This window comes from Panicum hallii, chromosome 3, assembly GCF_002211085.1.
Source record: "Panicum hallii strain FIL2 chromosome 3, PHallii_v3.1, whole genome shotgun sequence".
Taxonomy (NCBI): domain Eukaryota; kingdom Viridiplantae; phylum Streptophyta; class Magnoliopsida; order Poales; family Poaceae; genus Panicum; species Panicum hallii.
In genome coordinates, this window is record NC_038044.1 from 10029061 (window position 1) to 10302443 (window position 273383).

Sequence of the window (273383 nt, forward strand, 5' to 3'; positions counted from 1 at the left end):
ATGAAAGCAAAGAGGCTCCTGCTCTGCTATGACCCAGTCTTCTTATCGATGCTCTGAAACGTTTCCATCGGCTGCAATTTTGGCTAATCGAGAACGCCGTGATCCATCTCAGGATTGCCATCCTATGATCAAAGTTTGTTCGCTGGTATTACAGTATTGCATCAGTATACGGGCTCCAGCAACCCAATACATTCAGGTGGAAGGCTGGTGCGTGCAAGGAAGAGGAAAAGATGGATAGACAATGCAGGGATCGCGAGTGTTGCTTTGCTTTGCTTTCTTTCCGTGACATCGCAAATTCACAAATACCTTAGTCTAGGAGAAACCAGAAGTACTCAGTCGTTTTCTTTCAAGAGAGGGAGTGGAAGAAATACTCCTCAACTAGTACAACAATCCTGCCTGCCTGCTGATGATGATACAACCAGTACCACTACAGATGGAACCTGGAATGCCCCATCATGGAATGCGAGCAACATGCTGTAAAGTGTTTTGACCCCTGGCCAGTCTAATAAGATGTTCAGTGGAGCCTTGTGCTCCCCTGTTGATTCCTCAAGAAAAAGAAGAAAAAAAAAGAGTGCTTGTTTCTGAACGTATTTGCTAGTAAATGTAGCATGCAGTTGTACAATATCTCAGATAGTGCACAAATCAACTCGCTTCAGTGGCTTGATGATACTCCATCACTCACTGCAGAGGTGCTTGAGAAACCTGTCCTTAGTTCTCCTTATTTCACTGTAAAAACGGATAAGATCCAGTTGAAATCAGAGCTGGGGTAACGCTGAAGAGGGGAGGCCATCAACTGCCGACCGTGGCAATGGCAAGACAACAGTGCTGCTGATGCGGCGTCCCTTGTCTGTGCTTCGGCTCTCCCACCCACCGGACCGGGAAGGAGAGGGACGGGGCACAAAATCAACGCTGATGGCATCGTTTCAGTGTCCCTCCATTCGATCTCTTTTAGTTTTATCTGAATCATTACGTAGGGCATCTTGGTCGCCTTTGCTACTTTGCCCCCCTTTCAAATATTCAACCACCTCCAAAGAGGCCAAGCTCCCACAGTCCCCACTCTTTTTTTTTTTGAAAAAGGTCGGTCCCAGTCATTCGCCTGAACCTTGCGTTTGCCTATGATTTTCACGTGGGTTCGTCACCTTCGCCATCGATGGCATGCGTCGTTGGCTCCGGTGGCGATGGAGAGGGGGCTTGACGTGCCTTTGGTCGAACCCACCAAACCAGCTGGAGCGGGAGTTGATGAGCCGGCGGCGATCAAAGTTGAAAGCCGGCGATCGCGGGCCGTCCCCACCCGGCCACCCGCTAGCGAATCCAACGCCCCGGCAGGCCGCGGCCGCGTCAAACTCGAACCCCCCTCGCGATCCGAGCCCCCCCACCGACCCAGCAGCCCGTCCACCCACCACCACCACAGCGCGCGGGACGGGACGGGCCGGGACCCACATGCCCGCCACGCTTTCCGTCGGGCCCACCGACCAGTGGCGCGCGCGGTCCACGGTTATTCTTCCAAAGCCGCCTGCCGTGCCGGCTGGCCTCCCCTCTCCGCTTCAACAGTGAACAGTCTAGTCCACTCTCTCCGTGCCTCTTTTCCCGCACACCCCCTCCAACTTTCTCTTATTTTTATCTATTTGTTTATTTCTCGCTTTTCCCTTTCTTCTCCTCCTCTCTCGTCTTCCGCCACCTCCATTCCGTCCCTGAATCCCTGATCCCTCCCGGAGCGAGCTCAGCTCGATCTTCCCCGTTCCCTTCTCGAGGCGAGGCGGCTGCTTCCCTCAGTCTCCGGCTCGGCTGCCAGCCGCATTCGTCGGATCCTCTCCGCCGTCCGCGCAAGCAACCCCTCCAGGCATCATTCCACACTGATACAAGCCAGCCAAGCCACCCTGGATCGGAGGAAGGAGCTCTTCCTCCCCTTGCCTGCCGTGGGCTGCAGATCCGCACGGACCTCTGCCTGGGCTCATTCCTTCGTCGCCTTCTCGGTAAGGAAACCACCCCTTGCTTGCTTCCACCAGGAGCTTGTTCCAGTTTTGACTTCTCTTATGCAGAATAGGGTCGTTTCGTTTCGTTTGCTTGCAATGCGCCATCAAATCCAAACCTCCCGTTGTTTGCGTAGGACAGTCCGTCCAGTTCGCTGGGGACTTTTGGGCTGTATATGCAAGATTACTAGTAGCCAGCCATTAAGTTATTTTTCGCAAAAATTCCCCATGTCATAAGTCCACTCCTGCAGCCTCATTGTAGATCTGTGCAAAATGCCGCCTCCTCTTCTCCCCGCAAATTTCGAGGAAACAATAGGATCTGAATTGTTGCATGGCCATGTAATTTGGACTTAGATTAGGTCCCAAATTACTGGTACTACTATAGCTACTATTTTTTATAGGATATACCTCCTAATTTGAATGATGGTTCTGGACTTTCAGTCTTGCAGTATCACGAGACAATCAAGATACTAGTGCTATGATTAGTGACTGTGTCATTTATTCATCATGTTGTGTTTGGTGACAGCGTAAATGGTTCAAATAATCAGTGAGCTCTAGGTCCGAGCATATTTTGGTGGGTAAAACCATTATCAACTGCGTATGGCAACCAATAATCATGCTTCTTACAAAACAGTATGTTGGTTGGCACTTTATCTTAGAATTTTGTCAACAAATGTCCTGGCCCTTTATTGTGTACCTGTGCTGAAGCTAGATCGCTAACATGCCAATGAAGATTTTACCCGCTACAAGTCCATTGCTATGCTGATCCCGTGATCATTGACTGGTTACTCTAATGTATGTTTTCTTGATACTGCAGCATGCTTCTTGAGAACCTTTTTGTGCGACGTCAAAGTAGCAATTGAAGATAATCTACAGAGTATTCAGTTCATACCATTTTGGCCCTTTGGTGTTCTGCATCAGATTTGCAGCAACCTGCACACATTCAGTTCATGGTGGCTGGATGAGCAGCTGAAATGCTACTGGCTGTGGAGGGAGGAGGGTTTTTCTCATCATCAGCATCAGGATATAGCCATGGCCTTGCTCTCTTGCTGCTTGGACGGAAAAGTGAAGAGAAGCACGACAAGGGATCTCCATGCAGTCATTACCGACTAGTAGGTCAAGAAGCTGAGCATGAATGCCCAGTGCCTTCAGGGAAAAATGATGTCCCTGGTAAATGTGCTTCCTTTATCTGCTTTGGCTGCACGCCTGCTAAGCTTGTGGGGGCATCTCCTCCAAAATTGGGTTCAAGTAACATCCCTGGGAGTTCATCAGAACAACCATCCAGCTCATCAACTGGGACTGCAACAACTAATGGTTCCATCAATGGAAGTGGGAGAAAAGGTTGTCTGAAGAACAACCCGAGAAGGGATTCTTCAGAGCGTTCAACATTAAGTTGTAGTGAGGAGCCGCGTGAGTCACTGGAGGAGGTGCAAACCTTGAGATCTGGTATGGAGCGGAGAAAAGTTCAGTGGACTGACGCATGTGGGAAGGAACTTTTCGAGATAAGAGAATTCGAAGTCAGGTAATGTTTTGTCATTGCTTCTAGAATCTGAACTGTTCCTTGCCTCTGTCACCTTAGTTGCTTGCGTCATTAATTTCATGTTGATCGTATGTACTAGTACCTTTCCTTGATGTGTGGCAGTCACCAAAATATACCTGCTTTAGATCATCAAAGCAAGCTTGGATACAATATCGAGTACCTCAGCTTTCATCTATAGTTTTTTCTTGGCTGAACCATCTGTTTCCTACCAGCATGTGTAATTGAATGGCACTCTGAAATATTATTCTTTTTCCTATTTGACTAAAAATATTTGGTTGCTGGTATTGACACAAATGATCTTTTTCTGCCACCCTTGTTCAAAATCTCTCATTCTTTTAGATACTGAATTTGCTGTACGAGAAAACAATGGTGCTGTTCTTTTCCTTAAATTTCCAAGTAGGAGCTCTCTGGACAAGTCCTGTTTATTCTGCTTTCCTATTGGTATTATTTTTTATTTGTTACTCTCTGATCATTGATGATTGATTTATGTTTAAACAGTGATGATGGCCTGTCTGAAGATGATCTAGAAAACGAGGGTTTCAGGAAATGCGAGTGTGTGATTCAGTAATCTGGGCGTCTGCAAAGTGCCTTGGCCAAGACAGTGCAGTGCCCCACGGGATGTTGAAGCTCTGGTTGGTCTGATCACGACAAGATGCAGAGCTGAGCTGCTGGCTTCGTGGCAATCAAGCCAAACTGATACTCAAGGAGGAATTTGGGGTTGTATTACTTTGGTTCTCATGTTGAGTTAGTGCACATAATGTCTAGGGCTACAATTTTGCCATCGTTGATTACTTTTCATCTTCGAGTTCTCCTGTCCAATATATCGCCCCTGTTCTTCTTTTCTTGTGTGGCCTGCTGCGCTATCCTGTTGCGTGCAATATGTAACTGCTCGTTCATTAAGTAGTAGCTGAGAGGTGTTGTATTGGTATCTTGCTACCGTTCTGTTTTTCTGTTGGTACATGATATGCCTGGGCATGAGATGAACAGGTGGTATAGCTGATCTGCGAGGTCACGTGCGTGCTACGACTGTCCTTGGACTCCACGACGACTCAGAAGAAAAAGATCCATCAGCTTCGGCGAATAGAATTATCTGCGATCACTCACGCTTGCACTCAGCATTCCTACCACTCACAGGCACAGGGGTCGGCAGAGTGAGACAGGACTGTACATTAGCAGTTATACCGCAGATTAGCACCTAGGACCAAATTAAGGTGCGTGCCATGGCATTAGAGTTCATAGATACTACTGTACGAGCCTGCAATGCATAACTCAGCCGTGAGACCCCAGAGAAACAGGTGTAGCTAGTATGAACAACAAGTAGCACGCACTAGTTCACCAACCTGCACAGAGTGGGGGCTCATCAAAACTGCTAAGCCTTGTGAATTGGCAAGCCGTATATGTACACTCAAATCTCTTGTACAGAAGATTACTCTCCCCCCACCTGTCACTTGTGAAAGCAGTGATTGAACAATGCGCATGTATACACACGCACGCAGATCGTTTCACGCCCAGTAGACAAATCTAGCTGCTTCACATACCTGCTGGCCTCTGCGCCGACCCCTGTGCAGGTACCATTCTGTGGTTCGAGAAGATTGCCTCTCTATCTAGAACGTTGTCACGTCGCGCAGAACACTGGAGACCCTGCATCGATGGGTATCGTTAGAGCACGGGGGATATATACAAATGCTAAATTTTAGCACTAGTATCTCCTAATAGAAGTGCTGATTGGGTGGACTAAATTTTAGCTAAAATTTAAAAATTTAAGTAAATGTACGAGTGCTAATAGATGTTAAAATTTAGCACGTCAGAGCAGACTCGTACGTAATCTGGATATAACTAATTTACCACCGATTATTGTGGTCTCGTGTTGTTAACCTGTCTCCATGCTCTCCAAGCCACATGTACTACTTGCTGCTGCTGCTGCCAAACCTGCCGATAATGGAAACTGGCCGCAGCCGGCAACAGAGACACACCGCTCGTGCCGGTTCCCGGAGAGGTTGGAACGCGATCGAGGAAAAGGAGAGGGAAACCACGTGCACGCCGCCGCCGCGGCAGCGCCGCCAAATAACTGCGCGCGCCCGTGCACACCTGCCGCGTTGCTGCGCTCCAGTAGTCCAGTTCGTGCCGGACACCTCCTACCAGCGTAGCCTACCGCGACCGCCACCGGCCGGTCGCTGCCCAGGCGTCAACGCCATGGATCCCTTTCTCTTCCCGGACCAGTTGGATCCAGGCACCCAGCGAATGGAGCGCCGGCACGTGCCCCCGCACGCGCGTACGGACGCCTATCGAGATTGCTGCAACAGTTGCTCGACAGCAACGCGCACCCATTCTCCTGCGGATCCTGTGCCTGCTAGATTTGCATGAGGTTGACACGACGCGGCTCCCTCCTCCCTATCAAGATTTCAAGACGAGAGATGGATGGAGCGAATTCGCTTGCTTGATTGCTTTACCCTCAAGTTGCTGGGACAATGGGATGGGCATTCATCCATGCTGACCGATGGACAAGAACTTTGATGGGTACCCATATTTGAAAATGCATACGTTATATATGTTAATGCAAATAGTTGTGTATTGTGCGATGTAAATATTTTTTCAGGATGAATATTAAAATATATATACAGTAATAAACCGATGGCCTTGTTTGCTTCATCTTTAGACCATGGACGACCGTGGCTTTTAAAAGCTATAGCTGAAACAAATATTAATACTTTTTACCAGGAGTGTAAATTAGTGATTCTTAGGTGCACCTCCAATCCTATTTTGAAAAATATAAATATTTGAACTAAAAGAGATTGGAGGTACATCTAAGAGTCGTCACTTTGCACCTCTACTTTTTATTCTCAGAACCTGCAATCTCGCTTTTCAGATTTGGCAATCCAACAATCCAATCCCCACTATCTTTTACAGTTTTTGATCTAGATTGTCTTAAAAGCAGCCCATAAACAACAATCCTATACTTACCCACGATCCGGGTTGTCTTTAACCCACAAACAACAATCCCATACTGTACTTGACCACGATCCGGGTTGTCTTTAACCCACAAACAACAATTCTACTCTCCCAGAGTCCAGGTAGGGAGCGTCTGTTTTGACTTTTAGACCCTCAGCTTACACAATCACAAATTCCACAATCAACAATCTACAACCTGTTTCATAAAAAAAAATCTACAAGCTGCTTTTCGCAACATCTTGTGAACTGTTGTTTATCGGCGCGTACCTTCATCATTTTGCGGTTGCGACCTTGCTAAATAGATTATGGCTCCATGATGTCTTGTTGGGGCACATATATTGATTGGTAATTCTGAGACCACATGACGTGTGCATCTGCTCCATGATGCATGGATTTCCTAGCCTCTTCTCAAATAAAGTTGGTACCTCTACTCTCTCCAGTAACAAGTACTACGCGTGTGATATTTATTTGGACACTGACATGGTCTCCAAAACACAATTTTGAATAATTAATGCTGCCGTCCAGCGACTTTTATAAAATATAGCAAACATATACTTTTATGAAAATACATTTCGACACAAATCAACTTAACGCACACAAAGTAATAATATGCAACGGAAATTTAGAGTGATTGAATTATTAAGACATCCTGGAATCGTCACGCTGTCGCGAGCTGCCGTGACTCATGCGACGGCGACATAAAGGCCGGCCGGCACCAATTGTTCATGCAACGAAAAGTTTAGTTTTGGAGGCATCTGATGGATGTATGGTATGGTAGACAGCAATTTGGCCACTTGTGACACACGCATGAGGCAGACGGCCGGATTTGTTGAAATGCATACATCTTATTGTGGCCAGCCGTTAGCTTGCTAGTTGCTACTCGAGTTTTTGTGGCTCGCCTTCGCATCAACCTTGTAGTTGCAGCCTAGCTACGTTGTGCAAATGACTGAGCTTTCAAGCTCGGCTTCTTGCTTATCTTCTTATCCACCGGTGTTCTATTTTCTTCTCTTTTTTTTTGAGAAAACAAGACTCGTACCTCTGACCTTTTCCCTTTTCATGTCTAAATGAAAAAAAAGCACTTATACGAACACAGGAATAACAAATAGAAGACAGCAGCCATGGACCTCTGATGTGCCTATTTCTCTGCAGAAATAGCCAAATAGATATTCAGATTAGGCAAATCATGCATTCAGTCAAGATGCCGTCAGCTGTTGCTGACAAACTACTCCAAATCAACCATGAGCCAGGCAGCCAGCGGTTGGGCAATTTGTTTCTTGATACAGAAAACAAAAGCAAAATGTTAAGAAGCCGGTGATGGATGATCGATGATGAGCCACTAGCTCGCTAGTCTTCTTTCTGTGATTTCTCTGACTTGGCGCCTACCCGTGCCTGGCCGTTGCGCCGCGATGCTACGCGACAATGCAGCATTTTCTGGGGACTGCGACGGAATCTCTCGGCAGCGCCCACTGCCGTTTGGATGGATGCTTCCTTTCCTTTTCTTGCTCGAACTTGAGAGCGACGGCCAGTGATTACCAGGGCCGGTTAAACAAGCAGGGGCAGCAGGCTTTGCTTATTAACCGGTGCCGGCCCGCTCCGGCCGGTTGGGTTTTTTTTTTTCACACGCTGACACGCCGGGCGGCCTCCTCCGCCGCTATAAATACAAGCCGCACGTCTAGCTAGCGGGCACAGACCGAGCGACCGAGAGACTTGGCTGCTGTGAGCCCAAACCAAGCAAAGCAAGCTGTAGCTGCGGCTAGCAATAATGCGGTGGTACGCCAACGTGCGGGAGGTCGGCGGCGGCGACGCCACGGTGGTGCTCGCCCACGGCTACGGGTCCAACCAGGCGCTCTGGGACAAGCTCGTTCCCGCGCTCTCCCGGCGCAACAGGGTCATCCTCTTCGACTGGGGCTTCACCGGCGGCGGCGCTGAGCATCAGGAGGAGGCGGAGGAGGGTCGGTACACGTTCGGCAAGTTTGCCGACGACCTGATCGCCCTCCTGGACGACAAGGGGGTTCGGGGCGCCGTGCTGGTGGGCCACTCCATGTCCGCCATGGCCGCCTGCATCGCGTCCGTCCGGAGGCCCGACCTCGTCACCCACCTCGTCCTCCTCTGCGCGTCCCCCAGGTCAGCTAAACTAGCCACATACATATCACGCCTGGATCATGTGCGTATGCGTGTGCATGCATCGTGTGCATCCACCACATCACTCCATCACGCGCTACCTCTTGCTGTAGCTACTAACTTGTTGCGTCGCCGGCCCACGGCTACCGCTCAATCTTTTTATTTTTGAAGGGACGGTAAAAGTTTTACCCAAGAAGGTTTTTTTTTTAAAAAAAAGTTCTGGCCCAGTTTGTTAAGGGACATAACCGAACTCAATTCTTGGGTGCTTGCAACCAAAGCATGCATGGACATGAACGTTTTATTAGACAGGAGGATGCATAACTTCCGGCCTCTGTATGCACTAACCAAGGATGCATACAAACTACCATCTAAATAGATGAATAATAACGATGATTTGAACCCTGCAGTTAGATGATGGATTCACCCGCCACGCAAATGGAGAAGATATGTAGCTAAATTTCTGATGGATATGAAAGTAAACTTGTCAAAATTAAAGCAGTTCCTTTCTGACATAATATAAAATTTCGGTTCTTCTTCATCGTCCCACCTTTTGGTCTTAATTGCAACGTATGGCCTGTCGACGTCTCTCCACCTCAGCATATAGCAGTCTGCCCATGCACCAGTCGCGGTCTCCGCAGCGACTGGGAAGCCTCTAGATATTAAGCAGCAGCCTCCACTGACGCAAACGATACATTCATTTTCTTTCCTATATGGCCACTTGTATTTTCACCACTAAAAAAACAGCTTAATTTCATCAGCCAGAAACCGTCGAAAATAACCTAAAAACCATCGAAAATACATATATTTATCGATCGGCCGACGGAATAAAATCGACGAAAATAAATAGATTTTCGTCGGCAACCGATGAAAATACGTTTATTTTCGTCGGCCACTCAAGCCGACGAAAATAAACACATATTTTTGTTGGCTGAGCTGGCCGACGAAAATAAACGGAGTTTGTTTCGTCCGTCTTTGAGACCGACAAGATAAGTTAGTTAGTTTCGTCGGGTTAGCTAGCCGATAAAAATACTGGATACGCTTATACCAGTATTTTCGTCGGCAACGTGGCCGACGAAAATACTAGCAAAACAGCTGCTGCACTTTCCATAGTTTTTCAGAATTACGAATAACAGTTTTCCAGAATTACAAATAACAGTTAATTAACATAAAAATAGCCATCCATAAGCACAATCATAAAATACATCATCACACAATCATAAAATACATCCAATACGTGCAATCATGAAATCCATAAGTCTAAATAACATATATGTGTCAACGAAATGCAAAAGCACATCAATGAGGGGTAATATTATGTCCGCTGCCGCCATCACCTCCAGAAATGTTACGCGCTGTCGATGGTGGCGTGGACGGTCTGCCAGAAACTCCTCGAGGATGACCACTGCCAGGCCGATGAAAATAATGTGTAATTTCGTCGACCCTCCAAAGCCGATAAAATTATACATTTATTTTTATCGATTTGCCGTGGACCGACGAAAATAAACGTGGCCGACGAAAATGAATTGTTTTGGTGTAGTGCACAGTACAATCCTGTCTCCATGTGAAGCCTGCATATTTAAAGTTTTGCGAAAAGAAGTGTGTATATTTAGTTTGACGAAAGGGAAAACTTGATTTTCACAAAAAAATAATCGAATTATATGCGTGTTGAGCGGGCAGAAGTTATATCGATAGATATTGATATTGAAATTGTTTTTAAACCAGAAAAGATGGTGTACCTTCTAAAGATGTCCTTTTAAGAAGATGAGTAAATAGTTAAAATCCACTTTCAAAGACTTTTGGATACCAAAGCATGACTTACGTGGGTGGAACTGTGGAAGCATATAGTACGTACGACCTATATGTTAGAACATTATTTATCAAGTAAACGAAAAGAGGTGAAATATAATATGAAATGCACAAATAGTGGAAAAAATCAGAGAGAAGAAAACGGGAAAGCTCAGTCTCAGACTTGAATTTTAGTGTATTAAATTTATACCAATATTCTGTTTTAGGTATGGAGGAATGTATTTATAGTGCTCCTATAAGAAAAAAAATCAAATGTTTTATGGCCTCATAACACTGCTTACCTTATATTCGAATTGTAGTTACTCTACACATGCGTAAGTGCTAGTTTTTTCTTGAAAAGGACCATTAGTAATGTTGGTGTAACAATAAAAATTAGGGTTTAAAGCTCTGAACAACACCTGATTTGTTAGCTAATACAAAGTTGGGTGTGATCTGAGCCGCAAATGCTAAAGATAATGTTTGAAAAAACAAACTTCTCTAGACCTCCATAAACCTTATATACGTAAAAGGAGAACTATAAGAGGCTGTTTGGATCCTCTCATTTTGGCGAAATTAAAATCTACTTAATAAACTAGGCTATTTGGCTTAGAATTTAACATCCCACCACTTTCCAACCACTTTTCAAAGTTTAGATATAAGCCTATTCTAAATTCATAGAATTGGAGATGAAAATTGATTCTATACACCACCAATTTATGTTTCTATTGCCTAACTTATAACACGCTTTTTGGCTTACTCCTCTATAGTAGAAATATAGCATAGAAGTATCTCCCTCATATGGCCAACAATAGTATACAAATATATTTTATATATAATCATGTTAGCTTAATAGATTTGTGTCTAAATTATGGTTATTAGAATGGAATTAAATTCAATTTCAAAGTTCCAAACGGGACCTAAGGGAAAAAGGAGAAAAACAAATATCATGAAAATGTAGCAAACAATTATGCGACATGTGACCCACCCACCTAATGTATTGGGATGAAGATTTCAGTTCACTGATAAGCATCACCCTACTATTGATGATCTTAATGTCTTGTTCGTCGCAGACGGCAGTTATGCCTATGATAGTATATGGCCCCGGCTTTCACATCGTTGTGTCTGCTGCAAAGCAACATCTATTCAAGTGGCTGCGCAGTCCATGTCGTAATCACGTCCACTGCGCTGCGATCCGTCTCTTCCATTGCTAGGTTACTAGATACACGCAGCATCATTCACAATTTATTTGCTCCTGACACGTACACGTGTGGTCCCGGCCGGCGTTTATCCTCCATTGCTCAGGTACATCAACTCGCCGGAGGAAGGCTACGTGGGCGGTTTCGAGAGGGCGGGCATCGACGGCATGCTGGACGCCATGTCGTCGGACTTCGGCGCCTGGGTGAAGGGCTTCGTCCCCAACGCCGTGGGCGACCCGGCCTCGATCCCGCCCGTGGAGGCGAGCTTCCTGGCCATGCACCCGGGCGTGGCGCTGGAGGTCGCCCGGATGATCTTCCTGGGCGACCAGCGGGGGGTCCTCGGCGCCGTGACCACGCCGTGCACGATCGTCCAGGTGGCGGGGGACTTCGCGGCGCCGCCGAGCGTGGCGGAGTACATGAAGCGCCGGATGACGGCCGCGGCGGCGGACGTGGTGGTCATCGACTCCGTGGGCCACTTCCCGCAGCTCGTCGCGCCCCAGCAGCTGCTCGACGTACTCGAGAGCGTGCTGCGCCGCCGTGTCGGCGGCGGCGGCGAGGGTGAGCACGGTGCCGCGGGGGAGACGGTGGCCGAAGTCCCGGAGGCCGACGGTGGCATCGATATCATGGCCTAGCAGGCTGAAGGCGATCGGTGACATGTACAATATTTGTCGGCCGCCGCGGACTCGCTCGCTTTGATATGATGCAGTTTAATTTCCTGAGTTGAATGATCGCATGGATCTTTGTACTCGCCGTGTGTTGCGTTGCACGCTTGTGAAAAATAGGTAGAGGCTTAGATATGATGGCCATGTAAATTTGTGAAATCCAACAATGTCCCGGCTGCATGTTCGAACTTATTTTAGGAGGAGTTTGAATTCCGTTTTGCTATTTTTTAGCCAGCTACCAATTAGCATGAGCTGATCCAAACATGTTGCTAAAAACTTAAAACTTTTGAGCTAAAAACATGGAAAACCTGCACTTCCAAGTAATTGCTTACTGAATCCGATGCACTGAGAGACGAAATGCTATGTATGGGCTCAAACCGAGAGTCGGGAGGCACTAACGGAAACGGTATAGTAGAACTTTCGGCCCAAAACAGAAACTGAGAAGTGATGACGATAATCAGAGACACAATGATCACATGTTCACAACCGTCCGACGAGAGACGACGACTCCATCACAAAGAAACTAGAGTGGGCCGCGACGGCACGCAGCGGCGGCGGCATGCACGTGCTCTCGCTTTGTGCTTGCGTTCGACTTGACTTTCCGAGGGTTGCGAGCAGGACACGTGGTTTGTGACTTGCGACCTACTGCAAGTTACAGCAAATCCCTTTCCATGCAGGAAAATAAAAAAAAAAAGAATAAAGGAATACTCGTTGAAAAAGAAGTCGACGCCGTGTACGTGCGCGTCGTTGACCGCCACGCGACCGACTCGTTAGCCAAATGCCATCGGCGAGGAGCAGCGGCCGCCGGCGATGAGCCCCGCGGAGGAGGCCGGCCACCAACGAAGACGAAAACACGCGCTTGGGCCGTTGCGTCCTCCATAATTGGGCCTCTGCTTGGCCTAGACAGCGTTGCGACCTCTCTGGCACGCTTACATCCAGCAGCCCAGATGACCCGGACCCGGACGGTAAATGAAATACCGTCCGGGGTCGGGTGAACGGTAAATCAGATATCGTCCGCCCCAGCGGCCTGCATGCCCGGCCGCTGCCACGGCTCGCCGGCGGCACCCTGTCCCCGTTCGCCACCGCTTCGCGCGACACCTCGCCAGCGCAGCGAAAACACCCATCCTGGCCCCCTCGCTTCAATCCACCCCGCCCCCCGCCGCCGCGAGCGTCCGCCTTTTTTTCCGGCAGCGGCAGCGGCGCTGCGGCGTTGGCGGACAGGTGCCCCGGATGGAGAGTGTATTTTTTGCATTTTAGATTTTTTTAAAAATCTTTTAAATTTGGATCCTGACGGAAAAATTACTATAAATAGACTCTCAACACGACGCCAAAGATCACAATGTTGTTGTATAACAACACGAAGCCATAACCTTTGGTGCCGTACATTTCCATATGGATCGCCAACATAGCGCGGGCGGCCAGCACCGCGCCGCAGCCTTTAGTGCCGTGCTGTGGGCCATGGCGCTGTGCTGTGGGATATAAGTCCCGTGCCTGCCAGCCCTTCCCTCCGCCTCCCAATTCTCCTCCAGACAGAGGGGCCGCTCGGTCCCTCTCTCATCCCCACCGCACCCTCCTCCGAATCCGGCCAAATTAAAGTGGGAAGCTTCAGACCCGCGTTCAGCAAGGTGAACTTCCTCCCCTTCCTTGTTTTTATCCTGCAAAAATTGATTATATCCTCCATATTTTGTACAATCCTACATTGGGGCTAAATACTAGGGATTTGAAATTAGTTAGGATTTGATTGGAATTGGTTGTGTGCATGCTATTGATATTGATATGGAAACCTTCTTTCCATTTCTTGTTGATCGACTTGTAGGGGAAATGATTCACTAACTTTGTACACCGTTGAGTGTACGGAGTTCTTGCAAAGAGTAGACATGTTCAGAGAGTATCTTAAGAAATATCTAGATATTCAATGCAGATAAGGCAAAGTGAAAGATCACAAAGCAGGCCAAATATCTAAATATGAACCTCTAGAGAATCACATAAAACAATTGCTTTGATCTAAGTGTTAGTTGTTCTTGCACCTAACTGTATGCAAAGGCACATCTTCATTCATTCTTTCTAATTTAGGTAACGATTTTAAAAGTTTGACATATAGACAGTTGCTATGCTCATTGTGCGCACTTGTATATTAGCAAAAATGCGTTATTGTACTCTCAATGTACTTTTAATGGAAATAACTCTACGTCAAGATGACATTTATTTCTCTACTATACTATGCCCTTGAAAAATCAAGTCACTATTGACATGCTTATTTTTTGAATTGCAGGATGACGGAATACCAGTTGTTGAATCAGTTCTACGAGAAGGACCATAGGATCAGACTGATCGAGCAAGATCAGATATATTCCTTCGTTCAGCGACTACATGCAACTTTTAACATTTAACGTAATATTATTTCATATATACAACCTTGAACTGTAGATCCTTCCTATCCTTTGACATCGGACACATGATGCGTCGCAGGTCATGGTGTACGACGACCGGTACACCCCACTCCTTCAGCGTGCCGGTCTGCACGTCGTCGCTAACCTTCTTCGTCGTGGACTGTGGACTGTGCCGCTGAGACGAGCACATGTGGACTGTTAGGTGCCCTCTGATTTGCTTCAATGCTGTCGAGATTCACTTGCCTCACAGGGTAGCCCGCCAGTTTGGGTTGCAATAGAGTTGGCCGTTCGAGGAGGTTTCGACCTCCACCATGTTGCACAAGTACAAATTTTTGCCTCGTTTCTTTGACGCCATGCTATGTATGCGGCTTACAATCGCAATTCGAACTTGTTTGTAGTTTCCATCGGATGCGCCAAAGGAAAGTGACGGAATTTGCTCACCACCATCATGACATGGTGGATTGGTGGCGGCGCTTGGACAACAGTCCTAGACTAGTGGACCCCAACACACTAGAGCTTACTTCCGCCAGTACTTGGGATGGTATCACATCACCACACGATACGAGCTGCACCAGAAGTGGACCGTAGATGACTACGCAGACATTGCTTCCTCCGAGGATGAGGACACCCATTATGACGTGCGAGCTAAAGAGGGCATTGTAGTGCAGATCTCACCCATCCTCGATAGAGTTGTAAGCACTAACTTCAATTCCGTACTTTGGCTTAACATGTCCCCTTTTTACATGAGCTGCGCCGGAAGTGGACCGGAGATGACTATGCATACATTGCTTCCTCCGAGGATGAGGATACCCATTACGATTTGCGAGCTAAAGAGGGCACTGTAGTGCAGATCACACCCATCCTCGATAGAGTGGTAAGCACTAACCTCAATTCCGTACTTTGGCTTAACATGTTCCCTTGTTACATGAGCTCGCTCTTTTGTACTATGCAAGGTTCTTCGGTTATGCAGTCTGTGCATGATATTGACAACACTCTACGCTATCCAATTGGCAGTCTGGGCAATGAGCGGCGCATGAGGGAGATGTTGGAGGTTTGAAAACATTCTTTTTGTTGTAATTACAAACACTCGCTAAATTTCATATTTGTTGTAGCCTTTTTTGCAGAAGTTGCAGAGGCGCCTCCATAGAGCTGTTGCTCGTTGCGGATGCTGTTGCGTAGTGCCCACCAACGTGGTAGTGCCTTCCTTGTCTCACTGATCCAGGGCCTCCGCAGCCTCAACTGCAGCAGCATCGTCATCCTACAGAAGCGCACATCAGTTGGCCGTGGCCAGCTCCTCACGTACAACCACTTTCAGCGACCGCCAAGACGACGACGAGGACAACGACAACGATGATGCCAACCAGCCGCAGGACTACGGCGAGATTGGAATTTCGCAGCTACAAGATGCTCCTTGTGCTACTCAGCCTACGCCTCGTCGTCGGCCCCCCCTCCCCCCGTCACACGCCAGGCACTGGCGCACTTGGCAGGGGTAGGGGACGGTCTAAGACAAACTGATGCGCTTTTCAATAGCAGATCATCCACTTATGTGTTTCTGAACTTATATATGCTTGTGACTGTTTATTCCTGAACCTTAGTTCTTAATGTGAACTTTGTACTTAGTCGTGACCATGTTTTCAATATGGTGATGTGTTATTTCTGTTCATGACTTTTGAATTTTCTATGGTTAACAAAACGACGCTAAATAATACGGCGTCGTACTAGCACAGCATGATGTCAGGGTCTTTGGCGCCGAGCTACACAAGAGGGAGGAGGAAACGTCCGGGCAAGAGTTAAGTCCAGTGCATGGCGCCCTCGCCACGGTAGCGGCGAGCGCCAATAGCACGGTGCCAAAGTTTATAGCTCCGTGCTGTTATACAATAACGCTATGCTGAGCGTCCATTCCTGCAATTACTTCCATCGGGGGTCCAAATGTAAGAAATTTATGGGAAAAAAGGCTAAAATGCAAAAAAAAATACGGGGAAGGAGACACTGCTTCTCCTCCGCGCTGGCGCGATCCCGGCTTCATGTCCGGCGTTCGCCTTCGCGCGCGGGATGGCAGCTTAATTCGCCGTCACCGCCGGGGAACTCGGCAACGGTGATTGCGTCCGGCAATGGCCGCCACCACCTCCCCATTCAACACCCGCACGGACGAGCGGCCAGGCGTGGAATCACGTGAGCGCATCAAATGATTTCAGATTTCACTAAAGGTCATGTTCTAGGCTTCTAGCTAGCTCTCCCAATGCAAGTATGCTATCTGAGCTCCGTCCGAGCCCACCATGAGCTTAGCTGCAAGAACGTTTAATCATCTAGGCACCTCTGCTGCGATAAAGAGAAAAAAACATTGAAAGGGTTGTATCGGATTGCAAATTGCAACGGAAGAGTTCACCCCCCGTACAAGTGGTCAGAGCACCCCTCCACGTAGCGAGCCGCCTCGGGACGTGAAAGAATCGCGGTGCCCCGAACGACGGCCTCCTCTGCTTCCACTCCCTCGCGGCTGTTTGGCCTCCTGCCATGGAAGTAGTCCTTGACGAGCTGACGGACCCTGGGGATCCTCGCGCTGCCGCCGACGAGGACGACCTCGTCGACCATGTCCTTGCGACTCTCCACTCGGGGCTTCCTGTTCCCCGTCACCACCTCGTCTACCAGTCCCATGGCCCTGTCGAACAGGTCCCGGTTCATCTCCTCCAACTTGGCCCGCGTCAGAGCCGCCGAGAAGCTGATGCCACCGCCGTCGACCTGCACCAGGGTCTCTTCTTGGTTGCTCAACGCCTTCTTGGCGTGCTCGCAGGCCACCCGTAGCCTGAGCAGCGCCTCCTTGTCCTGCCGGATGTTCCCCCTGATGCCGCCGCCTGATGAGTTCCGCCATGTAGTCGACAATCCTCGCAGTGAAGTCATCACCTGCAACAGCATAATAATTGAGATAATTTTACTACTAGTAGTAATTTTGAGCGTCGATCACGTCGGGTTGAAGAAAGCCACACAAGGTGGAAGACGATCGATCGAAAGACTTGCCTCCCAGGAAGAGATCAGAGCGCGCCGTGATGTGACGGGCCGTGCCGTTGATGAACTTGAAGATGGTCGCGCTGGATGTGCGGCCGCCGAGGTGGAAGACGAGGACGGCCTTGCCGTCGTCCCGCTTCGTGTGGTGGTGGTACGCCGCGGCCGCGGCGATCTGCTGGTCGATGACCTTGACGCCGTGGAATCCAAGGTCATACCTGCCAACAGAAGCGAGGTCCTGCCTTCTGATGTAGGGGAGGTAATGCGGCACGGCGATGACAGCATTGGCGACCTCGCGGCCAAGGTGCGCCTCCGCCTTGTGCCTCAGCTCGGAGATGAGGATGCAGGCGAGATGCAAGAGGGAGAACTCCTTCACGTGGCCGTCCGAGCCTGTCTCCACTTGGATGGAGGCCCAACCCTGCCTCTCGGTAAGCTTGTACGGCACAAGCTCCATCTCCCTCTTCACCACATGGTCCTCCATCCTGCGACCCACGCCGTGCCTGTGAATGTTAGTTAAAAGCAAAGCAAGCTGGAGCTGGAGCGAGACTGAAATCCAACAAGACGAAACGCAACGCGTGCCTTCGTGTCATGAGGCATGAAGCCCGAGATGGCCGTCCCGGGGCTGAGGGCGGCGTGGTTCAAGGCGGCCTCGCCGGAGAGGGTGCCATTGTCCGTGACGGCCACCCAGGAGGGGATGCAGAACTGGTAGTAAGTGCTCTCGGGGGCGAAATCGTAGCCGGCGATGCAGGAGTTGGTGTTGCCGAGGTGGATGGCCGCCGCGGTGCCGAGGTAAAAGGGCGCGGCCCCACGTGAGTAGCGGAGGCAGTGATCCGCCGGCACGCCTATTTCGACCCCGAACGCCGCCGCACCCGCCATCGCCGCCGCAAGGTCAACCGACGGATCGACCGATTGGTTCCATTATCTGAATGCTTGATCAATTAGTAGTACAATCAAGAAAGCTAGTAAGAATTGCAGTACCCAAGAGGAGCAAAAGGCTCAGAAGAAGACGGCATCCCATCATGCCGATCGATACAGTACCCAAGAGTTGAGCTCACCGGTTGCCTTTCTCCTGGCCCCGACGATAATATATCACAGTCAAAGCTGTGGGACCCTGTACATGTCACCGGGCGATGCAGGGCCATTGGATTGGATCTATCTATGCGTCAAAGGCTCAAAGCTTTGATCTCTCTCCCTTTTTATTAAAAAGGAAAACAAGGAAAGTAAACAGATTTGCTCGTTTTCAATAAGTAGAAACAAAGTGCAAAAAATTGAATTGTGCCTAGATTTGGCAAAACAACAAGGAAAATGTAACCAACAAAAGATACTATATAATAATAATGGTTATCGCAAGTAATCAACAAGGAAAGACTATAAATATCATCTTATTATGTAGAAAACATGCCTTCCCTTACTTTTTTTCAAAAAATAATAAACACACATCTGGTGATTTGTACAAAAGAAATATTGCAATTGGTAGAACATTTATGAGCCTATGCCTCCATGGTACATTTTCTTGCATGTGTGTGTTGTGGGGCAAGTGTTGGCACCTGGCAAATTAAATTACATAAAATTTATGTAGGCTTCTTGTAACCAAACTGTAACTTAATATCCATCTCCTGAAATTCGCATTCTTACCGAAACTTCCTTGCGTATCTTTTTTGTTTCAGGATCCAAGGTAATGGAATCGACCTATCGACACTGTTTGCTGTTGAGGATAACGGCACCGGGACTCTGAGAACCACTCAGGTGGCACAAGGTCAATTTGGCAAAAGGGCTGCTTAGAACGAAATCTCTTCTCTAATACTCCATCGCCGCCGCTGCGGTTGCCTCCACCACGCCAGCCTCATCTGTCACCTCCCACACGAAACGCAGCTGCTGCAGTGCTGCTCGTCCGCAGCTCGCAAAAGGCTGCAGATCCACGCGACAGCAACGCCGAGGAGAGAAGCTGCAGATCGAACGCCGAGGAGGCGCTTCAACGTGGGAGATGTCATCAACGTCACCAACGCATTATGCCTTGATGCTGCCGCAGGGGTTGCTCCACTGGGCACTGGAGGGCGGCGAGGCCCGCGAGCAAGACCACTCTCTGACAGGCACGCAACAAAGAGAAGTCAGCTACTACTTCGCTGATCTCCTCGGTCTGCCTCAGGCTCAAACCTCAAACGGGAAGCAGAGCCAAGCCTCCATCTCATCATCATCTGAAAATTACATGGATCGCTCAGTGTCCGCTTACATGATAATTACGGCAGCACACCAGCACCATACCACAATTTGCTCCATGGCAGCTGCTTAATAAATTGATAATTAGCGGCCTCGTACTCAGTTACAAGCACGATTGGTCGGTGGTGCTGCAGTAATTATGTATTTGGCGAGGTAATACCGTAATATGACTGAACATAAATACCACAGTAAGTATTGATCGATCATGTACCGAGTCAAGTAAAGTGTCTGCAAAAATCTTTTATCTTGCTTGTGAACATCAGGCACATCAGAATCATATATCTCCGCCTTCTTCAGCCTGGAGATTACCCCTTGAGCCTTTGCACGGACAATTTTTTTTTTTGTCAAACATCCAAGCAAAAAGAAAGAGAGAAAATTCTTAAGCTTACAATTCTCTTGTGGACTGTGAGAATACAATAAGGATTGTTGCCCTCCTAACAACAACTCTCTCATCTCGTCATATTTTAGTTATGCTCTCCTTTTCGGAGTCTGAAATTATGCCAGTGACTTCGGGCTCCAATTTAATCGGCTCCATTAGGCTTGCCTTCTTTTCCATTCCGGATTCATGCAGCAACTAATACCCCATTAATTTTGTATTTTTGAACGAACAATACTCTACGAGTGTGTTTCTATTAATATAGCAGAAAAATATAAGGTTAAGATCTTGGAGGCCATAACCAGGCAATCAAAGAAAAAGAAAACCACCAACAAAAAAAGTCCGGGAGGTTCGATTGAAACCTCAATGCGCGCCGAACTCAACTCAACTTAGACAACACTATAGCCAGTCGGATTGGGATATCGACACAAGTTGCACAAACACCAACGCCTTACCACCACAGATCACCATGCCGCAACATCACAGCCCGGGAGATTTACCCGACAAGTAGCCCACATCGCAAGCGATGTTATCCCCGACGAATTTTCGATCAATAGACCAATGTAGGCTCTCAAAAAGCAGACCATCATGCGGTATAAAACAAAGATGAATGGAGGTACATAAGGGGAGTAAGAGAGAGGAAGATAATGAGTGGAGCTCGGTGCCAGCCGCTGTCCAGAATTATTGGGCATGCAGATAAGCGTGACAAAACAAAGAACAGAGTCTAACGGAGAATAGAGAGGTCGGCCACCAGTCCAAGTTAACTACCCCTTTTATTAGTCCTGCAAACTCGCATCAGTCATCTAATTTATAGGCTGCCCTGGCTACTAGCTGCTGCTATTTCTTGCTCTCCGATCCCCATTAAATCTTCTTTAGGGCTCTCTAGCATTATTTGTTCTCAAAGCATTAGCAGGCATAGCAAAATGTGGAGCTCATGCACAATGTCCTCAAGTGGATGCTACATGCACAAAATTACAGTGGTCACATAAGTTGTCAACCAGGAACACACACTACAGGATTACTACTATCTTTTATGTACGGAACATATGCAACTCGCAGGTTGCCAAAAAGCTCACCTATCTATCACAAGTTTGCAAACCAGAAATAAGCAAAGACTAACAACTAACGTTACTCTCCCTATCCCTAGCCTTAGCCTCCCCTACTGACTCTATTCTCTGGACACAAACCATTTAGTTGTTGCTTTATGTGGAAGATCATCCATGGATCGCCATAATGCATACAAGATGGCCCTATAGTTGGTGGAAATCCAGAGCCGGGCCTGCAACATAGCCGCTCCCTCCTGCATCTGAGTCCACAAGCTTCTGTCGACCTGCCTAGTATTTCAAGTGCCTTCTTTTCAAAACACACTTGATTTCTCAATTTTCAAATTGCCCAGCAAACAGAAACTGGACCAGTTATATGTAATTGTACTCCGTTGGGTGAAATCATGTGCATCCAGGTACAATATTGATCAATACAGTTAGGCAACTTGCACTAGCTAACTCTTGACAATTTCCATGGTGCCTCCTGACCTGAAAGCACAGATAAGCAGATTCGTTGGTGTACCATAGAGTTAGAAATGCAGGCTCAAGCCTTCCACATTCTAGTTGGGAATGCATGAAAACAAAGTATCAAGGGTTCATGGCATCCTGTCGATATTTCTAGCTGGAAATGCATGCAATGGAAACATGATCTCATTGACAATTTTTCAGGTACGAGGAGACATGCATCATTTGTTCTCCTGAAAAATTAACTTGCAAGGTCAAAGAGACCTCAGTGCCCAACTTAAGATTGCCCAAGCTGACTGAATAACTACCTTATGGAACATATAGATTATAATACCAGGAAATATATGACTCAAGGGTGAGATGCCATAAAATAGCTTCCATGAACCATAATATGGACAGCGTTCCTTTTTTTTTTCCAAGCCAGTCTCGCCATGTAAATAGAGTTATGGGTATACAAGTGCAACAGATGACAACTTATTGCTCAAAACAAAAGAAACGTTACAAATTCACTAAAAATTCTTGAAAACTGTCACATATGGAGATTCAATATCAATATCAGCAATGCCCGTAGACCACAGATAAAATTGAGCAGGAACATACCCAACCAAAGTGATTGGTGCATAGAGCATAATGCATTTGTTCATATTAGAATGCTTCGTTTCCACACAAACGGTCACGATTCTCTGGCATCACGGTAACACCCATGTGCTCTGTAACATGAGATATATTCTCCCCCTTGATTCTGAGTTTCTGACTCACGCTCCGCCACTGATTTCATGTGCTGCTGCTGCTTGAGAACGACAGAGAGAGGGAGGTGTGTGGAGACCGTCTGCTGCTTGAGAGCGACAGAGGGAGAGAGTGGGAGGGAGGGAGAGAGGTCAGGAGGCCGTTGCTGCTTTTGAGAGAGAGAGAGAGAGAGAGAGAGAGAGAGAGAGAGAGAGGTGTGGAGCCGGACGCTGGTCAGAGGCCACTTCTGACTCCTCCGTCTCGGACGCTGGGCAGAGGCCATTTCTCCGTCCACTTCTCACTTCTGCCATCATTTCGCAAGCTGCGTTGGGAGATGGAGCTGCTCTTGATCTTTGCAGCAGCAAGGCTCGGCTCCTCCACCTCCACCACCGAGGAGTGCTCCTCGATCTACGGTACGCCATCTCATGCTGCTAAGGGTGTGTTTAATGCTGCTAAGGGTGTGTTTGTTTGAGGGTTGGAGAGGATTGGGATGGGGACCTCGGGCGGAGGAGCGGTGCGGGTCGGGCAGCTCTGCTCGCGGCGGCAGCGGAGGGAGCTCCGCTCTCTACATTCTCTCTTACTTTTAGCTTTTTGCTCGGGCCTGTTCGTTTCCTCCTATCTAAACTTTAGACCCATCACATCAAAGAGAATCTTGCTATTTAGAAGTACTAAATAAAATCGGTTTATAAAACTTTTTGCACAGCTAGATGCTAATTCGCGAGACAAATTTAATGAGCCTAATTAATCCATAATTTGCCACAGTGATGCTACAGTAATTGTTCGCTAATCATGGACTAATATACCTCATTAGATTCGTCTCGCAAATTAGCACTAGGGTTCTGCAATTAGTTTTGTAATTAGACTTTATTTAATACTTCTAAATGATAAGATTCTCTTTGATGTGACCCCTCTAAAATTTAGATACCCGGAAACGAACACCCCCGAAGTTGTGTATAGTACTATAGTGGCCGGAAATGGTAGTCAGAGCATGAGCTCTGGATTGTTAATGGCAGCAGTAGCAGTAGTTCCTGATCATATTTGTGTATGGATGGAGGATAGGTTATGCATCGTCCAATGTTTGCTTATAGTGCTTGCTTGACAGTGTCGAATCTCGTAGCTTATTGTACACCTGTGCTGAGACTAGATAACTAACAAGCCCATGGATACTTTACCTCCTACTAGTCTATTGCTATGCAACGTGATCAATGACTAGTTAATATAATGTTATGTTCTGTTGGTATTTATCTGATGACAGATTTCTGGCTGTTTGATGTGCGTCGGTATCTATCCTTTGTTTAAATTGGTCTTAAATTGGCTGAAAATTGTTAGGAATAAACCCAGCTCGTGGGTGCATGGCTGGTGGGTGGCTCGGCGACTCGTGTGCGTGCGGCGGCCCCGGAGACGAAGAAGGGGCGCTCCCTGCGACAGTCAACTCGGAGCCGGCGCCCTATACGTTAGGATGTGCAGCGGTGCCGTGGTTTCGGAGGAGTTTGTTAGAATACACCATGTCATGTGTTCGTCGCTGTGACGTGCATGTGTGGGAGTCTGTAGTGTGTACGATGATGCATGAGTTCGTGGTCGCGTTTGCATCTGGTCTAGGTTGAGTCCAGCACGTTGTGCATGCGTACTGGCAGGTTTGTTAGGAAAGTGCAGGGATGGCCAGGAGAAGACCGTTGGCAGCAGCCGAGGAGGAGCGCAATAAGAGAGACCGGTTCTCACGGAAGAGTTTGTTGCTCGTGGAGAGCGCATACGTGCGCGTGAAGTTCGACCAGTGCCTACGTGCGCACGGGTGATCGCAGGAGTTCGTTGCCAGGAGCTGCGGCTATAAAACCACCATGTATTCAGTTTGTTCGGTTTGAGCCGAGCTGAGTGGAATACAAGAGAAACACCGGCATTCAACGCCGGCCGCGCGTTTGGCGCCCCGTGGCGAGCGTAGGTCTCCCACCAAATCGTGTGTCTCGTGTTCTTGTGATTGTCCGGCAATCCTCGGTTCCAACAGAAATTGCTATGCACCGTGAATCCGTGATCAATATTTTTACTAGCTTTAACTTATTGCAGCTTGTCAGCTTTTGTGTTTTATACAAGTACTAGTTTGTGCGGTCAGGAGACCATCTTGCAATCAGTGTATCCAGACTTAAGTTACTTAAGTTAGAGTCTGTTTGAATCCGGTAGTTATATCAGATATTTGAACATTAATTAAAAATATTAAATATAAATTAATTATAAAATTAATTGTATAAATGGAAACTAATTCACGATGAATCTATTAAATCTAATTAATTTATCATTAGCACATGTTTACTGTAGCACAATAGTGCCAAATCATAAACTAGTTAGGCTTAATAGATTCATCTCGCGAATTAGTCTCCATTTATGTAATTAGTTTTGTAATTAGCCTATATTTAATACTCCTAATTAGTGTCCAAACATCTGATACGACAGGGACTAAAGTTTAGTCCGGGATATTCAAACACCTGTTGGAGACTATAAAATAATATTATTTTGTTTACTTTTGCCACTTTTTAGTATGACCTTGATTTGGTTGATCTATTTGATTTTGCAACAAACCAGCCAATTAACTTTTATGATTATATTGTTGTCAATTATAAGCTCACAAACTTCATTTTCTATTTCTGCCGCTTTCTACCAGTCACATGTACATGATTTTTTTCTTGTTGAGCTATTGACCCTATCTGCATGTTTGTTAGCGGGTTTTGGGTTGATCCAATTAAAAAAAATCAGCCATCCATTTTCTGCCCGATAGATTTTGGTTGCTAGAACAAACCAGATAAGCTACATTTCAATTACACAGAAGATGAACCAGATCTTTATGTGCAATTGAAGTGTAGCTTACACAAATAAGTACATGTTTTTCATTACCTCCATTTGTCTCTGTTGTGCCTCTTGTGCTTTTGAAGATTGATTGTTCTATCTTGTCCATTTTATCTTCTGCAGATGGAATTGAGTGTTTTGATTTTACCTAATATGAAGAAACTCTAACAACAATCTTTTTTCCTCAATGGATCATACTATCAACACGGAGGGTGCCATTGAGTTCCCTGTGTTCCACAAGAACCACCCATGCCTTCGCTTGATGAGAAGTTCAAGTGATCCAATTGAAGCACAGGCAACAATGATTGATGTGATTGAAGACAGCAGCATCAACGCCTTCTTGTTTCTGATGCCCATCAAGCTTGGCACGCCACCGATTATGAATCTTGTGGCAATCGACACGGGATCCACCCTTTCTTGGGTACAGTGCCAGCCATGCGAGCCGCATTGCCATGATCAAGCAGCAGAGGCCGGACAGATCTTCGACCCCACCAAATCCACGACGTTCCGTCATGCACGCTGCATATCAAGGGATTGCTTTTCCATCAAGCATGAACTTATTAGGCTCCAGTCTGCAAATTGCATGGAGAAGGAGGATACTTGCCTTTACACCATGTCCTTTGGAGGCGACACGACCGGCAAGGTGGTACGTATGGGACAACCTTACCATCGGGAATGGGCAGGACACTGGATTTAGCGCCTGTTCTAATCCACTAGAGCTAATAGTTAGCAGGCTAATAAATTGTTAGCTGGATTAGCTGACTAATTATTAGCTGGCTAACTATTAGCTGAGGCGTGTTTGAAACTTGTAGCTAATAGTTTGTTTTCAAGATGTAAATGTCCTTCTTACCCCTGCTGGTTTATTATTTATTTTCATCATTTTGTCAGCAATATCCAACGCCAAAGAGCACGTAGGACGAGGTACACCATGTTCACGAGAGGAGGAGGCACCCCGTGCTCCACCACCACATCTAGAAACTGCACTGGCCATTCGTGGAACACGAAACCCTCTGCCAGCTGTGCCACGCCCTGTGTCGACTGACCGAGAACGACCACGGCCCCTACCACCATTAGCAACTGAAGTATCAAGACTATTGTTTGTATTAGGCTGCGACTGAAGAAGCTCTTGGTATGATGCAATGTTGGGGAACTTGGTGCCGTCAGAGTTGAGGTCGAATCGCTCCACTCGGCCAGATTGCGGTGAAGGGAATCGAAGACCTGATGGTGCATCATCCGAGAAGAGGTCTCTATTGATGCGGGTGGAGGAGGGTGTGATAGGACTCGTGCGGTACTTATCGTCGTCGTTCTGGAAGAACTCCATGTCGATCTGGCGGAGGTCAAACATGGAGAGTAAAAATAATCAGTTTATATAAGTAAGACAAGTACAGTACAAGTTAGACAACTGATCTAGAACAATATCATAATTTCAGTTTATATGCACTACTAAAATTCAGACGACCCCTGCTCTCCATCACCATACACATGTGGAGCTCAAAACCAATAAAAGAATGGTGATGGAGAAACTACCAACCAGTCTAGAAACCTCCAGATTAATAATCGAACAGCCATTCAACAATTAATCTAGATGCAAAAGCTTCCAGCTTGACTACCGCACATTTCTGGGCTCACCTTAAAGTAATAGCAGGGAGCAGCATGTACAGCGGCGCTGCAGCAGCCAGCCAGGCAAAGGGCCGGGGCTACCTCCCAGCACCGGAGGAGGCGCGACCAGGGGCGTGCGGGCAAGCGGATGGGAGACCACCGATGCCGGGCGGCCGCGGACGCCTGCCAGGGACCGGAGAACGGCCGAGCAAGAGGGCTCGGCGGCGGGCGAGTGCGGATGCCGGCCAGCCGAGCGCGGATCCCTGCCGCGCGAGCGCGAACACCGGCGGGACAGACCTGAGGCTCCGGCGGCGTGCGGCGTGAGGGATCGGAAGCCGAAGTTGGCCGGGCAGGATCGGTGGCGGCGGTTCTGTACGCACGGGCGTCGGGAGCGAGGGCCAGAAAGGTTTCGGGAAGGAGGAGGTGGAATGATATTTGGATCATTAGCGCGTTATTAGTTGATTTTAGCTAGGTTGGACCAACTAATAAACTAATGGTTAGCTGGTATCCAACTAATAATTAGCTGGGCTATTAGTTGGCCCGTTCTAATTTTCTCAGCTAAAATTAGCAGCTAATTATTAGTTTTAGTGGATTGGAACAGGCCCTTAGTTTCCTCTTCGGGTGTAGCCTGGATGTGGAGTACTCGGACAAGGGAGCAGGAGCTATCGGCTTTGGCAGCAGCAGCTTCTCCTTCTTCGAGCAAGCCGCAAAGTTGATCAACTACAAGGCCTTGCCCAGTGATGAGACAGTGAAAAAGGGTATATGATCCTGGGCGACTACAGCCGGCAAGGTGCAGACGGTTACACCCCATTATTCCCATCCACCTCGACACGGACCTACTCGTTGACAATGGTCAAAGCCTAGTGACAACATCTTCAGAGATGCATGGTTGTGGACTCCGGGTCATTCTGGACCTTGTTGTTGCCCTCCACCTTCGGCCGCCTCGACGAGGTCATCACAAAGGCAATGGTGCCCCTCAACTTCTCGCGCGGAAATAGTAGAGGCCCATCCTACATCTGTTTCACATCTAGAGCGGACATGCTCAACTTCAATCAAACACTCAGTTTTCAGCGACTGGTCCATATTGCCGGCTATGGAGATCGGCGGCGCTGTGACGCTACATTTGCCGCCCCAAAACCTTTTCCACAACAACCGAGACCACGGGCTGTGCATAAACTTCGTGAAGACTGGCAACGTGAAATTCCAAATCTTATTTCCTCTTAGTGAAATATGTGCTCAGGTATGTTCGCGAAAAAAAATAAATTCCAAATCTTGAGGAATGGGGTGACTCGATCGTTCGAGACGATCTTCGACATCCAGGGCAAGAGATCTGGCTTCCGATATAGAGCCTGCTGACCCATGTGTGAGTAATCAACGCTGATCCATGTGCTTGTGTTTAGTCTTTAGTTGTTTCTCCCTGACTAAGGAATTAGATACGAGCAGTTTGAACAGGTGTTTAGTTAGTATACATGCTAGTTTCTGTTCTTGCAGTTTGCCTTGCATCGGTGGTATACATGCTAGTTTGTGTCCTTGCAGTTGCCTTGCATTGCAGTGCTGATAGAGTATATGTATGCAGGTGTACGTGACACGTGGGAGGCGTCTTGGAACTTGGGTAGCGTGAAGTTCGGCAGTAGTCAGACGAGCTGCTAGATGCTGCCATTGCTAGTCCTCTTCATGTTTCAATTGTGTGTGTGTGTGTGTGATAGTGCTCATGTGTGGAACCCCTTTATGTTATGTGTCGTGTGAACTTGGTCGTTTGTGGTGTCTAGCTGTCATCTTCGGTGATTTGTTACATGAAGACTTATACATGGTTTCCTTGCTGATATGGAAAGCCTTCCGTGGTTCTCCCACTTCCATTGATGGGGCCATTAGTTGTTGCTGTCCCAGTTCATGAGCAGGATGGTTGTTCTGATGAACTTGATAGTTGTTCTGATGAGTTCCCAGGCGTGCTACTTGAACCCAATTTTGTAGGAGATGCCCCCACATGCCAAGCAGACGTGTAGTGAAAGCAGATAAAAGGAAGCATATTTATAAGGAACATCTGTTTCCCTGAAGGCATTGGGCATTCATGCTCAGCTTCTTAACCCACTAGTCGGTAATGACTGCAGGGAGATCCCTTGTCGTGCTTCTCTTCACCTTCCCGTCCAAGCAGCAAGAGAGCAAGGCCATGGCTATATCCTGATGCTGATGGTGAGAAGAACCATCCTCCCTCCACGGCCAGTAGCATTTCAGCATTTCATCCGGCCACATGAACTGAATTCCTGCAGGTTGCTGCAAAGCTGTTTGAGATCACCGAAGGGCCAAATGGCAAAAGGTGAATACGCTGCTGAATGCTGTAATACCAACAGAACATACATTATATTAACCAATCATTGATCACTGGGCATAGCAATGGACGAGTAACAGTTAAAAGGTCCCGTTGGCTTGTTAGTGATCTAGTCTCTGCACAGGTGCACAATAAGCTACGAGATTCCACACTATAAAGCAAGCACTATAAACAAACATACATAACCTCTCCATCCATGCACAGATATGATCAGGAGCTACTGCTACTGCTGCCAATAACAATCCAGAGCTCAAGCTCCGACTACCATTTCCGGCCACTATAGTACTATACACACTTAGTAGCAAAAAGGTCAAAGAAAAAGCAAGAGAGAATGCAGAGACCGCTACACAAAAAAGGACTAGATATAATACAGATTCCACGGCGTCCTGCACAGGGATATGAATGCTAGTATCTGTGAGACAAGTTGTGCCGATCTTGACCCCAGGGACTTCTAGCGGTCTCGTTAGCACGCTGTGAATCATGTTGAGCTGGGCTACTCTGCTCCTGGTAATGCTGGTGCTCGTTTGGCAGCCGCCAGCTCCTGCTCCCAGCATCGCTGCCTGAATCCACCACCATGTCACCACCCTCCAGTATGCGGAGAACCTTTAGGCCATGTCAAAGAAAAAGTATGAGCACATAGACTGCTGGTATCAAGTTTTCCTACTTGTTGATAACGGAGATGAAAGAAACAACATTGTTGAGATTGAGAATGACTAACATGGGACATGCGTGGCCTCAAATGAGGGTCACGCCTTATGCACAGGTTTGCTGCGTGCAACATGCAGTAGACCTCGTTTTCGCAGAAGCGGCCTCCTAGGCGTGGGTCAATCAGCTCATCGATTGCATACTCTTCCAACAAAGGCCGAGCCTGTTACAAGCAAATCAAACATGGTCAGGGTAAAGAGATGGCACCGCCCACGAATCCAGACACAAAAGTTGATTTACTCCCAGTTTGAATTTATGACTGGTGAACAAGTAGAAATATAGAAGTTAGCTGGTTCCATGCCAGTTAGTTGCTTAAAAAAAATTTCAGTCAGTTATATGACAAGAGTCAAACACTCCAGCAAATATTGAAGAGGTTCAACACAGGAAAGGCAGAAACTATCACCACCGACTGACTCGTACCATACATGGTTATACTTATACAACTACAGTAGGCTCTTATATTAGCCAGACGTATAAAAATCCAGCATTAACAGACAGGAAACAGTCACAGTAGATGAACTAGTGATCTCACCCATTCTGTTAAGAACTGCTGGCCCTTCGGTCTGTTAATATCCACAGCCTTCCGTCCAGTGACAAGTTCCACAAGTACAACTCCAAATGAGTAGACATCAGCCTTCTCTGTTATTTGCCCACTCTGAGCATATTCAGGCGCCAGATAACTGCAAATAGTCAAAAAGAGGATCAGATTTGCGAAATTTCATCTAGTCATACCTGACCATGGATGGCAAAGCGTATACGAGACATCAGAGCACTTACCCAAATGTACCAATGACTCTTGTTTCCACTCCCATGTCTCCATCAGGTTGCCATCTAGCCAGACCAAAATCTCCAACCTGTCGTAAAGGTAAAATGATAATTCAACCTCATCATGCAATGACAGTTAAAACTTTTCGTGATGCCAATGGGAATGAAATATTTGGTACAACTTAGTGACTCGCAGACATGTATGCATATTTATGATGCAGTTTATGTAGAAGTTTTATTTTGCATGATAATAAAAATAAATTTCAGTGTGTTAAAGGAAATGACTTTCATATAGAGAGCTGATGATGATCATACCAGAGGTTCAAAATCATGTGTAACGAGGATGTTGTTTGGTCTCATATCACGATGGATTATACAACCAACCCTGCATTCTTCATGGAGATATCGCAGCCCTCTGGCAGCTCCTGCTGCAATCTTTTGTCTGGCAGCCCACTCCAGAGTTTCTTTATTACGGCCTAATACAGTGCGCCAAATGGTTTAGAGAGGTTGAACTCAAAGAAATATTGCTCTCTTTTGGCCAAGTTTGGCAATGAGAATCAAGGGAAGAGTACCGTAGCACATAAATAAATGGTTTACTAAGGTACTTGTAAGTTTCTTTTCCCTGTTTTCAAGCCAGGGTGTTATTTCGATCCCCTGATGTATTGAGTACTGACAATGAAAATGGGCTTACCATAAAGATGTGAATCCAGTGATCCATTGCAGATGTACTCATAAACTAGCAAACGCCTCTTATCTTCAACACAAAAGCCAATCAGCATCACAACATTCCGGTGCTGTGCACAACTCAGAACCTCAACCTCTGAGCAAAACTCGACATCGCCTTGGGAGCTAGCAAGTTTATGCTGCTTGACAGCGATTGCTTGGCCATCAGGGAGGACACCTCTGTGAACAGACCCAAACCCACCTTCAGCCAAGAAATTTGCTTGGGAGAAGCCACCAGTTGCAAGCTCCAGTTCCGCATAGCTGAACCACCGTGGTGGTTTCCCAAATACAGGTGTCTTATGTTGACATATAGAACACAAAGGCGGTGGTCCAGGAGGTGCCCTCCTGGATAATGAGACGGCATCTCTCACATTCCCTCTGAAGTTTAAGTCAGACCTGCTTCTGATTGCATTGATTTCAGTCAAGAGATCCAGTTTGGCAATCTTTTCGAGCAAAGAATCTGCTGTAGGTGTCCTTCTAGGGCGATTTCCTAGCAGTCTAGTGGGTGCAGGCTCCTGTAAAATGTCAGCCATCCATGGCTGAAGTGATGAGGCTGCTGGAGGAGTTGAAACTTCACTCTCGGAGTCAGATATATTGACATTTGAATGCTGGATATTATCCTTGGTTGCCTCTTTCGTCAAAGAGCTAGTTGTATCTGAAGCACAAAATGGAGAAGTGGCAGGGTCAGAGCTTGAGACGGAGGAAGTTCCAGCATCAGTAGTGTCAAACGGAGCTTCCGACTCTGGGCTGCTACTTGGTGTCACGGATGGTCCTTGAATCGAACTCCGCTGCTCATTAATATTACTTGCGGTATTACAATCTGATGTACTCGGCTCAGGTGGTAACTGCGGAGTTGAATTTGACTCCTTTTCAGGAGATCCCACAAGGTTCAACCGAAGAACTTTGGGCCGAGAGCGCTTCATGACTACAATATTGCACTGCAGTTCTTCGAGGCAACGCTTCTCCTCATGCTTCAGTTCCCTGAGCAAGATGGCAAGACAAACTTCAGTTAAGGAATGAGCTATGCAAGAGAAGGGCTACAACGACAGGATGGCGTCAACGCTGAAGAAAGGTATTGTGTGACATTACTTGTCTAGCACAACCCAGCTCGCCTGTGCTCGCTTTGATTCAGTGGCCACGGTACCAGAAGGTAATCCAGATAGAATCTTGACCTTCACATTTATCTACACAACAAGTGACATAAGTAAAAAAAACGAAACGAAATGAAATCTAGCTGGCTGAAGATAGTAGAGCCAGGAAAACGAAAGGGTGACATGATGCTACCAAACCTTGTTCGGATCATAGACATCGTGAAGTTTTAGCATCATTTGAGAGCACAACTCAGAGACGTCTGACTTCTGATTCAACACAGCCTTGTGGCCACTTGCGCAATCCCCCGCAAAGAACGGAAAGCCCCAGAACTTCCTACCTTAAAAGGAGAAGAAAAGAGCACATATTCAAAAGGACATAAATTTTAAAACTTTAGCTATGCAAACATGATTAGGTGGACACTCTAACCGTACTAACATATCGCATAATGATACAGCAGTAGTACATTTCAAGGCGTTCTTTTGTACTGCAGTGTTTGAAACGCAGGCTTGGCAGTACAGAACAATTGTTGCGGTAGGAAAGCTGAAGAAGGTTCATTTCAAAAAAAAAAACTGAAGAAGGGGTCGTATGCATATACCTGAGCTCGGCGGCGGGATGACGACGAGCAGCAGGATGCTGTCGCCGTGCTGGACGACATGCGTGAGCGCCCACACGACGGCCGTCTTGGAGATCTCCCTCGCGGCGGCGCGCACGGCCACCACCACCACGGCACCCGCTCCCGGGCCCTTCTCCGCCGCCCTCTCCGGCTGCAGGCCGGAGGCCGCCGCAGCCTTGTTCCTCATCTCGGAGCGGCAAGAACTCCTGCCAGCCGGTTCAGAGCATCTCCCAGTGAGGAACGAGAAACAAAACAGAGCACGCCGGACGCCGAGGAGGAGGCAGAGAGAGGCAATGGCGCCGCACAGCCGCGCACCCACCGCTCTTCCCTGGCGACTTTAAATGCCCGGGGAAGGAGACGAAGCGAGGGTACTACAGAAACAGCCGCCACTTGGCGGGCGCCGCTAGCGTCCGAGGCCAAATCACAGGGCGCGAGAAAAAGAACAAGCAAGAAGCAATCAATCGAGGTGAAAAAGGAGGCGAACGGGGGGGCCCGGCCCGACGGATGGGGTTGCAGCCGGAGGCAAGCAGCGCAGGAGGACGCCGAGGCGAGGCCGGCGCTGTAGCCGAGCGACAGCGACGTGGGGGGAATGGTGGGCGACCACACCCCGGACCTGTCAGATCCCACAGTTCTGCCCCCACCAACCCGTCTCGCGTCCTCTCCGCTGCTCCCCCAGCGAATCGAGCGGAAAGCGGTTGGATTGCTCCGAGCCGCTCCAAAATCCGCGGATTCTGTTGCGATTCCGCGGAGATTGGTTTGGCCAAGGCCAACGGACAACGGTAACGTTGCTTGCTTCCAGGAGGAACCCAACGGCCTCCCCGGAGCGGAGCAACGAACTGGAACCACGAGACGCGCATTTTCCTCCGGGAGACACCGAAAGCTTTGATGTTTGCTTGGTCGTCGAGATACGCAAGAGGACGGAGCAGAGAGACCCACCTCGCAGAGCGGACGACCGCCGGCAGCCGCCTTGGCAATGGCGCGACGCGGCGCGACGCAACGACGAGCTCGATCGCCTCCACCCGCCGCGCGTTGACCGGCTAGCGCCTCACTGGCGCGAGAAAGAATCTGGCCCTAAACTAGAATTGCTAGCTGGGGAGTGGAGTGGAGACGGCGAGAGAGAGAGAAAAGAAAAACTCCATGGCCGGTGCGGTGGCGGCCTGTCGCCTGACCTCCGAGCTGACCCTGCAATTACTACGGATCACCGTCGAACGGCCAGCTTTGCTACTCGCTCGTAGGCCGTGCCTGCCCCTCGCCGCCCCGGCTATTCACGGCTCTGCCACTGCTGCGCTGACCCCTTGCCAGGACGGCTGGGGCGGGCCCGCGGCCGTCCTCGGTGGACCGGGCGAACGTGCTGACGTGTCGTTGCCGGGGCGGAGGGAAGGAAAAGCTGCCGCGCTGCGAGGGAGTTGAGCTGGCGAGCTGGCTGCTGGCACCTGCATGCATGCGGTGGCGGCAGGGGCAGCTGGAGCTGGCTCACCCCGAGTCCCAGGGTTGATCTTGGTGGTTTCACTGGAAGTGGCACGAGAGGAGGAGGGTGGGCCATGCGGGGCGGGCGGTACGGTGCGGCGACCGGGGAGGCCGGCCAACGTGCCAGTGAGGCCCTGCTTGTAATGTTTAGCTGTACTTGCAATAGTAACATGAGAGACCACAGCTCCAAGCATGATGATCGATCGAAAAAGCAGCTGAAGCTGAAGCTAATTGCTATTTGTATTGCTTTTACCGTATCTGCAATGGTGGTCAGTAGGTTTCACAAAGTTATCGTTACAGTGTTAAAATTACCGACGAGCGCTAAGCTACAAATTGTCGCATGAGATTGATATTAGTCGGTTTCTGACGGAAAGCACTCGGTGGCTACACAATCTCTCCCTCTCGCTCTCGGAACTGAAAGGGGACTTGTCGTCAACGAATTGTTAAAAGGAGAGTTTATGTCTATAACGACAGAAGAACTGATGAAATGACATCAACGTTGTAAATTTGAAATAGGCCCCTACAAGGTAACAGTACAGCGTGGAACGACATGTCATATATATCGGGTTGAGGTGACTCGTGTTCCTTTCCTACCCTCTAAACTTTAGACCCGTCATATTAAAGAGAATTTTATTATTTACAAGTATTAAATAAAATCTAATTACAAAACTTTTTGCACAGATAGGTGCTAATTCGCGAGACAAATTTAATGAGCCTAATTAATCCATAATTTGCCACAGTGATGCTACAGTAATCATCCGCTAATCATGGTCTAATATACCTCATTAGATTCGTCTCGCGAATTAGCCCTGGGGTTCTGCAATTAGTTTTGTAATTAGACTTTATTTAATACTTTTAAATGATAAGATTCTTTTTAATGTGACGGGTCTAAACTTTAGATCTTAACAAACTAACACACCCTCAGACATACCATAACAGGAATGGGACGAGGGGGAAAAAGCTGATGCTGGAGTGTGGACTGTTTAACCCTGATGGAAAAGAGACACGCAGCGGACGCTGACTCCCTGTGAGCTAGCATGAGCATGCCATTGCCGGCCGGCGGCCGCTTGAACAGAGGCGATACACGCACGCACACTGGGGCAGGGGATATCAATCAAATCAAATCCACCTTTTCCCGCGCAGGCCGGGGCCTTGGAGGCTTGGAGCAGCATGGCCAGTGGCACTGCAGCGTAAATAATCCCGACCCGGGTGGGCCTTGCCTTCTTCTTCGCGGCGCCCGCCCACGACAGGCGTTACTACAAGCTCAACCACCTGACGCCCAGAAAAAGAAAAGGACGATGCGTTTCGATGGGCGGGCGGGCAGCTTTGAATTCAACTGCTCGTCCTCCAACTACGAATTAAAGGCCGGCCTTGGCGTTCAATCATGGCGCTTTGCGGGCTCGCCTCGGCGATCGCGTCCGAGCAATGTGTTTGTTTGAACGAAATGTCGTCGTCCTCGGTTCCTCGCCTTCCCCGCCGCCCGCCGGGGGGTTCCAATTTATTTTCCGGCGCAAAATCAACTCACCACTAGGAGCATGCAAAAAGGCCGCGACGGCAAGCATGCAGCAGCAGCTTTGCCTTTGCTATTCAAATTAAAGATGTACTACTACTTCTGCTCCGATCCACTCCTGCAGTACTGGAACTAGGTTAGTTGATCTGGTCATTAACTATAGTGCAGTACGCTCTAGTTTGGAGAGGCAGGCATGCCAAGACGAGCAGGCTAAAGAAATTAAAGAACATGATGCTATGTGGGAGTATGTTATTAGTTCAGGGATCAGGAGGTGCATGCCTCACTTTTATTTCTTGCACAGGACAAAAGGGATAAGCTCCTCCTGTCCTGCATTGTCGATTATATGCATGCACATCATATCGACCTCCGATTTGCATCGGGAGGACGGTACACATGAAGATCAGATAGATCCAAGCCACGAGCGTTAACTGATGAGGATCACATCTCTATCTCTATCTCTACTACTATTATTATTAAAGTAAGTACTAATTTCTTGATCCGTCAATTAAAGTTCTAATCGAAATTCGGATGACCGTATATTGAGTTAAGAGTTCAAAATTAATAAGGATTAGCGCTTGGCAAGTAAAATATAAAAAGTAAAATACACAAATAGTGTATAATATATATTTTTATATACTAATTAATATATATATTTATATAGTTTTCCGTAGCAACGCTCGGAATATATTTTGCTACTATCCATCTATCTTTCACCCCACGACCCAGCGTTGGATGATTGATTGGCTCATCTCATCTTAATCTCATCTCGTGGCAGGGCCTGGCTTCCATCTGATTCCATCTCGTGCCCGTGCATGTCTATGAAAGTGTAGCAGAACTGCAGAAGCCGCTACGGCCTACTCCACTCTCCACTCCCCAGTCCCCACTCCACAAGCAAGTCCACGTGTACAGGAGAGCTACATCAGGACCATCGACGGAAAAGCTACCGAGTACTAGTGCGTCAGTGTGTGTCAGCTAATCAGCGTTACCTGCTACATCAGTTACCAGCAGGAAAAGTTACCAAAGTTTGGACGAGGGGTATCTATTCTATTCATAGCACATGTGATGTGTTATCACATGTTCGTTAAAGATAATAAAATTTTAAAATAAAATAAAATATTTTAAAATAAAATAAAAATAGTTTGAAATATTGTTATCTCCAGCCTTTTATTTTATTCTAGAATATTTTATTTATTCTAAAATATTATTATTTTCAGCGAAAATGTACGATTATATGGCGGCGCGCATACAACAGCCTGATTTAAAAATTTGCGGCCCACAGGACAGCCCACGAGACTGCGACCGTCATTTACTCCACAAGATTTGCAGCCAGCAACCTTGGATTTCCCCGACAATCCGTCAGTCCCGGTGTCTTCATTCAGCCTCGACGATGAACACAGAGGGACAAGCACAAGACCAGATCATGCAGCTACCGGGCCGATCCATAGATGAGATGGGCCTAACACCAACAGAAGGCCCGAGTAGATTTCGGGCCCGACCAGGTTTTCGGCCTTTCGGGTGTAGGCGTGCAGCTATTTATTCGCTTTTCCTCTTCTCCGCCCCCAGGTGCCATCACAATCACACGGCAGGCCATCACAATCGCACCGCCAACACGACCATGGCCACTCGTTTGGTCTCAGCGGCGGTTCGCCATCGTATGCGATCACGAAGCAAAATCCTTCTAACGCGCCGGAGTCAACTTGTTACTGTTTCATAGGCTTATCCTATTAGCAATCTGTAGAAGGGGAGGGGACAGAAAGCACCAGCAACCTGTTTCAACTGCTGGTTTTGGTTGCCCCACTATCTCGAATTGTTCCACTGATGCAGCAGACATGATGCCTCTGATCTCGTCGAGTGGCAAAGCGACGGTGAGAAATGAAAATGCCAGTACCCTGGACCGATAGCAATAGCATATGCTCATCCAAGATGGATTTCACAGAATCAGACAAAAATATGTGCATTCTGTCAAGACTAATTTTACTTGCTCATCATTCCAAAGAGGGGTATAAATAAGCCTCAACCCTAAGTCATATTCTGAACTAGCACGTGATCTCCCACCGAACCATAATATCGATGCAGAGAATGTTTTTTTTTAAGGTATAAGGTTTAAGGTGGTGCATCAACTGACAGAATAGAGAATAGAGTATTTGCCCACAAAAAAGAATCATACAACTAAAAGAATAGCTTAGCCCATAGTAATATGATGTCGCATTAGACACAAGTATGCCGTGACTTAATCAAATGTTAGGCAAACAGTAGCATTAAGGATGCAAGGGGGTACCCATATCATATTATTTTTTAGTCAGTTAATTAATTACGATAGCATGCCACTCTAATTTATTTCTTCTCCCAAATTATTTATATAGAATACTATTCTATTTCATTTTATCAATTTTCTAGGTCGACCCAATGACCCAAAATATATATAACTCGGAAGCATCTTCTTCTTTACTAACCTGCCCAACTTAAGAACTCTCAGATGTAAGACATGATTAACTCATGTGAAGATTCTTCTAAATTTTCAGCTTCAACTACTGTTTATAAACTGGAAGAACCTTTAGAGAGGGAAAAAGCAAACAGTGCCGAGTGCCAACAACTGGTGTCCGCAGCTGCCCCACCATCCTAGGAATTGTTTCGCCGATGCAGGATTAGATGCTCTTGTCAAGTGGGCAAACAATTGTAAGCGATCAAAATGCTAGTCCACTGGACCAATAGCATATGCTAATCTCAATAGATTTCACACAACCAAAAAAGTAATATGTGCTTTGCGCAAATATCCAAAGAGAGATAGCAACCCCTCACAACCATCTATATTCTAAATTAGCACATTATTTCCCACAAAAACCATAATATCAATGCAGAGAAGCAATGTAGCGATCAAGTAGTGCATGAAGAAGTGATCATTTTGCGCAGATAGATGTGCTAGCAGAAAACGACCTTACGCATATAATAGCTCCCAAGTATTTGAGGATGAGAAAGTACTAACACCAGCATCAGATATATTTATATTTCTTATGCACTGAAAGATTGGCTTTCAAGATTTATTCATACTTGATGGTAGCAAGGCAAGACAATGTAGCCCTCAATACAAGTATGCCATTATTACTTCAAGAGGCTTACCAATGGCTAGACAAATAGCAGCAAATTCTTTCTTAGGCTGACAAACTCAAACCCTTTGAGATAGAAGGGCATTTCAGTAATAAAAAGATTAACTCATGAAAAAATCCATCTAACTTGCCAGCTTCAAGTTGTTACTGTTTCATAAACCTGTAGAGGGAGATGAAAATGTAAGGGCAGAAGTGGCCCTGAAAACTGATGGTCTGAGTCTCCCACTATCTTTAGGAACTGTTCCGTTGATGCAGAGGATTAGGTGCTCTGGTCAAGTGGGCAAGCAATGGCGACAGCAACAAAAATGCTAGTTCAATTGACTGCACATAACCAAACAAGAAAAAAAGTGTTTTGTGCAAAAAATATAAGATCCAACGTGAGGAAGAACTGAAGCCCTTACAACCATATAATTATATTCCACACTAGCACATGTTTCCCACATAAACAATAAGATTGATACAGAGAAGGATTGCAGGATCAATTAATGCATCAAGACGTGATAATCTTGCACAGATACAAGTGCTAGGAGCTAAGGACCTTAAGCAAATCCTAAGTATATTTAAGGATGAGACAGTAATAGCGCCAACATCAGATATCTTATATTGCTTATTATGAATTGAAACCATGGCTGTCAGCATATATTCATATAGGATAGCAGCAATCCTGACAAGAAGACTTCAATGTCACACCGCATTCGGATGGCCATCCATCTTCACCAATAATCTCCACAAGAGCACTTTCCATCCTTGAAATGGTGGAACCTCTTATTGTCCCTCACAATAAGCTCTCTGCCAACGATCCTTGACATGATCTTGATGGCATTGTGGCAGTCCCCACAGATCCTTAGGTTCTTAATGATGCGAAGAGGAGTCCTTGCTGGGGTGCTAATCAGACCATAAGCAATTGCCAGCCTCTCACTATGGTACAGCAATGCCTGCTCCTTGGCCTCCTGATCAATGTCATGGAGCACATACCTTGTATCTGGGACATATCTCTGCTCATTGACCACCTTCTTTTCAATCTTGGGTGGCAGCCGGTACTCTGCCAGCTTGTTCCTCCCATCAAGCATATTAATCCCCAGACGCCTCTTTGGAGGTGGGGTTGGTAGCTTCTTAGGATTTTCCTTGGATGGATCAAGCGACACCAACAACTCCTCTGCTCTGTCCTCAAGATCAATGTCTCCATTCATACGTGCCAGGTTCAAGACTGACTCCCACACCATGGCGTTGGGCTCAAACGGCAGCTTCTCGATATATTCCATAGCCTCGTTGAGATGCCCTGACTTCCCCAGGACCTCAATGATCCCAACATAGTGTTCCACACCAGGCTCAATGCCATGGTCCTTGGACATGGCATCAAAGTAAAGGAACGCCTCCTCAATGGCCTCCGAGTTGGCGCAAGCATTGAGCACAAGCACGTAGGTGTGGCTGGACGGTGCCATGCATTCCTTCATCAGCTCGAACAGCCGCAGCGCCTCATCGCCAAGCCCGTTCACCGAGTAGCCATCAATCATGATGTGCCACGAGTCCATGTTGCGGTCAGGCATATTGTCGAACGTCCTGCGGGCATGGGGCATGGCTGCGCACTTGGCATACATCTCGAGAAGCTTGTTGTTGACCCGGAGGTCACCGCGGAAGGGCGAGCGGAGGAAGAAGTCGTGCACCTTTCTGAGCTCCTCGAGCAGCTTGGGGTTGGAGCAGGCGGCTGCGAGCTCGTAGAAGGCGGGCGGGTCGGCGCGCGCCCCCTTGGCGAGAAGCTCGACGGCATCCTTCACCCGCCCCTCCCGGCACAGTCCCATCAGCTCCCCCGGCCCCGCCACAGGTTCAGGAGGAGGAAGCGGTGGAGTAGAGTGCTGCTGCGGGGGCGGAGGGCCGTAGCCGTGGGGCGGCGGCGGCGCCTGATCCTGCGGTGGTGGAGGCCCGTAGCCGCGTGACGGCGGAGGCGGCGCCTGCTTCTGCGGTGGTGGAGGTCCGTATCCGCGGGGCGGTGGAGGTGGAGGTGGCCCCTGATGGTGTGGTGGTGGAGGCCCGTAGCCGCGTGGTGGCGGAGGCGGCACATGCTGGTGAGGGGGTGGAGGCCCGTGGCCACGGGGCGGCGGAGGCCCGTGGCCACCGGACGGTGGAGGCGGCACATGCTGCTGCGGCGGTGGAGGCCCATAGCCGCGAGGCGGCGGAGGCGGTGGCGGAGCTTGCTGCTGGTAGTTCCCCGGATGGGGCGGAGAGGGATGTCCCTGCGGAGGCCACTGTGGAGGGGGTCCGAGGGGAGAGGGGTTCCGCGTCGGCGCCCACTGCTGCTGATGGGGCTGGTGGACATGGTTGGGAGCGGCGGCGGCGGGGGAAGGGTAAGGGTGGTAGGCGTAGGATGCCTGGGAAGAGGAGAGGGGGCGGGCGAGGAGGTGGAGGAGGGAGCGGGACCTGGCGGAGGAGAAGGCGAAGGAGCGGAGCGGACGCAGGTGGATGGCGGCGGTGGCAGCCATGGCGATTGGCGAGGGGCGAGGGCTCCTCTTCTCCGCTTGGTGGGGTTTAGGCGACGGCGAGATTGGAGGAGATGGAAGATGTGGGGAGAGATATTTCCGGGCTCGGCGAATGGCGAAATGATGCTTCTTATGGGCTCCGCGGGTGGTTGTACTCGGCCCAGTAAAAGAATGAGGCCCATGACTGCGTCACGGACTCACGGTCGCCAACCAGGGATTCAGTGTACTGATTCAGTGGATTGGGAGTTTCGGTGACATTCAGCAAGTGCAAACACGCTCTCGTTTCTCTCAGTGCCAGTGATCAGCAACTAGTAGTAGCCACCAATTCTGTTCGCCTTTCTATTCCCCGCTTGGAATCTTTACAGAAATCTCACAGGGAACATTGATGGTTCAAGCCACTCATCACATCAGCAAGGAGACGATCATCTTTTCTACTGGCCAAAAAGTCCTAACCAAAGACAAGAAAATGAATGAATTTCTGTACAAGCTGCTGGAGAAACAGAGGAATATGATTCAAAGCAAGTCTCAATCTCTCAGCCCCAGGGAATCGATCCGATTCTGCTTAATTAAAAGTGTACAAGCTGCTAGCACCAAGGAAAGTAGGAAAGGAATAATACTCTAGTCCAGTACAAATTGCAATGTCCTCCAGAAATGCAAACCGAGGATTCACCGGCTCCACCAGTACAAAATGCAACATCTTTTTAGAGAGCTGTAAAATGCAAGATCCGACTCTGCTTAATTGAATTGGGATGGTATCATTGGAACAGATGTACAAACCTCCCGTGGCGGGGCATCTTCGGCCTCGAGCATCCGAACAACTTGACCCATAGCGGGTCTTTTCTCAGCATCTGGATCGACACACCGTAGTGCCACTAGAAGAGCACGCTTCAGAGCACGAGTGGCTGGCTTCAACTCCAACTCCAAGTCAGGATCCATCACCTCCTCATATCTTCTCGTGCCGGCCATCATCTTCAGAGCACGATTGACGATTTGCTTCAGCGTGCACGGACGATGGTAGATGCTCACCTCGTTAGCAGGCCGACCATCGTCAGCAATCATTCATAGTTTGCATGTGCTTTTGACAAAAGCAGTGTAATATCCTTGTGGCTGGCAAATAGGTTCGAGAGCAAAAGCCTTATCAACTATTTGTATGCAACAGCATATCACAGTATATTAGATTATTTCTGAAAGCTTTTGGTGGTTTCCAGTGGTAACACTCAGTAGGCTGTTGCCAGCACCCAGCAGAATTTTTCCCAAGATGACCTTTTACAGACCTCTCATGGTATGCATTGGAGGATTCTAAACTACATCTCCGTTTTACAACATGGCCAAATGAACCAAGAGTAACCAAAAGCCTATATTTCTGCTTTACAATACAAAAATGATGCGACTCGCTAGATCGAAGTGAATATACCTTTTTCTTCCCAAACACTAACCTATGTTAAACCGTAGAAAATTGGCCAGCCCTACACTTAAAATATGAAATTGAATGCTCTTCTTTAATTGGCCAGTGGTACTCTTCCATGTTTTCCAAAAAAGACCGTACTAGCTGGAAGCTGAAATAAGCTACAACACAGCAAAACCATCAGTTATCTTTCGTCCTCCCACCCTGGAATGTTTGCAGTGGCCTCGTTGACCATCTTCACAAGGGTGACCTGAAAAAAGAAATTCAGATCAACATGCGAATATAAGGTGGCCTGTAGGAGAACCCTAATTTCAAATATATTGATTCAAAGATACAAAGGCTATAAAGCATGAAGGAGAAATAATTATAAGGAATCATGCTGTTCCACATAAATGCTGTCAGTTCAACCAAGAATTTGCATTGAACTTGCGATGTCATTTGAGCTTCCTCAAGTGTCCATTGCTGCGTGGATTGCCAGTAGAAATGGCAGCAGCTCTGGACAACCAACAGCAATAATAGCACTTCAGCAGCATACCGGCTAGTCGGATAATACTGGTGTAGAGAAGAATAACGAGGCAAATTTAACAGTTATATGTTTGGCACATGCATGACTGGACGAGATGCTCTTTAAGTCGTGTGCCGCAAATCAATTAATGTGACCTAGGCAAATTATGTATAAGGCAAATACCATTATAATATTGTTGCAAGTTAACGTAACAGCATTTTCAAGTTATCTCAACAAGATTGTACTCGGTCATTTATTTCCAACATGATTTCATGTAGCACACTGCACACTCTTACCTAAACTTGAGGGTGCTAAATAAGCAAGAATAGAAAAATTAATGTGACCTAGTGCAACACTAGAGACAAATTTATATGCATTCAACAAGTAGTTCAAGAATTTCATAAACATGAAAAGCCAACCATCTGCAGAAGCAAATGGCACATGCATACCCAACGATACAAAATATTATGCACATACCACACTTTCAGGAACTCCTGGAGGGGGTAGTGAAAGATTTCTTGGTGGTGGTGATTGAAGGTAAGATCTTTTGTCAAAACGCCACTCGCCAATTTTCCCATAAGTTAGCTCACCCTGAGTTAGAAAAAAAAAATATAAGCTTTCTCTTATGGAGATCAATAGATTTTACATAACAATATAGAGCAGCAGAATGTTGAGTATTTAATAGATGATTAAGTTTGAAGTTTAGTCACCTTCATCGAATAATCGCATCCATATGTGTAATGGATGATGAATGTGTTGTCTGATTTTAGATCCCAAGGAGGCTGCAATCATCATCAAGCACATCTTTAATGATATAAACTGCCATCACAACTAAGAGATGACCTATCTAGTGACAAGACTTCTCAGCAGTCAACACCTGAATCATAAAATCTTTACGGAGACTATGGTGCACACTGTGCAGTGCACTAGCAACAGCATATGCATACCTACAAATATGATAGGAAAATAGAAATTAATAGGAATCATACATGTTAAAGATAATAAATAAAAGCAGAGCAGAATTTTATACTGACATTTCCAGGACCCATCCGAATGCTTTGTCTGTCTCCTGATCCTCTTTCATTTTTAATGAAACATTCATCCAGGTTGGAGCAATCTTCTCAAGTTGAGCCTAAAAATGTTGTGTGAATGCATCCATAATAGGTTAATTAAGATTGACATGACACGTAACAGATGGATGTCACTAACACAAAATCAGTATTTACTTTTGCAGAACTATAAAAACTAAAAAGAACAATGCATGGGCACATATGCTATATTGGCAACCATCATAACCAAATCCAAGGTTCTATTAATCATGAGATACCTTCTTGATTATAACCGGAGAGTTGCCAATAGGATCGATTTTTGAGACAGGTCCTTTTTCTTCTGGAAAGAACTTCCTCAATATCTTCTCGTTCTCAGTTGGTTTGATGTAGAAAAATGGAAAAGCCGCTGGTTCATCACCATGGGCTAAGTTTGGCAAAGGCTTCACGAAGACATGATCTGGCTCCGCCATTAGTATATAGCTACAAATGATCCATTATGAGAACATAGACGAATTCTTCGACCATGAGCAAATAAAGGAAATATACTCACTCTTCGTCGATATTTGCTTTCTGCAGCCACTGGACAAACGCCCAAGGCCTATTCAAGACAATGTATCCCTGAGCAAATCATTGTATCAGCAAAAGCACGATAATGTGGCATCCTAAGCTAGCAAAACAAACACCGCAGAAGGAACAACCAAGGCCTCACCTTATCCTTGCCTTCAGGAAGGGGGTCAACCACCATGGTGGGTATCTCATCCATCAATCCATCAGGCTTCCCCGAGTGAAGGATCCTTGTGAAGCCGCCCATGTCGGACCCAGGCCGGGCCCTCATCTCCTTGTACCAATAGTGCATTATCCGGGACTGCCACTGGCTGTAAAGCGCGTCCGTCGCCGTCAGCGCGACGTGGAACCGCTTCGACGGGTCGGAGCCAGAGCCCGACCAGTACGAGACAGCCGAGTCCCGATCCCCGCCGCCGCCGAGGAACTTGCGCGGCCCGTCCCGACCCCTGCCTGGCATCGTGAGGAAGTTGTAGGTCGCGAAGAAGCATACTAGGGAGATGAGGATGAGCATCCAGGGGGAGGTCCTCCCGGCATTCTTCCTCCCGCTCATCCTTCACGCCCCCAACCCGCAACCAGGGGGCACCTCCTACTCCTGTCGAGCCGTGCGCGGCAGCGCCAGCGAGGGACCGATCGCCGGAGTCACTGCGGAGCCTGCAGGGTGATAGCGCTGGGTGAGTCGCTGGCCGGATCTGAGACTGGGATCGCCCTCGGCGGATGAAACTGAGGGGGATGAAGAAGATGGCGGGAAGGGAAGGGGAGGGCGAGGCGTGGGGTACTCACCACGACGAGGCACGCGGTGGCCGGCCGGAGAGGGCTGAGCGGTTCAGCGGCGGTCGCCTCCGCCGCGGTGATGGCGTGGCGTGGCAGGGAAGGAGAGGAACGCGTTGCAGAGGAAGAGTGAGAACTGAGACGGGCTTAATTTCTTTTTTTACAAGTAGGCTTGGACCCACCATTTCATCATCAGATGGCCAGCAGCAGGGGTTTGGTGGCTTTACCGGCGAGCGAGGAAATGCAATTGCCTGGCCGCGCCTCGCGCGTGCTCGCCGCCGCCGTGTCCTGTGCGCCGCTTGGCTTTGCGTCGCCGCCCGGCAAAGCCGCTGCGTCCCGCGCGTGGCTTGGCTTCGCCTCGCGCGCGCACCCGAGAGCCGACAGCCCCGGCGACCCGGATAGCTACCGATGCTAGGGCCTAGGTGGAGCGGTTGAGGGACGGAGATCTGTGGCAGTGGGCTAGGCCGACGGACAGACAATTGGGCCGTATTTACACGGGGGCCAGTATCCTATTTGGCTGCTTCCCGATCCCCGCGCCGCCGCCGGCCAACCGTGCAACGATCACGGAAAGGCAGGCGGCGGCGCCGGATACGGACGGAGTGCCGCCGCCGTACGCCGTCGGCTATCGTCCACGGCCGGATAGGAGTTTCGGTGACATTCAGAAATTCCAAACATGCTCTCATTTCTCTCCGTGTCAGTTGTCAGCACTTCGTAGCAGCCAGCAATTCTGCTCGTCTTCCCGTTACAGATGATGGCCCTGCTTTGAAACTTCACAGAAATCCCCCAGAGAACATTGAGGATTCAAGACACTCATCACATCAGCAAAGAGACGATCATCTTTTCTACTGGCCGGAAAGTCCTAACCAAAAACCAGAAAAATAAATTTCTGTACAAGCTGCTGGACAAACAGAATAGGAGGAATAGGATTCACAGCAAGTCTCAATCTCTCAGGAAATAGATCCGACTCTGCTCTCTAATCTCGCTACCACCAAGGATAATACCTACAGTACAAAATGCAATGTCCTCCGGATGTGCAATGCCCTTCTATCTCTACCAACCATCCACACCTTCCAATGCTGGCCACCACCGGTCTGAAACAGGGTTCTTGGATGATCCGCTGTGCTCTCATCAGGAGTTAGGACTGAAATCTCACGGATGGTCCCGACTCTCTTCGATCACTGCTTATCTCAAACTCGCTTGAGCTTGCCTTGGACTCGTTGTCTGCGTTGCTGCTGTGGCCCCTCCGGCTCCGGCGGTCCTTCAGAGGATCACAGCACAACTTTAGACTTATTTCACAATAATTAAAGTGTGATTGTATCAACCAAATAAAGGTGATGTACAAACCTCCCGTGACGGGACATCTTCCGCCTCGAGCATCCGAACAGCCTGACCCATAGTGGGTCTTTTCTCAGCATCTGGGTCGACACATCGCAGTGCCACTAGAAGAGCACGCTTCAGAGCACGAGTAGCTGGTTTCAACTCCATATCAGGATCCACTACCTCCTCAGCTCTTCTCGAGCCAACCATCATTTTCAGCCACTCCACCAAATGCACCTGCACAGCGGCCACGTAGCATCAGATCAACATTCAAAGCTGACAAGGCATTACAGCATACAAAATTAAAAAAAATACATTTGCCACAAGGGCCACTAGAAATAGATGCTAGATAACCATACACCTGAAGTATATTGTCTCCCTTAGTAGATGCTGTTTTGCTGCGAAACAAATGGCTACTTGTGTTGACGGCTTGCTTCAGCGTGCATGGGACAATAGTAGATGCTCACCTCATTAGCAGGCCGACCATAGTCAACTGGATCCCTCCCAGTCACTGCTTCCAGTAATAGCACCCCAAAACTGTAGACATCGCTCTTCTCGTTTAGCAGACCAGTGTTGGCATACTCAGGGGCCACATACCTGAAACAGTAGTAAAATAGCATATGAATGGTTGTTTCATGTGAAGTTCCACAAAGCTATTTGTTCTTATCATGAAAAACAAATCTGTCAACTTGTAAATGTCCTAACCTAAGTGAATGCCACACATTCCGGTTAGTGAAGCAAAGCATTTGAAAGAGAAAGCAAAGAACATACCCGAAAGTTCCCATAACTCGAGTTGTGATATGGCTCTTCCCTGCACCCAAGAGCTTAGCCAATCCAAAATCAGAAAGCTTACCGTTGAAATCTTCATCAATTAAGATATTGCTCGATTTGATATCACGGTGCACAACTTTAGGTTCTATGGCTTCATGTAAATAAGCAAGCCTGTATATTGTTCAGTTATAAAATTATTTTACACAACAAACCATATGCATAAAAAAAGAGGTAATATGGTGAATGGTTTGTTTCTTACGCTTTAGCAATTCCAAGAATGACTTTCATCCGGGCTTCCCAAGTAAGAACACCATGCTGTCGCATGGCACCATGAAGCCACTGTTCTAAGTTTCCATTATTCACATATTCATACACAAGTATCCTGGAATGACAAGAAAATCCATGAGGAGAAGATTACAAACCAGATAGGTTTCATGGTGTATTCAAAACAGATTATCAGGGCTGAATCTAGATGGATAAAGCAAAAGCGAACATTAACAGCGTCAAGTTTTTTATTCAATCGAAAATCAAGTGTTCTCATAAAGATGTTTAATTGCCTAGTTTCACCAAATCATAAGGCCAGTAGTGAGAAAGCTAAAACTGAGGGGCATATCTTGGATATCTTCAAGTCACCTGAACTGAATGATACACACCGCTATTAATTACCACAATAACTCTCAGATCACTACTGTGAATATATTTTCTTTTGTAGAAGGTGCGGCAACTTTATGCATTTATTTAGTCTCAAATGAAGCTGAAAGCAAAAGGTGAAAATATATATCCAAAATGCTAATTGAGACTTTGCTGCAAAAAACAATAACACCTTTAGTTGAAACAATCAATATAACATGTGGTAGCAGGAGCACAGTTAAACTTCTAGAAGATCAAGATAAAACAGGCAGTCAGGCACACATCTTAAAGTAGACACAATTTGTCTTTAAGAAAACTATTTATGTTGTTAATCAGGTAAACATGATATTCTAGACACTTTAGATCTCAGAATATTTCCAGTGCAATCTACCCATCTTTGATGAATATTTAGTCACCATTGGCCTATTCTAAGACTTATCATCATATGACACAATTACACTTCACCTTATATAAAGACAGCAATACTGCAGGAATTTAGTGGATGATTGTTTCTAGAGCTAAATATGGTGATGCTAACAGCTTGGTGATTGGTAGCTGCTTGATTTCTGATCAAGGATTGCTTGATAGGCTACTATACTTCGTGTTGCCTATTTTTATGGACATAGTCCATGGTCCACTAGACCTACAATACTTCTGAATACCACACGTTGGAGGCTCTTTGTATTCATGCAGAAGCAGTGCAGGCAATGATATATCCAACAGATTCTGGGCCAAACCATGATGTCTAAAACCATAACAGGTATCATACAAGTTTGCACCATACATGCATCAAGAGATACGTAAAGAAACGGCATCCATAAATTGGTGAATAATAGAAGCACATTGTCAGCAAGCAGCTCACTGAGGCAGAGTGATGGACTAATGAACATTTACACTTCTACTGGTTCCTAACTTACAAGGTTTTGTCATAACCTATTCAATGTGGTATCAAACAAATAAAAAATGAAACAAAATGAGAGAAAGCTCGATTGAGGACTTGGCGAGGAAAAAGTTTATGATAGAATGGATAAAAGTTTCAAGAGCTGAAATGGAATAGCTAATGGATATACTAACATACTTTGGCATAAGCATTCTCAAAGTTTAATCAAGTGCCAGTTTTTTAAGGGTTTAGCTTCAAGATTTTATCAACCAAGAAAGCAATTAGATATGAATCAGTAGTCAGCCTATGAAAGTACATATATATGAAAGCAGAGAAAACCGTAGCCATCAGTCAATGCATTTGATTGGGAAATAGCTTCACCTATGGATTCCCTCGACACAATATCCTAGAAGGCGGACAAGATTCTTATGCCTGACATGTCCAATTGCCTCAACTTCAACCCTGAATTCCTTTTCTGCCTGGCCCCTGCAGTGACATATAAAAACAATATCAATATGCTGAGACATGAAACCATCAAAGAGGGCTGAATAATATTTCAAATTCTATATGGAATGGAATTTGTCCTATAAGGTAAAGATAAATTTCAGAACTTCTTACATGTTATTGAGAAGTTTTTTTATTGCAACATCAGTCCCATTTATAAGTCGACCGCGGAAAACTATTCCATATCCACCTTCTCCAATGACATTCTCCTTAGAAAACCGATTTGTTGCATGCTCCAAATCTCTCAAGGTAAACCAATGACCCCAGCCCAGATGTGAAAACTCCGGGAGACCAACCAATGGTGATGCAGAGACAGTGGCATATTGAGGATACTGCCTCCTAGCATTGCCTGAGCTGCCTTCATCACCAGAATATGAACTGCCAGCCCTTTCACATTGGTATGCCGAGCTGCATTGGCTCAAATTATCAGCATCACTCGATTTGCTCCTAACCAAGTGCGCCAACATTTTCCCAGAATCTTTTTCACAATGTTTCTCCTGCACTGCCAGCACATGGCTTTCTGGCACATGAAAGTTTTGAACAATAGCATGCTCACGCACTTCATCTACTGCAATCTCCTTGGAGACATCCGGAATTTGAGACACCGGGATGTTATCAAAAGACTTCTTCGGCTTCCTCCGATATATGGACCAGAAGCACATGAAACCTAGGATAAAGAAGATTAACACCCAAATAGAGATGCCAATCACAATCCATAGCCTCAAGCCAAACGGAGGTGTCCTGGAAGATAACTCTGCCCTCAGGATTTCGACTGTCGTCATCTTTATTACTCAGCAACCTACAAACCAGCATCAGCGATGTGATGTTAGCTTAGCACTTCACTAAAGAAGGCAAGGAAGACAGACTCAACGTAAGATCAGAGCACTATATATTTATACTGGCAACGGAAAGAGCGTTGCATCCAAACTAAACCGTAGAATTTTTATCAGCATAGCATCAAGCTGGTCCATAGCGCGAAAAAATCAATCATCATTGATCATAAATGCTAATAAGGAGGGAACGGGAAGAATATGCGGTGCAAGGTTCTTATGACGCGGGTTAAATGGGCCAAACAATTTTTCGGCTACTTGCCCCTTCCCAGACAAACACTCCTTCAAGTGAGCAGTCAGATGAACAACACCTTAGGAGGTGAGGAGCAAGAACAAACAGAGGGGGGAAACCGCACAGTGTGGGAGAAGTAGCTAATCCTATCAAATCAGCGGAAAGGAACAGCCAACAATCCAAACTTTGCACTCTAGCTTTTTTTTCTAGAAAAGATTCGATCTAATTTTCAAGCCGCTCTCACCACTACCTAAGAAAGGAATCCAATCCAACCAGTCTTGAAGGAACAGCCGAACAGCAACCGCACTGGATCGATAAAAAGAACCAATCACCACCCAGGCACCCAGTGACCCGGAGTAGCTTCCGAGCAGAGGCAGCAACACACCAAAGAAGGCACTTGGTCCAATCCAATGCCAACCAAACAAAGAAAGTGGGCAAAAGAAATGAAAAGGATTTGGGGAAAAGAAAATCACTGCCATTGCAACCTCTTGACATCCCCTGGTTGGTGAGAAACACCTCCGTGGAGTAGTACTTGTGGTACAACCCCCGCTCGACGCTTCCTCCTCTTCCTCCAGTTCCAGCTCTTGGTTCCTCGGCTCAGCCCCTCTGCTGCGTCAGTCTGGTCGGAGAGCAGATGGCCATGGGAGGCCGTCGGCCGGCTCCGGGGAAAGGGACGCAATGCTGGGTTTTTTTTTTTGGGGGGGGGGGGGGGTGGGGGGGGGCGCGGTGAGGAGACGGGGGCAACAGCAGTACAAGGGGAGCAGGCATTAAAGTTAGGTCACAACACTGAGTAGAGTGAGAGAAGATGGAGAAATGGGAAATGGTGTGAGAAAATCAGAAAATGGAAGAAAACAGCTGTAAAAGAAGAAATGGGGATGGCCGCCATATTTGCTAGGGACACCCTGCACGGCTGAGTTTCGTAGGAATGAGCTCTATGAGTGGGTGCTAGTAACTGTACTGTACTAGGTACTCTATCTTTCTTTCTAGCAAACCTACATGGAACGGATGATGTATAGTGTATTTAAGTGCACATGATTATATATCCGTTAAGCCAATTACTGAAGTCAACAGATCATTGTAGATTTTTTGATGCTCGAACCTTTAAAATATCCTATGGAATCTAAATACGGAAAAATAAAGCTCTCATACCGATTCCAAGTTAAACTATCTAATAGTCAAATGAGTATAAAATGTTCAATACATGAACGGATGAACCTGATAATCTGCAATTTCACAAAAAACATGTTACATCAATTAGTGCTATACGTACATCTACAATGCATGGATGCAGCATCAGATTGGTAATCGTGTGCGTAAGTATATTAGGATAGAGGTGCTTCATGTTCAAATGCTATAGATCAACAAAGTTGTCCATGTGTGAAGCTATTTTCTTTTGTTAGAGGAATTTAATGCCTAGAGTCGTAATGGAACGGATGTGTAGTAAGTAATGCATCTAAGTAGATGGTGCAAATTAATATGGAGTTGTTTTGCATATCTCTAAAGGTGCATTTGGAAGGACTCGAGAAATACAAAGAGTACTTCACATATCTATTTGCTTTTCTCTTTTCAAACAATAAGTTCTGAAAAAACTTAAATGTATAGAATAGTAACAAAGATTATGTGAAAATAAATCATTATATAGATTTCGTTCGTATGCTGGATAGTATGACTTGAATTGCTTTTTATAATTACAATATGGCGGTGTGATGCCCAGTACTCAAGGGGGGTTTCAAGGGGGGTTAAGGTTGGAAGGTCTGGGTGCACGGAGCTAAGCTCCGTTTTGCCGGAACGTTGAGAGCGTGAGAAGGCGTGGGGCACACGAGGGAAAGGCTTGGGCACCCCAGCTCAAGCACACAGCTTCCAACACAAGCCGCGAGGACTTGCGGAGGGGGCATGGCTTGGGACGGCCCTGGCCCCACATGCCATCGAGGTGCTGGGGCCTCGTGTTGTTCCTCGGTGTGCGCGCAGCAGAAGAGGGGGAGGGGAAGGGGTCGACCCGACCCATACCCTGGGCGTGAGCACGAGGTCAAACGGACACACAGGCCAAATCTAGGCTCGCTGGCTCGCAGATTGCAGTGCGGCTCACGCGCGCCTGCTCCTTTTTACCATTTCACCCCCGCGCGCGGGGTCCCGCCCGCCCGCGAGGTGCTCTACTCTGTCTGGGTAGGCGGGCCCATGGGCAGATGAATTGACGGACAGGCCCATGCGGCACAACGGCTAGCTCCTTCCTCCCGGGCTGACGTGGGTGGGTCGGGCTCCCAGTCGTAGTCAGACGCTGGCCGGCGCGGCCCATGCATCAGCCATCACGCAGCTTCCGGGATTCCGGATCAGCGCCCGCCTTTCGCCCGTTCCGTTGCGGTGGCCGAAGAACAGAGGATGACACCCCGGTCCCACCTCCAGCCCGTTCATCGCCCAGCTGCAGAAACTACGCGCCTACGCTTTTTTTCGTGACGGTCGACAGGTGTCCTCTTTGCCAACACGTGATTAAGAAGGCTACGTGACATGATGACGTTTAACCAGCAACGCGGTGCTCCGGTATTACCGCAGTGCTTACTATTTGGATGATGACTGCTCACGTGCATGGTTGTCATCCTCGGCACCAGCTGGCGAAATGATGGGTGACTGATGCCTGCCTGCCTGCATGCGTATACACGATCGCTCCACCGCCGTCGATCTTTTACTAGTTCCACAGGTGGCCAGGTGGGGTAGCTAGTGCCTGGCAGAATTATATTTTTAATAAAGCAACGATATCTATTATATACTAGTACTATTATATATATTTATATATATATATCGTCTCAAATACTGTGGTTAATTAATCAGACGCCGACAACATACAATATCCTGACCGAGCAACTGGTTCTGGCGAAGCAGAAGGGGGGGGGGGTGTGGATTAGACTAGTCAGCCAACCCCTAGCTTGTTGCCTGGTTTTTCTTCATGTCTAACGAGACCTAGCAGTAATCACTTTCTTACTTGAGAGGTGTCAACCCCACGTGGTTTCTACCTAGGTTTTCTTTCTCTTTTTTTTGAAAGGTCAAGCAGAAGCACTGCTATTCATTTAACTACCTAGATTTTCCGCACCAACATTTTGGCTAGATTTTAGTTGTGTTGTCGCAATTTGGACAATAATTCAGGGGGCATGCGTGAAATTTGATGAGCAAGCTAATTTCTGTGCTGCCAGACTATGTGGCAATAATTTTTCTTTGAGCGGAATAGTAATTCCATTAACTTAATAAAGGCGGCGTGATAATAATTGATGGTGTTTACCTGACAAAATGATCTCACTTCTTTCCTGTAGCCATCTCTTAAGTGCCTTAAGCGCCAAGTCTTTAGTTTGACACTTGACAGCTGATTTGCGGTCTTGATGGATGTCGTCCTCTCTTTGCCTGTGCTTGCTTTCCCGTGGCATTCCAGAACACTTTGCCGTACAAGCACAATCTCGAATCTATATCTACACGTTGACGTACGTATCGTGAGCGAGAGGCGATCCAAGGCGTGCAGACACATGCACGGGAGCACGGAAAGCAAAAAAAGGGATTGCTTTTGGACCCTACGATCCAATCAAGAAAACGGAAAGATGTGAGAACAAATAATTCGGGGCCGGCCCAGGCCTGGGTTCAACTTCTATAGACACTAACAACGAGCAAGAGTGTTTTTGGTTCCGGAGGATTCTAGCCCTATCACATAAAAATTTTTATTATTTAGAAGTATTAAATAAAATATAATTATAAAATTAATTGCAGAACTCGTAAGCTGATTCGCGAGACGAATCTAATAAGATATATTAATTCATAATTAGCGGATGGGTACTGTAGTATTACTATAGCAAATCATAGATTTATTAGGCTCATTAAATTCGTCTCGCGGATTAGCACCATCACTAAAAAAAGTTTGTAAACAGATTTTATTTAATACTTTTAAATTTTAAAATTTTTCTAATGTAACAAGGCTCCTTCCGGAACCAAACCCAACCTAATGTATTACGTCTCCCTATGTGCAGCAGCATCTAGTGCATGCAGTACAGCCCACAGCAAATGGCAAATTGAAAGAAAGACGTACGGTGCGGTACGGCAAGGGTAGCCCCAGGTGCCGTGCCCTGTGTCGGACACACGTGACACGATCGTGATCAGACGGTGGTAAGATAGCCACCAACCATTGCATCTCGGTCCAATCATTTTCTTCTACTTTTTTTAGAGGAATCAATAATCATTTTCTACTACTAGTACTCTGCTGCTGAGTGCTGACTGCCGCCGTGCCGTCCGCGCGACCCAGTTGCTCTGTCTAGTCGTATCTTGGGCCGTGCGCCACTCTTCTTGTTCTCGACGGTCTGTCTACATGGGCCGAATGCGAGGGAGGAGGCACCGACTCGTGGACCAGCAAGCGGCAGTCAGACGATCGATCCGAGCAACGCAGCGCGCCGCGGTGGCATGAGACCGGCCGGTGGACGCATGCACTGGAGTAATCCAGCACCAGCAGGCTGGTTGGTCAGCAGTGGAGTCGAGTGCTGGAGCAGCCGGAACGCTACACGTTGGACTGCACCTGCACGTTGCATTTACACATGAGATGCAGGAAAGGCGCCTGTGATGGCGGAAATAGTCGTCGTGCGGGCCTGGCTTGCTCCCGTTGCATCCATCGCATCGCATGGGCGTCTGCGTCAGTCGCTCGCGCCTGCATGGGCGAGGGGGGCCAGCAATGAAAGCTACTCCGGCGACTCGTCCACCACCAGCAGGCGACGTGCGCGCGCCCAGGCCGAACGGAGCGGAGCCGCTGCCGATACTCGTCGACGATGGCCGGGTTTTTCCTGTGATTTATTCTGGCACGAAATCCCTGCACTGCTGCTGCGTGCTGCAATGAGGCCACGAGGGTAGGTGCAGTGCAGCATGCAGTTCTGCAAAGGCCAAAGGATAAACGAGACCGCCCGACACGGTCCGGATCTCCGGCTCTGTCCAAGGAAAGAAAAAGCAAGGAAGCCATGAATTCATGATCCGATCGAGCCGGAAACGCATGCGGCCAGAGCGAGCCATGTGTCCGCCATGAGCCATGATGATGGCGACTCGAACACTCCATCAAGACCAGGGGACCCAGGGCCAACACGCCGCAGATCGACTCAGTAATCAGTATCCATGCATCTGCAACGGCACGGAAGGACAAAGGTAAAAAAAAATGAAAATCTGTCATCACAACAGCCTCCCAGGCTCCCAGCGTTCATTTCCACCAGACCAGACCAACGACATGGACAGTTGGTAGTGATGTCAAGGAGTGGTTTGCAAGTGAAGCTACCGACATGGCGTCCATGCAGAGACGCCGCAGCATGCAATGCAAAATCACAAGCAGGCACGCAAACAACATGCACACGGCAGCGCAACAACGCGAGCTGAGCACCTCATGATTGGAAAAGTATCGCAGGTAGAACAACAGAAACGAACAGAAGACGCCTTCGTTTGGCCACTCTTTCTTGTGCGGCCTGCCGCGCTATCTCCAGCTCTTTTTTAGCAGTAGTCTTTAAAGTTAAAACGGAAACGCTTATACTAGCCAGCAGTAAACTGCTACGAATAGGAACTGGCTTAGCAGCTCCTGGGCACCAGCCCGACGCGCTGCCTGTCGCCGTCGAACACTACGCGGAACCCCTGCTGCTGTATGTTGCCGACGATGGACACCCCGCCGTCGGTGCCGGCCAGCGCGAGGCAGAACGTGCCCCGCGTGTCCACGGGGATCAGGTAGTTCTCCGGCGGCAGCGCCACCTCCGCGCCGCCCGCCAGGTGCAGCGACAGCGTCGGCACCTTCACCACCCGCCGCCCGCGCAGGTCGTAGCACGTGTCAAACAGCGAGAACCCGCCGGGGCTCGGCCGGAGCCCGCCCGCGGCCGCGGCCGTTGACCGGAACGCCCCGCGCACCGCCGCGTACACGGGGCGGGCGAGGCGGGTCACCGACGTGCCCGAGTCCAGGATCACGCCGCCGCGGCCCGTGGCCGGGTCCAGCCGGAGGTCCCGCTCGGACACGCCGCGGACGCGCGCGCCGCCGACGCTGAACCCGACCACGCGCACGTAGTAGAAGGTCGACATCCTGGGGTTCCTCAACATCGGGGTGAACGACGCGTGGGCGGCGCCGGCCAGGGCGGCGGGCCCGAAGGTCAAGGTGGACGAGCGGGTGGACGAGGGCTTCACCGACGAGGTGCGGTCCACGAGGCAGTAGGAGAAGCTGCGGCCGTAGCGGCGGGCCACCTGGGTGGGCAGCGACAGCCTGCCGCGCCCGAGGCCCAGGAGCCCCCCCGCGGCGACGAAGAGGCCCTCGTTGTCGTGCCCGCACCCGACGGCGACGCGCGGCACCCGCGCGCCGCGGGCGAAGGAGAGCGTCTCGGTGGCCAGGTCCCCCGTGGTGATTGACCCGTCGCCGTAGGCGACCTGGTAGAGGCATGACCCTCGCCGCTTGTCGCAGCCGCCGGTGTCGAGGCGGCGGCAGAGCGGCGTGGCGCAGGGGACGGCGGCGTAGGAGCGGGAGCGCCGCGGGTCGAAGACCCTGCCCGACTGCGCGTAGCAGTGGCGGCAGGGCGCGCACTGCAGCCAGACGACGTCGCTGCCGGTGTCGAGCACCAGGAGCGCCGGCGTGGGCGGCGAGCCCACGCCGACCTGCGCGAAGTACTCGCCGCTGCCCTGCGACAGGCCGGACACCACGGGCGCCGCGAAGCCGCCGCCGCGGCGGCGCTGCGGCGCGCGCGTCCCGTTCGCCGTGGCCCCTGCCGCCGCGGCGGATATCTCCACGGCGCGCGCGGCGTCGCGCGCCAGGCGGTGCGCGAGCAGCTGGGGCGCGGTGGCGTTGGGCGCCGCGAACGCCTCGCGGTGGGCGAGCAGCAATCGCACGGTGGAGGCGTTGCCGGTGTCGTCGAAGAAAGCGGCGAAGTTGGCGCCGAAGATGGATCCGGCGCCGACCCCAGCGCGGGCGGTGGGCTTGGCGGAGAGCGGGGTACCGCGAAGCGTGTGGTACTGGTATCCCGCGGGCGGCTTCGAGAGAGCGGCCGTGGACGGAGGCAGTAGCATGACGAGGAGGAGGAGAGAGCAGATTGGGCTGGGCGCGGATGCCATGGCGCTTCTCAGCATCGCGCGGGGGGTGGAACAGAACAGAGAACAGAGCTGTGGTCGTCGGGTTGCTGATTGGTTCAGAGAAGAGCTGTAGAAGGAGAAGAGGAAGGAGGTCGAGACGAGTGAGGTGGCAGTAACGGGCGCGGCGGTCAGGCGGGCATGGCGTGATGGGTGGCGGCGGTGGGGTGGACCGTACGCGTACGTGGAGACCGGAAATAAATGCAGTTTAGCCAGAGTCCAGAGGATCTAGCTCTCCCCAACGGCCGGCCGGCCGGCAGCCCGGCACGGAGGAGCCACGCTAAGCCATTGGCGCGGCTGTAGCTTGCCCTGTAGCTGTAGCGTGCGTACTGGTTGCCGGCAGCCTACGGATTTGGCCAGGCAACCTTTCTTCAACGTCGGCGTAAAAAGTGTAGGCAGTTTTTCAAAAAAAAAAGTGTAGGCGGCCAGCGATGCTTACAGTCAGATCAAGATGGCCGCGCTTTAGGTCGCATCCAGTCCAATCCATATCCAGGCTTTGCCTGTTGTTGAACGGTGGCTTGACTGATCACGGTGCAGTAAATCTTCTTACCGAAGCCCTGTTCATATGGCTTTGGCTTCCTCAACTCAAAACCTGAGTTGGACATGAAAACAATTTTAATACTCCCGTTCAAATCCTTTGTGCAGTATTTTTTATTGTACTTTGTACTCAACTTAATTTGGAAATTATGTGAAAAAGGGCCTTTGTGTAGCGGATGACCATTGGGCTAGATGGCTGCATAAGTGGCCCAAAATCTAAATCTAGCCGCTGTAATCTGCACACCATCTATCTAGAGGCCCACAGAGTTGCACCGCGTCGCCACCGGTTAGTTATGCGGTTCAAAGCCCCAAAGTGTCACACACTAGATAGGATCTCACGGTTTATGACGAGTTCAGTTCTTGGATGCAGTGGATATGGCACTTGCCGGAGTACTCGAGCCGAAGCTCGCCGCTGCCAAAGCCTGTAAGTTTCAAATCAGGATCACCTTCGGGCGGAAGGAAGCTTTAACGACACAAGCTGAGCCGACTTGGGCTGCAGCTGCCCATTTCATGGGCCCGCCTACTTCCTCACCCACTTTGGACCAGCAACACGACTATTGGGCTTCTTGACTCTCGTGGGCCTTAAGACAGCTTTAATCTTCTCCTCCTAAGTGGCTTGGTTCATAACATCCTTCCCTACTTGAAAAACGGCTTGGCCACAAGCCACGTCAGTAGTAGAAGAGGTAGCATTTAATCCTCGTCCTCCCAAGTTGCAAGCTCTGGAGGCCACCCTTTCCATTTGATCAGCAATTGATAGACCGCCTGGCGTCCCTTGTTCTTCAGGCGGCGATCCAGTACCGTTTCAGGGACCTGCATAGGAACTCTATCGTCTGGTGGTAAAGAAGAGCTTACAAGTGGAAGATTACCGATGGCCTTCTTGAGTAAGGAGACGTGAAACACGAGATGGACAGAACTAGTTGACGGCAACTTCAATTTATATGCCACCGAACCGATCTTGCTTTCCACTTCATATGGTCCAAAATACCGAAAATAGAGTTTGTGACTGGCTCTGGCTGCCACCAAAGTCTCCACATATGGTTGCAGTGTTAGCCAGACTTTGTCTCCCACAGCGAAAGAGTGTTTTGACCTGTTCTTGTGCTTCATCCGGTGCTACACCCATGATAGCTGCCACTGCAAGAGTTCAGACATCTCTTTGCGGTCTATAAGCCAAGTTTCCAGGTCTGATATAACACATGAATCCACCCCAACAATACCAAAGTGACGATGCTCCTGTCTATACAACACTTCAGAGGGAGATTTATTCAAGGTAGAATGAAAGTTAGTGTTATACCAAAACTCCGCCAGGGCTAACCATTACGACCACTTGGAGGGACAAGCTTGATGAAACAACGAATATAGGCCTCCACGCTCTGATTTACTCTTTCTGTTTGACCGTCGCTCTGTGGATGGTATGCAGACCTCATCCTCAGCTTGGTACCAGAGAGCCTGAACAATTCCTACCAGAGTTGGCTTGTGAAAATGCGATCTCTGTCTGACACAATTGCCTGCGGCATTCCATAAAGTTTGTACATATTATCCACAAACAGTTTGGCCACTTTGAGGGTATTGAAAGGGTGCTTGAGTTTGATGAAATGAGAGTACTTCGAAAACTTGTCGACCACAACTAGTATACAATTATAAGAGGAAGAAATTGGAAGGCCTTCGATGAAATCCATAGTGATTACTTGCCAAGCTTGTCCAGGAACAGCTAATGGTTGGAGGAGCCTAGGGTATGGAACCCTTTCAGTTTTGGCCTGTTGGCAAACCACATACGCTGCCACAAAGTCTTGGATTTGTTTCTTCATTTGAGGCCAGCTGAAAAGCTTTTTAATTCTGACATAAGTAACCTGAGAGTCAGAGTGACCCCCAAATAGGACTAGAGTGGAGAGCGTGAATAACTAGCTGCTGAAGTGCTTCACAGTGACCTAATCAGATTCTATCCTTGTGCTTCATAATACCTTGGACCAAAGTAACCTGATTCTGTTCAGAATGAATGGCCAATTGTGACAGAAGTTTCTCGGCAAATGAACTTTTCTCATAACTGTGCTGAAGATCTTGCAAATAAATGGGTTGAGCTGCAGACAAAGCCAACATAGTTTCAATGTCAAGATGAGATACCCTAGACAGTGCATCAGCAGCCTTGTTAGAGACCCCTTTCTTGTAACAAATTTTGTATCTAAGCCCCATAAGTTTGGTGAGTGCCTTTTGTTGCCGGTATGTGTTGAGTCTTTGATCATCTAAGTGTATCAGACTCCTTTGGTCCGTCTGAATGATAAACTCAAAAGGCTGCATGTAGGACCACCAATGATCTACCACCATAAGAATGGCCAGACTTTCTTTCTCGTAGGTAGAAAGGCCCTGGTTCTTTGGGCCCAGAGCTCCGCTAACAAATGCAATGGGATGTCGAGCTTGTTGTAGCACTGCGCCTATGCCCTTGTTAGAGGCATCCGTCTCAACCACAAAAGGTTGTGAAAAGTTTGGAAATGCTAGCACGAGTGCAGATGTAAGGGCTTTCTTCATAGCTTGAAATGCCTGCTCAGTGGTTGAGGTCCATGCAAACACCACTCTCTTCTTTAACAACTCTATCAATGATCTGGCCAATGACCCAAAATTTTTCACAAATCTCCTATAATAGCCTGCCAGCCCTAAAAAGCTCCTTACCTCCTTTACACAGGTAGGGATTGGCCAGTTTTGAATATCAGCAATTTTCGTAGGATCTGTGGAAACTCCATCAGCACTGATCACATGGCCGAGGTAGTTTAGCTGTTGCTAGGCAAAGGAACATTTAGAACGCCTCACTTTAAACTGGTGTTCCTTCAAGAGCTCAAACACCATCTACACATGCTGTAGATGTTCTTCAAGGCTTTTGCTATAGATTAATGTCATCAATAAACACCACCACACATTTTCTTGACAAGGGAGCTAGTATATGGTTCATTATGGCCTATAAGGTAGCAGGGGCCCCAGTTAACCCATAAAGCATGACTTTTGTACTCAAAATGACCAAAATATGTTTGAAAAACTGTTTTGTGTTGGTCCTCCTCTTGCACCAATATCTGATGAAAACCAGACCTCAAGTCCAAAGTTGTGAACCATTTTGCCCCAAGTAACTCCTCAAATAGCTCTTCAACGATGGGAAGAGGAAACTTATTTTTGATATAATATGCATTTAATATCCTATGATCAACATAAAGACGCCATTCTCCATTCTTCTTCTTCACTAATAGAATAGGTGAGGCAAAAGGGTTACGGCTAGCTCGGATCATGTTGTTCTTGAGGAGGTGAGCCACCTGTTGTTCTATTTCAACCTTCTAAAATGGTGTATATTTGCAGGGTCTTAGCCTAAAAGGTTGTGTGCCAGGCATGAGAGGTATGGCATGTGTCATTGTCCTGGTAGGAGGCACTCCGGAGGGCTCAGCAAACAGCTCTAAATATTGATCCACAATACTCTGGATTTGAGGACGTATGGGTTCTTTCAAATCTACTTGAGCTTCCAAGGAATAGAGTTGAACCACACACCAAATATCATCTTGTTTCTGCAGAGCATAAATCTGATCCCTAGGAATCTGACTGCACTAATTTGTTGACTGAGTATTATCTTGCAATTTGACTTGTTTCCCTTGGTGCCAGAAGGAAAGCTACTTTTGAGCCCACTTAACTTGCATGGGACTGTACAACTCTAACCAATCCGTGCCTAATATGGCATCGTAGCACTTCAGTGGTATGATCTTGAAAGTAGTGAGGAACAGTTCACCTTGAACTAGCCATGGACAGTCAACAATTTTATGGGTACACAACATCACACTACCATTGGGGACCTTTACTTGTACAGGTTGAGCTAGTGGTGCCCAGTTAGGTAATTGAGTGGCAAACTGCTCACTGATAAAGTCATGGGTACTGCCTGAATCCACTAGCACCATAGCCTTGGTCTGTTGGATGAAGCACCGCAACCTGATGGTTTTCCTTGATGAAGTACCATCCACAGCATGAGTAGAAATAGACATCAGGTCTTCCCCAGAATTCGATCCAGCATTCTCATCCACAAGCATAGAGGAAGTATCATTTTCAGCATATAACTGTCACAATTCCTCCACCATATGTAAGGGCACTGATTCTGGACAGCTGTGTTGAGGGCCCCATTTAATTCCACATTTGTAGCATAAACCATTGGTTTTCCTATAAACCATCTGAGCAGCCATTTTATCATTATGAGGCCTGCTCCTAGAAGAACTGGAACCCCTTCCATCCACCACTATAGTCTCAATATGCTTCACAAGAGTGTTGGGAGAATATGGCTTGGCCACCACCTTGGCAAGAATATATGTATCATTTTTTTTTTGATATCCTTGCTAGAATACCCTAGCAGCACTTCTTCCTGCAAAATGGCAAGAGAACTAGCAGTATCTAGATCCTTTGGCTTATGTACTAGTACAACGGCTTTAATGTCACGTTTGAGCCCATCTACAAACCTACAAGTTATCAAAGTAGGGTTGACATAGGGATCATGAGCTAAAAGCTGGTGAACAATTTCATCAAATGAGTTCTATGTATTCACCTATCGAGCCAGACTGTTTTATGTGGAAAAATTGCATGATAACCTTGTTATACTAATCTCTTTGGAACCTATCAATGGCATCTTTACATAAACTTTCCCATCTAAGCTTTCTAAGATCCATTTCAATGGACTGCATCCAAAAGGCTGCTGATCCAGAGAAATGCATATTGACTAATTTCACCCAATGTTCAGTAGGTATCGGACAAATATCAAAGTAATTCTCACACTTCTTAACCCAGATTTTAGGGTTAGAGCTATCAAATCTAGGGAACTCTGATTGAGGCAAGATGTGACTGAAATTATTGTGCTGTGAATAGAGAGAAACCCCTCCAGAATCAAAGCCTTGAAAGGGAACAAGGATGATAGGGGTAACTGCTTCGCACCTTTGATCGGAGGTGGCACTAGGGTTGTGACAACCCTGGCACCAACACTCCGATGATCGTTGTCATTGTGGTGGACGATTGGCCCAGACGTCCCTGCCTGAGCAGCATTGTGGTGGACGATTGGCCCAGACGTCCCTGCCTGAGCAGCAACTCCCAGATGGGCGGGAGAGGACGCCTCGAGGTCTTCCACCACTTTGTTCTTTCCCGGGATCTCTTGGATGAAGAGATCGATCTTCTGCTTCAAGTCGAACATGGAATTCTGCAGGTCGGTGACCTTCCCCTCCATGTCCGGCTTCCAAGCAGTCAGAGACTTCTGCTCGTCGGCATTCTGTTGGACCGATTGCTGCATGCCCTTAATCTTCTGACTGGTTTCATCAGCCTTCTTCCCCAATTCTTCCAGCTTCGAGAGGATCGTCGCCATGGAGTCCGTGGAGGGTGCCATCACTCCGACTCGAACCTGGAACCAGGTGTGGTGGGAATGGGTCGGATCCAGAGCTGGATCGTGGCGTGGCAGTGTGGTGAGATCTATCTCACGGTGTATGACGAGTTTAGTTCTCGGATATAGTGGATATGACACTTGCCGGAGTACTCGAGCCGAAGCTCGCTGCCGCCAAAGCCGATGAGTTCCAAATCAAGATCACCTTCGGCCGGAAGGAAGATTTAACGATACAAGCTGAGCCGACTTGGGTTGCAGCTTACAACTGCCTGCAACTGCCTGTTTTATGGCCGGCCTACTTCTTCACCCACTTTATAAACCAGTAACACGACTGTTGGGTTTCTTGACTCTCTTGAGAGACAGCTTTAGTCTTCTCCTCCTGAGTGGCTTGGTTCATAACACAGAGAGGCCCGGATGCAACCCCACCTTCATTTTCAAAATTTGTTTGGTTTATTAGGCCTTAACAGGCAGCCCGCCCGATCGTTGTCTTCTTCCACCGTTCCACGTCAGCGTGACGGGTCAAGGTCGTGGGGTTGCATGGCGAGCCGTGCGCGGTCGCTGGACGTGTCGGCATGGCCTGAACCCGCGGCGCAGCGGGGGGAACGGCAACCGCACAACGGCCTCCCTTGCTAGCCTGCGTCGCGCACACTGGCTGGCCCCGGCCGGCAGTTAAAAGCCAGCAATGGCCGCGGCGCGGCGAGCCCAAACCAGACCAGAGCCAGGAGAGCGAGCCCCGGCGCGCGCCTAATTTGGGGGCTGTTTGGAGTGGCGCCTAACCCGCCACAGCGTGCCTAACTTGTGGCACTCAAAACGGCCGCCACACCTGTGGCGGAAAAAGTGTGGCGCGCCGTGGCGGGTTAGGCGGCACTCCAAACAGCCTCTTGGTCCCCCGACCGTTACAGCTGAGCCGCGCCGCCGCCCCGATATAAGCCTCCCCGGCGCCTGCCGCCCCTCCTCGGTTCTTCCCGCCTCGCGGTAAGGATCCAACCCGCCTCGCGTGTCCCTTGCGCTCGGCCGCCACGAGCCAAGGGCACCGGGTGAGGTTGCCGCCCTTGCTCGGCTTGCTCCTCCCGCCCGCCCGCCTTGGTCGTCTTCCCTTCCGTCCCATTCTCCCTTGTTGATCCGTGCCGATTGATCGAGGAAGGGGAGAAGGAATTGAATTGAACGCAGGAGGGGGGAAAGGGGCAGAAAGAAAGACATGGAAACTGTAGATTCGAGGTAGTTTTTCTTGCGCCATTTCTTTCCGTCGCGTCAAAGGTCGTGTTTTCTGTGGGGCAGGTGCCTGTTGGGCTCCGATCCATCGCGGATCGTCGCGATCTCATCCCGCCATCGTTAGAGGGGTTCCTCCTCCCGTGTGCTAGCGCAAGGGACGACGGAGGGACCGGCGGAGGCGACGATGTCGTCGGCCGGGGCCACCACCGCCGCCTGCGCTGCGAGGGACGAGTTCGGCCTCCTCCCGCTCCGCCCCGCCCCGAACGGCTCCATCACGATCTACCTCACCGCGCCGGGCCTCGCCGTGATGCCCATGCGGGTCATGGCCACCGACTCCATCGCCTCCGTCAAGCTCCGCGTCCAGACGTCCCAGGGCGTCGTCGTCCGCAAGCAGAAGCTCGTCTTCCACGGCCGCGAGCTCGCCCGCAACGACTGCCGCGTCCGGGACTACGGCGTCGCAGACGGCAACGTGCTCCACCTTGTCATCCGCATCCCCGACCTCCGCCACATCACCGTCGAGACCGTCCAGGGCAGCAAGTTCAGGTTCCGCGTCGAGCCCGGCCGCACCGTCGGCTACGTCAAGCAGCAGATCGCCAAGGACAGCCGCCTCGACCCCGCGCACCCGGACGAGCAGACGCTCGTCCTCGAGGGCGAGGAGCTCGACGACCGCCACCTCATCCACGACGTCTGCAGGATCGACGGCGCGGTCATCCACCTGCTGGTGCAGCGCTCGGCCAAGGCCAGGGACTTCGAGGTTTCCATCGTCGCGCGCGACGCCGCTCAACACCAGCCTCTACCACGGGACATCGGGATCGAGCCCGTCGTCGGCAACCCCAAGGCCCAGTTGCCCTCGGCGCTCCGTGACCTGGTGAGCGCCGTGCGCGCCGGAATGGCGAATGGGAACGCGCCGGTCATGTCGTCGGAGGGCACGGGTGGCGCCTACTTCATGCAGGACGCGTCGGGGCACCAGCACATCGCCGTGTTCAAGCCGGTGGACGAGGAGCCCATGGCCGCCAACAACACGCGCGGCCTCCCCGTGTCGTCCACCGGCGAAGGGCTCAAGAAAGGGACGCGCGTCGGCGAGGGGGCTCTCAGGGAGGTCGCCGCCTACATCCTCGACCACCCGCTCGGCGGCCGCCGGTCGTTCACGGGCCAAGGCGCCGCGGGCTTCGCCGGCGTTCCCCCGACCGCGCTCGTCAGGTGCATGCACAGAGGCTTTAGGCAGGCCGAAGGGAGTGCCCAGCCGCCGGCGTTCAAGCTCGGATCCATGCAGGCCTTCGTCAAGAACTGCGGGAGCTGCGAGGACATGGGGCCCCACGCGTTCCCTGTTCAGGAGGTCCACAATATCTGCGTGCTGGACATGCGGCTGGCCAATGCGGACCGGCATGCCGGGAACATCCTCGTCTGCAGGGACGACGACGGGCGCGGCATGTCGCTGGTGCCCATCGACCATGGATACTGTCTCCCCGAGAGCGTGAGCTCCATTTCTTTCTTTCACTTTGATGATCTATATAAATAGTATCTTGTATTTCTTTAATTTCGTTTGTCTCATCGTGCATACTGCTGTATCTCTGTGCAATATAATCTGCAGTTCGAGGACTGCACGTTCGAGTGGCTCTACTGGCCTCAGTAGCGGGAGCCTTTCAGCGGCGAGGCCGCGGAGTACGTGAAGTGCCTGGACGCCGAGGAGGACATCGCCATCCTCCGGTTCCACGGCTGGGAGGTGTCCCGCGAGTGCGCGCGCACCCTGCGCGTCGCCACCATGCTGCTGAAGAAGGGCGTGGAGAGAGGGCTCACCGCCTTCCACATCGGGAGCATCCTGTGCCGAGAGACCCTGACCAAGGAGTCCGTGATCGAGGAGGTGGTCCGTGAGGCGCAGGCCCTGGATGATGATGGTGCTGAGCATCCTCGTGGCGCTGGAGGAGACGAAACCGCCTTCTTGCAGGCAGTCTCGGGAATCATGGACCGCCGTCTCGACGAACTATCATCGGAGCAACAGTGATCCAGACAAGTTCTTGTTGAAATATTGCTGTCATCATCACCCTTTCCCACGAATAGATGTAGCGTAAATATATATATATATATATATTGCGAATAAGAGAAAGGGGTGAAAGTGAAACTAATATAAGGAGCACATGTTTGATCTGTAATAGTATATGCTGCGTGTATACAATGGGATTGTCAGATATCTATACCACAAACATAAGCACTTTTAGGTTTGTGCTAAGTCAAACCTCTTTAACTTTGATTATCGGCGCGAGTCAGAAGGTGGTGTAGGCATGTGCAAACTGCTGAAGCCGAGGGCAAGTTCTTGGAGATGCTAATCACTGTCATGCTATAACCGGATATGAATCTGATGACCTTTGTTGCCGTCGAATTGATTGTCACGTGTGGTTGTTGCGTCTGGCTGGGGGGAAGAACATGGAGGATACCTAGTACAGTACGTACTGTTTTAGAAGCTCCATTTCTCTCGTAGGCCTCCTCGAAAGGTAGAAGCCAGTACTAGCTTAGAGCTAGTACACGTAAGCGGCGTGAGAAAATCCATCCAGCAACTTATTAGCACATATAGGAATAGGATCCAGCTGCATTAATTATTTACTCATCTCCTTTCTCACGGTGTGGAGGAGCTCCGCCTCGGTATCTGCATAAGTTCACTTTTTTACTTGGGCGTCGTGCTACCAGCTAGCGACGGTTTAGTCGCTAGCGAAGATGTTTCTCACTCTTCCAGCTCGGCAAAGCTCCGACTCAGCGGGCGATGTCGCCTCCCTTTGGAGGAGGCCTTATGCTGTGTGATCTGCCTGGCCCACAGGGCGCTGCGTGAAACCTTGAAAGATGTACTTGTTGTTCCTAGTCCCTGCGACTTGTCAGTTCCTTGCTCAGCACTATTAGCTTCTTCATCTCCTTCCTCGCTCTTGTTTGACTTGCCGATTATGTGTTTTTGCTGCCAATTAAGTCTGCGTGTGGAAGTTGTAGTATGCATCAGTAGGCTTTGCACTATTATCTTCGGCCGTGGATTACAGGCAGGTGCTGTTAGAAGCTCCATTTCTTATACCAGAGATGTTTTTGCGCCTTGCGGTGATCAAAGAGATGGTACTGCGCAAGCAGGCCTGTGCCGAACCATGATCCGACGATGCGTGTTTGTTTGGACGAGATTAGTAGTGCTCCTCCGTTTTATGTAATATTACAACTTTTGTAAAACTCAGCATCTTTTCCCTCTTATATGAATGAGCAGCGTTCCTTGCTGGTTTTCCAAAAAGAAAAGGAGGGTATCGGTCGGCTCCATGTTATTCATATACAGTACTACTTGGTGTGGAATCAATCTGATTGCTTGATAACTCGGCCGGTTTTGCGTCCGACTATGCCGCTTCCGTTGCCCGTGACAGAAGCCACAGTAAGAGCTTTTCGGTGAGCCAGCATGATTCGCCAACTGCCGGCGCTCTTTGTAGCCAACTAGCCCCATGAGTGTTGTCAGTCCATCAGCCAGACTCCCTGATCAACCTTGTTTCAAGGCTGCAAAGCCAAGAAATACTCTGACCAATGCAGTGCTCCTCATCCTATGAAGCAGGATCTCATGCCCACCGTCAGTTAGCAGTCACTCTGTTTGCCGATGCCTGACGTGGCTCATCCAACATTCGGACACAGTTTCAGAACTTGATCGCAGGCGTGACCATCGTAATTTGTATTCACTGATAGAAACACGCTGGCTCTGCACAGGAGACGATAGTCGGACCACGGTTGCAGGCTCGGCCCACAATACTACAAGACATGATTTAATTTCTCAGCTGACTAACCACTGGATGTCTGGATAGTGCATCAGAAACGTTGGATACATAGTCCTATAAAATAAACAGAAGCAGGTAACACCTGACAACACAACACAGCACTTGGTGCACCTCGGATGTACACGGGATACACGACGCGGCGACAAACAAACAAGGAGAGACCCGGCAGCAGCAACAGTGCTGACGCGGTGAAGAGAAGACTCAACGACAGGGACACAAGCTTGAGCGAACCCAGGAGGGAACCAAGCTGCTAGGCCAGGGCAGGGAACTGAGCCTGGTCTTGGATCGCTGGAGCAGAAACTGGTCCCCGATAACCACCGTTGTAACCTCCGCGGAATCCCCCACGCTCACCACGGCCCCTGCCACGGCCACGCCCGCGGCCACTGGGGTTGTAGTACCTCTCACCTTCAGCCGGCTTCAAGAACTCATTGATGCTCAGGGACTTCAGGGAGAAGGGAACAAGCATACCAATTAGGAGATACAACAGCAACTCAGATTATATCAGACTGAAGCAAACAAGGTGAAAATACTGCATACCTTCTTTGCACGCTCATCTCTTTCCGCATTTTCTTTCTTTTTCAAGTCCTTGTCAGAACCCTAGAATCATGTGTAGACGTTAGGTTAAGATGAAAGCCAGCTGAGCCACAGGAAGAGGAAAGAACAGCACATGCACAACTTACCAGCTTGATGAACACTTCGTCAGCATCCTTTTTAACCGACAGTTGTTGCATGGACTGCAGCTCCTTATCAATTTCAACTTTTCTCTCCTCAGCCTTAAGGGTAAGCAGAGCTTTCCGCTTCTCCTCCAGTACTTTCTCATATTCCTCCAGAGTCATCTCCTGCATAGGTTGGAGCAAATACTATTTCAGTCCACATTTTGACGATAAATGGCATCCGAACTTAATTCCAGTCAATTTGCAGGCATGAAACAAAAGTATCAGAATGAGGGCAACATGTACGAGTATCCATACAAAAGCACAGGAACAGCATAGAGAAGTTGAAATAGAAAAACCCAAAGATCCAATAAAAACACCACAATGGGGGAAAAGGAAACTGAAGGGAGCAAAGCTACTGCTAGTGCTACCATAACTGAATGTTCATGATTGCTTTACAGGAAACACAAATATCCCAAAATGAAACCTTAGAAGTACAGGAAACACAAATATCCCAAAATGAAACCTTAGAAGCAAAACCTGTAAGCGATTGGCATGTAATGGGGTAAAGCAAAGAACCAAAAAAGATTTCTAAGTATATCATTCATGCAAAAGAAGGGCCAAAACAGCACACTCAGTATCAAGCAGCATCACATCTGATGCATGCAATCATTACATCTAAGTCTCTATGGGAGTGTCTGGATGCAGGGTTTACTATAGAAACTTCAGCCCTAAAGAGATCTGAATCTAAACTGCCCATATCTGAACCAGGACTGAGAGTAGATCCTGCCCCACGAACAATTGGTTTAGGAATTAGAACCATTTATCGGTTAGATGAAATTAAGAACCGAGATGGGTGAAACTGAATAATAGTGATCCACTTCTTTGGGTGTCGCTACGCCTATTGGATCAGCCAGATTTGTTAAAAACAGATCAGCATTTGGCAAATGAGAGTAATATGCCCATAAATTTGTATTTTACAGTATATGGTGAAACAGTGGATCAATGGTTTACTGTAGTCAGTTAGAAGCTGGCACAAGGATTTTACATGATATGAAATTTAGCATTATTGAAAACTAGCAAACACACAAAAAGTATTGTGAAAGCATAATATCCAAAACTTTGTTCAGAAATATATGCTAAGCTTCAGAAAAATTTTGTTCAGAGATATATGCTTAGCTTCAGAAAAAATTAAAATGCGGTAATATCCAAACCCATGAAACAGATGGTGCTTGGCATGTTCAGGGTGCTACCATAACTCTGTACAGAGTGATCTAGCCATACTACACCCAGACGCATTGCAAAAGTGGCATGTGGTAAAGGGAGTGGCATAGTACAAACCAAAAAATATACCTTATCCTCAGGTTCCTTTTCTTCCTCTTCATTCTCCACACCCTCCTTGTCCTTCTCAACCTCGGACTGTGGTGCATCTTCAGGCTTCTTCTCATCCTCAGCCGCAGCAGCAGTCTCCTCAACATTTACAGCCTCCACAGCATCCCTAATTAGCACACACAGAAAAGGTCAGAACTCAATTATCCTGTCAATATATCATAAGTAACAAGCAAGTCACTATATATAAAATTACAAATTCAATGAACCATCTTAACTGTGCAAGGCCTTCATCAGTTACAGTTCCCCAATTGCCACGCCCTGCCCCCTCGCGCTTCATCTCATAGCCACGGCCAGTGCCGCTGTGGCGCTCATATGCCCGGCGTGGACGCCCAAATTCATCCCCAGCCTGCCCATCAGCATAGCCACCACGACGGCCGCCTCCACGGTAAGGCTGGCGCGGCCCACGGCCCCTCTCTGCCTGTCTCCCCTCACCGTTTTCACCGCGAGCCACTCCCCCATCTCCAAAGCCACCACCATACCCTCCCTCAAAGCCATTGGCATCAGCATCGCCGAAATCTCGCCTTGGGCCAGTCCTGCCTCCGCGGCCGCCTCTTCCACGTCCTGGACCACCACGTCCAGCTCCATCGCGTGGCGGAGCACCATAGTTCCTGACCTCCCTCACTGTAATCACATAAGGGCATATCATTGACGAATAATAAAAATGAGAACAAAAAAGTGAAATTTCACATAATAATCAAAACTCCGAGTTTGAAAAGGCAACCGTGGATCTCAAAATCGGATAATTGCTATCAAACATCTACCACAACGTTGGAAGCGTATGCACATCACTATGAACTCACCAGCCTGCGCGGGCGGCGGAGGTTTGGTGGGCAGCTTGACCGGCGCTGGCGCCGGCTTAGGCGCGGCTGCCGCCTTCTTCTCGGCGGCAGCGAGGAGGTGGGCGGGGTCGTCGTTGTCGACGTCTCCAAGGAGATCGAATTGGTTCCTCGACGCCATTTCCGCTTGCTCTAATCCCCAAACTGCGATACAACTAGCGGTCCAATCCCCAAATCCCGATAGAAACCTAGCACGCGGCGACCCGGGACGGAATAGCCATGTATAGGTGAGAGAGCTCTAGGGTTTGGACACTGTGGGAGGCCGCAAAACCCTAGCCGCCAGTGAGCTTCGCTTGGTTTGGCTCTCGTCTGGTCCGAGAGGCAGGCCGCTGGGCTCTGTGTACGGCCACCGGGTTGCCTTCCTCTTTCATCAGACTACAGGCTCACTAATTTATCATTTCCATTTATCAAATGACGGAAAAGGGTATAAAAGTTGGAGATAATTACAGACATATACAACTGTGGGAGCCCAGTATTACGGGGTAATTCTGTCAATTTGAGCCGTTGCCCGAGAAGTAACGTGTTGGGCTTTAGATTTGTGGGCCTAGGCTCAAACGTAGAGGTTGTGGGCTTTTGTGCTACGTGTTTTGGGGCTTTTATATTTAACGGGTGGAATTGAACCCAATAAACGAGAGAGAACTGTGCTGACGTGGGCTTTTATATTACTTTATACTACTATTATATAGTACAATGCTGGAGTGCAAAGTTTTTAGCCACAATTTTTTAGCAACAATAAATAGTAAAACTAAAAATTTCCATAATGTATTATCCTTCCCAAGAAAAATATAAGGAAAATCATGACAGCATGGTTAGTAGAATTTATCAGCAGCAGCTTGTGTGGTGAGGATGCGTTTTGGCTGATGATCATTATTGGATTAGACAAAGCTGGGGCTAATGGAGATCCCAGATCTTGAATCTGGCAGGCCTTGTCATGCATGTACTGTGCTGAAGCTAGAGAGGCAACCAGAGCTAGTGGATCAGAGATCATTAGCACTACTTTTTCTAGTGACCAATTAGGTAGCTGTCCGATATCTTCAGGATCCCTGAAACAAATTAAAAGCAGATCGATAGCAGGCCAGCAGCCCCCCCTGGAACTAAACAAACCACTGGCACAATCATATACATTTTTCACTTTCCTTCAATCACAAATAAATCAGGAGCAGTGATTTGGGTCATGAAATTTATACATATGCCTGTCTCCATCATGGACTGACAAGCACTTTGCTCAAATCTCTTGCTTTACCAGTGGTTCAAAGATCCTTCCTGTGAGAGAAGATAATGCCGCAATTGTGCTGAGATTGATTGAATTAGTTAAGCATAAATCAGGAGGTTAGTGCAGTGACAGTGTATGGTCACCAAGAAAGCAAGCAAGAATATATCCAAAACTACTACGTACATGAAAACGACGGCTTCATATGGCCATATATATATATATATATATTTGCAGCGGCTGTTAGTTCTGCGAGGCAAATAATTCTCCTGAGAACTGAGGAAGTGAGGATTGGGATAGCCTTCCTTTTTTATACATGCAAAATGCATACCGTGGCGAGCAGATGCTCCCGCTGTGGCGGCGGCTGCGGCCACAGCTCGATAGCTTGCCGCGTCGCCGCCGCCGCAGGCCAGAGAGGAGGTGAGGCCGCCACCATGCGCTGCAGCGGAGGCGCCGCCGCCGCTGGGCCGAGGCTCTTCGGGGTTCAGCTCGGTGCTGCGGCAGGTGGTGGCTCCGCTTCGCCGGCGTTGCAGCTGCACAAGAGCTACAGCGTGGACTGCCTGAACCTGCAGGGTTCTGCTCCCGCCTATGCTGCTCTCGTCGCGGCTCCTCTGCTTCTGTCGCCGTCGCCGTCATCGGCGGCTTTGCTCCTGTCGATCGACGAGTGCTCGACGGAGAGAGCCACCGACGGCGGCGGCTACCTCTCCGACGACGGCGCTCGCGGCGGCACGGCGTTGCGGGAGAGGAAGAAGGGCGTTCCGTGGAGCGAGGAGGAGCACAGGCTGTTCTTGGAGGGGCTGGAGAAGCTCGGCAGGGGCGATTGGCGAGGCATCTCCCGGGGCTTCGTCACCACGCGAACGCCCACGCAGGTCGCCAGCCACGCGCAGAAGTTCTTCCTCAGGCAGAACAGCGCGGGGAAGAAGAGCAACGCAAAGCGCCGGTCCAGCCTCTTCGACATGGTAATCAAAGTCGCTGAACTACGCAGCTGCGCACAATTCTGAATCCTTCAGTTTACTTTTTGGAAGAACAAAATGATCCGAACGCATGCCTAATAATTGTACACGTCGATGACAGGTTCAGAATTATGAGGGTGGACTCGTCTCCGATCCTTCGGACGGCAAGGCCGCCGCCGGAACCTCGGAATCTCTGTCTCCGAAGGCATCCTGCGATGTGTACCGGAAGGAGTCGACGGCCATCCATGAGAGGATGACAAGGCATTCGTCAGAGAGCGCATCAGTTTCAGAGAAAGTTACAGTGGCGACGGAGCAAGCTCACGGGTACCACTGCTCTCCGCTAAACCTGGAGCTCGGCATGGCCCTGTCGACGCCATCCATCGGAACCTAGCAATCTCGTCAGGGTGAAACGGCAAGTGCGGCGAAAAGCTGAAGCTAGTAGCTGCCCCCCACAGCCATGAAGATGGTTGTAAACGAAGCTTGTTTCCCAGCCGCCTTATCCAGATAATTACAGGAATCAGAGTATCGTTTCCCTGAAAACAGCAGCAGTAAACCTGCTACTTTCCCAAGAAAATGATGTTCACTAGAGTACTGCACGTCTGCACTTGTGCTGCTGCAATGAAGCAGAAAACTACTCTTCACCTGAACTTTTTGCTTGCGGTATGACCCGAAAGTAGAGTGAACAAATGGCAATTGGCACTTGATTGGGAAAGCCGAACTGACGTGTTCACCGCATCGACAAAGTGGTTGCAGTGTCAATGACAATTGGCGAGCAATTGGTATACACGAGCATACAATTATTATTCTAATCTAGCGCGTCAGTGCGCGCCTGCATGCGCACTCCTTAGTCTGGCTAGCATTCGGTGCTAGGTTCACGTCCGCTGTCCACAGTCCGGATTCAGCCAGCTACTCATGGCAACCAGAGTGCCTTTCCTTTTGTCTGCTACATATATGTGGTGCCATCTCCTTTTCAGAGAAGGGATATCAAGACCTGTATGTAGATACATATGCCTTTTTGTCAGTGCAAATAAAGAAGATGGAAAGATGCATGCCTTGATGCCTAGGTATGTGGTGTGTTGCAGAGAACCGGGTGTGCATTTGCCAATGATGGAGTAGCATGTGTAAGTGTATCTGGTGCTTATCCAGGGACGTCGTCTGAAGAAGATGAAGACATGTCATCCATATCGAAGACGGCTGCCTCCCTTTGCTTTTGCTGTGGGGATAACCGGATAATGCAGGTCTTTTGCGGTATTTTACAAAAGCGAATCAACCTATTGCTTTCATAAAAAGGTCAAGCAGGGTGCTAAAGAAAGATGATAAGATATACCACCAGTACTTCATTTTTTTCCAAGAACACACTACATATATTTTAATTTAAGCAAACATATCGCATATGCTCATTCTAAAAAGTTAAAATATATCACGTATATACTCTTTTAAAACACAGTATGGACGCAGACGCTCGCATACAAACACGCACACATTTGCCTTTATAAATACACGCACACAACTCTAGCACACTCGAGAAACTGAGTCGGCAGATTTCGACATTGATGAAATCACCACAGACACCTCGCTATCGACAGACATATCATTTACCATCGGAAAAATAGCGGTTAAATCCTGGAACAAATACTTGAGCAAAGACCTATCACATGGTACCCTCATGTGCATATGCTAGATCCACCTAGAGGGACAAACAAAGACAAAGAATGGACGCATGCGTAGTACTGTTCGTAGATAAGACAAGACGCATATGCCATGTCAGCATATACAGTCACGGGGGACGATGACTGGCCACCGACATGTACAGCGGTGATGCCGCCAGTGCAATCTCGTCCAGGATAAAGGAGGGCGCAGGCGTTTCCTGGCCATGTTCGTCCATTCAGGCAAAGGGGAGGGAGTCTGACTCGGGCGTTATACACGGACAATCCAAGATCTGGCGTTTTGGACGCACTGCGATCTTGCGAGGAGCCCTTTCGAGCGACAGCGACGCGCGAGCTACCCTGCCTCCTCCTCCGGCCTTTCAACTTGTGTTGGTGGAGATGTAGGGAAAGCGAGGCCCCAGGGCTGCTGTGCTGACGTGGGTACGCCAGCCGGGCCAAGTTGTCAAAGGAGCATGCTCTCTCGAGGCACTTCGCTTCGTTGCTGACTTGTGCAGGCCTTCTCGTGGCCACATGATAGCAGCAGGCGCGACGGCGGTGGTGACACACCGCCACGTCGACCGGGATTATTATCCTTGGCGCTCGATGCTCGTACGTAGTGTGTGGGCGTGTGGTGCAAGTCCGGCGACGGCCGTGCTAGGTGCCAACTATACCAACCGCCAACGCCAATACTAGGCACGACGAAACTACGGGGATGGAACTTCACAACTACGTACACTGAAAATTCATGTACCCATGTGCCATGCCTGGGCCGAATCTTAAATCGTAGCGGATCACTGGGCCGATGGACTTCACAATATGGAAGGGCCGAAGCCCGAAGGTGAAGGAAAATAACAAAACGAAAAAAAAATTGGCGTCGCCCGGACTCGAAGAACTACACCACGACACCATTGCCGATGATTCGTGGAACCTAATATTATTTAAAAAATTATAATCTTATTCACTCGACATATTTTTTTCTGCAAGGTCACTCAACATGTTCTACTCCAGAACGGCAGAACAAGGCTCGTGTATAGTATTAAGTGTGATTTTTTATTTCATTAAGAGAGAAAGGAAGCGAACCGTACAAACGACCCATTTACATACTGCTAAATCTCGTTACAGAAGAAACTGCATCATAAATGAGAAAAACAACAGGACTCTACTTGAAAAGCAAAAGACAAAGCCATCGAAGCTGCACCTCGCGACTTACACTCGTTTGAATCCAAATGCTAATAGATGGAAGTACTAAATTTTAGTACTACTTTATCCAAACGGGAGTGCTAATGGGGTATTCGGGTAGGCTAAACTTTAGCCAAGATCTTTAGCTCCTCCAAACAGATCTTTGCAAAAATTGATCACTCATCCCTAATTCTTGCTACCAGACCTGCTCGGTTCCATTCCTGGAGCTCGGCAAGAGTCATGTTGGCCAGAATCGCCGGCTGGACAGATTTCGCCCTGAAGACCCTCGCATTCCTTTCATTCCACAGCTCCCAAACTGTCAAGGCCACCAGGGAGTCAAACATATCCTTCTAGCTTCTTTTGCAGAACGCTTCCTGACGGTCAACCACCAGGTGATCAGGCTAGCGTCTCGATCTGGTGCCATCCTCTGCCAACCCCAGCGTCGTAGAGCCTTAAACCAAACCTGTCTGGCGTCTGCTATAAACGCAACCAGCAAGCAGATATGGTTCAAATACTCCACCTCTTGCGAACAGAGCGCGCAGTTTCCAAGTATGAAGTGTGATATATCCAGGAAGCTGCTTACGCTAGTACAATGAATGCTGAGAGTGTGATATATTTATATACAGCTTCAATCTGGTAGCGTGAATTGCTTGGAAATTGAACTGTACATGCTACCGTGCCCAGCTAGCATGTAGCTCACGGGAGCATCTAGAAGCTGCAGAAGTCGTCGAGCTCGCGGCGCACGTCCTGGTTCCTGAGCTTGGCCATGGCCGACTTCTCGATCTTCCTGATCCACTCCTTGGACACGCGGTAGATGCGGCCGATCTGCTCCAGCGACATGCACCTGCCGTCCTCCAGCCCGTGCCGCAGCTTCAGCACGTGCCCTTCCCGCGCCGGCAGCCTGTCCAGCACCACCAGCAGCCTCTCCCTCAGCTGCGCCCGGAAGATGGCCTCGTCGGCAGCCTCCAGAGACGCGTCCGGGATCACCTCCTGTATGCAGGATCAGGTGTTCTTCGTCAGAACCAGAACAGAATGTCTCTATTCAGAATGTGTGTAATGGATTCAGAACCGTGGCCGCCTGGATTTATACCGTGAACTTTGCATTCTGCCCGATCCCGATCTCCGAGTAGAGTGACTGGACCCTGCGAGAGCACTTGCGCGCCAGCCTGACGTTGGCCACGGACACGCCGATCACGGCGGCGATCTCTGAATCCGATGGGTTCCTCCCTTGGCTGTACCGGATCGCGCGCCGCGCCTCCTTCACCTTGCGGATGATGCACTCCATTCTTGCCTGCAATTCCATTATTTTTTTTTCAAGGTACTGCACTTCCATTATTGTGATGGATTCACTAGCACACGTTTTTTTTTTGACAGCCTAGCACACGTTTCTTTTTTCTGACAGGAAACAAACTGGAAAGCATGTCATCGGCAAATGGTTGCAGAGAGAGGCGTACCGGCAGCAAGGTGACTCCTGAATTTTCGGCCAGGAGAGCTAGCATCCCTTTCCTGATCCAGTACTTGACGTACGTGGAGAACTTGCACCCCTTCCGGCTGTCGAACTTCTCGGCGCCATCAAGGACGCCCATCTTCCCAGCCTGCAGCGATGCCATCCCAATAAGCAAGATCAGTCAGTAAAGATGGTTTTGTCAAGGCTTATATGGGAGACAATAAAAAGGGTCACTGAAGATGCAATGTTGGCAACCTGAAGTAGATCGTCGAAAGCCGTTCCCATTCCGGTGTATGTTCTTGCGATGTACCGGACGAGCCACTCGGTGGTCACTATCAACCTCTCTCGGCAGCAGTAACCTGCCTGTAGCCTCCTCTTCAGCTCTGCCTCATCAACTCCAGCTTCCTCTGCCCACCTCTGATAGCTCACCTCCTGCCCCTCCTTTATCATGTCCTCTCTGATCTTCTCAAGGTTTGCACATTCCTAGCCGAGAAACATAGTAAACAGTTAAACCAAGATCTTAATGAATATAACATTGTCTAGTGGCATTCACTAATAAAATCAAGAATGCTGTTTGAGATGATATAGTACCTTGATGGTAACTAACGATGATGATTGTTCACGTACAATGGTCCTTCTCCGCCCCGGATAATTTTTCCACTCGGATATAAACTGACTGCTACTATACTTGCGCGATTTCTTCGATCTTCTTGGATTTACCTTCACAGAGATCCTGGAGGCCTTTTCTGATGCTCTCATTCTTTTCTGTTTCCTCTCTTGACTCTTGCCACTCCGAACGATTACTTCAGCATCTTGCTCCTTCAGAGGAGTCTCTGGGTCAAACTTGATGACTTTGTCAAGCAGAGAGAAATCTGGTTCATGTGAGGTCTGTGTTAGGGTGTCTAGGGTGGCCCTGGACATAGACGCGTTAAACGATCCCAGAGCTCCAAGCTGTTCAATATGTACAAGGATATCCTTTTCCAGCATTTTCAAGTCTTTGCCAGCCAAACTAGTCTCCAATGCTTGAAGGTTTTCCATTAACAAGTCATACTGTAGATTGCTATTTGTGTAATTCCTATCCAGCCAGAATAACGTCTCTTCATCCATCCAGTCATACTGTAAATTTCTGTCAAGAGCGTCATCAAGGACCTTCCTTTCTGCCTGCAATTCTTATTGTAAATATTTTTGCGATACCAAGAATGAATAGAAAAAAAGAGACCATGTTCATCATAGAGCCATGAGGAAGACCTTGGGTTTCGTCAAGCTACTTGACTTGTTCTCTGTGATCTGAAGCACACTGGATGAAGATGCAAAAGCGGTCGCAATGTCCCGGCCATGGTATTTGCGGCGTTTTAGCACGAGATGCAAGGCCAGTGCTGCAAGGGATTCAGAAGAAATTGACCTTCCCCCCACTGTAAACAATACAGAAAGGAGAACAAGCTAGTCAGTCAATCATAACATTCATTTTGGAAAAAGAAAAGGTGTAATAATGACATATTTGCATGGCACAAATAGCATTTCAGTCAGGTGATCATATTTGTTAGTATCACAGTAGTATCTTCTATTTCAGCGATCAAAAAGAAAGGGGCATACTCCACCGAAAATAACAGCAAAGAAAATATACATGTGACTAGTCATCACTCATCAAAGTTTTTTTTTTTTTGAGGACACTCGTCAAAGATTAGCAGTTGAGCACTCACATGGATGAGGAGGCTGTTTCGGGGGATGGGCCGCCATCATCCACGAGGAGGAAGACGACGAGGACGATGGATAGCACGAGGCGCAGGGCCTGCCTTGCATCATCTGCAGACCCATACAGACGCAGCTCCCGTCTTGCAGTAATGGCAGACGAAGGCCGGATGGGGAGGAGAGTGAAGGATAGCAGCAGCAAGGAACAGGGATAGAACTGGGGCCGAGCTGCCTGCCACCGGTACTGACTACTGAGCAGTTGAGCACCCTATCCAGGCCTCGTTTTTTGGTTGGCCCTCCTAGGCACAGGAATGAAGGATCCGTTTGGTTGGTGACCCTGGCTGGCCAAGCCAAAATTTGTCCATGCCCTTCAAGATTGGCTGTCGTTTGCTTTAGTGCCAAACTTTGGTAGGCCCTGAAAAATCTTGGCCTGAAAGCCTGAAAGCGAGTTGGGATCTTTTCTAGTCAGATATTTATGCTCCTCTTCCGGCACTAACTCAGATTCTTTCCTTCTTCCCCTACCCTCTTCACTTCCTCAGAAGAGTGCGAGGGAATCAGGACCACGCGGAGCGGTTCAGCACGTGAGCGCAATTTCGCATGGGAGATCCGTACTCCCTTTAAACGTTACTAATAGATTAAGTTCGCTCCCTGGGCATCTAAGTTGCTGTGGTGTAGTGGTTATCACGTCAGTCTTACACACTGAAGGTCTCCAGTTCGATCCTGGGCAGCAACAGATTTTTTTCTATGTGTTTTTTAATAAAAAATTGGATCCATTGATCCTTGGCGCATAATACAAGCACGTAGACTAGATTGCTTGGTACGACGTACAAGACACGTATCGCACATAGTTAATAAATACTTGGGAATTTCCTTTTCCCATGACGCGCCCGTCATTCCTTTTTTTAAAATTTTTTTTTACGCGCCCATCACCAGTTGAAATGAACAGCTGCATCACGAAGAAAAGCAACAACGCGCGACATGTCTGTCTGGAACCAGCGAGGCAGTTCGACATTCAGCGTCAGAAATATAGCAGTAAGTTCGTTTATCATACTTGAGATGGGTGTTTTCCCGCTAGAAAAACGAGAGTTTGAAAGATCACCAACAAATCCAAGTAAACATTTTAGTTTCTTCCAATATTTACGTTTTCAAGTTATACAGCCATACAGGTCATAGGCTAAGCCAAAATCTTGTGCTATGTACAGTATTCGGATATTAGCATTAGTATCACTAGTTAGGGACAAGTGTGCCTCCGCCTCGATATTGAGCCGTCCGTTTATGTCTGTAAACCACACATGGCTTTGTAGTTAGGGACAGGTGGTCACAAAAAATTACGAAATGAAAATGATACGACTTGGCTTTGTAACTTAATCACACAGCCAGTGACTACTTCCAAAACGCTGCCAAGCATAGATAACAAGCAAATTCGCCAGCTCTACATAAACATCGTCAGTCCAACTACGAACAGAAACTACCAGTGGATAACGCAAAGGGCAGGACGAAATTAAGTTAGCTTAACCAGGCTGAGATAGTATTCAGCACACACGGTCATCCCTGCACCAAGGTACACCGCCTCTCTGAGTTTACAGGCTACAACGCCCTTCTTGCTAAGATGAGCACCCTCCATAATTCTGGGATATCAGTCACCCAGTCCACGCTTGCAAAGGTTACAGTGTGAGCTGCATTACAGGAAATCAACGCCATGCTATGTTTGTGTAACCATCTCAAAAGACCAGAGTGGCTCAATGATTTAGCAGCATATGTAATTTCCCCGCCTATCTCACTGCCTGAACCACCATCTCTGGATCGCAGAAATGGGTGTCTGGAGGAATGGGCAATAGCGGTGGATGTATGGATTCACAATCCTCCCAATTTTCGCCCAGGCGCTCTGGTGATAGCTGGATGTCACTGGAGCATGGTACATCAGCTTCAACACCTGCACAACAAGCATGTGGAAGACACTGGTAAGCGATGCAGTAAAAAATGCAGCGGGTGCTGACTGTTGATATAAGTAGCTTGGGAAAGAGCAGCAATGCACCTGAAAGCTGATAGCTACAAATAATAACCTACTTTCTATTGCCAACCAAATGGTAACCAGTTGTTGATGGACAAAAAGCAGGACAGAAGATATATTGAGTTCCTTGGATTGGAGTGATACAGAAAACAATGTAAATCACTACATATGGCCAGAGGTACACAGAGGTTAGGAATTACATGCAGTGAAACAGCACAGGGTGACCTCGTACTAATCCCTCAGCTATCCAGTGCATGGAAGTAAGAGATGAAATACAAAAAGGGAAGGCTGAATGTTTGGAGGATAACTCACCTGCCAGTACATGAACGTCTGAATTATGCTACGGCGCCACCTGCAACATTAAAAAAAAGGGTACAGGTCAAAATCTGCAATTACTCAGACAAAATTAAAATTTCAGAATTATCTGGATAACTGAATAAACGCACGAGAACAATGATATGATCAGGAGAAAGCCCAAGGCGATTTCAGCATTTGAACTAAGGAGACTCAGTGTAGTATTGTTTGTCTCTACCCAAAGACAAGGTTCTTCCAAGTATCTCCTGAAAAAGAAATCAATACAGCATTGAGAAATGGACACCGGGTACGGTTGTGAGGATACAGAAACAAACTTCACAGATAGTGGAGCATACAGTTACCTATAGAAAGAGGATCGAGCGAAATTACGCCTTAGGAATCTGGCTACATGATCAAGTGCCCAGCAGAGCACAGGTAGTGCAGCAACTGTTACAAATATAAAATTATAAGCGGAAGCATATCTAAAAAGCAGCAAAAAGGAGATATCAGGGTCATAAATTTGCAAGAGAAAAAGTGCTTCTTACTCTTTAAGTGCAATTGAGATGTGAAGAGCATAAAAGAGAACATTAAGTGGATAAAATCCTTGGTTGCAAGTACAGACTGTAACCAAGCCTGAATTGCTGGCATGTTCCATGCTCTTGGTTTCTTTACACAAAAAGGAACATCTGATCAAAGTCCCACCAGGTAAAAAAAAAAATCATTCTTCAGATAGGCAGGTACTTACCCCATAAGTACTGTACAGAGAATATCCTGAGGATAATATTGTTCCCAGTAATGAAAGTTTGCAAGCTCTGTCAGCAAGGTGTTTTGGCAGAATTGGAAGCATTCCCAGACCAGCAACTACAAGTACCTGAAAATAATAGTTTGATCACGCCCAAGTAAATGGTATGAGCAAGGTTAATGTCCAAAGAAGAGTAGCAGGACCAAGATACCAAAAATAAATAAAAATCGTGACAGGCTGATGGCTCAGAGATAGATGCCATGTCCATAAGGATTATCGAAATTATAGAATCAAACAGAACAATGGAACTTCTTCTACCAGCAGGTCTTTTAGGCATACATAACTAACCGTTACCAAAGAGAAAAGGTGGCTTATTGCTTACCCAGGCATTGATGGAGAAATGTATAGTCCGTGCATCGAACCGTAAAGGGTTGACAGCACTGTCCGTTTGTGTTGGTGGTGGCCGCGGCGGTGCTGACCTCGAAGTAGACCCTGCACATAAAAATGGACTCAGCTAACAGATAGATGTGAATGATGGATCCTACGGTCAGTAAAGCTCAAAAAGTACATGCTTAACCTGAGTTACGAGCCCTGAGATTCTCATTGGATGGCGATGATGAAGACCTTACATCTGGCCTGCTCTGCTGAGTGGAACCGGCGGATGACATTGGCTCAACCACCAGATCACGGTCCTGTGAAAATAAAAGAAGAAATAAAAATGCATGAACCACTGTATGGATTCATTCTTTAGTGTCGCACAAGTGGTAATGTTAACTAAAATGATAAGCAAACACAGATGACAAGAATTTGTTTTCTCATTTTGTTAGCTTTGTGTACAAACAAACTTCTTCTGTGGCTCTGCCTGCAGGGTTGTATCACAATAACCTGATTGAGCTTATAGATGGCTTGTATATACAACAAACTAAGAAATAAAAAAAAAATTGATGGAGATGAAGCCCAAGTTTCAAAATGCTTGCTAGACAGCAGGCTGTAACAGGACGAACAAATTACTGGAAACCTAGTTGTAGCACTAAGTTCATAGCACATCATAGCTTACTATCAAGTGGAAATAACATCCAGGGTTCGAAGCAAGGAATACATCGAATCGAACATGTGGCCTTCAAGGACAGCCTACATTAAGCAAGCAGGTCGCAGCGGGCATCTCATCTGCAATACTGCCGTCGCCAGCGAAGCAAGCAGCCTGCCGCGGCAGATCCTAGTTCCTAGTACCGAACAAGCTCAATTCAATAAGCTTAAGCAACCCCAGCACATGTAGCCGGCACGACCGAGCTTCCGAACGGAAAGCGCGTCGGATCCTACTAGTACCCAACGCGGACGGACGGCTCGAGGAACAACGGCAGCAGGGGAAGGAATCGAGGAATTCAAGCTAGGAGAGGAGAGCATCAGGCAAGGGCGGCGGCAGCAGGAGCTACCGAGTGGGTCGGTGGGTACTCACGATGTATCGCTGGTAGAACTTGCGCTTCAAGTGGTCGATGACGTCGGGGCGGGAGGCGAGGTTCGGCGGCACGAGGACGTTGGACCAGTAGTCGGACCAGCGCGCGTCGCCCTCGTAGTCGTACGCCGCCGCCGCCGCCCGCTTCTGCGCCTGCTCCGCGTCCGCGCCGGACCCCGCCATCGCCGGGGCTGGAGCCTGGGGTTGGGGTTTTGGTCGACGAAGACACGCAGAGTGGCGACGCGAGTTGGGGAATTTTGGCTGGCGACGCCCAAGGAAGCCGATGCGGACGCCCGATGCGATGCTGACCGAGTGGGTGCTGCCGGGTGGGGAGACGAGACGAGACGAGCTGACTCGGCTCCTCCGCTGTGTGCCTGTCACTGGGCCGGCTTCTCCTTGTTGAGTTGGTGGGCCATGGAAATCTCGACCCAGGGCCCAGAACGTTGGCGAAGCAGGCGAGAGGATCCTTGGGTCCTGGTGGGCCGACTCAAAGGACCCGAATGGTTGGGAAAGCACGGGGTTTTCCCTTTACTAACGTTTGGTTCCACTACACAGCTTCTTCGTGGGAATTTTGGGTAACAAGAATATAAATTTCAGAAAGAAAGTGGCATACAAAACTTCACAAAATCAGTACCCTCTTGGAAACCTCCCTCAATATGAATTTTAGCAGACCGTAAAATTGTAAACTTGCAGAACAGAATGGCAGCCAGAGTCCCAGAGGACCTGCTTCAGCCTTCCGCATCACACGAGCACACGCAGATGCTACGCTACCAACCACAAGGACGCGTGCAGCCAACCCGGCGTATCGCAACGCAACACGTCAGGAGGCCACCTTTTGACTTTGCAAGGTCCAACCCAAGCACACCCAATCTACTGTACATGGCTTGGCACGGGAGCAGAGACGGACAAAACAAAACAAAACAAAAGGGAGGAGATGCATCTAATCCGTGTCTCGTCGTAGGCTGCTTCCGATCTGCCCCTGGTCTGATCTGATCCGGTCTGGTCTGCTGATCGCACGTCGACGAGTCTTCCTCGCCACGGAACACGATCCAGCACATGCACTCGTTTCGGCCACCGCGGGCCGTCCGTGGGTGGAGTGGAAGTGGGAATAAACAGAGACCTGGCCGGGAGCGATGGCCCTGAGACGGCGTGGCGTTGCCGGCGGAAGCTTCCTTCTTCCACTTCCAGTTGCAGGAGGAAACTTGCAGCGCACAGCACTCTGCAGAAAAGATTTCCGTTTCAGAAGGAAGCTTGGATGCCAAGGAAATAACTAAAGCAAATGCTACCACCACTACTTTTATTTTCTCTAAACAGGATATGACTTTATTCGGTTAGTTTTCAAGTATTACAGTGTGAGAACTCTGAATAAGAGTATGATATTGTTCAAAGTTGGCTTCACTATAGGATCAACGCTGGAAGGAATCAACAGCTGCCAAAAGGATGTTAATGCACTTCGTCTGTGAAAGGCCTGTTCAAAAAGTTCCATTTGCAGTTGGACACAAACCCGGGTTTGTGGTAGTGTGATGTCATCTTAACATCTTTTTTCTCTGACGTAAGACCATGCTCATGGGAGTTGTTGGACGAGTATAATAATTTATTCTTTTTTAGACGAAGTCATCCATCACTTGGTCACTCCCAACTCACGCCTATAAATGGCAGCCCAGCTCCACGGTTCCGCCCCAATTCAACACCAACTCCTTTCCCCTCCTCAGCAAGCCAGCCTCATCTTCTCATACCACTCACTGTTCCACATCAAGAACAAAGAACGGGAGGAAAAGAAGTAGAAAGGGTTACCAAGGATCTGCTCACCATGGCGTCCTACGACAAGGCCTTCGAGTCCTACAAGAAGGCCCTCACCACCGCAGCGTCCGTCGCGGCATCTCTGATGCTGGCGCGCAGCGTGGTGAACGAGGTGGTGCCGTACGAGTTGCGCGAGATGCTCTTCTCCGGCTTCGGCTACCTGCGCTCGCACATGTCGTCGCAGCACACCATCATCGTCGAGAAGAAGAATGATGGATTCACCAACAACCACATCTACAACGCCGTGAGGACGTACCTCGCGACACGCATCAACACCGACCTGCAGCAGCGTCTGCGGGTCAGCAGCATGGACGAGAATGACAAGATGATGATCAGCATGGCGGAGGGAGAGGAGATGCTGGATGTTTATGAAGGAACAGAATTTAAATGGTGCCTCATCTGCCAAGACAACTCAAGTGACTCCAGCAATGGCAATGGCACTCCCAACGAGGTCTCCTTTGAGGTTAGCTTCCACAAGAATCACAAGGAGAAAGCCCTCAAATCATACTTCCCGTTCATTTTGGCCACAGCCAAGGACATAAAAGCTCAGGAGAGAACTCTCAGGATATACATGACCGAGTACTCGAGCGAGTGGTCCCCAATTGACCTCCACCACCCATCTACATTTGGCACACTTGCCATGGACCAGAAGCTGAAGCAGTCCATCATCGATGACCTTAACAGGTTCATCAAGAGAAAGGATTACTATAAGAAGATCGGCAAGGCATGGAAGCGGGGATACCTGCTGTATGGTCCACCTGGGACCGGCAAGTCCAGCCTGATTGCAGCCATGGCCAACCATCTCAGGTTTGACATATATGATCTCGAGCTAACTGAGGTCAATTCCAACTCAGACCTTAGGAGGCTTCTTGTTGGCATGAGCAACCGGTCTATTCTCATTGTTGAAGATATTGACTGCACCATCGATCTGAAACAAAGGGAGGAAGGTGAGGGGCATGGCAAGTCGAATTCTACAGAAGAAAACAAGGGAGAAGACAAGGTCAGTAACTTTGAATTCAGAACACATCATGGGCACATATCTCATCTCGTTTTGATTCCAACGATTCCTCACATGTCCTGATGAGAATTTGGATATTCTGAACAGGTAACACTGTCTGGCCTGCTTAATTTTGTTGATGGGCTGTGGTCAACAAGTGGGGAAGAAAGGATCATTGTCTTCACAACCAATTACAAGGAGCGGCTCGACCCAGCACTATTGCGGCCTGGAAGGATGGACATGCACATCCACATGGGGTATTGCACCCAAGAGTCTTTCCGAATCCTTGCCAACAACTACCACTCCATCGACTACCATGACACATATCCAGAGATTGAGAAACTGATCAAGGAGGTGACAGTGACACCAGCAGAGGTCGCTGAGGTTCTGATGAGGAATGATGACACTGATACTGCGCTCCATGATCTTGTCAATTATCTGAAGTCAAAAATGATAGAAACCAATGAGATCAAGACTGAACACAAGGAAGCAAATAACCAACTGAATGAGGAGAAAGACATCAGATATAGTGACAGAAAATAAAACCCAGTGCAATTCCCTCCGAAGAGAAAGCAATTCGCGGTCTGTGTGGAAGCTAACAACTATCAAAAGGTGTGCGTATCATATAGCATAGATAGATCCTACAGGAGATCTATTGGAGTTTGCATATTGTAGATCAATGAGGTGCATTGGTACTTGCAGTGTGTCTGCAGAGTTCTGCTAGTACTGCCACAATAGCATGTATATGAATTACAGATATGCAGAATCCATATGGCTTCTCATATGAAACTGCAAACATGTCATTGCCTTGTACATGCTAATGTTGGAAAGTGTATACCAGTACTATATTGTTATTCAACTACAGTCATTTCCCATGGAGGTCATGCATTTCACACAATTTATCCTTGCCATGTATCAGAGGTTGGAGAGGTGATTAAAGAGGGACTGACTGACTGACTGACACCTCCACGAAGCTTTATTCCTTGCATAGCACACAGGATGTGCGGCCCTTACGGCGCACACTACTCTGAAGAAAAAGGGGAAAAATAAAAAAAACCAAAAGGAATTTGAGAGGAAGCTTGGATGCCAAGGTTATAAAGCAAACGCTGGAGACATCATTTCCACTCCCTCCACACTTTATTCGGTGGATCAAATACTACGTTACTGTTTGCTGCGTGATGAAATGAAACACGTGCCCAGGCACGTTCGGGAATCTATAGAAAAAATAAATCAAAATAAATCACGGTGTCTGTGTGTGAACTACGATACGGATTTGATATGTTATTCAAAGTTGTGTTTACTAAAAGATGAATGATGGAAGGAATGTTTGTTAAACGGTTCCTTACACTCACGATTCGATGGACGTGGGTCTGCTTTTCCTTGCCACTAATCTAAGATCACGGTAGTGATGGTGGTAGCGCTGGAACACCACCCTACTTTATACTTGTATACCCAGAGCTGTTCCTTTTTTATTTATTTTTCTCTCGAATACACAGCTCTCCTGCGTAAGGAAATGTCTTTGTTTACACCATGTGGGGCACCGTGGTGACCACGCAAATCAACATATACATACATACCGGTAATTTCCCTGCGTGTTGTGTTAAAACTGACGGGGAAACTAAAACGTCCCTGTGCATTCTGGTAAAACTGTCAAAAAAAAAATAGCACCCTGAGCCCCAAGGAAGGGACATACTGCAAGGCCAATTGCGCAAGGATCGAAGATCAACATAAAACAGCTCTACACGGATCTACTTGTGGTTCAGCGCCTCTACTCGCCGTAGAGGTCAGACCACCCAAGTTTGTGGCACAGCACCCAAAAGACCAGCCTCGTGCTTGACCTTCTGAACCATCTACGGTTATTGTGTTTGTTCCCACCAGGACGTGTGCTGACCGTCTGCCATCCGCTCCTTTTTTGACCAAGGGGGTGTTTAGATCGCAAATCTTTATAACATTTGGAACTTTTTGCTACTGTAGCGTTTTCGTTTGTATTTGACAAATTTTATCTAATCATGGACTAACTAGGCTTAAAAGATTCGCCTCGTGATGTACAATTAAACTGTGCAATTAGTTATTTTTTTTACATATATTTACTGCTCCATACATATGTCCCAAAATTGATGTGATGGAGAGAGAGTGTAAAAATTTGGAATTTGGAAAGGATCTGAACGGGGCCCAAATCACCAGTCACTTACTTGGTCACCACTGGACTCGCGCACATAAATGCAGCGCCTCCGTACCCAAGCAAGTTCCACCTCAGTTCAGCAACCAGCAGTCCAGCACCCACCCGGCCCCCTTCCTCTTCTTCGGCTCTGCCTCGTCTAGTCGTCTTCGCATACCACTAGCTCATCACTGCTCCATACCACGACCAAAGAGTCCATAGCAAAGGAGGACACGAGGAGAGAGAGGAGCGGGGATTCACACGCTGCTAAGTCCTCACACACCATGCCATCCCACGACAAGGCCCTCGCCGCGGCAGCGTCGGCCGCGGCGTCCCTCATGCTGGTGCGCAGCGTGGCGAACGAGCTGCTGCCCGACGAGGTGCGCGACTCGCTGAGCTCCGGCGCCGCCTACCTGCGCTCGCGCGTGTCCTCGCGGCACACCATCACCGTCGAGAGGAAGCTCGACACCTTCACCCACAACCACGTCTACGAGGCCGTCAGGACCTACCTCGCGGGGCACGCCAACATAAGGGCGCAGCAGCACCGGAATTTCTTCTCGAGACATCCCCGTCAGTCAAGATTAACTAACTGATTGGACTTGCATTTCCTAGTTAAGATCGGAAAAGACTAAATTAGTAGGACGTAAAGAGACTTCTAGTGACTGAACTTTTGGATCGGTTGGAGATCGATCTAATTCTACCAAAGGAAAAGAAATGGGAAGCAAAGTGTTGGCCGGCCTTTGTTAAGCTTCGCCAGAAGCGACTAGTCGCTTCCCGAATGCCTCTTTCTTGTACTAATTAATGTGTCCTGCAAATATGCTCTTTGGAGAAAGAGCTTTCGGTTCTATTCCTTTTTAGTTTAAAGTAAAGTTTTTTTATCGACGAATAAATAAGCTCTTTCTACTTTGCCTTAAAAGCTCGTCCTAAGGAAAGCAATTTGAACTTGCTTGAGAAGATAGCAGAAGTTCGTGGTCTTGTCATGAGATATTTAAGTGGGTGAACTTTGGAGAGGAGGGTGATCTGACGTGCTATCATGCACTGCCGTAGCTTCTTGACAGCGAACACCAGTACAAGGCAATGTTTTTCGATATTTTTCGATAGGAGTATTTCGATTTCCAAGCGATGACCACTTATGACTCTTTGATTGAAGCAGCCACTCGTATTGAAGATGCTATCTACAATGGGACTCATGGATCACAGGTCAAAGAGGCAGATCCAAAAGGAAAGAAGATAGCCCTTGGGGGGACAAGCAAGAACAGTGAAGTGAATATCTTGTCTGACGGAAAACCAAAAACACTCAGCACTTTCACTCTGTTCGGCATAACTCTCAGCCGCACCCCACTTGGATCAATTAGCCAAGATTTTGACCGGATACAAAATCACTGGTGCTCGGTCTAGTGGTATTTTTATGGGGATTCTTTTTATCACTGTAGGATCCCTATTCAAGATTACTGCAGTTCCTTTTCGAACTTTCGGACGGCTGCAGCACGTACGACCCCCCAAAAGGAATATCTTAGGTTCCGAATCAACGGCTTCGGCACCTCGGAATGAAACAAATTTAATAGATTCAATAGAGGCCTACCTACGCACTTCTTTCCAATATCCTCTATCTCAAAATCAAGTCGTTATGCTTTTCCGCTTCTTTCATAGGCTTCCAGTTCCGAAGGGAAACAAAAAGGGAAAGTCCCGCTTGTCAACCATGCCTGAGCCCAAAGGAAAAGCAGTACCAATCCGCTTCAAAGCGGGCGTCTAAGCGTGCATGTACACTGTTTTTCATACCATGCCACGACAGATAGGAAACTTACTGACTAAAAAATTAGTAGACTTCCTCTTCGGAATAGAAATTGGCTATTTCTACGTAGGGAAAGTTGTGTGCAGCGAAAAATCACCTTGCAAGGCTAAATACTCCTGGGTGACCGATAGCGAAGTAGTACCGTGAGGGAAGTTTTGCAGGCCTTTTGCATTCTCAAGAGACTTCTGCCTTGAACTGTTTTTTGGTATTGGCACAAGGTCGAGACAACTGCACAGCATAAATCTCTCTTTTCGAAGCTTTAGACAAGGGTGCTATTGAGATATTGGGCCCTTATGGTATACATGCCAGCACATACTACATGGGAATATATGCGATCTCAGAGATATCTCAAATTTGCAGCGTACATGAAGTAGTTGATAGCAAAAAACAGTTCAAGTGGCGGACGGCGAGGAGATGGCCGACGTGTACGACGGCGCCGAGTTCAGGTGGTGCCACATCTACCGCAGCGTCTCCACAGGCGACTCCGGCGGCGGCGGCAACGGCAAGCAGCTCGAGGCCCACTCCTTTGAAGTGACCTTCCACAAGAAGCACAAGGAGAAAGCCCTCAACGCGTACCTCCCGTTCATCGTGGCTACGGCCAAGGCCATGAGGCAGCAGGAGAGAGCTCTCCAGATACACATGAACGAGGGCTCCGACGTCTGGTCTCCGATGGACCTCCACCACCCATCGACCTTCGACACGCTTGCCATGGACCTCAAGCTGAAGCAGTCCATCGTTGATGACCTGAACAGGTTCGTCAAGAGGAAGGATTACTACAAGAGAATCGGCAAGGCATGGAAGCGGGGTTACCTGCTCTACGGCCCACCCGGGACTGGCAAGTCCAGCCTGATCGCGGCCATGGCCAACCATCTCAGGTTTGACATCTATGATCTCGAGCTGACTGCAGTCCAGAGCAACTCGGACCTCAGGATGCTCCTTGTCGGCATCAGCAGCCGATCGATTCTTGTGGTTGAGGACATCGACTGCACCATCAAACTGCAGCAGCGGGAGAGGGGCGAGGAAGATACCAATTCAGATTCTTCAGACCAAGAAAAGGGACGAGACAAGGTGAGTACTTTGGAGTCAGATCAACGCATCATGTGTTGATAAGATAAACACCGTTTCTTCTTCGTTCCATAACTTCCTCCTTGCCTGTATTCGGATATGCTGACGAGAATGTGGATGTTCAGGTGACACTTTCTGGACTGCTCAACTTTGTTGATGGGCTGTGGTCAGCGGGCGGGGAGGAGAGGATAATCGTCTTCAGCACCAATTACAAGGAGCGGCTTGACCCGGCGCTGCTGCGGCCTGGCAGGATGGACATGCACATCTACATGGGCTATTGCACCCCTGAGTCGTCCGGATCCTTGCCAAAAACTACCACTTGATCGACTACCATGCCATGTATCCGGAGATCAAGAAGCTGATCGGGGAAGTGATGGTGACACCTGCAGAGGTCGCTGAGGTTCTGATGAGGAATGACGATGCTGATGCCGCACTCCATGATCTTGTCGACGTCCTGAAGTCAAAATTGAATGATAACAATGTGATCAAGACCGAACACAGCAGTGCAAATAACCAGCAGGATGAGGATCAAGAACACGGAGACGATTACTAAAATAGGAAACCACAAGCAAATTTCTGTTAAAAAAAGAAGACAGGAATTAGAAGTGGGTGTCGACACTAACCATGACCAACGGCAAATATGTTATTTTTTGAAAGAGAAACAGTGGCAAATATGTGATTGTTCGAGTGTAAAAATCGTTGTGCTTTCCTAGCGATGAAAGGCACTGGTTCCTAACATTGGACACCTGCAGAATTCTGCAAGTACTTTCCCAACAGCAAGTAATTTGAATACGCAGCAGTGTCAAAACTCTGCTAGGAGAATTCAGGGTACTCGCCCAACTTGCACGAATATTGAAATTGTATCTGCTTCAGCACTCCCTTGGAAATCAAGTAGTACTTGTGTCGTCAGTGAACAGCTGTTACTGAAAGGAGATCCGGAGCTTGCCGAAACCCGAAAGGCCGTGTAGTTTGGGCCACAAACGAACCGACTTAAGGTGATGGGCTTCTAGGATGCATGACCCATGGGCCTTTCCTGATTCCTCCTCTTACCCCATTTGTCCCCATCCACCATACGACGAGGAGTTCCAAATTTTGTTAACCCCTCCCAAAAACCCACCCGTGAGGCCGTGACTAACTATCAACTCTTGTCTTGTCCAGACCTTTCTATATTCTTCAACTCATCATCTTCTTGCCCCGGAAGAAAAACTATTCTGCTCCAGCACAAACGGCGGCGGCGCGTTTGGAAACCTATCAAATCCATCCAACGATGCCCTGCCCTAGCTACTAGCTAGCTAGCTTCACTTCTGTTTCAACCGCGCAGCCGCCTCCCGCCCTCCAAAGCCACGCCCCCCGATGCCACCGTTGCCACCCGCGTGACAACAGCGAGATCAACCGACCGGCCTGGAACGGGAGCATCGGCAGAGCAGCCAGCCGCATCACGGCTAACCACGCGCCATGTCGTCGTCGAGCGGGAGCTACGAGAAGTACATCACCACGGCGGCGTCCGTGGCGGCGACGGCCATGGTGGTGCGCAGCGTCGTGAGCGAGCTGGTCCCCTACGAGGTGCGCGACCTGCTGTACGCCGCCGGGCGCTACCTCCGCTCCCGCGTCTCCTCGCGCCACACGGTGGTCATCGACGAGGCCGAGGGCCTCTCCGCCAACCAGATCTACGACGCCGCGCGCACCTACCTCGCCGCCCGGATCAGCACCGACATGCCGCGACTCCGCGTCAGCCGCGTCGACGAGGCGCAGGGGATCTTGGTCGGCATGGAGCAGGGCGAGGAGATGGTCGACGTCCACGACGGCGTCGAGTACACCTGGAGCCTCGTATCCCGGGACAACACCCCCGGCGCCGCCTCCAGGGCCGCGGGCACCACCGGCGCCTATGCCGGCGCCGGTGCCAAGGCCAGGGGCCGTCTCGAGATCAAGTCGTTCGAGGTCAGTTTCCATAAGAAGCACAAGGACAAGGCCCTCAAATCGTACCTCCCGCACATCGTCGCCACGGCCAAGGCCATGAAGGACCAGCACCGGAGCCTCAAGATGCACATGATCGAGTACGACGCCTGGACAGCTGTCGACCTCCGCCACCCGTCCACCTTCGACACGCTCGCCATGGACAAGAAGCTGAAACAGTCTGTCATGGATGACCTTGGGAGGTTCGTCAAGAGGAAAGACTACTACAGGAGGATCGGCAGGGCATGGAAGCGAGGTTACCTGCTCTACGGGCCACCTGGGACTGGCAAGTCAAGCCTGATCGCCGCAATGGCGAATTACCTCAAGTTTGACATCTATGATCTTGAGCTGACCGAGGTCAAATGCAACTCGGACCTCCGGAGGCTTCTTGTCGGGATGAGCAACCGATCCATCCTTGTGGTTGAAGACATTGACTGTAGCATTGAGCTGCAGCAGCGGGAAGACGGTGAGAAGCGTGCCAGGTCCAGCTCTGCAGGAGAAGAAAACGACGACAAGGTTAGATGTCGATACATCAGTTAGAATCATAGCCACGTACTATGTGATAAGCACCCTGCATTTGTTACTCGATGTCTCGACAGCTTACTAACTAATGCTGCTGGTAATTTTGTAACAGGTGACGCTATCTGGGCTGCTCAACTTCGTTGACGGTCTCTGGTCGACAAGCGGGGAGGAGAGGATCATCGTTTTCACCACTAATTACAGGGAGCGGCTTGACCCAGCATTACTGCGGCCTGGCAGGATGGACATGCACATCCACATGGGGTACTGCACTGCAGAGTCGTTCCGGATTCTGGCAAGGAACTATCACTCGGTTGAAAATCATGCCATGTGCCCAGAAATTGAACAGCTGATAGAGGAGGTAATGGTCTCACCTGCAGAGGTTGCTGAGGTTCTAATGAGGAACGAGAACAGTGATGTTGTACTCCAGGATCTCCTTGAGTTCCTCAAAGCAAAGAGGAAAGAAGTTGGTGAGAGGAAGGCTGCAAATGAGAATGGAAATGAATAGATGAAGAAATGTGGCAGAGAGACCAACGTCTTACGAAATACAGAGCAAAAGAGGGATTAGAGAAAGTCAGAAACCACACAGCGATGGTGTGGAATTTTGTGTGCAATGTAAATGAGGTAGTATTAGAAGAAAATATATCCAAGAGCATTATTGTTGACTCTTGAAATTTATGGAGCGCCTTTTTTGTAGTGATAAGGTGCAACTGTACCACCATTCTTAACAGTTATTTTATGATTCTTGACATTGTAATGGAAATTTATCTCACAGTTCAGAGAAGAGAAAAATAAATAAACAGAGTTTGCAATGTTATTTTACGATTTATTGACATTGCTTCTTGTTATTCAAGCATGTGTATCAACTCTAATATATTGTTCTCAAAGAAATTGTTAAGCTAAGATTCAGAAGGATACATTCTACCTTCAAGGGCATGTCAGACACAGCATGTAGTTTCACCTTACTTCTTTCTTGTAGTCCTACCTCCTGTTGACAAAGTAGACAAAATGTTTATATAGCAAACTTGTGATACATTTGTAAACATTCATTGCAGGTTACAACATTAGAGCATCTAGTGAAATGGTATATCGATTTAAGTCATCTGAACTTCTGTGATAATTTGAGTCCTGTTGAAAATATTTCCAGCAGATAGTATTGCAGGGCTGCCATGCGCCCATGCCAATCCATTTGTACTTTCGCCAAAGTAACACATCATTATGCAAAAATAACGGAAGCTCTGTAACTCTGTATTGCACCTGTTGTCCTATAAAGTGGCACTGCATTGGAAAATACAAACATAGAATGTGCAGAAACAATAATTCACCATCTACCAGGAGCAGGAATCATCATCTTATACTGTACCGAAACCTTTGTCAGAACGAATTCAAATGGCATGCAGATTTACCATCTACCAGGAGCAGGAATTATCATCTTACTGTATCTTAAGCTGCATGGTCCAACCAGAACACATCACACAGAAGGAAAGAGGCCAAATGGAGTCAACAGCGATTTATTGGTAACGACATAAACTGGTGAACTCTAAACATAAAAGAGCCAGAAATTACAAGGACTAATGATCAGATAATTAAGCAATTATTAGGAATTGTTAGTTGTTACATTTTATCTAAGCATGTGCAGCGACTCTAATATACCCTTTCCAATGGAACTGTTAAAAGATTCAAAAGGGTATTATCCGTACCTTCGATTGCATGTCAAATACATCAGTCCCCAGCGTGTAGCTTCACCTTACTTCTTTCTTGTAGTCCTTCCTGCTCATAAATTAGACCAAAAATGTTCAGGCAACAAACTTGCGATACACTTGTAACCATGAAAAATTTGCATGTTACAACAATTTTTTTGTTTGAAAATTTATGTTACAACAAATAGGAGCATAAAGTGAAATGGCACATTGATTTAAGTTATATGAACTTCTGTGCTAATTTGAATCCGGTTGAAAATGTTTCTTCCAGATAGTATTATCAGCATGTGACACACAACTTAGCATGACAATGCAAGCATGAAACAGGTGTAACTGGGTACAAAATCTCTAACCAAACTCTTCACATACCCACTACTTTCTTTATATACTTATGGCATATTTTAAAATTGCAGTCTTCAAGGTATACCTCTGACTATCAGTTTCAAATATCACATATAAGCAGAGATTTTAAAATTATAGTATTTTGGAAGCATTTTTCAAAAAAAAACCTAAACTAAACTAATCCTACCTTTTCCATATGGGTATATGGCCAATCGACATGGTATCATACATACCAGTTTCAAAGTTAGAGAAAACTAAGAGCATATCCCGCTTTGACATTTACATGCATAGGAAACTACTTATGCATAGTAGCAAATGAAATTTCATCCAAGCAAAGCAATGTACTTGACAGAAAATAGTTTTGTTTCACAAGCTTTTGTATGCTACCATAAAACACTAAACACTTTTACGACATGCCTCTTATGTGAAACAAACAAGCAGGTATTTCCTGTGATCATATCCCAATGCAGAACACAGCAAAAGAGGGTGCTACTTTAAGGTTTAAGCTGTGTATAGTTTAGGCTCATTCAGTGATATGCAGAAGCAAAGAACGGCAGGATGTTCTCTTTTTTCCCGAACTAGTTGCTGGATGCAGATTTATCAGGAATTCATGATGTATTGCCATTATGGGTGACCATGACACGAACTATAGGGGCTAGCAAATTGAAGAGACATGAAAGGATGCGAAATTTGAAAACATTGCTGATTTGTTATTGGTGCGAACAATCTGAAAATGGATATGAATAAATGCAATCTACAGAAGCAGAGAAGTACAATGTTGTTTATGAACAACAACATTTTCGCCAATGTTGTTTATGAAGCTACCAATTACACAAAACTGCTATCCTACTTTCTCAGTGTTCAAACAACAATCTGAGAAAGGGGGAGGGGAGAAATGTTCTCATCTTTTGACTGAACAGTTCATCAGGGCCTAAATTGACAAGGTAGGTAGTAGGATCCATAGTCTTACCGCAGTTATCTGATCCTTGGCAGCAGTTGAGCTAGTCAAGACAGGCATACTTCATCAGTCATCACCCTGCAGGCGCAACTCTTAATCCCCAAATCACTCATCACCAGCGCCATGAACAGTTCAGGCTCTGCAACTGACACAGTGCAGAAGTCAAACGAAATCACTGGGGGGAAGAGGTGATCTGATCCCAACCTCCACATCCCGGAATCAGACGAATCAGATGCGACGACGAAGATACTATTACCTTCCCACCGGCGACACTGCGGCGACGCCGGCGAGGGGAGGAGACACACTGGCATGATAATCTGTTCCAGACCAACGTGGATAGCGGTGGTGCCGGCGCCGGCCGGGCCGGGAGCGTTCTTCGCCGGCGAAGAACCGGATGCCGTCGATAGGCCCAGTGGAACGGAACACCCTCTAGAGGCCGGCGCTGAACCGGACGCCGTCTAGTGGTCTGCGTGGGTTCGACTAAACTGGGCTTTTGCGGGCCTGACAGCCCGAAGACGCCGGAAGTTCTCTACGGGGTAAGGTGTGTGGGGCCCACCAAACGGTGAGCCAGTCGGTCTCTACCAATCGGACCCGAACCCAAGGCAACTTGTGCGCTTAAATACGCACTTCCCTCGTCCGCCTCTTCTCCTTCCCTCCCCTCGCGCCATCGCCGGTGCCGCACCCCGGTGGTTTGGGTTCCTGCCCTAGAGAGCTGAGCTAGGGCGCCGCCGCTAGCCTTCGTCTTCTTCGCCAACCCGAAGCCTCGCAGAGGCAAGCTGGTGCTCCGGCCGGTACGTTCGTCTTCTCCGACGTCTCTTATCTCGCGCGTTTAATTTCTCCCCGCGAGCGCCAAGGCAGTGCGATTTCGCGCGGGGGGGCAACTCCTGGGGCAACATCACGTGTGAATCTCGGGTTTACGGTATAAGTCGTGGACTCGATCCTGCGTCGAGGGCTCGAATTCGCGCGGAATTGCCATGAGACAGATAGGGGAAGCTACAGGGTTTAGTATGTATACGTGCGCCTAGATCATACAACCAATCGAGATATTTGTGCAGCGCAGGTGTTTGTGTGTTTGCTGCACCGATATACCCTTTTGTGCGTCTCCAGTGCCTGCGGATGGTCCAGGGAATGGCGCCTTCCGGCGAGCCCGGTGGTGAAGATCTGCACAAAAGGGCACTTGAGAACCACCGTAAGGAGGCTGTGGGGTTCCTCATCCTTGCTAAGTCCATACTCAGCGACGATGCATACAAGGATCTCATCAAGACATCACAGGAGATTGTTAAACGAAGGCATGCATCTCCATCAAGTCATATTTTAGCTCCCTCCAAACCGTTCTTTTAATTTGTGGTTATGTTCTAACACTGTCCTCTTCTGTTGCAGTTCATGTACTGAAGGTGGAATCACGGCCAAAAAGTGCGAAGAAATTCTGTCGGAAGTGTTTGCTGGCCAAACTCACGTCCTAAAGGCCTTCCATCTCTTTCTGGCTGGGCGTGATCCCTTCCACGACCACGACAGCCAGCAGAGCTTACAGCTTGCACTCTCTTTCCTTTCGAAAGTGAAGGTGATATACACGGCTGCTCCTTGTTTAGGTTCTTGCTTGGTGTCGTTATTTAGCTTGATGCTTCCTTTGTGTCTGCAGGAGTCCCCGTGTATATCCCATGAAGATTACAATGATTTAATAGCCACCCTGACTCAGTTTATTGTCACAAAAACCGTGGGAGTTGAAGACGTTTACAGAAAGGTGCTGCTTGTTGATCAGTGGTTTCTTCCTAACGATTTGGAAGGACACTCATTTCACAATCATTTGTGTTTGTAGGTAAAGAGAGCCATGTATTGGTGCCCAGAGTTCATACAAATCTTCGAAAATTTTCTGTCTGATAGCCCAAGGGTGACTCTACCAAATGAGCAATCTCACCGAAGTCCAAAGACTAGTCCTACTGACAAGGTAATGCATTGCATTTCTCATAATTTTCTATATGGTCCAGACCACATGTGTCTCATATTCTAAAGCCCTAGGTCTCTTAATTTTATTTTTATGTGTCTTGCATATTGTTCACTGAGCAACAGGAATAAAAGTAGCCCCCCACCCCATGAAAAAAACTGTATTTTTTCCCTTTTCCATTATGATCCGGGATGTTATCACAATTCCTAAATTTTCATGTGCAGGCAGTTTTATGCTTTACTCCAGATGCAAATCATAGCTTGGATGGTAACCGAACAAAAACAACTAATATCAAATGTAATGTGTCTCAAGTGGGGCATCCCCACGATCAAGACCATGAAGAAACAGAGTACAATGTCAGGCAGAGACATACTCAAAGGATCCTTGACTCCTTTGAAACACCTACCACAGGTGTGTCAGTTTTCTTGTTTCTGCTCAGTAGAAAAGCAGTCACTTTGACATGTTCCAATTTCGATTTGTATCCCTGATTTCTGAAACGATATAAAGGAGTACACCCTATTTGATACATAATCCTTATCTGAGCAAAATCAATATTGATTTCTAAAAAGTCAGTGATAGTTCTGTTATACACACACACATATATGTTCTAATGTGTTGATAGAAGAGCAGCTCATGCTGGATACTCAATCTCGAGTGTAGTTTTCACTTGTTAAGCAAACCTACTGGGCTGAAATTCTGTTTGCGTATTTCTGACAGGTAATGGAGAATCACTTCTTGCAGAAGAGTATGAGGGAGACAAAACTGATCCCTTACCAGACTGGAGTTCCTCAAGAGAAAATGAATTACCCCCAAAAGTGAACCTCGATATGTGCACACGTTGCACTACTAGCTATTACCTACTACCAAAGAATGTAAATTCCTATAAATTCATGCTATTCCTATTTCAAGTTATTGACAACAAATTCTTACTTGGTCATTCTCAATTTCAGTGTTTAACTCTAAAATCAAGTTACCGGACCGAGCTGGGGCAGTCTATATTTAACGACACATTGGTTTCTGCTACCTCTGGGAGGGAGGATTGCTTTAAATTCAGAACTAAAAATCATTATGAAGAAAATATTTTCAAATGTGAAGATGACATGTAAGTAATCAATTGTTAATTTGCTTCAGTTTGTCTTTTATCAGCTATCTACGGCATTTTGCTTGCTCATGGGATAGTGAATAATCAATGGTCTTATAGTGCCTCTTTGAATAATGGTGTGTTTTTTTGTTAGGTTTGAGAGTGACATGCTATTGCAGCGCTACAAAGCAACCGCTGACTTTATTGGAAATCTGCAAGACAATGTTGACAGCGCTATGAAAATTCAAGAGTATCTAACTCGTAAGGAATGCTTTATCATGCAGAATATTTGGAGTAATTTTTTTCTTCGAATTGACTAATGATTGTTTCTTTTCCTTCGTTTTGGACCTGTGCAAAGCCTTACATAGGAGGTGCATTGAACAGTTATACGATGAACATGGCCTCGACATGCTTGATGCACTGTGGGAGAAAATTGATACCAGTACAGCTCTTGTTATTCTACATTCTCGTTTAAATCAGAAGATAGACGATTTGTCAGAGGCACGGTTATCTTTGAATAAAACGTGCTCCAATATTATTGCCAGTAATTATCACAGATCACTTGATCATCGAAGCTCGTCCTTCAAACAATTGGATAAGAGGAGGATGAGCCCAAAAGGTAGCATCATTATGTCCAGCAAAATACATGTGATTAGTATTAAGTTCTGCTGAAGCTGAGTTGCCTCGACTCCTCAGAGTTTTACATTTCCCTTAACATTCAATGTTTGTATCACTTGCAGCTTTGCTTGCTGAAGCCAGAGAAATTAATATGGCAAGGTTGAACAATGGGAATCGACATGTTTCTTCTGCTTGCAACAATCAATCAAGTTTGATTTTGGAACATGTACCTAAAGATACTGAGCTTCACATCCACAATGACATAGACAGGATGGTTCGCCGTGCCACCAAAAGCTGTCCTTCTGAACAAAAGCCAATGATGATTTGGACAAAATTAGTTCAACCATTTGTTTCTATTAATTGTCAGTTACCAGAATCAAATGGCACTGTAGCTCCCAAAGAAGCTTGTGAACATTGTGGTCTTGGCAAAAAATTTCTCAGGAGCATCCCTGAGTCTTCGTTTGCTAATAATATTCCTTTATCTTCGATGGTATATACATGTCTATATACTTTTATGGTCTTCAAATTTATTTGAGTTTCGAACTTGCAGAAAGTTTTTTTTCCTCATTGACACTTTGTGCTCATGGATTAAAATATAACATGCTTTCTGTTACTTTTCATTTCAGAGAGGTGGATATCTCGTAAATACACCCAATAGGTCTGCTTCTATACACGACGCTTGTCAGACAGAGATCGAGGAGGGTGAATTCATACCAGATGTCGGAAACATCCAGTTAGGGTCCATGCTTGAACCTGAGAATGGAGCAGCAAGTTATGATGTTCCTGATCCCAGTGAAGCTGGGTCAAGTTTTCGGTGCTCAGGCAGTAGTATTTATGATCAGGGTAATAAATCTGAAGTGCATCATGAATCAAGAGAAGGCTGCAATGTTGAAATGGGAAGTTTAGCATATTCCAAGAGACCAGCTGAACCGCATGATGTGAATGGCGGTATACCTTGCTGTTCTCTGGTTGTGCTCTTGAGGCTTCACCAGGTATTTCAGCATTTTATCTTGTTACATGGACCATGCTTTTATTTTTTCTAGCAGATTAACAGACCTGGTATTGAAGACTCTGCAGTTCAATGGCAGTACTGGTGTTTATTTTATGAAGGACCGAGGCTTGCAAGCAATCTGCAGCACCATATTTAGTTTTGTGTTGGACAAAACTGTCCAGCCTTTATAATTATTGTTGGTGTTACAATTTATTTATTTATCCTTGTATAACAGATTTTGTGTGAGAGACTACTAGTAGCAAAAGTTCTTTCGGCAAAAGCAAGGGACAAAGCTCCTTCTCGAGGTTCCGGCACTTGTGATGTATATGCGGGGTAATGTCCAGGATTCTTACCTATGTACCTGAACAGAACTGTTCGTGACTCATAGTGTAATAGTTCTAACTTCAATTTTCCTTTTCTATTGATTCCTGCAGGTTTAAGGAGGAACTCTTTAACCTACTAACAGGCTCTACTAACAGTTCTAACTTTGAGAAGTACTGCCTGACTTTCCTTGGGCCGAAATCCTATGTACTCTTTACTCTAAACGAGGTGATGGGCCGAGTTATCAAGCAGGTAATCTGAATTAGGGTGTGATGAACATTAGCTATGCTGTCTGCCTTGCTTAGGGGTTGTGTTTACTGTTTAGATGTTTGTTAATTTGTTGGGTTGACGTGCCTTTTAACCATTAGACCTTCTGCTTGCCTGATCCAGTTAATTTGTCCTCCAGCTCTGCAAAATTTGTCCAGGTGCTGAAGATAGCTCGCTTCTTCAGCCCCATGAGGGAGCGAGAGGACCAGACCCATCCAAATATATATCCCGCCATCAAAATGCAATAAGAGTAAGTCTCAGAGTCCTTCTGTTAGTTACCATCAGTATGCTTCATCAGGACATAATTAGTTGAACATCTTTGGTTTTTTTTTGAAAAAAAGAACATAATTTGCGGTACATGATTGTGCTCGAGATATCCAACTTACCAATTGCTATATGCATCTGTCCTCCCCACGTTCAGTCTCCGGCTCGTCCAACAAACGGATCACTGGAGCAAGATCATCATGAGGAGGGCGAGAAAGGTAGCAAGCCTCTCGACGACACTGGTAAGCCGATGCAGAACCATTTTCAGAGAAGGTAGGGGTACTGACCAGTGACTATCCTTGCTGCGCCCAGCTAGCAGGTGCCTATTCTCTGTTGTAACATGCAATGCATATGTATCTGCCTCGCAGGAAAAAGCGGAAGCTGGAGGCGGGTATAGCGAGCATATCTCAGCCTGGCGCAGATGGTTTAAACTCGTAGCTCCCGGATGGAACTCGTAGTAGAATAGCTGTTGTACAAAAGTTTGTACCAAATCCATCATGAATGTATGCTTGGGTGTAGTGTAGCAAAGCAATTTTGTTGGCTGCAATAGGCATGCACGAGCTGGTAGAAGTCGTAGTCGTAGCCCACAGAGATATATAAATGGTGAGCAGAACACCACTTTTTCTGCTGCTGATCCTATATGAGTGTAACCTTATTAGCTGAGAGATTGAATGCCCTAAGTAGGGAAGATGAGGCCAACTGGCCAGCCAACTTTTCGAACCGGGATTACCCCCATTTCCATTGCATAACGGAAGCAACATTGAACTAAGTCTGGAAATAGAGCTTGGGGAGGAGGGGGAGCAACATCTTATTCTCTTTGCGAGAACTTCACCGGGCATATCCGACGATTTTTTGGACACTTGCTGTATCCCTTTTCTTGTCGATCCATTCGTTTTTTTTCCCGATAGATCCTTGTACTTGTGTTCGTACTTTTTTTTTTGAACAATAAAAAAATTCGAACAATTGTTCATACAGTTTTGGAGGAAGAGAAGGATTGGATGGACGAGGTGTGTAACACCATGGCTGCTTTTAGTTTGCAAATCACTTCATCCGCTGCGTGTAAGGCCTCCCGGTCACGCCGATGCATGTAAGAAGGAAGAAGCAAGAGTTTAAATATGTGCTCCGACACATTTTTGAAAAGAAAAATTAAAGACTCCTGTTGTAGTGCGTATGAGATATGGAAAGGTCGAAAGGATGCAATGCTCCAATCTTTAGCTCAGAGCAGCACACTGAAGATCAGGTCGCAGATTGCAGGGAGCTCAGACTACACAAGATTGCGTACCAAAAATCTCGGTAATTTCATGCAAAGCTCTCGCGCTAAGCATGCCACTTTGTTTATTTTTTTTCTTCCTAGGTGTGTATGTTAATCTTTCTCCTTTCTACTAATCCCTTTCTTTCCCTGAGACCCCACTTCTTGCAACTTTGTACTATTACTATGGCTTGTTCGGCTCTAACTAAATAAATGAATGGGAGACGATTAGCAGATGATAGCCAGACATTACTATGGCTTTGATAGCAGATGATTAGCCGACATCCGATCCGCTGCCTGAACATATCCATTCGCGCAAATCGCGACCGGACGCCGGCGTAACTGCATGCAACCTCCGAGCGAGCGGCTCTTGCGGCATCGAAGCACCCTTGCTGCCAAACAGTTCATCCTATCCAGAAATAAGCTCGCGCGTGGACCGTCCGTACGGCACGCGCGCATGAGAAGCTTGCACGTAGGCGCTAACAGAAAGACCAGGGCTGAAATAGGCTTTACTTGGTTTGACACATGTCGATCCTGCTATCTGTTTCATATCTCCAGCCATGGTCGACATGTCGCGTCGATCCATGGCGCCGGCCGGCGCCTATAAAAGCAGCGGCGACGGGCCAGCCCAAACCGTGCGCTAGCTCTCTGCCTCTCCATTCTGACTCTTTGTGGCGTGCAAGGGGAGGAAAGGAAGGCAGAGGCCTCCAGATCGGATCGTCCCGATCCATAAACTAAACACCACTAGATAGTTAGCAGCAAACCGCAGCAACTAACCCGTCCCCAATCCACTGCAGTTTCTTGATTGCGGTTGCACACGCTATCAGTCACTCTCTGTCGCGGTGGTAGGTAGTTGCGGCCATCCGCAAGAACACACGCGAAAGAGAGGAGGAAGAAGAAGAAGCCGATTGAATTGAAGCGGCCGGCAAGCTAAGATGGTGAGCCCCGACGCCGTCCGCGACATCGTCGGCATCATCGGTAGGCAGAGCAACCTTTGCTTTTAAATTTCTCGATCTCTGGATGCATCATCAGGCACTGAATATAATATAATATGTGATCGATCGATCGATCGACCGTCTGCGCCGCTGCAGGCAACGTCATATCGTTCGGCCTGTTCCTGTCGCCGCTGCCAACGTTCATCCAGATCGTGCAGAAGGGCGACGTGGAGAAGTTCGTGCCGGACCCGTACCTGGCGACGTTCCTCAACTGCGCGCTGTGGGTGTTCTACGGCCTCCCCATCGTGCACCCCAACAGCATCCTCGTGGTCACCATCAACGGCGCGGGCCTCGTCATCGAGACCGTCTACCTCTCCATCTTCTTCGCCTACTCGCCCAGGCCCAAGCGCCTCAAGATGCTGGGCGTCCTCGCCGTGGAGCTCGTCTTCGTCGCAGCCGTCGTCGCGGGGGTGCTCCTCGGCGCGCACGACACCGACAAGCGCTCCCTCGTCGTCGGCAGCATCTGCATCTTCTTCGGCACGCTCATGTACGCCGCGCCGCTCACCGTCATGAAGCGCGTGATTACCACCAAGAGCGTCGAGTACATGCCCTTCACGCTCTCCTTCGTCAGCTTCCTCAACGGCATCTGCTGGACTACCTACGCGCTCATCCGATTCGACATCTTCATCACGGTCGGCCCCTCTCTCTATCTCACGCTCTCTCTCGCTCCCTTATCCGACCGTTTCGATCGGGCATCCTATGTATTTAATATATATGTATATATATAGCATCGCGTTGCATAGAAAATATACATGTATAAATATATATATATATATATATAAAAATATATATGCCGATCGATTTCCTGAATGTATAATTGAACTGCATGCAGATCCCCAACGGCCTGGGAACGCTGCTGGGCTTGGCGCAGCTGATCCTCTACTTCTGCTACTACGGGTCGACGCCCAAACCGAGCGACGACAGCAATAATAGCATGGAGCTGCCGGTGACGACGGCCGGCGACGAGGGCAAGAACTAGCGCCGCCGCGCCGGCTTAATTTCACCTAGAGGCGGATCGGGCTGGCCGCCGGCTCGACGCCCGGCCCGGCCGGCCGGGTAGGAGGTGTGTGTGTGTGTGTGTGTGTGTGTGTGTGGCTGTATGTACAGGTACTGCACGAGCATGCACGAACGCATGCAAGTCTCGTCGCGATCCATACGAGGACACGCAGCAAGCAAAAGCTGCTAGCTGTTTTGTGCCAGAATTTGGCTTCATTTCGGGGTGCCTTTTGTTGTGTGTGTATTTGTAAGTTATCGTTGCTGCGTGCTAATTTATTTGTTTGGGGAGTAGCGCAGGGCTTTGTTGCTGCATTGGCCGCCGCACCCGTAAATATACTTGTCGTGCTGCTTGGCACCCTGTTTCCCTATTCTCTGAGGGCTTTTTGCAGTGCATGTGTGTGCCTGTTACATTGTCTATAACTCCAGTGTTTTTGGCGAGCAATTCTACATCATGCACATCGTTGGCATTTTCAGGCGAGGTTGAAGTTGCAGCCTGACGGTGGAAGCGCTAGTGGTGATTTTTGACATGAGTTTTTCAGTGAGGAAAATATAATATGCAATACAAGTATAGAATTCATCAAAAGCATATAAAATTATATTAACAAGGTGTCTTACAATTACAGACGTTTTAGAATCAACGATTAGATCGGAAATGGAAAAAAATTATGTGCTAGAGCCCTAAGTTATTATATTTAGCCCAACACTAGAACAGTCTACGCGGCCTCGCACCTCCTCCTGTAGGCCGTGGCCCAACGAGTATGGGCCGAACGACCGACGTCAATCAGGTGGGCTGCCTGCCTGCGGAACGAGGAGCGCGGCTATTGACCCGCCTCGTCAACCGTACACCTCGCTCCGATCTAACCAACCAATGCAAGGTTTCCGGCATGCATCTCCACCAAGAAGACGACAACATGTGATTACCTACTATCCATGGATCAATCATGATCACCCATCTTTGATTTGATTTTGATCTAGCAGCGACATGGAGCATGAACGCATCACCTACGCCAAGAAAGGGGGGCAAAAATTGCTGGCTGCCAGCACGCGAATTAATCTCTGACAAGGCAAACACTAGCTAGAGTTGCGGATCGGAGGAGGAGGCTCGCTCACGAACCGGATCAGGTTCAGGCGTCGGCGTTCTCCAGGTAGCTCGCGTCTTCGTCGGAGGCGGCGGCGCTGCCGGAGGAGCGGCACGACAGGGAGGACGCGGAGCGCGGCGTGGGCGGCCGCGCCAGCCGCCGCCCGAAGCTGTCGTAGTGGATGGCGCCCACGAAGTCTAGCGGCTGGCACCGCTCCCCCATCAGGATCCGCCGGCTCCACAGGGCCACCTCGCTGCCCTTCTTGTCGATGGCCGCCCCGCGCGCGCACAGCGCCGCCGCCGGTTTCTTCCTGTGCCGGAGGAGGCGCCGGGTGGCGCGCGACACGCGCCGGGTGCACGTCTGCACCAGGCTCGACACCCGGCCCAGGAGCTGCTCCGCGTAGCCCGCTGCCATGGCGATCGATCTCTCTCGCTACCGGCGCGCGCGGCGTGCAGATAAGAACCAGTCGTATCCTGCAATGCAACGACCCGATCGAGGGTTTAAGAAATGGTCATGGCGAGCCGCGGGGCGCCAAGCGTCTGTCACTAGTGGCTCTGCCTTCTCATTGCGCTAACTTACCGGGATGTGCGCGGGAGATACACTCGGGATTTGACTGCGCAATCATATTTCCTATTTCGCTTTCTTTCTTCCATTGTAGTATATTTGTATATACTGGTCGGGGGGTTTAGATGCTAGTGGAACGAAGGATTATTTGATTCGATCTCATTAAACAAAAAAAATTAGATCCACGTATAAAGATTTTGAAAATATGGATACTCAACGGAGCCATTAAGAATGGATTGTTTGATTTTTTTTATTTGATTTGAAAAATAAGGATGCTGCGTTTTTTTTTAACAAAATTGGCCTGGTCCATAAATCTCAAAGTTGTTGCCATGAGATGTATGCAATGATATCAATCTCTCAACCATTAAGATGGCGTGCAATGCGTAACACGTGAAACCCGTATATGAGCATCTATAAAAGCACGCAATCACCACCACCTCCGCTGCATCGTTGTCTCTCCCCTCTTCACTATCCCCTCCTTGCTCACCCGCTTCAAGCAGCACGCTTTATGAATTCCTCTTACTCCATTTTTTTTCAAAGAATTCTTCCTCTCACCTCATCACTCTTGCAATCCCATGCCTTCACATATATATCCTTTTCGCACATAATCACCACCTATCGGAGCCGCCATATCTATGATTTCCTTCTCAAGTCTCAACCGTGAAGAAGGGATGCCAGCATCGCCATCGCCATCACCGTCGACCCTATACCGGGACTCTATTTTGCTGACAAATCATGCTATAAGGGAGATGAAGAAAAAAAATTCATTTCTTCCCCAAAAGGCCTCCAATCCAGCCTTCCACATCATCGATGGCACCTCCATCCATATCCTTCCAGCCAAGCCAAGAACGCGCAAGATCCTCCCAGCCCTCCGAACCACCCCGCAGGATCCCGCCGCGCCGATCCGCGCGCACAGGTCACTGCTGACGCACACCGCGCCGCGCCGCGCGGAGCCCCGCGCCGGGCATGCAGAAGCCTCCCTCGCCGCGGTCGTACAAGTGTCGCGCCGGGCGGCTGTCGCGGGGAACGCGGGTAACGCAGCCGTTTCGGCGCCATTCCGGCGCCTTTCCCCCCGCGCCCGGTGACGCCTGCGCCGCGCAGCCCCGGGTTCCGCGCGGCGCGGCGCCCACAAAGATACTTTGCTTGCAGCGCCCCGCGCGCCCCTCGTGCCCCGCGCGCTATAAGACAGGCGGGCTTGGCCCCTCGATCCAGGCTTCCATCACCTCGCCATCAGCGAGGAGCGCACAGCTGACAACAGAGAGTTAGCAGCAGGCATGGCAGGCGGGGGCACCGGGAAGGCGACCTGCTACGCGGTGCTGGGCGTGGCTCGTGACGCGTCCGCCGCCGAGATCCGCTCCGCCTGGCGCCGCCTGTCCCTGGTGAGTGCGCTCCGCCGCCGACCCCTTGATTTTTGGCTAACAAAAGGCACGAACACACGGTGGTGGCCGCAAGCCTTAACGCCGGGCTGTGGAGTTGCTTGCAGAAATGGCACCCGGACAAGCTGAAGGGGGCAGAAGATCACTCTCGTCTGAAGGAGCAAGCCCTGGCCAGGTACCACGAGATCCAGGAGGCCTACAAAGGTGAGTGCTTTCGTCTGCGACGGGCAGAGCTCTATCGAGACGCTGAATTTCTGACTGGAGCGTATGTGTTTGCGGCGTGGCAGTGCTGTCGGACCCGTCGAGGAAGGCCATGTACGACGCGGGCCTGCTCCTGCAGCAGCAGTTCGATGCTGCCCACGGCCACGGCGGCGACAAGGTTAGCTAGCCGGGGAGGGCGACCTCTTGCTATTTTCTTGTACGTTCAACTGATCGATCACGGCCACCGTACGGTACCCAGCTTGGTAGCTGAAGTGCTGAACAGGACCTGATCGATCGATCAGTCTCGTGTTCTCGTTCCTTGACACTGTTGCGTACAGCGATATTTGATCGCCATGCAGGAGCGTCTTGGCGCCAGCAGCGATACCGTGGACGAGCTGTCGGACAAGGTCCACAAGATTGAGATCAAGAGCTCCTCCTTGTCGGCTCGCACCGGACGGCCAGCCTGTGGACGGATCAATCTGTTCTTCACCTTCACCACCGCGGCGGCGCCCGACGCGGGGACCAGCCGCGGCGCTGCCGCCGGCCCCCGGTATGCCCGAGGTGCAGGCTCCTCCTCGGCCCCGCCCCGCCGTGCTGCCCCGCGCAAGATGCTACGACAGAAGATGATTGAGGCCAGGCTGCGGTGCGACCGCAAAGACTAGCTGCTCCGTTCGCCAGCCGGCGGCCCACCGTGCTGAGAGCTGGAGAAAATAATCGTAGCCTAGCCTAGCTTGCTCGCTCCTATATGCATGTATCCTAGCGCTGGCTACCAAAGCTGTCTGTCCAGCAATGGTGGATTACATCTGGTACCCGTGAGTCCTGTATAACAAGAGAGCTGTGCTATGAATCCGCCAGGCTGATCGTGCTACCAGTGTGGCGTCACCCGAGGAGTATCTGGATGTTCTTGATCCTTCAAAAAGCAAATATGTTTTTTTTTGCAAATATCGCTATTTTATTACATATACCGATCAATCGATTGATCGATTCGATGCTGGTTTTTTCCCTAAGTTTTTTGCTTCTCACAAGTAGGACGAATAGTAATTTTCGCTCTACACATCACACCACGCAGGCACGCACGCCCAACGGCTGGCCGTCATGGGCTGGGCTCGTTTCAGCAAGGCCCAAATCGTCGGACGTCCTCCTCCCTAGTCCAAATTCCTAAAGAGCGCGCGAGCGCTGCGTCGATTAGCAACGAACGGACGGACGCGTGGCGTATTTAGCGAGTCCGCACATGGAGGCACATGGACGATGGTTAGGATTTGTGGGCCGAGTCCATATACTATTATCACTTTTTTTACGTGACCTTTCCCCTCAAGAGCGGAGTGGTAATTTAATATCTGTACTTCAGAGTTCAAATCTTTTGATAAACCAGTACACATTTGGATCTAGAAGTACAATGTTCGAAGTGTTATAGTAGAAAGTTCCTGAATTTGAAGTGCAAAGTTTTGATTTGACAACTTAAAAGCTAGATATGTTATAAGCTTTGAATGTGTGATTCAAAACTTTTAAATTCTGGTTGCAAAAGGTTTTGATGTGTCACTTGAAAGCTACAAATGTATAATGTTTTGAATATTTTATTTCTAATATTCTTTGGTACAAAGTCTTACAATTGAATTTTGTAAGTAAATTGTACAAACTTTGTAAGTAGACTGTACAAAGTCTTACAATTGGAAGTTTCTGAAATTCGGATATACTTTTTAAAATATATGAATTAAAAGTTAGGGATCTATAAAGTTTTGTATATCTTGCCTGAGAGTATCTGAAAGTTAATTGTGAAGTTTTCAATATGCGCATTGAAAGAGGAATCTAGAGAAGAATCGTGTACATGATTCCAAAGTTTTTGACATTCAAGTATAAAGGTTTAGATATGCAAATTGAAAATTATGGATGTAGAAAGCTTAGTATACGCGATCTGTTAGTTTATGATATTCGAGTATGAAGTTTTGAATATGTAAATTGAAAGTTAGGACATTTAAAGTTTTGTATATGTGAGGTGCAAGTTTTTCATGATTTCATCATATGTTTTATTTACGTAATTTATAAGTTGAGAGAAATATTGAGAGTTTTACTTGTATGTAGGATTTTTATCATCTGAAAGTTTTGTGTTTTACGTTTAAAAATATATTTGTATTAGTATCTATTTTCTTCCTAAATATTGACACTAGTTATGTTTTATGTTATTTTTTTCTTTATTTCAACTTTAATATATAAAATAATATTTAACTTCTGCTTTCGAATGTATGTGAAAGCAATCTCTCACCTTACTGTATTTTTCCTCCCACACCGTTATCCTAAATGGGAAAAATAAGAAAAGTAAATGACAGTAGAAAAGGGAGGACCAGACAAAATATGCACATGTATATGGAAGAAGCACGTGTAACTAGGAAGAAGCTACCGAAGAAACTAAGCAAGGGAAAGAGGGAAACCGACTGGCTTTCGGTAATGCTTGGCTTCGGCCGTCCGACGCGTCGGACGCCTCTCCCTGTCATTCTTACCAACCGTTTCCAATCGCCGTTGCAGGAGCATTTGCTTCGTCCCTTCCTACAGGGCTGCTGGCCCGTAATCTGGAGCTGCGGGAGCCGCGACGCTAGCTGCTAGCAACAGGGGTTTATTGTAGCTGGTGTGATGGTACATCCCTGCATGCACGTAGTCCTCCGGTGCCTTCACTCCTAGACTAGTGATGCAATTGATGTTTTAAAATTTTAAAATTAGTATTTATCAATATTGTAGAAAATAATTTTGAAATGTTACAGATTGTTTCTTTCATTACAACAAGTATCTCTCAATATTGCAAAAGATGCTCTCGAATGTTTCAACAGTTGATATACAAAGTTGTGGTTCCTAGAGAAAAAAAGGTATATTCAGATTGCTACATGAAACATTTCCATTTGTTGTGGTGGAAGTTTAATTCTCATATAATATTCTAAGATAATATGTCAATAAGTTATTATTTTTGTCATATACTTTGTATGTTGCAAAAGATGTATATTGATGCTGCAAGTTTTATTTCTACATGTTACTTCTCTTTTCTGGATGTTGCATGAAACATGATGCGATGTTGTGACGGAAATTTTTTATCCTATAATCAGGTGGCGGAGTCTTTTCCATAATCTATTTTTATATTGCAAATGATGACGTTTATATTATACTATTTAAATTTTAATGTTACGATAGAGCGCCTGATGAGAATTTTTCATCAGACGTCCGGACGTTAGCAGCTGCCGTTGGCTTTTTATGTGCGCTGGGGACGTTCGCGCGCAGCTAGTATCCGGCAGCGATCGTGCGCTGCTGTCATGTAGCAGCGAACGCTCGCTTAATAAGAGCCCCGTCCCTAGTCCCTTCTTCAACGACGACGGCGGCAGTGCGGCCACGGCGCCCACCACCGAACGGGGGTGTTCGACAACCGCGCTAGGCGCCGGGTACGGCGGCGGCCGGAGCAGAGGAGAGGAGTGAGAGACACGGAGAGCAAAAACATTTGCCCAGACAGGCCCAGCTACGCACGGACTGGTTTGCAAGACGAATCCGTCCTTCACCCGACAACGGTGACGGCGGGCGTTTGCTTCCGGATGCTCTTCCACGAGCGCGCGGGGCGCCGGCGGCGAACGAACCGGAGATGGGGCCCAGCTGGTCAGTTAAGATTACGGGGTAAAATGAAAGCATAAGGATCCTGATTAACAATAGGGATCCGATTTAGGGGGTGAAGTGAAAAATCTAGGGTTCTATGTGCAAAAAGTTGGATCGCGATTAATAGTCGCGATCCAAATGAGGGGGTAAAGTGTAAAAATGAGGGCCATATGTGCAAAAAGTTGGATCGCGATCAGGGGTAAAGTGTAAAATACAGGGGTCCAAATGCAAAAACCTGGATCTTGATTCCGTGCACGCGCCGGGGACGGCGCAGACGTTGCCGGCGTCCCCGTTCCACCTCCAGCGCAGTCCACCTCTCTTGGCGATGCGCGGCTGCATCCCCCGCCGGCCGCTGTGGCTCCGGCAGGTCGTGGCATCCTCCTCCTCCGGCCGCGGCCTAGGCATTGGAGCTCGCCTAGCGGGCATCATTTGGGGCTGCTAATTCAGTAATTCCGTCGCGAGAGAAGTCTCGTGGGTTCGGTCTCCCGAGACCGAGAGCGGTGGTTGGGGGTCCTGGTCTTTACCTAATCAATCATGCAGGGAGGAAAGGTACGATGGCTTGCTCTTCTATAATCACTAGTAATCTAGCTATTCATTGAACTTTTAGTTCCTCTCTGACATTCAATTTAGTGCGACCAGCGAACTCTGCACTTACATGAGTTCTGTAGTATAAAAGAATGGGAAGCATGCCTTCCGTTTGGTCTAATCTTCTATGTGATTTGTACAACGCTCAAGCAAACTATCACTCTTACCTTACTAGTAGTGTCTACAGTTCATTTCTGAATGCAGGTGGCCTCCGCCAGCAGTCTGCATTGCATAATCCAAGCATCCAGTTGTCAGGTGCATTTCTTAATTGATTTTCCTGCAGAAAATGGTTGGCATGACAAACATTATATCTTTCCAATTGTTTGTAAAATATTAATTGCCTAGTAAGTAGTAACACACATGTACGCTTTGGTTTGTACAAAGAAAAAATTTGTGGAAAGAATGTCCTCTGAACAAGATCATGAAGAAAGCCATTCCAATAGAGCATGTCTACAACCCTCATAATAGTCTGCATCTTATGGCTGCTGTGATGATTTTTTTTAATCTTAACTTTCACAGGCAAACGGATGTGTTCTCCACACAATCTTAGAGCTGTATAGAATCAAAATAGATATGTTTGCTGTCTAGTTTAAGGTAGGACCTTCCAGTGTTTTACATCAGATTCACAACAGGACTATTCGACTTGTTCACCAGACTTAAGCTCATTTGCACAAGTTATCATATATTTTATTTAAGCTTCAGTAACAATCATATATCACTTGGTTCATGTTGACTGTAATGGTTTACCTGCTTTAGCATTTAGCACATCAAGTACTCTCCAACAGTTAGGTGTGAGGCTTGGCCTTCTTTTTGGCTCATCACAATCACAACACTGGAGCGCCACGCACATAAGTTGCTCAGCTTCCACATAGGGCCAATTTCCAGCATTCACATCTAATATTCTCCTGGGGCACTCTTTATCACGGATCTGTATTTTGACCTCATCAGTTATCCCAATCACTGATTCCCATCCTGTTAGTATCTGGAGGATGATGATCCCAAAGGAATAAACGTCTGCTTGGGTGCTCAACATCTGTGTTTTCAAGTAGACAGGGTCCATGTATCCAGTAGTTCCCATTGGCATTGTCATCCGACTAATGTTCTTCTGGCCAGATGGGTGAAAGTGTCCAGATGCTTACAAATTACATGAAGCTGAAAGTGTGACATAGAGCAAGCTACATTAACCCAAGAAAACTAGGACAAAGAGAACAAACCATGCCTCTTATAGTATGTATTTCTAAATGTATTGCACTGCAGCTTTGAGGATAGCACAGCATTCCCTATAGCATGCGTTTCTGTTTTGCAGGCTAAATCAACGAATGATGCCCTAAATAAGCATTGTGAAATGGCAGTATGCCAAAAAATGCTTATCTTACACATATATTACTAGCAGATGTCTGTATATCATCGATGCAAATCCAGAAACGAACCTGTAAATGTTTATATGTAGTCTTTCCAAGAAAAAACAAGAGTTTCTTAGAAACATGGCAGTGGCAGTTTGGGGAGTTAAGAGTAATCATTTACCAATTAATATCAATGACTAAAGAGTAATGATAAGCAAATAATAATCACAGCAATTGCAGTGGAAGACATCAAATACAATATACGGGTGTAAATAAGATGCGCAAATAATGAGGTGTGATGTGAATCAGCTGGTAGCAAAAAATGGTGTGAGAGATGAGAAGGGCAAAAGAAGGGCACAAATGCGCAATACACACAGTACACACAACCACCAGCACAATCCGTTCCTTTTGGACCACCTTAAAATATTTGCCTTCACTGACCATAGTACAGTTTCATGGAATTCCCATCTTCAGCATGAATAAAATCAGATTTTCTCATCAAGTGCTACTGCACTTATTCCTGAATAAAATCAATGTGTCAGCAACTCTGATTCAAAAGAGCCATTTCCAGTTACAACACATTTCTGCTCTTCTGAGGTAAGAACTAACAAGGGATACTAGTTCCCAATTTGATATTATTATACACTGATTTCCTGAAACATTGTAAATGACCTATCGTTATATAAGCAACACAAAAAGAAGAAAGAAAGAGCCCAACTATCTAATCCACCTAATCATGTGGTTCTGGGTGGGAGAAATCACAACACACTTGTCCTCTGCATCAGTATCTTATGGGTGAAAAAGAAACATGCAGCCTCATTGGACAGTGATTTTTCTCAAATCCATGCTCTGGGGATCTGAATCATCCATTAGGTTTCTAAGACCAACTCTCAGGTTCGGTACCCCCTCCTGCAAGATAGCGCACACTGGAAATATCGGGACACCATGCACTCTCCTCTTCAGTTCCTCGTACATTTCATCAGCTCCCTCTTCATCTATCTTGTTTGCGACGATCAGTGATGGTCGCCTCGTCAAGCCTTCTTGGTAATGCTCCAGCTCTGTGACCAGATCCTGCAGTTGCTCCCATGGCGGGATGCCCTTCCTGCCGTTGAGTGTGGCAGCAAGGTCAAGCACATAGGCGAGAACTTTGGTGCGCTCTATGTGCCTCAGGAAAGCATGGCCCAGGCCACGGTTCTCGTGGGCTCCTTTGATCAGACCAGGGATATCAGCCACTTTCACAGAGAAGTAGTCCTCATAGGTTAGGCTGCCAATGTTGGGCCTTAGTGTGGTGAATTCATAGTCGGCTATCTCTGGCTGTGCCCTAGAGAGAGCGCTCAGCAATGTGCTTTTTCCGGCGTTAGGCAATCCAACCAGACCGACATCTGCGATGCTCTTCAGTTCCAAGATGAGGAAGGTTTCGGTTCCTGGCTGCCCAGTACTCAAGCGGGCTATCTTGTCTTGTCTGTATGCTTTGGATGGTCGCATCTCCTTCATGATAAAAGCATTCCCCAGTCCACCTTCCCCTCCTCGTGCAATGATCAACCGTTGCCCAGGTTTTGTCATTTCAGCAACAGAATATTGCACATCTTGTTCCTGCCTCTCTTCGTCTTCCTCCTCCTCATCATCAATGTCGAACTCATCTTCATCCTCCCAAAACTCACCATCCTCGCTTTCAGTCTGATCCTTGTCATCTATCTCCTCCTGACATGGATAGGTTCTTACATCACAATCAGTGTTTGTGAATCCAGACTCGGAGCGCGTATGCAAGTATTTTTTATTTTCCGGGTGACTGTTGCTTTCCTTTTCAGCTTCATTTCCATCAGTATTATGCTTGAGCGCGATATACCGATGGGATAAGCCACCATCAAAACCTTTCATCACTACATTATCAATCTGATTCGAACTGGCAGAGGAGTGTTCAGCAACACCAGGTATGTCCCAGGGATCAAGAACTCTGGTTGGTTTATTTACTGAAAAAGAAGGTTGCTCCCCTTCGACTAGATGAATCACCGTGCCTACTGGTACTTGTGCGATCTGCTCCACATACAAACATAAGGTAATGTATGGCTGTCAGTTTTCTTACAAAAGGTAGACCTAATAAATATTCAGAAGGGCATATATACACGTCCTCATGGCTACCTTGTCAGAACCTCTTGTTCCTATCTGATTCTTAGAAACTCCATTGCCGCCTCGGCCTCCTCTCTGAAAACCAAAAGTAAACAGGCTAAAAGTCAGGTATAAATGAATTCTCAATAATTCAAAGGCTACATACCACATTAAGATACACCATAATTTCTAGCTTGACACTTTAGTTTCACAAATAAAAGTACGGGTTGGAGCTTTCCAATTCAAATATATTCACAACCTGAATTTTTAATTAGGTCACGGTGTTTTATGAAAAGAGGATTTTACATGAATCACAACTATGAGTGCAGCCAACATACATATCTTACAGGACAAAACAAATAAATAATGTATTTTTTTTTGAAAACATACCATGTGATGCTGCAAACCACTGAAATCCCAGATAGACCTTGAGCACTCAAGAATGACATCACCTCCCTTTCCTCCATTACCACCTGCATTTTTTTTGAACGCCAGATCAGGATCTATTGGTCCATAAAATTGTAAACAATATAGATCTGGCCAGTAGAGTGTTAAAGTTAGCCCAAGTAGCAGGAACCGACTTCAACCAATTTAAAGGGGAAACATTGGAAACCTTTTAGATTTCGTGCAAGTGGTGCAGTTAATCATCTACTTTGCTCATGATGTGTTGGTCAATAAACCAGATTACTTGAACCAAACAAAGCTGAAGGATTGTTGAGAACTAACTGGGTGATTCAGAAGAAAGTAACTGTTTGTCAAGCTTCAAGCTTGTTGTGGACGCTTTCTTGGGGATCAAGTACAGGCACAGGAAGAAGGAGACGCCGGCAGGTCCACCATCTAGTGGCTAGAGATTGTTAGTTTGTTTCAGTTTGTTTTAGTATTGTTAGCAGATTGGTTTGAGTTTGTTAGGGAATTTGTTAGTACTGCTGCTACAAAAGGAGCACAGCTGAACTCTTTGGGATTAGGCAATAAACAAGATCTAAACTACTCAGAGCCTCCGAGGGAGGGCGAGTTCATTGGGTCTCTATCTTGCCAATATATCTACCACAACAAAGCTTGTATCATAAAAAATCCAAGCTTTATGCGACTGAGCATTATAGAATGGATGTTCATGAAGGGAACATAAGAAGTGATGGAGTATATCACTATAAAAGGAACAACATATAGGCACCCAAACTAATAGTAACATCAGGCACCATAGCATTTCATAGTATGAAAGCAAGGCAGCACAATAGGGCAGTAAATGTAAATTGGAAGTGCTGTTTCACCCACCGTCGGGCCTGCCTTGGCGGTCGGACCTCGAGCGCCTGAGGCTGACGCAGCCATTGCCGCCGTCGCCACCCTTGGCGCGCATTCGGAACTTGTCCACCATCCCCCTCGCCTGCACCAAACCCACAAGATACGGCGCGCACCTCCGGTCAGAATCAGAGGCGGCAGACGGAGAATATAGAATAATCACAAATCGGAGAAGGATAGGAAGAGACCTGCAGGGGCGCCGTCTTTCCCTTCCTCCCCTCTGGCGCAGACCCGTAGTAGCATCCCAGCCCGCCGCCGGACTGCGCCCCCGTCCTCAGCGGCGGGAGCCGGCGGAGGAGAGCCTGGTGCCGCTGCCACATATCCGCCGGAGCGTGGAGTGCCCTCCGCGGCTGCCTACTGGGCTCGCCCGTGCAGTCTCCCTCGCCGCTGGCTGGCACCACGCCACCACCCCTTGCCCCCTTCGGCCCTTCTTTCTGCGTCCGACGCTCCCCCGCGCCGCCGCCGTCCTGTGTGGGCCGGACGCTTGTCTCTGGGCTGCGTGGGCCGATTAGTATACTTGCGTGTCTGTTTGTTTGGTTCCAGGCAAAAAAAAAAGGAATGCAGAAGAGAAAGGAGAAAGAAAAGGCATAGGGGTTTGAAGAACATGCCTAGGGGAGAGTCTGGTTTGACCGAGGAAGACAATATTAGGTGATAATGTGTCATACGAGTATATAGATAGACTATGTACCTCCTGGAATTTCTATGGCAATGCAACTCAAAATCATGTGGTTGGAAGAAAGAGAGTTGACTATGGTAGTTGTTTTTTGGTTGTTTCGGAAGTAGCTAGAGCAGCCAGGGATTCATTTAAAATCCAAGTACGTCTCTTAGGATTGGACTAAGGTTGGACTTGACTCGTATAACTGTTATGATTGGTTGTATATTAATTACGCGCAATCCTGGGCACCGCGTCATTCCACATTCTGTTTTTTTTTTCTTTTTTAAACGAACCGGCAGAAGATCTGCTTGCTATATTAAAAAGCCGGAAAAGCAAGTACAGAAGCGGAAAAAAAACCGTGAAAAAAGACAAAATTCCACATTCCGTTTGAAAGCGACGCGCTGTGCACATTGACGATCCTCGTATACTGATGTTGCTTGCTCTTGTTCCTGTTATTGTATATTGTGTGCAATAAACGCCATTCTGTTGGAACTTGGAAGATGCCATGGAGAGCTCGCCGGTCGGCCGGTGATGCAGTCGATGTTGGCCCTCCGCTACAAGCGTGCGCAGGCACGCAGCAACTATCTGCCGATGGGTGCTGGTGACTTGGTCACCGGAATAAGGGGAAAACAACTAGGAATTGCATAGAAATGAGGAAAGTTAGCGTTCATTTGTAGAAATGAGGAAAACAACTACTCTTCCGTATTAATCGCCCTGCATGCATAGCGTTCATTGCGTAGAAATGACGCTTTCGCTGGACTGGGCACAGGACCCCGTCGGCTTGACGCAATGCATTGACGTCTGATTGTAAAACCTGACGCAATCCACAAGCATCTGGCAGAACATAAAAAACCACAAAAAGGAAAGAAAAATACCGAGTGCATCTGACATCAAATGTACAAGAAAGTGCCTTGGGCCAAACCAACCAACTCCATAAAATTTGATTGTTTGGGTACGGTACAAACATCGATACGTCATGGCCTCATGGGTGCCCTTATCACCATCCATGGGAAAACATCTGCCGGATGAAGCTGCAAAAACTCCACTTCTGTCGGCTGTTTCCAACTTTTCCGCTCGAAATGCTGTATATACAATCCGAAAGGTCTTCCATGTCATCATCGATGAGAAACCACGTCAAAGACTACAGCGAAGCCTGATTGCCAAAACTCAGGGGGGAAAAAAGCTGATACATAATCTTTTCACCATCCTACGTAGTATATGCTCACATCTGCAAGATTCACCCACCTTTCCAGACCCACCTAACTGCCAAAAAGTTTTGAACCAAATGGATCAATAGAAAAGGGATTTACATGAGAGGAAGGTATGCACCCCCATGGCCCTTCCTTAGGATCAGCGGGCCAGCATTCTCCGGGACTTTGTCCAAAACTCTATTGCATATACCAAGGACGTCAAGAAAGCCTGTCGCCAGGATTGCTAACTGCAGCCTCAGCCTCATGTCCCTCGTTCTACGCAGCAGGCTCCTGAATGATCTGCCAAGATGTTTCACCCACTCTGCAGGCAAGCCTCCAGGCGAAAGCCATACAGAGAAGTGTGACTGCTCCCCCCTAGCTGCAACCTCTGCCCTGTAAAACCTTGCAAGCTCCAGAAGCATTGGTGGCTGCAGGGGCAGCACTGATACAAACTCAGCCACGAATTGCTCAATTAGATCCGGTTTCAGCATTTGATTCCAAAAGACTGGAGCCCATTCCATAGGCTGATTTATGTTGTACGCTTCAGCAACAATAAGGGCTTCCTGGAATCTAGATTGTTCCACAAAAATCCGCCGGGCATTTGTTTCTGAAAGACCAATCCACAGAAGATCAGGTATCCGAATCTGAAGTGACAGAAGAGAAGCACGGGCACAAGCACGATGTGTTCTTTGGCCAGCATCAATCGTTGAAAGAACCTCAGCTGTCTCTACAAGGTGACGCATAGCCTCAAGGAGTTCATCATTTCGCCGCTCCTTGTCGTATCGCGATAACCAGCTGTTCATGTATTGCTCGGCGCGCAACTCAAGGAGAGAAGCAGCCTCATGCTTCATGTCAAAGTGCCTATATACCTGAATCAGACATAGAAGTTGTAGAGCACAAGGAGACAGAAGGTTAACATTCATAGTGGTAATAACCAAGCTGTACAATTGTCAATAAATGAAAAAAGGTACGAAGTAAACAAAAATCTCTAGTCATCACCTTTTCTTATTCTTTATGCAAGATTCCTTTGGGGCCAAAGCAGGCTAATATTGATTAGTACATTTTCTATCAGTATGAATGCAAAACTTGCATGGCCTGTGCTCAATCAGCAGAATAATTGCTCCAGCACAGCATTAGGTCCTGAAATAATTATTTCTTTAACTTTACTAAATGTTTGATTATTTTCAACACCCATAATTGTGACAGAGGACCATTTAGTAGGCACTAGGCAAGCAATGCAAAAGTGCTCCTCTTTACTCGCTTAGTGTTTATAGTGATGGTCCTCTGGTCAATTCCGTTTGGTGGTGTGCTAAACCTGCTCTTGGACCTACTTTGGGTTGTTGGATAGTAAATAGATACAGAGCGTTCAAAGATTTTTGGGTAGTAACAGAGGTGAGGGATGGGGAGATACCATTGAGAGAGCGTCATCGTCATTCGGATTAAACTGTTTCAGTGATGTAATAACAGCCATCCTAAATCCTCGAACCGATGCAAGCGTCCCAGTAGTTGTGTCAGTGGCAGAATACTTTTGAAGTAGCAACTCCAACTGGCCATTCTCTACAAGGATGGAAAGAATGAAGCTCAAGGAATGGAAATTGCTCACTCCAGTGATCAAGCGAGCTAAACAAGAAAAATCCCCCTCTAAAACATATGAGTCCACTCTATTTGCTGCAAAAGTGACGAGAACATCCACTCCATCAAGGCAAGAAGATGACATGTAGAAGTGGTGAGACAATATTAGGAGTTCAACCTGCAATGACATTTTACGATAACAACTTAGAGGCGGCAAAAGAAAAACATAAATCAAAGCTTGATATTCTCTGTTGAAGTTTCTGTAAAACTACACGAACAATACAACTGCAGGTTTGATGAGCATGCAAATCACTCCTCTGAAAAACAATACATCTGGGCATTCTATAACCAACTTCAGCAACTTTCACTTGTAAGTTGGTTCAATCAAAGAAAGAATGCGGGCAGTGATACATAAGTTACAATGAGTCCTGAGGCCAGCAACTTAAATTCACAACCGGCAGGGAACTAGCCAAAAACTAGCCAGTGAAAGCGGATGAATTCACGCAATATCGGATTGTATTCAACCGAGGGATCAAGATTACAATATATAGGGCCCAAGTCAAGGCAATCTCAACCTCCCTGACTTATAGAAACAGAATCAGGGGGAGATGCTGACTTGGTCCAGGCATGAGCCGCAAGGCAGGTAACTAGCCATGGCAAGGAGTCCTAACAGAATAGGAATAGGAGATATAGGAGACCTATTTCCTAACAGCCAGTACTGGCAATTTGCAGTAATCCTTGCTGTATTAGCAATATTCCACTTTCTTACCGCATTTATATGGTGTGTAGCAAAGTAAATAGAGATGCAAGAATGATGGGTACTTGGCAGTATGTAATGTTTTACAACTAGAACCAGCAGTTTCTGCTTATTTTAGGGACATACAGATCCATGTGGGAATGAAAATCGAAAATACTGCCACTTCAGGGCTTACTGAACTCCATTCATCCAGGCTGAATATTATATCGGTGCTTGTTAGGTATGATCCAGTAAAAAAAATACAAAAGATTTGTTTTTTCCCAGAGTTTGTAGTTGCTGTTCTGTGCTGCATAGCCTTTATCAATACCAATAGGAAGTTTCTGACTAAATTCTAAAAAGCCACTGCAATGCCAAACAAATCCTTAACCTAGACGCATCAATTAGCAAATTACCTTGTCTGATCCTAATAAACCATCTTTTACATAACCAGCAAACATTGCAAAGCACTCTTTCTGTAGGAAAGCATATTGCTTTAACTTTGCTTCTAATTGTGGCGCAAGGTTTCCTTACTAACATTGTAGCATTCGAGTCAAAAGGTGCTACCAGTTTACAGTCAAATCAAATGATCAAACAAATATACAATCTGGTGCCTCTTAGCCAGCTCCAGCCGTTAAAATTCAGTGCAATTAAGGAAAATATGAATACTTACAAATAGAAAAGAATGTTCAAAAGCAAAACAAGGATCAGAAGACAAACCTCACAAGCATGCGGTACTTCATGTCCAGTCATTACCAAACGCATTAAAGCATGGCCAATTTCTGGTTCTGATGGACATAGTTTTGCCCACTTTAAGAAGTCACTTGATCTCCACAGAAGAGGAGCAGGACCTTCTTCCTTTTGGGAATCCAGATAACCTCCACGATGTGCAGCTAAAAGCCCCTATCAAGGATTGAAAGTATATAATGTAATGTAGGACTGCAATAACTACCCAAGAAAAGCGTACTATTAAAACCTGAGCAATGAACAAACCTTTAGAAACGAATCAGCGAGAATTCTTGCAATGCTAGATGCAGGCATGATGTGAGTCTCCACCAGAAATTTAGCTTCGTCAAAAGAATCCTGAGCTTTCAGGGAAAGCAACTGTAGAAGTTCAATTGGCTGTTTCTCAAATGTTTCGGAAAATGGGAGTCCCAATAATTTAGCAGTTCGAATGACTGCTATTATTCTCCTAATAATAGCTCGTCCACGGCCCTCACCACATTTCACAGCTAGTTTCTCCATAACCTGAGATAAAGCAGCATTCTGATTTCTTGATCACAGTAACACTTAGTAACAAATTTTTAACATACATGAATAGTGATGAGCATGGACAAAATCAGTATCCATTTGCATCAATGGTTCAAATTGAATCACTACCTATACTAGTAATAATGAACAAACATGTAATCAATATTCAATAACCAAACCGCAGACCTTACAATAACTGCGGCATGATTACGATTTACGTATCCCAAGGCTGATAAGAGATTTCACAAGAATCATTATCCTAACAAGTTAACAAAGTAACAAATGAAGTTGCTTTGCTTGATATTAGATTGATAAAAAAAGGAAAATGCAATAACTACCTAAAACTTCACACCTGAGTATATTTTCATGATATAACAAGAAATACTTTGATGTACTGAGAAGTTTTGTTGTAACAGAATATACAAATAGAGATCAAAGATGAACTGGCACTTCACAAAATGTACAGGATGCTAGTTTCTACACCCATGACTGCAAACCTGCAGCAGATGAGATTTTATTGTATCACAGCACTTATTTTTTTACCAGTATGATACCAACATCTTGAAATAACATTGTTAACTTTACAACCTTAGCCAATAATTAACAGGAAAGGTGATGCACATGTTGGATACAATTATTACAATCGCCATTGTAAATAAAGCATTGTAAGCCACATAAATTAGAGAAATTATTTCTTTACACATGTACCGTTTAATCTGTGTTCTTGCTTCCTAAGGATATGATTGCAGTAGTACAATGTTAGAAAAAGTGTAAGTTCCATCTGGATAATTGTAGAACAACACACCATAAATAAGATGCACCACCCTGGAACCCTCAGAGTGGAGATCACAGAAAACTAATTTCAAACAGAAACATGTCATAAAACGAATGGAACAAAATAACCAGACCTGTAATGGGTCAATCATATCGCTGCTACTTGCTACTCCCAGTGACTTAAGTATTGAAAGAGCCTCTGTGTCAAAGCATGACAAACTGATCTCTCCATTACAGCTGTTATTGGCAATTCTTAAAGCAACATCAACAAGGACAAGCTCTTCGGGAATATATGATGGAGACAGCTTTTGTTGGAGTTGCTTAGCAGCAGTTATTTGCCCAAATTCCAGCAAGGAGAGCACGGCCTTCTCCACATCCACAGGCCTAACATTTTGTTCCCAACCAGACAAAGATGCTTCCATCTTTGCAAATTCCTCTTCAGAAAGTAAATTTCTAGCTTGTTCACCAATCTTCGAGCTATGAAAATTGCTAGAATTGTTATCAAGATCATTAGTTCTACTTTCAAAATCATCATTGACCCCTCGTCTAAGTGGTAAATTTGTTTTAACCCTTCGCTTTGCTCTTGTGCTATTTGTTGTTGCTGAAGATGCTTCACTGTTAGACTCAAAGAGTTGCACATGTTGGCACGATAAATTGTCCCTTATGGGATTCCTTTCTGTAGCTTTCATGTGTGGCGAACTCATGTTACTGTCTATTTTTGTGATGACATCAGCAGTCTGTTCTATAATACTGGTACAGTTTCCAGCAGCTATGTTGTGAGCAACAGCACACGTGGCAAATTCACCATCAGCCTTGGACTGGCTCTCTGATTCAACAGCAAGGAGCCAAACCCTAGTCTCAACTTCCCGTAGAAGATGAAGAGGATAGACCCTGCAAATGTTAAATACTAATCGGTAAGGGGATGAAAAGATTGAGTACAATATGAACATGCAAGGAAGACAGAGCTTACGGAGAGGACTTGGTCATAGTTCCACTTAGCCATTGTAGAGATAGCAGTAGTATTTCATGAAGCTCTCGTGCTGGTATCTCTTTACCTACTGCTTCAGCATGCTTAAGGAAAAATAATCCAGCCTGAACATATGGTTGAACGAGCATAAAATTTGTCAGTTTAAACGGCTAAGGGGAAAAAATATACTCCCTCCATTTCATAATACAAGGTGTTAGAGACTTTTAGCATGTGAGCCATTTTTCATTTTGCAAGGCGTACTACATTATACAAGCATGTATCTATGACAGTGTTCCCAATCTTCCCTTACTGATGGGTTGGCTTTCACAGGGAATTGAAAAGCTGGCAACAATAGATGTAGTCTAAGTCTAAGTGTCTAACAAAGCACACAAACAAGGTTTTCTCCAAGCATGCAGCAGCTAGATGGCATTGGATCATTTCATGTCTATTTTTTTGGTTCGAAGAGCAGGGCAACTCTTATATTCTCACACTGGCACCTACTGAGTTTTAATGCTCCTTAATCTATGTGTGCAAATCTAAGACACCTTACAGTATGGCATGGAGGGAGTATATTGTTCTGTGCATTTGACTTATCAAACAGAATACCTTTAAAGGAGGGAAAGAATATCTCATGAAGAGAGATTGGCAATGGCCCCATAAGGCTGCACGTTCTTGAGGGATATCCCAAAGAAACTCCTTCCATTCAGCAACCATGGCTTCTGCCTACACATGTCCGGCAGCTGGATGTCAGCATAACATAAGGATGCACTGAGAATGTCAAAATGTAGTTATGAATGTTGGCTATGTAATCCAAAATTGGTTTGGGGGTGGGGGTACAAAAACAACACATCACGCTGTGATTGAGCTGACACACCATAAAATCCTTATAGTGCCCCTGGCAATGTAGAATATTGATAGAGGCCAGTTGAGGTTATGTGGTTTTCCCCGCAAGTTTTTTTCCAAAAATAATTTCTTTGATGTCTTCATCACTTCCGTTAGCATCTTCTAGCAACTAGTTATTGTGCATGTAAAACTCAAGTCAAGATGAAAGTGCAATAGTTATTTTTTTTTCTCGAACACCCAATAGTTATTTTATATTAAGCAAAATAGATAAGAGGAAGCATCAGGTGCACATAGACAAACTTAACCTCATCTATCATATCCAATCTGAATGGTCCAAGTGGAGGTGGGAATTCCCTTACTCCCTCTTAACTGGACCAAATCCAATTGAGCCTGAATAGTCCAAGAGAGACGGGGAGATTCCCACCCTCAGCTGAGCCTCAGATTGCACCCATGAGATGAGATTTGAGTTTGTGTGTATGTGCACATGATACCCTCAATAGTTACTTATAATTTCTATGTATCCAACAATCTTTTATTTCAAAAATTGCTACTGTAGGAGGCACAGCAAGGGTGGTGACATCTCATAGGAAAAGAGATACCGAGGCCCCTACTTACCCACCGCGCTGCCAGTGGCATCGAGGAAGCAGGTAACATGAGTGACGTGAACAGTGGGCATGGCGTGCAACAGTCATTGCGATGGGTCTTCCAGTTCATTTGGGGTTATTATAAAATAAATGTGGAAACTTATACACGAGACTAATTTATGGCATGATAAGCAATTATGACATTGTATGGATACAATCATCTCAGCCAGCCGAGACGCACAATAGTTTGAGGATGGTACTAAGACCGTTGTGTAAATTTAAACACTAATTACAAGAATTAAATGATATATGAATCATAGCCACACAGTCAACCTAACAGATGGCTATGACGAGAGATGTCAAACAGAAAGTGTGAACAGATGTTAAAGTTGAAAACTCATAATTTCATTAGCATAGATATAGATGAGGTATATAGAAATTCAGAGGGGGGGGGGGTGGAGGGGGAGGGTTGGGGCACACACCTGTGATTCCGTGACATGGTCAAGAGTAGACTCCCAAGCTATGTCACTCGACTCCAGTTGTCTTGCCCAAGTGCGAGCTTGCTCCCATTGACCGTCCTTTTCTAATGATGTTAAAAGAGAAGCGTCATCCATCAAATCATTCCAGTTGTAGATATCAGTGTCTTTATACAACGAAGGTTCGGACAGGTTAATCTTCCAATATCTTTTGCTAAAGTAAGATGATGAAGTGCCACCATCAGCAAAATCCACAGCAGAAAGAAGCTGCAGTAAACATCTCTTCTCATAAATTGATGGACAAGTTGAGAGTACAGCATCAGCAGCTTTTACAGCTGTAGCAGCCACCCATCCAGCTACAACTGACACTTCTTTGGAAGAGTTTTGTTGAGCATGAGAAGCTTCATCTTTTATTCTCACTGAAAATGATGCCAAATGTGCAGAAGCCTCCGGCAGACGCATTTGAGAAAATGCCTTTCAAGGGTAGCACAGAAACACTCAAGTTAGTTGAATACCATTTTGAACTAAATAAACTATTAGTTGAAAACCATTTTAAACTAAATAAACTATTATTACTAACCTGGAGAGCACGGATGAAGGCAAGAAGGGAGCAGGAAGGTAGAAACATTTCAAAAGCTCTAAGCAATGGTAGAAACAGTTGTTGTTCACAAAGCACTGCTACCATGCTTGATAAAGATGCAAGCCTTTCATCAAAATCAGTTGACATTATGGTTTCTCCAGAGATTGGCTTTCCTCTTTCCTGATGAGCATCAACATCTGCAGGATAGGGAGTTCCAGCAGAATTTGGCCCACATGAGCTATCCAGCGAGAAACATATCGTGAACTTCTCCGATGAGGCTTCCAGAAACCGCCTTCGCTTTGGATTCTTCCTGTTGTAACGAAATTCAACATTCCTACTAGTGCCTGGCAATTTATTTGTGGCCTCAACAGCAGATCCAACATTCTTTGCGATTTTCGAGGAAATATCATCCACCTTGATCGAGGCCATCTCCCTTCAGATAACCAACAAATGCCAAGGCAACAAAATTACACAGTACAACAATGAAGCTTGAAAAATGTTGTTAGCATAAAAATTTCCTGCAATGCTCACGTTATTACCTTGCAGCTGTAATCTCAAGCCAAACACTCAAGCATGAGAGAGGAGTTACATCTGGAAAGCATGAAGCAATCATGGCTAGCAAAGACCACTGCATTTGTTTTGCTTTATTCAGGAGTGCCTCTCCAGGGTTCTTTTGTTTTTCACACACTCCAAGAATGCAGAAAAGTTCCATAGGATTATTGCCATCAACAGCAGAGAAAGATGAATCACTACTCCCTGAAGGTATATTACCAGATGATTTCCTTCTAAGTGACATCATATTTTTTAGAACAGTCAATATGTGAGTCCTCAATCTTGAATCCCTTATCTCTCTAGCTGCCTGAACAGTGGACACAACACAAACTAGAACAAATTAGTACAGTGTAATCACAGTTAAAGTTATTATCAGAAATTCTAAGGTAAAATATGAAAAATTACCACTTCAATAACAACTTCAATTGGGAATCCAGCTATCTGAGCTTCCGTTAGAAAACCAACCTGCCAAAAGCACAATTACAATCAGTGTGAGGGCTTATCTAAATAGTGACCTTGCAGAAAAAACGAAATAACATAGTAACAACGAGAATAAGGAAAAAATAAATACCCAATCATTGTCATTGGCCAGTAAAGCAAGGTATTTTGTACTTAGTGGGAGATGGTGTGCCTGACAGAATTCAGTAACCAAATTCCAATGTTGACTTGCTTCATTCTGCTGTGATCGGTAAAAAGATGCATCACCAACGCCAGTCAAAAGCCAAAATCCACAAGTTTTACCTTCATCTAATGATGGCAAACTTGCTTTTTCAAGGTGCTGCAGAATAGCAATAAGAGGCTGTGGTGTTTGTTCCCTCTTGGGAGTCATCGAGGTTTGAGTCTGCTCCAATACATGCAGATGATCAGACTGGACATAATCTTCTGCTAATGCTCGAGCTAGAGCAGGAGCTATGTCAGCTCCTTGGGACTGCACATGGAGCTCTGGGGTCCTTGTTGAAGATAGATCAAAATGTTTATTTTGCCGAACTGACTTGTAGTAGGAAGAGATCCGTCGAAGTGCAGCAATATCTAAACGAAGCATGTTGGCACACAGGCCACAAAGTTCCAACAAGAATATACAGGAAGCAACTAGAGTCGAGTCCTCAAAGTTTGTAATAGCTAGTGGAGCCACCTGGTGCGCAGAAGCAGGGAAAAATGATAAGATATAGGCACACATATAGTGAACAAAAGCATAAAGGTTTATTACTGTTTCTCGCCATATAAATTTATGGCCTTATGGAAATAGTATCAAAAAAGAAATATGTTGGTAAAAATATGAAAATAAGGGGATTTTTCTATGAATAAAAAAAACTAGACCAACCTAGGAGGAACTAGGTTACTTTTATATTACGAAGAAAATAGGCACCCAAATTCGCCCGAGGACTTGAACTGGGGTACATCTACATCCACACCCACAACCAACTGAGCTAGGCTCATTTCCTTCTCTATAAATAACACAATAGTATCACTTCATCAGTTCATCGACATATATTTACTATTGATAATCAAAATTTAAAACACTTGAAAAAATATTGTCCTAAAGCAACATACGTTTATTTATGGAAAAAATTAGTTCCGCAGCACTGAAAGATTTTTGTATGGCTATGCCTATTTGTAAAGCAGAACTCAGTATTTCCGTAAAAATGCTTCATATGCAATACAGAAACTTGATGGATACTGACAGCATGAGCAGTTCAGTAATAGAACCAATTCAGGAACATGGGCATACCGATAGAAGAATTGATCGTTCAGCTTGACTTAAAGGAGCAAGTATCAATTGTACATCTGCTTGAACATTAGACTGTGCAGATATCACTTGACGTGCACTGGCTGATTTCAACTGCGAAGCTCTCTTAACAAGAAGATGCCTGAAAGCAGCTAGGGCTCGGCCACGGTGCAAATGATGCTCCACTCTCACATCTTTCTCCTGAAGAGGAGAATAATAAAAATGCTAGTTCAGAAAGAAAAGTTACAATACTACAGCAAAGCACAATTCAACAGAGGGAAACAATGAAAATGGCAAGCTTCTTGCGGTGGACCAGTTAGAGCGTTGAAACTCTTATCCCAAACCCAGTTTGAAGCACGGCACCTTCTTAGAACAAAGCCCAGAGGGAGTCCAGTCTCCCCCCATGATCGACTTTCTTTTTCAATTTAGAGAGAAGTCAATAGAACAAATTTTGTAGGATTTAGCGTCAGGAAAATGTTAGAGAGGGGAGTTTAATCTTATGTCCATCTACTGTAATTAAGTTAATGATATATGCATATGAGCCTAGAAGCCAATCTTGTATTCCTGATTATTGTCCCTAGTACACATACTAGCATATATCCAAGATGATCTAGAGCTAAGATTCAACTTTTAAAGAAGGTGATGCAAGATACAAAAACAAATAAAGTTGCCAAAGATGTGCAACATGAATATACCTCAAGGGAAGAGTATAGTTCTTCTTCGACACTTTTTTGGATCGACGCTTCCAAGGACAGTGCGTTGGCTTCAGTAAATCCAGTGGAATTATATATATAATCAGTGACATTGTGAGTGAATAACTCTTCAGATGATGGTGCATTTGATAGCAGTTGCATTCCAAATGGGCCCTGACAATAGATTGTGGTGAAGAAGAAAAAAGAAAAGGATTACCCTGCTAGAAATGCAAATGGATGATAGATGTGTGCATATATCTCTACTATTTCTAAAGCAAGCAACGATTCCTTGATCCGTCAATCGGAATTCTAATCGGAACCCAGGCAAATCAATCGGAATCCTAATCGGAACCCGGACAAATCAATTGGAATCCCAATCGAAACCCGGACAATCAATGCCTCATGTGGTCACGGCACGGCCTGTACACAGAGTGGAAGAGCATAAAGTTGATGAACTCATGTAGATCCAAGTAAAATTTATATTACCCGTAGCAACGCACGGGCACTGTGCTAGTACAAATTAGTAAGACAAAACTATAAGTGAACTTAGCCTAGCAACCCAATGCTTCTATAGTTCCCTTAATGGTTAGACAATATTATTTACAACTGAATCACAGGACTTCTAATAGGTCAATAGAATGAATTCGATTGCAGCTATGGAGACCCTCGGAACATGGCGAGATAACCACCATAGCAATATTTATAACATATCATGTAACCTGATAACCACATTGTTACACATGTCATAATTGGTCGAAAGTTAGACAGTACATTTAAGTGTTAGCTGGAGTATACTCATTGCCTAAGCAACCTCCACAATTAAAATCCATGTGCTTTCAACATTTGCAGAGGAAAATTTGCATGAACTTGTGCAGGGCTCTAAATGTATTCCATAAAGCACTCGAGTATCAAATTTTCTGATGACTCGACAAGTCTTATGGTTTGGAAGTTTTAGCTAGAGTTAATTTACTCACTTAAGAAACCTGCATGATCAATATGTTAAGAGTATATTAGGCAACTCCGGATATGGTTAGTTTAGAATTGATTGTAATCCCAGGATAACCTTCCTTATCTCTAGGAGAGGCTACTTGCCCTCCAGCCATGTACTTCTATATATTCGCCATAGAGGCTCAATGCAATACATCCCACGCATTATACCCAATCTTACATGATATCACGAGTCTAGGTTCAAACCCTAGGCCTCCGGCTTCCGCTGCCCTCGCGCCTCCCCCGGGGAGAGACCGATCTCCGCTTGGGGTGCCACGCGGGGATCCCTCTCATCCGCCGCGCCATCGTGGTCAGGCAGAGCGGATGGACCTACCTCCCGTGGTGATTCGATCTCGTCGGGCTGCCTCGGTTCCGCTTCCCCTTGCCGTCTCCCCAGGCGCATCTGGCCCAGCGCTGCCGCTCCCTCCTGCGCCACCGCTATCGCTGCCTAGTGCGCAACTGCGTGGCTGCGGAGGAAGCATGAGGGGGCACCAAGCTGCCGCACCATTGGAGCTGCTGGAATCAAGCCGGGCGGCCGCGCTGCCGGTCAATGCCGGCGCCTTCCGTCGGGTTCCGCCGCCGAGACGGGCTGCAGCTGGGCCTCCTCGCACCGCCCCGGCCTCCACGCTCCTCCACCACGCCGTTCTCCACCTAGCGTCACTGGCGTGGCAAGCCGCGCCGTCGTCGAGACTGTACCCATGGTCTGTCTGTTGCTGTTTTCTTTTTTTTTCTGATCAAAGATCGGATTGCGTCGCCCTGCCGTTCGTCACCGCTTCGTCGTCGACACTCCCGAGGATGAGGTTGTCGCTGCGCCCTCACAGGCTGCAGCGCCGACGCTCGTGATCAGCCACCGTCGCCGGTGTCGCGGCCTTTTCAGGTGGTGGCGCTACCCATGCTGCCGGTCTTCGTCATGCTGGCTCTTCAATCCGAGTCCGCGCTCATCGCCGCAAGCTCACGGACACCGCCTCCGATGTTGCTGAAGGAAGACGAGTCGCGCTCTTTAGCTGCACCGTCTACCACCACTATCCGCAACTCATCGTCCTGCTGAACTCGTCGGCAAGAAGCTGCTGATTTTGTGCACTCGTACGCCTTCGTTGACGCTTCGGACCCGCGCCCTGCTCCACGGCTTCGACCACATCCACCTTGACCTCGGCTACTTCGGCACTAATAGGCTATCATCTGCGTCACCTACTCCAGTCGAAGCATTCGCACCGACGTTCCGACTGTGGGGGGATATCTTCATTGTTCTCCAGTCTGTCCGTTCGTGTTGCTACCGCTACGACTGCGGGGGGATGTTAGAGTATATTAGGCAACTCCAAATATGGTTAGTTTAAGATTGATTGTAATCCCAGGATAACCTTCCTCATCTCTAGGAGAGGCTACTTGCCCTCCAAGCCATGTACTCCTATATATTCGCCCTAGAGGCTCAATACAATACATCCCACGCGTTATACCCAATCTTACACAATCAAGTATTAGCATAAACATTAGCTAAAATGTCAGATCTGATTTTTGAGAAAAAAAATTCATAGCATATAGACATATTTCCATTTGACAAACAATATTTTTTTTTTTACCATTTAGGCATTTACCAAAACTTTTTTTACTATTAGAACATGTCTCAATATCATTGATTTCGTCCAATGGCATAAGGATATCAGGAATCAAATCGTTTATATTTCCATTCACATTCTTGGAGGACTTTGATGAGGCCTTTGAATGCTTCAGACCCACATAGAGCAAAATCAAGATTGGGGAAGAAAAAGTATACAGAACTTCGATCCAAGGTACTTTTGTCATATGTGCCTTGGCCACGCATAAGACATCCCCTGCCTTTTGCCAAGAGAGGGGAGTACCAAACCCTTTAGGGAGGTACTCACACAAGCTGTCTAGGTGGACGGCCCCTCAACTCAAGGCTCTACCAACTAAGCCATAGTTCGGTAATCAAAGAAAATAAGTAACAGCAAGAAAGTTTCTTTGTTAAAAGTCAAGCTGGTGTAGGCCTGAACAAATTAGGAACATTTCCCTAAAGAAGTCCTTAGAAATTACTTATAGACCTTACTCTGTTTTAACTTCACTATTGATATCTCTAGAAACAGTAATTACAACTTCACTTATACACATAATAATTTAGCATTCCAAAGTCTAGATTTATGCATTAAAAACCTAAATTCAACTGATGCCATATGGGGCAGAACCACAACTGGGATTGAATAATACAGAACAAAACACAAATCAGAATAAAATTCTAGTGTGTTAACTGAAACATGGTTTCCGAAAGGACAAACCTGTTCAAAAAGTTGAATTAATCTTCTAATAGACTTTGGGACCCAACATGGAAGCATTTGCAACAACGAAGTGTCTCCTCCAGCAGAGGAAAAAATGCTATAGCGCCACCGCAAGTACTCAGAAATTGATGATTTTCCAAACACTGAAAAAATATATGTTTCTTTTCTTAGCAAAGGAAATAATGTGTGGGTAACATCTCAAGAGCAGAGCTTCAACAATCTGAACAGAAGGGCGCAAAGTTTTTTGTTGATTACCATTGGCAGGTGAGTAGTTTAAACACCCATATGCATCTTGCCCAACAAAAGCAGAAAAAAGGGTTTTCCATAGCGTTGGAAATTGCTGGAGACAAGGACCCAGGTTCTCTAATGTGCACTGAGATGACAAACCACGACTTCTGTTCACACTTCCTGTACATATGGATTTCTGAATTGGTGCTGAAGCATACATTAAGGTAGCCAGTGCAGACATTTCACCAATTCGTTCAGCCATATCATCAACTGTATACAACATTTCATCTATCTCAATAGCAGTAAGATTACTATTATTAACCATTTTCTGTGACAAATTCCAACGGGCGTTAGAGAATGATGCCTCATACTCATGACCTTTGATCCTGGAGAAGAGTAACCATTGTGCCCACTTGCAATCACCCTGAAAATAACACAACATAACAACCAAGTGAAACTAAATTTTATATATAGTACTAAACAGGAACATGTTAGGCAACTTAATCTCTGACCGTTACAATACACAACATAACAACCAAGCAAACTAAAAACACAGAGTTAAACTGGTTCAATAAGCTTGAACCTTCTGAGACTTTTCCGAAGGATATTTTAAAAGAAAGTGTTAACATGTAGCAATTGAAGGGACCACACCAGTCATAACTTGGCTCCGCAAAGCACATAAATTCCAACCATGTAATAGCAAATTTAGAAGTCCATGTTCTAAACAAAAAAAAAACTATAATATAAACCAGCTCCATGCTGCTAGAGGTCCTAGAGCTGAATAGAAAGAATAATGCTGAATAGCAAGTATTATAAACTAAAACTGCACCAGAACTTACTGTGGCGTCTTTGAGTAAAGGGATACAATCCTTTTCAGGAGCCAAATTACAGTTGTCCAGATAGAGCTCCAGCAGGTATGGCAAGTTATGTTGCACACAGAAACGTATGACTAACTTGTGCAATGCGCCTTCACGACCTCTGTGATTTGCATCATCTGGCATCTCTGGAGCACAAAATGGCGTAGAACATTCTGTCTTTGGACCAACCTTTAGAAGCATGCCAGCATGAGCAAGCAAAGGTATAATTTCAGTAGTACTTTGCCAGTACTCTTTCACAAAGATGTGTTTCTTTGCCAATTCCTGCTGCATTAGTATTCTGATATACAATGTTGACTCATGATTGTACAAGGATCTAAATATCTTAACATGTGGTATCTCCATACAAACAGGTTCAAGCTCTTCTGAGTCACATATGTACATGTTGTAATCTGGGACTGTTAGATCAGAAACAGTGTTGTCAGCGGCTTGTAAACTGTCCACATTTACTCTAATAATCCCTTCTAAAAGTACGCTGTTGGGAATCATGTCCAGAAGTTCACATACTTTCCCCGCATCATTATGACCAATAAAATATTCAAACTGAGATTCCCAAGGGATATGAGCATATATATGATTAGGCTGGTCCAGCAATATCTACATAATACAAAACAAAAATCATGAATCCATAAAAAATACAGGTAATACAGGTAATCCAGGACCTGAAACAGAATTTGGGTTGCTGTAAGCTAGTTAACAAAAGCATCATAACAAAATTAAACCGCAAACCAAGAGACATTTCCATGGAAAAAATAACAAGGCCATTTATTTTGGCATACAAACTCCAGATCAGATGGGCCTAAGGGCCTATTTGGCACAGCTCCAGCTCTAAGATTTCATGAAGCAGGCTATTTTTAGCTTCAAGATTTCATGGAGCTAGAGCTGAGTGTACATTGAGGCTGTTAATGTGAATCCTTTTGATTCGAATAATCGAATTTAGATTAAAAATACATATTTAAACCAATTCATTTTAGATTTTAACTCTAAATCTAACCTGGAGCTAGGAACTGGAGTTGTGCCACAAGTAATCCAGGGCCGGATCAGAATTTATGTGCTAGAAACTAGTTAACAAAAGTGTCGTAACAAAATTAAACCACACAGCAAGACACATCTCCATGGAAAAGAAAATAGCGAAACCAAGAGAAATAAATCTGGTATTTGTCGTGATCGAGAAAAAAAGAACTGGTATTTGTAACATTACATAGCTGTACATGCCTATGTGGTATTGAATGTCCCTGCAGTGAGTCAAAATATGCAGCAATCAATTCGGTAAAAAGAACTCATGATTTTCTCACATCATTTTATGGCAGTTTGCACAGCTTTTCACAACTTTCTTACTTGAGGTCTACAACACATGGTTATTATCAGAAATAGGGTGTTATCCTATCATTAAGTTAAAAGGACAAGTCATGACTTACACGGTCCACAGTTATCTGATCCCAAGCATCCGACCATACAGCAGCACAGGCCCAGTAGCCATCAGAAATGTTGCTCGCAGGGAACTCCTTAGAATCAGTGTAATCATTAATGTTCACCCAAGAACCAAGCACTGCTCCATCAACATCACCGCATTCAACAAGGGGGTGGTCACGAATGTGGAGAGCCAATACAGGTTTATCTTCTCCTGGCAGTGTAACAATATTTGCAGCATCACGGATGACATTCTCCCTGCCAAAATATGTGTCCCAGAAGCTGCTGCTTGGGTAGAACCGCTTTTCCATAGAGGAAAAAAATGTTGATCAGTATTAAGGAATACTGAAGTGGTACAATTTAAAATTAGCTAAAGCATGTATACAGTCAAACCTCAATCAGAGTTATAGTCTCTAGCATCTTCCACTCATCAGATCTTATGTACCCACGCTTCTTCATCTCATCAGCAATTTGGAGCCTTAGTGACCTCCTGACGGTACCTTGCATAAGTTGTCTTAGGTCTGACTCTACATCATCTCCTAACCTTTCTAACGTTGCTACAGCCAATCCAGTTTCACCCTTCAAAGTACATATGTTAGACTTAGAAACAGGACTGGCACACAAATACATTATTAAGCTAAGTTTACTAATTTACCTTCATCAACAGATCATAAACGATGGATCTTCCTATTTCATGAACTTCAGAGAAAGCATCTTCTGGATCCTCATTGGAAACTAATTCCCTCTGGCGCAAAAGCTGCAGTTGAAGAACTGCCAAAGGTAGGCGACCGGACTGCAGTGCTTCTTTGACAACAGTTTTCAAGTCGAAGTTATTCATTTCCCATCTGTTAATCATTTCCTTAATGTTTCCTTGAATAATTTGTCTCCCAACTTGAGCAGTCCCTTTATTGGTATCAATATCAAGGAAATTCGAAGCACTAAGAGATGATTCAACTGGTGTTAGAGCTAACAGGCTGTTGCTATCAGGAGCCAACACATGAGCTGATTCTTGCCTGTCATGAACATCTAAACCACCAGGCCCTGATGGAACACCATCCACTACAACAACTGGAAGCGAAGAATCATTTTGCAATACTTCTGTGCCTATTTTCAGCGAGTTCTTATCATCTCCCTGCCACAGAGTAAGCACAGCATTAAGAAAAATAGAAAATGGTCATTTGAAGACGACTATTAGAAAATAAGCAGTGGCATCATCACTTTACCATCCGAACGGAATTCTGATTCTTTGCAGAGACTCGGCTCTGGATACTCCTTATTACCATCAAAAGGGAAGCCATTTCATGAAGCTTTACTGAATTATCTGGCATGTCTGAGCCATAAAGAGAATAAATCTCACATGTAACAAAGAAATTAGTACAGTAAAAGGATTTACCTGAGTTTTGCTTCTGTAGCCCATAACATTTAATCATTCTTGTTGCAAAGCGGACAGCTAAAACCATTAACCTGTTTTCACACTGTAAGCTTACAAATTACATGAAGCTAAAAGTGTGACATATAGAGCAGGCTACATTAACCCAATAAAACTAGGACAAAGAGAACAAGCCATGCCTCTTATAGTATGTATTTCTAAATGTATTGCACTGCAGCTTTGAGGATATCACAGCATTCCCTACAGCACGGATTTCTGTTTTGCAGGCTAAATCAACGAATGATGCCCTAAATAAGCATTGTTAAATGGCAGTATGTCAAAAATGCTTATCTTACACACATATTACTAGCAGATGTCTGTATAACATCGATGCAAATCCATTGAGAACCCACCCTGTACAAATGTTATCACATGTAATCATATCTAGTAGTGGCTTATGTTTAAGTATTTAGTAGTTAGTATCTGTGAAGTTACAAGAACCAAATACAGTGGCTTAAATGGTGCAGCCGCAGCATATGTTCCGCAAATGCATCTGCGGTCCCTAAGCAGGCTGCAACAGTTGAGCAGGTGTTCTACATAGGGTTGAGACTACTACAGATGCATTCAGCCTCCTTTTGGCATATCCATATTTCCCACATGAAAAAACAATTTTCTTCTCTTACACTGCCATGGATCTTCATAGCCATTCCTCCCATGTCTTGACTTGCTAACAACTTTCTTGTCTAAAATTTCCCACCTAGTGTAAACCTCAAAAGCTAAGCGCTATTTAAATGAGAAGCAAAATTTTATCTTCATATAGTTCACTCTGTCTGCTAAATCTTTGCTATAAATTTCTCTAAACTGCAGTATAAGACAGACAATGCCCATAATTGTACCAAGTGCGGACTTCATGAAATTCCTTTTCATTGCTGAAACAGTGTGTGACAATTATGACAAACTGAATTAAACAGTTATATATATTCCTGGAAGTGGATAAAATTCAATAAAAATAGGTGCAATGAAGCTTAAGGCTTAATGTTGTTTCAGATGTAGAAGAACATGACTATATGATCATTATAACAGCTATCAGCATTATGGTTCTTCTACGCCAGGCTAACCAACCTACTGAGTTATATACTCAAATTAAGCTTTCTGCACATTACAATTTAACAGATAAAAATGTAGGCAAAGAACTACATTTTTTCCATTAACAAACTGTATTTCAAAAGATAATCCTAACTTATTAATGTAATTCATCACCATGACAAAGCTGTTACCAGGCAACAAAACATACTTGGATGACAATGTGACTTCATTATCGTTTCCAGTCCTACTAGATAACCGATGAATAGATGCCAATAGCAGTTGTAAGACACCTTCTTCTGCAAGATTGACCTCAGCGAGCATATTCAGTGACCTAGCAAGCCACTAGCGTTAGAAATCCATGAATACAAAAGATAGTATTAACACAGAGCCCAATGATTTTTTTCAATAAAAAATTATACTAAAACGCAATAAAAGCATACTTGATTATTTAAAACAGATAGTACGAACATATTGATACATTCAGAAGAAAGTATACACATCTACCATTTCAACCACACCCATAAAAGACAACATCATCTATTAATCTCCAAATAGATGGCAGTATTGAGAACAAACCTCTAATGATTAGAAACTACAAACAAAGATACAATTCAATCTTGTTTCTAGAATACCACATCACTTATCAATTTACAAATAAATAAGCAATCTGAATAACCAGCTCATTATTCATGTATAAATGTACTCCAAAATCTAATATTCATACATCATCCTGTAGTTATATACATCACACTCATCAAGACACACCGAAATAATAAACATTGCAAATAGTCCAAAAAGTTTAAGGAATAGGATTTGGAAATATGCATATAATATTAAAGTAAATAAAAAACAAGTGAGAGAAAGTGCCAGGACAAGAAAATACAGGAACTTACTGCTCTAGATCACTAATCATCAAGTAATGCAGGGCCAATTGCAGCCAACGTAACCTAGAGACTTTCAAGTCCCAACCTGTCAATGCAATAACTTAAATTAGCACATATAGTATTCTAAAAAACCTTGTGTGTCGCACAGAATATTGAAGTCATAATTATCCAGACATTGTATCATCCATTTAAATTGGACCATGAAACAGGTATAATTGTATACCCATGTCATTGGATAAATAGTAAAAGAAATGGGGAAGTGCATTATTGCCTGTTGGTTAGCTGTCCAGAAGGTCATTGGGATTTGTTTTTCAAAAATATGCATTAGTGAAAAGGATCTAACACCTGGAACAATAGATGATTCAAGCAAATGGTGAATGGTAGTGACCGAGTGTGACTAGTACCATCCAGATGTAAAACCTTAACGTATGCATTTGCAAATATACCTGAACTGAGATTCACTGAATTCAAAGTAGGATACAATTTATGGTATAGCATTATCTCATAAACATTTGATTTTAAGCTAAAAATAGAAAGGCAAGTTTAGTTTAGTTAAGTCTGTTGAGGGTTTGGTTTAGTTTTGCATTTTTCTTCCTGGTGGGTCACGCCAAGAGTTTAGCATTGTAGCATGTACATTTCGTTTTTCCCTTTATTCCTTCTTGTAAGATAATGATGGCCAGTTCTCCTTCCGGATCAAGAAAATGAGGTTATAATTATCATGGGACATTTTGCAATATGCCACCGAATAACTCCATAGTTATGGTATATGATCGATCGGCATATTGTATATTTATCCAATTATAAAACACCCACAAAATTTAAAATCCCTGAGAGAAAATGTTTAGAGACATTGATTATCAAGGCATGGTTTATTCATAAATTATGTTAATTAGATACATCAAATTAGTAATAAACCTGATATCCATAACCTTAATGGAAACAAATCCACGATGAAATGTTCAATAAAGTAAAGACAGACCACAGGATAAGAAAGGAATTTAAAATACTACAACAGGACCATCCATGTAACAGGATGTTCACGCAAATAAAAACAAAAAGATATAGCCAGCTGAAAGAAAACACACCATTCTCCCAGCAGAGCCTGTCTGCTAGTGAAGGCCCTTCATACAACAATGCTCTATCCAAAACTTCTATTTGCCAGGTTTTCCACCTTGTTTCAGATCTGTCAACTGATAATAGGTTTAGAGCATTGCATGTACTACTGACAGCAAAACCCGATTGCCAAAATTTGATAGCATCACCATGAGATGAAAAAGATGAAATAGAAACTGGCGGAAGGACCACAGAAAGGCCATACTGAGTGATTAGATACAGATATCCCTGGAAGGAGCAAACAACAGAATCTCCAACAAAAGCAGAATCTTTCTTAAATGGAAGCCTTTTGTCCATAAATCCAGCATCAATATCTCTTTCGCCAAGAAAAGATGAATACATAAGCAACTCGGTATGAAAAATTTTGACATGCTCGCTTCCATCTGCATTTGAACTTTTGAAAGCCCTCATTAGTCCAAGCGGAGACAGGCTAATTACATCATCTTTTGATCTGCATGGAGGAAGAAGTACCCTCCTTAAGGAACTTGAGGAATTCACAGTGTCAGGATAAACTGCCCCAACTTTCATCTTCCCTGTAGCGATAAAACCACTTGGCCAGCTGTCCACTTCATTTTCATCGCATCTGCACTTTCTTCTTTTTCTAGGCCTGACAATACCAACATCATTTTTCCCTGTGACCTCAGGAACCCATTTGGCTGGATTAAGTGACCCTTGTCGTATGGACTGATGAGTGCTAAATGATAGACTCCCTATCTCATGCCCAGCGGCTTCCCAGGCAGACAAACAATCACCAAAATTATTCATAACACTCAGATCAAAGTTTTCATGCACATTAGCTTTGAAGTTTAAGGTGTCATCTGCATAGAACACATACACTACTCCAACCTCATCTACGACAGCAAGAAGATGAGAATATGATGCCAAAACTAACCGTTTAAACATTCTACCAGCAAAGTTCTCAACAGAGATGTTCCCCCCATCCAAATTTGTCACATCGGGCATAGAGCTCCTCAGGGGCATCACCAGGCCTGTTCTGCACCGTTGAAGAGCACTGAATGACGTGGCAAGGCCACCAGTTTTCACATCCCAAATGGCAACAAAACCTGTGGCATTAAGGCAGGCAAGAAACATATCTGACAACTGAAAATCAACCCATTTTGGACTGGGCTTAATACCAGCACGTGCATCCTGAAGGTTTGCCACAAAGTTCCACTGTATACCCCACTGGTGTAGCTCAAGAACAGCAACCAAAACACACTCAGTGTTGCATGTATGAGCCTCACAAGTTACTGATTCATTAGGAGTCAAGACTAAGCCGATCAAATGACCTGAAGAGCTAGACAAAACTTTTAGACACTCCCACTGACAGCTGCATGATGATTCATCTACAGGTAAAGAACTAAAGAAACTTTGTGACGATTCACTGTCAGTTTCCATCATAGTCTTCGGAGAACATTTGCTAAACCAAAACTTCAAGAAAGACAGAGTAGTATCATATAAGTTAAAGGATACCACTTCTGCTGAATGAGGTAATAAAGCTTTCATGGGAAATCTGGCTTGGTATTTTCCATTAGAAACAGATGCAGTGATTGTAGTCAGGAAAGAACAAAACCAGTTTTTTGGACCTGACTCACCATCCTCCAGCACTGAACACTCAGTAGGGCGCCACTCTTTCCATTCCCCATGCAACTCTTTAGGATCAGATGTGGAATTAACTGTTAGTGTGCTTTTGCGAGAACGGCAGAATGCATGAACTGTGATAGAAGCATCACTAGATACGACAAGAACTTCGTTAAAACTTGAGTCCTCAAGCTGACTAGAAGCATCAGAACAGTATCCCCATGCTAAAGACTTTACTCTCGGAATAGAAGAAAATGTTTCAAAGACTGCCTGAGTACAGGTATCTGAGAGAGCTTTAGGTAATTCAACTTGTGATGGATTGACCTCCACAGTTGCCAGGACAAGATCTCCTGGATTGTAAAACCATAGTTAGAAAAGAAGAACAATAGAAGTAGTACAAGAACATAGGCTCCAACATGATTAAGGGAGAACAATGAAAAGTGATAAAGCCTCACCATAGTCTGAGAGCAACCCAAACAGACGCCTTGTTGGAGATATAAAAACCTCTCGAAATTTTGATAGTCTAAGATGGGTTTGTGACAACGTCCATCTGCATAACTGTAATACAGCAGGCCCATCATCTACCTGACGAGATGCGTCCATAGTTCGTATGCTCCTCTTCAACTAATAATGATGGTAAATAGCAGCATTGCCTGAAAACAAAACAAGAAAATAGAAGAAATCAGCGAACAGCTGAACAGAACCAGGAAAGGTCATACAGAAAAGGCATGCAGCTCACTATTCACTATTAAATATACCAACCAAACAAATGCTTCAAAATTGAGCACAAGAAAAACTTCAGAAATCTGGTCGTGCTTGGAGCATGGTCGTTCCCCTGTCCGAGGAGAGGTTTTCCCTATGTAATTAATTGTTTTGGGTGGATGTGTTTGTGTTGTGTGAGTATGTGGCTTTTGTAAGGGGTTTCTTTACCCCTTTTTTCATCTTCTTAATATAAAAGTACACAGCTCTCCTGCGTGTTCGAGGAAAAAAACCTTCAGAAAGATAAACTTACTTGGCTTTTTATTTTTGAAAAAAAGAATCACAGTATAATTAAGATCATGAACTAAATGGAATCTCAATTAAAAATGTACATGATGATGTCTAACAACAATGCATATAAAATATGACAAAATGCAGTACATTATTAGCTTGGGGACAGCAAACAGAGATAGTCAGGATATGGAGCAGTGAAGAACACCAACATTAGTATTCCTAACAGTGCTCCAACGCATAACTAATTCAAGTGAAATTACAATCCGATGTGAATAGTGTTTAGTCTATGCGCAAATTGAGCAGATGGACAAAATACTGGCGCTCAAGGCAGCATATAGCTACAAAACGAACTAACGAAGTCTATAATCCGCAGCCAAAGTACTTAGAGCACCAAGAGATTAATGGGCAGATGAAAGGGTCTGCCGTCAGCAGCAACAGCTCCCCAGTTGAGACCTACAGTTGAGGCAAATGATCTCCTTGGTTCAAACCCAATTCGGGAAAATCTTACACCTAAAAAGCAACGAGCGTTCTGTAAACATACGGCACCCGAGACGAACCTAATCCTCGAACGATCGAACCTTTGAATCCCGTGCCCAGCAATCCAATGACCACACGAACCATCCCAACTTGCGCGCACGCGAACAGCAAATAAACGGGCACGCCAAATGGGCCTAATTCGAGCAGCAAATTGCAACGGTGCAGGTCTCGGATCCAGCGCCGACCAAAACCTCACAACCTGACCCTTCCACGAATTAAGGCCCCCCCAGGCGACACGCTGGCACGCAGCGCGCGGGATCGCGCCGCCGCACGCGAGGAAAGAAGGAAGAGGGCGGCGAGTGCTCACCGCGGAGCCCGAGACAGGGAGCGCTCCCCTGCGACAGACGGAGACTGCCGCGGCGGCGGCGGCGGTTAAGAGGTGATGAGGTGGTCGCCGCCCAATCGCTCGCGGACTGCGGGCCTGTCCGCGTCTGTGTCTCCGTGCGGCAGTTGTCCTCTCCTCTCTTCTCGTCTTAGCTTCGCTGGTGGCTTCTCGTGGGACATCAGATGCCTGGGGCAGGCACGTGCCGTCACGTGAGGTGACGAGCGTTTCGCTTCGGGCTGGAGATCTGGGCTTGGATGGTACGCCCTTTGGGCCCAAGAGAAATGGGCCTGTACTGCGTCGTTGACATTGGGATTGGGCCGTGATCAAGTATGAAGCAAATTCTGCTCAGCAACACGTGTCCCCGAATTGCTCATTATGCCCAGCACGATGGTCTAGTCTACAGATTGACTAGATGTACTGCAGACAATTGGGATGGTCACAACTTTACAAGAGCAAATAAACGGGAAGGAGCTTGCATTTGCTAGGAGGAACCAGAAAAGGAGAGGTTTCTCCAACTAAAGAAAAGAAAAGGGAGAGGGAGGACTGTATTGTTTGATTGGCATAGGATGAACAACGCAAGCAATGGATGCCTCGAGAAAGTGAGAAGTTGCCAAGCTGAGTTTAGAGACTAGACAGCGAAAGGAATGCTAAAACTCGAGCAAACTTGCCATGTTTGCATAATTGCATTGCGTTGCCTTGCACCGGCGGCGTCACGGTGTCGACCCTGGAACGCTCATCGTTCGACGCCCCGCGCGTTCCCTCTCTCCGCTGGCCGCTGCCGTCGCGCGCTCTTGCCCGCCGCTCGATATCCCAATCGTCCTGACGACGTCGGCGGCATCGAGTGCGGTGGACACTGGACACGGACGCCATGGCCACCTGCAGTAGCAGCACCCTCCACCATTCCCTCCAGGCCTCCTCCGCGCTCCCGCTCATCAGCTGTGCCAGCTCGACGTCCAAGACCTCGGAGCTCGGAGAGTCGGAGATTCACTCCTCCGGTCCTCCCGCACCCACACCGTAGGAGGACCACGGCGTCATCACCGGGGACTTGCCCTTCAGGAGCTCGAAGAACAAGGACAGCGACGAAGCCCTTATTGCACCATCGGACTGCTCAACGACCGCGACATGGCGGACGGCAGGAGGAGGCGAGAAAGAGCCAAGCGAGAAAAAGAAGATCCTTCACCGGGCGTCGGCAGCATAGCGTCCTAGGCTCCTAGCTCCGTAAGGCTGATCGACGAGCGTGCCAGGCAGCTTTGGATGCCGGCGAAGGAGCAGGCGGTGGCCGGTGGGGAGAAGGAGAGGGCGCGCCCGGTACCCATATACAGGAGGGCTAATCTGTAAACTTGTAGGGGTCAAAGTGAAATAATTCGGATCGCGATTACTAATTGCGATCCTAAATAGGGGGTAAAGTGTAAAATTTTAGATCGTAATTATTAATTGCGATCCGAAATTAGGAGGTAAACTCAAAATATTTGGATCGATGTACAAATTAAGAATTCTAGGTGGGATGCGGGGTGCGGCGTCACCTCCAGCATCGATACGCCGGTGGCTCTGGCCTCTCCGGCGACACCCCGCGGCGGCGGACATATTCCTGAAACGAAGTATGGCGAGTGCGCATCACATCATCCAAAATCTGAACGCCCTTCCCTGCCGAGCGCGGCAGGACCGCAGGAGCGGGCGTCGGACGGGGCTAGCCGCCGCCGAGGGAGAAGACGGTCTAGGTATCCAGATAGAGACTGTCCGGGACCTGGAGCGTGGCACTGCCCTCCACGACGAGGTGATTCGCGGAACCCGCCACAGGCCAAAGCCCGGACGCATTCGCGATGAGCCGTCATGGGTCTTGCTCTGGAGTGTGCTGCTCTGTTTCCTGCTTTGTCCTGCTTCGAGTTCTATTGTTTCAAGCTGCAGCGCAGAGTAATCTTCCTTGGCCTACAAGGTTTGGGAGTCTCAACGTTGGATGCCCTTGGCAGCTTTGCAGCAACACCAAAAGAAAGTGCATGACAACATGATGGTAGGCTGATTGGATTTTGGAGCAGTCGAGCAGACACTTGCAATTGTCACAGCTTCACAACAAGAACCAAACGGGAAAAATTGCTGCATACGCTTGGAGGATTAAAGGCTGGGAGAGAGGGGGGAATGTATCTGATTGGCGTGACAATGGATGCTTGAGAAGCAGCCAGGCTAGGCTGAGCGGTTAGAGACTAGAGAATCAAAACAAATGCTATATAAATCGATCGAAAGGAAACAACTTTGCCATGCGGCATCGCATTGCGTTGCGTTGCACCGGCGGCATCACGGAGTCGGGCCCCTGGACCGCTCCTCCTCTGACGCGCCCCTCGTCCCCTCGCTCTCCTCCGTCGTCGTGCGCCCGTGCCCGCCGCTGATCTCCTCGATCATCCTGACGACGTCGGGGGCGTCCGGGCGCGCGTCCGGCGCGGTGGACACGCACGCCATGGCCACCTGGAGCAGCGCCACCATCTCCTCCTCGGCGCTCCCGCCCATCCGCACCAGCTCCGCGTCGAACACCTCGGCCGTCCACTCCTCCCGCACCACCGACTGCACCCACCGTGGGAGGTCCACGGCGCCGTCGCCGCCCTCCAGGGACGCGTGGTGCGCGGGGGACTTGCACGTCAGGAGCTCCAGGAACAACACCCCGAGCGAGTACACGTCGGACCTGAACGTCGGGCGGCGCGCGTCCACGAGCTCCGGCGCGCGGTACCCGCCGCCGCTCCCGCCAGGGCGCGCGGGGGCCGGGGGGAAGATCTGGTGGAGGCAGTAGTCGGAGAGCGCGGCCGCGTCGGGGTCCGGGCGCAGCAGGAGGTTGGAGGACTTGACGTTGCCGTGCGCGAGGCTGTGCGCGGTGTGCAGGTGCGCCACGCCGCGCGCGGCGCACAGCGCGGTCCGCATCCGCGCCTCCCAGTCCATGGGCGTCCGGCCCGTGCCCCGGCTGCCTGTGTCCAAAACCACGGTGCGTTAGCATCTCCAACGACACAATAATGCACAGACAGAGAAATCAATTGTCTGAATATGCTGCTATTTTCATCATTATGTATAGCAAAAATTCAGACATCATTTGTCCCTAATTCAGGCCAGGGCTTAATTTGGCGTTTTCATTACAGAAATACAATCTCCAACTGGACATTGGCTGCATGAGCTAGTCATTGTCCATGGAATGGAGTCAATGGACCACCAGTGACGCAGAATTATAACTTGAACAAAAATACAGTGATGCATGCACAGTGCCCTACTCCTTTTCAATTACATTTAGGCAGCAAAATGGTCAAGGAAGGGAACAAAGTAGGTGTAGTAGGTAGAGCGATTAAACAGAGAAACAGCAACATAATTGTACCAGCAATCGGCAACGCTTGTTGCCGGTTGGCGTCTATGCACAAAAACATGCAAGGCTGGTGTAACTTAACTGCTATGAGTATTGGTGCCAACTCGATGAATTACGTCGAATAATGCAGCATGATAGAGCAACGAAAAACAATAGAAAGTCATCAATACTAGCATGTTTCCCTAAAAAAAGAGCATCAGACATGTTCGTATGCCAACGCATCTGATTAGGACGATCAATCAAAACCTTGACTTTTTGCCATGCTTTGTTCAGTGTTCTTAGACACTGAGCAATCAGAAGTTGGTGGTCAGGATATATGGAGGATAACTGAATTTTGTTTCAGTAGGCAGCGGGGACACATTGACTGGGAAGCAGGCCCCACAGGGCAATGGTAGTGGGACTTGTTTGAGGTGGCAGCGGGCACAAGAGAGCCAGCCACTGCTGCACTTGTGAGACTGAACGGCACCCATTTTCTGGATGAGAGTGGTTGCATCCTTGTATTCTAAATCATACTCTGATAGCATCTGTATACGCAAACCTGACAGTGAAGTGAAGACTGTCCTCAAAACAGCGACGGCATGGACAGTTCCTTGATCACAAGAATTCAAAAGTGAGGACGCCATCGCGGATAAGCGATGGCTACGGGACCATAAATTTAGATTTCAGTCCCTGTCAGATGATTGGCCCTAAGCCAACAGGAATCTGAATTCTGAGAAAAAGGCTAGTCAAATTGCAAATGCTCCCTCTCAATCCCTTTCAAGGGATTGGAACCTAGTAGAGCACAGCTGAAGGAAAAAGGGTGGAGTAGCTAGCGGCCTCCCAAAGACCGTGCCCGTGGTTTTGCTATGCTAGTGACAAGAAGTTGCATGAATGATTGGAGCGAAGGATGGTCCTGTCAGTATGAGTAAGCGCTGCAGTTGACACAAATTTTACACCACTCAGGCCGGAGGTCTGAATCGCTCGGTTTAATCTTTGATGCATACAGGGATGCTGAAGGCCAGTGCTGCTGATCTGGACCCTCGTGGAGCCTTGAACTCAGGTCTGAACGAACGATATACTAGCTGCTTGATCTACACTCCATGGTATGGTACTACCGTACTAGCAGTACCGTGTACTACAAGATGTTAGAGGTACGCGACGAACCAGAGGCAAACATTCCGCGGAGAAACACCGTACCTGTGCGCTGTGCTGCAGTGCCCGTTTGCGTGCAGATGGAGCAAAGCAAACTAGCGGCTTCGTTGAGAGTTTGAGTAGGCTCGGAGCTACTGTAGCGTTGAATTATGAATTGGGTGCTCCAAGGCAGCGGCAGCCGACAAACAAGGGTGCTCCGGCTAATGTTCTCGTACCACCTAGTACTCGTACTCTGGTTGCAGGCAATCATGCCGGCAGGGCATGTCGCCGGCAACCCCAATTTCCAATCGTGCTCAGCTCGACCCCATTCCGTGGCCCGGCATCCCAAGCGAGAATTTTTCTCCGCTCCAACATTTCCCCAAGCCAATCAAGCGCCACACGACGAATCTAGCAGCACCATCCCATCGTCCTCCCTCCGTCACTCGCTTGTCAAATCTACCGCAGTCTCACAGTTTCGCTCACATTACAGGCAGCCTCCCCCTCTCGCAGCAAACCGATCGCACACCTACCACGAAACAGTACTCGTAGTGCCAACTACTCCTAGCAAACACAAACACCTACACCGGAGAGGATTGCAAAACCGCGCGAATCCCGCGCAACGCCGGCCGAATGCGGCCGGAATCCCCTGACCGCGCGCACCAATGGCAGCTGGTAAGCAAGTTCGGTGAACAGAAAAGGAAAGGCTCTGATCGATAGATGACTCACCGTGGAGCCGGGCGGAGAGGCTGCCGCCGGGGAGGTAGTCCACGACCAGCAGCTTCTCGTCCTTGGAGTAGTAGTACCCGCGCAGGGGCACCAGGTTCCGGTGCTCCGCCGCGGCGCCCGCCGCGGCCTCCACGCACGCCGCGAACTCGCGCCGCGCCACGGCCACGTCCCGCAGCCGCTTCACCACCACCGTCGTCCCCTCCTCCAGCACCGCCTTGTACGACGTGCCCAGGCTGCCCTTCCCCAGCACCTCCGCCGACGCGCGCAGCAGGTCCTCCAGGTCGAAGCTGTAGTGGTGCTGCCCCGGGCCCTGCTTCCCCACGAACACCAGGCGGCTCCGCTCCGCCGCGCCCCCCGCGGCGGCGGCGGCGGCCACGCTGATGTCCTTGGAAGACGAGGTGAAGTCGCCTCCCGTCATCTCCCCTGACGCTGTCGACGGGGTCAGGCCCCGGGTCGGCGGCGTCGTCTTCACCTCCTCCTCGCCGGTGGCTGCGCGACGGTGGCGGTGGACGGCGCACAGCGCGAGGAGCACCAGGGCGAGCAGCGCCGCGGCCCCGGCGCCCACCGCAATGGCCACGACCGCCGCGCCGGACAGCTTCCTCTTCTTCTTCGACGATTTCACAGGGACACCGGGAGGAGAGGGCTGGCATGGCTGGTCCACGAGGGGCGGGCCGCAGAGGCCGACGTTGCCGGCGAAGGACTCCGGGGAGAACCGCGCGAGGGAGCTGGGGATGGAGCCGTTGAGGTCGTTGTAGGAGACGTTGAACACCTCGAGCTGGCGGAAGCTGAGACTCGGGAGGCTGCCGGAGAGACGGTTCCCGTCAAGCCTCAGCGACCGGAGCCTTGTCAGGTTGTTGAGCGCCGACGGGACGGCTCCGGTGAGGCTGTTGCGGGACAGCGCGAGGTGCTCGAGCGAGGCGAGCCGGCCGACCTCGGCGGGGATGGCGCCGGTGAGCAGGTTGCCCTGCAGGTACAGCGACCGGAGCCGCGGGAGGCCGAACAGGTCGCTGGGGATGTCCCCGAGGAGGCGGTTGTCACGCAGCGAGAGGACCTGGAGTCCCCGCAGCCCGCCGAGCGTGCCCAGCGGCACGCTGCCGATGAGGCCGATGCCCGGGAGGCGGAGCTCGACGACCGTGGCGTTGGCCGCGTCGCACCGGACCCCGGTCCAGGCGCAGGCCGGCACGGACGCGTTCCAGCCCAGCGCGCGCTCGTGCGGCGTGCCCGCGAGGAACGCCTGCAGCGCCGACCGCTCCTGCTGCGGCGGATCCGCGCCCGCGCAGGCGAACGCCGCGGCGACGGCGGCCAGCGCCAGCAGCAGCTGCACGGGCCCGCCCATTCTGGGCCCCGCCGGACGGGCGGGAGCGGGACACGCACGCTACGGCCTGGATGGACGCGCGCGCTGCCGACGCCGAGGCATGGCACGGTGTGGTGGGGAGGAGAGCAAGCAGGGAGCGGGGGGCGGGACGAGACGAGCTTTCTTTGGTTTTTATGCGAGGCGGAAGTCGAACTTGGTTGGTGACCCCAGCCCGGATGGGTGCTCGCTGCTGGTGTGTGTCCCTTGTGCACTTGGCTGTATGCATGCAGACCCGCAGAGCGTGGTGACGTGTGTCATGTACCGTGTGGCAGACTGAGAGCTTTCTATGTCAGCCTGGACAGCGCTCGGCGCCAGATCAGACGGCTGGGCCGCACTTGTCGTGTCGCCGCCAAAAATTTGCAGAGATCGGCGGGTGTGAAACTGTGAATCGTAGCTGCTGCGTGCACGGTGGTCGCCGGATACAGCAGCATACCAATCTGCATCAGACAAGTGAAGGAATCAAGAACTCTCCCAGCAGCCGAAGCAAGGAATGCTCCTCTGTCTGAATGGTCCAGCCGCCCAGAAAACCATCAGCATTCAGCAAGGCGGTGTAGCCAGTTATCCGTCAATTTTTGCCGGTGCAACCCTACCACGGCCTGAAACGCCGAAGCCGCGAGGTTCAAGCACAAAAGACGGTGAAAATCCCTGATTCCCTGGATGCTCATTCTAGCCGTGGGTCGGAAGCAACGGATCGACCAGACCGCATGAAATGATGTGAAGGCAACCCCGCGGCCCCGGACGCAGGTCTCATCTCTTTCCTGCCCGGGGACATGGGCATCGATGCCCCGGCCCGACGTGTCGCGCGCGGCCCGGCCGGCTGCCTCGCTGCCACGCCGTTTACTTGACGCTCTAGTCTGAACCGGTCTTGGATAGGCTAGCAGCATGCTTTGCTGTTGCTTGATCAGTTGTTGATCTCGGCTCCCTGTCCTTTTCAGCTCCGTTGAGGCGTCGAGCGGCCGGCTCTCGCCATGATGGCTGCTCCATCTGGCAAATCATGGTAATCGATTTTGGAAGCTGTGATCGAGGAGCTAGGAACCAAGCACGTATACTACTCTAGTCTCTCGAGAGATTCAGATTTGAATCCATCGCGGCCACAGAGTCGCCAGGGTCCAGGGCGGGTATGCAGAAGCATCGCATCATTCTGCTGCCCGCCAGCGATTGACCACGAGTCCACGAGGCCTCAGCTGATATTTCTTTCTCCGCGTTCCTGCCCCCCTCCCTGTCCTGGCCTTAATGCTCGATAAGGGTGTGTTTGGTTGGTGGGATGGATGGAGATAGAACGGAGCGGCTCCATTTTTAGCGGTGTTTGGTTGAGGAATGGTAGTATGGAACGGCTCTCGAAAGGGAATATGCCTCCAACATACGGAACGAGCCGGCTCCGCCAAAACGGCCGGACGCGAGCGCTCGCTCGTCCCCCACCCGCGCAAGAGCAGCGTGCGCTCACCCCCCGACGCCGTACTGCCAGGTGACCGCCCAACGCCCCCAACCCCCGCCGCTGGCGGATCTGCTGCGGTCCCTCGCTGGCGGACTCCAGGGCGCCCAAAGCCCCCCCCCCCCCGGCGGATGTGCCCCGCCCGACTCCAGCCGGGCTGCCCCCCGTCCACCGCCCGCCCGAAGCCCCCCGCGCCTCCAGCTCCCGGCGAGTGCGCGGCCGCCCAGAGCCCCCCCACCCCCCGCGCATGGCTCCTTGCTCCTTGATCTGTTCAGTTTTAGTCATTCTTTATTTTTAATTTTAGCGGTTCTCAGAAATTGGAATGGAGCCATTCCATTTAATCTGGCTCCCCAACCAAACGCACCCTAACAGCGTATTGCCATCACCACATGGTTCTGTCAGAGCGCGTTCTGATGAGCACTCTAGTTTCTGTAACTTTGCAGTCATAAATCTAGCGATCGTTAAATGGTGGAGGTTTCACGGAGAATTGATGCTCATTTTTTTTAATAAAGAAATGATGCTCATTTTGTAGTGCTAAAAATTGTTGCGCACATCCAACCTCCAAGAAACTTCGGTAGAACCAAGCGTATTCGGATTAGTCGATAAAACTACTGTATTAGGGGTGGTATTAGAGGTGGTAACGGATCAATGATCCTAGAGATTTTTTATAATCCAACTTAATTTTTATATTTTTTAGTTTAAAATTGAATAAGATTAGAGCCCGACCTCTAGATTATTTAAAATTACCCCCTAATACCCGTTCATCGATACCAACATTTTATTTCTTCCCTTTTCGGCTTTTCCTTTTCATTCCCTTTCTTTTTTTTCTTTTTGTTTAGCGGGTTTGATGATGATGCGCACTCAAAACTTTCAGGCCGAAAGAACCAATCGGCCCAACCCGGCCCAACTTCCTTCCCTCGTTCCCAGGCCAACAGATTGAGAGGGAAAGGGAGGCGACCGCCGCCTGCCCGCCTCCGCTCTGCTCCACCGAAGCGAAGCGCCACCTCCCAAGTGTTTCGAATTCTCCTCTCGCGGCCGGCCTCCTCCTCCCGTCTACTGGCACGGGATGGCCTCAAGTGGAGGAGACCCTTCAGGACTCGTCGGTAAGCCCTAGCTGGCTAGAGTTTTTTCGAATTTGTTCAGGTGGAGCAACCGGACCAAATCCAAATCCTTCCTTCTCTTCAGTTAATCCGGTGCTAACCAAATGCAACTCTTTAAGCAAACCGCTGTTCGATTCGAAGATTCGTTTCTTAATCCATCCCCTCGACGGGGCTGGGGGCATGTGCTGTGATCCTGTCGCCCGTAGAGACATGGGTACCCATGATGCTAATTCTCGCATTGCGTCCTCCTCCGTGCCCCAGGTGCACGTGTTAGGATTTCGTTACTCTGAAATCTGAATCGTTCGTATGATTTGGTTATTCTTCCTGATCGTTCTGAATTGTAGAACATTTGGGGGCTCACCTTAACCCCCATGACCTCAACTTACGTCTTCTCCCGTATGGTTCAAAATGCAGTGGTGGTCCTAATTCTAAAGGCCGAGCCAGGATGTTTTTCTAGAGTAGCAGTCCACTGAATATTTATCTGAGTTTTATTGCATGCGCACATCGAGTTGAAATTTCTGTAACTCAATTGGGTACCATTCTGCGCGCAGGCCGAGGAGTATGCATGATGAGCACCTCGTGGAGAGACAAGCAGCACCCCAACCTCATCAACTTCATGGCCACATTCCTCGCTGCAAACTCGTACCGCCTCAACTTCCTGTCAGTTTCTCCGGTTAGCACCCCAATTCAGAAATCCATTGATTTGCTCTTGCGTGTCTTTATGTATATGAAGGTATGACCTGATCGAGTGAATTCCAGGACTTCATCTTCAACAATGGGGGCACATCTGTTGCTTTTGTCTTTGAGACGAATTGGGATTCTGAAAAGGAACCTGCTGTCTTCAGCAGGTGAGGCCGTGAGACTCTTCCTGGTTATATTTGTTATGCATTGCATTTGTTGTGATGGTGATGTCAGTATTGGAATGCCTTTGCAGGGTGAATACACTGAAGAGGCAGTTCAAACATCTTTATGTTGTTGTTGTCCTTCCCACAGGAGAACAAATTGAATCATTTAACCAATCATATTTCAAGTATGCACCTGATATTATGTTAAACATGAAATGTTCGTTTTAGTTGTGTCATTGTTATTCATGCAGTTCTTATTCAAGGTACGGCATGGTGCTTGGCTGTCCTACATTTGTGCCTGTTTGTGATCCAGAGATGGGATTTGAGAAGATTGTAAAGATAGCTCATGCTCGTGGAGGTAAATCTCTACATTCTTTTCTGAAGTTCCTGGCTCGTGTTCAAGTCCTGAACCGGAAGCTGCTATTGATAACATATCTTCTTTCTTCAGTATGCAAACAGCAAGACATTATCACAACTATGAGGAATGAGGTAATTTGAGATCCTCCCAGATACATGAGCGTACTATTTGTGTAGCTAAATTATTCTCTTGCTTCTCACTTTAGCGGGCGCAAGCTGTTCAGTGCATGGATGCATTTTTACGAGTGCTAACGTCCATTCCTGGTATTGACAGTCATGATGCAAATGCGGTATGTGCCTAACAATTTCCTTTTTCTGTAACTCTATGGTTTCTTGATTACTTAGATATCAATGTTAGCTGGTTAGTTCCGAGTGCTTTGCAAGTTCTTTCTCTAGGGATAACAGATACGGATTCAAACACTACACATTGTTTGTTTCAAGAAGTATCATTATTTCACTTGTCATCTGCACTCATTATTCTGAAAATTGTGAATGATAAGCCACAGTACCTGTATGGTATTCAGAGCAGATCAGGACTTAAATGTATTTTGGAGCTTTGCGTGCAAATGATATTGGTTTTATGCAGCTATTCAAGAATAATAACTGAGCATGTTCTATGTTGTGCAAATTGAGTTGTGCTCTATTCACCAGTGTGCTAATCTGCTTATTAGCCTCGCCTGCAGTTAAGTAGTCAGGTTCACTGTAAACACAAGTTGCCTATTATTTGTTTAACTTTTCCATGCTTTTTACCATGGCGTGCTTATTGATAGTGATGCTACTTTTTATTTTTTTATTTATTTCTAAGCTTGCCCAAGCTATTGGCTCCATTGAAGCAATTGCAAAGGCATCCAAGGAATTCATCCTGGAAAACACTGATCTTTCGACTGAAAAGGCACAGAGGATTTTCAGGTTCTTCAGGGATCCACAGTACTACTTAAGCCCTAAAATCAACTAATATTTGCAGGTATTCTTCTCCCCCACAGGAAATATGTAGTGATTGGTTTACTCAAAGTATGTGTCAATCATTTGGTATTTGCTCTATGAAACTGTCAGCCTACTGCCTTTCTTTGTTCTTAATTTCTTATTCCATCAGTTGATGTTTGGCGTGAGGAATGCGCTAGCATAAACAAACATGATTTATTTTCTTGAATTTGATCTCGAAGTAGTATATGCTGATAAGAACCTTATGATTTGCACACCAACTGGCACACCCACTAAAAGGTCATGTCTGCTGAAAATGATGAACTTTTTCGATTCCTTTGATGCTCAAGTTTCATGTGATCTTGAATGTTTCTACCGTTGGTAGAAAGATTAGGATCCCGTGATGCTGAGCTGCTGATACAGTCTCCTGATTTGCAGGCAAAGTCATACCGATTGATTCGAGTCCGTCCCTGTTGAAGCTGGCAAATTAGTGTGGCGATAGTTGGATGCATCCCGGGCAAGCTGTAATTCTGCAATAGCCAACTCGCGATATAGCGGAAGACGAATGATGATGCCGCACTGTGACAGACACTGTAGAACTCGTGCATTCTGTAGTTCTGAACTTTTGTTTCTGTGTAGCATCCCATCCCCGTTTCCTTCATTAAAAGAAAAGATGATCTCTGTTTCTTGGGTTTGGAACCGTTTCGTTCCAAAGCGGTTGGGATCTGATGCCGCGTGGGACGGTGACAAAAACTGATGGGCAGGCAGTTTTGCCCTTGATCACAGAACAAAAAGGAATACAAACACGGGCATCACCACCTGATGGTCACTAGAGTGAAACAGATCGATGCACTCATCCTTTATTTGATGATGATGCACTCAAGAAAAAATGCACATGCCAAACAGAAACAACCATAAGGTCTACACGGCTCGAACAAAATCCGTAGGTGAAAAACACCACCTGACCTGTTTCTTGGTCAAACATTCATCAATTACAACACTATAGAGCAGTCTGATGCTGCAAAGATAAGGCTAAAAACCATGTATCACCAAGTTCTTATTATTGCCAACTGACACATGGCCTCAGTGATGCTCATCTTCATCATCATCATGCCCATCTGGATCACCTCCATCGCCAATGACCTTGAGCTGTACAAAGTCAACAAAATAGAATATTTCAGCCACTGCTAACCAACAGCAAAACCAATTACCGCTGTACATCTTTTATAACAATTGGTCAAGGAATTGATTTCAGTTACCACAAAGTACTGCGAGCAGACTGGACACTCATGTGGTTTATCCTTTTCCAACCAAAACCAGACAACATCATGTTCATCCTCTGCAATAAGCCCGGTGGAAAAATTAACAGCCAGTTATGGCGAGTTACATAGTTAACGCTTACAACCGAGATATATGGTTAGCCTTGATGTACCTCCTGCGCCACCAGGACAGCCAACTATTCTCTTGTTATAGTAGGATTCAATCACAGCTGGTTCCTCCTGCAGGTAAAGCATTCAAATGAACAATCTTGCAGCACAGAAAGTCTTGTATGCAAAACCAAAATACAAGGGAGAGAGTGATCAAGTATTTCCACATATCTAGACTTAATATGCAGGCAGTGTCAGTACATGGTATGCATATGAGGACATGCTTGGGATTGAAGAATAGGAATAGCAGAACCACAGACAAGTGAAAACAACAGTATACCCAGTTGTGCATTAAAATTATAATATATGATTGTTTTGTTAGGTTGCACGCTTACCTACACAATTACCTAGTTAAGTGATACTAAACCCACCTATCACTACCAGGGCTCCTTTAGTTAACATGAGCAACATATGTAGGTAGTGTATTCAATCAAAGAATGATCGACCGCGCCCCTTAAGCAAGAACATTGGAGTCAGTGTATGAGTTCACCATGAAAGACTAGGAAGTTGATGAATTGTAATTGAAAATATCTAAGTGCAATGCACAACACGATACAAACAAATCAAGCCTGACACACAATGCAAGCTCCAAGTGACAAGTCAGTGCATTTATGACCAACCAATGGTTTATCTAGAAAAGCTCCTTAAAATAATGCAGCTTAAGCACGATACATTTCAAGTACTTTATAATTTGCCATGCCCAATGAGGCATATTGAGTACTTTATATGTTCAGACCATTGACCAATTGTGCAGCATAGAAAGTCTGGTATTCAAAACCAAAATAGATGGGGAGGGAGCGATCAAGAACTTCCACATATCTAGACTAAATATACAGGCAATGTCAGTACTCAATGCATAGGAGGGCATGCCTAGGATTGATGAATAGTGGACCACAAACAAGTAAAAAACAACAGTCTAAACCTATTATGCATTAAAACAGATTTGTTAGGTTTGTGCTTTGCCTTCACAGTTGTTTAGCTAAGTGCAAAACCAGCTATACAACCACATATGGCTACAGGGCTCTTTTGGTTAACGGGAGTGGCACATGTGCTAAAGTGTATTCAATCACTTCAAGATCAGTGCACCAACTCAGCAGAAAGCACAGAAGGATAGGAAGTTGAAAATACGAAGTGCACTCCACAACAAGCACTGATACTTAATGCAAAGCTCGAAGTGACAAGTCAGTGATAAGCTACCCTGGTATTTCGTTTTCATGTATGACTGACTGATGGTGTATTGGAACAACTCCTTCAGGAATTGCAGCTTAAGCATGTAACATTTCAAATACTTATAATTTGCTATATTACATGATAAACAAGAGATGCATCTGGTGAGCCAAAAATGTTTACTTACAACCATGCTAGAGTGACGTGATATGTCATAAGTTGTCATTAGCACAAGTTGATGCAGGGAAAGACTACTGTGCACATTTTTGTCACGCGGCTATCACAAATTGAACCACTGGCAGGCCAGCTAGAGATGAATCCGAGCTACAGCCATGCGCATTTTCTATACCAATCACATAGTTGGTGCGATTCTACAAACTCAGGTATCGCACGTAACAAATATATATCAGGGCAGCACGCAGCAATCAACTCACCTTAGTGCCGAAGGGGCCGACGGGAGGATCCATGTCGAACCTCTTCCCCCCCTGGACAAACACGGGGACAGATTCAGATCAAATGCCGCCGCAGCCCCCCTAAACCAAAACTGACACCCCTCACCTGGAGCTCCGCCTCGAGCTCCTCGCGCTCCAGCCCCGTGGCGATCGGCATGACATCCTCGACCTTGGTCGGCGCCGGCTTGTCGCCTGCGTGCCCACGGGCCACCGATCAGAACAAGCCGCTCGGTGAGAGCCGGAAGCAGCTGCAGATCTCAGGGCCGGGCCGGGGACGCTTACCAGGAGAGGAGAGGAGGGGCGAGGTGCGCCGGAACGCGGCCGGCGCCGTGGAGAGGGGCGCGGCGCGGGCGGAGGACGACGATGTGGCGGCGGCGGCGGCGGCAGCGCGGCGGAGGGAGGGCGCTAGGGTTTGGAGGCGGCGCCACATGGCGGCGGCGGCGGTTGCGTTCTCTGGTCGCCCCTCGCGGAGGTGGGGGGTGGACGGACCGACGGAGATGCCGGGGGGTTGTCAGGTGCCGAGGTGCGTGGGCTTTGGAGCTCCCGTTTCGGGCTGGCCGGTGACCGCACCCACCCGCACGGCAGCAGGAGCGAGGCCGGGGTTTCCAATGCGCCGTCGCTATAGCGAAAACGTAGCCTGCGCCCGAAGCAATTCAAAGCACGGGCGGGCTGTACGCTGCGCGCCACTTCACGAAACGCCGCGGCCATCGTTGCCGTCGACCGCGTCTCCGGCCAGCCATGTCACGTCGTGGAGACGTGGATCCACAGACACCGCCCACCGCGCTACGTGGCGCATACAGATTGATGCAATGATGCTTATGTTTATGTCAGAGCAAGAGCATAAGGTTTGGCCTTTCAAATTTGGCCTTCGGTTGGTTGCCACGCCAAGTTACGCGTGAGCCGGCACTATGAGAAAATAACGGTATGTTTGGTTGGTTAAACGGCTGAGGCGGTCACATCTCTCCGCTCTTGCTAGCGGTTGATTTGGCGCCGCGGGTGTGGCTGCTACTTGCTCCGCCTGAGCCTCTGTGCGCCAGACCTCGCGGTTGCTGGTTGCAGTTGCACCGCTCATCAAAACCACCCGAAGAGCAAGTATAATGGATCCAGTCAGCCGGCGAATACAACCCACCACGTCAGCTCAATAAGAGTTGGAGGAGCGAGAAACGCAGGACGGGCGGCTCGCGACTCGCTCGTTCAAAGCGGCGGACCCGAGATGGAATCGCCCGCTCCCAGCCCGTCATCGGCGATCCTGCTGGCGATTGTTCCTCCTCTCAATCTCCTGCTCCCCCCGCTTCCCTCGCACCAATCTCCCTGCCAAAACTAGCTCGCGCATGCCAAATCGATTCCCTTCGCTCCAAATCGTTTTCACGCATCGATGGATCTAAGTCCCCCAATTCCACCCAGCTCATCCTAAATCGCCATATCCAAACCCTAGATAGCCATAGCTCCTCTTCCCTGCAAGATGCCTTCCGTCCAAGAGGACCTCTGCGCCAGCGCCAATGGAGATCCCGCCGGCGTCTAGGACTCCCCCAATCGGTGCCCAACCTGTTCCACCGACAACCACCCATTCTATGTTCGCCTCTGGTGCTTGGTGCCCTCCATATCCACAGCAATCCATGGCACCCTCCTGGTACTAAGAGTACTGGATTCCCGGGCTACAGCATCCAGGCACGGCTAGTTCATCGGCTCAAGGCCCTTGGTGGGCACCTCCTTCATCCACGGATATAGAAGACTCTAAGATGCAAGTTTGGTAAATGTTTCCTATACTCTTAGTTGGTCGAACATTGATGAGTAATCAAGTTTTTGGTGCTGTAATGGTGATAAGTTTTTGGTGCTGTAATGATGACAAGTTAAAGACCTAAGCATGTTTTTGATCTTTTTGGCTATTTGGAATGCTTGGATGTCCTCCTGCATTTTTGTTCTAAGCATTGATGTCCTCCTGCATTGTTGTTTTAATGATTTAATGTTATCTTATCTTGACAGGGGAGTGGATTCTATCCCACCTGGTGGTATGTTTAATTTTTTGACTAAAAACACACCTAGGCATAGTCCTGCACAGCCTGCGAGCTGTGAGCACTGGTAATTTATCGCAGCCGATCAGTGTTGGTGATGACACCGATGAATCTGATTGTCCTAGGACTGGGAAGGGCTTGTTATTTACAAAAGAAGAGGATATTGCACTGGTTAGTTAAATTTTTTAATTCAAATGTTCCCATCCATTATCTGTTAATTAATACCAATGCAATGAACCACCTTCTCTGATAATATTGTAGGTTGGTGCATGGTTGAATAATTCAAATGATCCAATCCATTCAAATTACAAGAAGAACAGCAATATTGGAAAGAAGTTATTGCTGCCTACAATAGCGCCATCCTAAAAACCCATGCAAGGCTACTCAAGCAAGTCAAGGATCGATTTGGAAGAATTAAGAAAAGAGTTGCATGGTTCTGTGGCAACTGGAAGGAGGCTAATGCTTTGTGGGCTAGTGGTGAATCCGATGCGGACTTAATGGATAAGGCACTGAACCTTTATGAAGAGGAGCACAAAAAAGACGGCTCATTTCTGTTTAGGCATTGTTGGGATGTTCTGCGGAAAGAACCGAAATGGGACGCCTATTTGGAGCACCTTGCAGAATTGGATCCAGACAAGAGGAAGTACAATGTTGTTGATGATGTGGAGCAGCATTTCTCTATACAAGATGATGATAAAGAAGAGAGGCCAATTGGGGGCAAGAAAGCTAAAGAACTGCAGAAATGAAAAAGGAAGGATGAAGCTTGCATTATAGATCTTGAATACGAGCTCTAGATATTTATTGACACTCAGAACAAAGCAAGTGAAGGGCGTAAAGAGATGCTAGAGACACAAAAGCGTGTGTCTAGTGAGAATATTGAAGCTCGGAAGCTTTCTTATGTTGCGGCAAAAGAGAACAAGAAGTCAGCCATGATAGAAACATACCGAGAGCTATTGAAGCAAGACACAACTGTTATGGCAGAAGATGTAAGATCTGAGCATGTGTTCGCATTGCGGTGCCTAAGGGAGAAATTATTTGGCAACACTAACTAAGGTACTACCCGGTTCATATACTGAGCTATACTATTTTATTGAATTATGCATAGCTTCTGAATTACTTAGAGATTCAACAGCCCAACTATTATGCAATGTAATCTGGTAAGATAGTCACCAGTCAACGGTCCAACTACTGTGCATTGTAATCAGATAAAATAGTTACCAGTCAACAGCCCAACTACAATGCATTGTAATGTGGTAAAATAGTTACTAGTCAACAGCCCAACTACAATGCATTGTAATCTGGTGAGATAGTTACGAATTTTATTTAATTGTTCTTAGCAGAACACCATGCAACAGAGCACATCTATATGGTGCTACCTTCCCACCTTCATTTTCTGCCAACCATATCCACCTTCCTTCTCCTCTATCTTCCTCACTCTCTATGGCTGATTCATCTTCCTACTCGGATAATTCCGATGATCTAGCCCCATCCAAAATCATGAGAGAGTATGTTGTTGAGCAGAGCGTCCTAGACTCTTTTGCTAGGAGGCTGGCAATGAAGATCAAGGCTAAAATCTCAGGTGGGGTGTCGAAGAGACAATATGGTCCAAGAAAGAGCATACCTAGGGATCATGTAGGTGCTCATCAGCAGCTTGTGGAGGACTACTTTGCTGCAGAACCACTCTACCCTGAGAGTATGTTTCATACTAGATTCTGTATGAATAGGCGCCTCTTCTTGCACATTGTGAACTCCCTTGGACAGTGGTCTCCCTATTTCACTTACAGGACAGATTGTGCTGGTCGAGTAGGTCTCTCACCATTGCAAAAGTGCACAGCAGCCATGCGCATGCTAGCATATGGCACTCCTGCTGATGCCCTTGATGAGTACCTTAAGATTGGGAAGTGTACTGCATTAGAATGCTTGGACAAGTTTGCACGAGGGGTGATTGAGGTGTTTGGTGGGGAGTATTTGAGGCGCCCCACACGTGAGGATCTTGAGCGCATACTGCAGGTTAACGAGTCATGTGGTTTCCCTGGAATGCTAGAGAGTATAGACTGCATGCATTGGCGCTGGGAAAAGTATCCTTTAGCATGGAGGAGGCAATTCACTCGTGGTGACTATGGAGTACCAACCATAATTCTAGAAGCAGTTGCTTCCCAAAATCTGCATATATGGCATGCTTTGTTTGGAGTTGCTGGTTCAAATAGCGATCTCAATGTGTTGAACCAGTCTCCACTGTTTTTTGATGCACTAAAAGGAGAAGCCCCTCAAGTTCATTTTTCAATCAATGGTAATGAGTATAACATAGGTTACTATCTTGCTGATGGTATATACCCAGAATAGGCTGCCTTCATGAAAACTATATTGGTTCTCCAAGTTGAGAAGCATCGGTTTTTGCCAAGCAGCTGGAAGGGGCAAGAAAAGATGTAGAGTGTGCTTTCGGGGCACTGCAGTCACGTTTTACCATTGTTCATCGGTCTGCACGATTGTGGAAGCGCAAGAATGTTGGGAGAATCATGTTAGCTTGTGTGATTCTCCACAATATGATAGTGGAAGATGAGAAGGAAGAGGCGACCATCCACATTGACTTGAATGAGAGTCCAGGGCCATCATTTGCTCTACCTCTTGAAGTGAATGTTGGTGGCAATTTGTGCTTCGTTGATATGCTGCGTAGAAAAACTGCTTTCCATTCATGTCGCAGCATACCCAACTGAAAAATGATCTCATCGAGCACATATGGCATAGGTTTAGAAATAGGCATCATAATTAATCATGGTATAATACTACTGCATATTTCTATATTTTCCAATTAACATTTCATCAACATGTTTTCTTACAAACATATGTTATTTCAGAACCTTGCCATGATGCGGTCATTGCTGGCTACTGGTGTTCCTTGTAGGTATATATTCTCTAACAGAGTTTGTTTTGTTCATTAAGTGAAGATTTTTGTTTCAGGTTTATTCATTTTTCCACTTTTCAACTTGCAGTGTTGCTACTGAACTGCTGATACAAAACAATTTGGCTGCTCCTTTCTACTGAAGATCCAAGCATGATTGTGCCTTTATCGTCGTCGTTTAGATTAATAACCAGTGACTTTTGTAATACTTATTGTCAGTGTCATGGTGATATCTATCATCATGTTATCTACTAGTTAATATGAATTATGTTTTCGTTGATCTGTTTGGTATATCCCAATGGTCCCTGGATGAGCATGTGTGGTTTCTGTATTGTGTTGATTCATATATAGCCATAAAGATCTTGATCACATCAGATTGTATGTACATGCGTGCATTACGTGCTTGCTCTTAAATGCAATGACTCTCTTAGCCAACCTAATAGCCAACCCTATTATACGGACCGGCTGCGTTGAAGGCTCAATGCTCGAAGAGAGGTCGCTCACATAGGCCTTTACTTGCTGAGCTGGCTCTGGCTCCAGACAGTAAGAATCCTCTGGCGGCCGCCACGCTGTCTCCGTCGGCAACCACCTTGGGACACTGAGCACGCCAAGCGCGGCCTCCAACCAGTGTAGCTATGCAACGCGATGCAGTCATGCAGATCAGAGCGGCCTGCGGCCGTTAGCTCGTGCAGCGTTGCGAGCCCACAGGACTCCGCCATGGTGGTAAGCAAAGCGGGCTAGTCTACGAGGCAAGAAATAGTTCGCACTACTTGCTCGACGAAAGGCCTCAACGGTGAGAAATTGTCATAAAGTTTTTTTTTCTTTAATGTTGTCTCGAATGCATTGACTTTTGTTTCTGATCTTTTTCTTACATTTCAAAATGAACAATATCATTACGAATCAAATGTCCGATATCAGCAACCCCAAAGACAGTGACTTGCACGTCCCATCCATTTAATCTCTCTGATTGAAGCTAAACAGCATCTTTGCCAGGGTAACCTCCACAACGAAGGAAATGTGGTTTCTTGCCAAATATCAACTGTTCGATGCTCTTGTCTGCACTGCTTGACCTTGTCATCTATACATTGGCATTTTACACTCTAGTTGCTACGTAGCATAGACCACATCAAAAAGATAGCGTCTTGATTCCTCCACCCTTAACGACTTTTAGTATGTTTCACAATACGGATTCAGCCTTTCAGAATCACAGCAAATAGCTGGAATTTCCTGCCTGGAAAGCAGTGTCTAGAACACATGACATTCCTTCAGCATCTTGCATAGCAAATCTTTATTGATTGAATGATGTGAAATGTGGTGTATTCCGTTTCAGCTTGGGCTGCACTCTGAGCCCCATTTGTTCATCCCAACATGAAGGAGTATCACAGTGCTATTTGAGATCACTAAGTTTACAGTAGAGGCTCAAGTTGGAAATGTCATGAGTTCCCCTTTTGTTTGGATGCTGAACTTGTCATACTCATGGATATGTGCACCACATATAGTTCCTGTGAACAGAACAGAATAGGAAGTAATTGCTCAATGATAAATATTCTATTCCATTCTATCTTCTGCTGGTGCAATGCACCCAGAAGCAGCACTGTTGCTATTGCCAAGTTGTGCTAACCACATACCTACCCACAAAGCTACATGATCACTCATTACTCACGTTCCACCTACTACCAGTTTGGATCTTTTTACTATAGTTTTGTTTTATCCTTTTCTGGTGAGAATACAATGATATGGTTATCAGTTAACACTGTTGAAAACTTAGGGAGCTTTGAGAAAAAGTTGTTCAGGCTTCACTATGAGAGTCAGGATATAGACTTACAGTTGACTAACATCGCAAAAAAAAGGATTACAGCTGACTCAAAGGTTATATTTGAATCATGGAGTGTATATTACACGGACCCATAGACATGCTGTTAGCCTGAAACTTTCAGCATTTTCCTACTATCACCCACGGATTATGATGGTCCATCTCTCAACCTCAAACCACCAGCTGAATGAAAATCCTTTGTTTGTTTTATCTAAGATTGATCACAGGATAAATTCTGCACTATGCTGACTGTAACATTACTTTGCATTCTTATCTTCGTCTTTTCCAAAAAACTTTTCAGAAGTCCTAGAATGAAAACAAAATGGAAGAACAACATGGGCATTAAGAAAACTAAGAACAAAAAAGATCAAATATTATATGAATAAACAATGGTACGAAATAGAAAGTGGAGAAAATGTTACTTCAGAATTTCTGGAGAGATCGAGCCATGCAATAAAGAGCATGCATAATTCCGCCATTTACTTTCAAAGGCATAATTCCTCGGATAATAGCGGCCACACATTCAGCTCTTGCATTTTGGAAGTTGACTTCTGTTGAGCCTTGATGTGGACTTCTTCTTACAGTGAGTATTCTTTACCTTTTAAATCGATTCAGTGAGCTGGCCTTAGTGGGAGCTGGATATGGAAACTGTACCTAACTGCATATGCAATCAGAAACTTGCTTGCAAAGAAACTGTGCTCACAATTATTCCCTCTGGAAGGTGTGCATAATTGTGTTAAGCCTGCTAATATGTAAATCTATATTAAGCATGAAGTAGAAAACATTTAAAGGATTTACAGTTTTCCTATTTTCATATCTTCCCTAACTGTATGCTTTTAGGTCTTGAGTAACGACAAATCCGATATTTTGTCCATGTTCCCTTTTTGAGGACCTTTTTTTTCTGACTTTATATAAAATCACTTTTCATAGGAACATATGCATAGGGAGGAATATGCAGGCTTCTAGTACTAGGGCATAACACAATGATGCCTTTAATTTCCAGTGTGAAAAAGGCTAGATCAGGTGGCTGGTGATCCTGTCTCATGAAGTAGCTTCATCTAGCTCGATGTAAACTCAAACCGCTGATGCTAATGTAGGGACAAAAATCACACATAGCTCACGTATTTTGGCTTGAGCTGCCTCCCACATTGCCCATCCCAATCATTAGAAAATGAAAAGGGGAATGGAATATGATTCTTGCTGTATGTAGTGGGGCTGGCACACATTAAAAAAAAAGATCCGACCGTTTTTGTTTCATCATTTTTTCTACTGGGTTATCAATTTTCCCTGGAAAAAGTTAACCAAAATTTCATAGATATCAGTTTATATTTATCTTTTTCTTTTGCAATCGCCTCTCAAATTTACATTGTGAAGAAATAATCAGCTCCTCTCCATTTCCGAAAGCGACAGGAATATGCAAAGGTTAACACCTTTCCCAGCAAGAAAACCTAGAGTAGAATAGAAAATACCTCAAGAGTGATGTCTTGTTGAATAGTATTTCTTCACAGTGCCAATTACTTTAAACAGTATCTAGTTGGCCAGAAGAATGATATTAGGTTTGAGAGATTTCCCAGTCTGAAAAAAGTTAACCTTTTGCAATATTAACCTGTTCAGAGCTAGAAAGAATCAGAAGGTGTGCATAACATCTTTGTTATAAAACCTTGGAGTAAATTTGAGAGAATAATTTTACAGTTATTTTGTATTAAAAGAAATTCATGTTAAGCTCTTGTCGTGGGGTACTTCTGTTAGTTCATGTACTAACATGAAAGGTGTAACCACGTATATGCTGCAAGTGGACTTGCATTTCAGCCTGATTTGGTTCCCATATCCATGCTGATTCGGCACTGAAACACGATAGATATGTCTTGCTACATAATCATCCTTCTTTTAGCTCTGTACTGTATCCTGATGGTGTATCAATTGCAAGTTACATTATAAAATTATTTCAATATTGTTTTCCACGTGAAATTCTGCCACCAAATGATTTTCTGTGGGTGCCCTCAAAAAAAAATTCTGTGGGTCTGTGGCGGGTAATGCTTCCAGCAAAGAACTTTTGCAGTTTCATCTAACAGAACTATAGCAGTGATGTCAAAAGAAAAGCTTCATGACTAGAAAATAAGTTGACTTGTGTTTATTCCTTTCAAATTCGTTTTGAGATTGTCACATAAGGAACCGTGTGGATTTGTGTGCAGAAGGCAGTGCGCATTAATAACCCATGCAGCAGCAAAATGTTTGGTGGCTGCAAAATAGAGAAAAGGGAGAAGAGAACATTTATATATCAGGTTTCTTCTCCACTGCCAAAGATGCATCTTACTAACCTGTGTGCCAAATGCATTTTCATGAAATGACCAAGTGCCACTGCCACCCTCACTGTATATCTCTGCGTGCAGGATGCTTCACTCTAGAGCAAAAGCCTCTAATCTTTTTATCCTCCAGATTCTCCTCTATGACAGCTTGCAGTGAGCAAGGTGTGAAAACCCGCACTGCCATGCGCTGCAGATTCAAGGAATTTTTTGACATATATTCCCCTCTCCAGGCTTTAGCTATAAATATAGGCCAACTGGGGATGTGCACTTCACAGTTTCAAACCTTCATACCTTACAAGGAGTACCAGAGCTCAGAAGCATCAGTATTCAGCACATAGTGCAACTATTGCAGAACGCACAAGAGAACACACAATGAGCTATTACGGCAGCAGCTCTGCTGGTAAACTTCTGGTTCGTTTCTCCATTAGCCTAATGCTCTGATCTACCATTGATGCCAACACATCATGCTGCATGGATGATCAATCATCCAGGTGGACGAAGCGGTAGGAGAGTCGACTATGGGAGGACATATGTGGTGAGGCCAAAGGGAAGGCACCTAGCCACCATTGTGTGGCTCCATGGCCTAGGTGACAATGGAGCAAGGTACCGACTTATTGCTAGGCTCATACCTACTGCTGTTTTTCTTAAACTTTGCTTATTCAGATGATGGTCCTTCATGCATGCTTTCTCGCGCAACTGACATATGAATGCAAGAAACTACACTTGTCAATCAAGCAAAGAGGAAAGAACTAGATTGTTGCAGCGTCGATGCGAAAACATTATTCTTTTGCATCCTTTTGCTAGAAATGTTTCAAGTGTCCTTTTTGTCTGTACATGCATGCATATATTCTCAAAGTACATAACTTTCTCACACCTATTGCACACCCAACCACCTTCTGTGCTACGAAGGACACTGATAATGCTTTCACTTTCCATTGAGAATGAATAGGAATGCCAAATACTTATTGGTGTGAGCTGATAACATATAAAGTGGGCTAACACATATTGCATGATTAAAATTTTGTATTAGGCAAGAATCCCAATTTACAGTTCCAGTTTATGACAAGGGACTGAATTGCAGTATCTTGGTCGTGCCTCCACTATCAGAATTTCTAATGGCTACATTGAGCTTTGGAGAAAAATAGCTGATAGTAAGCCTTTTAGTTTAGTACGACACATTTTTAAGAGTCTTTTCCAAGTTTATATATTTGTCCAGCTCAGCTTCAGATGTTCTTCACCCACTTACTCTTAATTTTCTGATACCACAAGGAAAAGCAAACATGAGCGTCTGGGCTCCTTGCATGTAACGTTTTTATTATTTACTTATTGTTTAAGCTCTCCAGATAATCTAAGAAATGAAGGCAACCTCATCAACTTGCTCTTAAAAGTTTTGGTTCAGTACTGAATTATTCCTCTTAAGTGTTTTGTGTGTCAACCTTTAGTTCCAGATGTTCTTTTCTCCACTCTGCACATATTTTGTGTTGCCGGTACTTTCAGACAACACGTGAAGCTTATATAGTGTGGTGCAATCTAAAAATTTTGAGATGACCTGGAATGGAATATCTTTACCAGTTGCTGCTGCAATGCTTTTCCTGATACAGTGAAGTGATTGATTCCCTTTTCCTTCTTTTAATCTTTCTGCATTTTTCTTCAGCTGGTCCCAGCTCCTGGATTCTCTTCCTCTGCCAAATGTAAGCATCAATGCTTTGTACTTGAAGCACGCATCAATAGATATGGATACACATACACCTTGTCTCATTCCTGAGCCATCATGCAACAGTATCAGCATTTGTAATCGTGTTCAAAAAATCAGAATAGTGTAGCTTATTTTGCTCAGTAGGTTGGGCATGGCAGCTGTTCTCACCGCAATAAAGTTTGTTTACCTTGAAGTTTATGTTCATGTAGATCAAGTGGATATGTCCCACAGCAGCAACCCGTCCTGTCGCTGCTTTTGGTGGATTCCCTTGCACTGCATGTGAGTTTCTTTCATGGAACTTATCAAAGAACTGCTCTACATACTCTGAACTCTGAAACATGATAGTATTACTGTTTCTCTGAATTCTGAAGCCTGAAAAATGTTTGATCACTATTTTCGGGAATGAAACAGGGTTTGATGTTGAGGACACATCAATAGATGGCAGAGATGACATTGAGGGACTGGATGCTTCAGCTGCACACATTGCAAACCTGCTGTCATCTGAGCCATCTGATGGTACTAATCCCAGGATCATATCATCTAATCCTTGAAGAAGAAAAAAACGCTAGGCCTCATAATATTGTTTTTCTGATTGCTAGACCATGAGTCCATAAGTAGTAAACATATTTACATAGTTGGATGAAACAATTGCTCTCTATTTTTCATTCCATTAATGTTCAGAACACGTGAGTGCAGTGAAGCTTGGGATTGGTGGTTTCAGCATGGGCGCCACCGTTGCACTCCACTCCGTAGCATGCTATGCTCATGGAAAATTCACAAGCGGCATTCCTTATCCAATCACACTCAATGCAGTCATCAGTTTGAGTGGCTGGCTCCCTTGCTCAAGGTTTAACCTTGCAGAGATCATATTTGTCAAGCATTTGCTACTGTATTTCATCTATCCCTGAATCCTATTGTTCTTGGTATTTCTTTTAGGACCCTGAGGAGCAAGATGGAGAGCTCACACATTGCTACAAGAAGAGCTGCCTCCTTGCACATCCTGCTTTGTCATGGAAGAGGTAACAATGATGTTGATTTAAGTAACCCAAAAATTCGCATATTACTGACTAACATGTTCTAAGTTTTGTGTTCTTGCAGTGGATGAGGTTGTCACCTACAGGAACGGTGAGAGGTCAGCTGAGATTCTGAGGTCCTCAGGATTCTCAAATCTGATTTTCAAGCCCTACAATGGGTACAGTTCCGCAAACACTACACCTGAGAAATCCAAACTTCTCCCTCTGCAGAGATCCATTAACTAAGTTCTTATGATGCAGGTTGGGCCACTATACCATCCCTGAAGAAATGGACGATCTCTGGAAGTGGCTCAGCTCAACACTTGGCCTCAACCGATCTCGCTAAAAGAAGAGTATTTCCGTATGCGCGATGTCTTTGGTAATAGCACATATTTGAGTGTTTGACAAAACAGAGGGAGGTTTGGTTTGATAGCTTGTAATAGTTCATACTCTCTTACTCTCCAGTGCTCTCTTCAATATGGGTTTTGTCGTCATTGTCCTAATTTAGTGGTATGATTTGCCGTGTGACTGGCAAGGAGTGACTATATGTAATCTAGTGCTTGTCTGATCTTGATGATAATAAAAAGGGAATGCCGTTGAGGCATCGGATCCATGAAACCACATTTTGCATTACTTAAATGCTCTCACCAGTGCAGAACTCTTAGTTTCACGACATCAAAAGCTTCCTGAACAGAAATTGAAAAGCTTGGCAGGACTATTGGTCCGAGTACATTTAAGACCCAAACAAAGTATTCAGGCAGTATGGATTGTAACCCTAGGTGACAACTGTGACTACCAATGTTAACATGTCGTGAAGCAGATATGTTCGACCAAGTGCTAGGTCCACCGAAGTCATTGAGGATTACCAATCCCATCGTTGTGGATGCTGAGGTCTGAAAGGTCACGAAGGAAGAAACTATCCCTGTGCTTTGAGATCTCATTACATGGAATACTGAAACCTGAGGGAGTTAGTGTTTACAGGTGCAAATTGCCCTCAGAGTGGTGAAGTATCATGCTTTGTCGATCAGTGCACAATGGAGCATATTGTCAGGCTCTCTCTCAAACGAGTTAGGTAAAAGAATCAACATATGTTGAAATCTGAAATTTCTCTTGACAAAGCATGGTACTGAAGTGTGACAGAGTTGAAACTTACCCAGATTCTTGGGCATTTGCCTGGATGAGAACTCGAATCATCCTCAGATCGCGCAGGTGTTTGTGTTGCCTCCTCAACAATAGGGACCTTGGAAGCTAAAGCTCTGGGTCAGCTCGAAGTGCTCCTCCATATAAGGTTCTGCGGTGTTCACTGTTCCTGCAGCCATGGCACTTGCAGTTTTCCGAACAACACGAGCGATGGCTGCACACGATGCACAAACAACCACCGTCCACCAGTTGTCCTCTATTCACTGTAGCCGGTAGCGATTCAGCGAGCTGCCAATCTGCCGCCCATGACCCAACGACCTCCCTCCAAGCCTGCATACCCGTATGTATCAGACAACTCTCCATCGACATCCTCTTAATTCTTACCTGACCTTGATGGCCACGATGTGCAGTGACAGTAAACGTGGAGGAGGAAGGATCGAGAAAAAGGGAGGAACTGAGGAGGGAGGCCCATTGTCACCTTGTATAGATTAAAAAAAGGGAAGGTTCGCCGGAGCTGCCTGCCCCTCTGTTGCTCATACGATCTCAAGATGCACCCCAAAAGGTGTTGACTAAAACAAGCGTGGCAGTGTGGCTCGCACAACAATCTGTTTAGGTTGAGTACCAACTCTAGTGCATCGCCATAACAACCAAGTAAGATCGATCGTATGGTGATTTTATTCGACCGTCCTCTCACTTCCACACAATATCTCCCTGTGTTTTTGTTTGTATATAAACTTAAAAATTAATACCACAAGCACCAGTGGTCTAGTGGTAGAATAGTACCCTGCCACGGTACAGACCCGGGTTCGATTCCCGGCTGGTGCATTATCCGTTTTTTTATTGGACTTTCTTGTTTACCATTTTTGCTTCATTCACTGGACCCGTAGGCTGATGAAATGGGCCGTAACGAGTAGGCCCGGGAAGTCCAAATCGACACGAACGAGAAACACAAGATAAGGTCATCCGCCCCACTTGGCCAGTCCACTCGCTACCGGCTGCTCGTCCTCTCGTGGTCTTCGTCGCCGGCGACGGTGCGAGGCCGTGAAGCCATGGCCGCCGTCACCGTCCACTATGCCAGCAGGTAACGCCCCACCTCGGTTGCCATTTTTGTTGGATTTGTTCTACAAATGTGTTTTAGGCTTCAGAGTGTTTGCATGGGAAATGCTGTGCTCGAATCGACCGGCATTAGCTGCGCGCGGTACCAGGTGGGGAATAGGTTTAGCAAGGTACTGCGGGAAGGGGAGGATGGAGTGCACGGGGGAGAGCTCGAATCCCTGGCCGTGGGGGGTGTGCGTGGCGTCTCCATGACCGCCGCTCGAGGGGGTCTCGCTGCTCCCGTGGAGGCGTTGGATTGTGTACCAGGTGTGGAATGCGGTTAGGTTATGGTGGGAAGGGGGCGAGAAAGTGCACAGGGCAGCTTGAATCCCTGACCACGGGGGCAGTCAGGAGTCAGGACTGAGGAGCTCGAGGCTTTTGTCGAGCCTGCTCGATACGATGCAGGAGGTAGCTATAGTGTAGCTGGATTGTGCAAACTGCAATTTGGTAATTATCTAAATAAAACGCTGCTAAGTGTTAGTGATGATATTGTACTGATTTTATTGCAAAATATTAATGTTTTCATAATACTGTACACACACAATATTTTGAGGGAAAAGATACAGAAATTACAAGAACGGAAATGCAATCCAGAATACACTGCAATGGTACCATTGAATACCAGTATAGCTTGAATAAATTCTAAAATTCTGCTTTGTCGTTGATTGCAAGTGCAAGGACTTATTAAATCATTGAACTGTGACAAAGCTTATCTTGGCATTAATTCAATGCTGTGCAACTGGATGCTCTGTTTCTATTTCACTCAGAATAAAGGGGGCAGAACAAGGAGCATCGCTCACTAATTAGTACTTCTGCAATCTTTAAGTTAATATGCTGTATACTGCAAATTGATCTCTGGTTACCGGACTCAAATTTTGTATGCAGGGCATATGTTCTGATGAGCTTTGAGTGTGGTGCTAGCAGTTCTTCAAGAAAAACATTATCTCGTCACAAGTGTTGTGCATTGGTGGAGCCAACTTTATCACAAAATGAACTTCAGAAATCAAGTCAATTGATTCAATATCGGGAGTTCATATTGCCCAAGTCATCTCTGAAAGAACTAGCTTGCGAAGAATTGGCCAGTGGAATGGATGACCCATGGTCCATAAATAATACTTCTTACCCGGCCTCAGTTTCAAGGGCACATTATTCCGTGAACAAGAGAAATGTGGAGCAGCATGTGCAAGATCATCAACTTCACCATCCACAAGGTGGCACTTACTTCACTGGTTTGTCGAAGAAGGAAATCGAGAGAAGACGGAAGATTGGCGCTGCAAACAAGGGGCAGGTTCCCTGGACAAAAGGCAAGAAATGGAGTGAAGGTACGACCAACTTCCACTGACAACTTTTGTGGCAGTAGTTTTGCAGCTCGATGCTATATCATGTCATTTTCTTTTCACTGAGGAATATGTCATTCTCCTGTAGAGCACAAGAAACTCATCAGTCAAAGGACTACTCAAGCTCTGAGAGATCCCAAGGTGATGTCATGTAAGAAAAATTTCACTAGCCATTCTTTCATCAGTCCAAGAGCTACTTGGCTATGAATTATGAACTATCCAGGGAAATTTAATTCCTCCCCCACTTTGTTCCTAAACCCAGGTTAGGAAGAAAATGGGTCACCGTCAACAACATAGGTTTGAACATGTTTTTCTTATGTAGATCTGTATATGCACATATAGCTCTTCAAATTCTGAAACTATCTGTTCTTAATCTTATTTCAGACAAGCGAGCAAAGACAAAATAAGTGCTGCATTGAGGAAGATCTGGGAGAGACGAATACTTTCTGTCAGATCAAGGCAGAAGGTTATGCAAATATGGTCAGATAGTATAGCAGAAGCAGCAAAGAGAGGTGACTACAGCCAAGATAAGCTTGATTGGGACAGCTATGAAAGGATTAAATCCGAGATGATATCTATGTTCCTGTGGAGCAAAGAGAGGGAACAGACAATCAAAAAGCTTAAAAAGGCAGTGGTGAAAATAGCTGCTAAGAAGCTTCAAGCAGCAGGGAGAAGGAAAGTACAGGCTGCAGGGACAAAGAAGTTGAACCCTGAGAAGATGTTGCTACAAAAACCGGATGCTCAACTTACACGAGTGGTAGTATCTGCAAGACCAAAGCTTAAGGAGAGACTAACCAAGGTAATGGCCATACGCCCCGTTTGATCCTTTGCCAGGTATTTATGTCATGTTACTATGACTTTAGGCTGTCTAGTTTCACAATTCTCTCTCTTTTGATTTGAAATTGATAAGCACGATTCTGAATTTTCTTTCTTTATTACCCAAAAAGGCTCATGGATGTCCTCTTTATTAGCATAATAATCCTTTTGAGAAAAAGAAATGTTTTTCAAATATTTTTCTTGATGAGCTGATTAGACACTATCTTTACCTACCAGTTATCTTTGCTAGTTGTTTTGGGTAAGTCCATTCCCTTCAGTTATGGTGTCGAAGAGTAAAGTTAGGGTCCGGCCACACATTTTCTTGTTTGTCATAACGCACACATTGTGTCTAAAGTTACCTTCTTGCACCTTTTTATTGAGATATGCTGCCATATTACTTCGTTCCCATTTGCCTTTGTCGTTACTTGATACTAACTCTGAAGTTCTTGCTCTTTTCCTTCATGATTCAAGTGGCACGGTCGAAAAAAAGAGCTTGAAACTGTGATAAGTTCACGGGCAAGGAAAAGAGGATCGCGAAATCTATCACGAAGGCAAATGACAGCAGAAAGGCGTGCAGAAGTGGACTTGGTCGAGCTTGACGCTCCTTCAGGCCCGGGTGCAGGAGCGTCCGTTATCTAGGAAGGATGGGTGTCCAACTGTCCATGCGCTGGCACATGACTCGAGCTTCCGAGGAACCAGGAGCTTGCAGTCACCTTATAGAGAAGCTCATGACCACATTAGGCATGGTGTTTTTGTGTCCATTAGAAACGAAGGAAGGTTTGAGTGGAACCTGTGTGTAGCATGTACTCTATTTGCAAGCAAAACGAGGATGAACTGGCTGAGAAAATTGTGACTAATGAGTTGTGAGGATATCTGACTGTATGTGATCACTTCTTCGTTGATCTGAGCAAAGCTTTTTCTTGTCATTTTTTTTGTAGTCTTCTGCCTAAAATAAATATGACATACTCTCCAAAAGATGCTATATATATCCAGTCAAGAAAATATGCCCACCCTTTTTTCGCGCAATGGGCATGTGGGCCCAAATCTCCAAGCGGCCTCTCTCTCCGCTCGCTCACAACTCTCGTGAGCCCGAAATCCGAATCCTCCAACCCTCGTTTCCGAATCCCAAACCCTCATTTCACTCAGCGCACAGTTCACGCCAGGCGGCGGCACGGTCGGTGGCCACGGCGGTCATTGCGGCTATCTGCACAGCCCAGCCGAGCGGCTACGGCCCAGTAAGCACCCGTGATCTTTTCTTTTGGTTGCCATCGGTCTTTCACGTTCGGCGTCTGCTTCTGTTCTCAAGTTACGGGGCGAAGCGGAAATAGAGCAACTCTCCTCTAAGGTTTGGAGACTAGCTGTCACCCGATGCATCTGCCTTTCCGTGAAGTTCGCCGACGAGTTCGCCAAATAGAGTCAGCAACGCGTCCATCACCTGATTCCGGGGCGCTCATATGAGGTGATGGTGACCCCGCGCAACAGTGGATCTAGACTTTAAAAATTAGATGTACATAATCTTTAAAAATAATTTGTGCTCCATCATATTCTAAATAAAAGTCATTATGACCAGCTTGAAACGTAAATTATTTCACAAACTAAATGATTATTTTTGAAATAACTTTTGTGCATCATTACATAAATATTATTTATTTACATGGTTATGAAATAGATTATTTTAAATATGAAATGTACAAGTCAATATATATGTTGTATATAGCGTGTACTATTCTTTCGAATCTTCCACTTGTAGGGAGCTTCTAGATTGTTTTTCCTTATATTGGTTCTATCTGCGAAGTTCGGTATGGTTCACTATATTCTATCCCTCTTTAGACGATAACTTCGCAAGATCACATAATAAAGATTACACATGTTTTATGTGTGGTCATCTAATACTTTCTTTATATTTATAGTTTATGTTAGTTATTACATAGCTAGCACAAAAATATCTATCAATATGATTTTTTGCTCCACTATATGATTTGAAATGTTGTAGGCATATTTTCTAACACTGAGATAGAATAAGACCTTTTTAGCTGGGACAATTTGTTATCATACTAGCAAATATGCTCGTCGAGCTAACGCTACTTTTCCTTGCTAATTGTTCGCTCGCATATGTTGTCACCAGCTTTCTTGTGGTTAACTTGTGATGCAATGTTACCTTGTGAAGACCACCTCCGTGTCCTGCTCACGCCGTTTGCCTTCCCCTCTTGCTAACCATCTGTCTATAAAGAAGATAAGACGGCCTCGATTTCAAGTTAGAGGAGACTACAGTCTAGAAGTGAACTCCGTCCACTTTCAATTTTGTATCTAATGAGAAGTGTAATGACCAAAATCAATAACAAACTAAGGAAACAATCCGCTCTTTAGAAATAGATGGAGATATTATTTGAAATGTTAGGAGCCCATACTTAATAAAATTGTACGATAAAAGTTAATATAATAGCTTTATATACTCCATTTTAAGAACACATTCATTTTATTGTGAAATACTATGCTAAAAGAATCAATACCAATAAGATGTTTCTAATGGTGGATCATAAGACGTTAACCTATGAGCACTAAATCAGACAGTTGCTGAACATCGTATATTATTTTTCTTAATCGCATTTTTAAGCCGCCGTCTAAGGTCAAGTTGGAGAAGAAAGATTGTTCCCTAATTTGCTTGTTTGTTATATGTTTTGTAGATATGTGACCTTTTGCTCGTCGGAATTTTGTTGATTAGTATTTGTATTGAATGTTATTTTCTCATCTTATTCGCTAAAGTTTTATGTTGTGTATACCTGTGTAAAATTTGGATCAATAGCTAATATTGAAAAGATTGGTCCAGTATGATAATAATTAAAGAAGAGCCTAATTTAATTGGTATAACATGTTTTATGTAGCTAAATAAAGTATTATTGAAAAGGTGACCAACTAATTTTATTATTTCATCTATTATACTAAAAATAAAAGATAACAATATAAAAAAAGAGAAAGAGAGGTAAAGAAATAAAAGGCGTCATGACTAACTAATTTATACAAGTTGACCTACTGAGCATTCACGGTTCACCTCTATCCCTCATTAGGGTTACCAGAAAAGTTTGATACTTGCGAACTATTTAAATTTGACTTGCTAAATACTCAATTCAAGTTGGGCTATACTAGGAATCAAGCCGAGCTTGGGCCTAACCTAGAGCTCGCGAGCTCCAATGATCCGAAATCGAGCTATTCGATGAAGCTCGAGTATTTCTGTTTGCATAGCATGTGCATGCACCGCTACTGTAACTATTAAATTTCCAACTATAGAAAGTTAAAATAATATAGTTAGAGGCTAGAGCCTTTCGTTAGGTAGTGAGTTGTTGTTTCGCACAACTAAAAAAGCACAAAATAATAAGGCTAAATATATAGATATGCTTCTTTTTTTAGCTTCTCGTTCCATTCATTCATCGAATTAAATCTCTCTCTTATATATACATCTACTTATCTATCATCAATGTTGCTGTTGTGGAGTCGCTCTATCATGGTCTCAAAAAAGTTGACCTAAATTCTAAATTGAGAGGGCTATCGATTTAGTCTTATAGCAAGACCTCTCCCGATTTGTTTGTAAAGGAAGATGAGTGGATATTGGAAGACAGAGAAGTAACAAATCGAAACAAGAAAAAAATAAATCGAAGACACCTCCAACTCCATTGACCTCATCTCCTCCAGCAATCTCTTTTTCTCCGACGAGCCTCATTCGGGTTAGGGTTTCGGATTTGGGTTAGGGTTTTGGGTTGGGGGACAGAATTGGTAGCTGCCAGATCTAAAAGGATGGCCAAAGAGGAGGCCGACGGACCGGCGACGGTGGTGGATTTTGGTCGGTGAGACCGGCAGCGATGGCGCTGCCGGGCGGATGGTGAAGGATGGCGGTTTGGCGGTGGGGGAATCTGATGGAGGAGGAGGGGAAGAGGATGGGGGAGGAGAGGGGGGTCCTCCCCGGCGTTGAAATGACGCCGGTGAGAAGGGGGCTGGCAGCGTGGCGGAGGAGCTCGCCGTAGATATGGACGGAGGGGAGAAGGAGGGGTGGAAGAGGGGGGGGGTGGAGAGAGAGGAAAGGTGGCAACACTGGCGAGGGGAGGTCTGCGAAGGGCGGGACGGGGTAGGGTGGAGCAAGGTGGGGGAAGACGAAGGCTCTTATTTTCTTTCTCACGATATAGGTTTGGATCTGGGGGGTGAATGGCTCTCGACCGAGTCTTATGGGGAGAGGACTCTCCCCGTAGAAACCTTCCAAAATAAAAGAGCAAATTGCACTCTAGATCCCTAAATTTATTTCGCGGTTTCATCCAGGTCATCGAACTCTCAAATCATCCATTTAAATCCCTAAATCCCTAAAGGTCCGTCTCGAATCCCAAACATGCCATGTAAGCTTCTAATGCTGACGTATCATGCCACCATGGTGGATATATAAAAAACTCCAATTTTATTCATCCTTAACTTTTGAGTCCATTCCTCCCGAGCACCTCCCTCACTCTCATCCCCTCCCTTCCTCCTCGTGATCCTCCTGATGTACCGCTCCAGCTGCAGCATACAGTCACACACACATGGTTGTTGAAGCTCAATGCATCCATCAAATCTGCACGCGATTCGATCGACGATGGCATCTATGAACTGGCTGACCCTGTGGACAGTCCTGTCGCGGCGGCGGCGGCTGATGGTGTAGAGCTGCGCGACGACGGCGTACTTGTTGCTGTTGGCGTCGCTCTGGTGCAGCATGTGCAGCTCGAAGGCGTAGCGGCGGCCGTTGATGGTGTGCTCGCTCGGCGCGTTCCAGTGCATCTGCCGGAGCCGGTACGCCACGCCGTCAATCACCACGCCGCCAGGTTGCTGTTGAACCTCACCATGATGTCGTGGCCGCGGTGGCGGGGCGGTAGGAGCGGCCGAGGCGCCCAGGGCGGTCGGCGAGCCCGGCAACGACGTCAGAGAGCCCGACGGAGGACTGTAGGCGCCCCGCGGAGCACGCCGCCCAGTCCTGCCACACCGCGCCCCACCGCAGCGAAGGCGGCCGCGGCACGAGTAGGTGGAGGCGGCGGAGGGGGAGGGCGGCGGGAGGAGGAGCGCGCCGGAGCGGCCCCCGCCGCTACCGGAGGAGAAGGGCATGGCTGGCCGGGGCCGGTGCGCCGGCCGCGCAGGCTACCTTGGGGAGCATGGCGGGGCGGCTCCCGCCATGGCCAGCCGGAGCGGCTGCGCCGGCGTCGGCGGCGGCTCCCGCCATGGCTGGCCGGGGCGGCTGCGTCGGCTTTGGTTCCGGCCGCGCGGGCTCCCTCGGGCAGCCTAGCGCTGCCTCCCCTTGCCCCGTGGGGAGACCGTGGAGGCGGCCGGGAGGAGCGCAGGCGGAGGCGGCCGGGAGGAGGACCGAGGCCACCGGCCGTACCTGGTAAGGGCAAATTGCTTAAAAAAATAGAATTTCGGAGAGGAGAGAGATAGGAGAGGGGGTGGGTGGAAGGCAGGCGGGAGGCCGAGGCCGCCGGCCGTCCATGGTGGTGGCGGCCGAAGGAGGACCAAGATGTGCAGTGGAGAGGACAATGAGGAAAGGATAGAGAGGATATAGATTGAAGTATTGCACAGATTTAGGGGTTTTTTTTGCAAATATTTGCTACCGTGGTATGCCACGTTGGATTCGGATGCTCGTGTGGCTACGGGGACTCAAATGGACAATTTAAGTTCGGATGAAACTGTAGGACAAATTTAAAGAATTGAAGTGCAATTTACTTAAAATTAAATATCTCGGGCTCAGATGGACCTCGGCTCGGTATGGTTCAGCACTCCAGCTTAAGGTGGCATCGAGCTCGGCTCATTGACAGCCCTCCCGCTCAGGGCTCTGGCTCACGGCCTGGTTCATCTCCTATTCTCCTCCCTGTGTTTCTTAAACCCTTTCCCTTCTCTCCGACTCTCCTCCCTTGCTCTTCCTTTCCTGGCGGCGACGACTGGGCGAGCGGCGGCGCCATTTGTCACGACTTCGCCCAGCCCTTTGCCGGCGACGAGCATCCACCAGGTATGCCTGCCCCTTCTCTTTCTTCTGTTGTGCGAGACGGAGCACCCCAAACCCTAACAAAACTAATTGTATTCGGATCTGAATCCAGTTACAATATATTACCTATTAACTTCGATTTCGTTTGCAAAAATTATCGGGCGTACATGTGTACACCCATGTCCTATGCTGGGTCCGCCCCTGCCGCGCAGCCGCCCCTCCGACTCCGGCCTCTGTTCATCTGTCGTCCTCCTTGGCTCCTAACCTCCAATTCAGCCTATTCTAATCTAAGGTAGTTCCAATTCAGAACCTTGCTTAGGGACTACTCTTTCACTTGAAAAAGTCCCTTCAATTTGTCTCTCCTAATTACTACACATGTAAAATCAGAGCCCCATATGAGATCTCGATATTAAGACCCATATTCAAAATACAGTATACTATTCAAAATGGAGGGAGGGAATGAGATATGAGGGGTGGGATAGATTTTATTCCATGTTTGGATGTAAGTTTTGGGGAAAGGGGAATGAGAGCTTCTTATCCCTCCAATCCATTTCCAATGGAAGGGGTGGGTTATGTATGGTGGGTTATGATGTAATATGGTGTGAAATTACAAAAATAGCCTCAGCATATAAATGAAGCTCCGCGTTAAAACCCTTGTGCTATCCAAACGGCACCTTAGAGCACAACCCAAACTTGTTTGTAGGTTTTGTTTGATACACATGTAAATAGCTTTTGTTTGGTAATCAAGGTCTTGTGACAAAATCATCAATCATCTTATCATACCTGTATGATGCATCTGTTTGGAGCTGAATCATTTCTTTGTCCTGTACAAACATGGGAACTGTGTGGCTTACCATATTGCTATCCATATATATATGTAGGCTAAGCTGCACACTAGTCTGACGAAATCTGTGATTCTCAGGATGAAGTCTAAGGCCAATGGGAGCATACAGAAGGCAGGGAAGGCTAATGATGTCCAAGGAGGACCAAACTGGGTGCTTGTTGCAGGAGGAGTTTTGCTTAGCACACTTTCAGTCAGACTTGGGTCCAAACTGAAGCAGATATTTGTAACCAAGCAGCAAAATACTTCTACCAAAGGTCTGGGTTTAACCATTTGAAGTGTAACCTGTATCACTTTTCCATCTTTGAATGCTTGCTTCCAAGTTCTGACTTTGCAAAATTGCAGCCAAAAGAAGGCCTGGGGCATGTGATCTGCACTCCAACCTCTACAGGTTTAGTGATCAAACTAGCTGTCACTGTTATATGTCAGGTGATTTTCTGTACCTTTTAGTATGTTCTGTTGCCTATAGCCCGCTCATCAGAACCTTGCACCTATACACAATGTTGAGTTCTTCATCTGGCATTAAATTGAGCACCATACAAAACTGCTGAATGCCTATCATAGAATTTTGAAACTGCAGGATTTTATTTCTCCATTACAGAACAGGCCACACAGCATAATAACTGAAAGTTTTCCATGAAGCTAAATATGGAAAACAAAATACTTACCCTTGGTTATCATATGCAGGGCATGCAGATGGAGTGGAGTTCAAGCAAGCACCTCCAAGTCCTATATCCAGATCAACTGAACCATCTAATCTTCTTGTGAAGATACCAGCACCAGAATCAAGCAAAGAGAACAGTGGTGTCATGTGGTCATCATCACCTGACCGGCTTGAAGATCCCCGCAAAACATTTCAGTACTCAAACTGTTCAGGCTCTCCCTCTGTTTCAGAATCAGGATCCGACATTTACAGCAAGCGAGAGGTCATACAGAAGCTGCGGCAGCAGCTCAAGAGACGTGATGAGATGATCATGGAGATGCAAGCTCAGATTACGGATCTCAAGAACTCTCTCACCATCCAGGTGACACAGAACACCAACTTGCAGTCTCAATTGGATGGCACTAACCGAGATCTGTTTGAATCTGAGAGGGAGGTTCAGCATCTAAGGAAGATCATCGCAGATCATTGTGTTGCAGAATCGCTCTTGCATGACAAACCTTTTCAAGCAGGACAGTGGCAGTCAAATGGCACCAATGGGCATGTTAATGGCTATTCTGACAGCAGTTTGGATGACCCTGAGTTGCATTGTAACAGTGTGGAGAAGAGGAAAGGAGAGGGAGAGAGGGTGGAGTTGCTAAAGAGAGAGGTCGGTGAGCTGAAGGAAGTTATCGAAGGCAAGGACTTCCTGCTTCAGAGCTACAAGGAGCAGAAGGTGGAGCTGAGCTCTAAGATCAGAGAACTGCAGGAAAAGCTCTCAGCTCAAGTGCCGAACATCTTGTAGTACTCTAGGTTGCCTTGCTACACGGACCAGAAGGTGGTTCTCTGATACAATAAGCAGGGCTTTGCAGAAGAAGCTCTCAGTAAACATCACCAAAATCTTTGCTAAGGTCTTTGCAGAATGTTTGGTTGTTGGTTGATTTTTCTCCCATTTTAGTCATGGTGTCAAGTCGATTTGGCTTTCTGAATATTAGGAAGGGTCTCTTCTTTATTCATTCATTTCTCAGACCTAGGTAGTTGGTAGTTCAATCAATGGTGAACTTGGCGCCTAGGTATTTGTACAGGTCTTCCATTTGCGTACAATTGTGCATCGTGCCTCCTCTTTTGGACCAGTATGGTTCAGAGGGGCCTTTGGAATGGATGGGTTGCTAAGCCCACGTATGGCATTGCTTCATTTATCGACGTGCTTGTGGTGTCTTATGTTTGCAAAGATAGTTCACTTCAGATGTTTTGCTTGGATGATTACGTGGGGTTGGGGAAGGTATTTTTTCCTCATTTTCTTAAAAGATCGCATATATTTCTGCTTCCTGCCGCCAAGTCGGGAGGAATTCAGTCTTCCTGCTGCCACCAATATAGGACAAGTGTTTCCATCATGAATTGAGTTATTGCTGCCAAGTGTCAGCAACAATGTTGCGCCCTGAAACCAGCCACTTTACTGAGCCCTTTTGTGGCCCTGCATTTGTGGTGGCAGGTGTTTGTTTTCATCAGATTTGTGCCGCAACTTGGACGGATGAGCACCAGGAAAATGCGTGTAGGCGAGCTGGATTTCACTCCCAACCGGGTGGATCATCATTGGAACTTGGAAGGCCAAGATGCCAGACCTCGTTCACTCATTCATTGGCGTCAACTCCTGCTGCGATGCGAGCCCTCCGTCCAAGGAGGCAGCTCAGGTGCACGCATTCATTCGCTGGCCGGTGAGCCCTCAAATTCAACTCTCCCTCCACCCATTCAACCAGACAAACGGCCATAGACTCTCGCACAGTGCTCGTTGCCAACGGAAGTACAGAGCGAGCAGTGGATGCGCGTCGTCACGCGGATCTGTGCCCACATCGGGCCACGGAATAGGTAGGTACGTGGTGGTATGATTGATGATGAGATGCCAACTGAGCTAGGTCGTCGTCGGCCATGGCCGGCAAGAGCAGGGGCGATACAGCTGCGAGCTACACAGCGACAGGAGTCAGCAGCCGGCCCCGGCCGTGTCCTCATCGATGGGGCTGATACACGGCCTTCTCCTCCTCGTCTACCCGGATTCGAGTCCGTCGACTCTCCGATGTTCATCCATCGAGACATTTAATTTAATTCTCGGAGGAACAAGAGAATAAGACAGCTCCCCACCATTGTTTTCCTTCCTCCGGCAGTGGCACACGCAGGCTGTCTGATCGCCACACTCATAGTATACAGCTGGACCGGGTACGATCTGAGCCATCCATCCTTCCAATCCGACGGCCCTCAGACCAGCCAGCTGGCACTGGCCACGACTGCGTGCGCGGTGGTCCCACCCCCAGTCTATGAGCTGGAAGCAGCGGCAGTGCCCGCACGGCACTGCAAGGGCACGGAGATGCCGCGCGCGACCCACCATCCGTCCGGCGGCCGCGACGTGCAGACGCCCCGCCGCATGCCAGTGTGCCGATCGGTCCAGCGCAGACAGGCACGCCGGCCGGTCAGCCAGCCCACCTGTCATGTGTAGGAGCAGCAGCGCGCCGCGAGCGAGGTCGCCAGGGTGTGGCTGGACAAGGCCCCACCCGGCGGCCTGCCCTCACATGCCGCGGCGCTCTCACGCCGCGCGCCCGGCCAAGGCGCCGCCTCGGAGGCTTGCGCGCGGGACGCCGCCCGCCGCTGTCGATGGCTAGCTGTAGCCGGGGACATGACGATGTGAGAGACAGAGAGCAATGTGTGACCGATAAGCGATAATGTTGTACAGCTCCAGCCAGGGCTGTGTGACTGTGTCTACTGTGTGAGCACTAGCTAGCTGTAGGGCAATCCGCCAATGCAAGCAAAGCCCTTGGCACCTGCTGCGCAGAATCTCCTTGCTTACGTATTTCTCAGGACACTGACCAGGGATGGCCACACTGCGACAAGCGTACAGCTCTGGCGCGTTGGGTGGGAGTATGTACATTGGCACAACGAGGGGTGTTAGGATAAGGCATACATGGACTAATTTTTAATCCATATCACATCGGATATTTGATACCAAATAAAGAGAAATTAAATATAAGCTAACTACCAACTGTATAAGTTGGTAGTAATTCACGAAACGAATCTATTAAATCTAATTAATCTATTATTAGCACATGTTTACTGTAGCACAATATGATCAAATTATGAACTAATTAGGGTTAATAGATTCATCTCGCGAATTAGACTCCATTTATACAATTGGTTTTGTAATTAAACTATATTTAATACTTTTAATTGGTGTCCAAATATCCGATATGACGGGATTAAAGTTTAATCCGGGGCTGATTCTATTGGTGTGACATCTAGCTTGGGAGAGTACACCGCTGAAACTGAAAGATCAATTGGACAAGACAAACAAATCGGTACACAATGGAGAAGAAATGCACCTCTATTATTTTATATGTATGTGTACATACAAATATATATAATTCGCTTACTCCAAACAGCTACTAGGTTCTATCGGTGTTCGTCTGGGCCTGGGCAAAACAGGCAAAGGTAGGTTGCTGTCCGTGTCCGTCCATGGTTTTCAGCGCTGCTCACAGTTGCAGCTTTGGATCCACCCACATGAATGCATGCCTGCCGCGTCCCTGGATTTCAGCGCAGCAGCGTGACTGCGTGAGTGTGAGCGAGATTGGGGTCAGGACACGCAGGGCTGGCCAGTGCCCAGACGAAGCGATGGAGGAGTGGGCAAAGATGGAGCAGGGGTGGTGGACTGAACAGAGAGATGGAGAGGGGATGCCATGCCATTGCCAATTTGCCATGGAACGAAATGGGCATTTCGCAAAAGCCATTGCCGTCGCCTCTACTCTCGCTCGATCTCCAACCATATCCTGTCTCTGTCATCATCACGACCTCACCTCGTAGGTAGACTTGCTCGCCGTTGCAGAGCACGGCGCACAGTGATTCGGCTGGGGATCGGAGGTGACAGGCTGACAGAGGGGAGAGGGCACTGAAAGCAAGTACGCGTGACTCAGCATGTGGAGCACGTGCAGGGCAGACCCACTCGCGTGGCTGGGCCGGATGCAAGCCACATGTCACGCCATTGCTCCTGTGACCTCAAACCCGAGCACAGTTTAATGCCCTGGCATTTGTTTTTCCAAATTACTGTGTAGTGTTTGAATTGTTTTATTGTGGAATTCGTACGATCTCAAACAAGCCTTCAGAACGATTGACTTGTTCAGCGTCATGTAGAAACCACGTGCACGGCTTCCGGCTTCAGATCATCTACCCCGGCCATTCGTGTTCTAGTTTGACCGGCCATGTGGCTAATGTGTTATAGTGTGGTTTTGCGTGCAGGGTGTTACAGGCGACCGGTAGCAAATGGCGTGAAGTGGTGTCAGGCCTCCTATTATTGTGCCCATTCTTTTGCTTTAAGAGGGGTAAAAATATGAGAGAAGGGAAAAAGGAACATGCAAAGAGGTGAAGAACATGGATGTCACGTCGCATTCCCTTGTGAGGTAGGTTGTGCCATTCTTAGATCTAGGAAAAGGCAGGCTTACGACTTTACAATGCACATGTCAACAAGGGATGAGGAGAAGAAGTCCCAGTGGATCGATCCAAGTAGTTAGTCGCCATGCCATGCATGCATATGCACAACAAAGCCCTTTTAATTTAGTGGTTGGAAGTCATACAAGTCATGTCAGCCCATATTTTGCTTGCCGTGATGCCATGATTGGCTCCTGAGATGCTTGCCAAAAAGCTGGAGCTGTGCTTGTTGTTTCTAGATGCTGCAGCACCAGCCCTCCGGGAACAAAGCAAAGCCAGCCAGCAGGACATGCAGGCATTCAGCATGTGAAATTCTATCAACAAGCAGCTAATGTGCGCTTTATTTCCCCCACAAACACCATGCGTGGATTATTCCACGACGCACAAGCACATTTTCTTTACTCGCCTTTTTCTGTATCTCTCTTCAACCTGACGTATACCCTTGTCAGTTCATCTCTGTTTGACCGACCTAATGTGGCACAGCCACAGAGATACTTCGTCCCTAGCTAGTGAACGAGCTTGACGAACTGCACATGCAAGCAAATTTTAATCTCTGATGAACCAGTGATCTAGCTGGTGTCCCATTGGATCCCCTTCCTCCTTGCACACCTCTTGAGACCAGACCAGAGAAATCTACTGACACTGTGACACAGTAAAAGTAAACTGATCGATCAAGGATAAGTATGACAATCAGTCCAGTCATTTGGGATCTTGAGGGCTACCTAAATTACCTCATTAACCGGTTGGCCCTTCATCCATCTCTTGAGGCAATATGCATGTCAAGGGACTTGCTGTAGTGGCATTGCAGACAGCTTTGGAGCAATCAGCATGGATGCAATGCTGCTGCTGGTGTCATCTGAGGTCAGCATGCATGCAGCTGGGAGCCAAATCCTAAATGGTGTGGTTGGTTGGAGCATCACTCAGAGTCACAGGTCACAAAGTACAAGCAGCAGGTCTTGAGTTGGAAGCAATGTGTGCCCCGATTATTTATTTGTTCATCGATCCATGGTCTTTAGCTGGTCTTGTGGCTCCCAAAATGAAGGTGCGCTGTGAAGCATGAAGCATCTATCCATCTATGTATCTATCTATCTCATGATCGAAAATGAATGGATGAATAAACATATATTTGCATTTAGTAGGACAGGTGTGCTTTCAGCTACTTTTCTCCACTCTTTAGCTGGGGTTCGGAATTGTTCCCCAACCATGATTTAGCCAGTGTCAAACTCACAGTCACATGCAGCCTGGCTGCTTCTGCATGCAGCAGCCACTGTCTATCCATCCAATTACAAGTTGCTTGCGATGACAGCTTCTAATGAATTGGTGGGGTGTATGTCAACACTAGATTTTCATAGGGCAAAAATTAGGTCAGACACAGACACAGCCTGGCAGGTTTCAGTAAGTTGCAATCTATTGTGTGATCCGACTCCTCCTGTTTTCTCTTATCTGGCTCTAAACTCAATGAATAAACATTGCATTTTAAGCTTAAATAAACTGTCAGAAAAAGGCCAGGCCGGCAACATGTCAATAAATTTCCATAGAACTAAAACTAAGTAAAACTTCACATGTTGGACCTGCATTCTTTTCAGTTTAGTACAGCTCGTCGTTTATCTGTCAACTACTGAATTCCCTTCGGCGGTATCAGAAACCGCAAATGGTACATGACAACAAAAAAAAATACAACATTTTGATGACAAGCAAACCGAGCGAGTTCTACTCACATGGTATGTAAATAATAGATTTCACTAAATGCGTGTTTCTATAATAATTACTTGGCACGCTTACCTGCGCTCTGATAGTCTGATTGTTCAGTCCCATTGCTTTCTCATACATTCTATTTCTTGCAGTTAGAACTGGTTTTTATTATTACCTTCAAATGGCAACTATTTTTTGTTTCGTTTCAAGTGTCAACAGGCAAACAGTGCGAAGGAATCTATGGAGACATGATCAGTTATGGCTAAGAGAGCGCGAAAGATAGACGACTAGATGAGGCTCGCAGCTCGCTGCAGTTATCCGCTGTCTGTGGTGCGCCTAAGCTTACTGGACCTGCTGACAGGCATCACATGGCCTCCTGTGCCCAAATCCAATTGTTAAATGGCTGCAAATCTTGCAAACATGGCTTGTCACACAATACTATGGGCCTGTTTGGATCCAACGGAAAGAGAAAGAGAAAGAGCAAAATTTTTGCTCTTTTGCACTTTTTTTTGCACTCTTGGATCCAAACACCCCAAAGTGCAAAAGGGCAAATGCTACCGTAATTTTGCTAATTATGGATTAATTAGGCTTAATAGATTCGTCTCGTCATTTAGTCCTCATCTATGTAATTAGTTTTTTAATTAAACTATATTTAATACTTCTAATTAGCGTCCAAACATCTGATGTGACAGGAGCAAAAATTTTACTATTTGCCCTTTTGCCATTTGCCCTTGGATCCAAACATAGCCTATGTTGCTTGCACCCCCGCAGGCATCATGGCACTGCGTCCATCTGTCACGCATTGACTAGCCAGTGTCTCGCTGGGGCCCGACTTTCAAAGCGAGTTTGAAATACTCAAAAAAAATAGAGCAAATCTAGCGATCGACACACGCACGGGAAAATGTTTCAGCTGAGTAAAATCCCGCTATAGCAGCACTGTAGCACGGAATTTATTTCTCTCTTTTTCCCTCCCTCCCACATCCAGAGGAGGAGCCAGAGCCACCGAGAGTCCGGCCAAACGCGCCCTTCCAATCGACGAGCATGATACCCTAGAAATGGCTAGAAGTGGAAGTGGTCAATTGCCTCCCACAGAAGCCTGAAACTTGCCAGGAGCATCAGCAATTCCTGATGCTGTGATGCATGCTGCTACAACTCTGCTTCCGCACAGGGCACGAGGTACACACATGACAACGCAAACAGAGGCACATAGCTCAACATGGTGTACATCATTAGAAAATAAACAGTACATATACGCCACTGAGGCACTGATAATGGATGGAGAGAGAAGATTTGCTGCTTGATGAAGTGGTTTCTGATGGCGCGTACCTGTATGTATACGCCATGTGCCTGCCAGCCAGGATTTCCTGCAATATTCCTCTAGATCTCCATCCGAAAGGAGCGTTGTTTTCCAGTTGGGAGAGGGGGGCCCTTGCATTGCGCAGCCGCATCTGCTGCTAGCTTAAGACATGGACTAGTAGTAGCAGTAGCAGTAGCAGTTCTCTGCTGCGTGCTGATGATGGGTGGAGCAGGTACATTAGACGCGGTCGTCGTCGTCTGAGCAGGGACTGAATTAGCAGCAGGACGTGAATTCATACATGGTTTGCATTGCACCAACCGACCAAGACCGGAAGAATTAGCATGTCCCCTGGCGACAAGAGTAGAGCCACATGCCTGCCTAGGGACCCAGTAACCTATCAGCCGTGCGTACAGATACACTTGCGGCGAATGCTGGAAGCCTGGAATGCTGGATGCTGTCGTTGTGTATGCCCGTCCTGGGCTAGCTAGCTCCTGGCAGTCTGGCACTGGCAGTGCTGGATAGTGTAGATTAGACTATTGGAGATGGTACGTAGCTGCTGCAGGGAGAGAGTAAGTAGATAAGATAATTAACCTAGTTGATTAACTAGGATTGTGTGTATTTTACTCTAGAGTAAAATGCTCCACCGGTCTTCAAACTTGACTCGTAGTGTCATCTAGTCCCCAAACTTCTAAAATGCACATTCAGCTCCACAAACTTACTAATTGTGTCACGTGAAATACAAATTATTATTTTTAAGTTATAAAACTGAAGTATTTTTCTGATGTGGAGCTTACATGTGGCTCCAGAATTTATTTTTAATTTTTTCGCTCAAGTCTTATATTTTGAAATTTTCTCCAAAATTTTATTTCAAAATTTTATGTCTGAATATCCAATGTTTCCCCCAAAATTTATTCTTTTTTATTTTCTAATCTTTTACAAATTTTGAAATATGAGTTTCATTTTCCTACAAAAATTTTATGCAGATTTTTTATATTTGAATATAATTATACAAGTAAATTTGTTATGATTTTTTTGCGTGTATATACTTTGTATATAATTTTGTTTTTTAAAAATTATATAATTTTTTATTTAGCTTAAACAACTATGATTTGGACCTCACGTGATACGACTACCAAGTTTAAGATCTGAACGTGCATTTTAAAAATTTAGGGATCTGCTTGACACCCCAAACCAAATTTAATATCCGGCGGTGTATTTCACTCTTTACTCTGTGCATTACGCACAGTTTGCAGTCTGAAAATGTGGTGTTGAGCTGAGTTTGGTTTTCCCTGGAGCTGATCGGTGTCGCTGTCGAGCCAGAGATGGCCATGCCTCTTCACCATCGAGAGTACGCTACGACGACACGACTTCCGTTTCCATCATGGCATCGTGTTGACCAGCAGGAACATGCATGCAAATATGGTCGATTTCGCCGGTCGTCGAGTTTGTTCCGGAGTACCAGGGAGCAACGAGCATGGGTGCGTGTCCGGGTGTTAGCGTGGGATCTTTGCAGGAGCCTACTACCGCGCGCGCTTCACTCCACGGTCACGTGCCATCACTACGACTCGCTCGTTTCATTCCTACTACTACTAAAATGCCGGATCGGATCTCTGAGAAGGATTCCAGGACGCGTACGTATGCTGGATCGGAAGCAGGAATTTAGGTACACGGTATATATGTACATGCAGGGGCGGATCCAGGGGGTGCAGGGGCTCCAGCCCCCTACGCCCATGCAGCCCATGGAGGCCCTGTAGCCTCCAACAATTTTTAACTATGAATAAAGAAGGAATTGAAGAAAAGGAGGAGGAAGGGAAGGAAAAGAGAGGAGAAAGAAGAAGAGTAAAATGAGCATTCCCTAATTTTACATTCCAGATCCATCACTGTATATATATATATCATCACTGGCGGAGCCTCATGCAGGCTATACTGGATGCTGGCCCCCTCCCTGTGAAAATATACTAGTCTTTATAAAATTAATGTGGTTAGCTCACATTCCTTATGCAATGTTCTGATTGGCCTCCTGTTGAAAGATGTTCACGTTCCGCCACTGTATATCATATTGAGCGCGATATACTACTGCCGAGCGCTCGCAGCAATTAAAATCAACCACCCGCCGTTTGGGATGATGGAGCGATGGAGGTACCACCAGCCACGAGGGCGGAGGGATGCAAAAGATCCGGTGCCACCGATCCGGGCGGCGCCGATGACCTCGCGCGCGCGCCGACCACCCCACCACCACCCGCCGGACCGCGACGTCGGGCGGACCGACGCGGCGTACGGAACGAAAGGACGGGCACGGTTCGCGCCGGCGCCGCCGCGTACGCACCAACTCTACCGGCCGATCGACGTTGACGCGCGGATCGCGGCGCCTGCCCCCCACAGCAACGGTGGCCCCCGCCGCCGCGGGCGGTGTGCGCGAGGAAGGACGGCCCGTGGCCGCGCGGCAACCGTACCGCGCCGGCGCGCTTCTTCCCTACACTGCTACAAGCAAGCAAGCGCGGCGCGGCCGCCGGCTTAACGACGGACGGAGCGGAGCGGACTCTCGATCTCCGCCTCTCCGGTCTCCGGCTGCACAGCCTGCAGCGACTGCCTGCTGCTCTGTCCTACGTGGCAGGTGGAGGATGGCAGGTTTGCATGCATGCATTACTGGGGCTCACTGCCCTGCTTTTATATTTGATTTCTTTTTTTGGCGGAAAACCCACGGCCCTGCTTCGACCGGGAACCCGTTGGGTCCCGCCCGTTCGCTCTCTTCTCTTCTGCTTTGGATTTGGGCCATGGCCCGTTTACATTATGCCGCCATCCCGGGACCACGCCGCACGCTCCCATACGTCCGTGCTCCGCTCGGGGTGGAGCTCGACCGACACGTGGGTGCATGCCGGCCGTTTATCTCCGATCCTCCCGCAATGGGCGTCGCGAAACGTGTATGCCGTGACACAGTAGCGACTCCATGCGTGTACCGCTGCGCGTGCACGTACGAGCGAGCTCCCGGCCCACCTAGCTGTATCGTATCGTACGCGAATATCTAGCTAATACACTAGCAGAGTACGCACAGTAACCCGGCCGTACAGCATGTGTCGGTGCCGCTAATCAGAGGGTTCGATGAGCGGGATACCTCATGTTTAGACGTTTGATACTAATTAGAAGTATTAAATATAATTTAATTATATGGAAACTAATTCATAAGATGAATCCATTAAGCATAATTAGTCCATGATTTGATCCTGCTGTACTACATTAAATATGTATTAATGACGGATTAATTAGGTTTAAGAGATTCGTATCGTGAATTAGCCTCTATTTATGCAATTGGTTTTGTAATTAGCCTCCATTTATGCTATTAGTTTTATAATTGGCATATATTTAATACTTCTAATTGATATCCAAACATCCGATATGATGAAACTAAAATTTTAGTCCGGCGTCCAAACACCTCCTAAATAGGACTGTAGTGCTACGAAGTCGTATGCGTACCAGACCACGCACGAGCCAATTAATACGTACAGCTGCGAGTACCTAATTGTATACGCGTAAACAGACGATCCACAGATACGGCACAGGTCGATCGATCGATCGAGTGGGTGCCCATCACCATCACACACACACTACAAAAAAAAAAGAAAAAGAAAAACAAGAACGGGCATGCTACGTAAGTCTCGAGGTGCGACATGAGAAATATGAAATAACCAATCATTGAAATGATTAAAGTCTGTACCGAATTTTTATTCGCATTATTTCTACGCTGAGCTTGTACACGTACGAACGGTCCCGTGCCGGGCCGCCAGCTGTCTTGAAATTGCTAGCTACGCCGACCTGCTGTTATCTTCACTTAATTTGTACGTACGCGTCCTTGGGGTACGAACGATTCTTCATCCCCACGGCGCCGCATCCGTCGCCGGTGAGGCTTCCGGGTTCCGGCGGCCGCGGTTGTGGCGCCTTAATTAGTTGGAGGAATTATCGGCGGTGCAATGGTTTGATCGACAGTGTGGCAAAGCACCTGCGGCGAGGCTGACGGCATGGGCAGGAGCGAGTATAGTCATAGAAATCGGGGTCGTGTGTGCTGTTGCTCAACTTGGAAACATCGATCCCGTGAAACGTGTGGTAAAAATCTCTTATAAAAGGATCGTACCCTATTCCTCTATCAAGCCGGAAACTTTTTGATGACTGGGATCAAGCCCACGTACCAGCATACATACAAAGAATAGCACCATGCTTAATTATTTGTTAAGCTTATTTTTATTTAAAAAAAGTATCCGTTAAGTGGATGGACCTTGCTTTTCCCTGGGGGTCCAACCCGACGGAATCCAAACAACTGTTGCTCAGCACCACTAGCAGCCAAATCGTGCAGCCGTTCACCCACCCATCCAAGAACCCATGGGTGGAATACAAACAAGGTGACAAGGAAAGGCACAGCCCGGCTACCTCTAGCTGCACGCTAGTGTGGTCCGTGTACGTGTACACGCTACCAGTTGAGAGCTTCCATCAGCTAGCACACGCGGCCGGGATCGCATCGCCCAGCCATATCTACTTGAGCGGCTGGCCGGGTATTCCGCATGTGAGCAACAGACCCATCATGTATCCGTGCACGCGGTACCGTCCAATGTATGGAGGATGGTATTTCGGTGCATATGCATGCGGAATTGCGGACCGGGGCCAAATAGCTGATTATGCGCACACACGTATGTGCACGTGAGGGAAAATGGCAAGAGATCGGTAGCCGCCGATTAATTCATCGTGACAAGTACACGTGGCAGTCATATGCCTGTAAAGCCGATGCGTTGTGCGGTTTGATGAGACTTGTACGACAGCCACGGCAGCCAGATAACGTGGTGTTGTTTTTCAGGTGGTCGTGGTTTTTTCCTCTCTTTTTTTTTCAACATGGTAAACATATTTGTATTTTTCTCTGTCTTATTCGATTGATAGGCATTATCTAGTGCCCGCTCTTTAATTTTTTTTGAAGGGAAAAACAACTTTTAAGATGTATGAAAAAGAATGAATAAGTTTCTGGCTGGCCGGCTGATCCGGCATCAAGTGGGAGACAAGGTGGTGGAGTATCAAGAGATCACTCACCAGACAAATAGCCTGCTTGGGCTAGAGGAGGCTGCCACAGGCGCTGGAGCCTGGAGTTGGACCAAACTGAAATGAATTGCTGTTGCTCTTGAGCAGTTGAGCTCCCTCCAGCCTTCCCCACCACAGCACAGCCAGTCAGCCACCGGCACTGTGCGTGGCGATGCACTGGCTCCAACTGGCCGCCCCCATCTCGTGACTCATCTCGCACGCAAAATTACAAATCATGCTATCACCAAAAAAAAACATGAAGAAAGACCAGCAAATGGCCTTTCCTTTTTTTTCTTTCTGTTCCGAAAAGGAAAAAAAAGACGTTCACAATAGACGCCCAGCTCAATAGCTCATTGCCACGACAAAATCACATTAACAAAAAACCGTTGAAAAGCTGAACGAAATTCGGTTCGATGTATTGCCATGGGAGAATTCAGTTCATTTCCTTCCAAGCACAAGAAATAATCTACATTAGCTTTTGGCCCTTTCTGAATTTGATTTATATTTGTTTTGGGTCCTGTGGCCATGCTTTACCACTCCTCCCTTCTTCTACTCGACTATTCTTTTCCTTCCCTCTCACTTCTTCCTCCTACCCCTCACTTTGTAGTTGTAGCTGGGCGCTCTCTCTCCCTCAGTTGGGAGAGGAGAGGAGAGCACAGCACAGCACAGCAGACCCACCGCCCATACATACATATACACGCACCTCCCGTCCGTCTCTTCTCGGAGCGCCAACTCGCTTCTGCTGTCCTTGTTCACCAGCTGTGTACTTCTCTTGTATGCCTGCCCGCGCTAGGTCGCCGAGGGGAGTGCTGCTGCTCGTGTCGGCCGCTGCGCTGTGACCGAGCTCCGGGGATGGCCGAGGCTGACCGGATGCGCCTGCGCGCCGCGGCGCTCACGCTCCACGATGACGAGGGCGTCAGGGACAAGCCGGACCGGAAGGCGGACGTCTTCGCGGATCTCGGCTCCCCGGTCTCGCCGCTGCGCCTGCGCCCGGCCGCGGCGACGCCGTCGTCCTCGTCGTCGTCGGCCGGGTCCGCCAAGTCGCCGGCGCCGGGCAATGCGGCTGCGGCGGCCGTGGGGAGAGGCGGCAGCCGGGGGAACCACTCGGGCGAGCTGGAGGGCAGCAACCCGCCGCGCCCGCCCGGCCACCGCCGCTCCGGATCTGGCCCGCTGATTTTCTCCGGCGGCAGCAGCAGCGCGGGGAGCGTCGGGGGATGCAGCGGCGGCGGCGGGAGCACCGCGAGCTCGCCGCTCACCAATGCGCTCCCCACGGGCAACATCTGCCCATCAGGCCGCGTCGCGGGGGCGGCGGCCGCGCCGCAGCCGCCGCGCGCTCGCCCGGTCGTGCTCGGATCCGGCACGGGGCACTACGGCCACGGCAGCATCATGCGCGGCGGCGGTGGAAGTGCCGGAGGAGCGACTCCCGCGAGAACCAGCATTGACGCGGCCCCGCTCCACAGCAACTCCACGAGGTCTCCGGCGAGCTGCCCGGCGCCGCCGCCGGCCAGCAGTGCTGGTCTTCAAGAAATCACTCGCACCGGGAACGAGTGGTACAAGAAGGGCCGCTACGGGGAGGCGCTGAGGCACTACGACCGTGCCGTGGCGCTGTGCCCGGACAGCGCCGCCTGCCGCGGCAACCGCGCCGCCGCGCTCATCGGGCTTGGCCGCCTGGCAGAAGCGTTCCGCGAGTGTGAGGAGGCCGTCCGTCTCGATCCGGCGAGCGGCCGTGCGCACGGCCGCCTCGCCGGCTTATGCGTCCGGTGAGATTTCTTTCGCTAGTCTGCGCATGCCTGCCCTTCTGCACTGGAATGGAATTGCATCCACAGATCTCGCCTCCTTGTCTCCGCTTTGCTTGCGTGCAAATCCAATATGCTGTTCCTTGTCAGTTCCTTTCGTCATGTTTATCTGATTTGGGATCATTATAGTTATGGTGCTGATCATTACCATTTGTTCTGTTACTTGTTTTGGAAGTAAAAGCTTTGATCCTGTGATTACATGAGAAGCATGAGAAAGTTTGCATCTTTAGTTGGTAGTATGTTGTAGTGAGTTAATGGGGCCTTAATACGATGTGCATCAGACAATGCAGCTGACAGGGACTGCTTACCTGCATTATCGATTGTGCTTTGACCACAACAGGCAGAATCGCATATTCGTTGAACAGTGGTCCTAGTTCTTCTTTTGATGTTTACAAGTGTACAATGACGAATGGAAGTTTTACCCCATTGCACATGATTACCATATTCCAGGCTTGGGATGGTTGACAAGGCAAGGATGCACTTCACACTGGCTGGGAGTGTAAACCCATCTGATCATGCTGAGTGGCAGAAGCTGCATGAGGTGGAAAGCCATCAGGGGAGATGCATGGATGCAAGGAAAATTGGAGATTGGAAGAGCGCACTGCGGGAAGCTGATGCGGCAATTGCCAATGGAGCGGACTCCTGTCAATTGGTAACCCCTCATTACATTGTGCTTGAAATCATGTTACCTGTTCCTGGTAGTTGAGCCATTCACAAGGGAATTAATTTTTGCCTGCAGCTTCTTGCCTTGAGGTCAGAAGCACTTCTTCGGTTGCACAAGTTAGAGGAAGCTGATTCAACTATTACAAGTTTATTGAAATTGGACAATGCATCACTGCCTTCAATACCTACCAAACTCTCAGGCATGGCATCTGATTCTTACGTGCTTATTGTCCAAGCCCAGGTCAACATGACATTCGGAAGGTACAAATATCAAACCTTGAGAATTGTAATAACTGCTTTCCCTGGTTGTTCGTTGTAGTGGCACAATTATTGAAATTTGTTTCTGCAGGTTTGATTCAGCTGTTGCATTGGCTGAGAAGGCTAGACTTATTGATCGTGGTAACTCAGAAGTTGAAGTGATCGTAAATAACGTGAGGCTAGTTGCAATGGCTCGAACCCAGGGGAATGACCTTTTTAAGGCTGGCAAGTTTGCTGAGGCATCCATAGCCTATGGAGAGGGGCTCAAATATGAGCCCTCAAATCCGGTACTGTACTGCAATCGAGCAGCTTGCTGGTCGAAGTTAGGTCGGTGGGTGAAAGCTGTTGAGGACTGCAATGAGGCCCTAAGAGTCCAACCTAACTACACAAAGGCTTTGTTAAGACGTGCAGCATCCTATGCAAAGGTAAGAAACTTACATGCATCGCTATGCCTATGATCATTCGCCAATTATGGTATTGACACCTCCCTTTTAACACTTTCATAGCTTGAGCATTGGGCTGATTGTGTGCGGGACTATGAGGTGCTACGCAAAGATCTTCCTGGTGACACAGAGGTTGCAGAGTCTTTATTCCGTGCACAAGTCGCATTGAAGACAGCCCGTGGAGAGGAGGTGTCAAATATGAAGTTTGGAGGGGAGGTTGAGGCAGTAACTAGCTTAGAGCAACTCCGAGATGCTATCCATTCACCTGGTGAGCTTCTTCTCCAATAATTTTTACTGTTGTACCCTAGGTCCTGGCCTGCCATAGTCATTCTCACCTCCCTCTTGATTCTCGCTGTGCTAATCAGTGGATAGATAACCAGGCCTGTATGTTATAATATTATCAGAATGTTGTTTCATATGCATAAATGACCTGTTATTTGTGTGGCGTGTCTGCAGGTGTATCTGTTCTTTACTTCATGGCAACAATGAATCAGCAATGCTCACAGATAACCCCATCCGTGGACTCCCTTTGCTCCGAGTGCCCTTCAGTGAATTTCCTGAAGGTATTCCACCAAATATATCACGATAATTGTATTTGAAGAGAGCTCCCAAATCGCTAACCAATCATCTGTATCCAAACATGCAGGTAAATGTTGATGAGAGCCCTATGGTAGCAAGGGCAGAGAACGTGCGCGTAGTCCCAACCTTCAAGATTTACAAGGATGGCACGAGAGTGAAGGAGATGATCTGCCCTAGCTTACAGGTCTTGTGCTATTCGGTGAGGCACTATGCTGTCTCCAGCTCGTGAGGTCTGGTATTCAGTTCTTTTGTCCTGTTAGTGCCACCTGCCAACATTTCACCAACAAATTGTTCCTATATAATATCGCAGCCTCCACAGCATTTCACCAGCTCGGTATAACCTCCTATTAGGCATGTTGAGCAAGCTTGGTATACAAAGAAGGAACCTCCTATGCATTTCCGCCTTCCATGTGTTGCTAGTCCTGTGCATTCCTCCTCTTGCAACTATTTCTACCCACCATTTGACCCAGCTTAAGCAACCCTTCCATCTCATGCATCGCTTGGCTTTGTGCCTAAATGACAATTCCACTCCTGAAGAAAGCCTCCCTGTGATGTTCCTTGGATGCATGTTGCTGTAGAGAGGAGAATAGATGGCTGGCTGGTTTTCTCATTACATGTACATATAGCATATAGCAATACATCAAACCCATTGATAGATTGGTTTTCTGGTGGAGAGAAGGTGGTACCAGATTTGGGCATTTGGCGGCGGATGGAGGGTACAGGTGTAGTTGCCATTGTAGAGGGAGGGGATAGATGAAGAAAGATAATGTGTTATTGGTATGTAGAGAGATAAAGAGGGAGGTGGCTGGTGTCGTTGATGTCATTTGCATAGATATGCCTTTCTGGTGGTCTGTGGCGCTGATACATATATATAGTTCATGCTGACATTGGTTTCTATGAATAAAAGATAGCTCGACATTCTTTCCCATTTTGGACTCAAGCTGGCAAATCTGCTCGATCTCCCTGCGGTGATGCTGAGCCTTCTTGGCTTTCCATACTTGCAAATAAGATTCCATTCTGCATCACACGGCAGGTCCATTCTGCTCTATGTTACTCCACAGTAGGCTTTTGTTGTTCCTTTTTTTTTACGGAAGGCTTTTGCTGTTCCTGATACTGCTGTGAGCTTTTAGCTTTACTGTTGTTGACTGGTTAGCATGATACATGTCAGCATGTCGGCATGTGGCATGAGAGGGTTGATGTAATAGGGATGAAGAAGCTAGGAATTGGCCCCTGTACCGTGTGTTGCTCGCTTGTCTGCCTGGGGCTCGAGACCCGTTCAGCGCCTGCCTATAAGCTACCGCCACCTACCATCTCGTCAGCCAGGAGTAGCAGCACTTGTCAGTGCTCCCAACGGAGCTTTGGAGTGATAGAAAGGGTATGCTTTTCAGCTGCGACTGCTGGATCCGCCATAGATTGCATCTGCGAGCGAAGGGGGGCAATGATTTGGGTCCCGGTGCCGACTTCTCCAGTTCCCCTTCTGAAAGCGCTTCTTTTTAGCGACTGAATGCGAATGCGTTGGTTGGTCGGTTGGTGCCGTTGATTGCTAGCTTGGGCACAGCATGACCAGTTCATGTATGCTAGTACTAACATGTCTGTGCAATCATAGCGCAATGTTTAAAGGCCCCGGGCGATTCCAAATCGCTGCTACTCTGTCCATGTTCACGAGGCAAGATTGGTATGGACGCCAAAGTTTTCTGAGTCCCAAATGGAGTACCAGTACTTGTATATGTGTGTTCAGAGATGGAGTTGTACTGGATCTAGCTATAGATTATACACACACTGATGCTCTGCACGCGTGCCAAAGGCCTGCAGGCTCCATCTGTCTCTCTCCTTTCGAAGAAAATGCTCCCTGTCCGGAGCATCTCTCTCTCTCTCTCTCTCTCTCTCTCTCTCTCTCTCTCTCTCCCCCTATTCGTTTTGCTGCCGACAAGTGCAATTGAGCAAACAATGTTTCAGGCGTCCAATGAGGAAGGGGCAAACAGACATAGGCCCTTGCTCTTGCATGGTGTGCAAGTCAAGTAACCTTTGCTGTTGCTCAGGTTTCTATTCTGCGCAGGGAGTAGCAGCACGTCTAGGAGAGAGGGGAGGGAGATCTGATCTCGATCGTGCCGTTGCGCGCCGCTCGGCCAGGCTGTCCTAGTCGAGCTTGGCTCGCAATACGAGTCGTGCCGTCATCAGCCCGGCCGCGGCCGGGTCGCCGACTTGTTCCGGCCGGCGGAACGGAACGGAACGGAATTGTTTGGCACCGTCCTTCGGCCGTCGGGGTCCGGGCATGCTGCCGCTGCTCACGGGCCGACACCTCGCGCGTAGGCTTGCGGCGGCAGCTTTTGCGTGGGATTCAGCGACACCGTCACGCGCGCGCCCTTGGTCCACCGCAGCGCGCCGGTTGGGCGGCTCCAGACAACAGCAAGCGTCGCGTGGAGAGCACGACCGCCGGCACCTGGACTGCTCCTCGGGGGGCAAGGGGGGTTCGGGACGCCGGACGATGGATAGCGCACATGCGCATTTTCGTTCAGGATCAACTCAGCGCGGTGGTGTCGAGCCGTCAAGCCCATGAGTGCACAATGGAGGGCACGAGCACGACCCGCTACTTCTCGTCTCCCACGGAAACACCGGCAGCGAGCGTATCGGGGACGCCGGCGCTTGACGCAAAGAGCGCCCATGTCGGAAATTCCACCGCCCCGTCGGGGATATGGGAGAAGGGAAAAAGGTTTTTGCATTTGCCCCCTCTTTTTTTACAATTTGACTCCTGGTTTGGATCGCGAGTATTGATTGTGATCCGATTTTTACAATCTACCTCCTGTATTTACAATTACCCTCTGGCGTTTTGCAATTTACCTTTTGATTTGGATCGCGACTATTACTCACGATCCGATTTTTGCATTTTGACCCCCATTTTTTGCAGATTAGCCCCGGCCTTGGACCTTCTATGTTCTCTCTCGCTCGCCAGCGGGCGCCGCCGCCGGCGGCTGGCACGCTCGTCATGCTGCTTCCGTATCCGGGTCTTCTCTCTCTTTACCCCGCTCCCACCGCCACCCGTCCGCCGGTGTCTGGCCCGCTCGTCGAACAGCAGCTCGGGCCGATCGGGAACGGGACTCGCCTCGGGCTTAGCAGGCACGTCACGCAAGGTCACCGCCGTCGCTGAAGAAGGATGTTGCATGGAGCAAGTTAAATGGCCATGATTCTTTGTTTCTTTAGATAAAAAACGGCCATGATCCATGGATCAGACATTTCTGATTGCAATTTGGGCTAGACAATGCCGCACCATCAGCCATCTGCAATTTCTCTAAAAACTGTTCAGAATTCAGATCCGTCCGTTTCCGCCCTCCATTTCCTGTGTCTGCAATTTCAATTTGCCGGCGTTCACACAGCGCAGAACTGAAACATTGGTGTGAGAGATTGTATAAAAAACCATCTGTGTGAGAGACTGGGAGGGGTGGTTATATGGGAGAAAGGGGGCAGACTGGGCCCTGTGCTGCGTGTTGATGGCCTGTCTGCTTGTGACTTGTGTGATAATCCATTCAGTCCTTTGAGCAACACCTGCCATGTAGACTGCTAGACACTTGCCGCTGCTCCCACTGCTAGTCAACTTTGGGCTCTGATTGCTGGATCAGCCGAGGCCAAGCCATAGATTGAGATTGCAAGGGAGCAGTGATTTGGAATTCGGTCCCCGTGCCAAGTTCTGAATTTCTGATTAAAGCCCATCTCGCCTGAACGTGAATGTGAATGGGCTGGTTGGTGCCGTTGGTTGCTCGGGCAATCAGCACTACTAGTTCATCACAAGTATCTTGAATCATAGTAGAATGCAGAATCCCCCTTTCCTTCTCAACTCATTTTAGCTGGACTGGGACATTCCAGGTTGATGGACTAGGTTGGTATGCAAGCTAAGTTTCAGGTCCAAAAAGAGAATAATATAAACTTGCACTTCCAAACAGTATATTATATACTATTCATCTTCTTGTGATGAATCTTGCTAGCTACTGGTGGATGCTTTGCACGCATGACAAGTTCAGAAAGCAAAGTTTGTACCTCGCTGCCTAGTACTGCAGGCTTGATCTGCCTCCTTTTCTCGAAATGCAGGGCTCGTTTTGTCTGCAATGAAACACGAGAAAACAATCGTGGAGCACTGGAGCCTAGCCTGCCGGAGAAAGCTCGACGCCGTCGATTGCCATTGCCCAGCTTGTAATCCGGGATCAAGCACGAATTCTTACCTTCCGTCGCAGATCCGAGCAATCCAATCCCCGTCAGTTAGACCGAACATGGCCGACAACAGCCTGCACCAAGATGCCAGGCGCAGACGCCGCGACGGGGCTTGCCGCGGGCGTCTAGGGGTTCGGAACGATGGATCGCTCACACGCCGTCCTTCGTCCAGGATCAACTCAGCGCCCATGTCGCCGCGGCACTGGTGCGTCGAGCCGTCAAGGGGAGCGGGACATTCGACGAAGGGGAGCCGAGGACTGCCTCGCACAATGGAGGGCATGAGCACGACCCGTTACTTCTCGTCTCCAACGGAAACACCGGCAGAAAGCGCATCGGGGACGCTGGCGCTTGACGCGAAGAGCGCCCATGCCGGCCACGGCGAGGGCGCGCCGGAGTTCCACCGCCGCGTCGGGGACGACAGAGAAGGGAACACGGTTTTTTCATTTGCCCCCCTAGTTTTTACAATTTACCGCCTGATTTGGATCGCGATTATAGATCGCTTATAATCGCGATCCGGTGTTTTACAATTTGCCCCCGGTTCGGATCGCGATTATCCGGTTTTTTACAATACACCCCCTAATTGGATGACCACTATTGATCGCGATCTTATTTTTTACAATTTACCCCCTTAAATTTACAATTAGCCCCTGATTTGGATCGCGACTACGAATCGCGATCCGATTTTTTGCATTGTGACCCCTGTGTTTTTGCAGATTAGCCCTGACGTGGGACCTTCTCTGTTCTCTCTCGCTCGCCGGCTGGCGCCGCCGCCGCCGCCCATCCATTCGCCGGCCGGCCGGCACGCTCGTCATGCTGCTTCAGAATCTAGGTCATCTCTCACTTTTCTCCCGCTACCACCGCCGCCCGTCCGCCGGTGCCTGCCTGCCTGGCACGCTCGTCGAACAGCCGCTCGAGCCGGATGGGAACGGGACTCGCATCGGGCCTTGAAGGCACATCACGCAACGGCACCGTCGTCGCTGAAGAAGGATGCTGCATTGAGCAAGGCAAATGACCATGACTTTTTTTTTTCCCCTCCAGATAATAACGGCCATGGTCAATGGATCAGAGATTTCTCATTGCAATTTCAGCTAGACAATGCCGCACCATCTGCCGTCTGCGATCTCTCCAAAATTGTTCAGATCAGTTTCCCCCCTCCATTTCCTTGTCTGCAATTTCGGTTTGCCGGCATTCACACAGCGTAGAACTGAAACTTTCAACTATCTTTCCTTCCAAAATGACAACTATTTGTATTCTTGTTTCGTTTGTGGGGATCCTCTAGTGTTAACCTACAAATACAATGAGGGCAGCCCTACAAAATCCTCTACAAAAGAGGTGGCAGCTACCCTTCGAAAACCTCCAATGTCTAATGATTCCAAGTCTACTAACACACCAACTGATATTAGTTCTAAGTTCTACTGAACGTTGCGGCGCCTATACAGCTAAAACAAAATTCTGTCCTGATAGATGTCCAGTGAGTCGATGATCTTCTGTAGGAGCATCTTCCGGTGTAGACGATACCTGTGCATATAATAAAAGAATGTAAACTTATCAAGCTAGTATTAAAAAGCTAAATATTTCATGACCTAATGCAGGCCCAAAGTTGAAAAAAATCATTTGCATCATAACAAATAGGTTGTTGACATACTTGATTGCAATTTCACGCGTTTTGCTGATATGCACATCAGAATCTGGAACATTTGTCGGAATAAGTTTCAGCTCAAAGTGTAACTCAGAAACACAAAGTAGTTGAGAATAGTAGTTGAGAATGAAATAATTTACCTAAGATCTGCTGGTCTTGTTCAATAGTAGTTGAGAATGAATCCAACATTTGGCGGCACTCCTCTTGCAACACCTGAGCAGATTTTCTCTCCACACTCGGTACTGCAGGAACATCACCATCTGACCATGTTGGCAATGCTCTAGCTGCTGCTACAACCGCTCCATCCACGAAGTTAGTTTCTACTGAGGGCAATGCAGCTGAAAGCAAACACAAACAGGATGGCTTGAATTAATATTATGGGTTTAACAAATACAGTATGATTCATAGGGAAGTATTGCAGAGTGGTTCCTACAATTGTGGTATAGCTCGTCATGCAAACCGGCAATATTGAAGACCGATAAGAACGAATCCATGTGAATCTTCGCAGGGCTTGAGAAATTTATAAGTTCCCAAGGATTCTGCAGAATTTGTTTCACACCAGGGCAGATACGATGTCAATTCAAAAATGGTACACCAGAAGTTGTAGAAAATGATTTTGCAATTTTTTACGACAGGTTATTGTGATGCTTATGAAAGCAACACAGAATATTTCAGTACTAAAGTCGTGTACTACAAGCAAGATCTTTGAATCCACAGATACAATATAACTGAAACAATTTTCTGATGCCAAACAAATGGTTAAAAAAAACTTTCCTGCATCCTTATACATAAAAGGAAGCAGTAATAATAAGATACAAGTGCATGCCCATACCGTTGGTGATGAGAAACCATATCTTTCCATAAATTTGCTGTTCACCCCACTCATATAATCTATTGTCATCTGTACATGGACCAAAGGCAGACATAAGGAAAAAGAACTGGCTTGAAATTTTGAAATAAGAACAAGGTTGTGCAAAGATATTTCTCATATTTCTATTGCTATGTGCAGTAGTGGATTCACAAGTTCAATTTCAATATGAAACTGAATAAATTTGGCTTCACTAGCAACATAAACCAAGTAATTATTTGCTCAGAAAAAAGGTAAAGATGAACACACATCCTAAACAATACCTCATCTCCTTTCTTGATAGCATGTCCAGCCTTAATCATAACTTCAAGCATACGATCTTTAAAGCGCCAATGCAGGAAGCAATTAGCATTGGGTGAGTGGTTCAACATATCTGGGAAGAAAATGACAAGTCATAATTTAGCTTTTGTATTCCTAATCAGAAGATTGGGAGGTGTGCTAGCAGTAACACCAATATAAATTGACTTAAGGTGAATAACTATAATGTTTGGGAGAATTAAAGATGCAAAGCACTTGTGTGAAATATGACAGTAGATGTATTTATTATGGATTTTAGCTCAGGAGTTCTACTTTGTGCAAGTAACAGTGTTAATATAAGAGATATTATCTACTATTAGTATTTAACTTACATTTCATACTGATTCAAACGCTCGAATGCTGTATTACGTAGCAGTAAATAAACAAGCATAGCAGCATACAAAGCCACAAAACAAAGTAGAGTTAAGGTCCAATGCAAGTACATGGTTAAATCCAATTATTGTGAGTATCATCTCTCAGGCTCATACACTAGAGCTTTGTTGTTGATTTTAGTACCTACTACATACTGAAAAGCTGTAAATAGGGAAACATGACAAAAAAGAAAAAGAAATACCGGCATAAGGAGCTAGGATATTTGCATCTTGGATGAAGGCTCCCATTCTCATCTTCATGTTGACAGAGCGAGATTGAACAATACTCAGTGCCCAGAGAAATCTCTCATGGTCACGGGCAAGGCGTTTTAGCTTTAGAGGAACTGCTTTGTCCTGGATATTACTCATAAAGCTAATGTTAAAGGAGCCCAGGAAGCAAAGCTGGTAAAAGAGTACAGTGTACAGAAGTGTACCCAATGCTTTTGCCAGAAGTCAATTGCTCGTTGCTGGTGCTTTAACATTTCTGAGGCAAGATCTTCATCTTCTAGTTCCATCAAATCCTCCTAGAAAGCCAGGCATGTAAATTCATTCAAACTGTAGAATCAGATATAAGAAGCTTCTGTCTCAAAAAAAAAAGACAAAGTAGAAGTTTACTTTTGGTTAGCTTTTGGATACCTTCGGTGCCAGCAGCAAACTAGTGCATTCATTAGGCCCTGGCAAAAAATCACCATATAACTGCCAAAAGTTGTCTTCTATATCAAATGCATAGAGAAGAAGGCAAGCTAATCTTAGATCCCAATCCATCTGCAGGAATAATACAAATCACATTAGCTTGCAGTCTGCATCACTATTGAAGCTTGACATCAGGGAAGGAGGAAAACATGATTTATGTTTTTGACAATGGTGTCATTTATTCTCTTATTTAACAGTGAGGATAGTGGGTTGAAAAATTCAACCATATAGATGGAATTTGTACAGTCGAATTGCTGTGGATTCTCAATTACTGTTCAACTACCAGTGCTATAAGAACTAAAATATTCTATGAATAGTGAAATTGCATGATATAATCGGAACTTCAACACAGAAGCATTAGAGGGCTCCAGACTTTTTCAATGATGTATTTGATACCACACCCACACTTATTTGCATGAACAATATGTTCACCAAGCTAACTCAACTAAACATCTAAAATAAACCAGTGACAGCATTAATAGTTTGGTTAATCCATTTACCTCTGGATCTGTTGATTCAATAATGTCGAATATAGGATGACCTAGTGGAATAATGTCAGGGAAAAACATCCAAGGTTTCTTTTGAGTTATAGTCAGCATTAGCTCTAAGGGAATCTCCATAATTACCTGAAAAAAAAGCAAGCAGGATCAATATTCATTTAAAGCATATCATCACTGTGTAATAAAACTAAATTTATTATTTAAAAAGTTGGAGCATCCTCGTCAAATTGTATCATTGTTTCTGAAAGACCATTCTACAGCATTATGAAGAAGTAACATGTGGGCATTGGATTTGGCAAAGTGCATGGGAATAAACTTGTAGTTGGATGACATTATTTTTGGCAGCACCACGAAGTAGCATAAGCAACTGACTTCCACTGGTGATTATATAGAAGATACTATACATGGCAATTGAAATAGTGTGCTGGCAAAACACGCATTGACAAGAAGCAAGTACCAATTTAAACAGCTATGCTGCAGCACTCACTTATTCATATGGCAATGTCAGACCAATCACAAACTACATCCATTACACAAGGGACTAACTAATGTGGTGAAGCACATCCGGTTGCGTTGAACCGGTGGTTTGAACCTCAAATTGATTAGGGAAGGTCTAGTTAGAGGTCTGAGAATCACTGAAATGTCTCACTCTAGCTCTGCGTAGCGGCTCCACGTCCCGGGAAGCATACACGCCCATCCCATCCGGCCCTTCCAGGAACTCAATCCCGTACGCCCGCATCATCCGCGCGTATCCTATCCGGTAGAAATCAGGGTCCGCGGGCTCCATCTGCACAATTCCAACGCGCACATGAGCAATCCAAATGCCAGTACGACGTCCGAAACGGAGAGACAAGGAGCATCACAAAGCCACGAGAAGCTCATTTCCATCGGCCGCAGAATCAGAAGCTTCCGCAGCAGCTTAAAACATCCAGGAACAAGAAATTCCAGGGGTTGGGAAGCGATACGGGGACCTCGGGCGGGAAGGGGTCGTCCTCCTGCGGCGGCTCGAGCAGCCTGAGCGGAGGCGTGGCATCCTGCTCCTCGGCGACCTCCTCCACCGGGGGAGGCGCTGGCGGCTGCAGGCGCGGACGGCCGGCGCGGAGAGGCTGCGCGAGGCGCCGGACGCCCGGGGCAGCGACGTGGCGGGGCGGAAAGCGAAGGGACGGAGGAGGGAGAAGGGAGGGGAGGAGGAGAGCGGAGGCCGCGGGGGTCGCCATGGCAGGGCAGGACGCAGCAGGGAGGGAAGCGGGGTGTGAAGTGGGCTGAGACGTTATCTATTGGTTAGCGGGCGGCGGTGCGCAGCTTGAGTCCGCCTTCCGAACAGGGAGGCGTAATCCTTAGCCGTTCCGTCTAGTGGCGATTCAAAAGGCACGCCACGCAACGCTGCAGGCGGGCGCGCCTGCGACACAAAGCTTGAGCCGATTTCTCAAGTATACAAATGCAGGCCTGCAAAAGTATAGAAAAGAAATACCTTCTAGTCCAAAGTCCGGAAACAGACTACGTAAACTCGAAATTCTTGCAAGACTTTGTAACTCGAAATTCTTTGACAAGTTCAAACGAAACTATAAACATGTTGATCAATTTGGCGGATGATTATATTCTAAAGAAATGATTTTCAGACCTCGTATATGTGCCGATGCCTATCATCTACGTAGTTGACATCACCATAGCTAAGCCTCCATTTTTTTTAAGAAAACTGTAAGATAAGAAAAGGCAGTATAGAGTGACAGACAGTACCGTAAGTACAGATTGTTCAAACATCTTTCGTAGCTGAATCCTCAAGATCAGTACAATCAACCAAATCAAAAATAAGTTTCAAGTGACAGGCAAGAGAAGCATGCACAAGTGCCTGATAAGAGAGAATAATGTTACACGATAATCAAAAGGATATAATAGCCAGTATGAAAAACGATGGACAAAGGGGCCATCTCCACCTTCATCGCTGAAAGGTAAGCATCACTTAGAACAATGTACTTTCCAACTGTGGTAATAGTGAACTGTGACAGGAGATAGCCACTTGATTACAAGGAAAGAAATAAAATAATTATGTAAGTGATGCAGAAACCAACTGTATCATGTAGATTGTCATAATTGGTAGCCCTTCCCTCCCATTCCTCCATGTTTAGCTCCAAGAAGCACTTGCAAATATTAAAAGGAATTTTGAATACATATAGCAGCAACATCTCTGGAAGATATGGCTGATACAATACATGATAACAAACCTTTCAAGATTTAAAACAGTAAGGATAGCATCATGTGCCTTTGGTCCTAAAAGGCCAAAGTATTAAGTTTTGTATGAGAGAAAAAAATTTACTTTGGTATATAGAAAATGAGGTGTGTTTTACATACCTTTAACAACAGAGGAACACACCAGATCTTTTTATCAATGGAATGCGAAGTAGGTGGGGATCTTCCCCCACGAAGTTGGTTAAAAAAATTATTATTCCTGCTTTTATACTTTGAGCCTACCGCAAGTTCCTAGCAATTTATCTTCGAAAAATTCCTAAGGCATGTTTCAATTTCAAGTTTTCAAAACTGACGAGCTCAGCACAAACAGCAGCTTGGTGCGGTTGGGCCTTCTCCCGACATTCCTGACATGCAGCCCATCTGTAAATCTCGGCCCATATTTTTGCCCCTAGAGACCCAGTAGCAGGCGCCGCGCAGCCCGTCGACAACCCCGCCGTGCCGCCCTTACACTTCCGACCAAACGCAAACTCTCCTGGCTCGCTTACATCTGGGCCTAAGAAATCTTAGCCCCACACGTCAGTGTTCAAATAGCCACACACGACCGGTCGCCCGACTCCCAGGTGTTCACGCCTCCCGAGCCACGGACGCACATTAAAAAAAGCAAATAAATAATGAAAGAAAGCCGATAAAATTATTTAAGAAGGTTGGGGCGAGAGCATGCTCCTCTCCTCCTCTTCTTCCCTTGCCTGGGCTTCATCTGATCTCACCTCACGCGCACACTCCCCCGATCACTCCCCCCTTCTCCGCCTCCAGCTCACACCCACCGCCCCACCCCTTCTTCCCCCTCGCACTCAAATCCAGAGCCTCGCAGATCCGCCGCCTCCCCGATCCGATCGCCTCCGCCTCCTCCCGATCGGATCCCGCAGGTGAGCTCCCGCCCCATTGCTCCAGCTCCCCGTGCGCGGTTTCCTGTTCGAATTTGAAGCGGCCTTGCATCTGAGCTCCGTGTCTGATGGTACTGCTGCTGCTAGGGTTTGGGTGTCTGCGGCGATTTAGATGGTTTACGATGGCGCCGTGAAGGACCAGGAGAGCGCGGCAAACACAGCGTCGGCATCGTCGGCGGTGACGGAGGCATCGGGGGATTCGCCCGCGGCGTCGGAGGCGGCGGCGGTGAGCACGAGGCCCTCGGCGAGGCCGCCGCACGATAAGAGACTCGGCGTGCGGCACCCCTTGAAGCACCGCCGGTTCCGTGCCGGGGGGAAGATGATGGTGGAGCCAGGAGGGGTGCCCCCCGCTCAGGCTGTGGCAGAAGGGGAGGAGGAGGAGGAAACCAGCGAGGTGGAAGAGGACGAGGCGGAGGAGGAGGAGGCCTCGTCCACGGAGACGGAGATGCAGGCTGCCGATGTGGAGGTGTCATCCGCGCCGGCAGCAGGGGTACAAGCGATGGAGGTGGACGGGGGCGAAATGGAGGCATCACCTGAGCCAGCGGTGGCTGTGGGGGACACAGAGTTGGAGGCCCAGCAAGAAGAGGAGGATGAGGTTTCATCCATAGCAGTGGCACAGGGGGAGAGGAAGCAGGAGGCCACACCTGCAACGTCTACCGTACTAGCTGTGGAGGCGCCCAGGGAGAAGGATCAGGATAAGGAGAGGGAGGAGAAGGAGAAGAGGGACAAGGAGAGGGAAAGGCAGAAGGAGAGGGAGAGGGTGGATGAGGTTGGCTATATGAGTGGAGGATGGAAGAGGTAACACTTGCTGCCCAATGCCCTTCATTGCAGCTTACGTCTCGAACCATTGGTTCTATTGGCGCTCTCTTTGCTTCATTTAATTTAGATCCGCCACGTAGCTCGCATACCAACAGGATTGAGTAGTACAATACACTAAATGAATTAGATGTTGGCGCTTCTAGCATTTGAGAAAGTAACGGCAGGGAGGCAGGGACTTTCTACACATAGCTTTTCGTGCGTCATCTTGTATCCAGAATTGTATTTAGTTTGGTAGGTTGGCAGTTATCCTTGTTGAATTTCAGTTCGTATGAGCTGGTACACTATCAAAGTTCAACCATGACAGTGTAATGCTATTTTTCATATGGTCCCATGCAAATAAGAAAATAGCTGTAACTGTAGCGTACACTGCTTCCAAATTTGTTGTAATTTCATTTTTTTCTTAATTTTGTATGGAAGGGCAGCGTTTGTTGCTAAAAATGCATCCACTGTGGGTCCTTATATCACCTTGGTCTTGATATTTAGAATTGCACATAGTTCCAGTGGAACATGACCTTGAGCTTACAAACCTTTTGGGATTGCTCATGATTGTAAGCTCAATTGCATGATGCAGACACATGCCACTATTAGAAAGCAGCACACATAACATTTTGTTGACAATCATAATGGATTTCATTGTTCTGCTAGCTGGTGGTAGCTTGCTGGATTTCATGAATTACTAGTACCCCTGTCACCAGGAATCAAATTAAATGTGAAACTACTTTTGAGCTTTCATACTAAACTTATCCTTGTATCCTACCACATTGTGTATTTGATACCACACTTTGCTACATAAGTCAGACCACAGATTGATTTAAAATACTCTACCAACCACTCTTCACGAAATGGAAATATTAGTAAGCTGCTTGATAAAATAGGAATAATGCTACTACAGGATTTTGTTTATGTTGTATCTTGAGATGTTTCTACACTGTCTATTAGCTTGATTGTCATCATTTCTATCAAACTTTGATGTACTACAACATGCTCAAGAGGTTTCTGACTTAACAAATTTAATTAAATACAATGCTACATGTGTAAATATCTTATGTTACGTGCATGGTATCAAAATACGATTTAGAAACCGGATCATATTATTGTTTATGCCGTGATACTTCAGATTCTGTATTAGTTAGACATATCTCACTTTTCTAAATCCTGATCTTATTGTTGTTCAGAAAGAGAATTTTGTAATTTGTATGTATGAAAAAATGACACTTCTCAGATTCAAGTTACCTGTCGAATTTTGTTCCCTATATCAATTAGAGCATTTAAGTTTGCTTTCTTTTCAAGTAGGTAGCCACTTGTTAATACTTATTGGCTAGGTTTTTTCCTATATCAGGACATATAAGTTATTTTCCCATAGAATATGTGCAGATGTTTTTTCGTCAATCATATTTTAAAAATAAATCCTGTGTTTGTTTGACTGTTTGCAGTGTTGACGGAAGTCTGAATTGTGGGTATTCAAGTTTTAGAGGAAAAAGGGCAAGCATGGAAGATTTCTATGATATAAAATCATCTAAAATTGATGATAAACAAATAAGTCTCTTCGGAATTTTTGACGGTCAGAGATTTGTTCTTCTAGACTTTCTGTTGTCTCTCAGTGCATCTATCTGAAACATTTCTATTCTCTCAGGTCATGGCGGTTCACGTGCTGCTGAGTATTTGAAGGAGCACTTGTTTGACAACCTCATGAAACATCCGGAGTTCATGAAAGATACAAAATTAGCTATAAGTATGTATTGCACATAACATTTCCAATTTTCCATGGACCTTCAAATAATCCAGTCATCATCTGGCAACTTGCAGGTGAAACATATAGAAAGACAGATTCAGAGTTCTTGGATGCTGAAAGGAACTCTCATAGAGATGACGGGTCAACTGCATCAACAGCAGTGTTGGTTGGTGATCATCTTTATGTGGCAAATGTTGGAGACTCAAGAGCTGTTATATCGAAGGCTGGCAAAGGTAAGCTTATTTGGAAATTCTGTGCTACTTAGGAAGAATGTTGTTGATTGAATAATTTTAAATGCAAGTATGTGGGCTCTGTGCCAGCCTGGAAGCATGTTTAATCCGCTATACCAGAGATTTATAAGACATGAAATACGGTTACTTCATATTTAGTATTGTTAGTGACTATTGACTGTATTTATTGTAATGGTTCTAAATAGTATTATGAACTGGTTGGTGTGTAAAAACTGGACAATTTGTGAGGAACATGTTCTTTCAGTATATCACCTTCGATATAACATTACAATTGATATCAAAATGACACGCAAGAGATTGGATGAATCACTCAAACTGATTTCTGAGAACAAAACTTAGTACTGCTGTAATTATAATAAAACGTTATTGTTCTTATCATCTTTCTTTATTGGGTAAATTGTACAATTGTTAGCTTTTTAGATGAATTGCTCGCTAGGCATGCGCCAAATTATTTGCACAACATGAGATGGATTTATTAGACTCAATTGATGGTGGGAACATTAGTTCTCCTTTTCTGGTATCCAAGGGATGTCTGCATTGATGCTTAGGCAAGTCTTATGGGGTTATGTCTATAATCCAGATGTATTTGCCTGTTGCCTTGTTTGTAAAATATCTCGTTTACCTCTTGCAGCTATTGCGCTATCTGAAGATCACAAGCCGAACAGAAGTGATGAGAGGAAGCGAATTGAGAGTGCTGGTGGGATAGTTATGTGGGCTGGTAAGCCCTGCACTAACCACGCCAATTACACTTACATGATTGCATGTTTTAGCCAAAGTTCCTTGCCATGATCTTGCTCATAGTGGCCAATGTGCTTTTACAGGAACATGGAGGGTAGGTGGCGTACTTGCGATGTCTCGGGCATTCGGCAACCGTCTGCTAAAGCAATTTGTTATTGCGGAGCCTGAGATTCAGGTAACTTGATCTTTGCTTATCCTAACATTGATGTTTTATGGCTTTACATGTGATTTGTGGTTTGTAGACCTAATCTGTTCACTCTCTTAGGAGTATAGAGTCCTCTTACATATACGTTAGTAGAGTCCTTATTGTGTACGCCTCATGTTCTCATATTATATTATTATTGAATACAAGTGCTATTCATAACACACTCGAACTTTCTCTCTCTTTTTTTTTGTGTGTGTTGTCAGGAACAAGAAATAAATGATGAATTGGAGTTTCTGATTATAGCTAGTGATGGGCTGTGGGATGTGGTTCCGAATGAGGTTAGTTTACTATCTACATCCTTGACTTGTTTCGGTTGCAGATATCCCTTTGTTTACTGTTCTTCCTGGGCATTTTTGTAGTTTACTAATTCAAACTTTTTATTGGGCCTTTGGAGCTTAGGTGGATTTGTGGTTCATACATTTGCGCGTAAAAAACTATAATAGCACAAATTATTGGGAATTGCGTGTGATGCCCTGAAAAGAGCCATATGCCTTAGCCAACATAAGAGAAGTCATAGAAATATCAAAAACAAAGAATTTACCCAAAACTATATTATTATGATGTTTTAATTGAAAACCTGTGTAAGTATATGGAACTTCTAGCATCTTCTTCACTGTTTCCCCTCCTTTCTCTTCTTCGCTGGATAATAATCATGTCGAGGTATATTTGTAGGTATCTAATGTGCTGCATAGCATTGTCTAATTTACTCGCTCCATTCTAGATGCATAGCAAAAACTATACACCTAGAAATGCCAAAACGACCTATAGTTTGGAACAGAGGGAGTAGTAATTAGTAAATTGCTATAATTGCAGTTGGCATTGTATCTCGAGTGTTTTCAGAATTATGGCCTTTGAGGTTATTTTGGACTGCTGGGCATTGATGTCTCATGTCCATTGCATGGGGACCTTACACATAGAAGGATTTTTCCTGACATTATCCTCATTCGTCCTCTTGCTAATGGTTCACTAAATCCCGCCCTGGATGGTGACTCAGTCTCATCTTCTTCACGCAGGATGCGGTTTCACTTGTGAAGATGGAGGAGGAACCCGAGGCAGCAGCCCGGAAGCTGACAGAGACTGCATTCTCCCGCGGGAGCGGCGATAACATCACGTGCATAGTTGTGAAATTCCAGCACGACAAGCTGAGCGGCGATTCTCCCTCGCCTTCCGGCGACAAGAGTTGATTCCATTTGTTGTTGGTTATACATGTTGTCGGTCCTTTCACCTTAAGCCGGATTTTCCTGGCCCCCCATCCATGGTGGTCCCCTTATAGCGGCGCGGCTGGTACTTAAATGAGTCGGTTCATGTTCGTTGCTTGTCTATATATCCCCCCTAATTTTGGTCCTCCGGTGGGTTACAGGTCGCAGTGCTATTTACAGATACGTTCACCACTGGTTCTTCCTACACTGCATTGCTGTAGTAGTTGCTGTTGTATTAATGACTGTTAGGAAGGGAAGTCCCAGCCCGATCCCGGTGTCTTCTTCTGCTGATTGCTACAGGCTTTTTCACGCATCTGATTTTGCAGCTAGTCACTGCCCCCCTCCACCACCTAGCGCCATCATGATGATCTATCTGATCTGCAGAGCAAGATCCGAAAGATGTGGAGGGCAGCAAGCATCCTACTCGTTGTTGGAGGGTAGCTTGTGGAGATGATGGGTCGTTACTCGTTCGTCAGGGGAAACAGTATGCGGCTTGCCCGCCGCAGCTGCTGCTGCATGGTCATTACTCCATCAGCCTGCATCGTTCTGCATTTACAAAACCGCAGCCAAGGTCGAAGGCGGTACGCTGCTGGCGCTGGCACGGGCACGGTGGTGGTGGTGGTGCTCGCTGCCGTAAAGCCTCTCATAGCGCCGAGACATGTGCAGCGACAGGGGCTTTGCCGCTGCAGCCAGGATCTGGTAGTTGATGATGCAGCTGCTGGGAGTAATAGGGGCGCATGATCCACCTATTTTGGTGGACTGCGGATCGATGAACGCACAAATGTCCCTGGCCCTACGCCCCTACCTCCGAGTGCTTTTGACAGAGCTGCTGGTTAAACACAGCCTGGCGAGATCAGATCGTCGTTCCGGCCCTATGGCCTCTGCTAGGCCTTGGCAAAGCCTTCAAGATTGACGGGGGCAATGGCAATTTGGTAGGGGCCAGGAGGAATTTACTTCCCAATGGATGTGTGTGAGAATCATCCTGGTCGTTAAAACAGAGGCTTGGCGTGCCGGTGGCATTAGCTTCGAGAGATTTAAATTCGACACCAAGGTATAGGCATAATTGTTCTCAAGCACATGGTGCGGGTGGCAGGTGAGTTAATCGCTTTGCTTAACTGGGCAACCATCGCGAGCGTCCAGGCAGGCAGCAGCACGGCAGATTTGGTTTCCGTAATGGCGTTGAATAGTGACAGCAGTGGGTTGGAACAAGATGGCTATATTTGGGTTTTGGTCTTTTGGACCACATGTACCGTCACACACTCATACCGCCCGTATTTATGTGTAGTAGGATCACTGCACTTGCCAAAGAAAAAGGTGGTAATGCCGTAATCAAATCACCGAGAGCATCCTACTGAAAAAAGGGCTCATGTTAACAAAAACTCCAGGAAAATGCACTTGCCAAAGTTTTTCTTATTTTTCCTGGACTGCATCCATGTGAGACTCCAACTGGGAGTGGGTGCTGACGACTGGTGTCTGAATTCTACAGGAGCGATGGGGCCTATGCCAGCTCACACCGACCCTCCTCTTCCTGCCGCGGCTGCCGACGCTGCCGTGCCATGCCACCCTGAAGCACGACTGCGGGCGGCACAGTAGCAAAACGGCAAGAGACCAACCAAACCAAATCCATGGCGGTCGCTAGCAGGCAAAACAACAACTGCGTTTAGCGCAGAGTCGCATCGACGTCGCGCGTACATCCACCCACAAGACGGGGAGCACCGGCTTTTGCGCCTTGTACTCTCCTGCTCGTCACCTCACCTCACTTTACTCCACCTCAGTACCGCACTGCACTGCAGTTACCCGCTGGCCGCTGCTGCTGCGCGCGAGCGCGCCGCGGCCAAGAAAATGATGCCGGCGCCATCGCTGTGCCTGCTCGCGGCGGTGCTGCTGCTGCTTTCGCCGGCCGGGGCGCAGGAGACGTGCTCGGGGGCCGCGCCGGCCCCGCCGCGGCGCGGGGCGTGGATGTCCGTGGCGAGCTTCGGCGCCATCGGGGACGGGCGGACGCTCAACACGGCGGCGTTCGCGCGCGCCGTGGCGCGCATCGAGCGCCGCCGCGGCGCGCGCGGAGGCACGCTGCTGTACGTGCCGCCCGGGGTGTGGCTGACGGGGCCTTTCAACCTCACCTCGCACATGACGCTCTTCCTCGCCCGCGGCGCCGTCATCCGCGCCACCCAGGTAGAGCCGTAGGCCTTCTTCACCTCTCGAGCTCCGGCTTGTCCATGGCCGCTGGCAGCTGGCTTCCTCTTCGTCTCTGACGCCGTGCCTTGCCGTGGAACGCACGAGGAGTCCTACGAGCTAAGCTTGCGCATCCTTGGAGCAGGACACGTCGAGCTGGCCTCTGGTCGACCCGTTGCCGTCGTACGGAAGAGGGCGCGAGCTGCCTGGTGGGAGATACACGAGCTTGATCCATGGCAATGGTCTCCAAGACGTCTTCATCACAGGTTCTTGCTCTGCGCAGACTGCGCACTGCCAGTCAGCCACTCCTTCACTCGCCGGTTATGCAATGTGTCCGCATAGCCTGTCTCTACAGCACTAGGCAGCTCAGTACTTGAGTGATTCACACCGAAAGCTCGGCATTTTGGAGCAGGTGAGAATGGCACCATTGATGGGCAAGGTAGCGTGTGGTGGGACATGTGGAAGAAGCGCACGCTGCCCTTCACAAGGCCGCACCTGCTGGAGCTCATGTACTCCACCGACGTGATCGTCTCCAATGTCGTCTTCCAGGACTCGCCGTTCTGGAACATTCACCCAGTTTACTGCAGGTGAGCACCAAAAGGATTCGCCTGTTGTTACAGAGAGGGAGCCACATTTTTTCAGTCCAATTGGTTTGCTTAATTTGCCTGTTCGCCAGAGCTTCAGCTTGCACCTGGACAGGTTACAGGCCTTGTTACGAGGTTGCAATGTAGTTTCAGAAACAAGTATTGAGCAATAAAATAGAATGAAAATCGATTCACAACTCAAAGACATCTGATTAACTGAACATTGATGTTGAGTCCAATGTATGCTACCTTTCTGTCGGACAGTTCAAGGGTCACAATCACAACCACCTTCTAAATGAGAGTTACTTTATGCATATGCAGCAATGTAGTAATAGCAAACGTGACTGTGTTGGCACCACATGACTCCCCAAACACTGATGGAATCGATCTAGGTAATGGATGTTTCACTCGCTTAGTAAATCTGAGCAAAATTTGCGTGTGCATAAAAATGAAGTTACATCTGCATCTTACACTGCAGATTCAAGCAACAATGTCTGCATCGAAGACTCCTATATTTCTGCAGGAGATGACTTGATTTCCATCAAGAGTGGCTGGGATGAGTATGGCATTGCTTTTGCTCGTCCAAGCTCTGACATCACCATCCGGAGGATAACAGGATCCGGCCCCTTTGCTGGCTTTGCAGTTGGAAGCGAAACCTCTGGTGGCGTGGAGAACGTCTTTGTGGAGCACCTGAATTTCTTTAGCATGGGTGTTGGGATCCATATCAAGACCAACTCAGGAAGGGGAGGATTCATCCGGAACATTACTGTCTCTGAAGTGACCTTGAATGGAGCTCGATATGGTTTGAGGATTGCCGGTGATGTTGGGGGCCACCCTGATACATCCTACAACCCGAATGTGCTTCCTGTTGTCGACAGTGTGACGATTAAGAATGTTTGGGGTCAGAACATACGGCAAGCTGGGCTGATAAGGGGCATTAGGAGCTCAGTTTTCAGTCGCATATGCCTCTCAAATGTAAAGCTCTATGGTAGTGCATCTATCGGGCCATGGAAATGCCGAGATGTCAGTGGCGGTGCACTTGATGTGCAACCATCGCCATGTACAGAGCTGGCTAGTACATCTGAGACAGGTTTCTGTACAACTTAGATCTGATTTTCCCAAGTGAATTTTGTTGCTCTCAGTTCCCATTAGGCATATAAGTTCTCCTGAGAAACAGCAATAAATTACTCTTTTTTGTTTGGCAGAAATGTTTGCTGATTAACTGGAACATGTAACTGAACAATGACCTGTGGCTATCCATCAGTCATTACCTTGTTCACATGGACACTCAGTCCTTTGTTTCTCTGAAAGCTCTCCTGTAGTTCAGCCCTCAGGCCTGATTGAATGGAATTACTTTCTTAAATCTGCTATTCACAGTGGATAATCCAACCTTTCACATGATATGCCATTCATTATTCACCAGCAGTCATTGCAAGAGCATTTTCCACCTGTAAAATGATGAAACCTATCGGCATCTCGAAGAATAATCTGCCGGTCACATAGAGCAGAGATATGCTTGGCCACCTCGTGGCAGTCATTGCACATCCTGGTGTTCTTGATCACCCTGATGGGTACCCTGCTTGCATCTGAATGGATCAACCCATAAGTGATCGCTAGCTTCTCAGTGTGGCTGAGCAGTAGCTTCTCCTTCTCTTCTTCTGGAACGTTATATACTATGCAGCTGGTGTCTGGCACATATCCTGCCTTTCTGATCTGAAAAAACAAACGAATCAGCTCTTCATATATTTCTGCAGTATCCGGATGTGGCTTCCCCTCGACTTCAAATACATGGATACTTTGTTCAATCTGTATCCAGCTCCACCCAGGTCGACTATCCAATTCTCTTGCTTTCATTGCATACTTCAGGCTCTCAGCTTCATCAAACATCTGTTCATGTTCATACAAACTCACCATCTGCAAGTAGTTGGCTGAATTGTACGGCTCTAGTTTGAACAATTTTCTCGCAGCCACTTCGGCAAGAGCAAGATTCCCATGTACTGTGCAACCTGTTAGAAGGGCTCCCCATAAGCTTGCCGCTGACTTGAATGGTGACTTCTTAATGAAGTCCAATGCTTCATCCAGGTAACCGCACCTTGACAGCAGGTCAACCATGCAGGCATAGTTCTCGACTGTAGGTGTCACACCATATCTGCTTTCCATGCTATCAAAATATTCCCACCCTTCAGTAATCAATTCCATTGATCTGCAAGCAGTAAGCAGAGCTGTGAAGGTTATACTGTCTGGCTTCAATCCTGAATTACACATGTCGTGGAACAGCGCTATTGCCTCATGGCCTTGCCCATGGACCGCCAGCCCAGTCAACATTGCATTGCAAGACACCAAATTATTCTTCTGAATACTTTCAAATATCCGCTTTGCACTCGTTAAGCTTCCTGCCTTTGAGTACATGTCAATTAGCGCTGTTCTAACAACCATGTCATGATCATACGCTCTTCGCAGCGCAAAACAGTGCATCTCCTTGCCTTTCTTTAGCAGAGCGAGCCCTGCACAAGCCCGTAGCAAGACTGACATGGTAACTAAGCTGGGCTGGACGTCGTCCTTCTGCATCTCATTGAAGAAGTAGAACGAATCTTCATAATCCCCATTATGGCAGCTCCCGGAGATCAATGAAGTCCAAGAAACCACATTGGGAGTCAACCCGATTGCTTTGATCTGCCGGAGCAGCAGCACCGCCTGCGAACTCAGTCCGTTCATCGAGTAACCGGTGATCAGGCCATTCCAAGTGGTTATATCTGGATCAAGCCTACTCATCTTCATCTCCTCCACAAGCTTCAGTGCATTGTCAAACTGACCAGCATTTGCGTACCCTGAAACCAGCGAGTTCCATGTGGTCATGTTTCTAAGCTCCAGCGCATCGAACACCTTCTGGGCGTAATCAAGCCGGCCACATTTCGCGTACATGTCAACGAACGCTGTCCCAGTGTACACGTCCGGCTCGAGTTGGTGCCTCAGGAAGAAGCAATGGGCTTCCATGCCATGCGCAAGCTGCCCCAAATTGGCCACAGACTTGAGAAGGCTCGACATCGTGCTGGAGTTCGGCAGCAGCCCTTGCTCCAGCATGCTCCGAACAACGCCAAATGCTTCCCGGTCGCGCCCGTGACGCGAGCAGCCGGACAGCACGGTGTTCCATGTCGCCAAGCTGGGCTCCTGCCCCGACCACGCCATGCGCTCCGCGAGCTCCAGCGCGTCGTCCACGAGCCCGAGCCGCGCGCAGCAGGCGAGCACCGCGTTCCACGCGACCGCCGCGGCCTCCGTCGTCTCGAGCACCCGCGTGGCCGCGGCCACGTCCGCGTTCTCGGCGTACATGCCGGCGAGGAACCCGGGCACGAGCGGGTGCGCGTCGACGTGCCCCGCCTTGACCGCGTGCGCGTGCACGGCCTTCCCCTCGCGCAGCGCCCCCGCGCGGCCGCACGCGTGGAGCACCCGCGCGCACGCGTACCCGTCGGCGGGCACCCCGCGCGCCTGCATCTCCCCGAACACGGCGATCGCCTCGCCCCACTCCTCCGCCTCGGCGAGCATGGCGACGTGCTTGTTCCACAGCACCGCGTCCTTGCCGTCCTCCGCACCCGCCGCCTCCTCGAGCAGCCGGCGGCTCGACGCCCCGCGGCCCAGCCGCGCGAGGAGGTCGACGAGCGCGCACGCGACGTGCGGGTCCCGCGCGCGCCCCGCGCGGACGGCCAGCGAGTGCAGCTGCGGCGCGAGACGCCGGGATACGGCCACGCATTCGGCGTCCTGGGCGCCGCGGAGGAGCTCGGCGCACTGTCGCAGAAGGGAGACCAGGAGCCGCCCGTCGCGGAAGGAATCCACGCCTCGCAGCTCCTCGCTGACCTTGAGGAGGTGAGGCGGCGGAGCGCGGGCGTGCTGGAGCGACGGAGGCGGAGGTTTCACATGGTGTGGTGGGGCGTGGTGGCGGTGGGTTGGCGGCGTGGGGAGCGAGAGGGAGATGGCTTGCGCGGCCATTGCAGCCTGCCTGCCTTGCTCCTCGGAAGGGGGGAATGGGAAAAGGAAGACGATTAATTTGCTGTGCAGTGTGCGGATAAGGGGTTGAATAAAATATCTGAGAAAGGCAATGTAATTCCAAATGGGCCGGCCCACATGGTTCGGCCTGTCCGGGCCGGCGAGGATTTTGCTAACGAGCAGGAGGAGGATATGCAGGTGCGTTCTCGTGCCGGCCGGCCAGCGTTATCATTTTGTTTGTTTGTTGCCTTTTCGGTTAAATAAACACACCTCTCTCTGTCAAAAAAAAACACACCTGACCTCCCGCTGTCCCGCAAGTGGGAAGGGAGAATCTGCGTGCCCATGCCGCCGCGGCGACGGCCGACGGAGCGGCGATCCCGGTCTGTTCGGTTCGACTCAGATTTCTTCATCCCCGCGATGGGAACTTCTTTATGGGCCAAAATATTACACGGGCCTACGAGTTCACCACCACCCAGAAAGTTGAGCAAAGGACCTAAAACTGCAAATGCCAACACGGGGCCCAAACAATTTATTTGGCTCGTCTTTTTTTTTCTCACAACTTTTTACAGCGCGGGGGGAAAGTTGTTACGGGTTACGGACTTACGGCCCTGATGTACCACTAGCTAGGATGAGTGGCTGACGCAATTGTTCGATGGCGAGCGGCGGCGCGGCGCGGCGCGACGGCATGAGGATCATCGGAGCTCGGTGGGCAGCGCCCTCCTCCTGGCGACCTCCTCCCAGTTGAGCGGCACGCGGCCCTCGAGGTCGCGGCTGAGCCGCTCCTGCGCGCCGCCGCGGAGCTTCTCCAGCCGCAGCCCGTCGCTCTGGTGCATCATGAACACCTTGAGCCCGTTGAGCAGCGCCGCCGCCAGCCACAGCAGGCTCCCCACCAGGCACAGCCACGCCCAGCTCCGGCCCTGCGCCCAACGCAAACGCACATGGCACGATCGGTCACGGTCAGTCACGCGCGGCCGTCGGTACGGCACCCGCTCGTGGGCGCGGTCAGATCAGGCGGCTTACCACTAGGATGACCGGCTCGCGGCGCCAGCTGCTGGAGACGCGGCGGCGGTTCACGACGGCGGCGACCAGGAAAAGCAGGCTCCCCAGGAGCAGGGGCACCTGCACGCTCGACTGCAGCAGCTGCGCCCGGCCGTCGGCGCGCTCGTACACCTGGCACGAGTTGAGCACCGAGCCCAGCAGCCACAGCAGCGCCGCGGCGAGCAGCATGTTCGCCGCGTGCTTCTCCCGCCCGTAGCTGTACCCCGCGCCCTCGCCCTGCGTGTTCGACCAACGTCCATTGACGGGACAGAGGAGCAATCGCCATGTCCGATGCTGGAAAGAATCGCTCGTGCGCGTACCTGGGAGACCAGCAGCGCCATCCCGGCGACGGCGAGGACGCACCCCGCCGCGTGCAGCGCCGGCACGAGGAACTCGACGAGCCCGAGCTGGGCGTCGTACCGCGCCAGCCCCACGCGCCAGTCGACGCCGGCGAGGTGCGCCGCGAGGTCGTGCGCGTTCACGGCCGCGACGGCCGCCAGCGCCACGGCGGCCACGGCGAACCCCGCCCTGCTGACCCCGCCGCCCGCTGACAGCGCCGCGAGGCTCGCCGCCAGGAGCAGCGCGGCGAACGCGTACGCCCCTGCGTTGACGTACTCCCACCGGCGCACCGCCAGCGCCGGCCCGTACAGGCGCGCCTCCCTGGCCGTGGCAAGCTTCACCATGGCCGGTGCGGGACCCGGGTCGATCGCTGGGCTGCGATGTGAAATGGGAAAGCAAAGCTTCTTCTTGTCTGGCGTTCCAGTCCAGAACGGAGCGGTTGCGCGATGGGTTAATGCGGCGCGGCTTGAAGGGAGAGGGTGGTGGTCAGTGGAGGTGGTCAGGTGGGTGCGGAGACGGGGCACCACTAGTCACTGGTGCTCGCGTACGTGGCGGCGTGCATGGCGCCGTGAGGTCTGCGCTCAGACGAGAAGTTGGGACTTGCAAGCTTGGCATTTTGTGTCGGCGGACGAACATTTTGCAGCAGCCGTTACATCTGGCATGCCGCCGCGTCCCTGCGTCATTCTGGATAGGTTTGCCGGTCCCTGTTCAAATGTTCAGCGAGACCAAGATGGGTGGCTAGTTGTGGCATGGTTCAGAAACCGGATCAACACCAAATCCATAGAAATGCATTATAAAAGAAAATCCAGAGAAACAAATTTAAAGGTTCAGACTTGAGAAGCTGCTGGATTGAAGTTATCAACTTCACCTGCACGGAGATGAAAGTTCAGGATCAACATGAATTCAGTGGAAATGAGTTTTCTGGGTGCATAAAACGCAGCAGAATTTACCATGCGAAGCTGCAAACAGCAGGGGCCATTTCCTGACTTCCTTGCATCATGTACCATATCCATATACAATATAATGTATGGTAAGAATTACATGCGAGGTCTGCAATACAACCTCACCCGAATGAACTCACTTCTCATCAGGACTCCCACTCCCACACACACCGTCCCTGTATATGTACATGTCTTCTATTACAACACGGACAGATTCCAGCGCAGTGATGGATGAACTCTGCAGTCTATAGTGTGCACTGTGCAGTGCAGACAGAGTAGCGGAGGGGTAGAAATATATACAGCAGAGGCACCACTCTGTTTTCTTCTTTTAGTACTGCTACTAGAACATGCTGTACACCGGCATGCAATGCGTGATGCTAAGCTCACATGTACCTGCGCAGGTAGTCCACCCGCGTGGGGTGCTTGAGCTTCATCAGGGCCTTGAGCTCGTACTTGCGGACCATCTCCCGGGAGATGTTGAGGTTGCCGGCGATCTCGCTGAGCGTGCGCTTCCCCCGGCCGTCCAGCCCGAACCGCTGCCGGATCACCAGGCTCTCCTTGGGCTTCAGCGAGTCCAGCTGCAGGCGTCAGCATTGTTATTTGTTGGTCTGCTCCATTCCCATACTGAATAATGGTTCATGTTCAGGCAGAAAAAGGGGTGGGTGGGGGGAAGAAGACTCACGAGGTCGTCGATGGCCAGGCGGAGCAGCGTGTTGTGCTTGCCGGCGTCGACCCCGATGGCGTCGTCGTCGGTGACCTCGTTGATGAGCTCCTCCTGCGTCACTCGGTTCCGCGAGTGCAGCGAGTAGGTGGGCCGCGTCATCCTCAGCACGTCGCGGTACCTCTCCTGGGAGATCCCCACCCTCCCGATCACCTCCTCCTCCGTGGGCGCCCTCCCGAGCTCGAACGCCAGCTCCTCCCGAGCCTTGTTGATCTCCTGCCTCTCCTGCATCCACACCGTTCGTTGCGATTATTATTCAGAAATCTTCCTATCCTCTGACCTCGACCGATCGTTGGTTGCAAGTTCAAGATTACATTGTAGGCTTGGCGATCATCTTACCGATTCCATGGCGAACGGGAAGCGCGTGAAGTTGGAGAGCGTCATGGCGCGGACGATGGAGTGGCGGATCCAGAAGAGCGCGTAGGTCGAGATGCGGAAGCCGCGCTTGGGCTCGAACCGGTCGATGGCGGTGATGAGGCCATTGGCGCCGGCCTGGCAGAGGTCGTCGAACCTCTCGTCGCTCGCCATGTCCGGGTAGTACTTGTTGATGGCGTACAGCACCAGACGCAGGTTGTGCTGCAAAGCGACCCATCGGTCAGTGTGTGCTGTGCCCCTATCTAGCTCCTAGCACTACTAGTACCGTCGAATTTAGAATTTCAGTTTCAGTTTCACAGGAGGCTGATCCGGATCAGAGTGTACAGATATACTACCAAGCGTTGATGTCTCTGTGTTTACCTTGATGAGCTTGTTCCTGGCGGCCCGGCCGACGTCGAGGCGGCGGCGCAGCTGCTGGACGGTCATGCCGGTGGTCTCCGCGAGCTCGGCGTCGGTCGGATCCCTCTGCAAGTCCTCCCGCAAGCTCTCTTGCACTTCGAAGATCGCCTGGGACAGTAATGATTTCACTCATAGATCAGCCTCTAATTTCACTTCCATAGATTATACGAAGAATGATGGCACGGTAATTTGGGTAGATTAGATATACTATCAAGAACGACCGCACGGTAACTTGGGTAGACTAGATATACTATCAAGCTAAGTACTAGTACTCACCTTCATGGGCTGCATAGTCTTGAAGAGGCGCGCGCTCTGCGCGGAGCTGAGCACCGGCGGGATCTTCATGCGCTTCCAGTCGAGGCTGCCCATGTCCGTGGACACCGAGTGCTCCCGGAGCAGCATCTCCTCGAACCCCCGCTCCTCGTCCTGCTTGCCGCCGGCGTCGCCCTCCCTGCTCTTCATCTCCACCCTCTTCCCCAGGTCCATCCTACTCCCGCGCCTCCTCCGCCGGCTCCTCACGATCACAGTGCTCCTGCCCTGCACACAAAGGTGATTGGTTCAGATGCTGAAACGATGAATTACCAGGAGAAGAGGATCGAGCAGCTGGTGCAGCGGCTCCTCACCACTCCGCCCTTCCTCTTCTTCCTGTCCTTCTTCTTGCCCTCGTCGTCGCCGTGCTTCTCCTCAACCACGGCGGGGCTGAGCTTGTAGATGTTCTCCAGCGCGGCCGCCACCTCGTTGTAGTCCGTCCTCACCCCCTTCTCCTCCTCCTCCGCCGCCGCGGCCCTCGACGGCCGCTGCGGCGGGGGGAGCTTGGCCGCCGCGCGCTGCTTCGCGGGCGACGCGACCGCCGAGCAGCTCGTGGACGGCGCCCTCCGCCGCGGGCCCTTGAGCGAGAGCACGGCGGGACCGGACCGCAGCGGCCCGGCCGCGCGGCGGCACCCGGCGGCGAGCGGCCGGCTTGGCGTGGTCACGGTGGACGTCATGGCACGCTAGCCTAGCTGCCTCGATGCAGAGAAGCTTCTATGCGGAGAAGCTTCCTGTGGCGCACAGGCGCTCTCAGCTCAGGTCGTTGCTGGACCGTGTGCCGCGCGAGCGATGCAATGGCGTGGACGGAATCTCGAGCCGGGTGCGCGGCGCCACGCCATATAAGGGGCGGCGGTGCAACGGCCGCCACGAGCCCGCGGCGCGCCCATCCGACGGCCGGCAGGCCTCGAGGAGACGGATCGGGCGGTGGCGAGGGCGGGTGCGTGGCGCGGAGGGGTGCAGGAACGCGGCGGGAGATATGCGTGGGGGCGCTGGGGCCTTGGGGGGAGCTGCGTGGATGAGGCGGCCGCCACGCGGACGCGCGCCATAAGCCGCGTGATATTTCTTCGGCGATCTCCTGATCGGGGGACTGGTCGCGTGGGGGCCACCCGCCAGCGGGGGGGCAGGGGACGTGGAGCCGCCCGGTGCACGAGAAATCCAGTAATGGAAACCAATGGGCCCGTCAGTTTGGCTTTGGCCACGGGAAAATTCGCGTGCAAAATTGAGTAGAGAGAAGGGGAGAGAAGTCGTCTCGATTCCTCCGTTCACTGTGGCCACAGGAAAATTTTGCTACGGGAAGGGGAAATTACGTCAAAAAATGTTATCGGGTCGGGTTGTTTTACCAGTTGGGCTTGGGCTGAAACCTGCGCAGTTCGCATACTTTTAGAAGGGAACACGGAGTGGATGGGCCTGAGCCCACGGTGGTCAGTTTTAGAGAGGGGTGAATTGCATTTTTGCTCCCTTCGACTTCCTTCTGTTTTTGTAAGCGACTTTGACTTTCATTTTAGGTAGGGAAAAATTGTGCTTCGGAATTCCCTTCCTGAGTCAAGAGACACGCGCGGCGCGGCTTCCTTTCTCCGTGGAATAAAACGCGGCTGGCCTCTTGCGCTCTGTTTCTCCCGATCCGTGTCCGATCACATTCCCACCTAATAACTCATCGCCGGTAGCTGGAGTCGTCGCCTCGCCTGCGCCCCCAGCGGTGGAGACCGGATCCGGGTCTGTTCGCCGCCGATGTCTCCCAGTTTGTTGGAGGCTTCAGAGCTTGCGTGTGATCGACGCTAACCGAGTCGCATGCGAGCTGATCATCGGAATCGGATCGGTCACGCGCCCCATCTATATATGTGGCGATCGCTGCACGGGGCTCTGCAGCGGCAAGAGCAGCAGCGCAGAAGGAGGGGAAGAGATGGAGATATCGGGCGGAGGAATCGACGCTCTGTGCCACGACGCTCTGGTTGACATCTTCGTCCGCCTGCCGTCGGAGGCCGTGCTCCGCTGCTGCGCCGTCTGCAAGAGTTGGCGCCGCATCACCACCGACCGCTCCTGCCTCACGGCCCACGCCGCCCGAAGCCCGCGCGAGATGATCGTCCTTACCCGATACCTCACGGTCAGCGCCGGCCGGTGGCTTCACGGAACGTCGTCGCTTCCTCTGCGACGCAACCCTGCGAAACAAGAACGGAACCGCGACCTGGCACCCCCTGCTGTTCGCTCTCCATGGCCTGTTCGTGCTCCAGCAACGTCCGGGCCTTTACATCATCTGCAACCCTATGACCAGGCAGTGGACCAACCTGCCGGTGCTGGCTCCGGAGCCGTGCTTCACCGCGTTCCCGTGCGGCTTCTACTTCCACAGCTCGTCCGGCGAGTACCGCCTCCTGTGCCATGGTGACGAAGCAGGCTGGGGCGCCGCCGGTGCGTCGGGATGGAAGGACTACTACTACGTCCTCACCGCCGGTGCCACCCAGCCTCGGCGGCTGTCGCGCGCTCCGGCAGACCGCCCCGTTATCATGGGGTACCAGCAGCCCGTGGCTCATGGCGAGACCCTCTACTGGTTCACCTTGCACCCTGAAGCCATCCGCACCGGCAAGATACTGGCGTTCCACACGGCTTCCGAGACGTTCCGGCTGATGTCCTGGCCGCCCGGTGTCGAGCTGGCGGCGCTGCTGGAGCTAGACGGGTCGCTCTGCGCCCATACCATGCCGTGCAAGACGCGGTTCGACATATGGGTACTGCAAGATCACGAGGCGGAGCGCTGGACGCTGCGCCTTCGGATGGAGGTGCCACCACCTCCCCCGAGATGCATCGTCAGCACGGCGATCACTGCTGGGGACGGCAGCATCCTCATTGGGGACCCCTACAGTCTTGTGGTCAGGCTATACGATCTCAAAGAGAAGAGGCTGCGCAAGGAAATGCATTTTCTCACGATGCCAACGTTCCTGGTGTTCAGGGAGAGCTTGGTGCCGCATGATTTCTTTCAGTTGCCTCGGTGCCCTGAGCTGATACGGTTAAAGTTTCCCGACTGAATATGATCAGAGGAGGCTGAAGTGGACTCTTTCTTAGGATGATATTGAAATTGAAACACGAGGAGCTATTCGATTTCTAATGGCCGCCAGCTAGAGAGGTATACTAGTGATTGCATGAGGGAAAGCACATCTACTACAGTAGTTACAACTTGAAGGAATGGAAGTGCCAAGAAATGAATGCATTGCATGCCATTCGTTTGGGAAGATATGTTGGGTTTTTTATTAATATAAAATGAATCTCTGTACCATGTAATCCGTTATTTTAGGGCCTCAATGTTATGACCCATGTAATCGGTTATTCGAATGATTAGATACATTAAGATCCTGCCAAGGACATGTATGCCCCCTGTGCCCATATGTTATCGGATGATCCGTGTGGACACCTTGCAATGCGTTGTTACAGTTGAAAATTGGCACCGGTCAAAGGTCTATATTTCTTGAGAAAATTTCCTATTTAACTCTGGTAAAGTTGAAAATTATTTATTTGATACTAACTTTTTAACTTTCCCATTTGATACTGAATTGAAGTTTGATACTTACGTCCATTCCATCAGTTAACTCACACGACAGTAACGTGTGGACTCCCCCCTCTTTTCCAGGCTAAAATGACTATTAAATCACCTTCAAAATTTATGAAACTTGTTGTATGGATATAATAAATGGAGATGAATCCATTTTGAATAAAAACACATGTGTAGCATTTTAATTTTTAAAATTAAAATTCACCAAAATAGGCTACTTTTAAAGATTATCTTAATTTTTAGTGCACAACATTACTTTCCAAAAATTATGAAAATATACCTAATAATCCTATCATGGCATGAACTAATTTGTAAAATTATCTTCAATCATAAGTAACTTAGAGAACCTTGAAGTTATTTCAAAATTTTATTTTTGTGAAACAACTTTAAAATTTGTTTTTCTTAAAGAAGTTCAAAAGTTTTTTGTAATTTATCATGTGAAGTCATTTGTAAATTGGTCAAAATTTGAGTAAAAAGTCAACGGTCATATATATTAAGAATGGAGGTAGTAATATTGAGAGAAAGCCTCAAGAACTCGCTGTGAGAATTCGACAAGGACAACTTTGCATGAAATCTTATACGTCCCTGCCCTCACACCTAATTGGGTAAGCTGCACTTTTGGATAAATTGATAACAAGTCCAGAAGCTTCCCCAAACACAGCAAAGGTTTATTTCAGTGTCTCGACTTCTTGCTTTACAGGGTTTATTTACAAAGACAGCTGCGTCATCTGCATAAACACTCACTCTTAGATATCCTGCTCTATTCTGAATTGGTTGTAGTATCGATTCACGCTCAGCCACTGTCAGCAGTTTCTGCAGAGGTTTTGAGTGCCGGGAAGAAGAGAAGTGGGGATAGAGGATCCCCTTGGCGAAGCCCAGTTTTATGCTTGAAACTACGCCCTTGTACTACATTCAGAAAAACTGTTGAGTTTGCCATCGAAAGTAAAGTGTTTGTCCAACTTCTCCATTTGGGTCCAAAACCCATTGCCTCCCAAACCTCCATCAGATATGACCAGTTGACTGTTAAATGCCTAAAAGGAGCATAGGCCGCTTTGTGCAATGCAACTCATAAAATAGGTATGTCATGAATACTCTTCCATTTTTCGATGAAAGCACTATGGTTCCTTGACAAAAGTTCATTCAGATGTCCTTCAAGCTACAAGTCTATTTGCCATCATCTTGGAAATAATCTTGGTCACACTGAGTGAGAGGCTACCGGGCCGAAAATCAGACATTTTTTAAGCTTCCGGAGTCTTTGGCAGCAGCGCAATCTGTTCAGATTTTAATAGATTGATATGTTGCATATGCTGATTAAGAAGTAGTTTACTGCCACAAGGTCAGCCTTGATTATATTCAAAGAAACCTTAAAGAAACTTCCTATGAATCTATCCGGGCCTTGGGCCTTTTCCGACTGCATCCCCCCTTGACCTCCTCTTCTGAAATTCCTCTTCTAAAGTGTCGATATTTAGCCTCGGAATGTTCAGTCTCTCCCAATTCAGAGTCAATCAGTCAACTCACGCGGCACTGGAGTGCCCAGCAGGTCACCACGGTGATAAAAAATAGCCTTCTCCTTGTCCCCGTGCAAATGGGCCGTGCCTGCATCCTAAACTCTGAATAAGCATCCCCGGCCTTGAGGAAGGTAATTCTAGACTGGTGTCTTGCTCTCAGATTTTCAATTGCTGTCACTGTCAGGTACCTATTTTCCAATTCTCTCCTTAGGAGAACTTCTTCTGGGCTGAGTGATATGTAATCTTGTACAACACCTAGAGGCTAGAATCGAATGATATGCTTTGCAGCAATGAGCAGCACTTGTTATGGCCAATCTTTGTCTTTGCCCAACTCCGGAGCCCTTTTCCAACACCCTGAACCTTGGTATGTAGCCTCAGGAACGGATTATGTAGAATCAAATGTTTGTTCCAAGCCTCTGCAACCGTAGAGCCCAGGTAGTTTATGCCAAAAAGGTTCAAACCTGAATACTCTGAAATTTTTAGGTGCAGTACCTCCTATCAGAAGTTCAGAACACAGAAGTGAATGATCAGACACTAGTGGAAATGCCTTGGAGAAGGCAAGTAGGCAGCATCAACTGCCAAGCAATCTCCCGTGTAGAAGGCCCTACCAATCCTGGTATGTGTGCGATTGTTTGTCCCAAGTGAATTTGTAGTCTCAACTGAAAACTCAGAGCCATCTATTGCATTTCTGAGTACCCCGTCAGGTACCGGTTCGAATTTGTGTTACTTTTATCTTACGCCTGAAATCCCCAATCACAAGCCATTTTTCAGAAGCTACCATACCGGTCAATCAGCTATTGACAGGATCTGACAGTTGTCGGATATGCTACAGATATGCCACACTTCTATTCTCAATACTAATTTGGCACCCACAGGTCAGTAATGTGAGTCTTTACAGGACTGACAATGATCCGAGAAACTTAGCTCAAGTCAATCAAGCTACAAGCTACGGACATCTACAGCAGTCTACCACTACCCCGTAAAGCACACCACAGTACCTCGGGATCTGTGTCACGAAATCAGAACTGTCTGTCATCATCTTATGGAAGCATCGAACAGCTAATAGTGCATCGGACCCAGCATGATGGGCATCCCCGACTCGTTCCACCTGTAGCGTCTTGCATACCGTGGCCAGTCCACCATGGATGACCTCCTTCCGGCAGCGCCCAAGCTTGGTGAACACTCGCACGTCGAATGACCGTGGGAAGAGCTCCCAGAAAAGATTGAGAAACTGCACACGGTCTACGGGCAAAGCCTCTTGCCTTGTTAGCAGCCGAATTAGGAACCCGAAGTCGGGGTATCCCATAAAGCTAATCCAAGTGATTTTTGGGTTCCTGATCATTGCAGAGCTCGCGAGCCAATCAATAAACTGGGCTGCGGGTATCCCGTGGCTAGCATGCTCCTCCAGATTCAGCTTGGCTTCGTCCCGGAGGAAGGCGACGCCAGCGTGCCACGGCGCACGCCATGCACTCTGAAACTGAAGGTTAAACTGCCAGACACCTAAGACATTGAAATTTGCATCCGCGGCGGCAAAACCAACTTGGACCAGATTGCCACCATTGACCGTCTTACATAGCTCTTCGTAGTGTACGTTGGCTGATGGTGGCTCCCTACCCAGAGAGACCACGCCGTCGGGAATTGCAAACTCTAAATCAATCCCGATCATGTAGTCCACTTCAGAATCTCTATGCAGAAGTGCGGTAATATCTACAAATGCGTCCTGAGCTGTCTCGGCCCAGACATCATGCACAGCCGAGCAGTCGCCGAACAAGGTGGGCACAATCATCCCTGCAACACCAGCGTCAGAGTACAATGCAGCATAGCAAACACCAAGGGGTGACCAAAGAAGGAGAATTCGAAAACCACTCACCTGATGAAGAGACTCTTGAGTATGCTCGTTGGTACGATGTGGAGGCTTCGAGCATTCCGACTACATGGAAAAAGAATCAGAGTTTCCGAAGCATTAGCACATCAAGTTATTTGTGTAGACAAAACTGTGATTTCAAAGAGTGGCCATGTTCTTGCTAACCTCGAGTTGTATCGCTGCTCTCTCAGGGGAAAAATGGACACCTCTAGAAAAGGAGAATTGAAGAAAATTTAAAATAATTGACAAAGACCTTATGACTCATGAGCATAAGATTGCCCCTAATATGAAGTACATGCTAGTTGTGTGTAGAATGTTTCACTTCAACTGGTTCAGCTAATGCATTATGTAGAATTTGATAGAATCAATTTTCAGTCAATACAGATCAGCAAAGGACAGCTAATGCATTATGTAGAAGTTGATGAAATCCCCTTTCAGGCAATACGGCAGAAACAGAAAAATATCTTAATCAGCATATGGACCTGTTTTTGGTAAGGAAAACAAAACTAGATGATCAAGCATACAAGTAAAATAAGCTTGGCATTGTGTTTTGCTCTCTACCTCAGCATGCATGGTTAATTAAACCTCATAAAGATTCAAATAAATGTATAAGCCATCCTGGGATACATCTATCAAAATTATTCACTAGTTTCATAGGAAAGTTCTATGGCACTAGTATGTAAGTTACTGCTCATGGACAATACCCTAAAACAAGGCATGCATGTGAAGAAGTATGGCAGTACAAACATTATATACTCTCAGATCAATAGATAGATAATTTGCTCTTGAAACCAGATGCCGAATGCTACCTACGGTGTGGTAAATTGCACCAACAACACAAGCAAACGAGATGTACAGAATTCTCGCAAAAGGAAGAGACAGGAGGAATCGTAGCCTGGAGCTGCCGCCACGAAGAAACAACATATGCTGAATTAGTACGCGCTGTGACATCCAATTCTTCTCTCAACATCTGGAGCCGTACTGTTGCTACGCGGTCAGGCTTCAAGACATGATTGTAGAGTTGCTTCCATTGTCACCAGGCAACATATTATTAAACTTTGGACTCCAACTGGCAGATTCGAGGTGAAAAAACTTTAGCAAAAGCAGAGACTCAGGAGAGCTAACTTGTCCCTTCAGGGATGTGCATGCCAAAGCCACGTTTCATTTTCTCGATTCTGATAAATTGAAAGTTGAGAAATGATTAGTATCTGGAAACCCTGTCTTAACAAAACTTAATCAAGCTACACATGGCAATCTAGTATTTTCAATGTTCAAGTACATGGTAGCAAGATTCTAATAGAAAAGAAGCAACAAAACTAGCTACTGATTATGACACTAGACGAATTCAGGAAGTAAATGTGAGGATGCAACTATGCTTTCTATGCTCAAAGTTTATACTCAGCCTCGTTGGTAAACAAATGGCTAATACCTTTGTAGTTTCCTTGTACACTTATTAGTTTGCACACATCCTAAACAATACCTCATCTCCTTTCTTGATAGCATGTCCAGCCTTAATCATAACTTCAAGCATACGATCTTTAAAGCGCCAATGCAGGAAGCAATTAGCATTGGGTGAGTGGTTCAACATATCTGGGAAGAAAATGACAAGTCATAATTTAGCTTTTGTATTCCTAATCAGAAGATTGGGAGGTGTGCTAGCAGTGACACCAATATAAATTGACTTAAGGTGAATAACTATAATGTTTGGGAGAATTAAAGATGCAAAGCACTTGTTTGAAATATGACAGTAGATGTATTTATTATGGATTTTAGCTCAGGAGTTCTACTTTGTGCAAGTAACAGTGTTAATATAAGAGATATTATCTACTATTAGTATTTAACTTACATTTCATACTGATTCAAACGCTCGAATGCTGTATTACGTAGCAGTAAATAAACAAGCATAGCAGCATACAAAGCCACAAAACAAAGTAGAGTTAAGGTCCAATGCAAGTACATGGTTAAATCCAATTATTGTGAGTATCATCTCTCAGGCTCATACACTAGAGCTTTGTTGTTGATTTTAGTACCTACTACATACTGAAAAGCTGTAAATAGGGAAACATGACAAAAAAGAAAAAGAAATACCGGCATAAGGATATTTGCATCTTGGATGAAGGCTCCCATTCTCATCTTCATGTTGACAGAGCGAGATTGAACAATACTCAGTGCCCAGAGAAATCTCTCATGGTCACGGGCAGTGCCCAGAGAAATCTCTCATGGTCACGGGCAAGGTGTTTTAGCTTTAGAGGAACTGCTTTGTCCTGGATATTACTCATAAAGCTAATGTTAAAGGAGCCCAGGAAGCAAAGCTGGTAAAAGAGTACAGTGTACAGAAGTGTACCCAATGCTTTTGCCAGAAGTCAATTGCTCGTTGCTGGTGCTTTAACATTTCTGAGGCAAGATCTTCATCTTCTAGTTCCATCAAATCCTCCTAGAAAGCCAGGCATGTAAATTCATTCAAACTGTAGAATCAGATATAAGAAGCTTCCGTCTCAAAAAAAAAAAGACAAAGTAGCAGTTTACTTTTGGTTAGCTTTTGGATACCTTCGGTGCCAGCAGCAAACTAGTGCATTCATCAGGCCCTGGCAAAAAATCACCACATAACTGCCAAAAGTTGTCTTCTATATCAAATGCATAGAGAAGAAGGCAAGCTAATCTTAGATCCCAATCCATCTGCAGGAATAATACAAATCCCATTAGCTTGCAGTCTGCATCACTATTGAAGCTTGACATCAGGGAAGGAGGAAAACATGATTTATGTTTTTGACAATGGTGTCATTTATTCTCTTATTTAACAGTGAGGATAGTGGGTTGAAAAATTCAACCATATAGATGGAATTTGTACAGTCGAATTGCTGTGGATTCTCAATTACTGTTCAACTACCAGTGCTATAAGAACTAAAATATTCTATGAATAGTGAAATTGCATGATATAATCGCAACTTCAACACAGAAGCATTAGAGGGCTCCAGACTTTTTCAATGATGTATTTGATACCACACCCACACTTATTTGCATGAACAATATGTTCACCAAGCTAACTCAACTAAACATCTAAAATAAACCAGTGACAGCATTAATAGTTTGGTTAATCCATTTACCTCTGGATCTGTTGATTCAATAATGTCGAATATAGGATGACCTAGTGGAATAATGTCAGGGAAAAACATCCAAGGTTTCTTTTGAGTTATAGTCAGCATTAGCTCTAAGGGAACCTCCATAATTACCTGAAAAAAAGCAAGCAGGATCAATATTCATTTAAAGCATATCATCACTGTGTAATAAAACTAAATTTATTATTTAAAAAGTTGGAGCATCCTCGTCAAATTGTATCATTGTTTCTGAACAAGACCATTCTACAGCATTATGAAGAAGTTACATGCGGGCATTGGATTTGGCAAAGTGCATGGGAATAAACTTGTAGTTGGATGACATTATTTTTGGCAGCACCACGAAGTAGCATAAGCAACTGACTTCCACTGGTGATTATATAGAAGATACTATACATGGCAATTGAAATAGTGTGCTGGCAAAACACGCATTGACAAGAAGCAAGTATCAATTTAAACAGCTATGCTGCAGCACTCACTTATTCATATGGCAGTGTCAGACCAATCACAAACTACATCCATTACACAAGGGACTAACTAATGTGGTGAAGCACACGGTGGTTTGAACCTCAAATTGATTAGGGAAGCTCTAGTTAGAGGTCTGAGAATCACTGAAATGTCTCACTCTAGCTCTGCGTAGCGGCTCCACGTCCTGGGAAGCATACACGCCCATCCCATCCGGCCCTTCCAGGAACTCAATCCCGTACGCCCGCATCATCCGCGCGTATCCTATCCGGTAGAAATCAGGGTCCGCGGGCTCCATCTGCACAATTCCAACGCGCACATGAGCAATCCAAATGCCAGTACGACGTCCGAAACGGAGAGACAAGGAGCATCACAAAGCCACGAGAAGCTCATTTCCATCGGCCGCAGAATCAGAAGCTTTCGCAGCAGGTTAAAACATCCAGGAACAAGAAATTCCAGGGGTTGGGAAGCGATAGGGGGACCTCGGGCGGGAAGGGATCGTCCTCCTGCGGCGGCTCGAGCAGCCTGAGCGGAGGCGTGGCATCCTGCTCCTCGGCGACCTCCTCCACCGGGGGAGGCGCGGGCGGCCGGCGCGGAGAGGCTGCGCGAGGCGCCGGACCCCCGGGGCAGCGACGTGGCGGGGCGGGAAGCGAAGGGACGGAGGAGGGAGAAGGGAGGGGAGGAGGAGAGCGGAGGCCGCGGGGGTCGCCATGGCAGGGCAGGACGCAGCGGGGAGGGAAGCGGGGTGTGAAGAGGACGGAGACGTGTTATCTATTGGTTAGCGGGTGGCGGTGCACAGCTTGAGTCCGCCTTCCGAACAGGGAGGCGTAATCCTGAGCCGTTCCGTCTAGTGGCGATTCAAAAGGCACGCCACGCAACGCTGCAGGCAGGCGCGACGGCGACACAAAGCTTGAGCCGATTTCTCAAGTATACAAATGCAGGCCTGCAAAAGTATAGAAAAGAAATACCTTCTTGTCCAAAGTCCGGAAACAGACTACGTAAACTCGAAATTCTTGCAAGACTTTGTAACTCGAAATTCTTTGACAAGTTCAAACGAAACTGTAGACATGTTGATCAATTTGGCGGATGATTATATTCTAAAAAAATGATTTTCAGACCTCGTATATGTGCCGATGCCTATCATCTACGTACTTGACATCACCATAGCTAAGCCTCCATATTTTTTAAGAAAACTGTAAGATAAGGAAAGGCAGTATAGAGTGACAGATAGTACCATAAGTACGGATTGTTCAAACATGTTTCGTAGCTGAATCCTCAAGATCAGTACAATCAACCAAATCAAAAATAAGTTTCAAGTGACAGGCAAGAAGCATGCACAAGTGCCTTATAAGAGAGAATAATGTTACACGATAATGAAACAATGGACACGGGCCATCTCCACCTTCATCGCTGAAAGGTAAGCATCACTTAGAACAATGTACTTTCCAACTATGGTAATAGTGAACTGTAACAGGAGATAGCCACTTGATTACAAGAAAAGAAATAAAATAATTATGTAAGTGATGCAGAAACCAAATGTATCATGTAGATTGTCATATTTGGTAGCCCTTCCCCCCATTCCTCCATGTTTAGCTCCAAGAAGCACTTGCAAATATTAAAAGGAATTTTGAATACATATAGCAGCAGCACCTCTGGAAGATATGGCTGATACGATACATGATAACAAACCTTTCAAGATTTAAAACAGTAAGGATAGCATCATGTGCCTTTGGTCCTAAAAGGCCAAAGTATTAAGTTTGTATGAGAGAAAAAATTTACTTTGGTATATAGAAAATGAGGTGTGTTTTACATACCTTTAACAACAGAGGAACACACCCGATCTTTTTATCAATGAAATGCGAAGTAGGTGGGGATCTTCCCCCACGAAGTTGGTTAAAAAAATTATTATTCCTGCTTTTATACTTTGAGCCTACCGCAAGTTCCTAGCAATTTATCTTCGAAAAATTCCTAAGGCATGTTTCAATTTCAAGTTTTCAAAACTGACGAGCTCAGCACAAACAGCAGCTTGGTGCGGTTGGGCCTTCTCCCGACATTCCTGACATGCGGCCCATCTGTAAATCTCGGCCCATATTTTTGCCCCTAGAGACCCAGTAGCAGGCGCCGCGCAGCCCGTCGACAACCCCGCCGTGCCGCCCTTACACTTCCGACCAAACGCAAACTCTCCTGGCTCGCTTACATCTGGGCCTAAGAAATCTTAGCCCCACACGTCAGTGTTCAAATAGCCACACACGACCGGTCGCCCGACTCCCAGGTGTTCACGCCTCCCGAGCCACGGACGCACATTAAAAAAAGCAAATAAATAATGAAAGAAAGCCGATAAAATTATTTAAGAAGGTTGGGGCGAGAGCATGCTCCTCTCCTCCTCTTCTTCCCTTGCCTGGGCTTCATCTGATCTCACCTCACGCGCACACTCCCCCGATCACTCCCCCCTTCTCCGCCTCCAGCTCACACCCACCGCCCCACCCCTTCTTCCCCCTCGCACTCAAATCCAGAGCCTCGCAGATCCGCCGCCTCCCCGATCCGATCGCCTCCGCCTCCTCCCGATCGGATCCCGCAGGTGAGCTCCCGCCCCATTGCTCCAGCTCCCCGTGCGCGGTTTCCTGTTCGAATTTGAAGCGGCCTTGCATCTGAGCTCCGTGTCTGATGGTACTGCTGCTGCTAGGGTTTGGGTGTCTGCGGCGATTTAGATGGTTTACGATGGCGCCGTGAAGGACCAGGAGAGCGCGGCAAACACAGCGTCGGCATCGTCGGCGGTGACGGAGGCATCGGGGGATTCGCCCGCGGCGTCGGAGGCGGCGGCGGTGAGCACGAGGCCCTCGGCGAGGCCGCCGCACGATAAGAGACTCGGCGTGCGGCACCCCTTGAAGCACCGCCGGTTCCGTGCCGGGGGGAAGATGATGGTGGAGCCAGGAGGGGTGCCGCCCGCTCAGGCTGTGGCAGAAGGGGAGGAGGAGGAGGAAACCAGCGAGGTGGAAGAGGACGAGGCGGAGGAGGAGGAGGCCTCGTCCACGGAGACGGAGATGCAGGCTGCCGATGTGGAGGTGTCATCCGCGCCGGCAGCAGGGGTACAAGCGATGGAGGTGGACGGGGGCGAAATGGAGGCATCACCTGAGCCAGCGGTGGCTGTGGGGGACACAGAGTTGGAGGCCCAGCAAGAAGAGGAGGATGAGGTTTCATCCATAGCGGTGGCACAGGGGGAGAGGAAGCAGGAGGCCACACCTGCAACGTCTACCGTACTAGCTGTGGAGGCGCCCAAGGAGAAGGATCAGGATAAGGAGAGGGAGGAGAAGGAGAAGAGGGACAAGGAGAGGGAAAGGCAGAAGGAGAGGGAGAGGGCGGATGAGGTTGGCTATATGAGTGGAGGATGGAAGAGGTAACACTTGCTGCCCAATGCCCTTCATTGCAGCTTACGTCTCGAACCATTGGTTCTATTGGCACTCTCTTTGCTTCATTTAATTTAGATCCGCCACGTAGCTCGCATACCAACAGGATTGAGTAGTACAATACACTAAATGAATTAGATGTTGGCGCTTCTAGCATTTGAGAAAGTAACGGCAGGGAGGCAGGGACTTTCTAGACATAGCTTTTCGTGCGTCATCTTGTATCCAGAATTGTATTTAGTTTGGTAGGTTGTCAGTTATCCTTGTTGAATTTCAGTTCGTATGAGCTGGTACACTATCAAAGTTCAACCATGACAGTGTAATGCTATTTTTCATATGGTCCCATGCAAATAAGAAAATAGCTGTAACTGTAGCGTACACTGCTTCCAAATCTGTTGTAATTTCATTTTTTTCTTAATTTTGTATGGAAGGGCAGCGTTGTTGCTAAAAATGCATCCACTGTGGGTCCTTATATCACCTTGGTCTTGATGTTTAGAATTGCACATAGTTCCAGTGGAACATGACCTTGAGCTTACAAACCTTTTGGGATTGCTCACGATTGTAAGCTCAATTGCATGATGCAGACACATGCCACTATTAGAAAGCAGCACACGTAACATTTTGTTGACAATCATAATGAATTTCGTTGTTCTGCTAGCTGGTGGTAGCTTGCTGGATTTCATGAATTACTAGTACCCCTGTCACCAGGAATCAAATTAAATGTGAAACTACTTTTGAGCTTTCATACTAAACTTATCCTTGTGTCCTACCACATTGTGAATTTGATACCACACTTTGCTACATAAGTCAGACCACAGATTGATCTAAAATACTCTACCAACCACTCTTCACGAAATGGAAATATTAGTAAGCTGCTTGATAAAATAGGAATAATGCTACTACAGGATTTTGTTTATGTTGTATCTTGAGATGTTTCTACACTGTCTATTAGCTTGATTGTCATCATTTCTATCAAACTTTGATGTACTACAACATGCTCAAGAGGTTTCTGACTTAACAAATTTAATTAAATACAATGCTACATGTGTAAATATCTTATGTTACGTGCATGGTATCAAAATACGATTTAGAAACCGGATCATATTATTGTTTATGCCGTGATACTTCAGATTCTCTATTAGTTAGACATATCTCACTTTTCTAAATCCTGATCTTATTGTTGTTCAGAAAGAGAATTTTGTAATTTGTATGTATGAAAAAAATGACACTTCTCAGATTCAAGTTACCTGTCGAATTTTGTTCCCTATATCAATTAGAGCATTTAAGTTTGCTTTATTTTCAAGTAGGTAGCCACTTGTTAATACTTATTGGCTAAGTTTTTTCCTATATCAGGACATATAAGTGATTTTCCCAGAGAATATGTGCAGATGTTTTTTCGTCAATCATATTTTAAAAAATAAATCCTGTGTTTGTTTGACTGTTTGCAGTGTTGACGGAAGGCTGAATTGTGGGTATTCAAGTTTTAGAGGAAAAAGGGCAAGCATGGAAGATTTCTATGATATAAAATCATCTAAAATTGATTATAAACAAATAAGTCTCTTCGGAATTTTTGACGGTCAGAGATTTGTTCTTCTAGACTTTCTGTTGTCTCTCAGTGCATCTATCTGAAACATTTCTATTCTCTCAGGTCATGGCGGTTCACGTGCTGCTGAGTATTTGAAGGAGCACTTGTTTGACAACCTCATGAAACATCCGGAGTTCATGAAAGATACAAAATTAGCTATAAGTATGTATTGCACATAACATTTCCAATTTTCCATGGACCTTCAAGTAATCCAGTCATCATCTGGCAACTTGAAACATATAGAAAGACAGATTCAGAGTTCTTGGATGCTGAAAGGAACTCTCATAGAGATGACGGGTCAACTGCATCAACAGCAGTGTTGGTTGGTGATCATCTTTATGTGGCAAATGTTGGAGACTCAAGAGCTGTTATATCGAAGGCTGGCAAAGGTAAGCTTATTTGGAAATTCTGTGCTACTTAGGAAGAATGATGTTGTTGATTGAATAATTTTAAATGCAAGTATGTGGGCTCTGTGCCAGCCTGGAAGCATGTTTAATCCGCTATACCAGAGATTTATAAGACATGAAATACGGTTACTTCAGATTTAGTATTGTTAGTGACTATTGACTGTATTTATTGTAATGGTTCTAAATAGTATTATGAACTGGTTGGTGTGTAAAAACTGGACAATTTGTGAGGAACATGTTCTTTCAGTATATCACCTTCGATATAACATTACAATTGATATCAAAATGACACGCAAGAGATTGGATGAATCACTCAAACTGATTTCTGAGAACAAAACTTAGTACTGCTGTAATTGTAATAAAACGTTATTGTTCTTATCATCTTTCTTTATTGGGTAAATTGTACAATTGTTAGCTTTTTAGATGAATTGCTCGCTAGGCATGCGCCAAATTATTTGCACAACATGAGATGGATTTATTAGACTCAATTGATGGTGGGAACATTAGTTCTCCTTTTCTGGTATCCAAGGGATGTCTGCATTGATGCTTAGGCAAGTCTTATGGGGTTATGTCTATAATCCAGATGTATTTGCCTGTTGCCTTGTTTGTAAAATATCTCGTTTACCTCTTGCAGCTATTGCGCTATCTGAAGATCACAAGCCGAACAGAAGTGATGAGAGGAAGCGAATTGAGAGTGCTGGTGGGATAGTTATGTGGGCTGGTAAGCCCTGCACTAACCACGCCAATTACACTTACATGATTGCATGTTTTAGCCAAAGTTCCTTGCCATGATCTTGCTCATAGTGGCCAATGTGCTTTTACAGGAACATGGAGGGTAGGTGGCGTACTTGCGATGTCTCGGGCATTCGGCAACCGTCTGCTAAAGCAATTTGTTATTGCGGAGCCTGAGATTCAGGTAACTTGATCTTTGCTTATCCTAACATTGATGTTTTATGGCTTTACATGTGATTTGTGGTTTGTAGACCTAATCTGTTCACTCTCTTAGGAGTATAGAGTCCTCTTACATATACGTTAGTAGAGTCCTTATTGTGTACGCCTCATGTTCTCATATTATATTATTATTGAATACAAGTGCTATTCATAACACACTCGAACTTTCTCTCTCTTTTTTTGTGTGTGTGTGTGTGTCAGGAACAAGAAATAAATGATGAATTGGAGTTTCTGATTATAGCTAGTGATGGGCTGTGGGATGTGGTTCCGTTTCCGGACTTTGGACAAGAAGGTATTTCTTTTCTATACTTTTGCAGGCCTGCATTTGTATACTTGAGAAATCGGCTCAAGCTTTGTGTCGCAGTCGCGCCCGCCTGCAGCGTTGCGTGGCGTGCCTTTTGAATCGCCACTAGACGGAACGGCTCAGGATTACGCCTCCCTGTTCGGAAGGTGGACTCAAGCTGCGCACCGCCGCCCGCTAACCAATAGATAACGTCTCAGTCCACTTCACACCCCGCTTCCCTCCCCGCTGCGTCCTGCCCTGCCATGGCGACGCCCGCGGCCTCCGCTCTCCTCCTCCCTCCCTCCTCCCTCCTCCGTCCCTTCGCTTCCCGCCCCGCCACGTCGCTGCCCCGGGGGTCCGGCGCCTCGCGCAGCCTCTCCGCGCCGGCCGCCTGCGCCTCCCCCGGTGGAGGAGGTCGCCGAGGAGCAGGATGCCACGCCTCCGCTCAGGCTGCTTGAGCCGCCGCAGGAGGACGACCCCTTCCCGCCCGAGGTCCCCCTATCGCTTCCCAACCCCTGGAATTTCTTGTTCCTGGATGTTTTAAACTGCTGCGAAAGCTTCTGATTCTGCGGCCGATGGAAATGAGCTTCTCGTGGCTTTGTGATGCTCCTTGTCTCTCCGTTTCGGACGTCGTACTGGCATTTGGATTGCTCATGTGCGCGTTGGAATTGTGCAGATGGAGCCCGTGGACCGTGATTTCTACCGGATAGGATACGTGCGGATGATGCGGGCGTACGGGATTGAGTTCCTGGAAGGGCCGGATGGGATGGGCGTGTATGCTTCCCGGGATGTGGAGCCGCTACGCAGAGCTAGAGTGAGACATTTCAGTGATTCTCAGACCTCTAACTAGAGCTTCCCTAATCAATTTGAGGTTCAAACCACCGGTTCAACACAACCGGATGTGCTTCACCACATTAGTTAGTCCCTTGTGTAATGGATGTAGTTTGTGATTGGTCTGACACTGCCATATGAATAAGTGAGTGCTGCAGCATAGCTGTTTAAATTGGTACTTGCTTCTTGTCAATGCGTGTTTTGCCAGCACACTATTTCAATTGCCATGTATAGTATCTTCTATATAATCACCAGTGGAAGTCAGTTGCTTATGCTACTTCGTGGTGCTGCCAAAAATAATGTCATCCAACTACAAGTTTATTCCCATGCACTTTGCCAAATCCAATGCCCGCATGTAACTTCTTCATAATGCTGTAGAATGGTCTTGTTCAGAAACAATGATACAATTTGACGAGGATGCTCCAACTTTTTAAATAATAAATTTAGTTTTATTACACAGTGATGATATGCTTTAAATGAATATTGATCCTGCTTGCTTTTTTTCAGGTAATTATGGAGATTCCCTTAGAGCTAATGCTGACTATAACTCAAAAGAAACCTTGGATGTTTTTCCCTGACATTATTCCACTAGGTCATCCTATATTCGACATTATTGAATCAACAGATCCAGAGGTAAATGGAATAACCAATCTATTAATGCTGTCACTGGTTTATTTTAGATGTTTAGTTGAGTTAGCTTGGTGAACATATTGTTCATGCAAATAAGTGTGGGTGTGGTATCAAATACAACATTGAAAAAGTCTGGAGCCCTCTAATGCTTCTGTGTTGAAGTTGCGATTATATCATGCAATTTCACTATTCATAGAATATTTTAGTTCTTATAGCACTGGTAGTTGAACAGTAATTGAGAATCCACAGCAATTCGACTGTACAAATTCCATCTATATGGTTGAATTTTTCAACCCACTATCCTCACTGTTAAATAAGAGAATAAATGACACCATTGTCAAAAACATAAATCATGTTTTCCTCCTTCCCTGATGTCAAGCTTCAATAGTGATGCAGACTGCAAGCTAATGGGATTTGTATTATTCCTGCAGATGGATTGGGATCTAAGATTAGCTTGCCTTCTTCTCTATGCATTTGATATAGAAGACAACTTTTGGCAGTTATGTGGTGATTTTTTGCCAGGGCCTGATGAATGCACTAGTTTGCTGCTGGCACCGAAGGTATCCAAAAGCTAACCAAAAGTAAACTGCTACTTTGTCTTTTTTTTTTGAGACGGAAGCTTCTTATATCTGATTCTACAGTTTGAATGAATTTACATGCCTGGCTTTCTAGGAGGATTTGATGGAACTAGAAGATGAAGATCTTGCCTCAGAAATGTTAAAGCACCAGCAACGAGCAATTGACTTCTGGCAAAAGCATTGGGTACACTTCTGTACACTGTACTCTTTTACCAGCTTTGCTTCCTGGGCTCCTTTAACATTAGCTTTATGAGTAATATCCAGGACAAAGCAGTTCCTCTAAAGCTAAAACGCCTTGCCCGTGACCATGAGAGATTTCTCTGGGCACTGAGTATTGTTCAATCTCGCTCTGTCAACATGAAGATGAGAATGGGAGCCTTCATCCAAGATGCAAATATCCTTATGCCGGTATTTCTTTTTCTTTTTTGTCATGTTTCCCTATTTACAGCTTTTCAGTATGTAGTAGGTACTAAAATCAACAACAAAGCTCTAGTGTATGAGCCTGAGAGATGATACTCACAATAATTGGATTTAACCATGTACTTGCATTGGACCTTAACTCTACTTTGTTTTGTGGCTTTGTATGCTGCTATGCTTGTTTATTTACTGCTACGTAATACAGCATTCGAGCGTTTGAATCAGTATGAAATGTAAGTTAAATACTAATAGTAGATAATATCTCTTATATTAACACTGTTACTTGCACAAAGTAGAACTCCTGAGCTAAAATCCATAATAAATACATCTACTGTCATATTTCACACAAGTGCTTTGCATCTTTAATTCTCCCAAACATTATAGTTATTCACCTTAAGTCAATTTATATTGGTGTCACTGCTAGCACACCTCCCAATCTTCTGATTAGGAATACAAAAGCTAAATTATGACTTGTCATTTTCTTGCCAGATATGTTGAACCACTCACCCAATGCTAATTGCTTCCTGCATTGGCGCTTTAAAGATCGTATGCTTGAAGTTATGATTAAGGCTGGACATGCTATCAAGAAAGGAGATGAGGTATTGTTTAGGATGTGTGCAAACTAATAAGTGTACAAGGAAACTACAAAGGTATTAGCCATTTGTTTACCAACGAGGCTGAGTATAAACTTTGAGCATAGAAAGCATAGTTGCATCCTCACATTTACTTCCTGAATTCGTCTAGTGTCATAATCAGTAGCTAGTTTTGTTGCTTCTTTTCTATTAGAATCTTGCTACCATGTACTTGAACATTGAAAATACTAGATTGCCATGTGTAGCTTGATTAAGTTTTGTTAAGACAGGGTTTCCAGATACTAATCATTTCTCAACTTTCAATTTATCAGAATCGAGAAAATGAAACGTGGCTTTGGCATGCACATCCCTGAAGGGACAAGTTAGCTCTCCTGAGTCTCTGCTTTTGCTAAAGTTTTTTCACCTCGAATCTGCCAGTTGGAGTCCAAAGTTTAATAATATGTTGCCTGGTGACAATGGAAGCAACTCTACAATCATGTCTTGAAGCCTGACCGCGTAGCAACAGTACGGCTCCAGATGTTGAGAGAAGAATTGGATGTCACAGCGCGTACTAATTCAGCATATGTTGTTTCTTCGTGGCGGCAGCTCCAGGCTACGATTCCTCCTGTCTCTTCCTTTTGCGAGAATTCTGTACATCTCGTTTGCTTGTGTTGTTGGTGCAATTTACCACACCGTAGGTAGCATTCGGCATCTGGTTTCAAGAGCAAATTATCTATCTATTGATCTGAGAGTATATAATGTTTTCACTGCCATACTTCTTCACATGCATGCCTTGTTTTAGGGTATTGTCCATGAGTAGTATGTAACTTACATACTAGTGCCATAGAACTTTCCTATGAAACTAGTGAATAATTTTGATAGATGTATCCCAGGATGGCTTATACATTTATTTGAATCTTTATGAGGTTTAATTAACCATGCATGCTGAGGTAGAGAGCAAAACACAATGCCAAGCTTATTTTACTTGTATGCTTGATCATCTAGTTTTGTTTTCCTTACCAAAAACAGGTCCATATGCTGATTAAGATATTTTTCTGTTTCTGCCGTATTGCTTGAAAGTGGATTTCATCAACTTCTACATAATGCATTAGCTGTCCTTTGCTGATCTGTATTGACTGAAAATTGATTCTATCAAATTCTACATAATGCATTAGCTGAACCAGTTGAAGTGAAACATTCTACACACAATTAGCATGTATTTCATATTAGGGGCAATCTTATGCTCATGAGTCATCAGGTCTTTGTTAATTATTTTAAATTTTCTTTAATTCTCCTTTTCTAGAGGTGTCCATTTTTCCCCTGAGAGAGCAGTGATACAACTCGAGGTTAGCAAGAACATGGCCACTCTTTGAAATCACAGTTTTATCTACACAAATAACTTGATGTGCTAATGCTTTGGAAACTCTGATTCTTTTTCCATGTAGTCGGAATGCTCGAAGCCTCCACATCGTACCAATGAGCATACTCAAGAGTCTCTTCATCAGGTGAGTGGTTTTCGAATTCTCCTTCTTTGGTCACCCCTTGATGTTTGCTATGCTGCATTGTATTCTGAAGGGATGATTGCGCCCACCTTGTTCGGCGACTGCTCGGCTGTGCATGATGTCTGGGCCGAGACAGCTCAGGACGCGTTTGTAGATATTACCGCACTTCTGCATAGAGATTCTGAAGTGAACTACATGATCGGGATTGATTTAGAGTTTGCAATTCCCGACAGCGTGGTCTCTCTGGGTAGGGAGCCACCATTAGCCAACGTACACTACGAAGAGCTATGCAAGACGGTCAATGGTGGCAATCTGGTCCAAGTTGGTTTTGCCGTCGTGGATGCAAATTTCAATGTCTTAGGTGTCTGGCAGTTTAACCTTCAGTTTCAGAGTGCATTGAAATTTGCATCCGCGACGGCAGAACCAACTTGGACCAGATTGCCACCATTGACCATCTTGCATAACTCTTCGTAGTGTACGTTGGCTGATGGTGGCTCCCTACCCAGAGAGACCACGCCGTCGTGAATTGCAAACTCTGAATCAATCCCGATCATGTAGTCCACTTCAGAATCTCTATGCAGAAGTGCGGTAATATCTACAAATGCGTCCTGAGCTGTCTCGGCCCAGACATCATACACAGCCGAGCAGTCGCCGAACAAGGTGGGTACAATCATCCCTGCAACACCAGCATCAGAGTACAATGCAGCATAGCGAACACCAAGGGGTGACGTAAGAAGGAGAATTCAAAAACCACTCACCTGATGAAGAGGCTCTTGAGTATGCTCGTTGGTACGATGTGGAGGCTTCGAGCATTCCGACTACATGGAAAAAGAGAATCAGAGTTTCCGAAGCATTAGCACAATCAAGTTATTTGTGTAGACAAAACTGTGATTTCAAAGAGTGGCCGTGTTCTTGCTACCTCGAGTTGTATCACTACTCTGTCAGGGAAAAAAATGGACACCTCTAGCAAAGGAGAATTGAAGAAAATTTATAATAATTGACAAAGACCTTATGACTCATGAGCATAAGATTGCCCCTAATATGAAGTACATGCTAGTTGTGTGTAGAATGTGTAGAATGTTTTACTTCAACTGGTTCAGCTAATGCATTATTTAGAATTTGATAGAATCAATTTTCAGTCAATACAGATCAGCAAAGGACAGCTAATGCATTATGTAGAAGTTGATGAAATCCCCTTTCAGGCAATACGGCAGAAACAGAAAAATATCTTAATCAGCATATGGACCTGTTTTTGGTAAGGAAAACAAAACTAGACGATCAAGCATACATGGTTAATTAAACCTCATAAAGATTCAAATAAATGTATAAGCCATCCTAAGATACATCTATCAAAATTATTCACTAGTTTCATAGGAAAGTTCTATGGTACTAGTACGTAAGTTACTGCTCATGGACAATACCCTAAAACAAGACATGCATGTGAAGAAGTATGGCAGTACAAACATTATATACTCTCAGATCAATAGATAGATAATTTGCTCTTGAAACCAGAACTATCACCTATGTCACCTCAAAACACAACCACATCAGGTTGTACTTCTCTTGGGCAACCTTCTAAATACTAGTCAGACAAAAGGATTCATGCGGAGAAGAAGTGCTAGTCAGACAAAAGGTGACTGAATACTAAATGTCAGAACCGGGAGCAGCAAACTGAATTTGCTGAAACTTTGCATACCTGGAGATACAACTGGTTGCGGGCCCCAAGCGACGACATAGCAGCTGGAGGGCGGCCGCGGCGGCCCTGGCACTGCCACCAGCGCATAGGCCTCGTTGTGCATGACTCTGCGCGCGGGCACATCGACGCTGAAGAGGCGCTGCTCCAGGGCGAAGTAGACCAAGTCGGGGTTCGACGGGCACACTACGCTTAGCATGGGGACATACCGCGGCAGCCCGGTCTCCTTGTAGCTGCCGTCGTCCCAGATCTCCTCGAAGCTCACCGTGTAGCACGCATCCCACTTCCACCCATTGGGACCGGAACCACGGCTCCGCGACCACATGCACACCTTCGCTGCTTCGCCTTCGTTGATGATCTCAACGTACCTCAGCTTGTTATGGCTCGCCGTGACGCAGCGCTTGGTGTGGATCCGCGGCGTGGCTGCGGTGAGAGTGCAGCAAAACCCGGGAGGTGGTGGAAGATCAAACCGGCCTCTCCGAGCGAGGCGCCGTAGCTGAGGATCCCCCACGAGAGGTCGAACCACCAGAGGGCTGTGTCCACGGAGATCGCGCCATGGGGGGTCCACTCCCGGTCCTCCGAGGGCAGCGGGTATGGCATATGGTTGACGCGCCATCCATTGCCACCCGACTGGAGGTAGACGAGCGTGGCGGTGCGACTACACCTTTGAATCTGGAAGTCAGCGATCGTGTAGTCGCCGTTCGTGTTGGAGTGGAGCGCCACGTTCTCGAGCTGCCAGAGGGTGGGCACGCCGTCAGCTCGCTCGGGAACGCGGGTGGCGCAGTACGTCGTCTGGCCATGGTGGAGGTGGCGCACCAGAACGAGATGATGAGTAAAATGAGCGCCGAAGAAGAAGGGCTCGGTGAAGTGGACACGGAGGAACTGGGGGCTGACGGCGACTACGTATGGGCAACTGTCGGGGCTCTCCGGGTCGGGGTGGGCTCCGCAGCCCGCGGCGATGACGGTAACCCTCGGTGGCAGGGCAACCGATAGCCTGAAATCAGCCGCGGCCGCAGCGTGCTCCGCCTTCCCGTCCACGTCCTCCGCCTGGGCCTCCTCCCCCGTGTCCACGGGCTTAACGAGCCCCGCCTACGCCTCCGCGTCCACCTGCTCCTCAAGCGCCACCGCCTGCGCCTCCGCGTCCAGGCCGGCCGCGGCTTGCTCAGCCTGCGCCTCCTCCGCTTCCACGTCGCCTGGGACGAGGACAACGCGGAGGCACCGGTCAAGGATAACCCACGGCGTTGCCATTGGGGCTTGGGGCGCTTGGCGTCCCTCAGCGAGCGAGCGGGAGGAGGGCGGTGGGTTGAGGGCTTGAAGGTTGCGAGACTTGGTGGGGGTGGGGGTTATATCAACGGGTGATCACACGGGCGGTGGACGGAACACACATTTCGAATCGTAATTTGGGACAGTATACTACAGGTGGCTAGAGGAAAAGCCCAAGGAAGGAAAAAGGGCAAAGGCTAGCTAGCAAGTGCTTCCATGTTTGCGCAAGTGGCTGTGCTAGAGGGTGGCCGTGGTGGTATTCTGTGTTGAACAGAGCAGGGTGCGAGCACACGAGTATAACAAGCTGATCAAATGGGGTTGGAAGAGGGAGACAAGATGGCTCACCCAAAACGACGAGCAGCGTACGGAGTCGAAGGGGTTGACGGCGACGAGGACGGGACTCGAGATGAGGGCAATGGTGCGGAGTAGCCGTCAGCTCGCGGACGCCATGGTACGGTGTAGAGGAAGGAGTCGTCCCTCTCGCGCTCGCCATGGCCTCTTCTGCACCGCGGCTCCAGAGCGCGGCTCGTGGTCGGCGTCGGCGTGTTCCCGGCGATGTAGAGAGACTTGTCCTCGGAAAAGAGGGGATAGGCATCAGCAAAGAACGGAGAGGAAACAAGGCAGAGGGCAAGGACGGAGGCTCACCGATCGAGGAGCGGGAGAGCGACCGAGGAAGGCGACGGCCGTGGTGATGTTTCGCCTTTCCTCCCGGCTCCGGGTGCGCGGCGAGCAAGAAGAACACCGTGGCGGTGATTAGCACATCGTGGCGTTCAGGCCTAGGCATGGCCTCTGCTTGCCTAGTGCGGTGGATGGGCGGCGGCACGCCACGCCGGACTTGGTGGCGGCGCGGAGGGGAGATGAGAGCGAGCATGTGAGGGCCTCGGCTCTAAAGGAGGGCGCGGGGGTTCGCTCAGGGCAAGCGGCCGGAGCGCGCGCGGATGGCTGCCACGTGCACGGACGCCGAGGTGCGTCATGCGCGGGCGGCTGCGATGCGACGGCTGTTGCCTTCACCGAGCGAGGATCGAGGGAGGCAGCGGTTACGGTGGAGCCGAGGCTGTCGGCCTCACGAGCGCGGCACGGAACGGGCCGGGAAGAGGGCGAGCGCGAGGGGACGAGGCGGCACGCGGCTGACGGGCAGCGCAGCAGGAACGGGAAGAGGGCGAGCGCCTGCGAGATTGCTTGCGAGAGCGCTGGGAGGAGGAGGGAGGCAGCTCCTAACGAAGAACAGGCGCAGAGGCGGCGGTGGCGTGGAGGGGGAGAAGCTGCAGCGCAAGCGGAGGCAGCTGGGCTGGGCTGGTTAAGCTTGTTTGGGTCAGGCCGGTGCTGGGCTGGCTGGGTTTTTCTCTCGTGAAAACAAAAGAAGGCCATGACGTGAAAGGAGGGGAGACAAGGGTGAGAGTGTGCTGCTCTGGGTCACTAGGTTTGGTCACGGTCCACAACTCCACAGGGTTTACACTCTATTAGTTTAATTTAGTTTGCTCCCACACAATCAGACAAACAAGTTGCTCCCACACACATCTTCCTATCGTAACTTAGTAAAAATATATTTGCATAAATAAGGTGCAGGTTCTTTTTTCTAAAGAAAGATAGTAGAATAGTTTCTATTAAAATATGTCTACTTTGAATTCGGTCAGGGCATAACCCAAACAAGCAAGCATAAAAACATTTCTAAAGCACAAAATTGGAAAATTCAATATGGTCACTTTGAAATTAAGGTAAGAAGCGAATGTCGTCCGGATTTCAGTGTCGGTACATACAGGCAGGGGTACCTCCTGCTAGAGTGTCCAGACCATTAAGAACTCACAAATACGTAATCTCCCCCTCGGCTTCTGGGGGGCGTGGCATACGACCAGGGCCTGACAGCTGGGACCGTGGTCTCCGGACCCTCCCCGAGCTGCCCCGGGTCAGGGGTCTCCGCGTCCCCAGGAAGGTTGGAAGAGCCCTCGGGTAGCTCCTGTGGACCCAGTCTCCTCAGGGGGGTCCGGGGGCGCCACGTGTGATGGTCCGCCCATCACAGGCCAGCCCGCTCCGACCGGCCTTGGGGGCCCGGACCCCCCTTCCCCCGCGAAGAGGTCCAGCGCTGCCATGTGCTGTCCTGCGGAGGGAACGGGGCTGGTCCTGCCGCGTGCCTGCGGCTGGAGGCCCCTTGCGGGTCACCTCTCCACCTACCAGCATTTAATGCGGTAGTTGGGCCGGGCGCGCCCAAGTCAAAAAGAGCAGCCTGCCACTGACACACGGGGCAGGTAGGCTGACACAACGGTAAGACCGCCTATTTCCAAGACGGCGCGTCGTATCGCCGTGCACAGTGCGCGGACTGTGTACAGTCCCGTCACGGCGCTGCGCGCGTGATGATGGCCTGTAATAGGCGAGCCAAGGCGTGCGCTGTAACAGTACGCACGCAACGGGTCAGCGCTGTTTCACCGCCTGCCGGGAGGTTTCATGCCAACAGTGACAGCACGACTTCACTGTTGGGCAACACTGTCACCGGACACTGTGCAAGATAAGGCTGTACACGGCCATTTCCTGGCTGTGGATACGCACATCAACTTCTCGATCAAAGAGGACTACGGAGAGGAGCTCGAGGAGATGACCTCCATATCTCTCGTAGAACAGACTCCTGTTGGCCGGACCCACATGTCGGGGCCCCGCTCAGTGTAAGCACTCCCCTTGGACTATAAAAGGGAGAGTGCACTCGCTAGAAGAAGGATTCAGACACACAAACACAAGTCCAGGCTAAGTTCCAGGCAGGCCTACACAATCAATACAACACCAAAGTGGGCGTAGAGTATTACGCTCCGGCGGCCCGAACCACTCTAAATCTTTGTGTCCTTCCTGCGCTCATCTGTCCACCGATCGTGCGCCCCTAAGTCTCCTCCAAACCCATCCTTAACTAGGATTAGGCGGGTGCTTTCCGCCACCCGGCTGGAGAATTCCTCCGACATTTGGCGCGCCAGGTAGGGGGTTAGGTTTGGTTTGCGCTCGGTCAACCTTCAAGACCACAATGGCGCAGGAAGATGGTCACAACGACCTCCTGTTAGGCGAGGAGGTGGCGTCCACGACGCCACATGTTTCCCGTCGTCCAACATCCAAGGCGGCGCGAGCAGCTTCGCAACGCGCTGCGGCGCGAGCCTCAGTGGCCCAATCGGTGCCCGCACCGAACGGGCCACTCATGGCGGCCAGGGAGTTGCTCCGCAATGCCCCCAATCGGTGCCCGCACCGAACGGGCCACTCATGGCGGCCAGGGAGTTGCTCCGCAATGCCCCCGGTGAGGCGGCCTCGCCCGATGCCCAGAGGCAGTGGCTTGACGATGTCGACCGCCTCCTCAACCTGGTACAGGCTTCCCATGTTCAGCGGGGGGGTCTTCCTCCAGGCAACGCCGTCGTCAGGCCGGCGCATCCGGATCTGTGCACTCGCCGTCAGTGAGGAGTGCACGAACCGAAGACCTCCGGGCGGAGCTCAACCGCAGACGTGCGGGGGAGGACGCCCGTGTCTCCATCGAGCGGGCGCGTGGTCGCCGGCTCAGTATCGAGGGACGCGACCTCGATGCCGAATTCGCTGCGGTGGTCCCGGCCCCGCAGGGACCTGCCCAGGCACCAGTGTCCGGGGTGGGCTGTGCCGCGCTAGCAGACCACCTTCGTGCAGTCGCCTGGCCGTCCAAGTTTCGGCCACACCTGCCGGAGAAGTACGACGGGTCCTCCAACCCGTCAGAATTCCTGCAGGTCTACATCACCGCCATCACGGCGGCCGGGGGTAACGACGCCGTCATGGCAAGTTACTTCCATGTCGCCTTGACCGGGCCAGCCCGGACCTGTCTCATGAACCTTACCCCGGGATCTATCCGATCCTGGGTGAGCTGTGCGCACAGTTCACGGCAAACTTTGCCAGTGCGTACCAGCAGCACGGAGTGGAGGCACACCTTCACGCCGTGAGGCAGCAACATGGAGAAACCCTCCGGGCCTTCATTTCTCGCTTCACCAAGGTACGTGGAACAATCCCACGTATCTCCGATGCATCTATCATCACGGCCTTCCGACAGGGGGTCCGAGATGAGAAGATGCTGGAGAAGCTAGCGACCCACCAGGTGGAAACCGTCACCACCTTGTTCGCTTTGGCGGACAAATGTGCCAGGGCTGCAGAGGGCCGTGCATGGCACTCTGCAACCCAAGCAGGGCCCGCCCAGACGAGTGGGCCCAGCGTCGCCGCTCCAGGTAGCGGCAAGAAAAAGAACAAGAAGACCCGTGGCTTTGACAAGTCACGGATCGGGGGCCCGGCTGTTGCAGCAGCAACGACCGGGGGCTAGAACCCCCGCGGCAAGCGCCCACGACAACAGCGCACCGACCCTGGGTCGTGCCCTGTCCATCCTGGGGCTCGCCACAGCGCCACCGAGTGCCGCGAGATCCAGAAGCTCGCGGAGCGCCTCAACAAGAGGCGTGACCAAGCCTCCAGGGAAGGCTCCTCCCCTCCGCGGCGGTCTGGCAAGGAGAAGGTCTCCGACGCCGATGCAGCCGCGACGGAGAGGGAACTGGGGTATCAAACCCCCAACAAAGACCTTAAGGGTCTTTTCCATCAGTCCGACTCCGAGTCCGGGGGTGACGAGCGCGGCAAGAAGGTGTACGTGATGTACGGCGGCAGCTCGGAGCTTATCTCCCGGCGGGACGTCAAGACCCTTCGCCGAGAGGTCCTCTCGGTGAAGCCGGCGACGCCGAAGGCGGCGCCGCACCAGCGGTGGAAGAACACCACCATTTCCTTCGGGCCGTCGGATTGCCCGGAGAACATGGCGGGTGCTGGCGTGCTGCCGCTTGTCACGGCACCCACCATTGCCAACGTCCGCCTTCACCACGTGCTGATCGACGGGGGTGCAGGCCTCAGCGTCATCAGCTATGCAGCGTTCAAACAACTGCAGATCCCGGAGTCCAAGCTGACTCCTTCACGCCTATTCTCCGGAGTGGGCCCTGACCCGGTGTACCCGGTAGGGACCATCACCCTACCGGTTACATTCGGGACGGAGGACAACTTCCGCACCGAGAATGTGTAGTTCGAGATTGTGGAGGTTAACCTTCCCTTCAACGCCATCATTGGCAGACCGGCCCTGTACCGGTTCATGGCCATTGCCCATTACGGGTATTTGGTCTTGAAAATGCCTTCTCCGGCAGGCGTTCTCACCGTCTAGAGCGACCGGGCCGCTGCCGTAGTTGCGGTTGAGATGCTCCACGCGTTGGCAACAGGATTCGCTCCTGCAGCTGGCGCCTAGGGGTCCGACCCCTCGACCTCACGTGCTAAGGCTCTGCCCAAGGCGCCGAAGGTCCGACCGTCCGACACGGACGATGTTCCCGTAAAGACCGTCCAGGTCAGAGCGGAGGCCTCCCAGACCACCCGCATTGGTGGCAATCTGGGAGAGAAATAGGAAAGCGCGCTCATCGCCTTCCTCCAGGCAAATGTTGACGTGTTCGCCTGGGAACCGTCACAGATGCCCAGGATCCCCAGGGAGGTGATTGAGCACCATCTGAAGATCCACCCTGACGCCAGGCCGGTCCGGCAGAAGCCGCGCAAGCAGTCCATCGAGCGGCAAAACTTCATCCGTGAAGAGGTCCGCAAACTGCTACAAGCTGGCTTCATCGAGGAGGTCTACCACCCAGTGTGGTTGGCCAACCCTGTCGTGGTCCCAAAGGCAAATGGGAAGCTTCGGATGTGCATCGACTACACCAATCTTAATAAGGCATGTCCAAAAGACCCCTATCCACTCCCGCGTATAGATCAAATTGTAGACTCCACCTCCGGGTGTGACTTGCTATCCTTCATAGATGCCTATTCTGGTTTTCACCAAATCAAAATGGCTAGTGATGATAGGAAGCATACAGCTTTTGTAACAGTGGATGGTCTCTATTGTTATATAGTGATGCCTTATGGATTGCTTAACGCTCTGCCCACCTTTGCTCGTGCAATGAACATCACTTTAGGTGATTTGGTTAGAGATATAGTTGAGGTGCATGTAGATGACATCGTTGTCAAGACCAGAGTCACAATCCCTATTAGAAAATTTAGCTCAGGTCTTCGACAAGTTACGAGCGACTTCTACCAAGCTTAACCCCGAGAAATGCGTCTTCGGCGTATCGGCGGGGAAGCTCCTTGGTTTCCTGGTCTCCCACCGGGGGATCGAGGCCAATCCGGATAAGGTCCGGGCGATCGAGTGTAAGCATCTAGGCCCTCATGGTATGTTTCGGTGATTAATGACAACCATTATTGTGACTAATGAGTTTGTGCAACTTTATAGATCATTATCGCTCATTTGGTTATATGTCAAAAGAGGCCCCTAATTCACTTTATTCAAAAAGGCGATCTCGGTATTCAACTCAATAATATGTCAAGACTAAGGATCTTTCTAGTACTAAGTGTCATAAGGTTGAGAAGGACACTTAGGTTAGTATAGGTTTTATAGTTTTGTAGTGATCGCACTATTAAGAGGGGTTTAGGCTTAGTAACTTGAGCATGGACATGGTCATTTGAAAATGGATGCACACAATGGTCACTCAGGTTTCTAGAAGCTCAAATAAGTGGTTCTCAACTTATATCTCAAGAATATTTGGATTACATTCAAGACTCAAGTCAGAAAAGGCAAAATCAGGAAAATCCTTAACACCGGTTTAACCGACGCCTCAAGTGTTCTATACGTCGGTTAAACGAGGTCACCAGAGTCTGGACAAGTCAATACACCGGTTAAACCGACGATATTTGAAATTGGACGTCGGTGCAGTTGTCCAGAGACTCGGTTTTTCAGTTGATCAATGGATGACTACACTCACCGGTTAAACCGATGCTACGACGGTTAATCTGCCCAAGCTGTAACGGCTAGTTTTTAGATGGGGTAGTTTACATTCACCGGTTAAACCGACGATGACTATTGGAGCGACGTCGGATTAACCGGCGCTACGCAGTTTTCTGGCAGCTTTTTCTCCAACGGCTCTATTCGTGTGAGCTGCCTATATATACCCCTCCAATGGGTTATTCTACCACTCTTGACACCAGGCAACATCCAAACACTCATACTATAGTCAAGAGCCACTTTGAGCTTCATCATTTCAAACACTTGCTCATTCAATCATTTAAGAAGCAAGATTAAGGACTTGAGTAGAGAGAAACTTGTGTGCATCCGTTCTTGGTGATCGGTTCTTGCTCAAGTGAAAGGCCTTAGCTTGTTACTCTTGGTGATTGGCATCACCTAGGCGATCTTGGTGATCGAGGTGATTCTCGCGGAGCTTGCCAAGAATTGTGGGAGCCCGGAGAAGAAGATTGTACGTGGCTTGATCTCCACCACACCGGGATGGTGAACGGAGACTTTTAGTGAGCGCCCTCGTCTTGGTGACTTGGGAGGTGACAATACTCTTTGTGAGTGTCACAACGTGGATTAGGGGTGTGTGCCAACACATCGATACCACGGGAAAAAATCTGGTTGTCTTTTGTCCCTTTTTACTTATTCAAGCATTATCTTTCATGCAATTCATTCATGTGCTTGATTTAGGGATCACTAGTTAGCTCTACCTTGCTAAGGCTTTACCTCTTTTTATCTATCCTAGCTTGCGTAGGTAGTTTAGTTACTCGGTTGGTGAATTGGTGCCTTTCTAGCTTTGCATAGGTTAAGGTTGCCTTACCTGGTTTTAGAAATTGAAAAAGGCCCAATTCACCCCCCCCTCTTGGTCCATCGATCCTTTCAATTGGTATCAGAGCCTCGTTGCTCATTTGGATCATTAGGCTTCACCGCCTAGAGCTATGGCCAAGATGGATGGTTCGCCACCTCACTTTGAGGGCAAGAAACTTTGCCTATTGGAAAGTTCGCATGGCCGCATACCTTGATGCGATTGCCCCCGAAGTGTTGTCGGCAACTAAAGTCGGGTCAACCGGAACTCCCACCCCCGAACAATTAAAATGGAATGCTAAAGCTAGAAATGCAATTTTCGAAGCTATTAGTGAGGAGGTCTTTGCTAGAGTAAATGGCATGGACCTAGCAAGTGATATTTGGAAGGAGCTCATTGAAATTCATGAAGGTTCCACCAAAGTTCGTGAGCAAAAATATCACTTGTTTAGAGCTAAGTATGATTCCTTTAAAATGCTAGCTCATGAAAATTGCAATGATATGTATTCTCGCTTGAATGTCATTGTCAAGGACATTAATGCACTTGAAATATCCAAAATTGACAGTGCATCTATCAATCGCAAGATCCTCATGCTCCTTCCGAAGCCCAAGTATAATATCATCAATGCTATGCTTCAAAAGGAGGATCTTGACACAATGGAAGTAGGAGAACTTGTGGGGGAAATTCGCGCTCATGAAATGAGCATTCTTGGTACGTCCGAAGAGCCAACTTCAAGCAAATCAATTGCTCTAAAGACCAAGACAAACAAATCCCGCAAGCTCAAGATGATCAAGCAAGATTCAAGCTCAAGCAATGAAGAAGATGATCGTCATGAAAACTCATCCGATGTTGAAGATGATGGAGAACTTGCTCTCATGATGAGAAAGTTCACACGCTTGAATGAGAAGATCAATAAGAAGGGTTTCAACTTTGATTCCAAAAAGGGAATGTTCCGGCCAATGGACGTTGTAAGCATCTAGGCCCTCAAGGTATGTTTCGGTGATTAATGACAACCATTATTGTGACTAATGAGTTTGTGCAGCTTTATAGATCATTATCGCTCATTTGGTTATATGTCAAAAGAGGCCCCTAATTTTCATTATTCAAAAAGGCGATCTCGGCATTCAACTCAATAATATGTCAAGACTAAGGATCTTTCTAGTCCTAAGTGTCATAAGGTTGAGAAGGACACTTAGGTTAGCATAGGTTTTATAGTTTTGTAGTGATCGCACTATTAAGAGGGGTTTAGGCTTAGTAACTTGAGCATGGACATGGTCATTTGAAAATGGATGCACACAATGGTCACTCAGATTTCTAGAAGCTCAAATACGTGGTTCTCAACTTATATCTCAAGAATATTTGGATTTCATTCAAGACGCAAGTCAGAAAAGGCAAAATCAGAAAAATCCTTAACACCGGTTTAACCGACGCCTCAAGTTTTCTATACGTCGGTTAAACGAGGTCAGCAGATCTGAACAAGTCAATACACCGGTTAAACCGACGTTATTTGAAATTGGACGTCGGTGCAGTTGTCCAGAGACTTGGTTTTCAGTTGATCAGTGGACAACTACACTCACCGGTTAAACCGACACTATTTGAAATTTGACGTCGGTGCAGTTGTCCAGTGACTTGGTTTTTCAGTTGTTCAATGGATGATTACTTTCACCGGTTAAACCGATGCAACGACGGTTAATCTTCCCAAACAGTAACGGCTAGTTTTCAAAAGGGGAGTTTACATTCACCGGTTAAACCGACGATGACTATTGGAGGGACGTCGGATTAACCGGCGCTACGCAGTTTTTCTGGCAGCTTTTTCTCCAACGGCTCTATTCGTGTGAGCTGCCTATATATACCCCTCCAATGGGTCATTCTACTACTCTTGACACCAGGCAACATCCAAACACACATACTATAGTCAAGAGCCACCTTGAGCTTCAACATTTCATACACTTGTTCATTCAATCATTCAAGAAGCAAGATTAAGGATTTGAGTAGAGAGAAGCTTGTGTGCATCCATTCTTGGTGATTGGTTCTTGCTCAAGTGAAGGCCTTAGCTTGTTACTCTTGGTGATTGGCATCACCTAGGCGATCTTGGTGATCGAGGTGATTCTCGCGGAGCTTGCCAAGGATTGTGGAAGCCCGGAGAAGAGATTTGTACGTGGCTTGATCTCCACCACACCGGGATGGTGAACGGAGACTCTTAGTGAGCGCCCTCGTCTTGGTGACTTGGGAGGTGACAATACTCTTTGTGAGTGTCACAACGTGGATTAGGGGTGTGTGCCAACACATCGATACCACGGGAAAAAATCCGGTTGTCCCTTGTCCACTTTACTTTTTCAAGCATTATCTTTCATGCAATTCATTCATGTGCTTGATTTAGAAATCACTAGTTAGCTCTACCTTGCTAGGCTTTATCTCTTTTCATCTTAACTAGCTTGTGTAGGTTGTTTAGTTATCCGGTTGGTGAATTGGGGCCTTTCTAGTTCTTGCATAGGTTAAGGTTGTTTTATCTTGTTTTAGAAATTGAAAAAGGCCCAATTCACCCCCCCCTCTTGGTCCATCGATCCTTTCAATTGGTATCAGAGCCTCGTTGCTCATTTGGATCCTTAGGCTTCACCGCCTAGAGCTATGGCCAAGATGGGTGGTTCGCCGCCTCACTTCGAGGGCAAGAACTTTGCCTATTGGAAAGTTCGCATGGCCGCATACCTTGATGCGATTGCCCCCGAAGTGTGGTTGGCAACTAAAGTCGGGTTCACCGGAGATCCCACCCCCGACCAATTAAAATGGAATGCTAGAGCTAGAAATGCAATTTTCGAAGCTATTAGTGAGGAGGTCTTTGCTAGAGTTAATGGCATGGACCTAGCAAGTGATATTTGGAAGGAGCTCATTGAGATTCATGAAGGTTCCACCAAAGTTCGTGAACAAAAATATCACTTGTTTAGAGCTAAGTATGATTCCTTCAAAATGCTAGCTCATGAAAATTGCAATGATATGTATTCTCGCTTGAATGTCATTGTCAAGGACATTAATGCACTTGAAATATCCAAAATTGACAGTGCATCCATCAACCGCAAGATCCTCATGCTCCTCCCGAAGCCCAAGTATAACATTATCAATGCTATGCTTCAAAAAGAGGATCTCGCCACAATGGAAGTAGGAGAACTTGTGGGGGAAATTCGCGCTCATGAAATGAGCATTCTTGGTATGACCGAAGAGCCAACATCAAGCAAGTCAATTGCACTAAAGACCAAGACAAACAAATCCCGCAAGCTCAAGATGGTCAAACAAGACTCAAGCTCAAACAATGAAGAAGATGATCATCATGAGAGCTCATCCGATGTTGAAGATGATGGAGAGCTTGCTCTCATGATGAGAAAGTTCACACGCTTGAATGAGAAGATCAATAAGAAGGGCTTCAACTTTGACTCCAAGAAGGGAATGTTCCGGCCAATGGATGTCAAGAACAAGATTTGCTACAATTGTGGCGAAAAAGGACACATTCGTCCAAATTGCTCCAAGCCGGACAAAAGAAGCAAGGACAACAAGAGTAAGCATCGCCATGATTCAAGCGATGATGAAGAAGAGGAGAGGAAGAACAAAAACAAGAGATTTGGGAAGAAGAAGACCCATGACAAGAAGACCAAGCTCTTCCCAAAGAAGAAAGGGCATACCAAGAAAAGTTTCTTGGTGGAGAAACAAGAGTGGGTGACCGATGTCTCATCAAGTGAAGACTCAAGTGATGAAGAAGACATTGTCACCATCGCCCTCACCAATGAAGAATCTTCTCTACCTCCGCCTCCTATGTGCCTCATGGCAAAAGGTAACACCAAGGTATGTGAGGTAGATAGTGAAGATGATAGTGATGAAGAGCTTGATTCTAATGAATTTACTAACCTCATCAATGAGTATACATCCGTCATCAAGAGGGAAAAGGGCAAAGTCAAAACTCTTGAGAGCACTCATGCCAAGTTAGAGCTTGCCCACTCCGACTTACTTAGTAAGTACAATGACTTGCTCAAACGGCACAATGAGTCACTTGTACTTGCTAAGCAAGTTGAAGAGAGCCACAAAAAACTCAAACAAGAGCATAGGGAGTTGGCTCACAAGTATCAAGAACTTGAATTTGCTTATGAAGTAATTGACCCAAGTCTTGAGAAAGTTGTTCATGAAAAGGTCAATGCTTCTACTTCATGTGATGACCTACTCATTGATGCATATGCCACTAATGTTGTGCCCAAGCTTGCCTCTTCTAGGGAAAAGGAATTGATGGATCAAGTGGCAAGCCTCAAGAGTAGTGTGGAGAAACTCTCAAGGGGAGAATACATCCACAAGGAGATTCTCTTTAACAATGCCCGTGACTATGGTAAGAGAGGTCTTGGTTCTTTTCCGGAGCCAAACATGGCCACAACTCCTTCTCCGGAGATCAAGACAAGCTTCATCAAGGAAGTTGGCTCATATTGCCAACATTGCCAAGTCACCGGGCACCAGACTAGGGAGTGCACTTTACCATCATGTCCTCTTCCTAAATTACCCAAGAATTGCTCATCAATGTTCCAAAATAATCATTTTCTCTTGAGTAAAGTGAAGGGCAAGGTGAAGGCCAAGTTCATTGGCAAAATTGCTAAGGAGTCGAAGAAGAAGCTCCCCAAGCAACTTTGGGTTCCAAAAGCTCTTGTCACACATGTGCAAGGCCCAAAGCTTGTTTGGGTTCCGAAAACTCAAAAATAAATTCTCATGTGTGTAGGTGAACTACAAAGCCGGTGGAAAACATTGGGTACTTGATAGCGGTTGCTCTCAACATATGACCGGCAATGATAGCATGTTCACCTCACTTGAAGACCCCGGCGATCATGAACATGTCACCTATGGTGATAACTCAAAGGGGAAAGTCTTAGGTTTGGGTAGAATTGCAATTTCAAAAGATTTATCCATTTCAAATGTTTTGTTTGTAGAAGCACTTAGTTTTAACCTCATTTCTATTGCACAATTGTGTGATCTTGGACTAACGTGTGCCTTTGACAAGAATGGTGTTGTAGTGACTCATGAAAAAGACAAGTCATTGGTATTCACGGGGTTTAGGCATGGCAATATCTATTTGGTGGATTTCTCTTCAAAGCAAACAAGCACCATGACTTGCCTCTTCACCAAGTCGTCTCTTGGGTGGCTTTGGCATAGAAGAATTGCTCATATTGGCATGAGCAACCTCAAGAAAGCCCACAAGAGAGGGATGATCACCGGCATAAAGGACGTCACTTTTGACAAGAACAAGCTATGCAAAGCATGTCAAGCCGGGAAGCAAGTTGCAACTCATCATCCTATCAAGACGATGTTGTCTACCTCCAAGCCGCTCGAGCTACTACACATGGATCTCTTTGGTCCAACTTCATACAAAAGCATTGGTGGTAACCTCTATTGCCTAGTAATCGTTGATGATTTTTCACGTTACACTTGGGTTATGTTTCTAGGCGATAAGGGTGAAACTCCGGAAATCTTCAAGTCATTTGCAAGAAAAGCTCAAAGGGAATACAATTCCCCAATCGTGAAGATCCGGAGTAACAACGGCACCGAGTTCAAAAATATGAAAATTGAAGAATGGTGCGATGAAGAAGGAGTCAAACATGAGTTTTCCGCCACCTACACGCCTCAACAAAATGGTGTGGTGGAAAGAAAGAACAAGACACTCATCACCCTAGCAAGAGCAATGTTGGATGATTATGGCACGTCCGAGAAGTTTTGGGCGGAAGCAATCAACACGGCGTGTCATGCATCCAACCGTGTGTATCCTCACCGACTCCTCAAGAAAACTCCATATGAGCTCATCACCGGGAAGAAACCAAATATATCATACTTTCGGGTCTTTGGTTGCAAATGCTTCATTTATAAGAAGAAAAGGCTCGGTAAGTTTGAAAGTAGATGTGATGAAGGTTTCTTTCTTGGTTATGCATCAAACTCCAAAGCATATAGAATATTCAATCAAACCTCCGGGTTAGTTGAAGAAACATGTGATGTGGAGTTTGATGAATCTAATGGCTCCCAAGAGCAGGTTGTTGGCTATGAAAATGTAGGGGATGAAGAGATTGAAGAAGCCTTAAAGAAGATGTCCATTGGGGATATCAAGCCGGAAGAGGTGCATGAAGACAATGATCAAGGGGGAGGAACTTCCTCATCTTTGCCAAACACCTCCACGGCACCCCAAGTGAATGAAGATCAAGATAAAGTTGATCCACTACCCCAAGAAAATGTGTCAACGCCAACACCCCAAGTTCAAGAACAAGAAGAGCAAAATGTTCCACCACAAGCACAAGTCACTCATGATCCACCCCAACAAGCATCCACGCAAATACCGCTAGTGAAGCATGGTCGCATCTCCAAGGATCATCCAATTGGTCAAATCATTGGTAGTCCTTCCAAAGGAGTAAGAACTCGCTCTAAGTATGCTTCATTTTGCGAACATCACTCGTTTGTTTCTTGTATTGAACCCACTAGCATAGAGGAAGCACTTGAGGACTCGGATTGGGTGATGGCCATGCAAGAAGAGTTGAACAATTTCACCCGCAATGAAGTATGGGTCCTCGAAGCTCCTCCGAAAGATAAGAACATCATCGGCACAAAGTGGGTCTTTCGAAACAAGCAAGATGAGCATGGGGTGGTGGTACGCAACAAAGCAAGACTTGTAGCAAAAGGGTTTTCTCAAGTCGAAGGGAATTCGAGATGTCCATGATTGGTGAATTGACTTTCTTCCTTGGTTTTCAAGTCAAACAAATGAAGGAAGGGACATTCATCTATCAAGAAAAATATACTAGAGATATCCTGAAGAAGTTCAAGATGGATGAATGTAAGCCAATTAAGACTCATATGGCTACAAATGGGCATCTCGACTTGGATGTGGACGGTAAACCTGTTGATCAATCCCTCTATCGTTCAATGATAGGGTCTTTGCTTTACCTTACCGCATCTAGGCCCGATATAATGTTTAGCGTGTGCTTGTGTGCCCGTTTTCAAGCTAACCCTAAGGAATCACATCTTTCGGCTGTGAATAGGATCCTTCGGTATCTCAAGCACACCCCTAGCATAGGTTTGTGGTACCCCAAAGGCGCTAGCTTAGATCTCTTGGGATACTCGGATTCGGATTTTGCCGGAAGCCGTGTCGATCGCAAGAGTACCTCCGGGGGTTGCCACTTGCTTGGGCGCTCTCTAGTTTCTTGGTCGAGTAAGAAGCAAAATTCCGTGGCTTTATCCACCGCGGAAGCGGAATATATAGCTGCCGGTGCATGTTGTGCCCAAATTCTATATATGAAGCAAACCCTTTTGGACTTTGGTGTGAAACTAGGAAGAATACCACTCCTTTGTGACAATGAAAGTGCCGTAAAAATTGCCAAGAATCCAGTTCAACACTCTCGCACAAAGCACATTGATATTCGCCATCACTTCTTGCGTGATCACGAAGCCAAGGGGGACATTTCCCTTCAAGGTGTGAGATCCGAGGAGCAATTGGCGGATATTTTCACAAAACCTTTAGACGAGAGTACCTTTGTTAGGCTAAGAAATGAGCTAAATGTGTTAGATGCGGCAAACGTCATGTAAGTTGCCATGTCATATAGAAAAATGCATACATATAGAACACTTGTCTAACCATGGTAAGATAGTGATGAGCAAGGGTTTAGTTAGAGGTGGTGGTCCACTTATTTTCCTCTAGGCTTGTAGAAAGGCTCATCATGATGAAGCTTTCCGTGGGATCAAACTTGACAAGTAGATCTTAAAATTCTCGCTATGCATTACTTGTCATATAGTTGTGCATCTCATGTTTACCTTTCTTTCGCATGTGTTTGTAATTTGCATCATCACTGCATGCGTAAAGGTCACAAAGGAGATCACTTGATGAAAATGAGACTTGTTTTACGTGCAAGATCTTAATTCATGAGAAGTGAAAAGAGTAAAGTGTTAGGTGCGTTATTGCCTAGTGAGCAATGTCATGGTGAGTTTGAAGTTTTCCTCCTTCAATATTCCTATGACATGGCTCATACATTTTAATTTGGCGCTTTGTCTCTCTTGCGACTTATCCTTGATTTTGAAAAGAAAAACTATTTAAGTTATTAAGCTATCCTATTTTGAGGGGTAAGGTCGCCTATGCAAGTCCATTAAACTTGAGTTTAGTTGAATCTTATAAGTTCATTGGACTTAGCATAGAAAAGTGAGCTGAGAGAGGGTTTTTGGGTTCACCGGTTAAACCGACGTTCAATGGATCTATACCCATCGGTTTAACCGGCGTTACTAAGTGTCAGCCACAGCTCAGTCATTTCAGGCGTTCAACCGGCGTATACAAAATTTGCAGCATCGGATCAACCGATGAACAGGGCACAATTTTGACCTGAAAATCAACTGTTATTTGCATCGTTCAACCGACGAGTTCATTTTTCAGATCATCGGTTCAACCGGCGTACAGATACAGATTTGGCAGTGTTTCTGGTAAACTACACCGACGCAATCAACCGGTGCTCAAAACCTACGCGTCGGATCAACCGGCGATAAGAAATTCTGCGGGGTCCACATGTCATATGACTTTCTCTCCCACTCGCTACCGCATACTCATCGTCATCGACCCCTCGCCTTCGCCGCTTTCGCCCCCACCGTCGTTGTGCCACACCGCCGCCACCGCCCGCCGCATTCCCGCGCCGGCCGTCGTCGCACCCGGACACCTTGCGCGCCGCCGCCGCCGACCGCCGCCCGCGCGCAGCCGCATTCTGCACCCGCGCACCTTCCGCGCCGTCCGCCGCCCGCGCCGCCGCCGTCTGCCGCTCGGCCCCAGCCGTGCCCGCGTCTTGCGTTGCTCCGCGCGCTCAGCAGTGCCCGAGCACCGCCTGCATTGCGACCGCGCCGCCGCCATTCACCACTAGCGCGCCACCGCACCAGCGAGCTCTGCGCCACCGCGTCTTCTGCCGCACACACTCGCCGCCGCATTACACCGCATTCACGCCGCGCTTCCTTTCGCTTGCCCTAGTTCGTAGCGCCGCGTCGTGTGTGATCGAGATGGGTCGTGACAAGAGGAAGGGGAAGGAGATAGTGGTTGAGGAGCCCGCGCGCAAGCGGACTCGCGCAGCGAGAGAGGCCGAGAGGGCCGAGATGGTGGCTAAGGCCGCCGAGGAGCAGGCATCCGGCCGTGCTCGTCCGTTTGCGATCAGAGATTCGCTCGCCAGGGGCAGAGGCAGAGGCAGAGGCAGAGGGATGGGCAGAGTCCGAGGTGCCAGGGCCACCAGAGCCGTGACAGCAGCAGCAGCAGAGTCTGAGTCAGCGCAGTCACTCTCAGCGGCAGAGTCCGATTCAGATTCAGAGACAGAGCAGTCTGAGCAGTCTCAGGGGCAGGACACACAGCAGTCACCAGCTCTACGACGTTCTGGCCGCACTCGGCAGACGTCCCCCGCAGAGGAGACTTCACCTGCGACCGAGCGTCGCACCGGACCTAGAACGCGAGGAGGACACCAGCCACAGGAGCCTCGCAGGTCCACCGCAGCAGCAGCAGCAGCAGCTCGACGAGCCGAGGCCCTAGCGGCCGAGCGCGCAGTGTTCCGCATGGACACTGTCGTGCGTCTGGAGCCAGGTGTGCTACTCCAGAACTTGACCAAGGCCAATGCGGCGAAGGTCAAGAGGCTCAGGTGGAGTGTGCAGGAGGAGGAGTGGTTCCCGGTGACACGAGACAGCAGGGTCGATCGCAGATTCTGGACGCTTCTTCAGGCCAGTTTCTACGAGACCTATCAGAGGCGGGGCCACAGGATCTTTCCTCACAGAGTTCTTGATTGGGTTTCTTTGAGGACAGCTGCAGGGGGAGCCGATGTCAGGGAACATTTTGATCACTTCAGGGGTCTGCCCAGGTTGCTCTCGATTGAGAGGAACAGGTATATTGAGGACTGGGTCAGAGTCTTTTACGCCACAGCTTGGATTGCCCCAGAGCGCAGAGCTGTTCACTTCATGTTTGGGGGGCAGGTGTTTGGTTTGTCCAGAGCGACACTCGCAGGGATTCTTGGAGTTGACCTAGTTGACGTCTCTTTGCACGAGATGGTCTATGGTGATGCTGATCCACCGCGCAGAGCCATGATTGGCGGGATTGCACCTTCACACGAGGCGATCTCACAGTGCTTCCGCCAGCCCTTTCCGGCTTCTTACGCCAGAGTCCCCAGTCTGCTGACCCCCGAGGCATACGCTGTTCACATGGCACTCCGGAGGACGTTGCTCCCGAGGAGTGGCTACCCAGAGGGGTTCACAGGTCTGCAGCAGCTGCTACTTCTTCACATACTCACTCATGAGCCATTTGACATAGTTGACTTTATTTTGGCTGAGATTGAGGATGTCATCACTGATGGGATGGGGGTCGTGCGTCAGTTTCCTTATGCTCACTGGATCAGTTTCATTTGCTCTATGATAGTGCCAGCTGAGTCACCCATCAGTGCAGTCTACAGACAGGACGAGACTCCCTGGTTCCCAGTTTACCGTCCTACAGCACCCTCGGACCGGAGGAGAGGCAGGCAGGCTGATAGAGCTGCCATGGCACGATTGTCACCCGAGGTACAGGCCCGAGTGGCCCAGGAGGATGAGGCACTGCTTGCCGCAGAGGCACAGCTTCCCGGAGGAGATGATGAGATTCATTGGTCAGACCTAGAGTCAGACTCCTCCGAGGACGAGGAGTATTTCCCTGCACCTGCTCCAGCGAGTCACGATCATGAGGCAGGGGGATCCGGTGGGCCAGCTCCAGTGTCAGCTGCTGCTGCTACCACAGTTTCAGAGTCACAGGTGTCTCAGCCGTCTGAGCTCACCGCACTTTTACAGCAGCTAGTCACACAGCAGAGGGAGGATCGCCGTGCTCAGGAGGAGGCCAGGAGAGCCCATGAGGCCCAGCTTGCAGAGATCCAGAGGGAGGCCGCCCGAGAGCGAGCTGCTACAGAGGAGCGGTTTGTCGGACTCATTGACCGAGTATCTCAGAGAACAGACGCTCAGTTTCAGCAGATGCAGCAGGGCATGATGGCGATGTTCGGGATGATTTCACAGCTATATTCTCACACCGGACTCGCCCCACAGCAGCCAGCACAGTTAGGCCTTCAGGGCGCCGGAGCACCACCACTTGCAGTTACACCCGCTCCGGCCTCCACTGCTCCAGCTTCCTCTGCGACCCTAGAGATTATGTTCTCATTGTCAGCACTGCTTGGGTCTGCGAGTCGTCCCCTCTTCTCTCCGCTGCCTGCGACCTCACTTTTCCAGGAGTCACCCACAGCAGTGCAGTCAGTTGGCCTCCCCGTCGTGCCACAGCCACTACCTTCAGGGGGAGGCGGAGAGGTGTCCTTAGCCCAGCAGTCGTCACAGCCGGCAGCATCAGCTCTTACCACTTCAGATATTGACACATCTTCTGCTGAGCCGGCTACTACATCCACGGATCCTCTCCCCGGCAGTGCTAGCACCAGAGCCTCGACGACAGCTACACCTCCAGTCAGCTCAGCACCTGCCGGCACCTCAGATCAGCAGCTACCTTCAGTCTCCGAGGATCCACCGTCCGACGACGACGACGACGATGACCCAGATCGCTTTCTAGCAGTACCTCGTCAGCTGGATCCGTAGATCACTCCTTTTTGGGCTTTGATGCCAAAGGGGGAGAGGGAGTCAGGGGGAGGGTAGCATTAGAGAGAGAGCTCGATCAGGACCTTGATGTTTCTTATTGTATTATATTTGGTGTTAGTTTATGGATATGTACATTTGTCATTTGAGCATGCTGAGCTTTTGAGACATATCTATGGATTTCGTTTGAGCCATTGAACTCTTTGATTCTCTCTTTTCGAGTTTACTTGTGTTTATTCGTGCTCTATCTTTCTCGCTCTCTCGTTATCTATGTTTATGTTGTCATCAATCACCAAAAAGGGGGAGATTGTAAGCATCTAGGCCCTCAAGGTATGTTTCGGTGATTAATGACAACCATTATTGTGACTAATGAGTTTGTGCAGCTTTATAGATTATTATCGCTCATTTGGTTATATGTCAAAAGAGGCCCCTAATTTTCATTATTCAAAAAGGCGATCTCGGCATTCAACTCAATAATATGTCAAGACTAAGAATCTTTCTAGTCCTAAGTGTCAAAAGGTTGAGAAGGACACTTAGGTTAGCATAGGTTTTATAGTTTTGTAGTGATCGCACTATTAAGAGGGGTTTAGGCTTAGTAACTTGAGCATGGACATGGTCATTTGAAAATGGATGCACACAATGGTCACTCAGGTTTCTAGAAGCTCAAATACGTGGTTCTCAACTTATATCTCAAGAATATTTGGATTTCATTCAAGACGCAAGTCAGAAAAGGCAAAATCAGAAAAATCCTTAACACCGGTTTAACCGACGCCTCAAGTTTTCTATACGTCGGTTAAACGAGGTTAGCAGATCTGAACAAGTCAATACACCGGTTAAACCGACGTTATTTGAAATTGGACGTCGGTGCAGTTGTCCAGAGACTTGGTTTTCAGTTGATCAGTGGACAACTACACTCACCGGTTAAACCGACGCTATTTGAAATTTGACGTCGGTGCAGTTGTCCAGTGACTTGGTTTTTCAGTTGTTCAATGGATGATTACTTTCACCGGTTAAACCGATGCAACGACGGTTAATCTTCCCAAACAGTAACGGCTAGTTTTCAAAAGGGGAGTTTACATTCACCGGTTAAACCGACGATGACTATTGGAGGGACGTCGGATTAACCGGCGCTACGCAGTTTTTCTGGCAGCTTTTTCTCCAACAGCTCTATTCGTGTGAGCTGCCTATATATACCCCTCCAATGGGTCATTCTACTACTCTTGACACCAGGCAACATCCAAACACACATACTATAGTCAAGAGCCACCTTGAGCTTCAACATTTCATACACTTGTTCATTCAATCATTCAAGAAGCAAGATTAAGGATTTGAGTAGAGAGAAGCTTGTGTGCATCCATTCTTGGTGATTGGTTCTTGCTCAAGTGAAGGCCTTAGCTTGTTACTCTTGGTGATTGGCATCACCTAGGCGATCTTGGTGATCGAGGTGATTCTCGCGGAGCTTGCCAAGGATTGTGGAAGCCCGGAGAAGAGATTTGTACGTGGCTTGATCTCCACTACACCGGGATGGTGAACGGAGACTCTTAGTGAGCGCCCTCGTCTTGGTGACTTGGGAGGTGACAATACTCTTTGTGAGTGTCACAACGTGGATTAGGGGTGTGTGCCAACACATCGATACCACGGGAAAAAATCCGGTTGTCCCTTGTCCACTTTACTTTTTCAAGCATTATCTTTCATGCAATTCATTCATGTGCTTGATTTAGAAATCACTAGTTAGCTCTACCTTGCTAGGCTTTATCTCTTTTCATCTTAACTAGCTTGTGTAGGTTGTTTAGTTATCCGGTTGGTGAATTGAGGCCTTTCTAGTTCTTGCATAGGTTAAGGTTGTTTTATCTTGTTTTAGAAATTGAAAAAGGCCCAATTCACCCCCCCCCCTCTTGGTCCATCGATCCTTTCAGACGTCAAGAACAAGATTTGCTACAATTGTGGCGAAAAAGGTCACATCCGTCCAAATTGCTCCAAGCCGGACAAAAGAAACAAGGACAACAAGAATAAGCATCGCTATGATTCGAGCGATGATGAAGAAGAGGAGAGGAAGAACAAAAACAAGAGATTTGGGAAGAAAAAGACCCATGACAAGAAGACCAAGCTCTTCCCAAAGAAGAAAGGGCACACCAAGAAAAGTTTCTTGGTGGAAAAATAAGAGTGGGTGACCGATGTCTCATCAAGCGAAAACTCAAGTGATGAAGAAGATATTGTCACTATCGCCCTCACCAATGAAGAACCATCTCTATCTCCGCCTCCTATGTGCCTCATGGCAAAAGGTAACACCAAGGTATGTGAGGTAGATAGTGAAGATGATAGTGATGAAGAGCTTGATTCTAATGAATTCACTAACCTCATCAATGAGTATACATCCGTCATCAAGAGGGAAAAGGGCAAAGTCAAAACTCTTGAGAGCACTCATGCCAAGTTAGAGCTTGCCCACTCCGACTTACTTAGTAAGTACAATGACTTGCTCAAACGGCACAATGAGTCACTTGTACTTGCTAAGCAAGTTGAAGAGAGCCACAAAAAACTCAAACAAGAGCATAGGGAGTTGGCTCACAAGTATCAAGAACTTGAATTTGCTTATGAAGTAATTAACCCAAGTCTTGAGAAAGTTGTTCATGAAAAGGTCAATGCTTCTACTTCATGTGATGACCTACTCATTGATGCATATGCCACTAATGTTGTGCCCAAGCTTGCCTCTTCTAGGGAAAAGGAATTGATGGATCAAGTGGCAAGCCTCAAGAGTAGTGTGGAGAAACTCTCAAGGGGAGAATACATCCACAAGGAGATTCTCTTTAACAATGCCCGTGACTATGGTAAGAGAGGTCTTGGTTCTTTTCCGGAGCCAAACATGGCCACAACTCCTTCTCCGGAGATCAAGACAAGCTTCATCAAGGAAGTTGGCTCATATTGCCAACATTGCCA

At 47.5% G+C, this 273383-nt stretch overlaps 35 protein-coding genes, 2 non-coding genes and 5 pseudogenes across 52 annotated transcripts; 21 read left to right on the forward strand and 21 right to left on the reverse strand.

Moving 5' to 3' along the window:
• Nucleotides 1–1609: 1609 nt before the first annotated feature.
• LOC112886606 lies at nt 1610–4434 on the forward strand. The gene is made up of 3 exons (XM_025952549.1): nt 1610–1973; nt 2788–3492; nt 4009–4434. Exons 2-3 carry the CDS (start codon nt 2945–2947, stop codon nt 4076–4078), a joined length of 618 nt encoding a protein of 205 aa, XP_025808334.1. The 5' UTR covers nt 1610–1973; nt 2788–2944; the 3' UTR covers nt 4079–4434.
• A 3717-nt stretch (nt 4435–8151) lies between these two features.
• Nucleotides 8152–12446, forward strand: LOC112887861 (strigolactone esterase D14-like). Its single transcript, XM_025954144.1, has 2 exons — nt 8152–8583; nt 11668–12446. Exons 1-2 carry the CDS (start codon nt 8222–8224, stop codon nt 12191–12193), a joined length of 888 nt encoding a protein of 295 aa, XP_025809929.1. The 5' UTR covers nt 8152–8221; the 3' UTR covers nt 12194–12446.
• A 4549-nt stretch (nt 12447–16995) lies between these two features.
• On the reverse strand, nt 16996–18486 carry LOC112885154 (annotated as a pseudogene).
• A 10862-nt stretch (nt 18487–29348) lies between these two features.
• On the reverse strand, nt 29349–34188 carry LOC112886231 (inactive protein kinase SELMODRAFT_444075-like). 2 transcript variants are annotated; one of them, XM_025952053.1, is made up of 10 exons: nt 34029–34188; nt 33075–33298; nt 32677–32816; nt 32477–32571; nt 31356–32368; nt 30980–31140; nt 30677–30753; nt 30432–30579; nt 29913–30062; nt 29349–29797 (listed from the first exon to the last, which is right to left on the reverse strand). In XM_025952053.1, exons 2-10 carry the CDS (start codon nt 33277–33279, stop codon nt 29600–29602), a joined length of 2187 nt encoding a protein of 728 aa, XP_025807838.1. In that variant the 5' UTR covers nt 33280–33298; nt 34029–34188; the 3' UTR covers nt 29349–29599. The 2 variants fall into 2 exon arrangements, with proteins under 2 accessions (XP_025807838.1, XP_025807840.1); XM_025952055.1 differs by lacking the exon at nt 34029–34188 and having other exon boundaries at nt 33075–33520.
• A 5374-nt stretch (nt 34189–39562) lies between these two features.
• On the reverse strand, nt 39563–51800 carry LOC112886233 (probable receptor-like protein kinase At2g42960). The gene is made up of 9 exons (XM_025952057.1): nt 51588–51800; nt 50155–50839; nt 49918–50022; nt 48286–48408; nt 48027–48197; nt 47723–47852; nt 47283–47492; nt 47092–47196; nt 39563–41026 (listed from the first exon to the last, which is right to left on the reverse strand). Exons 2-9 carry the CDS (start codon nt 50820–50822, stop codon nt 39887–39889), a joined length of 2652 nt encoding a protein of 883 aa, XP_025807842.1. The 5' UTR covers nt 50823–50839; nt 51588–51800; the 3' UTR covers nt 39563–39886.
• LOC112886232 (hydroxyproline O-arabinosyltransferase 3-like) lies at nt 42785–46326 on the reverse strand. The gene is made up of 9 exons (XM_025952056.1): nt 45951–46326; nt 45316–45821; nt 45157–45224; nt 44885–45086; nt 44592–44689; nt 44435–44504; nt 44268–44339; nt 44035–44148; nt 42785–43302 (listed from the first exon to the last, which is right to left on the reverse strand). The coding sequence occupies exons 2-9, from the start codon at nt 45718–45720 to the stop codon at nt 43237–43239; spliced, it is 1095 nt and encodes a 364-aa protein (XP_025807841.1). The 5' UTR covers nt 45721–45821; nt 45951–46326; the 3' UTR covers nt 42785–43236.
• A 3995-nt stretch (nt 51801–55795) lies between the features above and the next one.
• On the forward strand, nt 55796–67813 carry LOC112885156 (phosphatidylinositol 4-kinase gamma 4-like). The gene is given in 5 exon segments (XM_025950819.1): nt 55796–55940; nt 62573–62588; nt 65582–66794; nt 66912–67318; nt 67777–67813. Coding segments are annotated over 5 exon segments (1818 nt in total).
• LOC112884305 (aspartyl protease family protein 2-like) lies at nt 56605–58321 on the reverse strand. The gene has a single exon (XM_025949682.1). The coding sequence runs from the start codon at nt 58195–58197 to the stop codon at nt 56668–56670; it is 1530 nt and encodes a 509-aa protein (XP_025805467.1). The 5' UTR covers nt 58198–58321; the 3' UTR covers nt 56605–56667.
• Nucleotides 67814–69077: 1264 nt separating the features above from the next.
• On the reverse strand, nt 69078–72345 carry LOC112886155 (RGG repeats nuclear RNA binding protein A-like). Of its 2 annotated transcripts, none has more exons than XM_025951956.1 (6): nt 71948–72345; nt 71354–71768; nt 71109–71253; nt 69783–69941; nt 69640–69699; nt 69078–69544 (listed from the first exon to the last, which is right to left on the reverse strand). In XM_025951956.1, exons 1-6 carry the CDS (start codon nt 72102–72104, stop codon nt 69353–69355), a joined length of 1128 nt encoding a protein of 375 aa, XP_025807741.1. In that variant the 5' UTR covers nt 72105–72345; the 3' UTR covers nt 69078–69352. The 2 variants fall into 2 exon arrangements, with proteins under 2 accessions (XP_025807741.1, XP_025807742.1); XM_025951957.1 differs by having other exon boundaries at nt 71363–71768; nt 71948–72344.
• Nucleotides 72346–73457: 1112 nt separating this feature from the next.
• LOC112886157 (transcription factor MYBS3-like) lies at nt 73458–75209 on the forward strand. The gene is made up of 2 exons (XM_025951958.1): nt 73458–74152; nt 74268–75209. Exons 1-2 carry the CDS (start codon nt 73517–73519, stop codon nt 74535–74537), a joined length of 906 nt encoding a protein of 301 aa, XP_025807743.1. The 5' UTR covers nt 73458–73516; the 3' UTR covers nt 74538–75209.
• A 2265-nt stretch (nt 75210–77474) lies between these two features.
• LOC112887445 (RNA polymerase sigma factor sigC-like) lies at nt 77475–80437 on the reverse strand. The gene is made up of 7 exons (XM_025953620.1): nt 80119–80437; nt 79667–79830; nt 79010–79579; nt 78674–78901; nt 78426–78566; nt 78062–78262; nt 77475–77961 (listed from the first exon to the last, which is right to left on the reverse strand). Exons 1-7 carry the CDS (start codon nt 80231–80233, stop codon nt 77680–77682), a joined length of 1701 nt encoding a protein of 566 aa, XP_025809405.1. The 5' UTR covers nt 80234–80437; the 3' UTR covers nt 77475–77679.
• A 330-nt stretch (nt 80438–80767) lies between these two features.
• Nucleotides 80768–80840, forward strand: TRNAV-UAC. Its single transcript has one exon. It is a non-coding gene; the product is annotated as a tRNA-Val (tRNA).
• Nucleotides 80841–81596: 756 nt separating this feature from the next.
• Nucleotides 81597–84909, reverse strand: LOC112887931. Its single transcript, XM_025954225.1, has 9 exons — nt 84611–84909; nt 83732–83846; nt 83537–83646; nt 83158–83283; nt 82958–83078; nt 82775–82859; nt 82565–82678; nt 82431–82470; nt 81597–82040 (listed from the first exon to the last, which is right to left on the reverse strand). Exons 1-9 carry the CDS (start codon nt 84788–84790, stop codon nt 81885–81887), a joined length of 1047 nt encoding a protein of 348 aa, XP_025810010.1. The 5' UTR covers nt 84791–84909; the 3' UTR covers nt 81597–81884.
• Nucleotides 84910–86306: 1397 nt separating this feature from the next.
• Nucleotides 86307–88263, forward strand: LOC112884134 (AAA-ATPase At3g50940-like). The gene is made up of 2 exons (XM_025949475.1): nt 86307–87407; nt 87513–88263. Exons 1-2 carry the CDS (start codon nt 86418–86420, stop codon nt 87945–87947), a joined length of 1425 nt encoding a protein of 474 aa, XP_025805260.1. The 5' UTR covers nt 86307–86417; the 3' UTR covers nt 87948–88263.
• Nucleotides 88264–89723: 1460 nt separating this feature from the next.
• LOC112885157 lies at nt 89724–93699 on the forward strand (annotated as a pseudogene).
• A 115-nt stretch (nt 93700–93814) lies between these two features.
• On the forward strand, nt 93815–95720 carry LOC112886020 (AAA-ATPase At3g50940-like). Its single transcript, XM_025951759.1, has 2 exons — nt 93815–94888; nt 95007–95720. Exons 1-2 carry the CDS (start codon nt 93875–93877, stop codon nt 95397–95399), a joined length of 1407 nt encoding a protein of 468 aa, XP_025807544.1. The 5' UTR covers nt 93815–93874; the 3' UTR covers nt 95400–95720.
• A 2802-nt stretch (nt 95721–98522) lies between these two features.
• Nucleotides 98523–104179, forward strand: LOC112887959 (paired amphipathic helix protein Sin3-like 5). Of its 6 annotated transcripts, none has more exons than XR_003227665.1 (17): nt 98526–98682; nt 98947–99180; nt 99272–99452; nt 99531–99632; nt 99708–99836; nt 100058–100244; nt 100551–100705; nt 100784–100935; nt 101069–101175; nt 101273–101533; nt 101655–102022; nt 102159–102524; nt 102759–102856; nt 102958–103096; nt 103235–103361; nt 103533–103648; nt 103744–104179. XR_003227665.1 is itself a non-coding variant. In XM_025954261.1 (17 exons), the coding sequence occupies exons 2-17, from the start codon at nt 99008–99010 to the stop codon at nt 103770–103772; spliced, it is 2643 nt and encodes an 880-aa protein (XP_025810046.1). In that variant the 5' UTR covers nt 98528–98682; nt 98947–99007; the 3' UTR covers nt 103773–104179. The 6 variants fall into 6 exon arrangements, 4 of the variants coding, with proteins under 4 accessions (XP_025810046.1, XP_025810043.1, XP_025810044.1 ...); XM_025954261.1 differs by having other exon boundaries at nt 98528–98682; nt 103251–103361; nt 103533–103617; XM_025954258.1 differs by having other exon boundaries at nt 98530–98682; nt 103251–103361.
• Nucleotides 104180–105559: 1380 nt separating this feature from the next.
• Nucleotides 105560–106598, forward strand: LOC112885158 (bidirectional sugar transporter SWEET5-like). The gene is made up of 3 exons (XM_025950820.1): nt 105560–105602; nt 105716–106251; nt 106452–106598. Exons 1-3 carry the CDS (start codon nt 105560–105562, stop codon nt 106596–106598), a joined length of 726 nt encoding a protein of 241 aa, XP_025806605.1.
• A 1141-nt stretch (nt 106599–107739) lies between these two features.
• LOC112885159 lies at nt 107740–108108 on the reverse strand. Its single transcript, XM_025950822.1, has one exon. It carries the CDS (start codon nt 108106–108108, stop codon nt 107740–107742), a length of 369 nt encoding a protein of 122 aa, XP_025806607.1.
• A 1332-nt stretch (nt 108109–109440) lies between these two features.
• LOC112887887 (chaperone protein DnaJ-like) lies at nt 109441–110730 on the forward strand. Its single transcript, XM_025954175.1, has 4 exons — nt 109441–109637; nt 109742–109838; nt 109922–110013; nt 110174–110730. Exons 1-4 carry the CDS (start codon nt 109533–109535, stop codon nt 110495–110497), a joined length of 618 nt encoding a protein of 205 aa, XP_025809960.1. The 5' UTR covers nt 109441–109532; the 3' UTR covers nt 110498–110730.
• A 5147-nt stretch (nt 110731–115877) lies between these two features.
• On the reverse strand, nt 115878–119256 carry LOC112887886 (probable GTP-binding protein OBGM, mitochondrial). The gene is made up of 5 exons (XM_025954174.1): nt 118978–119256; nt 118766–118874; nt 117884–117966; nt 117527–117589; nt 115878–117421 (listed from the first exon to the last, which is right to left on the reverse strand). Exons 1-5 carry the CDS (start codon nt 119107–119109, stop codon nt 116204–116206), a joined length of 1605 nt encoding a protein of 534 aa, XP_025809959.1. The 5' UTR covers nt 119110–119256; the 3' UTR covers nt 115878–116203.
• Nucleotides 119257–120225: 969 nt separating this feature from the next.
• On the reverse strand, nt 120226–145198 carry LOC112884387. Of its 2 annotated transcripts, XM_025949767.1 has the most exons (27): nt 145043–145198; nt 143661–143858; nt 141597–143555; nt 140521–140596; nt 139836–139958; nt 138566–138636; nt 138396–138502; nt 137828–138304; nt 137566–137751; nt 137181–137474; nt 135727–136359; nt 134915–135311; nt 134660–134802; nt 131388–131558; nt 130696–130893; nt 129538–130098; nt 129372–129431; nt 128954–129273; nt 128415–128847; nt 127841–128308; nt 126538–126654; nt 125935–126056; nt 125099–125855; nt 123933–124187; nt 123660–123842; nt 122046–122384; nt 120226–121503 (listed from the first exon to the last, which is right to left on the reverse strand). In XM_025949767.1, the coding sequence occupies exons 2-27, from the start codon at nt 143806–143808 to the stop codon at nt 120751–120753; spliced, it is 9351 nt and encodes a 3116-aa protein (XP_025805552.1). In that variant the 5' UTR covers nt 143809–143858; nt 145043–145198; the 3' UTR covers nt 120226–120750. The 2 variants fall into 2 exon arrangements, with proteins under 2 accessions (XP_025805552.1, XP_025805551.1); XM_025949766.1 differs by having other exon boundaries at nt 138396–138636.
• A 1932-nt stretch (nt 145199–147130) lies between these two features.
• On the reverse strand, nt 147131–151927 carry LOC112884624 (probable inactive receptor kinase At2g26730). Its single transcript, XM_025950074.1, has 2 exons — nt 150231–151927; nt 147131–148008 (listed from the first exon to the last, which is right to left on the reverse strand). The coding sequence occupies exons 1-2, from the start codon at nt 151564–151566 to the stop codon at nt 147350–147352; spliced, it is 1995 nt and encodes a 664-aa protein (XP_025805859.1). The 5' UTR covers nt 151567–151927; the 3' UTR covers nt 147131–147349.
• Nucleotides 149120–157060, forward strand: LOC112884625 (protein PARTING DANCERS-like). Of its 4 annotated transcripts, XM_025950076.1 has the most exons (9): nt 149120–149433; nt 154668–154789; nt 154876–154964; nt 155051–155146; nt 155225–155319; nt 155410–155450; nt 155525–155608; nt 156124–156282; nt 156678–156933. In XM_025950076.1, exons 1-8 carry the CDS (start codon nt 149370–149372, stop codon nt 156271–156273), a joined length of 741 nt encoding a protein of 246 aa, XP_025805861.1. In that variant the 5' UTR covers nt 149120–149369; the 3' UTR covers nt 156274–156282; nt 156678–156933. The 4 variants fall into 4 exon arrangements, with proteins under 4 accessions (XP_025805861.1, XP_025805860.1, XP_025805863.1 ...); XM_025950075.1 differs by having other exon boundaries at nt 156124–157060; XM_025950078.1 differs by lacking the exon at nt 149120–149433 and adding an exon at nt 149992–150176 and having other exon boundaries at nt 156124–156933.
• Nucleotides 157061–157154: 94 nt separating this feature from the next.
• Nucleotides 157155–159919, reverse strand: LOC112884626 (putative cytochrome c oxidase subunit 5b-like). Its single transcript, XM_025950079.1, has 6 exons — nt 159568–159919; nt 159392–159477; nt 159268–159318; nt 157672–157738; nt 157499–157578; nt 157155–157388 (listed from the first exon to the last, which is right to left on the reverse strand). The coding sequence occupies exons 1-6, from the start codon at nt 159713–159715 to the stop codon at nt 157323–157325; spliced, it is 498 nt and encodes a 165-aa protein (XP_025805864.1). The 5' UTR covers nt 159716–159919; the 3' UTR covers nt 157155–157322.
• Nucleotides 159920–163013: 3094 nt separating this feature from the next.
• On the forward strand, nt 163014–164011 carry LOC112885160 (annotated as a pseudogene).
• Nucleotides 164012–168445: 4434 nt separating this feature from the next.
• LOC112886259 (acyl-protein thioesterase 1 homolog 1-like) lies at nt 168446–171642 on the forward strand. The gene is made up of 9 exons (XM_025952097.1): nt 168446–168715; nt 168807–168918; nt 169970–170006; nt 170221–170290; nt 170423–170527; nt 170708–170858; nt 170948–171030; nt 171110–171203; nt 171286–171642. The coding sequence occupies exons 1-9, from the start codon at nt 168688–168690 to the stop codon at nt 171368–171370; spliced, it is 765 nt and encodes a 254-aa protein (XP_025807882.1). The 5' UTR covers nt 168446–168687; the 3' UTR covers nt 171371–171642.
• Nucleotides 171643–172918: 1276 nt separating this feature from the next.
• On the forward strand, nt 172919–172989 carry TRNAG-GCC. Its single transcript has one exon. It is a non-coding gene; the product is annotated as a tRNA-Gly (tRNA).
• A 120-nt stretch (nt 172990–173109) lies between these two features.
• Nucleotides 173110–176324, forward strand: LOC112887939. Its single transcript, XM_025954234.1, has 6 exons — nt 173110–173245; nt 174145–174581; nt 174685–174737; nt 174859–174893; nt 174981–175395; nt 175884–176324. Exons 1-6 carry the CDS (start codon nt 173214–173216, stop codon nt 176049–176051), a joined length of 1140 nt encoding a protein of 379 aa, XP_025810019.1. The 5' UTR covers nt 173110–173213; the 3' UTR covers nt 176052–176324.
• Nucleotides 176325–179712: 3388 nt separating this feature from the next.
• On the reverse strand, nt 179713–180642 carry LOC112885161 (annotated as a pseudogene).
• Nucleotides 180643–181107: 465 nt separating this feature from the next.
• On the forward strand, nt 181108–184074 carry LOC112886265. 2 transcript variants are annotated; one of them, XM_025952105.1, is made up of 5 exons: nt 181108–181422; nt 181611–181690; nt 182321–182496; nt 182585–182668; nt 182927–184074. In XM_025952105.1, exons 3-5 carry the CDS (start codon nt 182322–182324, stop codon nt 183682–183684), a joined length of 1017 nt encoding a protein of 338 aa, XP_025807890.1. In that variant the 5' UTR covers nt 181108–181422; nt 181611–181690; nt 182321; the 3' UTR covers nt 183685–184074. The 2 variants fall into 2 exon arrangements, with proteins under 2 accessions (XP_025807890.1, XP_025807889.1); XM_025952104.1 differs by lacking the exon at nt 181611–181690 and having other exon boundaries at nt 181110–181422.
• An 11866-nt stretch (nt 184075–195940) lies between these two features.
• On the forward strand, nt 195941–200063 carry LOC112887928 (TPR repeat-containing thioredoxin TTL1-like). Its single transcript, XM_025954223.1, has 7 exons — nt 195941–197147; nt 197634–197835; nt 197923–198107; nt 198196–198529; nt 198611–198815; nt 199004–199110; nt 199194–200063. The coding sequence occupies exons 1-7, from the start codon at nt 196240–196242 to the stop codon at nt 199353–199355; spliced, it is 2103 nt and encodes a 700-aa protein (XP_025810008.1). The 5' UTR covers nt 195941–196239; the 3' UTR covers nt 199356–200063.
• Nucleotides 200064–204527: 4464 nt separating this feature from the next.
• Nucleotides 204528–208939, reverse strand: LOC112885174 (protein PLASTID TRANSCRIPTIONALLY ACTIVE 14). 3 transcript variants are annotated; one of them, XM_025950833.1, is made up of 12 exons: nt 208666–208939; nt 208344–208481; nt 207695–207820; nt 207138–207266; nt 206936–207025; nt 206705–206855; nt 206097–206206; nt 205798–205866; nt 205399–205504; nt 205106–205303; nt 204972–205014; nt 204528–204844 (listed from the first exon to the last, which is right to left on the reverse strand). In XM_025950833.1, exons 1-12 carry the CDS (start codon nt 208909–208911, stop codon nt 204766–204768), a joined length of 1485 nt encoding a protein of 494 aa, XP_025806618.1. In that variant the 5' UTR covers nt 208912–208939; the 3' UTR covers nt 204528–204765. The 3 variants fall into 3 exon arrangements, with proteins under 3 accessions (XP_025806618.1, XP_025806620.1, XP_025806619.1); XM_025950835.1 differs by lacking the exon at nt 208666–208939 and having other exon boundaries at nt 208331–208481; XM_025950834.1 differs by lacking the exon at nt 208666–208939 and having other exon boundaries at nt 208287–208481.
• Nucleotides 208940–210588: 1649 nt separating this feature from the next.
• On the forward strand, nt 210589–216065 carry LOC112885172 (probable protein phosphatase 2C 52). Its single transcript, XM_025950832.1, has 9 exons — nt 210589–210807; nt 210913–211623; nt 213078–213205; nt 213278–213376; nt 213451–213609; nt 214259–214345; nt 214449–214540; nt 214774–214848; nt 215584–216065. Exons 2-9 carry the CDS (start codon nt 210938–210940, stop codon nt 215752–215754), a joined length of 1497 nt encoding a protein of 498 aa, XP_025806617.1. The 5' UTR covers nt 210589–210807; nt 210913–210937; the 3' UTR covers nt 215755–216065.
• Nucleotides 216066–217599: 1534 nt separating this feature from the next.
• On the forward strand, nt 217600–219668 carry LOC112885176 (probable polygalacturonase). The gene is made up of 5 exons (XM_025950838.1): nt 217600–217941; nt 218087–218207; nt 218354–218528; nt 218847–218917; nt 219004–219668. Exons 1-5 carry the CDS (start codon nt 217612–217614, stop codon nt 219630–219632), a joined length of 1326 nt encoding a protein of 441 aa, XP_025806623.1. The 5' UTR covers nt 217600–217611; the 3' UTR covers nt 219633–219668.
• On the reverse strand, nt 218915–222657 carry LOC112885171 (pentatricopeptide repeat-containing protein At4g01030, mitochondrial). Of its 2 annotated transcripts, XR_003227220.1 has the most exons (2): nt 219797–222657; nt 218915–219691 (listed from the first exon to the last, which is right to left on the reverse strand). XR_003227220.1 is itself a non-coding variant. In XM_025950831.1 (1 exon), the coding sequence occupies exon 1, from the start codon at nt 222504–222506 to the stop codon at nt 219942–219944; it is 2565 nt and encodes an 854-aa protein (XP_025806616.1). In that variant the 5' UTR covers nt 222507–222657; the 3' UTR covers nt 219664–219941. The 2 variants fall into 2 exon arrangements, 1 of the variants encoding a protein (XP_025806616.1); XM_025950831.1 differs by having other exon boundaries at nt 219664–222657.
• A 251-nt stretch (nt 222658–222908) lies between these two features.
• LOC112885178 lies at nt 222909–224623 on the reverse strand. The gene is made up of 3 exons (XM_025950840.1): nt 223862–224623; nt 223524–223778; nt 222909–223420 (listed from the first exon to the last, which is right to left on the reverse strand). The coding sequence occupies exons 1-3, from the start codon at nt 224222–224224 to the stop codon at nt 223196–223198; spliced, it is 843 nt and encodes a 280-aa protein (XP_025806625.1). The 5' UTR covers nt 224225–224623; the 3' UTR covers nt 222909–223195.
• Nucleotides 224624–224867: 244 nt separating this feature from the next.
• Nucleotides 224868–227441, reverse strand: LOC112885175 (RNA polymerase sigma factor sigE, chloroplastic/mitochondrial). Its single transcript, XM_025950837.1, has 6 exons — nt 226940–227441; nt 226593–226853; nt 226278–226424; nt 225882–226118; nt 225504–225767; nt 224868–225399 (listed from the first exon to the last, which is right to left on the reverse strand). Exons 1-6 carry the CDS (start codon nt 227300–227302, stop codon nt 225205–225207), a joined length of 1467 nt encoding a protein of 488 aa, XP_025806622.1. The 5' UTR covers nt 227303–227441; the 3' UTR covers nt 224868–225204.
• Nucleotides 227442–232525: 5084 nt separating this feature from the next.
• LOC112885162 (CCR4-NOT transcription complex subunit 7-like) lies at nt 232526–233593 on the reverse strand. The gene is made up of 3 exons (XM_025950823.1): nt 233539–233593; nt 232667–233456; nt 232526–232568 (listed from the first exon to the last, which is right to left on the reverse strand). The coding sequence occupies exons 1-3, from the start codon at nt 233591–233593 to the stop codon at nt 232526–232528; spliced, it is 888 nt and encodes a 295-aa protein (XP_025806608.1).
• Nucleotides 233594–234266: 673 nt separating this feature from the next.
• Nucleotides 234267–237933, reverse strand: LOC112885180 (annotated as a pseudogene).
• Nucleotides 237934–239466: 1533 nt separating this feature from the next.
• LOC112885184 (probable protein phosphatase 2C 52) lies at nt 239467–245948 on the forward strand. The gene is made up of 11 exons (XM_025950844.1): nt 239467–239688; nt 239794–240504; nt 241960–242087; nt 242160–242262; nt 242304–242485; nt 243138–243224; nt 243328–243419; nt 243656–243746; nt 245076–245201; nt 245630–245758; nt 245840–245948. The coding sequence occupies exons 2-9, from the start codon at nt 239819–239821 to the stop codon at nt 245144–245146; spliced, it is 1440 nt and encodes a 479-aa protein (XP_025806629.1). The 5' UTR covers nt 239467–239688; nt 239794–239818; the 3' UTR covers nt 245147–245201; nt 245630–245758; nt 245840–245948.
• Nucleotides 245949–248653: 2705 nt separating this feature from the next.
• Nucleotides 248654–249167, reverse strand: LOC112885163. The gene is made up of 2 exons (XM_025950824.1): nt 249026–249167; nt 248654–248943 (listed from the first exon to the last, which is right to left on the reverse strand). Exons 1-2 carry the CDS (start codon nt 249078–249080, stop codon nt 248654–248656), a joined length of 345 nt encoding a protein of 114 aa, XP_025806609.1. The 5' UTR covers nt 249081–249167.
• Nucleotides 249168–273383: the final 24216 nt, after the last annotated feature.

Coding starts and splice junctions, on each gene's coding strand:
- LOC112885172 (XM_025950832.1), top strand. CDS start 210,938: ATGGTTTACGATGGCGCCGTGAAGGACCAGGAGAGCGCGGCAAACACA. Junction 211,624..213,077: donor ATGAGTGGAGGATGGAAGAG/GTAACACTTGCT, acceptor GACTGTTTGCAG/TGTTGACGGAAGTCTGAATT. Junction 214,346..214,448: donor TGGGATAGTTATGTGGGCTG/GTAAGCCCTGCA, acceptor GTGCTTTTACAG/GAACATGGAGGGTAGGTGGC.
- LOC112887445 (XM_025953620.1), bottom strand. CDS start 80,233: ATGGGTCTGCAGATGATGCAAGGCAGGCCCTGCGCCTCGTGCTATCCA. Junction 79,580..79,666: donor GTAGCTTGACGAAACCCAAG/GTCTTCCTCATG, acceptor TAAGAATTGCAG/GCAGAAAGGAAGGTCCTTGA. Junction 78,567..78,673: donor CTTTCGACGATCTACTTCAG/GTTGCCAACATT, acceptor GCATCGCTGCAG/GCTGGGAAGATGGGCGTCCT.
- LOC112886231 (XM_025952053.1), bottom strand. CDS start 33,279: ATGAGGAACAAGGCTGCGGCGGCCTCCGGCCTGCAGCCGGAGAGGGCG. Junction 32,817..33,074: donor CATCCCGCCGCCGAGCTCAG/GTATATGCATAC, acceptor TCTCCTTTTAAG/GTAGGAAGTTCTGGGGCTTT. Junction 30,580..30,676: donor AGAGTCATTGGTACATTTGG/GTAAGTGCTCTG, acceptor GACTATTTGCAG/TTATCTGGCGCCTGAATATG.
- LOC112885184 (XM_025950844.1), top strand. CDS start 239,819: ATGGTTTACGATGGCGCCGTGAAGGACCAGGAGAGCGCGGCAAACACA. Junction 243,420..243,655: donor TTGCGGAGCCTGAGATTCAG/GTAACTTGATCT, acceptor TGTGTGTGTCAG/GAACAAGAAATAAATGATGA. Junction 243,747..245,075: donor TCCGGACTTTGGACAAGAAG/GTATTTCTTTTC, acceptor GCTTTTTTTCAG/GTAATTATGGAGATTCCCTT.
- LOC112884624 (XM_025950074.1), bottom strand. CDS start 151,566: ATGGGCGGGCCCGTGCAGCTGCTGCTGGCGCTGGCCGCCGTCGCCGCG. Junction 148,009..150,230: donor CCTCTCCGCCCGGCTCCACG/GTGAGTCATCTA, acceptor TTTTGGACACAG/GCAGCCGGGGCACGGGCCGG.
- LOC112885176 (XM_025950838.1), top strand. CDS start 217,612: ATGATGCCGGCGCCATCGCTGTGCCTGCTCGCGGCGGTGCTGCTGCTG. Junction 218,529..218,846: donor ATTCACCCAGTTTACTGCAG/GTGAGCACCAAA, acceptor ATGCATATGCAG/CAATGTAGTAATAGCAAACG. Junction 218,918..219,003: donor CACTGATGGAATCGATCTAG/GTAATGGATGTT, acceptor CTTACACTGCAG/ATTCAAGCAACAATGTCTGC.
- LOC112886232 (XM_025952056.1), bottom strand. CDS start 45,720: ATGAGCGGGAGGAAGAATGCCGGGAGGACCTCCCCCTGGATGCTCATC. Junction 44,149..44,267: donor GATGCGATTATTCGATGAAG/GTGACTAAACTT, acceptor TTTCTAACTCAG/GGTGAGCTAACTTATGGGAA. Junction 43,303..44,034: donor CAGGAGTTCCTGAAAGTGTG/GTATGTGCATAA, acceptor TTCTTTTTTCAG/GTCACCCTTGTGAAGATGGT.
- LOC112884626 (XM_025950079.1), bottom strand. CDS start 159,715: ATGTGGCGCCGCCTCCAAACCCTAGCGCCCTCCCTCCGCCGCGCTGCC. Junction 159,319..159,391: donor AGCTCGAGGCGGAGCTCCAG/GTGAGGGGTGTC, acceptor GTGTTTGTCCAG/GGGGGGAAGAGGTTCGACAT. Junction 157,739..159,267: donor TCGGCCCCTTCGGCACTAAG/GTGAGTTGATTG, acceptor CTTTACCTGCAG/GAGGAACCAGCTGTGATTGA.
- LOC112885162 (XM_025950823.1), bottom strand. CDS start 233,593: ATGCTCGAAGCCTCCACATCGTACCAACGAGCATACTCAAGAGTCTCT. Junction 233,457..233,538: donor CTCAAGAGTCTCTTCATCAG/GTGAGTGGTTTT, acceptor CTGGTGTTGCAG/GGATGATTGTGCCCACCTTG. Junction 232,569..232,666: donor TTCGTGACACAGATCCCGAG/GTACTGTGGTGT, acceptor GATCATTGTCAG/TCCTGTAAAGACTCACATTA.
- LOC112886020 (XM_025951759.1), top strand. CDS start 93,875: ATGTCGTCGTCGAGCGGGAGCTACGAGAAGTACATCACCACGGCGGCG. Junction 94,889..95,006: donor GAGAAGAAAACGACGACAAG/GTTAGATGTCGA, acceptor ATTTTGTAACAG/GTGACGCTATCTGGGCTGCT.
- LOC112887887 (XM_025954175.1), top strand. CDS start 109,533: ATGGCAGGCGGGGGCACCGGGAAGGCGACCTGCTACGCGGTGCTGGGC. Junction 109,638..109,741: donor CCTGGCGCCGCCTGTCCCTG/GTGAGTGCGCTC, acceptor AGTTGCTTGCAG/AAATGGCACCCGGACAAGCT. Junction 109,839..109,921: donor GATCCAGGAGGCCTACAAAG/GTGAGTGCTTTC, acceptor GCGGCGTGGCAG/TGCTGTCGGACCCGTCGAGG.
- LOC112886265 (XM_025952105.1), top strand. CDS start 182,322: ATGAAGTCTAAGGCCAATGGGAGCATACAGAAGGCAGGGAAGGCTAAT. Junction 182,497..182,584: donor GCAAAATACTTCTACCAAAG/GTCTGGGTTTAA, acceptor GCAAAATTGCAG/CCAAAAGAAGGCCTGGGGCA. Junction 182,669..182,926: donor CTGTCACTGTTATATGTCAG/GTGATTTTCTGT, acceptor TATCATATGCAG/GGCATGCAGATGGAGTGGAG.
- LOC112886233 (XM_025952057.1), bottom strand. CDS start 50,822: ATGACGACAGTCGAAATCCTGAGGGCAGAGTTATCTTCCAGGACACCT. Junction 50,023..50,154: donor AAAAAACTTCTCAATAACAT/GTAAGAAGTTCT, acceptor ATGTCACTGCAG/GGGCCAGGCAGAAAAGGAAT. Junction 41,027..47,091: donor GAAGAGAGTCGGGACCATCC/GTGAGATTTCAG, acceptor CCCCCGCAGCAG/CACTCTACTCCACCGCTTCC.
- LOC112887959 (XM_025954258.1), top strand. CDS start 99,008: ATGGTCCAGGGAATGGCGCCTTCCGGCGAGCCCGGTGGTGAAGATCTG. Junction 100,706..100,783: donor ATTACCTACTACCAAAGAAT/GTAAATTCCTAT, acceptor TCTCAATTTCAG/TGTTTAACTCTAAAATCAAG. Junction 102,525..102,758: donor TGCTCTTGAGGCTTCACCAG/GTATTTCAGCAT, acceptor CTTGTATAACAG/ATTTTGTGTGAGAGACTACT.
- LOC112885171 (XM_025950831.1), bottom strand. CDS start 222,506: ATGGCCGCGCAAGCCATCTCCCTCTCGCTCCCCACGCCGCCAACCCAC.
- LOC112884134 (XM_025949475.1), top strand. CDS start 86,418: ATGGCGTCCTACGACAAGGCCTTCGAGTCCTACAAGAAGGCCCTCACC. Junction 87,408..87,512: donor AAAACAAGGGAGAAGACAAG/GTCAGTAACTTT, acceptor TATTCTGAACAG/GTAACACTGTCTGGCCTGCT.
- LOC112885178 (XM_025950840.1), bottom strand. CDS start 224,224: ATGGTGAAGCTTGCCACGGCCAGGGAGGCGCGCCTGTACGGGCCGGCG. Junction 223,779..223,861: donor TGGCGCTGCTGGTCTCCCAG/GTACGCGCACGA, acceptor TCGAACACGCAG/GGCGAGGGCGCGGGGTACAG. Junction 223,421..223,523: donor GCGAGCCGGTCATCCTAGTG/GTAAGCCGCCTG, acceptor CGTTGGGCGCAG/GGCCGGAGCTGGGCGTGGCT.
- LOC112887931 (XM_025954225.1), bottom strand. CDS start 84,790: ATGGCGGGGTCCGGCGCGGACGCGGAGCAGGCGCAGAAGCGGGCGGCG. Junction 83,284..83,536: donor ATTTCTCCATCAATGCCTGG/GTAAGCAATAAG, acceptor TATTATTTTCAG/GTACTTGTAGTTGCTGGTCT. Junction 82,679..82,774: donor GCTCGATCCTCTTTCTATAG/GTAACTGTATGC, acceptor TTTCTTTTTCAG/GAGATACTTGGAAGAACCTT.
- LOC112887928 (XM_025954223.1), top strand. CDS start 196,240: ATGGCCGAGGCTGACCGGATGCGCCTGCGCGCCGCGGCGCTCACGCTC. Junction 197,836..197,922: donor GAGCGGACTCCTGTCAATTG/GTAACCCCTCAT, acceptor TTTTGCCTGCAG/CTTCTTGCCTTGAGGTCAGA. Junction 199,111..199,193: donor CTTCAGTGAATTTCCTGAAG/GTATTCCACCAA, acceptor CCAAACATGCAG/GTAAATGTTGATGAGAGCCC.
- LOC112886606 (XM_025952549.1), top strand. CDS start 2,945: ATGCTACTGGCTGTGGAGGGAGGAGGGTTTTTCTCATCATCAGCATCA. Junction 3,493..4,008: donor ATAAGAGAATTCGAAGTCAG/GTAATGTTTTGT, acceptor ATGTTTAAACAG/TGATGATGGCCTGTCTGAAG.
- LOC112887861 (XM_025954144.1), top strand. CDS start 8,222: ATGCGGTGGTACGCCAACGTGCGGGAGGTCGGCGGCGGCGACGCCACG. Junction 8,584..11,667: donor CTCCTCTGCGCGTCCCCCAG/GTCAGCTAAACT, acceptor TCCATTGCTCAG/GTACATCAACTCGCCGGAGG.
- LOC112885174 (XM_025950833.1), bottom strand. CDS start 208,911: ATGGCGACCCCCGCGGCCTCCGCTCTCCTCCTCCCCTCCCTTCTCCCT. Junction 207,821..208,343: donor AGCCGCTACGCAGAGCTAGA/GTGAGACATTTC, acceptor CTTTTTTTTCAG/GTAATTATGGAGATTCCCTT. Junction 207,267..207,694: donor TTGAATCAACAGATCCAGAG/GTAAATGGATTA, acceptor TTATTCCTGCAG/ATGGATTGGGATCTAAGATT.
- LOC112884625 (XM_025950075.1), top strand. CDS start 149,370: ATGCATACAGGGATGCTGAAGGCCAGTGCTGCTGATCTGGACCCTCGT. Junction 155,147..155,224: donor TTTAACCAATCATATTTCAA/GTATGCACCTGA, acceptor TTCTTATTCAAG/GTACGGCATGGTGCTTGGCT. Junction 155,320..155,409: donor GATAGCTCATGCTCGTGGAG/GTAAATCTCTAC, acceptor TTCTTTCTTCAG/TATGCAAACAGCAAGACATT.
- LOC112885163 (XM_025950824.1), bottom strand. CDS start 249,080: ATGCTCGAAGCCTCCACATCGTACCAACGAGCATACTCAAGAGCCTCT. Junction 248,944..249,025: donor CTCAAGAGCCTCTTCATCAG/GTGAGTGGTTTT, acceptor CTGGTGTTGCAG/GGATGATTGTACCCACCTTG.
- LOC112884305 (XM_025949682.1), bottom strand. CDS start 58,197: ATGCTGAGAAGCGCCATGGCATCCGCGCCCAGCCCAATCTGCTCTCTC.
- LOC112887939 (XM_025954234.1), top strand. CDS start 173,214: ATGGCCGCCGTCACCGTCCACTATGCCAGCAG. Junction 173,246..174,144: donor ACCGTCCACTATGCCAGCAG/GTAACGCCCCAC, acceptor TTTTGTATGCAG/GGCATATGTTCTGATGAGCT. Junction 174,894..174,980: donor GGTCACCGTCAACAACATAG/GTTTGAACATGT, acceptor ATCTTATTTCAG/ACAAGCGAGCAAAGACAAAA.
- LOC112886155 (XM_025951956.1), bottom strand. CDS start 72,104: ATGGCGTCGAGGAACCAATTCGATCTCCTTGGAGACGTCGACAACGAC. Junction 71,769..71,947: donor TCCGCCGCCCGCGCAGGCTG/GTGAGTTCATAG, acceptor ATGTGATTACAG/TGAGGGAGGTCAGGAACTAT. Junction 69,942..71,108: donor AAAAGGAACCTGAGGATAAG/GTATATTTTTTG, acceptor CAACCTATGCAG/GAGATGACTCTGGAGGAATA.
- LOC112885175 (XM_025950837.1), bottom strand. CDS start 227,302: ATGACGTCCACCGTGACCACGCCAAGCCGGCCGCTCGCCGCCGGGTGC. Junction 226,854..226,939: donor AGAAGAGGAAGGGCGGAGTG/GTGAGGAGCCGC, acceptor CTTTGTGTGCAG/GGCAGGAGCACTGTGATCGT. Junction 225,400..225,503: donor GCCTGGCCATCGACGACCTC/GTGAGTCTTCTT, acceptor TGACGCCTGCAG/CTGGACTCGCTGAAGCCCAA.
- LOC112886259 (XM_025952097.1), top strand. CDS start 168,688: ATGAGCTATTACGGCAGCAGCTCTGCTG. Junction 168,919..169,969: donor CTAGGTGACAATGGAGCAAG/GTACCGACTTAT, acceptor ATTTTTCTTCAG/CTGGTCCCAGCTCCTGGATT. Junction 170,291..170,422: donor TGGATTCCCTTGCACTGCAT/GTGAGTTTCTTT, acceptor GGAATGAAACAG/GGTTTGATGTTGAGGACACA.
- LOC112887886 (XM_025954174.1), bottom strand. CDS start 119,109: ATGTGGCAGCGGCACCAGGCTCTCCTCCGCCGGCTCCCGCCGCTGAGG. Junction 117,967..118,765: donor CCGCCAAGGCAGGCCCGACG/GTGGGTGAAACA, acceptor AAAAAAATGCAG/GTGGTAATGGAGGAAAGGGA. Junction 117,422..117,526: donor GAACAAGAGGTTCTGACAAG/GTAGCCATGAGG, acceptor TATGTGGAGCAG/ATCGCACAAGTACCAGTAGG.
- LOC112885158 (XM_025950820.1), top strand. CDS start 105,560: ATGGTGAGCCCCGACGCCGTCCGCGACATCGTCGGCATCATCG. Junction 105,603..105,715: donor CGACATCGTCGGCATCATCG/GTAGGCAGAGCA, acceptor GCGCCGCTGCAG/GCAACGTCATATCGTTCGGC. Junction 106,252..106,451: donor GATTCGACATCTTCATCACG/GTCGGCCCCTCT, acceptor AACTGCATGCAG/ATCCCCAACGGCCTGGGAAC.
- LOC112884387 (XM_025949766.1), bottom strand. CDS start 143,808: ATGGACGCATCTCGTCAGGTAGATGATGGGCCTGCTGTATTACAGTTA. Junction 136,360..137,180: donor ATCAGATAACTGTGGACCGT/GTAAGTCATGAC, acceptor TGTATTATGTAG/ATATTGCTGGACCAGCCTAA. Junction 123,843..123,932: donor TCGCTGATTCGTTTCTAAAG/GTTTGTTCATTG, acceptor AATCCTTGATAG/GGGCTTTTAGCTGCACATCG.
- LOC112886157 (XM_025951958.1), top strand. CDS start 73,517: ATGCATACCGTGGCGAGCAGATGCTCCCGCTGTGGCGGCGGCTGCGGC. Junction 74,153..74,267: donor GGTCCAGCCTCTTCGACATG/GTAATCAAAGTC, acceptor CGTCGATGACAG/GTTCAGAATTATGAGGGTGG.
- LOC112885159 (XM_025950822.1), bottom strand. CDS start 108,108: ATGGCAGCGGGCTACGCGGAGCAGCTCCTGGGCCGGGTGTCGAGCCTG.